At 41.3% G+C, this 267,226-nt stretch overlaps 4 protein-coding genes across 6 annotated transcripts; 3 read left to right on the top strand and 1 right to left on the bottom strand.

The window, feature by feature from the left end:
- Positions 1-1,608: 1,608 nt before the first annotated feature.
- On the top strand, positions 1,609-3,856 carry LOC128732384 (protein scarlet). Its single transcript, XM_053825633.1, has 4 exons — positions 1,609-2,038; positions 2,106-2,980; positions 3,047-3,617; positions 3,684-3,856. The coding sequence occupies exons 1-4, from the start codon at positions 1,609-1,611 to the stop codon at positions 3,854-3,856; spliced, it is 2,049 nt and encodes a 682-aa protein (XP_053681608.1).
- A 77-nt stretch (positions 3,857-3,933) lies between these two features.
- LOC128732383 (transcription factor IIIA) lies at positions 3,934-5,337 on the bottom strand. The gene is made up of 2 exons (XM_053825632.1): positions 5,080-5,337; positions 3,934-5,020 (listed from the first exon to the last, which is right to left on the bottom strand). Exons 1-2 carry the CDS (start codon positions 5,335-5,337, stop codon positions 3,998-4,000), a joined length of 1,281 nt encoding a protein of 426 aa, XP_053681607.1. The 3' UTR covers positions 3,934-3,997.
- Positions 5,338-37,733: 32,396 nt separating this feature from the next.
- On the top strand, positions 37,734-43,375 carry LOC128732382 (uncharacterized). The gene is made up of 2 exons (XM_053825630.1): positions 37,734-43,299; positions 43,356-43,375. The coding sequence occupies exons 1-2, from the start codon at positions 37,734-37,736 to the stop codon at positions 43,373-43,375; spliced, it is 5,586 nt and encodes a 1,861-aa protein (XP_053681605.1).
- A 43,063-nt stretch (positions 43,376-86,438) lies between these two features.
- Positions 86,439-248,598, top strand: LOC128733073 (uncharacterized). 3 transcript variants are annotated; one of them, XM_053826664.1, is made up of 7 exons: positions 86,439-87,245; positions 118,793-119,479; positions 132,433-132,602; positions 132,733-133,113; positions 225,322-225,627; positions 225,697-227,531; positions 247,090-248,598. In XM_053826664.1, exons 2-7 carry the CDS (start codon positions 118,849-118,851, stop codon positions 248,246-248,248), a joined length of 4,482 nt encoding a protein of 1,493 aa, XP_053682639.1. In that variant the 5' UTR covers positions 86,439-87,245; positions 118,793-118,848; the 3' UTR covers positions 248,249-248,598. The 3 variants fall into 3 exon arrangements, with proteins under 3 accessions (XP_053682639.1, XP_053682641.1, XP_053682640.1); XM_053826666.1 differs by having other exon boundaries at positions 118,739-119,479; XM_053826665.1 differs by having other exon boundaries at positions 118,731-119,479.
- Positions 248,599-267,226: the final 18,628 nt, after the last annotated feature.

Genomic DNA, 267,226 nt, shown 5'->3' with positions numbered 1-267,226 from the left:
TCTGATGTAGAGCAGATTTGACGATGGAACGAGAAATATTTAAAGAGCCAAGAAAGGAAGGACCTAGGACCGACTTTTGCGGTCACAAACTTCGTGGACACACACCGGGTCGATCTGATTCCTAAAACGGAGAGAACAATACGATAATGCTGACGCAGTTCTATTGCCAGGTAATGGAATACAAAACTTGCGTTAAGGTAGACTTCTAACATTTTTCTGGACAGGAGTTTTCATACAAGCGTAGGGGGGAAAAACGACAGGCATTGTCAAGCATATGAAATTGTCGAAGTTCGCTAAGAAATATAAATCTGGTTTAGTAGGTTATCTCTATCTGTGGCTTGTGAAGTGACATTTTCATTGCAACTAGGACCGTCGTCAATTAGAAAGTTTAGGAGAATCTCTAGAAACATTTTTGTTGCTTTTTCTGAAGCGGCATGACTGTTCCGTGTTGTTTTGGCCGGATTTGGTATTCTGCCATTAGGGAACAAAGATGATGAAATGGTTCTTACCCAAGGGGCCTCCAATCAAAGCAAGATCAAAGCTCCGCTCAATCGAGAATCATTAGACCATCTGCAAGTGGAACCTAAAGAAGACCCCACAGAAATTGCTAAAAACTAGAAGCAGATTTTTTTAAAATTAAACTTTGAGAATTTGATTTTTAATAGACACACGTATTTTTGTTTGGTCAAGTTTTAATCGTAACAGCTTTCATTTAACAATTGAACAAACTGCCAGTAAAGTAAAATGTTCCGTAAATATGAATGTTTTCAATCCGCGCCATGATTTGAAGTCCAACCGATATCTTTTCCACTGCCAAAATAAAAACGAAAATCCGTTCAGCATAAAAATGACTCTCATTAACCGGATCGGACCAGCTACATAGTTACTACTAGCGATACCTACTCTCCGACCACTGGTGCCGTGCATTCAAATTTCCGAACGCTTTCCTATGGATTCCCTGCTGCGGCGAAGGCGTTGCTGCCGATTCCTTACGCTGCTGTTGGCAACGTTGGCAAGCATAGTGCGGCAAGAAGTTCGTAAAATTATGTTTTCTATAGATATCAGATTACCGCTCGGCTGTCGCTTCATCGCTTCTTCAAAGGCCGGAGTCGGTGCCGGTGGCCGGTACCGGTACCGGTGCGAGAAGGCGGAAGCAAATTTACTTACTCGGCCTATCGGTCAATTTTAGTCGCCCGGGCTGATTGGCCACTTTGAGTCCCATCACTTGAGCTAAGAAGCACCACAGACTAACGGATGTTGAAGTTTGTTGAGTTATTATTTTCGATCAAAATTGAACAACTGAATACGTTTGCCAGCGGAGGTACCCTCCGCTTCGGCAACGCTTCATTGAACATTCGTCGTCTGGCGGGCGGCGGCTGCTGCCGGCAAGGCTGCGGCAAACCGCAATGTAGTCCAAACATTCCACGTTTTTTCTTTTGGTTTTCTCTCCGCGCCGCACAAGGGGCGAACGGGCCAGGGTTCGATTACGTCGTCGTCGTCGTCGGCGTTGGGTTAACGCGCACAGCACGCTCGGAACCATTGGGTTTCAGTCTAGCTTCGAACGTCCACCGGTGAACATCTTTTTCGGAAGAGGATTATTATGCAATCATGACCAAACAGTCAGCGTCCTGTTCGATCACTTTGAGCAACATGGTGAAGAACAGCAAAAGCCGCCGGAAGTCGTCGTCCCGTTCGCTGAACAGTACGCCGGAAAGTTTCGAGTGTGAGCAACTGCTACCACCCGGGGTGGTGTCCGCGGCGCCGTTGTTTCCCGGCGGCACCCGCTGCTATCAATCGTCGCTGCGAAGCTACAACAAATGGTCACCGACGGAGCAGGGAGCCACGCTGGTTTGGCGCGATCTGTGCGTCTATGCGACCGGTGACAAAAATGGCACGAATGGAGGCGGTCAAAGTCGGATAAAGCGAATCATTAATAACGTAAGCGGAGCGGTCACTCCTGGGACGTTGATTGCGCTGATGGGCTCGAGTGGAGCGGGAAAAAGCACGCTCATGTCGGCGCTGGCTTATCGGACGCAGCGTAAGAAACCTTACAAATGTGGTTGTGTTTTTTGAATTTAATGTGAGTGTGGGCTTTGTGTTTTTAGCGGGGACTGTCGTGCAGGGGGATGTTCTGGTGAATGGACACCCGATCGGTCCGTACATGTACCGGTTGAGTGGATTCGTACATCAGGATGACCTTTTCGTGGGTTCGCTGACGGTGGGTGAGCATTTGTACTTTATGGCGAAACTGAAGCTCGAACGAAGCGTCAATCGGAAGCATGCGGCTCGGCTGATTCAGGACCTGCTGGAGAGAACCGGACTGACGAAGTGCGTCGACACGAGAATCGGAGAGGTCGGCGAGGGTAAGATGCTGTCCGGTGGGGAGAAAAAACGGCTGGCGTTCGCTACGGAACTGCTCACCAAGCCGACGATTTTGTTTTGCGACGAACCAACGACCGGACTGGATTCGTTCAGTGCACAAAACCTCGTGTCGACGTTGCAGCTGTTGGCCAAACGAGGCACTGCCATTATCTGCACGATCCACCAGCCTTCGAGTCAGTTGTTTTCGATGTTCGATCAGGTAATGCTGCTGGCCGATGGCCGCGTTGCCTACGCCGGGAAGCCGAATGATGCGTTGGCGTTTTTCGAACAGCATGGCTATGGCTGTCCGTCGAACTATAACCCGGCTGAGTTTCTGATTGGGGTGCTGGCAACGGCTCCCGGCTATGAGAAGGCATCACAGAGGTCCGCCCAGCGGCTGTGCGATCTGTTTGCCGTCAGCGAAGCGGCCGGTCAGAGGGATGTGCTGATTAACCTGGAAATGCATATTGCCGAAAGTGCCGATTTTAAGGTGAAAGACACGAAAAATCTGTTGCGCAAGCCGCTGTGGATTTCTACGGTTTTTTGGTTGACCTATCGGGCGTTTTTGACGGTGGTGCGAGATCCTACGGTGCAGTATCTTAGACTCCTGCAGAAAATTGTGAGTGTTCCTAACCTCAAACTGAACATGTGACGGAATCAAACGTTTATTTTTTGTTCATTTAAGGCGATTGCACTGATGGCGGGGTTATGTTTCACCGGTGCCATCAAGCTGGACCAGCTTGGCGTTCAAGCCATTCAAGGAATTTTGTTTATTTTCGTCTCGGAGAATACCTTCTCGCCAATGTACTCGGTTCTGTCGGTTTTTCCGGAAACCTTCCCTCTGTTTATGCGTGAAACTAAATCCGGTCTGTACCGAACCTCCCAGTACTATGTAGCCAACATGTTGGCGATGCTGCCGGGACTGGTACTGGAGCCGTTGGTTTTCGTTGTCATCGCCTACTGGCTGGCGGCGCTGCGCCCATCGGTCATGGCCTTCTTCGTTACCGTCATCGCATCGATGCTGGTTATGAACGTTTCCACGGCTTGCGGGTGCTTCTTTTCGGCTGCCTTCAACTCGCTGCCGCTGGCGATGGCCTATCTGGTGCCGTTCGATTACATACTCATGATTACTTCGGGGGTTTTCATCCAGCTCGGTTCGATGCCCGTGGCAATCTCCTGGATGCCGTACATTTCCTGGATGATGTACGCCAACGAAGCCATGTCCATCGCACAGTGGCAGGGTGTCACCAATATTAGTGAGTGTGCTTGTTGGAGGTTATGTTTGAAACTGCTTACGATTGAAAAGCATGCTTTGTTTTTAGCCTGTTCCGCGGAGGACCCAAATTTACCGTGCCTGCGAACCGGCGAGCAGGTTCTGATGCACTACAGCTTCGAAGAGGCACATCTCGGACGTAATCTCTGGGCAATGGTGGTCCTCTACTTTGGCTTCCACGTGCTTGGGTGCTTGTTTTTGTGGCGAAAAACGAAACACTAGAATTAAATACATTTGTTTTGTGGATAAAAAACAAAAATCTCTTATTTATTCAGTTATAAATTTAATTGTCACTGGCAAATTTTAAGGAACTAAATAATACTTATTTTCTTCGAAGCTTCTAAACTTCTAAACAACCCCGCGCTACTGCTTATCGTTTTGCTCCTGCAACAGCCGTATCTGTTCCTGTATCTTAGCTAGCTGTCCCTGCAGAATACCTTCCACCTTAGCGCTCGTTTCCGCCTCCGATTCGGAGGCCGACTCAAGCGAAGCAGAGCACTCAAATTCGACCGGCGGTCGCCGGTCAGGGCTTTGCTGTATCAAAATACGCTCCGCGTGTGGCTCTAGCTGAACGTTAGCCAACCGAGCAGCGCTCGAGCGCTTCGGTTGACCACTATCTTTCCGCTTCGCACTGGTACTGCCATTAGGAACCTTCATACGGGGAACACTCCGTGCAGCCGATTCGTGCATCCGCCGATGTTGGTCCAACTTTTGCTTCGTGGACAGCGCTCGACCACACTCCGGAACGGAGCAAACGAACTTTCGGCTTCCCTCGTGTTTGGACCGAACGTGGGCAATCAAATTGCGTTCATACTCATAAAACTTAGGACACCCCTCGTGGGGACACTGAAACACTTCCTCACTTTCGCAGTGCACTCTAATGTGCGTCTTCAAATTTCTCTTGGTAGGGAACCTACCCTGACAGATGTCACACCGATAGACGGTCACATGTTGCAGCTTCCTGTGTGCCACCAAATCGGTCCAGCGGGTGAATTCGGCCGAACAAGATTCGCACTTATGCAGAGCATGAGTCGCTCGGTGGTTCCGAAGTGCTTTCAGACTCATAAAACCACTCTCGCAGAGCTCGCACCGGTGCGGATATTGACCGGTGTGCTTGAACGAATGTTGCTTCAGCTGTAGTTTGCGCCAAAACCGGTCGCCACACTCTGGACACGACCAGGACTTTCCCAGTATGTGTTTCAGCTCGTAATGCCGTCGCATTCCCAGCTCGGTGGAGAACATTTTCGCACAACCGGTCTGCTTGCAGCGAATGGCATTGCCAGGCTCCGCCTGTTTCTTCGTGTGATTCGTTCGGATGTGACGATTGAGGTGCGTTCGGTTTGTGTATTCCTTTGAGCAGTCCGGCTCCGGACAACGATACTCTCGCTAGAATAAAATTAAACTAGAACACATTGTAAGAAAAGCAGGATTTCGGGTCTACTTACCACTCCGGTGTGCGTAAATCGGTGCCGGTCGAAGTGATCTCGCTTTCGGAAAACAGTTGCACAATCCTCACAGCGAAAGGTTAGTCTCTGTTTGCACTCCGTGGTGGTTTGTGGATTTTCAGCGCCTTCCGCCGGTTCATCGGGGCATCCGTGCGATTCGCCGGATGCAACTGTTTCTTCCGATTCTGATCCGCCTTTGGCTGCCGAACAATCGAGCTGTCGATGGTCCGTGTCACTCGAATCGGCCTCACTTACCATAATGCTTCTATTTAAACGGTTCAAACAGTAGTTTTATTTTGTTATATTGTTTAAAACCTTTAAAACACGTTTCGTTTTGTACAATAATTAAACCAAACGAATATTGATTTTTGTACTGTTTACAATTTTGAGATTGTGGCACAAGATGTTCTCACTTGCGGTTCTTCGGGTTCTTCTCACACTCTCGTCACATACTTTTTGCGTATACAGCAGTGCCTCTAGATTTGAAAACTGTCACTAGTGTTCACCGTGTTCACAATATAGAGGCTGCTTCAATATAGACTTGCGGATTATAAAGAGCACACCGAGCACACAGGTAAAGTTCAAAATTTCATCGTGAATAGATTATTGCTTGATCGCTCATGGAAATGCAATTTTAGATTGAATAGTTTGAGTATCTTTAGCGTACTTATTGCTTATTACTAATCCGTAATCTAACGAAAACGTGCAGCAAAGATACAGTTCCCCCACAATTATGGACCATTTAAGCAGAAGTATGATTTTAAAACAATCAATTGTAGCGCATACTATTGTTTAAAAGCAGCTTATAAATGTTTTTAGTTACAGAAATATGTAATCTTTCAGTTGATTCAGGAGACCCATTGAGTGTAAGTTTTCCACGGAAATTAAGCTTATATTATGACTAATCAAATACACAATTATGGATCACTTTTGGAAGCGGTCACTATTATGAAACAATTTTCATCATACCCCGGACCCCCGTTCGTTTGACCGCTTTTAATCTGAACACTTTAATTTGCACCCCGTTGGTTTACACAACGTGCAAATTAAAAATGGTTCAAATGTCATTCTCAACATGACATCATTTGCTTATGCAGACAATGCGCATAAAGGCGATTTGTTTGTCCTGATCTAGTGTGTTTAATCTGTTTTACATTGCGTTTGCCCAACGATCATGATCGAAATCCGATCGGAGAATGAAATATTCGCTGCTTCCAATTTCCAACTGAATCAAACCACCAAAACAATAACAAAGAGTAGGGCGACCAGATCACACAAGTTCCAGCATATGTATAGAGTTGCCAGTTGTTCAAATTAAAAACTAACCCCGTTAGTTTGCATGAGGATTCGTTAAAACGAACGGGGGTCCACTGTATTATGGTTCAAAATAAAAATACCCTTTTTGCAACGAATTCACTCAATGAACTTTATTCAAATCATGTAATAACATAAAAATAACATGTTTCAAATCGTATGAAAGATTTTGTGTGGCTTTTGGTCTGTCTTTAGATGCCTGCCGTCCTTCTTCGAAGACACCTACCGATCAGCCTTTGTAGAGTGACCAGATTTTTTTTGGATGAATGTGGGACATATTGAAGGGCTTATTCGCTAAATCGGTTCGGTAGTAAAGATGGTAAAAGTAAAGATTATCCTAAAAGAGTTGTGGTGTGAGTAATTGAGGGGTGCTCGGAAACTCGCAGTGTTTTAGGGCTGTCCGCAAGGCGCAGGCCAGATGTTGGAGTTGAACTCTGGATCGTCAACTGCGGTTGAGGGTCATTCGGAAAGTCAAGGCTAATCTAAGTATCACGGATTGTACTTTGGCGAGAAAACTGAAAACTGAGCGCTGTGTTGTGCGGCGAATCCGTCTCGGAATGGCTATACGTGTTACCGAGCAAGTGGGGAGCTCAACAGAAGCCTCAAACAATAGACAAAGGCTAGAATTGGGTATTTTAGCGGTATTTAAATTCTCGCATATTATGATAATATATGATGTCACTGTAAAGTCACATGAAGACTTTTTCAAATTTGACGAGTGAAAGTAATAAAAAAAGCATTTTTTTCATTTAAAATTTTTTTTTGGGATAAGACGATAGCTTATAAGTAAACCATTTTTCTTCTCAGCTCGCCTTAGACAACACAGTGGATAGATAAACTATGGTCATCAGCCGATACAGGTTTCATATGGGAGCTGTCAAAAGCTCGGTCAAAATGAAAAGCTCTATCAGAAAGATAGAAGAGAGGAAGAGAACTTCTGACATCATTTCAATCAATCGGCTTGGTTGATATCTGTCAAAAAGCAAATCATTCTATTTTTGATTTTTATTAATTTTTTCATCAAATATTCACTTAATTGAAATAAAAAAAGAACTGTTAGATTCAGAAAACGACGGGCTATCAAATGAGGTAAAAAAAGCAACTTTTTTGGGAAAATTAAAATACCCAATTCGGCCTCTTGGGCTGTGCGGCCGGGTGGTGACGAAACGCGATGAATGTGTCTAACTCGATGATGAATAAGCTTCAGAGAAGGCCGATTTCAGCCAAACCCAGGGGTTAAATACTTCATGCTCTGGTCCACGACAAGATTTGTAGCAGATTCGATGGTTTTGGGAATGGGTTCGTAATAAAAGGTCAAGGCATCTGTTTCATTAGCATCCGTGTGAAAACGAGGGTTTTGTGACGGGTAAGAATTCGGAGGTACACAGGGATAGGTGCCTCACCAGGTGGATTTTACCCTTCATTAAGTCCCATGAAAGCCTGCCGCAGTTTCAGCATGCATACTACAATGGACAATGGACTTCAGTTCACCGCAAAAGAGCTGAGTCCTGAGTGCACCAAATTGTCTCCGGGTTCGTCCAGTATTGAAATACTAGGGGATAATGAAGCGAAAACTGAAGATGAAGAGAACAGTCACCAGCAACATTGGTCAGATGAGGAGTTCGAGGTGCCGGCTGGCCGGGTCCATGACTGGGAAGGGTGTGCACCGGCTGACGAGCGGTGTCAGCAGTAGGTTTTTTCATGCAGCAGCAACTAGCAACTGTTTCGATTAAAAGAATAATCAATGCGGGACACTTTCCGGGACGCTTAGTAATCCGAGACAAGCCATCCAAATCCGGGACGTCTGGTCAGCCTAGCCTTTGGGAATGCTTTTCGCGATTTCACGACTGATTTTTTGTCCTGGAAAAGAATCTTAGGCTCACCAGCTGCGTTGGCACCGAAAAGACTGCTTTCTTTTCTCCGAATTGTTATTAACGATGTAGGTATAGTGGATCTCGGAAAAGTTAATCGATGCAAGAGTTTAATTCAATCGCTGCTAATGATGCGACTCTGTATGAAACAGTGGAAAGGCGACAATAAACCGAAAAAATGAACATAGAAGAAAATCGCGCATATCTGACCGAAAGCTCAAAGAACCAGTAAATTCAAACTCTCTAAAAAGTTAAGGAAAAAATTAACGTTTTAGATTGTTGCATGAGAGCTAACATTCGCTTAACTTTTGCGATGAACCGTTGCATATGTACCATCATAGCGTTTTACTGCCTTACGTAGCTTTCCTGTCCTGCGTAATTCAGAAACAGCATTTTCCAAAAACTCAGCTCTGTGCAGCTTTCGATTCTGCTTAAAAAATGTTTGTAATAGGTGCTAAACTGTTTGAATTTGTAAAAATTACATTGGAATCAAAGTGATCCATAATTGTTAAAAATTACCTTGTTTTAGTCCCTATTATGGATCACTTTGAAAATTACTTATTTTTACAGGAAAACCATTGGCAACCACCCATATTTCGCTGAATCGTAAAGAACTTAGCTTAATCTTTATGTACGAGACATTTTTTGCTCGAAAATTGATGATTATGTCACATTGCAACCTTATGAATGAGGAACGTACTGCTTATGCTGATTGAAAAAACGACAGACATTTTGATAGATTCTCGATAACAACTTTGTACGCTCATTGAAAAAGTATCAATGTCGGGATTTAAAGGATGTTTTACGTGTTAAAAGCTAGTTAATAGGGTATATTTCGTTGCAAAAATGCTTCATACCTTCAAACAGTTAGTTTAACTGAGTTATTTAACTTGAAGCACAAAAGTGATCCATAATTGTGGGTGATCCATAATTGTGGAGGGAGTGTACCAAAACTATTCAATCAAAATAACACTTTCAAATATGAGTGATTGCGTACTTTTGATACAGACAACAGACATCCAGGCAAAATGTCCCCACTTGAATAAAAAAATATTAAAGCCATAGATACATCACTCTTCGCAGATTCAATCGTCAGTAAAGTGGCTTCTGACGGCAAGAGGGTTTACTAACTAGAGATGGTCGGGTAGCGGAAAATTTACCCGAAACCCGCACCCGTACCCGTACCCGCCGGGTACGGGTCGGGTTCGGGTATTGAAAAAAAATAATTTGCGGGTTCGGGTCGGGTACGGGTTTGGTTTTGAAACCGGGTACGGGTCGGGTCGGGTCTATTGACCTCGTTTAACACTAAAGATTGTCGGGTATCCGGACCCGTACCCGTGCCCGACGGGTTGCGGTCGGGTTCGGGTATCAAAAAAAATAAACTTGCGGGTTCGGGTCGGGCACGGGTTTTTATTTTTTTTCCTAATCGGGTACGGGTCGGGTTCGGGTATTCAAATTTTCATACCCGACCATCTCTATTACTAACCTGCCATACCCAAGTAACAATTTCAGACTGATCAATCGCTTTTATAGCCGATTTTATTCAACCTGTGACTGAATTATGGTGTAGCTTTAGAAATAAAAACCTTTTTTCAAGGTAAGGACTTGTTAATAACTGCTTTCGAAACTGCAATGAAGCTTATTAGTGCCTTTTGAGTACTTTTAAATAGCCAAGTTGCGTAATACTGTCAATTCTATTTTTAGTACGAGAAATAGTTATGCAATGCTTTTTTAGTCGCTTAATCAACGTCTTATCAACCTTTATGCAGCCAAGAAAATCTATTTTTAAATTAAAAAAAATGGAAATCGCATCATTTTTATTATTTTGCCGTGAAACCTGTCTCGAACGCGATATTTTTAATTACGAATAACTTTAACTTGTGTAAGCTATTTGAAAATGTATGTCTTTTTCGGGAATTGAACCCGCCATCTTCTGATCCATAAGCACTCACCGTATGATCCGCCCCATTTGCAACTGCAGAACAGACAGTGGGAATATATTTACACCTGAAGCCTAGCCAGATGGACCACATTTTGATTGATGGAAGGCACTTCTCGGAAATCATCGACGTTAGAACCGCAACCGTGGCGCAAACATCGATTCTGACCACAACCTTTTGATGTTCAAAGTGCGTCAAAGACTCTATTGTTACCAACACACAGTACCGTCGCCCGTTACAGTACAGTCTGGAACAACTAAAGTTACCTGAAGTCGCTACTGAGTACGCACAATGCCTTGGAGGCTGCGCTGCCGGGTGAGAGAGAGAGCTAAATGAAGCTCCTCTCGAGAACTGCTGGGATAGCATTAAAGCAGCCATTAATAACGCAGCGGAAGGTTTCCTTTGGTTTCGCAGAAAAGAATCGGCGTAACGACTAGTTCGACGAGGAATGACAGAAGCTGTCAGACAAGAAGAATGCAGCACGGGCGTCGATGCTGCAGCAGGAGATCCGTTAAAACGTATAGATAAACGTTCCCCACCGCTCCGCCTGCAACTCCAGCCGTTAGATCACCCGGTAACCCTGCTGTCGACACCTTATCCGTAACTCCGATGGCGCTGGACTTTATCCCCTTTAGATCCGTCGACTTCAAACGCCTGGTTGCTGAAATTCAGGCGATACCGGAATGCATCGAGTACAGCATCATGGAAGCCCCTGACCACCCCGCCGCAGTCGAGACATTCCTGCCAGCGTACATCAGTCGTTCCGGTCCTGTGTGTGGGTGCGGGAGCCAGGTCTTCCAGACACCTACCCTCGGCAAGTATATCACGCAGTTTACGTTTCCAGTTCTTCAACAACCGACTCACCCATCCTCGAAGTTCAGCCAACTGATTTCCGCCGGCTCGACCGAAACCTGGCTTGACAATCGTACGTGCTCTCGGCAGATATTTGGGCCTAATTATGAGGTGTTTCGATGCGACCGCAGCATATACAATAGACGCAAAAGTACAGGAGGTGGCGTCTCGATAGCAGTCCATCATCAGTTCAAAGCGTCTATCTATCGACAATTGGCTACCCGTCGAGCAAGTGTGGGTGACGGTAAAGCTTGCAGACCGCAGGCTGTTCTTGTGTGCACTGTATCTGCCTCCCGATCGCATCCAGTTACTGCAATAGCTTCAATGGCGTCTCCAGTAGACGAGATAATCGTTATGGGCGATTTCAACCAGTGGCGCGGACGAGGCAATGGTTTCATGTACGTTGACTCCTAGCTCGTCGTCTCTATCTCCACTCACTAACGAGTTACTCGACTGCTACAGCACTGCCACCATGCAACAAGTCAACAACATTGCTTTCTCGATTTATGCTTTGCTAGTGTGCAAGTTCAGGCTCCCGAAATAGCGATGGCTCCTTCCCCGCTTGTTAAGGACGTTCCACATTATCCTCCCTTGTTGGTTACTATCCGTCAATAAATACGTCTTGACGTGACCACCGATCGTTCACTATGATTTCGCCCGTGCGGACTTCAGGGAAATCCAAAGAACCCTAACCAGCATCAATTGGGATGCAGTTTTGGACAAGGATGATGTTAATTCTGCCGCAATGACATTCTCCAATATCCTACGACAGATAACGTAGATAACTACGATAACGATCGACATGTTCCAAAAAGAACCATGCCCGCTCTGAAGCAGATACCCTGAGTAAACGCTATGTTACGACGTCTGAAATCCGAGAGAAAGACCGCTCTCAAGAAATTTTCAAAATATCGAACGTTCCCACTCCGTAACCACTACTTGTCGATCAACACGCGTTACAAACGATTGAGTCGCTTATGTTTTCGGAACTACCTGAGCAACATCGAACGTAGACTGAAAAGGAATCCCAAATCCTTTTGGAAGCACGTCAACGAACAGCGGAAGGACAACGGGCTTCTTCTTTCGGTAATGTTCCTGGGTAGTGAAACTGCCAATAACACAGAACAGATTTCCCAACTGTTCGCGCGGAAATTCTCCAGTGTATTTACTGACGATTGACAAGAGAAGAAATTTCCACCATCCAGTGCGTCCCTGTACTTAGCAATTGTTTAACTTACCTGTCCATCGACGACGCGATGGTCATATCAGCCGCCGCGAAGCTAAAATCCTCTCGTTCTTCTGGACCGGATGGTATTCCGTCTGTTCTGCTGAAACAGTGTATCAACGCCTTGGCTGCTCCGATGAGCCACCTGTTCAGTTTATCAATCAGTACAGGTGTCTTCCCAACAATATGGAAATCGGCATACATGTTTCCTGTTCATAAAAAGGGGCATAGAAGAAATGTGAATAACTATCGCGGCATCTCTGCACTAAACTCAATATCGTTCGAGTTTGTTGTGTATGCACCTGTATTTGCATTCTTTAAGCAATATATCGTAGACGACGGGGCTTTATGCCCCAGCGGTCCACGACAACCAATCTTCTAACTCTTACGTCCGACGTGATAAAAAGTGTTGACGACCGGTCGCAGATGGACGTTATTTACACGGACCTTTCCGCTGCTTTCGACAAAATGAACCATCGAATCGCCTCGGAATCGGAGGCTCGTTGCTACGATGGTTTAATTCCTACCTCTCCGACCGTCACCTAGAAGTTAGCATCGACGGGTTCACCTCCAGACCTTTCACTGCTAACTCTGGAATTCCACAAGGTAGCCATCTCGGACCTTTGGTTTTCCTCGTCTACTTCAACGATGTCAACTTCCTGCTTAAATACCCGCGACTCTCTTTTGCCGACGATCTGAAACTGTATGCTAAAGTCGACAGTCCGTCCGACGCCGCGTTCCTGCAACAGCAGCTATTGATTTTTGCAAAATGGTGCACAGATAACCGCATGCTGCTAAATTCCGACAAATGTGAAATAATTACATTCTCAAGGAAATTGAACCCTCTCGTTTTCGACTACATGCTATCAGACGTGCCTCTACGCCGCGAAAACTATGTCAAGGACTTGGGAATACTGCTTGACTCCAAGCTTGACTTCAAACAGCACATCGCATATATTGTCGATAAGGCCTGCAGGAATCTGGGATTTATCATGCGGATCGCCAAGAACTTCAACGACATCTACTGCCTCAAAGCTCTCTACTGTGCACTTGTCCGGTCCAACCTTGAGTACTGCGCTCCTGTGTGGAGTCCTTACTACCAAAATGGAGTTGACCGAATCGAGTCAGTGCAGCGCCGATTCATACGTTTTGCACTTCGAAGATTGCCCTGGAACCACCCCTTCCAGCTGCCCTGCTATGAACAACTCTGCAGACTCATCGATCTTGACCCGTTGAACACTCGTCGCGACGTGATCAGAGCAATGACTGTCGCCGACATGCTGACCTCGAGAGTGGATGTCTACTCGCGACTGAAACGAAGCCAGCAAACCCAGTTTTTTCCGGGGTTAAGATGGGTTAAGAAGAAATGGAGTACGCGAGCATAGAACAGTTGTTGAATGAACGTGAGGAAATCACCTGAATGGCGTCATAATAGGTGAAGTGATCGAAGTCATCAAGTAGCTCAATAACCACAAGGCAGCTGGCAACGATGGCATCGCAGCGGAGCTTATCAAGATGGGTCCGGTTAGGTTGGCTACCTGTCTGCACCGGCTGATAGTCAGGATCTTGGAAATAGAACAGCTACCGAAGGAAGAAGGGAATTTTATGCACAAAATACAACATAGGCGACAAGTTGGAATGTGAGAACTGTCGGACGACCACTATAAAGTTCTTTCTCAGATCATCTTTTGCCGTTTCGCTAGCAGGTAGACTCGTGGGAAGCTATAGTAGTTATCATCGGTTTTGTGGACGGACGATAGACAATGGACAAATCTTTGTGCTGCGACAGGTCCTCCAAATACCAAGTCCCTACGCACCACCTTTTCATAGATTTAAACGCCGTCTACGATACTATCGACCGTGAAGAGCTGTGGAAAATTATGCACGAAAACGGCTTTCCTGGGAGGCTGACAAGACTGATTAATAAGACAGTATACCAAACTGAAACGTGAAGCAGTAAATGTTGGATTAGTGGTGAATACGTTCAAAACCAAGTATCTGTTAGCAGGAGGAATCGAGCGCGATCGAGCTCGCATAGGCAATAGTGTGGTAGTCGACGGGGAAGAGTTCAAGGCGTGGCACGAATTTGTATTCCTTGGATCGTTGCTGACGTCAGATCGTAACAACTGCCGCAGAGAAATACGCAGACGCATTCTTGCCGGAAGCCTCGCTTACTACGGAATCGACAAGACCCTAAGGTCTGGAAAGTTTCACACTTGTACCAAAGCAACCAAAAGTTCCGATAAAAGTGGATTTTTAAGCTTAATCAGCTACCCAAATTATCATGAATACAATTCTATTCAGCTTAGTTTTTAAGCAGCTAACCGTACAGAACTAGAAAATTCGCAAAAAGTTTGCTTAGGTCGCTGTATAGAACGCTGTTCAGCTCGAAAAAAAACTGATGATCTCAAAATTAAAAAGTAATTTTCCACTTTTGCCTGTTTTTTCCTTAACTAAACCATTTGTTTTGGTTATTAATGATAAGCTTAGATCGAAAACCTAGATCAGAAGAATAATGATTGTTTATTAATATTAATTTATTTTCATAACTTGCCTCGAGTTTCGAACTCGAGTACTCCTCTTGGTAACCTAGACACATACCACTGCTCCATTGCTGAAACATGAGATCTGCGTAAATTTCACTCGGTGTACTGATTTCTTATTTACTGTAAAATCAAGGACAGCCCCTGGTTTCTTTTTGAACTTGAAAGTCGTGATCTGAACTTGAAGTTCAGAAATAGTACGCGCAAAACTTCATCCGAACGTGAAAGTTCAGAAAAAGTACGGTAGCGGTAATCTTTTCTGCAGCAACATTTTTCGCAAAACCCAGGTTGGTAATATTATACAATACAACCAATATTGACTGACGCAAAATTAATTACAGCTTCATTGATTACAGATATGCCGTTTGCCGTAGTCGAGACTATGAACGCAAGGGGCTTTCGGCGGTGCCAGAAAAATGGATCCGAAGCTCCAAATCCGGAAACATTATGCTGTGGCCCAATTCACAGCGAGTTCAAGATGTGAAAAAAATGCTTCGGGATGCCAACATCACCCCCAAAAAAGCATGGCTAAAATAAAAGTGTACGATCAAGCGGAACGGCATCCGGTCCTACGATGAGGCGATGGGCTTATGTGAGGAACTCTCCGGTGAGTTTTCATCAGCTGCGCGGCCAGCCAACAGCCGACTGGAACTACCAGTCGCTTCACTACGATCAACCGCCGCACCGTCGCAGCGACAACCCATACCAATGCAACCACCGCAGGCATAGGACAAACCATTTCTTTTTATTGTTTTAGAAAAATCCATTTTTTGTACCGGAGTATAAATTGCACTATTCAATCAAAACGCCGTTTCAGTGTCTGCGTCGAAGTTTCGCTTCAATTTCAAACTTTCAAATCACATGTTAAACTTTCAAGTCGCGTATTGAACTTTTAAGTCGCTTGATGAACTTTTAAGTTGCTACAAATATTAACAGTATTTTATTAGGAATCAAGTTCAGTTTGGAAATGTAGTATCATGTTGTTCAGCAAGAAAGTCCTGCGGAACTAAATTTGAACCAAATATGAACTTGCTTGGCCGTTGTTGAACGTCGTGTGCTTAGAACCATCTTTGGCGGTGTATGTGAAAACGGTATATGGAGGAGAAGGATGAACCACGTGCTGGCGCAGCTTTTCGGCGAACCCAGTATCCAGGAAATTTTCCAGAAATGATCACCCGTAGGCGACGAGCTCAGAACCTTGCAGTTAATGATTTGGTGACGAAGGCACATCAAGACGAATCAATCAAGCATCTAGAGCAAGGACGAAAGTGTACGCTAAGCGATTGTGCGGACTTGAGCGGGAACTCTGCCAACAACTTGCGGGGAATCAGAAGGTCACCAAAGTCTACTGGTAGAACCTTCTGCTGTGGCGATCCTATCTGAACGCAACGCTTTATGAGTCATTGTTGTGTACTTCCGCTTACAGAGGATCACTCTCAGATCGAGCACATTCTGATCGAAACAGGTACTTTTCGAACGCTACCGCTGGGCGGTCTTTTTGGGAACCAAACGACTCCAAACTCGAATCACTATCTCGTGGCATGCAAGCTCCGCGCCCGGCTTTTGGTGACACATAAAAAGCAAACCCCTCGGTTTACTACGGTAGAGCATCGAGCGATTATCAGCAGACGACTCGCAAATAGTTGATAGTAGGGTGCACGTTCAGATGAACATTGGAGACATATTCACAATGACCTAGTTCCGCTCATATCGATTTTCTTGGACATTGCTTATTTTAAAAGCCTGGACCTTGGAATTGTAGAACAAAAATTGAAGGTTAAAGGTGGATTATGTAGGGATAGTTTAATGATTTTTGTGGTTCCAAACCACAATATGTTCTTCAAATTGTAATTATTTCACTATGGATTCTCAAAGTAAACGAATCTTGCGAACCTCCCATGTAATTTACTTTGATTCGAATAACACTGATCTTCAAAGAGGAGAACTCACGGCTGAACAACCACTATAACAGCAATGTCACAGCTCACGAATAATCAATTACAAAACTGTGCAGAGGCTGTGCGCCGCCGCATCGTGATGTTATCATCATTCGGCTGGCAGGCAGGGCAGATTCATGGGTTCTGCCATCGTGTTCTTGCCAGCCGAGTGTTTATTACGAATAAAGCAAGAAGAAAAATCCAGTCACGGGCAGCTTGCTGCTCCTACACGCATCGAAAAGTTAATAATCCAACCCGACGACGACGACGCACGGTTGACGGTCGTTCGCGCCGTAAGTTGCTCTCGGCGATGATGCCTAATATGGAATCCCTCCGCGATCTGCGATCCGAGCAGCCCAACTTAAGCCACACTACAAGCTGCCTTGCCTGCGTAGTGGTAGTGGTTCTGTTCCCCCGACGACGAAGACAGAACGGATCCATCGGAAACGGATCAGAGCCAGAGGTCGGTCAAGAAATTTGCGTTTTCCACCACACAGCAGAGTACATATGACCTCAGAATTTTGATTTTTCCACCGAGGATGATGGTGATGATGCTGATCAAATTGACAATATTGGTTTCTATGCAAAGTAGGCTGTTTTTTGGTGATCAAATAAGTCAAGAAAATGATGTCATAGATCACAACTTTTGAAACGAAACGACTTAACTTGTGTGAAATATTTCACACTACATCAAACAGCGAGATTCTCTTGTAATTTTTTTCCTCTTTTTTTCACAAGCAGCATCCACTTCAGTACTCAGTACTCACTACCTGTATAATAGGAAGAAGGTGACACGGTCCAACTATCGGCTGACGATCGTTGACGATGTGATCGTGACTACGATGACTCTGCTGCTGCTGCTGCAAAGCAAGCAAAAGCAATCGCTTTTTGAACCTAGAAAAGGCGGAACAAATACCTGCACCCACTGATATGGGCAGACAGCAAGCAAATGACGCCGAACAAGAGGAGCACCCGAGCGTTTGCTGTTATTGGTCACCATCATCGGAACGGCAAAATGTGTGTTACCCGAGCACACCGCGCGAGCGCGGGCAGATTTTTATCCCGCGCTAGTGCCCGCGTCCGTGTCCGCGCCCGCGCGCACTTCACGTGCGGTGCGCGGATAGGTAAGAACCACTTCAGTCCGCCCCGTTCCTCCAATTCCATCCCTGCACGGTCGGCGTTCGGCGAAGTGGCTGATTATGACGGATTCCCTGTGGTCCGCGGTGAACGAGGGACGTACGAGCGCGTGTGCTGTTCCAGCACAACCGCGCACTCCGTTTGGCCCCGCGCAGTGCGTCCGATCGGTCCGCCGCCGCCTGGATGTATGATGGCAATATCATCAAGCCAGTTTCGACGCGACTTTTGAGCGATTAACATGTGTGATTAAATTAGCCCGAGTAAAGGTGCAGGTGCAGCAAGAGCAGTGCAGAGATTTCAAGCGGTAGGTTGTTTACTATCACGTCATTGGCTGTTGAAGAAATGTTGAAATATATTGCGCGATCGCAGCAATCAGTGCCGGAAATTGCCCAAGTTATGTTTATGCTCCACGTTGTGGAGCTTGTTAAACGTCAAACACTATCGCGACAGTAAAGCGCTTTTGTTTGTCAATTAGCTAGAAATCAATCGGAAAAAAGGTGTCACCAAAAGTAGATAACATACTTTAACCATAGTCGAACGACCTCGAATCCACCGAACGGCCGTTTTAAGTGTTTGCGGTTTGGTTACTGGAAAAATTAACATGTCAGAAGGCGATCGGACCGTCGAAATGCTCTGTGCACTTGACACCATAAACAAAACCCTATCGTGGCAGTGCTGTCTGCTGTGTGTGGTTAGCCGCTAGAAATTGTCGCTCTAACTGACAATCGGACGGCGCACGTTGTTGCTGCTTCATTTGTTATTCCGAGGATCTAAGCAGCATCGCTTAGCGCGTCGGCCCTGTATGCGGACACTCGATGTGAATATGTAAATAAAATGTTTAGACCGCTTTGAGTGGTTTGTGGTGGTCGTTGCAGCGGCCAAGGTGAAGGGACCTCCGGTCCGGTATGCTAACAAATACTTTCGTCACAATCACCATCGTCACCATTGTTGACAATGAAGATTTTGTTTAAATTTATACACGGTGGTGTGGGGTTTTTCTGAGAAGACGCGCTCGAATGCTTCGAAGCAGCGGGTTTTCTCACTGAGTCGGTTGATTCATTTAGTTGGCACGAAAAATCAAGAGAATGATTGCTTTTTAAAGCGAGAACTATAACTAAGGGAGTAGTGGTAGGAGTAATGGGTTCGAATCCAGTTGTAATGCTCCGATTACAGCTTGGTTCGATCCATGAATTTCCCAGCTAAAAACATTGCGGTACACAACTTCTTAGGCATTCCTTCCGAAAATTGTACAAATTACCGTTATAAAAACTTAAGGTGGTTTCCAGTTCGTACGAAGGTTTCGTGATTGTCCAAAATCAACGGTATCTTCGTATGTATGCAGCTGTTACGCACCGCCTAGATGGAACGGCGCGGGCGAAGGTCCGCATTGACCGCTTCCCAGACGTCCGTGCTAGAACACATTCTTTAGACTAGTTGTCCGGAGTAGTGTCCTGTCCGCTCACTGCCTGCATGTTACTTCTCGCGCCCACGAAACGAGGGCATATAAAGAAAACATGTTCTGCAGTTTCTTCTACACTACACGCACGCATTCGGAACACGCGGGGGACTCCGCATGCCCGAACTTGTGCAGATACTGTCTAAAACAACCATGTCACAACCCCGGGAACTTTAGCTTCAACACCTCGTCATACACAACACCGGGCCCAGTATGGAACCTTGCGGAACCCCTGCGGTAATTGGAACGCACTTCTGACCCTCCTCCGTGTTGTAGCATAGCGCACGATTCTGGAAATAATTTTCCAGAATCCTTTACAGCGACACCGGCACTTCGACATTCTGAAGCGAATTGGCTTTGGAGTACCCACTAGCGCTATTGAACGTATTTCTCACGTCGAGCGTGACAATTGCGCAATAGCGGATACCTGTCCTCTTGCGCTGGATTGCCACCTTGGCTGTCTTAGTGACAGACAAGATGGCATCCACCGTAGATTTGCCTTTACGGAAGCCGAATTGGTTACTTGACAGACCGTTTTGGCGATCTCAATGAGTTCCTCGTTTGTAACCGTCGCTTCCTCCCCGACCTCTAAACCGCCGTCGCTCACGTTACTTTGGATGTTCGACTGCGAGGCCGACCATCTTACGCTATGGTCTGAGATACTGGAATGAGCGGCATGAGGCCAGGGCCTTGACTCGTGGTGCGGAAAGAGGCCCGCGATGATTCGCTCCAGCATCTCTAGCGATCGCTCGGCGGGCGGCATCGCGCTCTTGGTCTTTGCCATTACGACCCCGTAGGCATCACCCCACGGGTTCGCATTGGCATTAGCACATAACCTTTCACAGCAGGCTCGTTTACTAGCTTTTATCCCACTCTTAAGCGTTGCGCGTGCAGCAACAAGTGCTACTCGACATTCAGCCCTACCTTCGTCGGAACGAGCTCTTTGCGCAAAGCACGCTTCGCGGAGTTCCGCAATTTCAGCTGTCCGCTAGTAAGCCGGTGACCTATACCTAGGTCGGCTTTTCCTAGGCATGGTAGCGTCACACGCTCGCGACAGTACCTCAATCAAATAATCAGCGTTCGGATCGGGCATACCGCGATCGCCGCATTCTCTTCGGATCGCTTCCACAAATACTTCGGGATCGAAGTATGATGTCTTCCATCCACGGGTGGTTGGAGTGTCGGCTCTACTCGCCGCCTGCCGCCTCGTTATCTGACCGACACCATAGCGGACCGCCCGATGGTTACTGTGAGTGTCTACGTCTACGCTCCAGTCTCCGTTGGCCAGATCTACGTTAAGCTTTGCCAGAGCCTCAAGCAGAATCCGACCCCTGTGGTTCGTGCGACGACTTCCCCACTACCGCCTAAGCGTTAAAGTCGTCCGCTACAACCACCGGTCTTAAACCAGTCAGCACAACTGATACTCGGTCTACCATCCGCGTAAACTGCTCGATAGACCAACTCGGCGGAGCATACCAGCTGCAGTAGAACACTCCACCCCTTTGGAAACCGCAAATCCCTCGTCTGCAGTTGTCACAACCTCCTGAACCGGGAACCTGCTTGTTGTCCATATAGCCGCCGTCCCGGATCTATCCGAACCCAGTTGCCGTTTCCGGCAGGGACGCGATGTGGGTCCGACATTATGACAATGTCCATTGCTGACTCAGAAACTGCTTGCCCAGGTAACCAATAAGCATTTCCAATGCAATTTAAATGCAAGCCAATAAGCATTTAAGTTGCCTTAAATGCTACTTAAATGCTATTTTAGCAAAATATGTGGCTACTTTACTTCTAGCCCTTTTATAGTGCTGACAATGCTTATTTGCAGCTAGTTGCCGACAAGAAGAATTTAGATAGAATTTTGGATGCCAATTTACAACAGTTATGTAGTCAAAAGGCTGATAAATGGCAACCTGCAATATAAAACGCCAGGGATGCTAATAAACGATTGATTTACTGCTTATACTAATGCTTATTGGTTACCTGGGTGGTGTAATAGCTGCTGAGCCGTGCTGCAGTGGTTCAGGTTGACTTATTGTGTCATTTGACTGAATCTGGGTTGGTGCCCGGCACACTGCACCGGCCGGGTACCCTGGACCTCCTGTTACATGCTTTTGCGTCCCGTTTACCGGTACAGATCAAGCACTTGGGAGGCTCCGCGCAGTCCCTTGCTTTATGGCCACCACTGCCACATCTGCTGCACAATTGGCTCCCATCTGGCCCCTTGCAGCTCCAGGCTTTATGTCCGTGCTCGAAGCGCCGGAAGCAAGTTTCCGAGCACGCTCAATGGGCACACCGAACACCCCACTTTTAGCCTAGCAGCTTTCACGGCTTCGTTTCCGTCCGCCAGCGGAAGTCCTGCGGTGGCTACCTGGGTCCCGGCCGGACCCTTGAGTAGGCGAACCGCCTCGGTTGCCACCACCACTTCACTTTGCTCTTTGAGAGCTTGTACGAACTCGCGCACTTCGGTGATCTAATCCAGGTTCTTAAGCTGGAGAGTCACTTCTGGTGTTAGAGCACGTACCGGCACCCCGTCCCCGAGCACTCCTTCCGCTATGGACTTGTGCGGAAATCTTCTTGGTGGCGTCTTTTAACTCGAGGATCATATCGCCAGTGCGTGAGCGGCGGATGCACCGTACGTTCGCGTCCAGATCCCTGAGTAGGGCGTCTCCTCTCATGGCCTTCACAGTCTCCGAGTGGTTCGACCCGTCGGTTTTCAGGATAAGAGCACTGCTGGTAGCGCTTTCCGTGGCCTTCTGGGCCGCGTTGCAACACTCCATCAACGGGCAGGCGTCCATCGGTACTGCCTTCGACGCCTTCACGGTCACCTTCTTCGTCTCTCCTGCACGCGCCACGAGGTCGTTGTGCGTTTTGGTCACTGCATTCAATGTCATAGGACAACATAGGAAAAACATTGGAAGCTAATCACAAATTGCTTACCAACTTAAAAAATTTGAGCGCCACCCACGACGAAACTCTAGAGCACTTTGAAAAAGTACTTCTAGACATCTACAGCAAATTATCGACCGTCGAAAAAACCAACAAATCCAGCGCATCAGAAATCAAAAACCGAATATCATCACTTTTGGACGTCCAGCCTGCAGACCCACTTGCAGTAGAAGCAGTTGCTAAATCTGCAGCGACAACAGCAGTAGCAGCAGTAGCAAAAACATCTTTAATTGGGTATTTTAATTTTCCCAAAAAAGTTGCTTTTTTTACCTCATTTGATAGCCCGTCGTTTTCTGAATCTAACAGTTCTTTTTTTATTTCAATTAAGTGAATATTTGATGAAAAAATTAATAAAAATCAAAAATAGAATGATTTGCTTTTTGACAGATATCAACCAAGCCGATTGATTGAAATGATGTCAGAAGTTCTCTTCCTCTCTTCTATCTTTCTGATAGAGCTTTTCATTTTGACCGAGCTTTTGACAGCTCCCATATGAAACCTGTATCGGCTGATGACCATAGTTTATCTATCCACTGTGTTGTCTAAGGCGAGCTGAGAAGAAAAATGGTTTACTTATAAGCTATCGTCTTATCCCAAAAAAAAATTTTAAATGAAAAAAATGCTTTTTTTATTACTTTCACTCGTCAAATTTGAAAAAGTCTTCATGTGACTTTACAGTGACATCATATATTATCATAATATGCGAGAATTTAAATACCGCTAAAATACCCAATTGCCCCACTTCCAGAATTATTTACTGCTCTTAGAAATGACCTGACAGACTCGCATACCATTCTGGCCTGCGAAGTTAAATCGCAAATTGACGAAATAGCAAAGACAATCGCTACTTCGCCTACCCAAGTCACTCAAAAAACCACCTGCGTCATAATTCCAGACGAAACCAAGGAATCTAATAACAAGGAACCGAACTCCGGCCGGCGCTTTATTGGAAACAAAACTGGAGGCCGGATTGGAGTTCATACGGTTCCAAGCAGCGCTTCCGTCGTCTACAGGAAAAAAAGGAAGACAAAACTAGACGCAGGCGTAAACAACGAAATCAGCAGAAGACCTTGTCGGTCATCAGCACACAACGGCCCAGAAGTAATGCACACACGGAAGACAATTATAACTGTAACTCTAGGCCCGGCAACAGCAACAGCAACAATAATATCGTCAACAGGAGCAGCAGCAGCTCCAATGCAAACATATTCAAAACGAACGTCAAGCCAATTCAGCACTTCTACCTTTGAACAAAGACCCTTTGGCAGCAGCTAGACATCATTTTTCTGGACCGCCAAAAGCTGACATCACATCAAAATTTATAAATTTCCAAAAAGGGGAAACAATTAACCCTTATAACATTGAAAAAAAAAACCCAATCGCAGCCAATAGTCGCAACAATATTGAAATCAACGGAAACAGCACACCTACAATCCCAGTATCAACTGAACCTCACGATGTCACGACTGTCAATTCGTACTTGACCCTATGCGTCCCCCTTTAGTACGCCTAAGTGAGCAATCAGCACAAGGCGACGGCCGCTTTTTAAAAGCCAGACTCCGGGACCCCAGAATCATGAAAATAGTCCGTCTATATTTGGCATATATGAAGGACCAGCAACCTTCAGTATGTGTAGATGGGCTGACGTCGACCAGTATCCGAATGCTGCTAGCATCTGAAGGCCTACCTACATCACCCGACCATCTTCAGCGCATCCATATCGACGTTCATCATGATTTTGGACTATCACCCTCTGAAGCGGAAGCCGACTTAAGGTCCTACAGAAACTTTTTAGCAAGCGAACGGACACACCGCCTACAGCAGGTACGCGAAAGCACAATAAAATTTGCTAAACCGACTTCCACCTCAAATTTTCAAAAGTAAAGACGCCTTTCTCAGAAGAAGAAAATTCAACGACGCGCTAATCGGCTCAGTCTAATGAAGAAGAAATTTATCGACGCGCTCTTTGGAGCTAGTAAACTTAAATGTAAGTAGTAATTATTTTCCAAAAACTTCTGCACTAAAACAGAATGCTGCTGAAATTCTTGTGTATTGCCAGAATTTCAACCGCATGAAAAGTCCAGCCAAAATGAAGGAAATTCATCAAAATTTATTATCATCTTTCAAAGTCATTCTCGGAACCGAAAGTAGCTGGGACGAAAGCGTCAAAAGCGAAGAAATTTTTGGAAATCTAACGTATTCCGGCACGACCGTAATTTGTCTCTAAGTCAGAAAAAATCTGGAGGAGGTGTCCTCATAGCTATAAACTCTGACTTTACTTTGGAAGAAATAATTACTAGAAAGCATATCGAATTTGAAAATATATGGGCCAAAGTACACATTTTTTCAGCCGTGTACTTTCCTCCCGAATATGCCAATAAACAGTCTTATGAACTATTTTTCGAAACAGTAGAAAATATTATATCAAATATGGAACCCGAAGTGAAACTACATATTTACGGCGATTTCAATCAGCGCAATGTGGACTTCATTGTAGACTTTGACAATGAATCCATTTTGCTTCCAGTAGTAGGCGAAAATGAAACATTGCATTACATTTTTGACAAAATTTCACAATTTGGCCTGCATCAAATAAATTCAGTCAAAAAGAGTCAAAATGCTTATTTGGACTTACTTTTTACAAACTGCACAGACGACTTTGCTGTGAATGCTTCACTATCTCCCTTATGGAAAAATGAAGCATTTCACACAGCAATCGAAAACTCAATTTTCACACACAATAGCTCTTACCCTACTGACTTGGAATATGAACAAGTACCGGAATATAACAAAGCAAATTTTATAGTAATTAAGCGTAGACTATGTACCACAGAATGGCAACATGTGTTCTGTACTGGAGGAAATTTCACCCTTTTCTTGAAGTGCCTTTTGCACGAAACTGTACCAATGAAAAGAAGAAGACCAAGTCAACATAGTAAATGGCCTATGTGGTTCAACCCACATCTAAAAAATCTGAAAAATAGAAAACAAAAAGCACACAACAATAGCATTATAACTTGAATAATTATCTCAATATTTGCGAAGAACTCAGCTTGGCCACTAAAATCGCGTATGAAGAATATAATAGTAAAGTCGAAAATGAAGTCAAATCATGCCCAAAAAATTCTTTAATTATGTAACAACTAAATTGAAAAGTAGTAATTTCCCATCCCAAATGAAACTTGACGGGTTTATTGGATCTTCCCACCTTTGAATCTTTTTGCAAATTTCTTTCAAGAAGTATATACTACATTTACCGAAGAAGACCACGACCAGGAATATTTCTTATTTATCCCTGAATTCCTGAACGACATATTTGTCTCTCAACTATCAGAAATTGACGTATTTGAAGCACTCAAAGGCCTTGATGCGTCAGAAGGACCGGGGCAGGACGGAATAGAACCCACATTTCTCAAAAACCTGGCCGAAGAACTTACTACACCATTACAACGTCTATTTAACATGTCTCTGAAAAATGGAAAATTCTCGGAAATATGGAAATCTTCGTATTTAGTCCCTATCTTTAAATCAGAAACAAAATCAGACATCCGAAACTACCGTGGAATTGCCATTATCTCTTGCATTCCTAAACTATTTGAATCAATTGTAAATAAAAATTTTTTTCAACAAGTAAAACACGAAATTACAAGTCAGCAACACGGCCTCAAATCTTCTGGAATTTGTAACTTGTACTCTGAATGCAATGCACAATGGCAACCACGTAGAAGCTATTTACACGGATTTTAGTAAGGCATTTGACAGAATAGACATACCATTATTAATCTTCAAATTAGGAAAAATTGAAATAGAACCGAAGCTCTTGAAATGGCTTCAGTCATATTGAACGGAACGCAAACAAATTGTTCGCTTTCAAAATGCCCTCTCGGACCCTATTCAAGTCACCTCTGGGGTTCCCCAAGGTTCCCACCTAGGGCCACTTCTTTTCATTTTGCACGTAAATGACATTTCCTTTATACTTAACCACTCAAAAGTACTTGTATATGCAGACGACATGAAAATATATATGGAAATAAAAAATGCCCATGACGTCGCAGTATTTCAGAATGAAGTCAAAATTGCGAAAGAATTGACATCACGATGTCCAGAATCCAAATTAAACTACGACTTAGCCATAGGAAGAATGTATAGTATATAAGTAAACATTGTACAGTGGACCCCCGTTCGTTTGAACGATTCCTCATGCAAACTAACGGGGTTAGTTTTTAATTTGAACAACTGGTAACCCTAAATATGCTGGAACTTGTGTGAACTGGCTGCCCTGCTCTTTGTTATTGTTTTGGTGGTTTGATTCAGTTGGCAGTTGCAAGCAGCGAATATTCATTCTCCGATCAGATTTCTACCATAATCGTTGGGAAAACGCAATGTGAAACAGATTAAACACGCTAGATCAGCACAAATAAATCGTGTTTATGTGCATTGTCTGCATAAGCAAATGATGTCATATTGAGTATGACGTTTGAATCATTTTTAATTTGCACGTCGTGCAAACCAACGGGGTTCAAATTAAAAAGTGTTCAGATTAAAAACGGTCAAACGAACGGGGGTCCACGGTAATAATATTATTGTATGCAGTCTACAAATGCTTGACAAACAAATAAACAAATTGAAGGTTCACCGTAGTATGAGCAAGCTCTACTTCAGATCCTTGGAGAAATTGCCGCGACCTGACGTGAACTCGATTATTTTATCGAGCTGCTGTGACGCTGCTACCACTTTAGGTACTGCGTCTTTATTCTTCTCCGTCGCCCTGATTAACGCTGGGCCGAAGGGCCGAGAACGGTAGATGGACGTATTGGCTCATACCGGTTCTGTCGACTTAGTTGAACAGTAATCATGGGCAAATCAGCTTTCTCATGACGCAGTTTCAGTCGTGGCACGAATACCTGGACCGGATTAGTACATGCAACAACACCTGCCTGGTCCAGAACGCGGAGAGGTAGAAGAAAGAGTGGAGCATGTTGTGTTCGAATGCCCAAAATTTGCCGCGGTGCGGAGCGAGATGCCACCTTTGACCGTGAATAACGTAGTACACGAAATGAGTCGGGAGGAGGGCATTTGGAATGTCGTCAACAGTGAAATAGCACAGTGCACAGATTATGGTGCAGCTGCAACAAAAATAGAGAGACGACCAACGGACAAACAATGCTGATTAGGACACCCGGATAGACGTAGTGGAAGCGAAGAGGCAAGCCATGAAGCAGCGACACTGTGGATGGACAGAAATCCTACGAGGGTAGTCGTAAAAGGATGGAAGTCCTGTAGGTCGCAAATTCTAGATCGGTGCACGTCGGTGAAGTGGAAGTTAAGTGGTGAACTCGATGGAGCAGTGCTGAGCGCAGTACTCAAAGTAATGCCCAAAGCACGTAGCTGGTTTACTCCAGTAACCGTCTTATCAAACATAATATAATTGAACGTAATCGGGTTAGATTTTCTATGACCATTACTGGAACACCACTAGAGAAAATAATGACTATTCGCTGGAGCGCTAAACAGTCTACAGTATCGTTGACCTTCTTGAACACTTTCACGTCGTCACGTCGTAAAAAGCAAGCGGCAATCATCCGGGAGTAAAAATGAAACATTTTTTGTAAACAGCGTGAAGAGTGATGGTCCAATATTACTGCCCTGTGGAACACTGAAGAGATTCGAGAAAAGTGCAGACTGCTGATTTCCTATCTTTACATTGGGCATTTGATTCAAAGGATAGGATCGAAACCATTGTATTAGCGCAGAACAAACTGCGAGTTTTTCTAATTTTGCTAGTAGAATACTGTGATCAAGTGGTAGGTCAAATATAGGGAATGTGATGATGTATTTTTTTCTTCAGAAGGCCTTCGATTCGGCGACTCTCCCGTGAAAAACCGCAAAATTGTAAAGCGGTAAGATTGCGATTCACTTCCGAGTTCAATTTTTAAATTTTAACAATAACAACCATAACTACAATTGCACTATTCACTTAATTTTTGATTTATTCCAAAATTTAGATTCACAGTCTGGTGAATTTCCGATCTTGAATGATTTATCGTTTAGCTCTAGCCTTCATCTTTATTTATTTATCGACTTTATTTATAGCGATTCTATCCATTTCCACCTCTAAACGAAAAATCATACAAGCGGAAAGAAGTTTCGGCTCGGTCAGATCTCGCTACTTTCTGTTTTAGGTAGGAAGGTACGTGTGCGAATCCCCTCATTCGATTGCGCAGCGGCGGTCAAGCTAACCCAAACCATGTGGGCAGACTACATATAACTATTGAATCTGCGCACCAAGCTCTTTTCTCCGTCGTGCGTCGTCGTCGTCGTCGTCGTCGATCGACGTAAAAATGTCCTTATTTGTCCACTTGCTCACTCAAGCGCACACAGACAGACACACGTTCCGTAGATGTCATCCGTCCGCCTGAGGGTGACTCCCGCTGCCAGCCAGCGGCAGCTGACCGACCAATCAAACGGCTTCTGAATTCACGCACCGGTTGGCTGGCTGGCTGGCTGGCTGGCTGGCGGCTAGCTGGCGAAGGAAGTTGCGGAAGCGGAGCCGAAAGGTGCCATATTCTGCGCTGCTGGGTTTTGGCTTGTTTATATGACTCTGTTGTCTTGTTTTGCTTGATTCGATCATCATCATCATCGTCGTCGCATATTGTTTGATGCGGTGCTGTGAAGCAAATCGAATAACAGGTCCACCACCTTCCACGGCTATTGACGGTTCGTTGTTCCCGTAGGATGGTCTGCAAACCTTCTCGGTTCTCGCCATCGAGTTACAAGTAACAAACGACTCAATTTTTCTTTTTGTCATTTTTTTCCCGCAGATTTAATATTCGATTTCAATCAACGCAAAACCGGGGGAGGACAGCTCCACCAGCTAACACCTGGAACAGGAAAACCACTGCAATCGATCTCCGGCCCCAAAGGATCGGAGCACCAAAATTTATGGATTAACGAACTCGTCAGAGATGGCCTAGTGAGTGGGTTTTCAAGTTGACGACGCCTCGGTCGGGTCCAGAACCTGTCAGCGGAAGAGCACCAAAAAGAAAAAAAAATCAATAACAAACAGGTAAACCGCAAGCAACGAACGATTCGAAAGTGTGCGCGCGATCCAATCTGGTTCTTCGATCGAGTCGAATTGGTTTTTTTTTGTTGTTGCTTGTGTGTGCACTGTGTGAGGGGGTGTTACGATCGAGAACGTGTGTGAATTAAACGCACCAGCAGCAGCAACGCAAGCCGTTAAAGCGTCACAAGGCTGGTCGTCGAATTGTTGAAGAGCCTGCCCCCGCCGGACAAGTCAAGCCTGGCTGGTGTGGTTAACTGACTAGTCCGTAATCTAGTTCTGGTCGAGAATCGAACCAATTCGTACGTGCGTGTAACATACGGTGACGACGTGTGACGACGTTCCGTGGATTAATGTGTGCAGATTAGTCGACTGATAAGAAAGAGACGTGCGACGCGTAGTGACCTTCCTAAAGCTAAAGAATTAGTGCCTCTGTTTAGCAGTGTAAAGTGATACCTAAATAAAGTGGTTTTCTTCTTTAGAGTGTGTGTGTAATAATAATTTGCTAGAATTGAATTGAGTGAAAATTTTAATCGGAAGATTTGAACGAAAGTGAAGTGACGAAAACAAACAACAGCACACTCCCCCTACGATTGATCGAAGAGTCGAGTGAAGTCGCAAATTGTAACCGTGCCGTGGACCACCAAACCCCGAGGGCAACCGACGAAACGAAAGGGAGTAGCAGATTTAGAACGAACGGTGAGTAACTGTCACACTGCTGGAGATCAAGTTAATTACGTCCTGTTATGGTGTGACGAAAATAACTAATCACTAGACCTGTCCTAGTACATAATTAGCATGCCGGTCGAAGGCTTTGAGGACGCAACTTTTAGTCGTCCGACGTTGTTTGATAGCGGTCGGTTGTGCCGCAGTGGTCAATATGAGCGGGCTTGATTATGCCCGCCGTTGGGTAATTCCATACGTAACACATTTTGCACTGGTGGTTTCAGCATAGGGGCACAGTAGGCTTTGAAAAGTAAAGTTCAGCTTGGACTGACGAACTGTCAAAACGTGAAAATTAGTTTTCCTACTTGTGTGAAGTGATATTTTTCAACATTAATTAACTGATTGTGTGCTCTGTTCGTTTAATTGCTGGCAAAACAAAGGTAGAAACATTCAAGGTAAAGAATGCTTGTTATTTATTCTAGTTCAAACAGATTTTATTGACGAAGAGGCCAACGATTTCCCCTTCATACCATGTTATTTGCAGTTAGTTTGTACACGCTTTTCGATGTATGACATGGTTGAATGATTGTGTTTTAAAGAATAATCTTGGATATTCTTATAAATTGGGGTATCTGAAAATCTGGCGAAATTATCTGTAAAGTGAAAATTATTCTCTGCAAGACTTAGCAAAAGAAATTTAAGTCTCGACTGTAAAAGTTAAAATTTAATCCTCTTCCTCAAGACCTACATTTTAAGATGGCATTTAATTTTTTTTTATATTCTGGTCCATCAAACCACCTGTGAAAAACAAGTTTGCCAATCCGTGATGATGACGTGCCAACACATAATCCTACGTACGTTTTCCCTCACATTTCTGGACAGGTTTGTTGTCATCGCCGTGTCGCTTGCGTCACACGGCAGCATCCGTCTGGACCTGAAATATTAAAATTTAAACCACGCACTGATAACCTATAGCAAGTTCGTAAAGTCATTAGTAAATTGGTGCCGACTAGTTTTGTGTTTATTTTTTACGTTTTAATGTTGGCTTCTCTTCAGGTGAGCAGGTGAATTATATTCCTACGGGTTAAAATTCTGAAACATTTCCATGCAAATCTTGGAACTATTTTCATTGATCTTCTTTCTGTTAGTTATTAATTTCACTTAATTTTTTTCATTTACTGTAACTGCAATCTTAAAGCATTTATAACACTATTTTTGTAAGAAAGTTTTAAAATAAAAAAAAAATTAAAATATCGGCAGCCGGAACAGAGTGTTTCAGTTCTATTTCCAGTCAAGCTTTTAGCTGACCTACGGCGTGTTCTATTTCTGGAAATTTCTGAAATACAAGTGAAACAGAGCTTCAAACGAATATGAAAATGTGTATGTGACCAATGATAACCCGAGCAGCGGCGAAGGACATGCAATAATATAAATATTATTATGGTTATGGAAACTAAATTTGGTCTTGTATTGGCTGACATCTATCTATACCTATAAAGAAGGATTTCTGTCTGTCTGTCTGTCTGTCTGTCTGTCCGTATGTTCCTTATAGAATCGACAACTACTGAACCAATCGGCATGAAAATATTCATGTAGAGGTTTTTTGGGGCCAGGAAAGGTTTTAGTGATGGTTAGAAACCCCTCCCCCCACTAAGAGGGGGGGCTCCCATACAAATGAAACACAAATTTCTGCATAACTCGACAACTAATCAAGCAAATAGAACAAAATTTGGCATGTGGGTGTTTTTGGTGACAAGAATTTATTCTATGGTAAATTGAGACCCCTCCCCTCTTTATTAGGGGAATTATAACTCCTCTCCTCTTTAAAAGGGGGGGCTTCCATACAAATTTCCTCATAACTCGAGAACTAATCAAGCAAATGGAACCAAATTTGGCATGTGAAGGTTTTCGAGGGCAAGAATATTTTCTATCGTAAATTAGGACCCCTCCCCACTTTAAGAGGGGGGGCTCCTGTACCAAAGAAACACAATTTTCCTCAACTCGAGAAGTAATTAAGCAAATGGAACCAAATTTGGCATGTGGGTGTTTTTGGAGACAAATTTTTTTTCCATGATAAATTGGGACCCCTCCCCGTTTTAGGAGGGGGGGATCCTATACACATGAAATACAAATTTCCTCATAACTGAAGAACTAATCAAGCAAATGGAACAAAATTTGGCATGTGAAAGTTTTCGAGGGCAAGAATATTTTCTATGGTAAATAAGGACCCCTCCTCACTTTAAGAGGGGGGGGCCCTATACAAACGAAATACAAATTTCCTCATAACTCGAGAACTAATCAAGCAAATAGAACAAAATTTGGCACGTGAGTGTTTTTGGAGACAAAATTTTTTTCTATGATGAATTGGGACCCCTCCCCACTTTAGGAAGGGGGGCTCCTATACAAATGAAATGCAAATTTCCTCATAACTCGAGTATTAATCAAGCAAATGGAACCAAATTTGGCATGTAAAAGTTTTCTAGGGCATGAATATTTTCCATTGTTGTATTAGAACCCCTCCCCACTTTAAGAGAGGGGGCTCCTATACAAACGAAATACAAATTTCCTCATAACTAGAGAACTAATCAAGCAAATGGAGCCAAATTTGACACGTGGGTGTTTTTGGAGACAAAATTTTTTTCTATGATGAACTGGGACCCCTCACTTTAGGAGGGGGGGGGCTCCTATACAAATGAAATACAAATTTCCTCATAACTCGAAAGCTAATCAAGCAAATGAAACCAAATTTGGCATGTGAAAGTTTTCGAGGGCAAGAATATTTTCTATGGTGAATTAGGACCCCTCCCAACTTTAAGAGGGGGGGCTCCTATACAAATGAAATACAAATTTCCTCATAACTCGAGAACTAATCAAGCAAATAGAACCAAAACTGGCATGTGGAGGTTTCTGGAGGCAAAAATATTTTCTATGGTGAATTAGGACCCCTCTCAACTCTAAGAGGGGGTGCTTCTACACAAATGAAATACAAATTTCCTCATAATTCGAGAACTAATCAAGCAAATGGAACCATATTTGGCATGTGGGTGTTTTTGGAGGCAACCATTTTTTCTATGATGAATTAGGACCCCTTACCTTTTTAAGAGGGGGGGCTCTCATACAAACGAAATACAAATTTCCTCATAACTCTAGAACTAATCAAGCAAATGGAACCAAATTTATCATGTGGGTGTTTTTGTAGGCAAGAATATTTTCTATGGTATATTTTCTATGGATTTCCCCACTTTAAGAGGGGGGGGGGGAGGGCTCCTATACAAATGAAAAACAAATTTCCTCATAACTCGAGAACTAATCAAGCAAATGGAACCAAATTTGACATGTAAGTGGTTTTGGACGCAAGATTTTTTTCTATGGTGAATTGAGACCCCTCTCTTCTTTAGAAAGCGAGTTATGGCCCATCTCCCCTTTAAGAGGGTGGGCTTCCATACAAATGAAATGCAAATTTCCTCTTATCTCGAGAACTAATCAATCAAATGGAACCAAATTTGGCATGTGGGAGATTTTGGAGTCTTGAATTTATTTTACGATAGTTAGAGACCTCTCACCCCTGTGGTAGGGGGATATGGACTCTCATACAAATAAAACAGAAATTTTTGCGAAACTCAAAAACTAATCGTACTCGAGAAATTCGAGACTCTTCCATAAAACATTAGTCAATACAAGACCACAAAAACTATCTATAGTAACACTAGGTCGCGAGTGTTGCCGGTGATCCGCCGTCGGAAGCGCCGCCCACTGTGGGGCTTGCAAAACTCGAGATTGTGACAAAGATCATCCGAGATTCATGATTTATGTACAACACAGGTTAATTTGTGGCAATACGAAGTTTGTCGGGTCAGCTAGTAGTTGATAAAATATCAGAAAATTATATTAAACTTTTGCTCCTTTAAGATCAAAAGAATAACTAGTGTTATTTGAATAACAAAGCAATAACATGACTGTTTCCAAAGAAATGAATAACAAAAATTCTCATATTGCAAGAAACAAAAACCTTTTATTTCATTTGAATGTGTCTACACTTTGTCAGCTCCCCCTACTGTTGTTCCCCAGCCACTTGTAAATCTGTCTCCTTTCCGGTAATCCCTACAAAACGTGACGGAGCTATGGCACTGAACATATATTCATGCTCTCCTCGTTTACGTGTTGACTCCCTCCCAATCAGCTCCCTCTTCTGTCATGTCACGTAGCCAGTTATGCATCTGTTTGCTCTTTGGAAATCTCTCTAGCGCAAGAGAAACTAATTATATCCTCTCATAACCCCCCGCTTTATTGTCTTCCAGCCACTTGTGCAACTGCAATAGGTCTGAATGTAGAAGAAACGTAACCCTCTTTTACTTATTTGGACATCCCTCCTTTTGTCAACCCTCCAGTACTGATTCCAAGTTAGGTGGAAAACGGTCTAGGCGTTCTGGAGTTATGGCGGAACATACAAACTGACGCAGATATCGAACATCATTTTAAAGTCATAATAAGATATGATAACACAATAGGCCGTATAAATTTAACAGTTTGCTTTGCTTTTCCCGTGTAAATCTTATGGGAGCGTTTGCTCTAACGCTTTTAATCATACGGCCTAGTCACTCAATCAGTTAAGCATTAATTTAATTTAAACAAATTTAGAGTGAGTTTTGGTCGATGATTGTGTCGATTTCTCCATCTTTTTTATATTTCGAACAAATGTACCGTTAAGAAAAAGGAAACGTAAAATTCGCAAAAATCTGCCGTGGTTGAATGCTAACCTTCGCAATCTGCGAAATCGTCTTCGGAAAGCCAGAAAACGTTACTTCAAGTGTCGGAGTGAGTCGCGAAAAATTGCAATGCGTAAAATTGAGGCTCAATTCAACTCTTTGAACGCTTCAAGCTTTCGTGATTACATTCATCGCATAGAAGGAAATGTAAAAGCGGACCCAAAATCGTTCTGGAGCTACGTTAAAGACCGTCAATCTACAAAAGGGATACCGGTAAACATGCGTTGCCACGGAATCGATGCGGCCACGCTACAGGAGTCCGTGAATATGTTCTCGTCTTTCTTTCAAAATGTTTCCAGTAATAACTCACCACCTTTGTCTGAAGCGTAGTTCTTCGACAGTATTCCGCAGTATGATGTAAATATGCTTCGAATGATTTTTTCGGCCCTCGATGCCCGGCTTAAGCTGCAATCCATCGATGGATCAAAAGGACCCGGTACTGATGAGCTGCCACCGTTCTTCGTGAACAATTGTGCTGGTGCTCTTGCGTACCCTGTCAGTAACCTGTTCAACTGTTCGATCGCAGAGGGGTATTTTCCGACCATTTGGAAATCTGCCTCAATCACACCGATTCACAAATCTGGTTCTCTCAACGAGGTGGAGAACTATCGTGAGATTTACATTCTTAGCTGTCTAACTAAAGTGTTTGAACCAATCTGTTAAATCCATAATTGCTACAGATCAACATGGTTTTATGAAAAAACGTTCGACCACAACAAACTTGCTAAGCTACGTTTCGACTCTTGCGGACGAAATGGAAAAACGACAACAGATCGACGCTGTGTATGTCGATTTCGCTGAAGCTTTTGACAAGGTTCCACATATTCTGGCGGTTGAGAAGTTCAAAAGAATCGGATCGGAGATCAACAGTGAAGATTTGCAGTGTCGTCTGCTCTACCCCATTCCAAATTCACCCCCGGTGTACCTCAGGGCAGCGTCCTGGGGTCATTGCTATTCGTTTTATTTATTAACCATTTATGTTGGAAATTAAAGTCGGCAAAATTATTATACGCTGACGACCTCAAATTCTACCGAGTAATCACGACGCTGACAGATTGTTGTTACGCACTTCAATCGGATATCAACACGCTCATGGATTGGTGCAGTCTGAATGGAATGGAAGCAAACGTGAACAAATGCTGCATAATATCATTCACCAGGTTACGTGCACCAATTGTGTTTGACTACCTCATGGCAGCAACTAGCTTGGAACGTAAGACGACTGTGAAGGATTTGGGAATTCTGATTGACAGCAAACTTAGGTTCGTAGAACACATTTCTGCAGTTAGGGCTAAGGCATACGCAATGTTGGGGTTCCTGAAAAGAAATACAATTTTTTTTTGTGGATATCTACAGTTTGAAGACCTTGTATTGCTCGCTCGTGCGCAGTATTTTAGAGTACGGAGAGCACGTGTGGGCACCATACCATGTAGTCCACATCAACCGAATTGAACGTGTGCAAAGGCAATTTATTCTATACGCTCTACGGAGTCTTGGCTGGAGGGATAGGATAAACCTACCACCAAGCCTGTTGACGAAGACTCCAGAACTCAAGACTGGGCATAGAAGGAGGTTCGCATATACACAGCAAAGGATGATACTACTAACGCCATCTCTTATCCCAAGGAGTTACTACTGCTTATAAGTTTTAGTGATTGCAACCATCCGAAAGAATGTATGCGTATGATGTTGATGTACGATGTCATACAATGATGTCAGCGTGGTTGTTATGCTGGAGTGATGGCACATATACAACTTAAAAGTTACCACCGTTATCCGTAGAGGGCGTACTGACCCTGTTTGTCGAGATTTGACAGAGTGACAGAGGGGTGCTGTTGAACAAGGTTTCTCCATATAATTGGGTTGTGGGCTACCGCTCCCCAATTGTTTGGACACCGAGTACTCTCCGACAGATCTCGCTCCACCTGGTCTAACCATCTTGGTCACTGCGCTCCTGGTCGTCTTGTTCCTACCGAATTTGAGGCGAATACCATCTTTGCAGGGTAGTTGTCCGGCATTTTTGCTACACGCCCTGCCCATCGTATCCATTAAGCTTTAGCCACCTTTTGGATACTGGGTTCTCCATAGAGATGTGCGAGTTCACGGTTCATCCTTCGTCTCCATACTCCGTTCTCCTGTATGCCGCCAGAGATCGTTCTTAGCACTCGTCGTTCGAAGACTCCGAGCACTCGCAGGTCCTCCTCGAGCATTGTCCATGTTTCATGCCCGTAGAGAAGTACCGGTTTAATAAGCGTCTTGTACAGGGTACATTTTGTACGGGGACCCAGTCTGCTCGACCGCAATTGCTTGTGAAGCCCATATGTTGGCCACACTGGCCTTTCCGCACCTTCCATCAACCCATTGGTCGCGGATGCTGGAGAAATGTTGACAGTATCTTTCAACGGTGAGTCAGCATCATTCCAGCTTTGTTGACAAAGATTCTAAAAGTGCTTAAAGCTAGTTTATTCCTATTTACTATAAACTATTGGTGAAACTTATAAATTAAACCTAATATTGTGCTTATACTTGGATTCTAGTGCTAACTCTAATCTGTAATCCTAACTAACTGGTAACCTACGCTTACCATAAATTCTATGCTCAAAGCATTCATACAGAAGCCGCTACGACTGGACCTAAACGCTATCTAGATAGTCTATATAGAAACGATAAAGGATTATAAGGCAAACTAAACGTGAGTAAGACATTTAACCTATAAACTGTACAAGATTACTCAGATTATTATACATCTATTGGAAATTATTATTATTACTATAAGTTAAATATGTATATCATTCATAGGCAAATTATATTCTCCCTCTACATTGGATCGTGCGTTTTATTCGCTTCCGGCGGAGAATTATAATTGTGGATATCGCCGTTGAATTAAATTCAACAAAATATAATTTGCGTTTATCGGTGACTATTGGTTCGGTTAATAATGTCCGGTCGCGGTCCGAAGTCAAACGGCAAAGCTAGTAAGAGTGGTCGGTCGGAAGCCAATGATAAGTTGGTTGATAACGGTGTCAATTCTGGTGATAAAAGTGGTGCTGTGGCTATGCGGGATGAACCGGAAGAAATTATCGAAGGGCAATCATGCAAGAGCTGCAGAAGTCCAGATACGGAGAATATGGTGCAATGCGATACGTGTGACGGATGGCATCACTACGACTGCGTTGGAGTTACCGATGAAGTTGCGAACGAGAGCTGGAGTTGTACCAACTGCAAAACAGCAAAATGGATCCAGCAAACAAAGTCAACATCAAACGATAACTCAACGGCGCATGTTGTCGGCAGGAATCAGCACGTTCGCAATCGTGCTTCCTCGGTAAAGGAGGGCACCGCAACTCAACACCTATCAACAAAAGAGAGAATCGAATCTGCTCATTCAGACCCGGTAGCAGTATCCGATTCAAAGCGGCAGACGCGGCGGAATTTTCAGAAAGAGCAGCTTCTCGTACCGCAAGTAGAGGGCGTACCAGCCATCGAGCTGGAGAAGGCGCAATCAGAGATCTCGTGTACCTCATCTAAAAGGTCAGCGCGAGCCCGTGCTAAGTTGCAGTTGCAAAAACTACAGGAAGAGCAGGACTTTGAAAAGCAGCAAGCGGAGCGTCGACGTGTGGCAGAGCAACAAGAGGCGGAGAAGCATAAACAATTTTTAAATAAAAAGTATACGATCCTGGAAGAACTGGCTAGTACCAAAGGATCGAGTCGCTGTTCCAATGGCAGTTTCTCTAAAAGTCGCGTAGAGGATTGGGTGTCCGCGGGGCATGCCCAAATAAATCCTGCCCAGGAGATGCAACCTGAACAATCTCAAATACAACGAGAGCCAGTGCAACAGCAGAATCGCATACGCTTCCAACCCGGGAAACCTCGTCAACGTGAAGAAATGTGTACCCCACTCCCTCCGTTAAATTCGGAAATAGGTTGTCGGTCGACCGAGGAGTGTTCACGATGCTTTAATCCCACCATACAACCACAGTCCACACAAATTCAGCCGAACCGGGCACAAATGCCCCCCATGAATTCAACGGCCCTGGGTAATCGACCCAGTAACACAGTAGGCCACGTCAATAGTACGATGGACGAAGATGCTCTGTTACACCATCTAAGCATTACCGATGAACAGCGGGAGGGGCAAGATCCGTTCCAGCTTTCTCGCTCCCAAATTGCCGCAAGGCAAGCAGTCTCAAGAGACTTACCCACGTTCTCCGGAAACCCGGAAGACTGGCCCATCTTCTTATCCATGCTAAATAGCACGACTGCTATGTGTGGATTTACAGAAGAGGAAAACATTGTGCGACTACAAAAGAGCCTGAAAGGGAAAGCATATGAAGCCGTCAAGTGCAGGTTAATGCATCCCGGGAATTTCAACGGAATAGTCGACACACTAAAAATGTTGTATGGTCAGCCGGAAATCATCGTACATTCGTTGATTGAAAAAATCAGTTGTCTGCCTGCTGTTCGTGAGGAGAAACTCGAGACTCTAGTCGATTTTGCAGTAAATGTACAGAACTTTTGTGCTACGGTCGAGTCGTGCGGCCTTGAGGAATATATGTTCAACGTGAGCCTACTGCATCAGCTCGTCGGCAAATTATCATCGAATATAAGACTTAGCTGGGCCCAATACCGGAGAACACAATCGAAGGTCAATTTAGCAACATTCAGTGCATGGTTATACTCCCTTGCGGAAGCCGCGAGTTCCGTTACGTTTCCTTACCAAACGACACCAACACGAACTGAGGTTCGTAAAACCACCAAAAAAGAAACATACCTCAACGCGCATTCCGAAGCGAATTCAGAATATGAAACTGATCGAAGCGACAGTCTCAAACTACCAGAAGCTACCTTCTCAGCAAATGAAAGATGTCCCGTTTGCAAAGGAATCTGCAAATCAGTTGCCACATGTGAGCGGTTTCAGGAGCTCTCCAGAGATTCCAAGTGGGCCGTAGTTCGAGAGTTTGTACTATGTCGAACTTGTCTCCGCAAACACAAGGGTAGTTGCAAGGCGAAGCCCTGCGGCAAAGACGGTTGCTCATTCCGGCACCACGAGCTGTTACACAATGATGCGACGGAACAGCTGAAAGGCACTGCAGATAAAACCGAACACGAGCAATCTCCGCAGCCCAGTACTAGCAAGTCCGGCTGCAATACTCATCAAACAACCGCCAGTTCAGTACTGTTCCGTTACCTTCCAGTGGTGCTGTACGGAGACAAACGAGCAGTGCACACATACGCCTTCCTGGACGATGGATCGGCACTTACACTGCTAGACCAGGAGCCTGCCAATGAGCTGCAGCTAGACGGGACCGTTAGCCCTCTGTGTCTTCGGTGGACTGCAGGAACCGAGCGGCATGAAGCCGAATCTCGCATCTGTAATCTCCAAATTGCTGGTGTCACTGATAAAGACAGGAAGTTCCTCATGAATGGCGTCAGAACGGTGAAAGAGCTGTTGCTGCCACAGCAAACATTGAACATGGTTGAATTGTCGCAGTTGTATCCTCACCTTCGGGGTCTGCCGATCGATTCATATAGTAACGCTCGGCCGCGGATTCTCATAGGAATGAAGCACGCCAAGCTCAGTCTTGGCTTGAAGAACCGTGAAGGCGAGAGCGGTCACCCAATTGCCATAAAAACTCGACTCGGTTGGACGGTATGCGGAGGATGGGGCTCTGAAACCAATACGAGTCTACACCACTACACATTCCACATTTGTCCTTGTGATACGAAGACCGATGACGAGCTACACCAATCCATGAAGGAATACTTCGCACTAGATAGCCTCGGAGTGGCCAAATCTGAGAAGCCGCTTTTGTCCGTGGAAGATGAGCGGGCACTATCAATGCTTCAAGCGTTGACCCGCTATAAACGTGGCCGATATGAGACCGGTTTACTGTGGCGGTACGATGACACCCGACTACCCGACAGTCGTGCAATGGCGTTGCGGCGATTTCAGTGCCTGAAGAAGCGAATGGAGAAGGATCCGGAAATGGCAAGAACACTGCAAGCGAAGATCAGTGACTACGTGGAGAAAGGCTACATTCGAAAGCTCACCACTGAAGAGGTCAACCAGAAAACGCAAAGACGCTGGTACTTGCCGATCTTTCCAGTTACCAACCCAAACAAGCCTGGGAAAGTGCGGATTGTGTGGGATGCTGCGGCAATCGCCTACGGAACATCCCTGAACTCAGCGTTGCTGAAAGGACCAGACCTATTACGCTCACTCCTTGCGATTTTACTTCAGTTCCGAGAGCGGCGCATCGGACTGTCCGGTGATATACGTGAAATGTTTCACCAGGTGCTAATCCGACCCGAAGATCAACCGTGCCAGTGTTTCTTCTGGATGAACGAGAACGGAGAGATGGCGGTGTACGTGATGCGAGTGATGACATTCGGGGCATGCTGCTCTCCAAGCACTGCTCAGTTCGTGAAAAACACGAATGCTGAAAGTTTTGCGGACAAGTACCCCGCTGCTTGCGAAGCTATCATCAAATCCCACTATGTCGATGATATGCTAGTTAGCGTGGATACCGAAGAACAAGCCATCGTGTTGGCAAAGGACGTTAGGTACGTCCATGAGCAGGGCGGCTTCGAAATCAGAAACTGGGTAAGCAACTCGAAGAAGGTGCTCACCGCGCTGCAGGAAATCGACACCGAAGAGAAGTGTCTCGACCTGTCTCCAGAGCTGGCCACAGAGAAGGTATTAGGTATGTGGTGGAACACTACCGACGATGTCTTTACATATAAGGTGGGTTGGAACCGCTACGATGCGCCTCTGCTGGAAGGTCAACGACGCCCCACAAAGCGAGAGGTGCTGCGTGTCCTAATGACCATCTTCGACCCGCTTGGTTTGGTCTCCCACTTTCTTTCGTTCCTGAAGATTCTCCTCCAAGAAATCTGGCGATCCGGCGTGCAGTGGGACGAAGAAATCGACGACAACGCGTACACAAAGTGGCAACTATGGTTGCAAGTTCTACCCCGGCTTGAACATGTTCGCGTTCCTCGGTGCTACAACTCCGGATATCCCCCAGAGAAGGCCGACGATGTACAGCTACACACGATGGTCGACGCCAGCGAGAACGGTATGGCCGCCGCCTGCTATCTACGATTCAGCAATTGCGGAACCATAATTTGCTCCATCGTCGCTGCTAAATCGAGAGTCGCACCACTAAAATTTACGTCGATCCCTAGAATGGAACTAGCTGCTGCAGTCCTTGGGGCCCGCTTAGCGCGCACCGTGGAAGAAACACTGTCTTTCCGAATCTACAGAAAAGTATACTGGTCCGATTCCAGAGATGTTCTTTGCTGGATCAATTCTGACCATCGTCGCTACAGTCCATACGTGGGCCATCGGATTAGTGAGATCATCGAAATATCAGAACCGCGCGAATGGAGGTGGGTGCCGAGCAAGTTAAACTGCGCCGACGATGCCACTAAGTGGAGTAGTTTACCAGACATGTCTTCCGATCATCGCTGGTTTAAAGGAGCCGACTTTCTCTGGCGCGCGGAAGAAAATTGGCCACCAATACCAACCATGAGTGGATCAACTGATATCGAACTGCGCCCTTCGTTTCTGGCTGTTCATACACTGTCAGAGCCTGTCATCGATGTCAGCAATTATTCAAACTGGCAGAGACTCGTTAAAATTACTGCCCTTCTTCATCGCTTCGTTTACAACTGCCGCCTTAAACATGCCAAGATATTGATTCGCACGGGACCACTTACAGCAAGTGAACTGCTCATCGCCGAGCGCTCGCTTATACGGCTCGGTCAACGGGAAATGTACCCTGACGAGATCGCTGCCCTCCAGAAAATTCAAAATTCGGACTCAAGCACAAACACCGTTTTGAAAACAAGCCCACTCTACCAACTAACACCATGGTTAGACGAATACGGAGTTATGCGCATGCGGACGCGTATTGCTGCCTGTCAGTACGCCACTAATGACGCAAAGCAGCCGGTTATTCTACACCAAAAACATCACACCACCACTCTACTAATAGCACACTACCACCTCAAATACCATCACCAAAACCATGAAACCGTCATAAACGAAATACGGCAGAAGTACCACATCGCTCATCTCCGCGCCCGTTACCAGCAAGTCAGGAAGGCCTGCCAACGGTGCAAGAACCAGCACGTTTCGCCTAGTCCACCGTTCATGGCCGATCTTCCACCAGCTCGCCTTGCTGCCTTCTCACGACCGTTCACTCATACGGGGATGGACTACTTCGGGCCGATCGAGGTCGTCGTGGGGCGAAGAATCGAAAAGCGTTGGGGAATGTTAGCCACCTGCCTGACGGTGCGAGCAATCCACATCGAGGTTGTGTATTCGCTAAGCACAAGCTCATGCATAATGGCGATTCGCAATTTCATTAACCGCCGCGGCACCCCGCAAAGAATATACAGTGACCGTGGCACAAACTTCGTGGGTGCAAATCGAGAGCTGAGGCAGCTCAACGACGCACTCAATCAACAGGAGCTGATGAAAGAGTTTGCTAGGAATGGTATAGAATGGACGTTCAACCCACCACTATCGCCGCACATGGGCGGCAACTGGGAGCGACTCATCCGCACCGTTAAAAATAACCTGGTGACAGTCTGCTCCGTGAAAAGACCATCCGACGAAGTCCTTCGCAACCTGCTATCGGAAGTAGAAAACACCGTTAACTCACGTCCACTGACACACGTGCCGATAGACGAGGATTCGGGCCCGGCGCTTACGCCGAATGATTTCTTGCTCGGCTCGTCCAATGGCTCGAAACCGCTTAGTATTCTCGACGACAGCGGTGCCATCCTTCGGCAGAATTGGTGCACGTCGCAGGTTCTAGCGAACCAGTTCTGGAAACGCTGGGTATCGGATTACCTGCCTGAGATTACTCGCCGCACTAAGTGGTTTCGTCACTCGAAACCGATCGCTGTGGGCGACATAGTTGTCATCACCGATAATAGCATGCCCCGTAACTGCTGGCCGAAAGGAAAGATCATCAATACTAAGGTTAGCAAGGATGGTCAGGTTCGTTGTGCAACAGTGAGAACAGCCAATGGAGTTTACGAGCGTCCGACATCGAAGCTCGCCGTGCTAGACGTCCGGTGCGACGGAGAGTAAGCCAACCTGGGGTTGGCGTACCCTGGGGGGAGTGTTGGCCACACTGGCCTTTCCGCACCTTCCATCAACCCATTGGTCGCGGATGCTGGAGAAATGTTGACAGTATCTTTCAACGGTGAGTCAGCATCATTCCAGCTTTGTTGACAAAGATTCTAAAAGTGCTTAAAGCTAGTTTATTCCTATTTACTATAAACTATTGGTGAAACTTATAAATTAAACCTAATATTGTGCTTATACTTGGATTCTAGTGCTAACTCTAATCTGTAATCCTAACTAACTGGTAACCTACGCTTACCATAAATTCTATGCTCAAAGCATTCATACAGAAGCCGCTACGACTGGACCTAAACGCTATCTAGATAGTCTATATAGAAACGATAAAGGATTATAAGGCAAACTAAACGTGAGTAAGACATTTAACCTATAAACTGTACAAGATTACTCAGATTATTATACATCTATTGGAAATTATTATTATTACTATAAGTTAAATATGTATATCATTCATAGGCAAATTATATTCTCCCTCTACATTGGATCGTGCGTTTTATTCGCTTCCGGCGGAGAATTATAATTGTGGATATCGCCGTTGAATTAAATTCAACACCATAGTAAGCACGACTTCCGCTGATAATACGCCTCCGAATCTCACGGCTGGTATCATTGTCCACCGTTACCAGCCGAGTCAAGGTAGACAAATTCATCGACTACTTCAAACTCATCGCCCTCGATCATTATACTACTGCCCAAGCGGTATCGGTCGGCCTCGGTTCCGCTGGCCAGCATGTACTATGTTTTAGATGTATGTACCTCTAATCCAATCTTTTCGGCTTCGCGCTTTAGGCTGGTGTACTGTTCAGTCACCGCCACAGATGTTCTACCGATAATATCCATATCGTCTGCAAAGCAGACGAATTGACTAGATTTGTTGAAGATCGTGGCCGGCGTGTTGATATCCGCTCGGTTCATGACACCTTGTAGCGCTACGTTGAACAGCAGGCATGAGAGATCATCACCTTAGATCATCACGAAGCCCTCTGTGTGATTCGAATGGACTTGACAATCGACCCGAAATTCGAATACAGCACTGTGTACCTTCCATCCTAGATTTATTCAGTTTGATGAGCTTTTTGGGCAAGCTGTTCTTGTTCACGATTTTCCATAGCTCTTTCAGATCGATGGTATCATGTGCGGCTTTGAAGTCAACGAACAAATGTTGTGTGGGAACTCTGCATTCACGGCCCTTTTGGATGATTTGCCGCAGTGAAAATGATTTGGGACAGCACTTTATGGGCGGCATTGAGAACGGTGATCGCTCGATAGTTCTCACAGTCCAACTTGTCGCCCTTTTTATAGCCCGCAGATGGAAGACGAACGGCAAACTCGCGCGAGGGGTCAGTCCCGGTGCGCTGGTTAGCATTCACGTCGAGAACTCGGGTTCAAATCCCAAACCCGGCAGAAGTCACGGATTGTCCAAGCTTTTAAAGTGACTATAAGCAAAACAAAAGAAAACAAAACAAACTCACGCGGTCACCCTTGATTGAGGCGGTACACGTGCATCACCGGTCGGAATTCCATCGCCAAAAGCTTCACCCTTCCGAGATTCCTTCGATTCCAGCACCGTGTGGGCCGTCTAGTGCGCATCATGCAATCAATCCTGCCGCATCGATGCTGCAGTACAGTAGAATAAAATCTCAGCTGATTAGTCAGTTCAGTACCCAGCTAGGTAGTAGTGTGGAGCAGCAAATGGCAATGGTTAATTTGCAATCCATTAGATTCGGTTGACAGACAGGCAGGCAAGCGATTGCGGGGGCATAAGCTTGGTTAATTCATCAGGCAACCCACTAACAACGTCGTTACACCTCGGGTCGATTATTATTCAACGGAATTCGCTCGCTAATTTTTTCGTGTGGAATCACTTATCCTACCTGGCTACCTGCCTGCATATGATAGGTACGCGCGTTTTTCCTGCTTCCGCGCTTGGGCTTCTACCGCTTTTGGGCTACGTTTTTGATATCGCCGCAAACGGCAAAGCCGCAAACGGGTGACCTTTACCTCTAATGCATTCCGCCAGGAGGTAAGCCTTTTCGCGCCATTAATTCACGCGTTCGGTTCGCCTCCTACGCTTCACTTGTTGTTGTGTTGTTCTGTTCGGTGGTTGCTTCGATGGCGCTTGCGATCGGTTGGTTGCGTTCGCCGCCGCATGCGTTTTTATTATTTGTCGATCAAGTGTTCATTTTTACTCCGCCTGTTTAGAGGCAAAATGGACAAAAAAAAACGCACAGAGGAATCTAATTTAAAGATGAACGTTTATTATTTGTCGCGCGGTTAAGTTTTAGAGACCCGCTTTTTATTGTCATTGTAATTATTTTATTGTTGGGGATGTTGGCGGTTTTTCCAGACTGCCAACTGGTGGAAACATTTAATTTGCATATTCATTACAAAGTGTCAGCACCGTTGACGGAGCTGCTGCAAACTCAAGGGCTAGGCCATGAAGCTGCATGGCAATTATTCCGAACTGCATAATAGGTACTGATCGGCTGCATAATACCGATGCAATGCTATCAATGCTGGGATGCTGAATGGAATTGTCGGGCATTAATTGCCCGGGTTGCAGGTGTAGTGCAGTCACTGTTGTACCTTAATTGAACAAGCAAGATTAAGTTTTCCATAGCTCATGCTAATCCCCTCTTCGCTTGGACGTTTTACTCAAGCTTACAAAACAAGTAATTGAAGCAATTGAAACGATGTGGTTCTGTGTAAAAGATTTGTTCAATATGCTCACTAAATGTTGTACCCCGCGGCTAAGAGTCTGAATGCCTGTAAGTTAAGCACGTTTGTCCGAGAACTCGTCTTTTTACCAGATTTTGAAACAAGTAGGGGAAGGGGGTGGTTATGCATCCGTACAAGCTGCGCCTCAAGCGCACACCCAAATCCCAACTCAAGTCCACTAGACATGGACATTATCATTCCTCCTCCTTCTCTAGCAGTTTGAAGTCGAACTCAACTCTATTGTACTCGGTCCTGGGCAAATTGTCGCCAATTCATTGAGCGTCTCGACACTCGCAGATCGGCTTCAACTTTGTTCCTGGTGCAAAGGCGATCGTCGAAGAAAACAGATTTTGCTGTACGGTCGTTTGGCATTCTTGCGACGTGGCTGGCTTAGCGTAGCCTCCTGACTTTCGCCAGCTGTACGATGGGAATCTCTCTCGATATGTAGTGCCTGCAGCTCGTGGTTTATACGCCTACGTCACACTCCGCTTTCCATTTATACTCCGCCCAAAATAGTCCGCAGCACATTTCGTTCAAATACGGCAAGGACGCGTATGTTTTCCGTAAGCAAGGGTACAATCTCCAGTCCGCAGAGTACTACCAGTCTGATTAGCATTTTGAACATCGTCAGCTTTATTCGGCGGTCTATGCTCCTTGATCAAAACATCTTGCGGAGGGTCAAATAGACTCGACTTGAATGCGTCCCCAACACTCGCTGCTCTAGCATCTTCGTCAGCAGTCGAAGCCTTGAAGTCGTTGACCTCTGCCGCATCTTTTGCTGAATACTGTTTTTGCTGTTCGTTGTCGTTCATCCGGCATCTTTACTACGTACTCAGCCCACTGTAGCCTGCCGTCAACGATCCATGCCCGTAGAGTACCACCGGGACATTAGCATCTTATAGGTCTCGAGTTTCGAACGAAGTTGCAAGCTACGGGATCGCAGCTGGTTACGTAATCCGTAGAAGGCCCTGTTGGCAGTCGCTGTCCATATTTTTACTTCACGGTTCACATGGCTGTGTCATGTCGCTGGCGTAGCAAGGCAGACAAATCCGTCGACCCATTCAAAGGTATCTCCATCTATCACCACCGTAGTTCCAACACTCGAAGGACCACCACGCTCTCTACCAGCCACCATGTACTTCGTTTTGGCAGAGTTTATGATAAGACCTATCCTTGCCACTTTCTCCTTAAGTTGCGTATACAGTTGTTCCATACCTCTACGGTCAACACCGATGGTATCGATGTCGAACCCTAGAAACATGTGATGTGACACACATGTTCTTCGGATAGTACCTTCCAATGAAATGTTGAAAAGCAAATTTGATTGCCCATCACCATGCTTCAAACCTTCTAACGTCACAAACAAGTCCGATATTTTACCCGCTGCTCTGACGCTTGATTTTAAACCATCAAAGCTATCAGCTACGCGTCAGGCTAATCAGTTTCAATTGGAAAAGCATGTTCAAGCATAACTGAATCCCCCACAGCTCAGTTCCTTTAACTGAATCGTACGCCGCCTTAAAATCTATAAACAGATGGCGAGTTTGCTAGCAGAGTTCTCGGAATTTGCCGAAGATCTGTCACAAGGTGAACATCTGATCCGTCGTGGAGCGTCCTTTTCGAAAATCGCATCGGTATTTGCCAAAAGTGGTTTCCGGCAATGGCCTCAATCTGAGAAACAGGAAGCGGAAGAGAATTTTGTATGCAGAATTGAGGAAAGTAATACCTCGGTAATTGCTGCATTCGAGTTGATGGTTTTTCAGCTTTTTCGCTCGGTCAAACAGGGTGGATCCACAGCTTGTCCATCATCCTCAATCGTCATCCTATTTCCGTTGACCGCATCATCTTGTTCACCATTCAACAATTCATCGAAATGAATGTGCGTCCACTGCTGGTTCAGGTTCTCTTCAACTCATTCACCGAGCCGCTCACCCGTGAGTACTCTGCAGCGACTCCTTCCTTAGGGTGAGGATCAGCTTTGTTCTTGATATCACATTTTGCTTATTCTCTAGGTTTTCTTTCCACTTTGCTAGAACTAGATTAAAAGCGCATTCCCAGGAATGCCGTACGAACGTGGTCAATCTGGTTCATTGAACGTTGGATAGAAGATCTCCAAGTGGCTTTGTGGATATCTGCGTGAGAAAAAAGTGCTTCGGATTACCAGGCCTCAGGAAGGTGCAAAGCTGCCTGTTGTCGTTCGTGTCGGTGTGCAGGCTTTGTGGTCCTATCACCGGTGTTCTGGCCACACTGGTGAGGCCCTCGCGCAACGAACTTAAGTTGACAGGAGAAAATAAACAAAGTTGTGTCAGTGAGACTTGGAAGAAAATAAATAGCGGATAGAAGATTGTCTGAAAAGTGAAAGTCATCTTAGATAGTCGGAGTGTATAAAATTTATAGTTGAAGATAGTTGAAGTTTATAGAGTATAAAAGGCCGATAGTTGGAAAGAGTTCTCGAAAGTGAGTTGAAAGATAGCACGAAGAAATAGCTGTTGTAGTGTCAAGAAAGTGTTTTGCGGGAAGAAAAATAGTTTGAGTAAGTCGAATGAAGAGAATTCTATGCTTTGAAGTGATTATAATAATTGATCTACAACTATAGGTGCGAGTAGAGATACGAGTGTTCATACGGAAAAGCTAAAACGGAAAGGCAAAAACACAAACTACAAATATCGGAGCTGTGAGTAATTTATCACGATTTACAATAACATTGAAAACTAAAGCCGGGAAAATATTTATTAGGGTGGTTCAATTTACGGCACGATAGATAGCAAAAGAAGTTCGCATAAATCAAGGCAGATAGAAAACAATAATGTAAGTAGGAAGTAAAAATAACGTTAAGACCAAAATAACACTAACGGTCAAAATATATCTTTTAGTTTTGATCGACGCTAAAAAGGCTCGAATTGCAAAGATCGTTTTTTATTCTGCGGCGTCACAACAACCGGTCTATACATTTCTTCCCTACCGACCTAAACGTTCATATCCCCGTCAACGATCTTGATGTCCCGTGGCGAGCAGTTGTCGTACGTTCCTTCTTGTCGTCGGGTCTGCCTTCGTGCGGACAGTGCACGTTGATGATGATGCTGTTAACTGGCGAAACGGCCCTTTATCCTCAACAGAGACATTTTTTTGTTGAGCACCTTCCTATCTATCACACGATCCTGCATTCTGCCTAGCACTACAAAGCCCGTTCTTACCAGTTCTTTGCTAATGCCACCGCTATGGAAAAACTTTGCCATAGTTTTCTCGCAGAGCTACGATGCCGAGTCTACGGGGTTCAAGCTGTTCGAGCATTTACCAATCTGCAGTTCCAAGTACCGAGTATCCATTCGTCAGCCCTGTTTCGTCGCCGAGGTCTTACCGAATATTCCGACGCGTATTTGCTTGAATGTTTGTAGTAAGGTGAGTTTGTGTGTAGGTTGCCCTACTAGGGTCCCGCTGCCGAGTCTCGTGATGGGGCTGCCATCTTATAGTGCCGAGACAGTACTGTTCCTCCTTCCCTGTTGGTCGACCTTAGTTTCCACCGGGGTTGGTTACCCGACCTCCGCTAAGGTTGCTCGTGTTCCGGCTGCTACCACAAGGAGGTAGGGATAGGAGTTGCTAGATAAAAGGCTAAGGACTACTATTGGGTCTGTATTCGCATTATGTAGTCATTTACCGGCTGGTAAACGGCTGGGTAATGCGTACCATCGGTGCCTTGTGCACTGGGCTTAAAATAGACCCCACAGTGGTCCACAGCCTCTCATCCAGCAACTCTACCCCTACCCCTACCTCCTCGTGGTGCTAGCCGGGATACGAGCAACCTCGGTGGAGATCGGGTAACCAACCCTGGTGGAAACCAAGATCGTATGCTGACAGGGGAGGAGGGCTCCTTCGAGTTTCGTAGGCCCTCCGGCGATACTGTGGGGTTGGTGGCGGGCTTTGCAAGCCTGAACCACTAAAGAAATCAAATCAATGGACTTCGTAAGTAATAATAATAACTCTAATCGGTACAATCGGCAAAGACCCAGGCGACAAAAACGGAATAACGATTGGAAATTAGGAACATGGAACTGTCGTCTCCAAATTTCCTCGGAAGTACCCACGTGCTTTCTAAAGAAGTGAAGAGCCGAAAGTTCGACATCGGAGCGCTGCAGGAAGTATGCTGGAAAGGAACGATGGTACATACGTATAAAGATGGTCATACCATCTGCCAGAGCTGCGGCAATACACACGAGCTGGGCAAAGCTTTTATATAGTGATGGGCGAGATGCAGAAGCGGGTGATCGGGTGGTGGTCGATCAACCCCCGAATGTGCAGATTTTGAATCAAGCCGATTCTTTAATATTAGCATAATTAACGTGCACAGCCCTCACATCGGAAGTACCGATGATGACAACGACGAATTCTACGCGCAGTTGGAGAGTGAATACGACCGCTGCCCAAGACATGATGTCAGAATTATCATCGGGGACTGTAATGCTCAGGTTAGTCAGGAGGAGGAATTCAAACCGGTGATTGGACGGTTCAGCGCCCACCCGCAAACGAACGAAAACGGCCAAAGACTTGTCGACTTCGCTGCCTCCAAGAATATGGCCATACTTCCAGCATAACCTCTACCACCGGTACACCTGGAGTTTACCCAACCAGACAGAATCACAAATCGACCACGTTCCGATAGATGGTCGGCAATTTTCAGACATTATCGACGTCAGAACCTATCCGGGCGCTAACATTGATTCGGATCACTACCTAGTGATGGTAAGGATACGTCAAAAACTATCTGTTGTGAACATACGATACCAGCGCCCGCCACGGTATAATTTAGCGTGACTGAAGCAACCGGAGATCACCGAAAACTACGCATTATCTCTCGAAACCGCGCTGCCGGAAGAGGGTGAGCTGGATGAAGCCCCTCTTGAGGACTGTTGGAATGCCGTGAAAACAGCCATTAACAGTGTAGCGGAGAACGTCCTAGGCCGTGTGGTACCGAACCGACGTAACGAATGGTTTAACGAGGAATGCCAGCAGATATTGGCTGAGAAGAACACAGCGCGGGTACAAATGCTGCGTAGAGCCACCCGTCAGAATGTGGAGCGATACCAACAGAAGCGGAGACAGCAAACCCGACTCTTCAAGGAGAAGAAGCGCCACCAAGAGAAGAAGGAGTGCGAAGAACTCGAACAGCTGTACCGCTTTCACGACACACGGAAATTCTATCAGAGACTCAACGGATCTCGCAAAGGCTTTGTGCCGAAATGTGCAGAGATAAAGATGGAGGTATCTTGGCTGACGACCGTGCGGTGATCGAAAGGTGGAAGCAGTACTACGATGAACACCTGAATGGCGTGCAGGCGGAAGACCATGATAGTGGAGGAATTGACCACATTGGTGTAGCAAGCAACGAGGATGTGCTACCCCTCATCGATAAGGGAAGTTAAAGAAGCCATCCAGCGGCTGAAGAACAACAAAGCAGTCGGAAATGATGGTATTGGAGCGGAACTTATTAAAATGGCCGGCTGTCTGCACCAACCGATTGTCAAGATTTGGGATACGGAATGACTACCGGAAGAGTGGAATGACGGGGTTATTTGCCCTATCTATAAGAAAGCTGGATAGTGAGAACTACCGAGCGATCACTATCCTGAATGCCGCCTACAAAGTGCTGTCCCAAGTCATTTTCCGTCGACCATCGCCAACAGCCGATAGATTTGTCGGAAGTTATCAGGCCGGTTCCATCGAGGGTCGGTCTACAACGGACGAAATCTTCACCCTGCGGCAGATCCTCCTGAAGTACCGCGAAATCCGAGTCCCCACGCATCACTTGTTCATCGATTTCAAAGCCGCATATGGTAATGTAAACCGACAAAAGCTATAGAAAATTTTGGACGAAAATGGCTTTCCGGGTAAGCTTACTAGACTTGTCATGGCTACGATGGATGCGATCCAGTGCTGTGTGAGAATCTCGTATGGATTGTCGGACCCATTCGAATCTCGCAGGCGACTTCGACAAGGAGATGGTCCTTCCTGCTTGCTATTCAATATTGCGCTTGAAGGTGTTATAAGAGAAGATCAGGTTGAAGATCAATACGTCTAAAACGAAGTTCATGTTGGCGGACGGGACCGAGCACGACAGGACCCGCTTGGGCAATACCGTGGTAATCGACGGGGATGAGTTCGAGGTAGTCGACGAGTTCGTATACCTTGGCTTACTGGCAACAGAGGACAACAATACCAGCCGGGAGATTAAAAGGCGTAATATCAGCGGAAGTCGGACCTACTACGGACTCCACAAACACTTGCGGTCGAACAATCTTAGCCCCCCATACAAAGTGCACACTGTACAAAACGCTAATTAGGCCGGTTGTCCACTACGGGTACGAAACGTGGACACTGCTGGAAGAGAACCTACGAGCACTCGGAGTTTTCGAACTGCGGGTGCTAAGAACCATCTTTGGCGGTGTGCAAGAGAACGGTGTATGGTGCTTCGCGATATGTTGATTTCCAAATAAACTTTAATTGCGAACGGTAATTGAAATACTGTTGAAACGTCACGCAATAAAATCTAATTTTATTACCAATTAATGTGCCTACCACATGTGAAACTGCAAACATGTGAAGATCATTAAAAAAGAAAGGAAAAACCTTGTTAGATAATTTATGGCATAATGTTTAATTCAGAAGCAAAATTCCAATCATCAGCGAGCGACAAACCGAACCGAACGTGAAATTGGTTTCCTTCTCTAATCGACCCTTTCCTAGAACCTGTTCTGGACAGACAGACAGACAGACAAACTGAGAGGTCTCGATACAGAAAATTCAATTGATTTCGTTTCAATTTCTCACGGGCAAATGGTCGTGCCAATCTAAACTGGAATGCAACTATTCGTTTCGAAAAAAAATAAGTGCTTCTCGACTTATAAAAACCCTTCATGCGAGCGTCCCAATTAAACATCGATAAAATAGTTCCGTTCGATGATGGCTGGCTGACTGGCTGGCTGGCAGGCTGAGTAATTATTGGCGATGAAAAATGGCTTTCAGGACGATTAATTTCAACCGCGTCCTCTCGTGCCCCCCTCTGGTCGGATCGGCACTTAGGCGCTCTAGAACGTGCGTTTTCGCTGACTCCGCTGCTTTATGTCTAATCCATTATGGATTAGAGCACATTGGGATTTATTTCCTGCGAAAATTGGCCCCGTAACCGGGCCGTAGTCGTCGCTAATCACACACGGTACTTACCATTAACCGATTGTCGGCAACATGTCAGCGCGCAAATCATCGTGCGTCACCGTGACGAAGACGATCGGATCCCGTACCCGTACCGACGCGGCACTGGGTCGGTCGGCCGATCGGCAGTCACTTGAAACGGGAAGCAGAAGGATTAATTGGTTTCCGCCGATAGATAGGTTCTCGACTCAACGGGCGGCAATAATTCTCGGAGCACCTTGCGACCGCCAACGACAAGTGATCACGACATTTATTGACATTAGCAATTACACACATTAGCCGAGTTCTGCACCGAGAGGGAATATCTGTCCCATGAATCATGAAGATAAATGTACGCCGTACGGCGAGTGAAGCGAGCGTAAAATTTTCCCATCGTCCCCGCCGCGCACCGGTCGGTCCACCAAAGGGGTTGACAGTTTCCTTCGTTGTTTACACTTAAATGGAAATCCAAATGACGGGGCCCGGAAAGGATGACCGAAGGTTGAGCTTAATTCATCTCGGCGCCTGCTGCAGCCCGGCAGGCCCATTAATGGATAGACAAATATTGAGGACACAAAGTGATTTCATCGCGTTCGACTTCAAACGCGAGAAGTCTCAACGACAAAGAAAGCTACCCAGCCTTGGTATGACTGCAGCAGCACCAGCACCAGTTTAATCTACGGTTGCAAATAACTGTCCGATTAATTTTACTTTTCACGTCTGTGAATGAAAAACAGCAAAAAAAAAAAAAAGAAACAGGTTTCAAACGTGATCTACTCTCAACCGGTGCGCCGCGCCGGCCCGGAATGGATCAAAGTCAGATCCAACAGCAAACAAACCCGCAAAAAAGTGTTAGCTCAATCGAGTCAGTTTATTGCTCCTTCAGATTTAGGTACTCGCTGTGCACAGCGAAGATCACGATCAACCAACAAAAGTGTTCGTTTACTTTTTCAACTTTTGGACACGACCTCAGTTTGAACGGAATGAGCAACGTAGGTACTTGCTTGTTTTTGCTTATGATCGACACTCGAAGCGTATATCCAACAGGTCTACAAATTGTCGATCAACCGGCCCTGCGATTGGACAGTATTAGTGTGATTATTCCGCTCGAGATTCCCGTACAAGGAAACGGGACAATGTCCCACGACAAAAAAATCGAACAATGTTGATGTGTATTAAAGCATAATTGAATCAAATTTGGACTCTGTTAATGTTACATTAAATGACAATAAAGTAGGCTAACCAGACGTCTCGAATTCGCGGATTTGGATGACCTATTCTGGGTGACCAAGTGTCCAAGAAAGTGTCCCGCATAGGTTAACTCTTTTATCGTACCTATTGAGGGCAGAAACACTCAGAGAAACGCTATAGATGAGACAAATTCTGTCCCAAGTAACATTGGAAGTTTTATTACACTCTTATTACGGTTTTCATGACCAATTTTGGTCATAAAAGCTTTAATAAATCTATAATAAAACACAAATTGATGCTTGGGGTATTAAGTTGCCTCGAACTAAATTTGTTATGTATTATAGAGTTAATTCAGCAAATGGGCCATTCAATATGTCCCCAATCTGGTCACTCTGCATTAAGGCCTTTGCTAAAGCGTAGATTGAACTATGCTTAAAATTGGATCAATATAAAACTGGAAAAATGACCAGTATTGCTCCCTTTCGCAGACTTTGTAGGGTGGAGAAGCCTACAAGTACCGGATACTAGCGTAACTTTAATTTTTATTCACTGTAAGAGTAATTTAGAACACTATTTTTCACTAATAAATACGTGCACAATGAGTGTTTCTCCGTAAGCGCTCAACAATCCAATTTCCCTGCACCTGTCGAGATGTGTACCAATGCAGAGATGGCGACCAACATGAATTGCAGCTTTGCAGGGTTTCTTGACACGCCGGCTGCTTCGCTTTCAGTATACCCCTCGAGACATCTACGTCAATCCAGACATGGCGACCGTCTTGACCTGGTTAAAAATAGTGCTTTTCTTACCTAATCTTTAGTCGATTACGAAGAGACAATACGTAATTATTTTACCTCCAAACTCGCATTCGCATCAAGGTTTGTTATAATGCTGGTTTTTCGTGCCTATGTCAGAAAAGTAGACGAAGATTCGCCGTAGACGAAGCCATCCAGCACCGTACCGACACTTTCCTGGTAGGAGTACAGGCAAAAAGTGAAATATTCTCGTTTCTATTTCTTCTCACATTTCACATATTGGGAATAGGTTTTCTGTAGTGCGATAGAACTTCACTATGGATTGATCTTTATAGCCTAGTGGCTGGAATCCTTGTCTAATTTGCATTGATTGACTTCGGTTCTTTTAAGCGATAATTAAAAATTGTTGATACGTAAGCTTTCAGAAAACGCAACAAAAAGGCGATGAACAGATGACCAAAATAAGAAGAAAATACAACGAAGGGTCGGTGTAAAGACAACGAAAGTGCGATGAAAAGATGACTAACAATGATAATACGTCTTACATTGAATAATTAACGTGAAAATTCGATGAAAAGACATTACAACAGCGACAAAAAACACGCTAAAATTATGGCAAAAACGAAAGATCTTTAAAAAGCGTCACAAAGGCAACGAAAAAACACTACAACAAGACGACGTATGAATGTCAAAAAGGCAGTAAAAATATAACATTGTTGTTGTATTGACAACAAAAAGAACGACGAAACAATAAGAAACAGGTGGAGAAAAAAGAAAAAAAGTTACGAAACAACGACAAAAGACGATAAAAGGATAAAAAACGAAGGAAAAATTACGAAAAAAAGCTACAAAAAATACCAAAAGCAGACGAGACGTCAAAAAATGATGAACAGTCGACGAAAATACGATGAAGATGGTAGGAAGACCACGAAAAGAATAAAAGATAACAAAACGACGAAAAAAAGAAGACTGAAAAATGACTCAAAAAAGTGTCGATAAGATAAGAATAAATTGCTGTGTGGGACTCTAATCCACACTCTCTCACTTTGCGCCCAAGTGTTTTGACAATTAAACTATCAGCACCTACAATATGATGCCTAAAGAACAACAAAAGGAAAGCAAATAGACGACGAAAAAACGGCTAGAGACGACAGAATCACGACGAAAATACGATGAAATGATAACGAAAAAGTTACGAATAGGAGACGAACATAGAACGTAATGTTGACAAACAAACATTGACAAAACGTCGTTTGAAAAGCGAAAAAGAGTGACAAAATCAGAGGGGTTGTGCACAAGACACGATCGCATAGGTGACGTAGGACCACGTAAGTCTCTTTGTAGCGATAGTAGGATGTATCCATGTATATCGTATTATCGTATTATTCTTCGTGTATACAAGCTACATCCGTAACGGTCATCAAAGTAGAAACATTGTATACATTCAATCCTCAACCGATTTTGGAGTTATATCCATGAATTGATTGAATCTATTTTATTAAAATGAAACCAAGTTAGTAACTAAACCAAACAGTAAATAAATTTGTATGATATGTTTCTACGTTGAATAGTGCTTTTCCTCTAGTAATCGGTAGACGGTACGCGCGAGTTTTCAAAGTTGAAAATTTTGCGCAACTTTTCTGCGGCTTACAAAAGAACACTCATAATAAAATATTTACAACCTGCAGACGTTTTGGAAGTCGCAGATAGTGATGTCCGTTAATCGTTCAATTAATTCAACTAATGGAATAACACGAGGAATATTCGAATAATTTTTAATCGAAAACTGCCAGCATAAATAGTTGAATTAATCGATTAGTGCAGACAACGCTCACCGATTAATCGGTAATCGAATAATTGAAAATTTCAGACATCACTAGTCGCAGAAAATGTCGCCTGTGACCAGAAAACTTATTACCGTCATTGGTTGGTCGTCCGCAATGGCGAAAAATTCAACTTTTCCCTCGTAGACTGTGTTAATTATGGTATTAACTGGGCAAGAAAATATAATAAACTCTTCAATCGTTGTGTGGCCCTTAAAAGAACCGATTGTTTGATTATCATAACTCCTGCTTGCAATAAACTTGCACTAACGCATTAAACGTAATTCTCTGTTCGGTAAATTGGAGTACCGATAACCGCTAACCAGGCATGGCTTGTTGCAACGGACCAACCGGAAAGCCTCAGCAGCTATGCGATCAACGAAACCGTTCGTGTATGGTCCTGAATCACGATGAAATACCACTCCAAGTGGCCAACTGCAAGTGACGTGGGATGCTACTGGTCGTTTTGTTGTCACGAGCAGCATATATACCATATATATAACATATATACCACCAGCAACAAGCGAACAAAACCACGAGGTGATCGGTCAAAATTATTTGATAAGAAGCGAACAATCAGATCAATCTAAATTAAATAGAATTTAAATCTGTGAGTGAAAATTCCTCAAATCTTCATGAACACATGTTTCGTTCTTAAAAGAACGGTTTTTCAACGTGATATGCTGGAAATTTAAGCCTTCTTTTCCGTCTTCTTGGGCAGCAACAAAACAGTTTGAATGTTCGAAAAGACACTTCTCATAGCAGCGGTGACACGGGACAGCAATTTGTTCAACTCTTCGTTGTTGCGGATGGCCAGCTGCAAGTGACGATAATTCTGATCGTTTCGTTGTTGCGAGCAGCATATGTCCTCCCAATTCCAGAACTCCTGTCGCCAGATATTCCATCACGGCAGCGATCATTGAGTGCTCCAGCTCCAACACCTCGCTTGGTGAATTTGCATGTCTTCGTTGCCTTATCCGTGGGAAGCAGCAACAGCCGAAGCTCAACAATTTTCGATCGGATTCTATAGGGCGTAAATTAAATACAATCATAAGGAAGCTTAACCCATAGCTTATATCGTATATATTTCTGTCATCCGTGCTAGGGTAGCACTGACGAGGGAAGGCAAAAATATGAAAATAATTCAAATTTTCAAAATCAATTCAAAAACAACCATTTTTCAAATTCAATTTCAAAATCAAAATCAATAGTTTTCTATATTTTCAATATTTTCAATCGATTTCCCGATCAATTGGTGTAAATATCTTGGAAATCTATTGAAAATTGACTGAATTATAAGCCGAAGCATGAAAACGCGTTTCTACTTTGATGACGTCATTTCCAACAACCATTCACGAAGCGAGAATTCTGGTAAAACATAGGTTCATTATTTTTAATTTTTCAATAATTTAACATCGAGAATCCACACTTTTCTTTATTTGGGTCAATTCTTAGAAGATTTTCCAATCGATTGGTGTAAGAATATTGAAAATCGATAGGAAAACCGCTGAGCTATTAGCGCTCAAAACCTTTCATTTTTCGTGACGCTCGCATTTTTCGATTTTTTGGAATGACACCCTATCTCAAAACTTGCCGTAAGACGTAGTCCTACGTCAAAACATGTTAAAAAGGCGACGAGAAGATGTCGAATAAACGACAGAAGAACAACCTAGAAGCAGTAAAAAGACAACTAACAACAAATAAGACGACGAAAAATGACAAAAAACCAAGGAAATGACAATAAATAATGACGAAACGAAGACGGTGACAAAGAACGAAGAAAAGACGACTAAACGACGACGAAAAGACGCGAAAACAGCTGCAATAAATACAACAAAAGCTATCAAAAGGCGACAAAAAACAAAAACAGACACAAAAAAGATAAACAGATGACGAAAACGACAAAATACGACGAAGAAACGAAGTAGTAAAGGCCACAAAAAGCAAATCTACGGGTATAAACGTCCTTCAGAACTTTACCCTTCTTTATCGACAGACTTCGCAGCCTGTTATTAGACTATTACGTCTAGAGGTAATAACAAGCCAACGAAACAACGACAAAAAACATCAAACAGGTGATCAAAAAATAATGACGAAGAAACTACAATAAGCAGCAGAAAGACGACGGAAACATGATTATAGATAACGACAAAAATACGATGAAAAATCGCCGGAAAACGTTGAAAAAGCGATCAACCAAAAACGTCATAAAAGACGATAACATGTGACAACAAATCGCTGAATAGAGACAAAGAAACAATGTAAAGGTAGCAAAAATACGATATAAAGACGTCAAAACAACAACAAAAAGAACATGAAACACGACAAAAATGACAAATAAGATTGAGAGACGACAAAAAGACGACGAATACAAGAACACAACTGGAAAAAGATGATAAAAAGAAGGTAAAAAGGTGTCGTAAAGACACCAACAATATGACGAAAGGACGCCAAAATAGCGACAAAGAACGATAAATAAAAATAAAAGAAAACACGTCAAAAAGACGTTTAAACGTGTGGAGAACGATGAACAGTTGACGGAAATAACATGAAAATACGGTGAAGATGATAAAAAACCTGAAATTAAATAAAAAGAAAACTATTCCAATTAAATTCTACTACAGATCGGACCCGATTAGAGTAGGGAGGGGCATAAGTGCGAGGTTTGAAGTTGTCATCAATTTTCGTGAGACATAAAGAAGGACAACAACATAATATATTTTATAGTGATGCAGTTACTCAATTTCTTTACATTCAACTATAAATCATCGGTGGTAAGAGTGTTTCGCAAAATAAATTCTTCTTTCTTCTGATCAAGTGCCGATTCGCACTTTTACCCCACTAGCGGGGCAAAAGTACGAATACCGCGGGGCAAAAGTACGAAGCTCGAATCCATGAAATTAGCGCAACAGTGGCTAACAAAACCATATTATCTTCAATCTGCGTTATGTTTCGGTAAGGAATATTCTCAATTTGCACCTTTCCTATTTGGCGCTGGTGTATTGCAGCCTCCGTTAGATCGAAACTTTTCCAAACGTTTATTTTTTGTTTCATCAGCGGAAAAACATTGTTTTTCTTCGGTCAACATCTGGAGAGCAAACGGTTTTTTGCAGATCTTGCATTTCTAGTATCTGTAATATAGTGCCTAAAGCTGTATATAATTAGCTATACACTTTTGCCTCGTCCATGAATCACACTTTTGCCCCGTCCGTGAATCGCACTTTTACCCAACAGCGCGCTTGACGGGATTAGATATATTTTGTTCTTTTCACCGTATTTTCAAAACAGATATGAGAGTGATGTAAAACGCTGCTACAAATTTTCAACAAGTAATATCCTCCTGTTGATATCGTATTTGCCGTATAACGAAAAATTACATCAAAACCGCCCTAAAATAACATTGGCACATAACTTAGCAACTATGCTTCGTAAGCAACCAAAGTTTACGTTAGATTCAAGCTGTCAAAGTAGTCACCCATCCATGCCAATGTAGTTAATTCACTCGGAATCTGCACCGATGAATCATTGAATCGCACTTTTACGCCTCCTTACTCTATATATGATTCGATTATATACAATTTTAGACTCGATTATATATAGTTAAAAAAATTTGCACCGATTTTGTTAAATCTCGCTCTATTTTATCTTTTTTGAAGATAATTAAGCCCGTAAGTTTTTATTTGGCCCCCCGGCTGGCTCTTTCTAAATTAGGGTGGCTCCAAAAATACGATTATTACCTTCCTTCCTTTATAACTTTTGAACCACTGGACCGATTTAAAGCGTTGGCGCAGCAAATGAAAGGTATTTTAATAGGCTTTCTAGAAAAAAATATTGAGATAGGAAGGTGGGTTAAAAATCGCGTTTTTTGGGACCACCCTAACTCAGAAAGGGCCACCTTAGGCGCCAACAAAAAAAAAAAAGTTTGAAGAAAATCGGGTTAATTTTTTTTCGATAGTTTTCTGCGAAATTGTTGTGTATTCACATTCATTTTTAAGGTAAGAAATGCATTTTCTACCTGTAAGGTGAGAGCCAAAAATAAAATTTTTCTTTTACATTTAAAAAAACACAAAATTATGCATATAAAACGATGAAATTTTTTTTCTTGATTCGATTATATGCAGTGAAAAAATTTTGGCGACTCTATATAATCGAGTCCGACCTGTATCTATATTTTCGCGACAGATACATATTTCGCCTACGACTTGCAGGCTTCATGAGTGTCTGTTTTTGAAAACAGATACTGATAAAGCCTGCAAGTCGTAAACGAAATACGTATCTGACGCGAAAATATAGATAGTAGAATTTAATATTCTATAAAGATGCTCCAAAAGCTTCTGACAAAAAACCGCCAAACCTGACAATAAAAAACAACAAAAGCTTCAAAAAAGCGACAACTTAAAACAACGACAAATAAAGGGTGTCCAACATCAAATTGTACCTCGGAAGAAACGCTGTAGAAAATTACCCATTGGGCATTTTCTCTTGAAAACTTGCGTAAAAGTAGTCTAGAGTGTATTGTTTACAGTGTATGTTTACCACGGTCAGTTTTTCGAAAATTGGAAAAAATGACGTCACCCGAAAAGCAACGTCGCGAATTTATTTTGCGCAAACACCTGGAAAATCCTCAACTCTCTCATCATGGATAATGAGACTTACGTCAAGGCGGACTTCCGGCAGCTACGCCCTGTACTGTACTTGAACGCCCAGCACTAGTTTGATATTTCGGAGAAAGTAAAGATGCAGAAACTTTCAAAATTTACCAAGAAATACATGATTTCTGCCTGTGTCCCGATCATTTTGTCTCACCCCTGTACCTCTGACCCACCTAACCAAACAACGTTTCTCAACAGTGGCTGGACCGATTTTGGTTTCAACTGGAAGAGCTCACAGCCTAATTGATCATTATTTACTGTCTGAAAGTTCTTCGATGTTGATTGGATATTTAGTTCAAAAGTTGTGCATAAAGTTGACACGCCAAGCGTATATTTTTAGTCCATACAGGACTATTGTTTGAACAATATTTTCTCTGTTTTCTTAGCGCCCAATTTAGCAAAATTTCTAGGTTTCATTTAGCAAAAGACCATTACTTGAAACTGCCCAATTTTGCATTCAGATAATTCCGGATTTCCAGATCGAAATCGTATTGTAACCGGAACGAAGACGAATCAAACTGAACCAAGATCAAACCGTCATTTGTTTGTTGAAACTCGACTCAACTCGGAGATAGAAACCTGAAGTAGCAAGTGGATCGAATAAAAGCAGAACGTCAGGTTTTAAATAGTAGAACGAAGTAGCTTTGCTTAATTTTCACTTTGCACGTAGAAATTTCGCATAAAAAAATGAATTTGAACTAAAAACGAAAAATGTATTCATCAAGAAATCAAAATTGAAGAATACACAACAAATTTAGATAAATAAACACTTTGAAAATAGAAATTAACGAGATGTTTTGCTTCTGGATTTTTTCGAAATATTCCTGGAAAAACCTGGAAAAGTCAGGGAATTTTATTTTCGCTATATGATCGACACCCTGATAGAATTTGTGCATTTAAGCTCAAAACCTAAAGCCCAAAACACAATGCATACGGATTTCACGACGCTGCGGCTAATTGACAGTTTTTCCATGGGTTTTCTGTCAAATTTCCGCAACGTAGTAAAATCCGTATGCGTTGTGTCTGGGCCTTAAGTATTATAGTTGAACCCCTTGGAATGAGCCTCAAAGCATTTTGACAATGAGATTCGCCCAGCCATGGTTCGCCTTGTTTTGATTTTTTTATTTAGTTCCGCCTGTTTACAATGCGCCTGTGTTTTGAAAACAACGCAGTTTCGCTCTTTACTATCGCCTGTTTACAAAACGATTTGCAAATAAGCCTGTCACTTCATAACAATGCAAGGGGCTAAACTGCAAATTGTCTTTTGTTTTGATTAAACACTTCTATCGCCCATCACTAAAAACTTGTTTTAAATAATTCTAACGATTAAAACAGAAGAAAGGATTCTTGCCAATGATATTATCAGTCTTTTTAAGGCTGATGGTGTAATAAAACGATTTGTTTACAATTTGCCAGTTGAGCCCCAATCGCGAATCACTCCGGAACTGCATTCGCAGTTTCCTTGAGTTTTATGTTGGCTCACGCCAACTACCAAGGTAATAGCCTAGATGTATACTATCTTGTACAACAGACAGCGCATCGTTTTTCCGACGCTGCCTACTGATGGAATATTTTGAATTTTGAATCCAATCATTAGTTGAAAAATGAAATATTCTTAGCTTCCTTCAAAATGTACTCTCAAACGGTGTCAATCTGTTTGTTTTATCAACAAAATTATCTCATACATAAACTTTGCAATGCAAAGAAACGGCACCGCCTTGCGTTGCAACTTCAACGTCATTTTTTGTTTGTTTTCCGGTGCGGCTCTCCAAGTGCACATGGCGTTTTGTATGAACGGGTTAGAAAATAACGTCTCAACAACAACTTTTATGGGCCCATTTCCTTTGTCCATTTTAGTACCTCCGCTTAAATTCACGCAGTAAGCCGTGGCATAATGAATGGGTGACAATGATGGCGCCACAGTTCTGCGGCCACTGCATTTTGCCCAAGGTAGCTAGCTTACAATATAATAAAATTGAAAATTGATTTTGATCGTAGATTATAACAGTCGTTAATCTATTGATTGTGATTCTACTGAAAGCTTCGGTCATACGATTGGCGATTTGACTTTTAAATTTGCTACCATCTTTGAACGGCTGTGCTGCCTGCGTCTGTTTCCTTTTGAATCGTTTCTGGCAAAACTCCAAATTCGATGTTGGGGTTTTACCGGTACTGACCATTCTCATTTGTTTCAATTTGTTTTTTCTTCTTCATTCGTTTCAGATTACGACACATGGTTCCATTCTGAGAGTGCACCGTGGGGAACACCGACAACAGACGTCAAACAACGTTCAGAGCAGAGCCTGCTTTGGCCTGGATTCGAATCTTCTGAAACGCAGTTAGTAGACCGCGCGTTCGCCGCTGTGTAATACATTTAATAATGAGCGGTAGGCTAATTCCGAGCGGCACGACACCGGGTGCGTCCCGAAGGGCAAAGCGTGCCGTCGATGATATCGCCAACGCCGCCGCTGCCGTCGCCACCGCGGACGGCAAAACGATTGTCGCCGAGCGCAAGTTTGAAGGTCTCACGCTCGAAGGCGTCAAGCAGAATTTGGTAAGTCACGAAAAAAAAACCTCGATCCAATCGGACCCCCCCTGCCTCGATCCACGACGACGCGTCAGGAGGGGGCCGATTTGGGTAGTTTGTTTGTTCTACTTTAATCCAGAAATGTACGTTCCAGAGCGAGACTCCCCGACTGCTGTGTTGTTGTTGTTGTTGTTGTTTCATTGTTGGGAAAGGTTTGTTGAGCGCGTTTTCACTTTCGATATTTTTTTTAGGTTAATTGAGTTGTAGAGCGTTGTCTACTGCGATGAACAAAACAAACGAGAAGATGTTTTTTTTCGTGTGTTGTTATTTAGGATCCGAATTAGTCACCCCGCGTTGGAGGAACCGTTTTTCACAGGTGTACTACACGTACACCCGGCTAGAGCGGCATTATTTACGATGACAAGCCATCTTTGTTTCTTCTCCGAGCCCACGGCCCGCGAACGGGGGTGGGAGGTTCACTGATGTTCAGTTACAACGATTCTCGGTGCGGTGCGGTGCGGCGTGTTCTTTGCGGAACCCCATTAGAGGAACATAGATTTCCAGCGGTACAGTTAAACCGGTGCAAAAACGATCTGACATCACGACCCGAGCTCGTTGCGGATGCTCGTTGACGGACGGAGGAGAAGCGGCGGACGGAAGGGACGGAGCAGTTGGGGGGTTTCCCCCCAATGCATGCATGTGTTGTATTCTAGTATGCCGATTACGTAACAATTCGTGGCTAGTTTTGTCGAACGGAGCGAACGCGAAGCTCCATTCTGGAACCTTGGCGGCGAGCGGGACCGGGCGGCGAGGACCGAGGAGCGTTCGGATTTGGACGGCTCATTAAAAATGTACGTGCTTCTGCACTCTCTTCCCGATGGCGATGCGATGGTTGTGGGGTAGTGACGGTTGGGGTTGGTGGAGAGACTCTTGTCTCTGGCGGCAGCAGCAGCAGCAGCTGTAACAAAAGCCGGCCAAACCGAATGCATGCAGGCATGCAGCCAGCCGGTGTAATATTAACTATTGCAATGCGGACATCAAGTAGCCCTTGTACTGTTGAGATGTTGATGCTACTATACGATGAATATGGTCGTTGCTATGACTGAAGCCACCCGCAGGCTGCTTTGGTAAGCCCCGATCGGTTGGCACCTGGCAGTTGGCTGCGATTGGGTAACGTTGGCAACAGCAAAGGTATGCTAAATTGCGTGCGAAGGGCCCTCTTTAGAGGGTCGAGTCTCCTCGTTCGATTGCGAACGGAGATTGGCCAACATAGCCCTGCGAGAGTGTTTTAATAAATTGACATCCTCAGCTAGCGCGCTGTCGGGTAATAAAATTCGCTTTGCAGTGACAAACAAAGCCGTGGCTGTGCCTGATCCACTGTCATCGAGGTTTCGGCATTCTGTCTGTCAAACGTGTGCATCAAATTGACGTAAGCATCTAGTTTGCCGAGCGCGCAACCAACCAACCGTTCTGTCAATCAATCAGTGTGCCTTACGTGTATGCAGCCAGCAGCAGGATTTATGGGTGGCAAATGGCTCACGATTTCGAGGTTTACAATTCACACGTCGACTTTTATTGGCTCGTTGTTTCGGAACGATTTGCCCGCAAAAATGACGACTGCACGTCGTCCCGTCCGTCCGTCGGTCGATTCAAGGCAAGCCGAGCCCGAGCGTTGCTCGAGAAATGTCTCCTCCTCGGTGTTGTTGTTTATTGTGTCTAACGTAAAAAAACACAGAAAATCTCACGCCTACTGCCACGGTTAACCGACAGTCAGCCAGCCAGCCAGCCAACCAGCCGCGGTGTATGATTGATGAGTAGCAGTTTAACAACAAGCCCGCCGCCGCTGGCTATCGTGTGAACACCGCACCGCGTCGGCTGTGACCTTATAACTTCGTGAGCGCCCAGGTCGGTCCGTCGTGGTCGATCCGAGCTGATTGGAACGTTTCGATGAGTCAGTCAGTCAGTCAGTCAGTCAGTTAGTGGGCCAGCCAGACCAGGCAGGGTAGGGTTGAGAAAGCAATTGCCGTCCGAAATGGTCACGTTTGCGCCCCCTGACCATATTCCAGTAATTACTACCAGAATAATTTTTCCACTTTAGGACCTACGACATTCCAAAACAGCCACCGACGGACGGTCCGTGTGACGGTGCATGTGACTTTTACACTCGAGGGAAGCAATCAATACGACAACACCTTGCAACATTTACTTACTGCCGTTCACGATCCACACTGTGCTGTGAAACGACCATCCAACCGAGCGCAGCTAACTATACAGTTAGGTACGGTGCAGAGTAGTAAACTTTGTACTTACTACGTGTGGTCTTTAGACTTTATCAGTGATTGATTTTCATTGCTATTTACTTTGCACGACCTCCTCGGAGGTTTCCGCTCTCCTCCGAGGGGTTCGAACATGCATCGTCATCTCGTATGTACACTAGCTAGCTAGGCTAAGGCAATAGATAGAGCAACCGTGCCCCGGAGAGTAGCGACCGACGACTGACGACGCTGCCGGTGGTGGTTCTCACTCTACCGCACCACCACCGTACGTGGATCGTAACGACCCGCCGTACCCGACCGGAGAATACGATGGGTGCACCGAAGTAAGACGCCTTATCCGATCCGACCGATGCGATGGAGTTTCCACGGTGCGGTTTGCGTCGTGCTGCTGCCGTGCCCGTCGGTGGGACACTAATGGAAAAAAATATCTGATATTAATATATCACCCTTTATCCTACATGTTGATCAGATTCGTTCCGATTGAAGCTGTTGCTTTGCATTCCGCTTGAGCAGGTACGTTCCGAACCATACTGTGTTCAAGAAATTTAGACTTCTCGAATTTCTTGACTACAAATTTAAAATATAAATTTGGCCAGAAATATTAAACACGGTCTTAGATTTAGAAGAATGTTAACAAAATGAAAGCAACTTTGCTTAAGCGTACAAATGCGGGCTTGGCGTAAGACTGCGAATGTTAAATGGCAGCCCTGAAAATGACTGTTTTGATTTTTACCCCGTTTGGAGATGGCAAAACAGTTTGCATGAATTGATCTTACCCTTCACTGCCACTGTCACTGGACCGTTCTGCTTGGTTTTTTTTTTGGATGATAAAACCGACTTATCAGGTAGGTAGCTGCCTGAATGAGGATCTACCGCGAAAAGTGGGAGGAAACGTGATCCCTCATGCCCAAAAATTGACGATTTCAGAAATGTGGTGAGATACTGCCAATCTAATGGGCTTCCGCTCATTGTAGGCAGTGATGCCAATGCCCATCACATCATTTGGGGCAGCTCGGATATCAATCTGAGAGGCTCTGATTTGATGGAATATTTGAGTAGTACCAACCTTGGAATACTCAACATTGGCAATTGTCCAACTTTCATACGAGCTGGTAGAGAGGAAGTGTTAGATATAACACTCTGCTCTAACAGGATCAGTCATGAGTTGGCACAATGGCATGTTTCAAATGAGACACCAATATCTGATCATTGCTTTATATATTTTGATCATTTGGGTGTCTCCTTGAACGCTGCAACATTTCGCAATCCGAGATTTTCTGACTGGGAACTCTTTGAGGAGGAACTGGCGACGAAATTTCAAGGATTCGAACCGACGATTGAGTCATCGATCGACTTGGATGTGGCTGTAGATGTCACAACATCTTTTATTGCGGAAGCTTTTGAAGTAGCTTGCCCGCTAAAAACTATTAAAACGACTAGAGGAACACCGTGGTGGAACTCTCATCTCGCGGAACTAAAGAAACGATGCAGGAGAGCCTGAAATAGACGTCGGAGGGATGGCGTGGAGCCTTTCAAGCAGACCCGGAAAGCCTATGCAAAGGCTCTGCGATCTTCAGCACGCACGAGCTGGCACAGGTTCTGTAGCAACGTTTCCAGTTTCGGCGAGGCAAGTCGACTTAACAAAATACTGTCAAAATCGAAAGATTATCAGGTTAATAACATTCGAAGTTCGAACGGTGAATACTGTTCGAATGACAATGAAATCCTGGAATGTCTCTTTTATAGTCACTTTCCGGGCTGTGTGGAACCTGAAGTTCGAAACGATCCAGAAATCGTTTTAGGTGGCTTAGACTCATGGGCTTTTGCTCGGAGACTTGTCACAACTGAAGCGATTGAGTGGGCCGTGAACAGCTTCTCTCCATACAAATCTCCTGGAACAGATGGAATATACTCTATTCTACTGCAGAAAGGATTCATGTACTTCAAACACATTCTGAGAAGGATGTTTGTGTGTAGTATTGCTATTGGGTACATCCCAACTCAATGGCGTGAAATAACCATTTAATTTTTATCCTAAAGCTGGACGCGCGACATATGAGCAAGCAAAAAGTTTTAGACCAATAAGTCTAACGTCTTTCTTGCTTAAATCACTTGAGCGGATTGTTGATCACCACATCCGCGAAACAAGCTTAGTAGAAGTTCCTCTTCATTCAGCACTACATGCTTATCAAAGTGGCAAGTCTACAACCACTTTATTACATGATGTGGTGGATAAAATTGAGGTTGCTTTTTCACAAAAGGAATCTTGCTTAGGAACTTTTTTGGATATTGAAGGCGCGTTTGATAACGTATCTTTCGCTTCCATTTTGCTCGTTATGATAATGTGCCTTCAATAATTATGAAGTGGATAGAACAAATGCTTAGTAACCGATTGATTTTTTCGTCCTTACGGCAAGCAAGCATTTGGAAGCAAAGTGTTTGTGGATGTCCACAAGGTGGCGTTCTCTCGCCTCTTTTATGGAACCTTGTGGCGGATGGCCTACTGAGGAAACTCAATGGTCTAGGCTATCCGTCATATGGTTTTGCGGATGATTATCTCATCGTAGTAGTTGGAAAGTGCATAAGCACATTATTTGACTTAATGCAGCAGGCACTAAGCGTCGTGGAAACGTGGTAGTAGTAGTAGTAGTAGTAGGGGAAAGCCACCATCATTTCAAGGACTTGCCAATGTATGTGGGTAAAATTACAGTAGAACCAAATTTGATTATCAAATGAATTTCACACTAATGCTGTTACAGAAGGGCCAAAAGGGATTGGGCGGACCCACAAGCAGAGGCACTTGTGCGCATTCCGGGGTTATAAGAGTCGCCTTCCAGCAGTAGGATCCTTCCATGTAATACTCAATTTCGCTGTACCAACTTTAACCCACGTGATGATTTGTTTGTTTTGAATTGAGAAGTGCCATATTTGCTTCAGACCTTAAGGATTCAGGTTGGCAATCCACTCCATCATCCAGCCTTCCACATTTATGATTTCAATAATAATACTGTTAATAATATGATATTAAGATGAAATGTGGTATATATAGGTAAAAATAGAACAATCTCACCAGCAGTCCTTCGTATGAAATAAAGTAGCGTCCTTTGAGGTTCCATAAGTGCTTCTAATAGTTAATTTAATTTTTCATTCTGGTATCCATGTGCAGTATTAAAACTCGTTTTGGCCAAAGTTTTTACTGTATAGCAGTAGGTGCTTCATAAGCTAAAACGAAAAAAATAATTAAAATAACTCATTAGGCTTACCAATTAGCTAGGCCGTGTGGCTCCGCCGTCTGCCCAAAACCTCGGTTTTGAAGTCAGGCAGCCGGAAACCACCCTGCATCGCACCTCCTAGCTTGGCTACTCAAAGGAGCATTACCAGGTATGGCCACGTGGAGGCGCTAGGTAGGGGCTTGGGATGGCTAGAGCTATATTGGACGCTCCTCATTTGCCTTCCCCATTTCATACCCCTAAGCGTCGTGGAAACGTGGTGCCGAGAAACTGCACTTTCGGTAAATCCGAGCAAAACATCTATCGTCTTATTTTCAAGACGTAGAAATACCAATGGAGCTCGCGCTCTGCGCTTTTACGATTCGGATGTTGATGTTGTGAACGAAGTGAAGTACGTGGGGTTGATTCTAAACTCCAAGCTTGACTGGTCCACAAATATTGATTTCCGAATTAAAAAAGCGTGCATGGCCTTTGGGCAATGTAGACGAGCAATTGGCAACTCTTGGGGGCTTAAACCCAAATACATACACTGGTTATACACGGTCGTTGTCAGACCAATACTGGCGTATGGTTGTCTTGTATAGTGGCAGAGAGGGGAAGTTGTGACTGTCCAGACAAAGCTAAACCATCTTCAAAGGATGTGCTTAATGGCAATGTCTGGTGCATTTACTACAACTCCTACTGCCGCCCTAGAAGCTATTTTCAATATTAAACCTCTACACTTCCACCTGAAGCAAGAGGCACTAATATGTGCTTATCGACTACACGCGATTGGCCTTTGGCAGTCTGTGGACGGTTCCACTGGTCATACTCGACTGTGGTCGCAAATTGTTGCTGAGGACAAGTTTGCCCTTGCTCCTAGCGATGTAACGCTCATGCGTACTTTCCCGTATAGGACTTTCTCAAGTGACTTTCCTCCTAGAGAGGATTGGATGTCAGGCTACATGGAAAGGAAAATTTCCGACTATGTGGTCTGTTATACCGATGGTTCCTTGTACGAAGGTCGCGCGGGTGCTGGTGTTTACTGCCGTGAGCTGGAATTGGAGGAATCCTATTCGTTGGGTAGTTACTGCACCGTTTTTCAAGCTGAAATCTTTGCAATTATGTGCGGAGCTCAGTTTGCACTTCAGAAAGAACTGATAGGCAAGATTATCTACTTCTGTTCTGACAGTCAAGCCGCTATAAAAGCCCTTTGTGCGGCTAATTCTAAATCTAAAACAGTCATCGCCTGCCACACCCAATTAGAAGAACTAAGCATTCTAAATGCCGTTCATCTGGTTTGGGTTCCTGGCCATTCTGGTATAACCGGAAATGAATGGGCTGATGAACTAGCAAGATCTGGAGCAGAAAAGTCGGTTGCTTTACCAATTGCGGCATGTTGGATAAAACAAAAGATTCGATCTTGGTTTTCATCTGAACATGTACGTTATTGGGAAAATCTTGAAACTTGTCGTCAAACGAAAAGTTTCATTGTTAAGCCTTGTGAGAAGGTTGCGAAATTTCTTTTGCAACACTCAAAGGTAAATTGCAGTATTCTTGTCAGATCACTGACTGGTCACTGCAGACTAAATTATCATATGGCTACGATTCAGCGAGCTGAATCGTTTCATTGTAATTTATGTGAATCCGACTACGGTACACCATATCACGTAATTTGCAACTGTCCTGCAGTAGCACAATTGCGTCATAGGATCTTTGGATCCTACGTCTTAAATGAATCGGATTTTAGGAAACTAAAATTACGAGACATTTTGATGTTCCTTACCAAAAGCGGTATTGAGCTATAAGCTCTTATTTATCATGAGTATACCCCCCAGGGGGTGTACTATTGATAAATTAACTACCAAGGATTGCAGTATCCCCTCGGGGGTACAAAAATCTCTCGGTATATATGTTTGTGTTTGTCCAAATTCCTCATCCACCCCTTCCTATTCCTCCTGTTTTCCTTCCCGTCCTCATCAGGTAAATGATGACACGGGCAAGATGGGCAAGGCACAAATCTTCCACATGATTGTGAGGAACGTGTTGCTCGAGCCAAAGATGCTGATACCTGATACCTGATATCATTTACTGTAACTGGACCGTTCTGCTTGGCTTTTTTGGATGATAAAACCGACTCATCAGGTGGTAAGCTGCCGGAATGAGGATCTACCGCGAAAAGTGGGAGGAAACGTGATCCCTCATGCCCAAAAATTGACGGGAAGATCAAGGAAACGTCTAAGCACAAAGGTACAGCTTCGTTCCGTGGTTGTAGCAAAACAGGAAGCTGGCTGTAAGCTATTCATTGCTTTTGGATCAAATATCTGCAGTTTATTTCTGCATATTTAATTGCGCAAACTGATGTCATTTACATTGACCTAATAAATAATAACGGGTGGCTCAAGCTGTCAAAAAAAAAAGACAAAGGTACATGAAGAAGATCTGATTTACCGAAATTAAAGATACATTATCCATTGTTGAAAAAAAAAAAATCAGTGTACATTTAAAAACGGTCCGTAATCGGCTGTTCGGCGAAGCTTTCGTTTGACGTCGAAACAGGAGCGTTGTACGGCCGTCATGTCAACTTTGCGAATGCATCTCTTGATTCTACCAATCAACTGTTTGCAATTCGTGGCTCTACAGTTGTTTTTGTACACCAAGAAACTCATAATTCCGAAGAAATCTTTGATTGGGCGCACTCAGACAGATTTTTCGGGTAAAAATGGGATCAAATGGGTATTCAGGAACGATTGTGTTTTTTTTTTGGCGTAACGCGATGATGCTCTATCCGGCCAAAACTACGTATTGTCCATCTGCATGATTTTTTTTATAGAAACGGAATCAAAATTTTCTTCAAACATTCGTCTGGTGCATCTTAAGTGATAGCCAAACCAGAGGGCTTGTTGTTGAAGAAACGAGAAAGAGAACGATGTCCTTCTGCGTCCATAATTTTGGCTGGTCATCCACTACCTTGCTTGCGAATAGTTGTTGGGCATCTTAGGATACGGTAAACAGATGAAGCCGCAACATATTCGCTTTTTAAAGGTTGTACCGTAAACTTTTTCCCGAGATTTCTGTGGAAGTTCGTAGAAGTGTACAACGCGCTCCCGAAATGCTTCTTGTTTCGACGCCATTTTCAGCAAAACTAGGCAAGCAGAAACAAAACAAAAAATATTAACAAAAGAGGAGAGAGAGAGAGAGCTAACATATACATACTCTCATTTCTCTCTGAGCTCGTTTGTTGTTGAGCATAAGGGCCGCGAAAAAAATCCAAAATTTTAGTTGCCACCCGTTAGTGTTCGATCCTATCACCAGGCCACGGAATATTTTCGGAACTTTGAGTTCCTTCATACGCGTTAAGCGGCACATGAGTTCCACAAGGAAGTTACATGCGACCATTGTCGTTGATTTATACTTTTTTTTAATCTTGTGTTATCCATTACGTGACAATACAGTAGGACTAGAAAAAGCGGACGGAAGTGGAAAACCAAAAGATTTGACAGAGATCTTTTTGTTCAAGCTCTAGACGTAAGGACAGTGACACCCTGGACCGGACTGCAGACGGGCTGATTCTATCAAAGGCATGTGATACGCTCATACCGAGAAAACTGGGGCCTATAAAGAGACGCCCCCTGCTTCCAGGAGGAATGATTTGTCAGGTGGATAAGTTTATTAGAACCAGGGGGAGGTTTCAACGGACCAAAAATATCCCTAAGAGAGAGTGAGTAAGTGCACTAAAACAGGCTATAGTGCAGAGTAAATCTGACTGCTTTTTTGAAATATGCTGAGACACAGCCTCTAGAGGGGTGCATATCAAGTTGCAATGGCAAAGATAAGACGTCCAACGATGACCACTCACCGACGCCGACGCCCCAAGGTCGTCATTGATAGGCTCTTACTCGAATTGATCTTTTGGCCACCTTGTGCAAACGACCAGGTTGAATGAGTTAATGCTGAAGACAGACGAGTTTCTAACGTGGAACTCATACCAGCAACAAAAATCAGTCTTATCTGATCGGCCAGGCCAACTGTGCAGCATGTACCGCGGAGAATTCCAAGCAATAAAATGGAACCAGAAATAATATCTAATTTCATTCAACTCTTTGAAATTAAGATAAAAGAAGAAAGCGTGGACCTCCCGTACCAAACACTTCCCATATAAGATTTGTACAATGCAATCGTTGGGAGTATCTTTGCTAATATAAAGGTTAAGTGATACTCCGGACCCTTTGGGAGGAACTAATGGCATTTAGGCCAGAAGCCAGTCTGCATTTGGCCAAGGATATAGCGCCTTATTTCTGTCTCTGAAAATAGACTAAAGAAACCAACTACTAAAAAATATTGGTTTAAATAATATAACACTTGGTTGGTCGTGTGGTTGAACGGTTGCCTAAAACTACAGTTGTAACGTCAGGAACCGAAAACTAAACGACCCCGCACCTCCTAGCTTGGTTACTTAATTATACAAATTGGAGTATTACCAGCTATAGCCGCGTGGAGGCGCTAGGTAGGGACTTGGAATGGCTAGAGCTATGTTGGGCGCTTCTTTTTAGTTGCCTGCCCCATTTTATACCCGCACCTGGTTCAGACGGTCTTAAGGAAGGTTGCTTTCCACACCGAGGGATAATCAGAAGCTGGCTGTTTGGTTTGTGAAATGGACATCGGACTGACAGAAGTCTATTAGAATTAGTATGGAGGTTCCACAAGGCTCACCCCTTGGCCCATCGCTGTCTCTAATTTAAATCGGTGGCACGGCAGGTAATATCGTAACGGTGGGACGGTAACATGCAAGACTCTGGAAGAAGCGGAAATTTTATCATCTGAAACAATAATTTAAATTAGCAACCACAAAGAGGTGCAGCGAATGAAAATTACCTTCGGAAGGCCGACGACTGGCTTTCATTGGGATCTCTAGAATCATACCGAATAATTCTGATCCAACTAGCGGCCAAAGGCATCTTTTGACCGGTGTATTCTTCTCGATAATGAAATACGCGGATCGAGCATGGATTACAGCAGGAGGGTTCATTGCCGCACGCAAGTCGGCTTCAACCTGATCGAGCCATCTAGCACGTTGGGCCCCTCTATTCCTGTATTCCTTGTACATCGTCAGCTTTGTGCGGCGGCGTATGCTCCTTGATCGAAGCGTCTTGCGGAAGGAAAAGTAGGCTCGATTGCTTGGCTTGAATGCGTCGTTAGATCTCCTTACTCGTATTATTGTCGGCGGTGACCAGAGATCCCAAATATACGAATTCATCAACCGCTTCCAGTTCATCGCCGTCAATAGTCACTGTCCGTGGGAGACAAACGTTGCTTTATCTGGAGCCTCTTCCTACCATTAATTTGGTTTTCGACGCATTGATTTGTAATCCTATCCTAGGGTCCGTTTTTAATCTGGCGTAGATTGCCTTCGCCATCCCAAGGTTTCTAGTAATGATTTCGAAGTCGTCTGCGAATGCTAGGAACTTGACTACTGTTACTGAAGATCGTCCCTCTCGTTTCGACGCCTGCTCGCCGGATCACACCTTTAATATTAATTAATATCTTTCGCTCTAGAGTAGCTTTGATCAGCCGCATCAGTTTGTCCGGAAGACCGTACTCGTGCATTATCTGCCATAGCTGTTCGCGTTCAACTGGTATCGTATGCTGCTTTGAAATCCACGAAAATATGAGAGTAAAAATTTGATCCGTAGTAGCACGATCCCCCATAAAAGGTGCTGGTCCAGACAATCTGCCACCATCGTTCATTAAACAATTTGCCACATCTCTCGCTACACCCGTGTCAATTATCTTTAATCGTTCACTAGATTGTGGTATTTTTCCAACGATGTGGAAAGTCGCGTCCATCTCTCCAATACACAAGACTAGAAATGTCCACGACATTGAGAACTATCGCGGAATTTCAATTCTGAGCTGTCTCCCCAAGGTTCTTGAAAAGATAGTCTATGATATTGTGTATCATGCAGTACCTACACCCAATAATTTCGGAACCCCAACACGGTTTTATGACAAAACGGTCTACAGTCACGAATTTGATGGTATTCGTCAACTCACTGATCAAGAGCATTGAAAAAAGAAGACAGGTCGATGCTATATACATCTATATATACAAATGCTATATATACAAATGAGGTGCATGGGGTTACCAACCTGGGTAACACAGTAGATCCAATCATACCTTACTGAAAGCTCTGCTTTTGTCAGCATCAATGGTACTAATTCGGCTTGTTTCGTGATGCCATCCGGTGTGCCACAAGGCAGTCATCTAGGACCCTTGATATTTGTACTTTTTGTTAACGAGCTGTGCAGCCGTTTGTGCTGTTCCAAACTTATGTTCGCAGACGACTTAAAGATATTCCGTGAAATTAAAACCACACTCTTCAAGGCGATATTAATTCGTCAACGTGGCCCCCTGCAAAACGATTACACTATCGGACAAAACCATTTACATCGAGTACCGGATATTAAGGATTTGGGCGTTCGTAAAGCCAGGTTCAATGATCACATCTCTACGATAACAGCTAAGGCTTTCGCAATTCTAGGTTTCGTGAAAAGAAATACTAAAGCATTCCAGGATATATACGCACTTAAATCGTTGTACTGTGCACTTGTCCGCAGCATTCTGGAATACGCTGTTATCGTATGGGCCCCATACCATGCTGTGCATAACAATAGATTAGAGGCTACCCAAAAAGATTTTCTGCCCTGGAACGATCCTATAAATCTACCAGCCTATGGGGAACGCTGCAAACTAATCGACCTGCATTCGTTAGCTGCGAGTCGGAAATTATTGCAAAGACTTATCGTTTTCGGACTACTAAACGGAGATGTTGATTGCAGCTCTCTTTTAGGCCAAGTTAACCAAGTCCGTTTCCCCCGAAGGCAACTCCGGAATCATTCCCTTCTGTGTCAGCCTTCTCATCGTACAAACTACGGGTATAACGAACCTTGGGCAATGTACTGCCATGTCTTCAATGATGCTGGAGACGTGTACGATTTCGATATTAGTAAATTTAGTTATAAGCGTAGGATACAACTATTAGTCTGTACAACTCTAAGTTGAAGATAATACAAAATAATCTATACCTATAAAAACGGATTTCTGTCCGTATGTTCCTTATAGAATCGAAAACTACTGAACCGATCTGCGATGGAACCAAATTTGGCACATGAAGGTTTTGTAAGGCAAGAATTCTTTTCATGATGGTTTGAGACCCCTCACCCCTGTGGCAGGGGGATAAGGACTCTCATACAAATAAAACAGAAATTTTTGCGTAACTCAAAAACTAATCGAACTCAAGAAATTTTAGGCTCTTTCATAAAACATTAGTCAATAGCAACACCACCAAAAGCTATCAATAGTAACATTAGATAATTCAGCGCGAGACGGCCACAGGCCGCGAGTGTTGCCGGCGACCTGCCGTCGGAAGCGCCGGGCACTGCGGGGGCAGCCCCCGATGAGATCGCCTCTATCTAGGTTTATTTATTTTCTTAGATCTACTGACCTCTATTACCTTCCTTCAGTCACCTCTGCGAAATGATACTTTCTACGAAAAGATTCCCGCGTAAGGTTTTTCGCGAAATGGTATTCTGTGACACTCTATATTCCGCGTTATGGTCAACCGAGAATTGTTGTTCCGCAAAATGGTATTCGGCGAAATGGTTTGTAATGATGGCGAATATTTAAATACTATCCGCTTTATTTTATCAGGCTAAGCAATGGGGGGAGTTGTTTTCTACATTACTCTGAGGAAAATTTGTATATTTAAACACCCATGAACTCCCCAGAAACTTGCAAAACTCGAGATTGTGACAAAGGTCATCCGAGATTCACGATTTATGTACAACACAGTTTAATTTGTGGCAATACGAGGTTTGTCGGGTCAGCTAGTATAATATGAAAATAAAACCAAGTTGATGTCCTGAAAGTAAACAATGTTAAGAAAGCTCAAAACTATTCTTTCTCTTCAGTCAATTTTATAATTAGCTAGACCAAATTGATGTTCTGAACGTAAAATGAGCTCGTAGTAAAGAGCAACCATCCCTTGCCTTCAATCGTTTATATCTATAATTATAAGAATATATTCGAAACTGAAGTCTTGCTTGAACATGAGGAATATTCATGCATGTAATATGAGGCAGTGTTGCGAAGTCTACACTCGTGTGGTCTAATTTTCTCACACACGCGTACTCATGCTAACGAACACGCCGGAATAAGCATCCCTTTAAAACTCTCGCTCTTATTTCTTCATGCACTGCATCGAGTTTTTGCGAGTGTGTGTTTAGCTAACAGCTACAGTCGTCGTTCGTCGTTGCAGCCCGCTCTGCTCATATCGATTACTCACGACGACTCGTACTCCCTCCCGTGAGTAGAATCGAATGCGAAGATGAAGACGAAAAAGAAAAAGTAATGCAAAATTTGTATCCTAGTGCGCCACCAGCCTCATGGGCAGCTGATTCCTCGGGATAATCTATGTAGGAAGACGAGGTGAAGATGTGCCTGCGCGACTGTGTGGGCAGCAGAATGTCTACACACAGCACCGGCGTCTGTTTCTTTTAACGGGTGACAACTAACATTTTGGAATTTTTTTGAGGCCCCTATACTCAACAACAAACGAGCTCAGAGAGAAATGGGAGTATGTATGTGTTAGCTCTCTCTCTGTCCTCTTTTTGTCAATGTTTATTGTTTTGTTTATGCTTGCCTTGTTAAAATGACGTCGAAACAAGAAGCATTTCGGGAGCGCGTTGTACACTTCTACGGCAAAACGTATACGGTACAACATTTAAAAAGCGAATATGTTGCGGCTTCGACTGTTTACCTTATCCTAAGATGCTCAACAACAATTCGCACGCAAGATAGTGAAAACCAGCCAAAATTATGGACGCAGAAGGACATCATTCTCTTTCTCGTTTCTTCAACAACAAGCCCTCTAGTTTGGCTATCAGTTAAGATGTACCAGACGAATGTTTGAAGAAAATTTTGATCCCGTTCCTACAAAAACATCATACAGATGGACAATACGTGTTTTGGCCGGATAGAGCATCATTGCATTATGCAAAAAAAACACAATCGTTCCTGAATACTCATTCGACCCATTTTTACTCAAAAACCACGACTCGACAAATCTGTCTCAGTGAGCCCAATCGAAAATTTCTTCGAGATTTTGAGTTCCTTGGTGTACAAAAATGACTAGAGCCACGAATTGCAAACAGTTGATTGGTAGAATCAAGAGATGCATTCACAAAGTTGACATGACGGCCGTACAACGCTCCTGTTCGGACATCAAACGGAAGCTTCGCCGAACAGCCAATTACGGACCGTTTTCAAATGTGCACTAATTTTTTTTTCAACAATGGATAACGTATCTTTAATTTCGGTAAATCAGAACTTCTTCATGTATCTTTGTCTGTTTTTGACAGCTTGAGAAAAAAATTCCAAAATTTTAGTTGTCACCCGTTACGCCTGTGTGTGCGGCGTAAGCGTTGAATGCTATGTTTCTCATACTCTTTCGCGTGTGAGTAGGCATGGTTAACTTCTCGCTCGATTCGCAACATTGTGTCCAATTTTAAGTCCAAATTCAAATCTTCTTTTATTCTAATTTTAGGCTCGATTGTAAGTCATATTTAAACTCTGATTTCAAGTACACTTTGACTTCCAATTTCATGTCTAATTTCAAATGCAATCCAAAGTCTAATCTCAAGTCCAATTTATGTCCAATTTCAACTCCAATTCAAGGTTCAATGTCGAGCTTAATTGGTCGGTGTTAAATCAGACCGGACCAAGTCGCAAAATTTAAAAAAATGAGATAGCAGCAAACGATCAAGAATTTTCTAAGCTACATTTTAATCTAATCAGTCTACATAAATGTTGTAAACAGCTAGAGTTATGAGATGATTTCGAACGATTGATAGCTATAAACCATACAGAGCAGCAAACTTTAAACGCGTTTTTCTCGAAATTAGGATTTTGTCACTTGTTTCGATCTGAATTAACACCGACCAATTTCAGATCGAATATCAATTCAAATTTCAACTTTATTTTAAAATACAATTCCTGGTCTAACTTCAAATAAACTTTCAAGTGCAATTTCAAATAAAAACTTTACATTCTGTGTCAAGTAGGGAAAGACGGGGTAAGACGCCCCCCCCCCCTACGCAATTAAATTGCTAGCATAAAATTCGCATAAAAAGCGAAAGTTCGCTTATTCTTGTATCTCACATGAATAAGCATTTATTTACCTACCATTAAAATATATACAATTAGCTGACCCGACAAACTTCGTATTGCCACAAATTAACCTGTGTTGTACATAAATCATGAATCTCGGATGATCTTTGTCACTATCTCGAGTTTTGCAAGCCCCCCCGTGGGCGGCGCTTCCGACGGCGGGTCACCGGCAACACTCGCGACCGGCTCGTCCTGAATGATCTAGTGTTACTATAGATAGTTTTTGTGGTCTTGTTATTGATTAATGTTTTATGGAAGAGTCTCGAATTTCTCGAGTTGGATTAGTTTTTGAGTTTCGCAAAAATTTCTGTTTTATTTGTATGAGAGTCCATATCCCCCTACCACAGGGGTGAGAGGTCTCTAACTATCATAAAATAAATTCAAGACTCAAAAATCTCCTGCATGCTAAATTTGGTTCCATTTGCTTGATTAGTACTCAAATTATAAGGAAATTTGTATTTCATTTGTATGGGAGCCCACCCTCTTAAAAGGGAAAGGGGTAGTAATACACCACAGAAAAAAAATTCTGCCATCTAAAACTCTCACATACCAAATTTGGTTCCATTTGCTTGATTAGTTCTAAAGTTATGAGCAAATTTGTATTTCGTTTGAATGGGAGCCCCCCCCCTCCTAAAAAGGTAAGAAGTCCTAATTCATAATGGGAAAAATGGTTGCCTCCAAAAACACCCACATGCCGAATATGGTTCCATTTGCTTGATTAGTTCTCGAATTATGAGGAAATTTGTATTTCATTTGTGTAGAAGCCCCCCCTCTTGAAGTGTGGAAGGATCCTAATTCACCGTAGAAAATATTTTTGCCTCCAAAAACCTCCACATGCCGAATTTGGTTCTATTTGCTTGATTAGTTCTCGAGTTATGGGGAAATTTGTATTTCATTTGTATTGGAGCCCCCCCCCTCCTAATGTGGGAAGAGGTCCTAATTCATCACATAAAAAATTCTTGCCTCCAAAAACACCTACACGCCAAATTTGGTTCCATTTGCTGGATTAGTTCTCGAGTTATGAGGAAATTTGTATTTCGTTTGTATAGGACCCCCCCTCCTAAAGTGGGGAGGGGTCCCAATTCATCATTGAAAAAAAAATTGTCTCCAAAAACACACATATGCCAAATTTGGTTCAATTCGCTTGATTAGTTCTAGAGTTATGAGGAAATTTGTATTTCATTTGTACAGGAGCCCCTCCTCTTAAAGTGGGGAGGGGTCCTAATTCACCATAGAAAATTTTCTTGCTCTCGAAAACCTTCACATGCCAAATTTGGTTGCATTTGCTTGATTAGTTCTCGAGTTATGAGGAAATTTGTATGGAAGCCCCCCCTCTTAAAGGGAAGAGGAGTTATAATTCCTCTTATAAAGAGGGGAGGGGTCTCAATTCACCATAGAATAAATTCTTGTCACCAAAAAAACACCTACATGCCAAATGTTGTTCTATTTGCTTGATTAGTTCTCGAGTTAGAAGGAAATTTGTATTTCATTTGTACAGGAGCCCCCCCTATTAGAGTGGGGAGGGGTCCTAATTCACCGTAGAAAATTTTCCTGCCCTCGAAAACCTTCATATGCCAAATTTGGTTCCATTTGCTTGATTAGTTCTCGAGTTATGAGGAAATTTGTATGGAAGCCCCCCCTCTTAAAGGGGAGAGGAGTTACAATTCCCCTTATAAAGAGGGAGGGGTCTCAATTTACCATAGAATAAATTCTTGTCATCGAAAACACCCACATGCCAAATTTGGTTCTATTTGCTTGATTAGTTCTCGAGTTATGCAGAAATTTGTGTTTCATTTGTATGGGAGCCCCCCCTCTTAGTGGGGGGAGGGGTCTCTAACCATCACTAAAACCTTTCCTGGCCCCAAAAACCTCTACATGCAAATTTTCACGCCGATTGGTTCAGTAGTTTTTGATTCTATAAGGAACACAGGACAGACAGACAGACAGAAATCCTTCTTTATAGGTATAGATTATTTGTTTTGTGTATTTTTCATCGATTTTTTGTCAATTTTTGAACCGTCTAAATATCACGCGTCAATTTTCAGGCGGGGTAAGAAGGACCACCAAAGGGGTAAGACGGACCATGACGGAGTTAGACGAATCGTGACAGTTTTTGTGCGTTTTTAGAGCTGCAAAACCAACTTCAATGGTCTTTACTCAACATAAACAAATTTTTTTAAAGATTTTTCATAAAATAGCATAAAATTAGCTCGTAACTAACATAAAATTAAGTTTTACCGCTCATCCAACTCAAATGCCAGTTCTTTGATCATACTGAGTTCGTAGAACCGCTCCTCCAGTTCTAGCAAATGCTGAACAAGTTCAAGATCCAAGCCTCATTGTTGGCGTATCGTTACGTACTTTAATCTGCCGACGAAGAGTTGTCTTGGGAATTCCGAGTGTGGTAAACGTCGAAATACTCCGTTGTTTTGCAAAAATCCCTTAAATTTTTTACTGCTTAAAATAGATCACACAAAGTCACGACGATCGAATAGTTTGATTTGATTCTAATTTTCACGTTTCGTGAGACCGATCACCACAGAGTGTTTCGAAAGTATTCAAATACGTTAGCAAAGAAGGTACGGTAGCGTAATTGCAACAAATTTAAGGATTTCTATTCGAAATCGATCTGGTCCGTCTTACCCTACGATTTCATGTCTAATGTCTAAAAAACTGTTTCTTCCCAATCTATACCTATAAAGAAGGATTTCTGTCTGTCTGTCTGTCTGTCTGTCTGTCTGTCTGTCTGTCTGTCTGTCTGTCTGTCTGTCTGTCTGTCTGTCTGTCTGTCTGTCTGTCTGTCTGTCTGTCTGTCTGTCTGTCTGTCTGTCTGTCTGTCTGTCTGTCTGTCTGTCTGTCTGTCTGTCTGTCTGTCTGTCTGTCTGTCTGTCTGTCTGTCTGTCTGTCTGTCTGTCTGTCTGTCTGTCTGTCTGTCTGTCTGTCTGTCTGTCTGTCTGTCTGTCTGTCTGTCTGTCTGTCTGTCTGTCTGTCTGTCTGTCTGTCTGTCTGTCTGTCTGTCTGTCTGTCTGTCTGTCTGTCTGTCTGTCTGTCTGTCTGTCTGTCTGTCTGTCTGTCTGTCTGTCTGTCTGTCTGTCTGTCTGTCTGTCTGTCTGTCTGTCTGTCTGTCTGTCTGTCTGTCTGTCTGTCTGTCTGTCTGTCTGTCTGTCTGTCTGTCTGTCTGTCTGTCTGTCTGTCTGTCTGTCTGTCTGTCTGTCTGTCTGTCTGTCTGTCTGTCTGTCTGTCTGTCTGTCTGTCTGTCTGTCTGTCTGTCTGTCTGTCTGTCTGTCTGTCTGTCTGTCTGTCTGTCTGTCTGTCTGTCTGTCTGTCTGTCTGTCTGTCTGTCTGTCTGTCTGTCTGTCTGTCTGTCTGTCTGTCTGTCTGTCTGTCTGTCTGTCTGTCTGTCTGTCTGTCTGTCTGTCTGTCTGTCTGTCTGTCTGTCTGTCTGTCTGTCTGTCTGTCTGTCTGTCTGTCTGTCTGTCTGTCTGTCTGTCTGTCTGTCTGTCTGTCTGTCTGTCTGTCTGTCTGTCTGTCTGTCTGTCTGTCTGTCTGTCTGTCTGTCTGTCTGTCTGTCTGTCTGTCTGTCTGTCTGTCTGTCTGTCTGTCCTGTGTTCCTTATAGAATCAAAAACTACTGAACCAATCGGCGTGAAAATTTGCATGTAGAGGTTTTTGGGGCCAGGAAAGGTTTTAGTGATGGTTAGAGACCCCTCCCCCCACTAAGAGGGGGGGCTCCCATACAAATGAAACACAAATTTCTGCATAACTCGAGAACTAATCAAGCAAATAGAACCAAATTTGGCATGTGAAGGTTTTCGAGGGCAGGAAAATTTTCTACGGTGAATTAGGACCCCTCCCCACTCTAAGAGGGGGGGCTCCTGTACAAATGAAATACAAATTTCCTCCTAACTCGAGAACTAATCAAGCAAATAGAACAACATTTGGCATGTGGGTGTTTTTTTTGGTGACAAGAATTTATTCTATCGTGAATTGAGACCCCTCCCCTCTTTATAAGAGGAATTATAACTCTTCTCCCCTTTAAGAGGGGGGGCTTCCATACAAATTTCCTCATAACTCGAGAACTAATCAAGCAAATGCAACCAAATTTGGCATGTGAAGGTTTTCGAGAGCAAGAAAATTTTCTATGGTGAATTAGGACCCCTCCCCACTTTAAGAGGAGGGGCTCCTGTACAAATGAAATACAAATTTCCTCATAACTCGAGAACTAATCAAGCGAATTGAACCAAATTTGGCATATGTGTGTTTTTGGAGACAATTTTTTTTTCAATGATGAATTGGGACCCCTCCCCACTTTAGGAGGGGGGGTCCTATACAAACGAAATACAAATTTCCTCATAACTCGAGAACTAATCCAGCAAATGGAACCAAATTTGGCGTGTAGGTGTTTTTGGAGGCAAGAATTTTTTATGTGATGAATTAGGACCTCTTCCCACATTAGGAGGGGGGGGGCTCCAATACAAATGAAATACAAATTTCCCCATAACTCGAGAACTAATCAAGCAAATAGAACCAAATTCGGCATGTGGAGGTTTTTGGAGGCAAAAATATTTTCTACGGTGAATTAGGATCCTTCCACACTTCAAGAGGGGGGGCTTCTACACAAATGAAATACAAATTTCCTCATAATTCGAGAACTAATCAAGCAAATGGAACCATATTCGGCATGTGGGTGTTTTTGGAGGCAACCATTTTTCCCATTATGAATTAGGACTTCTTACCTTTTTAGGAGGGGGGGGGGGCTCCCATTCAAACGAAATACAAATTTGCTCATAACTTTAGAACTAATCAAGCAAATGGAACCAAATTTGGCATGTGAGAGTTTTAGATGGCAGAATTTTTTTTCTGTGGTGTATTACGACCCCTTTCCCTTTTAAGAGGGTGGGCTCCCATACAAATGAAATACAAATTTCCTTATAATTTGAGTACTAATCAAGCAAATGGAACCAAATTTAGCATGTAGGAGATTTTTGAGTCTTGAATTTATTTTATGATAGTTAGAGACCTCTCACCCCTGTGGTAGGGGGATATGGACTCTCATACAAATAAAACAGAAATTTTTGCGAAACTCAAAAACTAATCCAACTCGAGAAATTCGAGACTCTTCCATAAAACATTAATCAATAACAAGACCACAAAAACTATCTATAGTAACACTAGATCATTCAGGACGAGACGGTCGCGAGTGTTGCCGGTGACCCGCCGTCGGAAGCGCCGCCCACTGGGGGGCTTGCAAAACTCGAGATAGTGACAAAGATCATCCGAGATTCATGATTTATGTACAACACAGGTTAATTTGTGGCAATACGAAGTTTGTTGGGTCAGCTAGTTGTTTTATAATTTAAGCCAACATTTTTTGCTCACGAAGTTAATTTCTTTTTCCTCGATTTCAAATCAATTTTTGTGTTATCTATTTTTATGTTCTTTTTTGTTGAAACACGTCAAAGTGGATGATGTGCCATTGTTTATTGAATTCTCTCTAGAATTTTACGTCTTTACGTTTTTATACTTTCCTCTAATCATATCTTTCCTTTGTGTATTTGTGTTTCTCATCCAAACTAGTTTTATAAATTTATTATAATTTTTAAAGTTTTAATTGGTTGAAAATCCCATACGGTAAATCAACCTAATAATTTTCACTGTGCTTTGGCGCGGCACTACAAACCCGTGAGAACAACCCCTCGCAATCCGGCATTGGTTCCGAAAGCCACCACCCACCAACCACCCCCCGTGCACGGGCACCCCGACACTAGGCGGCTCCGCACTGGGCATATTTTATGTACTTAACCAGGAGAGTAAGAGAACTTCACTAGAGCAGAGCAAAGCGCCTGAGAGCACGAATTTTCCACCGTCGTCGCTGCTGCTGCTGCCGTTGCACAGTGCTTAGATCGCTTCGTAAATAGTCATAGAGGCAGTACCGGAGTTTAGTCGGTTCGACTCGAGATTTGTCTCTTCCCTTGCGGGCGGGGGCCCATAGGTCACCCTACTAACACGCTGCTCGCTTAGTGAACCCAAGTGGATCTAAGTGGAATAAGAGAGTTTGTCCGACCGTTCGACCTGCAACGGGCCAGAACGACGACGACGACGACGACGACTGACGACTGCAAGAAAAGTGCCTCTCGAGCGTCACTCGTTTTTTGTTCCCCCCCGTTCGTCGGGTGGGTCGGCTGGCAAGAAGTCACCCTCAGCGAGCACTTACTCGGGGTCCACCCAGAACAGTCAGTCCACCACCGCCCAAAAGGTGCTAATTGAAGACCAACTGGAAGAAGCAGAAGAAAAAAAAACTCAGTCAACAACAATCAAGTGATCGAGACTGAAGTTTAGCGCTTCTGATCTCTAGTCCGGGGTGTTTGTGTGTTTTTTTTTTTTGCGGATCGTTTCATTAGGCAGTGTGAAGTGACCATTTTTTGCTTGGCTGGAATTTCGGCGACATCGCGCGTTGAGTTCCGTGTGTCCGGCGACCGTTTGTTGGTGTAGTATTTTGATTCGTGCCTACCGCGGCGGCGGACAGTACGCAATACCCGACCAACAGATCGTAAGATCGCCTTTCCCGGAACGAGAAGAAATTGGATGCAAAATTTGTGCGAGCGAAAAAAAAAGTTCCATTAATTAATCGGCATCGGTCTAAGGTTATCTGCTAGTTCGTGTGTGTTATTAGTAGCTTAGCCCTCTGTGACGGTGTGAGTGAGTGAATGAGTGATTCCATCGGTGGGAAGTAAGTACTGCTGCAACACACCTGTGTAGATAACACGAGCCGCAAACAGCAGCAGCAGCAATAGTGGCCTGGCAGCTCGCATTGATATGCGGAATATGCGCGGATCGTGAAGCGATCTGCTGCGCAAGGCTATCCGCCAGATGCTGCTGTGCGAGCGAAACTGCGCTAAACCTCGGAATTGGAAACAAATTGCCTGCGAACCGCGAACCGCGGAGTGTTATTGATGATCCGATGCGATAAGTGCTTATAAGTGCTGATGATGAAAAACAAAAGAGCACAGAAACGTAGGAGAAAAACGATCGTTCGATAATAGTGAAAGATGAATGTCTCTGTTTTTTTTCTGTTTGTGACTAATTTTGTCACAGCGTAAATCAAAGCTTAAACTTTTCGTTTTTCATGGATGATGGCCACCAAAAAAAAAAAAAGATCGCAGTCTGAACTGGCTGTGTTCGGTGGATTGTGACAAACGGCGGACTGTCATAAATTTCAGACACACCGCGCTTATTGGACGGTTCATCCCGTAACGAGCGAACATTAAGCGAACGAACGACGATTGCTAATTGAAACATTTCAGGTTATTGTAAAGTCCTGATTCGGATCAACTTTGTTAAAGTGTTTGCTTGACTCACCGCAACTGTTATGGTGAATGGTTAAAGATTTGCTTTACCGTAAGTTTTAATTGGCTGTTGTCGGGTTGAATTTATTCTAAATTAAAATCATTATGCTAATTTTGATTGCCCGTAAAACAGGTAATTTGACGGATTTGATTTAGTTGTAATTAAATTGTGCGCACGTAACCCGCACTTGAGCTAATTGATTCAAAGTTTTATTGTTAAAAGTAAAACCTTATTTATTCGTCCGTCTCTCGAGAGATTTGTCCTTCTCCTTTTGCGGCAAATTCTGCAACCAACTGCTGCTGCTCATGTACGTACGGCAATTGTGGTGGCACACTGCAATCCACTATCCACCAGCAGCAACTCGAACAGTAGTGCTAGTTCGAGTCCACCAGCTGAGACTCTAACGTACGACGGCCGATCAACGTCGTTCCTAAATTTTATTCATTTGAAATTAAGATTTTTACTGCTAATAAAATGCTAATTTCTTTTCGGAAATATGTTTACCTATTGCCTATTGCGTCAGCAGTGTTAGTCAGTTTGTTTACTAATATACAAATGGAAAGTCGGTGGTGACCTCTTGACAGAGCTAAAGTGAGCCAAAGTATTTTTCTATGGAAATTAATTTGTTTCGATTATACACTTCGTCATCATAAGTTACTTATTGATTTTATGTTGGATATTTTATGAAGGCTTATCAATATCAGTTTGTGAATCTGACTTTCAATGGTAGATCTGTTTTTTTTTTGTTATAGAAGATGATTTTTAGACTTTAGCCTTATATAAGAATGTAAAACTATGACCTTTATGATCTTTCATGTTTCATTTGTTGTTAATAAACAATAACTTTTGTATGCGATTTTTTATTTTTCGTTTGCATTACTATTTTGTCATTGTCTTTCAGCAGCTTTTTTTATTTTTTGTGCAAGTGTTGAGTTATTCTTAATTTTTTTGTATTATATTTTGCAGCTATTTTAAACTATTTTATTTATTTTTTTCATCTTTAATTCAAACTTTATCACTCTTTTTCTTGTTTTTATTCTCTGTTTTGTCTAATATTTCTTTAGTAAGATCTTAACTAAATCTGGGGATTTTTCAAAACTGTAGCACAGACTCGAAGATCGAACTGCTCCAGAAGTTTTATGAAATTTTGTACCCGGGAATAATATATGGACTTGTGAACGAAAAAAATATTTGATTACAGTGGCATTCCGATTATATCTACACTTTATTTAATCTACTCCCGATTTTAGGTACCCACGATTTTGTCTACCATTTGCTCCCGTTTTTATCTATCTTTTTTTAAACTGTCATTTTAACCATGCGGAATGAAAATTTGCAAGGTTTCAAGAATTTATTCATAAAAGAGAAAATTTCTTTGTCTTTTATAGTTAACTATATGGCATCTGCGGTATGTAAATTTACACAGAATGGGAATCTCTGCTCTCTCTGCTAGGAACTGTGATTTATCAACTTTTCTTTTCTTAAAAATTCATAACTTTTGAACCATTGAACCGATTTTGATCATTTTATTACCAATTAAATGGTATTTTAATCAGTTTTTGTAAAAAAAAAACATTAAGGGAAACCCTACTCGGGAAAGTCGGAAAAATCGAATTTTATTTTTTTGCATTTTCTAGACGCTTATATCTTCAGAAATGCCATGCCTAAAGGATATTTTGATATCTGATCTCATTGCGAACTTACGGCAAATATTGTGGAGTCACCTCAAGGGAAGTCCATTGCTGTTTGCTGTACGAAACTTTGAACGCGTTTTCCCCAAAACCATGCTTCTTTAGTTGGCGGTACGTGTATCTCAGAGTCTAGTGGACGTTACGTAGCCGTTTTTTGATATTTCAATTTTTCAATTTTTTATCAGCTCTTAATTGGCGATTTTTGATGAAAAAACACCTTTCTTTTGGAGAAATTGCTGCCATTTTGGTAATTTTTCGAACGTTCAAAAACTCCTACATAACAACATGGTTCCCGGCACGTACCGCCAGTAAGGAATTATTTTCTAGAGGGCATTCACGCGCCCACCTGCCACCAGCATAATAATCACTATTTTGGTATCGAAAAAATACAAAATATATCTTCAAATATTAAGATAACCAATAACCAAAATACTTCAACACTTAGCTATAATTCTAGCATGAGAAAAAAATTTACGGAAATCTATTATTTTTTAGTCTTCCAGAGTAGGGTCCCCCTTTAAACTAAAGTTAAAAATTTTTTATGATTTTAAAAGCATTTTTAATAGCCTTGAACCACTTAAAACCATTCAAAACATTTAAAATATTCGTTTTATTATGTTTTAATTGAAAGCCTGTTGTTTACAAAAGATACCAAAAAACAGATATGCAAAATGCAACACTTTTAGTTTTTGTGATACTTTTGACGTAGGACTACGTCTTACAGCAAGTTTTGAGATAGGGTGTCATTCCAAAAAATCAAAAAATGCGAGCGTCACGAAAAATGAAAGGTTTTGAACGCTAATAGCTCAGCGGGTTTCCGATCGATTTTCAATATTCTTACACCAATCGATCGGAAAATCTTCTAAGAATTGACCCAAAATGAATAAAAGTATGGATTCTCGATGTTGAACTATTGAAAAATTGAAAATAATGAACCTATGTTTTACCAGAATTCTCGCTTCGTGATTGGTTGGAAGATTCTTTACGATGATCTAAACCTATACCAATTTGATATCTGTGCTTGGGAAGTAAGCCAAAACAAGTGACAAAGCTTCCCCATTTCAACAAGATTTCTTAACACCGTGGTTCAACCTAGACCATTTTGATGTCCTTGCTTGGGAAGTACGCCAGAGAGAGTGACCAAGCCCCCTCGTGCCAACAGATTTCTTACAAACGCGATTAAACCTAGTCCAATCTGATGTCTGTGTTAGGGAAGTGGGTCAGAAAAAACGACACAAGTCCGTTGTCACAACAGATCGCAAATTCTTTACTGCGAGACGATTAAACCTCGGCGAACTTGATATCTGTGTTGGAAAAATGTGCTACAGCTGTAGTGTTCGGTTATAATACGACTCTGTATGAATACACATGCTTGCCGTTTCATTAGAAGTGTAGTGGAAAGATGTGCTGTTGATAAAATAGGATTGAATTGGTAAAATCCCTTCAACGTGGGAAACCAAGGATAATAAAAACAATCTTTAATTTCAGTAAGGTAGCAGGAAAGCAATAGTTTGTGTTCTTTATTTTGTTAAATTGTTTTCAAATGCACAGTCTTTTGAGAATTGAATGTATGCAATGTTACTACTTTGATAAATGTTACATACAACGCAAAAAAAAGCAAAGCCATGGGTTTATACCGTCTTTAGACATTACCCTTCTTTATCGACAGACTTCGCAGCCGGCTGTTAGAGTACAGGAAAATTACGGGGCCAGTGCAACAATCCTACTGACACTAACTAGCAAGCACCGCCTAGCCGAGATTCGAACATACGACGACTGGCTTGTTAGACCAGCATCGTACCTCGAAGCTAGGCTGGGCAGAACGTACATACAACGCATGTAGCATGTATATATGCTGCATATAGCATGTATACATGAAGAATCGAATAATTACAAGCATGAACACATGCTACTATCACTACAAAGAGACTTACGTAGTCCTGCGTCACCTATATATGCGGTCGTGTCTTGTGCACAACCCCTCTGATTTTTTTTAAAGAAGCTGCGAAAAGCAATGGATTCGCATGGTATTTTATTTCTGCCTGCGATGACGAACCAGAGACGCATTTCTTTGACAAAAATACCCCTTTTATTACAACTAAACCATGTGTCTCCATTGTATTTCCGCCATTTTGTAAAAACTGGGTGACCCTTTGGTCAACACAAAACACAAAAGCGACTGTTTTCAATGTTTTTGAGATCACAAAAAATTTTGAGCTTCAATATTTTTTTCTGAAAAGCTCATTAAAATATGTACTTGCCATTTGGTATTAAAATCATTTGAATCGGTTCAGTGGTTCAAACGTTATGAATTTGTACAGAAAGAAAGCAGGATAAAAATGATCATTTTTGGGACCACCCTGACTCAGAAAGGAGAACCCTAAGTGTCAAAGAAAAATACGGGTCTAAAATTTACTGCAAAGAAACAATTACACAAATTTTAAATCAAATCGGAACAATTTTGAATTTCGATATGCCTTTTTCCATAAAATGCATTGTGGCTAAAGGCTGATATGAATAAAATACTATAAGTCCTATGCGTAAAATTACACTAAAATAATACATAATTGAAGAAAATGATCAATATCAACAATATTTTGACGTAGGACTACGTATTTGTTTACTATACTGGGACTGGGTAGCACTTTGTGAAAAACTACAAGGTATACAGCCCTAAGGGATGGACGAAAGGGTGACGTAGAACTCTATCAGATCATCAGATCAAAGAATAAAGTAAACTGCATTTCTGGCATATGTATGTTTATAAGAATCTGTGAGTGCTGTTGTTTAAGTGAATATTTAAAAGAGAAGAGCGAAATATTCAGATTCAATTCTTCATGCTATGGTAGGCTATGAAAATACGTATACGGGGTTTCATAAATACAACGCCTGCACCCTTTCAGACATAGAGATTTCTTTTAAAAATCACTTGTGTGCATCATAAAGGGTGAAATGGTAATGAATGACCAGCCCACAGATTTTTGTATTGAATATGATTATGCGTAGCTTGATTTGTTTCAATAACCTTACTTTAACTCGCATGTGGCCTTTAAAAGGGCCATTGGTTACAGATAACATTAAAGCCAAAGCACGTTCATCGCAAATATGACGTGCCATTCGAATGTTCATCTCTTTTGACATGAATGGCAACAAGCACGTAAGTTAGCGGCGTCGATTCACTGTCTGTTGCTTCGAGAAGGTTTTACTAGTTTATTTTCACAGCTTACCGCTTGTTGCAAAGCAGAAAATATAGCACATACGCAAAAATTTCTGTTTTATTTGTATGAGAGTCCTTATCCTCCTACCACAGGGGTGAGGGGTCTCAAACCATCATAAAATAAATAAATTCAAAATAAATTCATGCCTCCAAAAACCCCCACATGCCAAATTTTGGTTCCATTTGCTTAATTAGTCCTCGAGTTATGAGGAAATTTATGTTTCATTTGTATTGGAGCCCCCCCCCCCTCTTAGAAGAAGGAGTCTCAGTACGCCATAGAAAAACATCTTTCCTCGAAAAACCTCCACATGCCAATTTGGTTCCATTTGCTTGATTAGTTCTAGAGTTATGAGGAAATGTGTATTTAATTTGTATGGGAGCCCTCCCCTCCTTTTAGAAGGGGAAGAGGTTTCAGTACACTTTAGAAAGAAATCCTGAAACCCCCACATGCCAAATTTGGTTCCATTTGCCTGATTAATTCTCGAGTTTTGAGGAAATTTGTGTTTCATCTGTATAGGAGCCCTCCCTCTTACGCCCTCCTTAAAATTGTTCTCTTACCGCCCTATAAAATTGCTGGTCACTTTATGTATCCAACGACATATAAATTATTCAGTTTCGTTCAGTAGTATAGTAGCTATTAGCGTTTGAAATATTTCATTCAAACGTTACACTTCTATTTTTCGTTTTTACGAAGTGCTACCCAGTATAGTAAACAAAGACGTAGTCCTACGTCAAAAAATATTTTAAAAACTAAAAATGGATTTCCCGAAAAACACCATATCAGAAATTGATGAATTTTTTTCTCGAGACAGATAATTATATGGCCTACAAGTTTTCCATACATTGCAAAATGGTCAAATTGAAGAGAAAAAAGTTTTCCTAATAAAATCTTTTTCATATACACACTGAAAAAAAGATATAAATAGCTAAAAGTTTTGGTTAGAAAAACTTTTTTCTCTTAAATATGACCACTGTGCAATGTATGGAAGAATTGTAGGCCGTATAATTATCTATCTTTAGAAAAACTTCATGAATTTCTAAGTTGGCGTTTTTCGGGAAATCGATTTTTAAGTTTTGAAATGCTTTTTTCAGTGTAGGGAATAATTTTTATTTTTTTCAATATTTTTTCTTGAGAATTCAACATATTTTCTAAAAGTCACTCATGTCATTTTTTTATTGGTGCTATAACTTTGGAAATACTGAAATCTAAAATTAAATAAAAAATTAAATTAAGTAAAAATAAAAATTCGTATTCTACTAAGACGCTCCAAAAAGTTTAGTCAATACTGAAATATTTTGCAATTTTGGAAAAACTAAGTGTACAAAGTTGCTTATTTACATGAACTCTTTACACACACAAGTTTCATTGAATTCTGAGAGGGTGCTGCCAACTCCATAGAGGAGTTGGCGTGAAATCCGTAACAAGTGTTGAGTTTTATCTTAATAATTGAGTCAACCAGTTGAGACGAGCAGCCAAGTCTAGCCCATTATCTTTCTTTATTTTTTTATCTTTCCATCTGCAGAGTTTTATTTACGATTTTTCATTTTCTGGTTTTTATTTTCTGTTTTTTGTTTTCTAGTTTTTATTTTGTATTTTCTGTTTTTTGTTTTCTAAGTTCTCTTATGTATTTTCTGTTTTCTATTTATTTTTTATACCCAGTTTCTATTTTTTATTTAGGCCATTTTCTCTTCCATTTTCGGTTTTCTATTTTCTTTTTTGTTCTCGTTCTCTGATTTTTATTTTCTAATTCATATTTTCTATTTTTTACAGTCTATTTTCAATCTTATATTCCGTTTACCACATTCTATCTTCTATATACTGCTTTCTAAATAAAATTTCCTATTTGCTTTTTTCTATATTCGAATGTACCTACTGCTTGCTATTTTCTATTTTCCATTTTCTATTTTGTAATTTTTATTTTATATTTTCTGTTTCCAACTTCTTCTTTTTATTTTCTATTTCCTATTTTCTAAATTAAAATTATGTATATTCTATTTTCTATTTTCTAAACTCAGTTTTTATTCCCTGTTATCTACTTTTAATTTTTTACTTTTTGTTTTCCATTTTATACCCTCTGTTTTGTGTTTCTTGTTTCCTATTTTCTCAATATTTTTTTGAAACGGTGGTCCTACAATTGATAAAGGGACGGTAGGGGAAAGAAATTAAATTTTTTTGGTGAAGGAGGAGAAATAGCGGAAAGATGAGGATGATGGGGGAGGTATTGGTAGCTACGCTTAACAAGTAGTCGTTTTGACTCCTACCTTTTGTCCAATACTGCAAGGTGCATGAGTCGAACCAAGCTATAATCTGAGATTATAACCGGATTCGAACCTGTACCTTTGAACCATAGAGGTGTTGGACAAAAGGAGACTGCCAACCCCACTTATTACGATTGCGACACGTTTGGTTGGGTTTTAGACACAAATTGTGCCTCTTCCTCCGTCTACTGTTGTAGATAACCACCGACCGAGAAGTTTTTAAATCTAGCTTGTTTTTACTGGCATGATGACGACACTATGCAGGCCCTTACGACTCGCAAGGTACTACACGTGACGTCGGTCGTCTGTCAGCATGTTAGTCGCGATTCCCAGCGCGAGTTTTCGGGGAAAGGTCCCGTTCCTATGAAATAGACTAATCTCATATTTTTACGGAAGGGACGGAAGGGGAAAGAAATGAAAAATTTTTGATGAAGGAGGAGAAAGAGCGGAACGGTGAGGAGGAGGGGGGAAGTATTGGAAGCTAAAACATGAGATTAGTCCTATTTTCTGTTTAATGAAACTGTGGAAATTCGACAATGAACCGGAAAAAAACATAGATGGAAAATATATGTGCATGAGCGAACGCTTGGGCAACCAGTAAATTCAAAAGCTTAAAAAAGTTAAGGAAAAATGCTGTTAAGATCGACTGAGGTACATATATTGTATTGCGAATTTTCGGCTTTCCAGTCAGTTTTTTATTGAAAACGGCTTTTTTATACTGCCTGACGTTTCGGCCTTTGGTTTTGGCCTTTTTCAAAGGTAATATGGTTACGTTTTCTTGTCTAATCATTGATTGCCAACGGAAGGAAGTTCAACTTTTAACAGCTCCAATTGCATTGGTTTGGTGACACAATAATGTACACACCTAAACCTTTCGACCATAGTGCACAACTTTGAAAACCTTTGAAAAAAGCCAAAACCAAAGGCCAAAACGTCAGGCAGTATAAAAAAGCCGTTTTCAAAAAAAACTGACTGGAAAGCCGTTAAGGAAAAAATTAACTTTTTAGAGCGTTGCATGAGAGCCAGTATTCACATAACTTTTTCGAACAGATACCATTTGTGAGAGTTAACTTTTCCAAGAGTCCACTATTTTTTAATTTTTGTTTTCTATTTTTCACTTTTTTTGTTTTCTTTTTTCTATTTTCTACTTTTTGATTTCTATTTTCTGTTTCTACTTTTGATTTTCTATACGTGTTTCCTATTTTTTGTTTTCTATTCAGTATTTTTTATTTTTTTTCTACTCCCTAATTTATATTAATTTATTTCTGTTTTTATTTTCTATTTCCAGTTTCCTATTTTCTTGTTTTGTTTGCTAGTTCCTAATTTGAATTTTTTATTTTTCAAGTATTTTCTGTTTTATAAATTCTATTTTCTTGTTTTCTGTCTTCTATTTCTTAATTTTTAATTTGATTCTTTTGATTTTCTATTTTTTAGTTTCAATTTTCTATTTCCAAGTTTCTATTTTCCATTTTCTGTTTACTATTTTTTTCTCTATTTCCTTTTCTGTTTCCGATTCTTTGCTTTCCATTTCTTTTATTCTATTTTCCAAATTATCGTATTATCCTGTTATGCAGCTATTCGTGTCGTGCTATTCTAACATTTATCATATCACGCCCTTCTCGTGAGTACCTCTGTCGTTCCCGTTCACTCAGGCGTTGATCCGGTCGCTCGAATTCGCGAGGTAGGAGAACCCTAGAACAGGACATGACATGTGACTTCTTCTTCTTCTTGTTTTTGTTTTGGCGATTCCCTTTCAAAATTTACTACGGCAAGCGAAAAGTGTTTCCAAGAATGCAGCTGCAATTTATGATAGAAGCCACTTGTCCTAGTTGATCACTAATTACAAAAAAAAATAGATCCAATCTGATCGAATAATACTTACATTTCGATTTAGTTTGTTTTATGTTAACACGCCACGATAAATAAACTCTTAAAAACCTAGTAACGTGAAAAACTTGATTGTTTAAGGGTTTGCTGTGGTTTCCAGCCACACTTTTGCCCTTCCCTTGTGAATTTTTGTTTCTGCAGTTGCACGCATGAAATCAGCCAATCAGGAAGCTGGCTCTTTTTTGACAGCAAATTGACTCTTTTGCGATACAACGTGTCAAGTCCTGTCCTAGGGAGAACCCTGTTTAACAATTTTGAGTAAGCGTTAGCATCATGAAAAATTTGACTCGAACTGAAAATTTGTGATATTAGGTTTAAAACAATGTCTAGGCGAAGGTAGTACTCGAATCGAACCCACAACTGTCAGTCGCCGTTCGAACGTGGTATTTGATTACGCCGCCGTCAAGCTGTCTTCTATTCTATAGAGTGATATTGAGATTTGCTTCATTTTTATAATTTACTGTTTCCTATTTTTTCTTAATTTGTATTTTTTGTTTTTATTTCGACATACTGTTTTGCATTTTCCATCTTCCCTCTTCTCCCTTTATCTTTTGCTTTATATTTTCAGTAAAACTGATTCATATTTTCTGCTTGCTAAGTGTTTTATATCATCTTATTAATATTGATGTTCAGTTATGTATTTGTTTCCTCTACTTTTGTTCTTTGTCCACTTTCTGTTCCTCTGTTACCATGTATTTCTCTTAACTTTTACCAATTTGCGTTTTCATTTCCTATGCAGTGAAACCGCTGTTTGTGTGCTCAATTTTTACACAAATTTTGGAATTTATGCAGAATGTTTCCTTCACGTAAAAAGCAACTTCAGTGTGCATATTTTTGTACCGTTTTAGATTTTCCTGTTTTCCTATTCTCTTATTTCACTATGTTTCCATCTTATGTTACCTATTTTGGTATGTTTCTTTTCCTATTTCATATTATTTTTTTGTCTTTAATTTTTTCTATTCAACCCTCAAACTTTTTCTCCTTTTTTATACAATTTTAGTAAAGTATAATACAAATGTTTCAATGCTCTGACTCAGTTTAACCCTAATTGCTGGAAGGCTTGAATTTTGGAAGTTTTCTAATTGATTTTCACTCAGTTTTAATGTTTGTAATATGTTATAACTTTGAAATTTTACAATTATTTTGTGAACTTTATTCGTTAAAGGCATATGTTTTGCGGAATATTCTAAATAATATTTCTATATTGATTAGGGTTCAAGCAGTTGGAAGCTTACTAATAATTTTTTTTCTGATTTAGTAATTTGTAATTGATCAGTATTTTTCCACAACGCAGTATGTTTGGTGATTCAATTATAATTTTAATTTTTATATTATACTTTTTTGGGCTCAAAATTTGTTATTTGCAAATGTGGAGATTTTATTCCATTTTTAAAAATTGGTTTTATTTTTCAAAGGGGTTTACCAAAGGTAACACTGTTAAAGAACAACCAACCAGCTGACGTAACTTGGGCTGGCATTGAATCTAACAGCCAAAGTTGCATAACTTCCGTATTAGGAATTGTCCACGACTGTTCCAGTTCCAGAATCACAAAAAAAATCAGTGTTGATTACTTTGAAGTAGACCGCGAAAGCACCATTTTCGCTGGTGGTAAATGTCACGAAGTGTGCTATCCAGCATCAACTAAATATACCTACTACGTATTTCTAAATATAAACGACTTAGCACTTCACCACGGTCGCCAAATGACGACGCGTCGCGTCGGCTCGAATGGTATCGATTGTTTCGTATGGTTTTCAGTGAGCTTTTTTCGTCTATTGGCCACCCGCTAGCAGCAAAAAAACAAAATTATAAGAAACGATATTACCACGGGTGTGTGCCCCGTGCGGTAGTAAATAGCCCCCCCGCTCCGATGAATGTGCACAAACATTAACCGGGTTTGGGCTTGCGGTGATTTTGCTCGCCACGAGTAGCCATCTATTTATGGCCATCAATCGAGGCGGACGGACATTTTCGGGCGCTTGATTGCACCCCCCGGACGGATGAATAAACAACTTCTACCCAAAAGCGTTGCTTACCATCATACCTAAAAGGACGCGGGCAGCCGTCAAAATTTTGGACGAAGAAGAGGAGTCTAAGTACCGCCCAAGGTTGGTACAATATGCGTCCGCACGGTATGGCACGGGCGCGGCGGGTGTTGGCTAATGGTAATTTTGTTTAATCTATCGATTAGAGCATGAATATGTTTACCGAATCGGTTCGTATTGTTGGACGTTGGGAGGACAAGACGAATATTAATATAATTTAAGCTAATTGATGAGCTTGTTAAACGGTGTTGTAACCAAGCAAAGCAAGGTTACCAACCTTAGCAACCTCTGGTATCGTGACTGAAATTGACTTTCACGCAACAATGCTGTTTGTTGGTTGGTTGCTAAAGCAACTTTCGGGTTGCTGCCTGCTGCACGCATAGAACATCTACGTTTCGTTTGAGTAAACCGGCAGCACTGCTGGCCTGACCGGTCGGTCGGTCGGTCGGTACGGTACACACGGTGAAGGGCTAACAAACCATCGAATTCCAACCGACAACCGGAGTAGAGTCTTCTTACGCCCAGTTACACCAATAGCCGGGCCGGTTGCAACCCCAGCCCGGCCGAGCCAGCGTATGTGTGCGCCAAGATTTCCTTCACCCCCACCCGCCGCGCGGTACGGTTACGAGTGAGAAGAAAAAGCGACCCACTTTGTCCGGGTTTGCTCGGGTGGCCGGGGCGGAAAAGCGGCAGCCGACTGACTGCTTGCTAGCTAGAAGTAATTCTACCTTCGCTTGCGCGCTCGCTCGAGCTGCGCGGCTGGCTGGTGTGGTGGTTCAGCGGCACGGCGTCTCGCTGGCATGCAATTGCCGTCGTTCTGCTGTTTGTCGGAGGCATTCGTCGCGGTGAGAACCATGCACCAGCCGCAGTCGCAGCGGTGACTTGGCACGCAACAAGTGGCAACGAACCGTACGAGCGCGCGCACGCGGTCTCTGTCGTCGTGTGGCCCGATTCTGATCGACTACCGGACTACCGGAGTGAGGAGTTTTCGAGTTCGAGTTTTTCCGACCCGCGCGCGCTGGATGTGTTTGTAGAAGAAAGTGAAACCCCACAGCGGGAATGAAAGTGGATTATACAATTTCAGTTTGGTGCTTTAAATGGAAATTTACCTTATTTTTTTTTTTTTGAAGGGTGAGACGTGAGACCACTACCGTGTGTGTGTTACAGTTTGCATGAGTCACGTTCTTTTTTATTGCGATCGTGGTCACAACATAGCAGGCCTCGAATGTAATTGCACTCAGCTGTCAGTGAAGTGAGTTTTTCAGCAAACCAAACTACGCGATCGACGGACGGAACTACCTAAACGTGAAAAGAATTGGAAATGGTCGAAGTCGAAACCGACCAACCCCCGATCGCGTGTGTAGGACAAACAATTTGCTTTTAGCGGCGCATCCGAGGATTGACCCTGGAGTTCCGTCCGTTCGCTACTTTGAGACGAAAAGTCATTACACAGATATTTCCACCTCGAATCGCGAAGATGAAACGGAGCTGTGATGCTGTGGCGGCAACAAAACATCAGTCAGTGTGTGGTGAAGGTTTTGTTTTGTTTGAGGATTGTTCTATTTCGATACTGCGCTGTTTAGAGTGTGCGACTCAGAGTAACTTATTCAGAAGGTGAAGACAGTCGGACAGGTCGGTGTCGGACGGTTTGTGATAAATTACCTATTTGTGTTCTTCGTGACAAATGTCGCCGCAGTAGCTTTGAGTTGCGAGGTTAACAGCTTAGTGTCAACCATGGTTCATCGGTGCGCGGGGCGCGATGGAGACAATCTTTTCGCCTTGACTAGAGATAAAGGGGGTCATCGGGATGGGTGTGGTGGGTAGGTGGGCTCGTAGAAGTTTATTTATGAATGCTTTATTTTTGGTAATGCCAAAGAGTTTTGACTCTTCCGCCTCATCACACAGAGATGATACTAGCATCGTGTATACTTCTGTGGTGCGTAGAATACTTCAACTCTCTGAAACTTACAACCATCGATCGGCCACAGATAAATTTTTTGTATTCCCCTCCCGGTTTTCAACCAGCCTAACATGAGTCAACAAGGAGCTATACCCGATCCTCAACCGGGACAAAATCCTTTGCTCTTTCCAATCCTTCCTGCCGTTTCATGCCGCCGTAGATGGTTTAATCTTTCTATTCTATGTTTCACATCCCGGGCTTCACCCCACTTCAATTCCCATGCTTGTTCCAGAACCTTCGTGCACTATCGAATCCTGTCCACCGCTTGAATCTTGGGTTTAATTGTTTCGGTTGCTCTTCCTTTGTTGGCCACCGTATCAGAGCTTCGATGTTTCCTGGGATTCCGGTATGACGTGGTATCCAACACAATACAGCATCGTTTCGTTCTATTTCTAATTGCACCGCTCGGATCCAAGGATGGTTGGTGATATTCTCTTGAACTACTGAGACGCAGTTTGCTGACTATTCTGTCCCGGCTCGTACTTAAATTTAGAGCAAGAACTAGTGTTTTAGCCTCCACAGAAAAGATAGAGCAACGATTAGGAATTCGTCCCACTTAGCACGCTTTTGTCATTTCTGGTTGCTGCAACCTATTTATGACTGAAATTAGTCATTAATCGGTTACCACAACTAGTTTATAACAATTGTGCTAGTAGGGGTCGCTATCGATTGTTGACTCAATCGACTAGCGAACAAAGCCCGCTCTCGACCTTCATCCAGAGGACCGTTCGTGAAAACGTAGGTAAAATCTCTGTTTTTTTCTTGTTCTAAAGCCGTCAAGAGCATCCTAGCTTTACTTGGTGCTTCACCGACTTTGAATTGACCTGTAATCGACCAGTCTGCTGTCGGTACAGCAAAGTTCCAGTTCCTCCTGATTGGCACTGGGAAGGGTGCCACCGGTGGTAACTCCATGTCAGTAAGATTCGCAAAAGCGCTCTCAGCCCGTCTGATTATCGACCAGATTTCTCCATCGAAGTTGGATAATGCTTTCTTCTCCTTCAGCTTGGATGATTTGGCGATAAGTTTCTGGCATGCCAACATCTGAAAAGGCAGCTCTCCGGATTCAGCAAATAGTGCTAACACCAGACTGGTCCGGATGGCTCCGGAAGTTATTCGCAGCATGACAATGTAAACTGGTTCTATCATTTTTCAGACACCTTTCTCGCTTTTGCTGACCCAATCGAAATCTAAACAAAATCCAGTTCAAATGGAATTCAAAACCAATTCAAGACGAATCCAAATTCCATCGAAATTCATCGGAACGATAGTAGCCTTGGAAATGTATATCAATGTCTTCCTCGTTCCTTCAGAAATCCTCTGTCCTAGAGTTTGTTGCAATTGTATTCGGTTCTTGCACCTCTTCTTGACAATCTTGGCGTGGGTTTCGAATCGGAATTTTTTCTGTTAACTACTGATTAACATCTTTTTTTTAAACTTTATTGAACCAATATAAATTCAATTAAAAGATAATGGTAATCCGATAAAAATCTTATCCAATTCCAGTCAAAATCGAACAAAAATTGTATTCAAAACTAATTGAAATCCAATCCAAATTCAACCTAATTCCTATTCAAGTCTAGTGTATCCTAAATCCCGTCCAAATACAATTTAAAATCAACTCAAATACAGCCCAAATTAATCCTAACTCAGTCGAAATCCAAATCCAATTGTAGTCCAATCCAAATCCAATTCAACATCTTTTCAAATCCAGCCCAAATCTAACTTAAATCCAGTTGAAATCCAAATCTAATCAAAATCCAACGCAAATTTAGTCGAAATGCAATTCAAAACTAATCCAAGGCCAATCCAAAATCAACTCAAATTCAATCAAAATCCAATCTAATTCCAATCGCAATACAATCCAATTTAAATTCAATCCAAATCTAATCGAAATCAAATCAAAATCGAGTTCAAATCCAATGCAAAACAAATCCAAATCCAGTCTAAATTTAACAGAAATCCAATCGAAATCCAATCCAAATCTGATCGAAATCCAATTCAAATTTAATCTGACCCAAAATCAATCCAAATCCAGTACGAAGTGAATCAAAAACTAACATAGTGTCGTCGTCCTGCCAGTAAAAACCAGTTAGATTTAAACTTCTCGCTCGGTGGCAATCTGCAATTGATGTAGGAAGAGGCACAATATGTGTCGATAACCCAACCAAACGTGTCGCTATCTTGATGAGTGGATTTTGCAGTCTCCTTTTGTCCAGCGCCTCTATGGGTCAAAGGTACAAGTACCAGCGAACCACATGCCCTGGCGGGTGTTGTGGGTTCGAATCCGGTTATAATCTCAGATTATAGTTTGGTTCGACTCATGCACCTTCCAGCACTGGACAAAAGGTTGGAGTCAAAATGAAGTAGTCGTTTCAAGCGTAGTTACCCCCCCTTTCTTTCCGCTCTTCCCCTCCTTCACCAAAAAAATTTCATTCCCCTACCGTCTCTTCATCAATTGTAGAACCATCGTTTCAAAAAAATATTAATATATATGTATGACCGCATTTCAAGGCCAAGACTAAAAACTTGAGATTAGTCTAACCCAATTCAATTCTGAACCAATCATCAATTAAGTTGAAATCCAGTCCAATTGGAATCCAGTCCAAATGGAATTCAAAACCAATCCAAGGCGAATCCAAATTAAATCGAAATCCAGTCTGAATCCAATCCAATTTGAGTTCAATCCCAATTTAATCGATATCCAATCCAAATCGAGTTCAAATCCAATGCCCGATCCGATCTTGTTCAAACTTTCAGACAATAAAATGTAACCCATTAGTAAGCTTTTGGCATATTTATTTCATTGAACTTCGATACCATAACCGTATGCTCGCACCTTACGCTTAACTCCACTCAGAAAGTTTTGTACAACATCTGGCTGCAGCTTCCTCCGATTTGACCTCCTTGGGATGTTTCCGTCTAGCCTGCTTCATAATAGTCCAGTATTTTTCGATGGGCCTTAGTTCCGATGCGTTTATGTCCTTGGGTACGAACCCCGTTGGCTTCGCACCACTCCAGGACATCCTTTGAATAGTGGCACAAAGCTAGATCCGGCTAGAAGATCGTAGGGCCCTCGTGTTGCTTCAACAGAGGAAGCAGACGCTTCTGTAGAAACTGCTTGAAGTGGATCTGCCCGTTTACAATCCTCCCGGTAGTCACGAACGGTGCACTTTGTTAATGTTTGTTACATGATGTATTTCTTGGCAAATTATGGAAGTTTCTGCATCATTACTTCGTCCGGAACATCAAACTTGTGCTGGATGGTGAAGTACAGTAGCCCCGGTAGCTGCCAGAAGTCCGCCTTGACGTAAGTCTCATCATTCATGATGGGAGAGTTAAGGATTTTCCAGCTGCTCGCGCAAAATAAATTCGCGACGTTCGTTGGTTTTTGGGTGACGTCATTTTTTCCAATTTTCGAAAAATTGACCGCGATAAAAATACAGTGTAAACAATACACTCTAAACTACTTCTACCCAAATTGTCAAGAGAAAATACCCTGTGGGTTATTTTGTACAGATTTTCTTCCGTGATGCAAATTGATGAGGGACACCCTTTAATCCCTAAATCCAGTCCAATTGAAATCCAATGCAAATCTAGTTCAAATGCATTTCAAAACGAATTCAAGAACAATTAAAATTCAATCAAAATTCAATCTAATTTAAATTGTAATCCAATCCAATCAAAATTCAACCCAAATCCAGTCCAAATCCAGCTCAAATTCCATTCGAATTCAATCCAAATTCAATCTAAATTCAATTCAAAACCAAACCAATCCAAATTTTATCCAATCTTATCAAATTCCAATTCAATTCCAATTCAAAACCCAGCCAAATTCAGCCCAAATTAAACCCAAATCCAATGCAAATCTAATCGAAATCTAATTCAAATTCAATCTAATCAAAAACTAATCTAATTCAATTCAAATCCAATTCAAGTTCAATCCAACCCCAATTCCAATTTAGTCGAAATATAATTACAAATTCAATCCAAATCCCGCCCACATTTAGCCCAAATCCAGTCGAAATCTAAATCCAATGCAAAATAAATCCAAATTCTTGCTACATCCCAAATCCTGTCGAAAGCCAAATCCAATCTAATTTCAATCGCAATCCAATCCAATTGAAATTCCAAATTCCAAATCAATTTTAATTTAGTCCAAATCCAATTGAAATCCAATGCAAATCTAATTCAAATTCAATCTAATCCAAAACCAATCTAATTCCAATTCAAATGCAATTTAAATAGAAATCAAATCCAATCGAAATATAGATTCAATCGTATTATAATCCAAATTCAATCCAAATCCAATTCAAATTCAGTGGAAATATAATTCCAAAATCAATCCAAATCCAACCCATATTTAGCACGAATCCACTTGAAATCCAAATCCATTTCATCTAATCGAAGTCCAATTCAAATTTAACCCAATCCAAATCCGATTGAAATTTAATCCAAATACAGTCAAAATCCAGTCCAATAGAAATCCAATCCAAATTCCATCAAAACCTAATCTAGTTCTAATCGCAATCCTATCCAATTTAATTCCAATCCAAATCTAATCCTAATCTAATTAAACCCAAATTCAATCCAATTCCATTTCAAAACTAATCCAAATTCAACCCAAAATCCAGTCAAATCAATTTAAAATCAATCCAAATCCAACCCAAATTTAACCCAAATCCAAATCCTTTTGATATCCAATCCAAATCTGATCGAAATTCAATTCAAATTTAATCCAATCCGATTCAAATCCAATTCCAATTAAAATCCAATCAAATTCCAAATCTTTTCAATCGTAATACAATTCTAATCGAAGTCTCAGCCAAACCCAATTCAAATTCAACTCAAATTCAGTTCAATCGAAATCCAAATCAAATTTAATCCAATCTAAATCCGATTCAAATTCAATCAAACTCTAATTGAAATCCATGTCCATATCCAATATCAATAAAAAAAATCAATCCAAATATATTCGAAATCCAGTCCAATTGAAATAACAGCCCGGACTCGATTATCAGGGTGTTCATTTTTATGTTCAGCCCGGATAATCGAATCGTTATTTTTGGAACAAATTTTTTTTGGTATGTCAAGTTTTTTGACATTTAGGTATCATGAATGTTTTATTTATTATTGATTTATCTTTCCAAAAGTCAGAAAATTCCTTTCTTGCGATATTTTTCCCAGATGATTTTTTTTGGTACAAAATTATTTTTTGTGTGTTATGATTTTCAATACTTAGGTGTTCTAAATGATTTTTTTTATTATTGATCAATCTCCCCTAAAGTCATAAGATACCTTTTTTGCAATTTTTTTTATTAATGATTGCGATAATGATGATGAAGATGATGATTTTTAAGTAAACAATTGTTTTCATTATCACAGGATTTGTTTTTGTTTTGTTCGCCGATAAAATGGATATAAGAAAGGAATTTTGTAGCTTTAGGGAGGTGAATCAATACTTGTCAAGTAAGAATCATCATGTAGCATGAAAACTGTATTATTAAGGTTTAAAATAAATCACCGAAAAAAAATATTTTTTTCCACCCGGATCCGAGTCTAAAAACACGGATAATCGAATTCCCGGGTAATCGAGTCCGGCCTGTACAATGAAAATCCAGTCGAAATGCATTTCTTCAAAATAAATTCAAGACCAACCCAAATTCAATGTAAATTCAATCAAAATCCGATCTAATTTCAATCGCAATCCAATCCAATTTAAATTCAACCCAAATACAGTCCAAATCCAATCCTGCTCAAACTCAATGTAAAACCAATCCAAATTCAAAATAAATTCGATTCAAAATCAATTCAAATCCAATCTAATCGAATTCCAATTCAAATACAATGCAAAATCAACCTAAAACCAATCCAATTTCAATTCAAATCCAATTTAATTCCGAACCAAATCCAATCGAAATATAAATTTAATCGTAATTTAATCCAAATCCAATACAAATATAGTCAAAATCCAGTCCAACAGATTCAATCCAAATCCCATATTATCAGGACAATACTTTCTAACAAAAATTTTCCACGGTGGTGAAAAACTCCGAAGCAAAGCAGGAAAAACTATATGCTTTCTAAATTATGTCTCGTTGGCAGTCAGTAAGTATCGGTTCCAGGTAAAATCGAAGCATTGTTTGTTGAGCATCTGCCTTAGATTTGATCAGCAAATAAATTTGAACATCGTCTAGCTATATCAGCCTGCACCGGTTGGCGATTTATATCAATAACAATTTCGAAAAAAGCAATGATTCTAGACTGCTTCCCTGGGGTACCTTAGACAAATTAGATAAACCCGTATGGTAACGATTTCACAGGCAAAACGCCAGTGAAGAAGATATGACTGGATATAGTAAACAGTCCGCTTCCAAACCAAGTTTGCACATCCAATACAAAAATATCGTAGAGTAGGGCGGGGCATAAGTGCGACGTTTGTTGAAATTGCCATTAATTTTCATGAGATATAAAGAAGCACAGCACCAAAATATATTTTATATTGATGCAATAACAGTCAACTATAAATCATCTGGAGTAATATTATTATGCAAAATAAATTCTTCATTTTTCTGATCAAGGGCCGAATCGCACTTTTGTCCCACTAGCGACTCAAAGTCCGAATACCGCCGGGCGGAAGTTGGAAATTTGAATCTATGAAATTAGCACATCATTAGCTAACAAAGCTCAATATCTTCAATCTGCGAAATGTTTCAGAAAGGAATATTCTCAATTTGCTATTTGTTTTTTTTTTGTTTTACCAGACACTGTGACACTGATAGACACTGTTTTGCTTCGGTCAGTATCCGTAGAACTCACAGTCTTCTGCAGACCTTTCATTTCTACAATCTGTAATACAGTGCCTTAAACTGTATATCTTTACCTATGCATTTTTGCTTCGTCCATGAACCGCACTTTTGCCCCGTCCGTGAATCACATTTCTGCTCCGCTAGGCGCTTGGCAGGGTTTGATCAAATTATGGAAAAGCGGAATACATTTTGTAAATTCTTCTCACCGTATTTTCAAAAGAGACACGTGAAATGTGAGTGATGTAAAACGCTGCTACAATTTTTCAACCAGTAATATTCTCCTATTGACAGCGTATTTGCCGTATAACGAAATATTACATGAACATTGCTCTAAAATAACATTTACAGAAAACTCAGCAACTATGTTTCGTAAACAACAAATGTTTACGATACATTCAGGCTGTCAAAGTAGTTACCCGTCCATGCCAATGTAATCAATTTATTCGAAATCTGCACTGATAAATCATTGAATCGCACTTTTGCCCCTCCTTACTCTAAAGTATAAGGCCAAGTGCGCTACCTTGAGTCACCTCCGTTAAGACAGATGGAAAGATCAGGCTTGTTATCAAAGTGTTGTTTTTTACCACTTGTTCGAAGTGTTACATCTGTCAATCTCCTATTGGAACGATTGATCTAATATAATTTATTCAAACTAAGTTACAATCAGTTGCTTTTAGATTAACCAGAGCAAAAACAAATGCTCGCTCCTAGAATAAAAAATCGCATTTTTCGTCGGAAAAACGAGAACATTACGGTCAATAGCAGGGCACTCCGCGAGACCGTATGAGAGAGACCGAAGGGACCACTTAAGTTGTGTACGGTCCGCCCGATCTAACCTATCAGCTTTTGTACCATGAATGCGGTCTGCAGTTTAGCAGTAATACTGCGACCGCTGTGAAGGGCAATTTTCTTTTCGCTTTAGGTCTGGCAATGGCCACGGACGCAGGGTCTCTGCGTTCGTGGCTCACCCACCGATCGATGCGATGGATGCTGTGTGTAAATGGTCTCGATGGAAGGCCGCCCGCCGCCCTCCGCGCTGCGCCAAAAAATGATGAATGGATTGGAACGGTACCTACCTAATTCTGTGAATGACAGACGGCCACCAACCATCAACGTAGGTTTTTTTTTTGGGGAGGCTTCACTCTTATTTTTTGAAGTGTGCCAATTTAACCTTTGCCGCCGGCCGGAGCTAGATTGTTAGCCACTTTCATTATTGCTCCCAATTGAAAGTATCTTAAATGACAGACTAATGGCTGGGTGGTTGTGTTTGTGTACGTGTTTGAAGCCGTGCAAAACTAATGATTATTGGGTTCAATATTGTTTTCAATCGATTGGAATGGTTGCTATGGATTCGGACCCGCATGTTGCGTTGCAAAGGTGACGGGATTGCTTCGATATGGCAACGCGAGCTGTAGAAACTCGTAACCGCACAGATTACTGTGCTTGACATAAGACGTTTGCAAATTTCTATCATAGCATAGCAGCTTTGTTTACGGTTAATCTGTCACCGGAGATCAATGTCGTAGTGTTCATAAGCAAGGTGAACTCGTTTAGCTTAGTTCCCAACTATCCAGCGAGCAAATGTTGAACGTTTCTCAGGCAGCAGCGCCAGTAAGGAATTTTGATTACACTTTAATGATTAATCTTCTTCGGCTCGTTTGTCAATAGTTCGAGAGCGCGCGCTTCGCGCAGGCAAAAGAAAAAAGTTAGCAAACAGTCATAAAAATTAGATTACGTGTAATTTGTCATATTAATCGAGCTAGTTATGCTGCCGTGTTGCAGCACCGGCAGCAGCACCAGCACCAGCACCAGAACTGCCGTTTAAGGCAAGAACTCGAAAACAGCCTCGAAAGCCTATTATTATCGACCTACAAGCTACTCGACGATGATGACGACGACCGATGCTATGGAAGCCTCGAACGGGGGCAATCGAGCGAGCTCTCGGGTTCCGCCGATTCGAGTCATGCCATTTTGATCGAACGGTGCCGCGGCACCTGTCCCGCCGCGGATTGTCATGATCATGACGAAAAGGAGACAGAAAAACAAAACCACACCACCCGCCGCCACCGCCGCCGCCGCCATCCATCGGCTCGGTTCGGTTTCGTCGTCTAATAGGAGCAGCAGAACAGATCATTGATCCGAGTGACCCAGTGGCATACAACAACCCTCTGCATTCCGAGTCTTCCAGTGTTGGATTACATCCTTTCGATCTGTTATTTGTTACGATCGAGCTGTGCCGGCTTTGTGACGACGCGACGGTGCGGTGTCTCCCGACACGCCCGCGGCGGCATTCACCGTGGCACACTGTGGTGCATTTTTGCCAAATTGGCTTACGGTTTGTCTCCCGGAAAGTCGTCAAATGATTTTTGTTTAGTTTTACTTCTACTTTATCACCTTATTTTAACTTTAATGACCCTCCAGCTAGCAGCGGGACCCCTTAAGGCTGCTTATAACGTGATGTAATTAAGACCGATTGAGAAATTAATGCAAGAACAGTGCAAAAAATGTAGTGTGACTGGTTTTTTTTTTACCAAGAACTGCTGCAAAGGGAATAAATACTAATACAGCTGCTCAGGCAATGCCAGAGCCCTACAAAGGATAAAGTTGGACACCAATTTATTACAACATCCAGCAGATCCGTTTAGTAAGTTGTTTTGTATTATTTCACCGTGGATTTTATTTTGATTTTTTTTTTTATGCGCTGATTTTGTGTCAACATTTCGTCAGCTTTAACGATTATTTCGTAAATCTTTGTAAGGCAAACATCATTTCAGCTCTTAGATTCATTATTCAGCAGAGAATCCGACAGAGACCGTCAACTTCGAGGTAGACCTTGTACCCGTTCGATAAGCGCTGTTGACGAGGATGCTTGAATAGTGAGTGTTAGGGCCGTCTGGAGACCAGGACGAACCAAAACGATTCGAACAGGATTTCTTGGACTCCTCGCATTGGAATCGTATTGTGGATTTCTGCATGAGATTCGTACCGAATGCCTTGCTTATAGATTCTAGTATGAGAATCCAACAGGCGAATCCCCAGGAATCCTATAACTCGGTAAATGATCGATTTCAATAAGAAATCCATTAAAAAATTACAAATGTGCTAGTATGCTTTAACACTACAAAAATGCCCAAGAACCGCCAGCAACGGCACTTCATTGGATAATTTCAAGGATTTGGGAGGAGGAAAAACTACCGAAGGAGTGACTGGAAGGTTACCGCGGCATCGTTGCATCGTCTATCCCCAATAACAAGAGAATTCGTAGGGCAATATCAGGCGGGTTTTATGGGACCCGTGCTACTACGAATCCAATTTTTACTCCCCGACAATTCCTCCGGAAATGTCGAGAGTACAACGTGCCCACGCATCACATTTTCGTAGATTTCAAAGCAGCATACGATACAGTTGAATGCAAACAGCTATGGCAGATAATGCACGAGTACGGTTTTCCAAACAAACTGACGCGGCTGAACTACTTTGGAGCGAGTGATGTGCGGCGTGCACATTTCGGGGACACTTTCGAGCCCTTTCGAATCGCACAGAGGGTTGCGGCAAGGGGATGAACTGTTCTGTCTGTTATTCTATATCGCTATTGAAGATATGATCCAGCGCACGGGCATCGAAACGAGAGGAACGAACTTCAGCAAGATTAGCCAACTCCTAGCCTTTGCAGGCGACCTCGACATCACTACTAGATATTTTTTGGACGGCAGAGGCAATCTACGCCAGACTAAAAACGGAGGCTAGGAGGATAGGGTTACAAATCAATGCGTCGAAAACCAAATATATGGTAGAAAGAGGCTCCAGAGAAACCAGAGTTTGCCTCCAACGGACAGTGACTATTGATGGCGATTAGGGCTGCCTAACCGGTAGTACCGGTAGTACCGAAACCGGTAATACCGGCCAATTTTTGGATACCGAAATACCGGTTTTGGATCCGGTATTTGCTAATCGACTTGTTTTTTACAATTCCTTATTCGAATAAGAACTAAATTTGATGAAAGATTATAAAACTCTTAGAAAAACAACTTGGTGGTAATGCCGACGGGATTCTTCGACTAGTAACAATGAAGAGAGTGAAATTGTGGATTAAATAATTGTAGCTCTAGAACCCGTTTAAAGCACAGTAGAGTAACTTTGTTGTAAAAATGTTTCATTGTATGAGCCAGACGTCGCGTTTCAATTTATTGTTGAACAACTTGATATTCAAAAGCCACCAAATTATTCGAAGATCGAAGATCAGGGCCAAAAAACGTCACTTACAATAGTAAGTTGTTATTCAAGAATGAAGTAATGAAGCTTCAGATTCAACAGAAGCAGCGCAACTTCGTTTCAAAACTGGCTTCAATCAGCGTTTCAATGACGCTTTTCACTTCATCATGACGGCCGGTTTTAAAATTTCATTTGTATTTCTCTATCAAATATTCAGAAAAAAGTCAGCCTAGACTTTGAATGCAATTGAATTGATTTCCTACAATTTAACGCATATTATGATTAATCTACTCAACATCGACAAATCGTGCCTGATTGTCAATCGTCGTCATTCGACACAGTCAGTAGCTTCAGCTGAAGCTGGCTTGAAACGTTCTGTTCAACAAATGAAACAAGTCGCTTCATGTATGACGCGAAGGTAAGGGAAAGTTAGCTTCATTTATTTGTTTCGACGATGCCGGGCTCTGATCACAATACGGGGATCTTTGCGCTTTTTGAGCATTCTTGCCGTCAGAGGATCTGCCAGGAAAGAATTTGGAATATTTTTCAAGTCTTTCGTGTGATACATTGATTAAACAAGGAGATGAAACCTGCATCCCACAATCTTCGAATAGTGGGATTGATAACAGAGAAGAAAGGTATTTGAGAAAGATGATGAAGAGGATGACGAGATGCAGGAGTTCTGATTTGGGGATGGAGAAAAAATTGTTGAGAGGCTGTAGGAGACCGGGGCATTAATTATGCTGGAAGCTACAATGCAAGATATTTTGTAAATAATTAAAGGCGGGTTTCCCTACTATAAATTTTAAGAAATGAATGGAAAGTTCGTGATGTGCTTAGAGCCGTTCGCCAGACATCGATGAAAGCGGAAGTTTTTTTCAATTGTTGGAAGTGTTAGCAATAAAACTCGTTCTAGTAAGGGAATTTAATCGCTAAGAGTATTATAGATGCTCAAATTCTACTTTGCTAAGCAACAATACTGAAGTTAAAGTTCTTATTTGTTAATTTATGTTAAATTTTTACTTTTTACTGATTACTTCTTACATCTTACTTTTTATTTCTTCTTTCTTCCTTTTTGTTCTTATTTTTTAATACTTACTTCTTATTTTTCAGTTTTTCCTATGTGTTATTTTTCGTTTCTTATACCGTATTTGCTATTTCTTTTGATTTCTTATTTGTGTTATTTTATTAATTATTTTTATATTTTTAAGTCATGTTTCTTGACTCTTGTTTTTTTATTTCGTTTTTTAATTTTTTGTATCTTTATTTTTTCATTTTTCCTATTTCTTATTTTTTACTTCTTGCTTCCTTTACGTCTCATTTTTTGTTTCTTATTTCCCTTTTCTTATTTCTAATTCCATATTTTTATTTCTTACTAGCTGGTTACTCGATCTTACTCGGGCCCCCTTTGTCTCTCAGCCACTTGTACATCTGTTATTGTACCGTGACCGCTCCTTACTCAGCGCAGCTCCTAATTCTGCGCATTTTTCTTTATATAAGTATTTTTTAACATTGTGCATAACTATGATCATTGCGTTATTTTTTTATAAATGTCTGTTGAATATTACGCCATTATTCACAAACGGGCCATAATATTTGAGAGCGAAATAATTTAACGTGAAACTGAAAGTATTTTATATGGCAGAAAACATCGTCGTTAGCACCAACGTTATGATTGCCCTTCTAGAAAATTAAGAAATTTATGATCGAAATTCTTTGCAATGATCAAATTACCCAGCATAGTTTAGAAAAAATAATTAGTTTTAGTCATGTTTTAGACAAAAAGAGTGACTGCATGCATTGCTTTCCTTACAAAAATGCGATGCAATAATGCGCAGATTTAGGCACAGATTTTTTATTCATGTTCCAAATTCTGCGCAGTAATGTATCCTACGAAAAAATCGCGAAAGAATACGCAACCTCACCTAAATGGCTGAGGTATAGAGGCATGAAAATTCAAGTGGAATCTTTAACTTACATTGATTGGTACCCTGTGCTGTGTCTCGGGGTCCGAACCTACGAACGCCAATTCATGAAACCATGTCGTCTATTTTTTTCAATGTCCAACCTCCTGGGACTGTCAGAGAGTGGGGAAGTGGTTTCTATATGAAAACACAATTTTTAGTATTAGTCTAAAGTGTAATGTTCAGTATGCAGTAAAAAAACCGAACCAAATCGCGCTTCACGGTATCGAGAATCAAATATTTAAATGAGGCAATCAAAATGATAACAATATTCCTTTGCCACCCGGACAGCACAATAAGGCTGGATCAATGATTTAATTATGGTAATGGCTAATGTCGGATTTTTTGGTGTGCTTTCAGCGTATAAAGACCTAAACAGTATGGCAGGAGTATTTATTTTCACTTTTTGGGTGCGCAGAATTAGGAGCAAACATGCGCAGAATTAGGAACAGGGGCAAGAAAGTGCGCAGAATTAGGCACCGTGGATAAGTTTACAAAACGAAAAATATTGTCAATTTTTGGTCGACTTATAATTCCCATATTTTTTACCAGATATTATAGACCGAAGCACTACACATTGCTGCTATCCACGTTGTTAATTTAAATTTAGAATACTTAGAATAGCGGAAGAATCATAAAAATGTCTTAACTGCGCAGAATATGGTACGTTTACGGTACCTTTTGCATTGTTTAATTAGTTTTATTTTACATAGGAATCAAAGATATACCAATTCTAGATGAACCAAGTATATTTCGCTAATTTCTTTACTGTCCGGTTATACAGGACAGGTTGGTGTCCGGCCATAGGGGACACCACACAGTTTCAAAAAATTAGGTTTTTTCTTCAGAATCTTGTATTTTCATGTCAAATTTAAACTGTTTCGGAAAACAACTTTATCAAGCCAACGTTCAGAAATACCACATCCTTTATTTTTTAAAAACGTTTGCAACTGAATTTTTGTGAAATTCACTCGATTCTCTCTGTTTGAATGGTTGAACCGTTCGACAGTTCTCATTTGCTTACCATTTGAAACTAAGTCGTCATAATTGGAATACCATGAAATCTTACAATTTACTAGTGTTCTATGCTTTCCAAATATTTTTATCAATCTTTGTTTTTGAGAAATTCTAGTGTCCGGCCTTAGAGGTTGTCCGGCCATAGAGGACTTCCCCCTACGTCTGTTGTTGTGACGAAAATTCTCAGAATACAAGAAACAAAGCCCTTTTTGAACCCTTCATTTGAACATGTCTATCATTTGTTAGCTTCTCCATCCTGTTGTCTCCCAGCCAGGGCTTCGACCGATCTTTTTTTTCTACCGCAGTCACGCGCATTCAAGGTCACACATTCAAGGTTTGGTGGTGGAATACGAACGCTATGCATAACACAACTGGCAGTTTGCTCAGTCAAACGCCGATTGCACGCAGTAGAACGAACGCGTTCTAAAGCTTTTTAACATTTTCGTTTTGATCAAGCTGCCTGGTACTCAACATTGAATGAAAATGGCATAAACCGCATATTTTATTTAATTTTTAAAGAATTCAACCAAATCAGCAAGAGCTTTATATTAAAAACCACAATCGGCCATCGGCCCATGTTAAGCTGAAATGGTCTTGAACCGTAATATGTAACTGGAAATTTAATAGGATTATCTCATTCAGCTACAAACCATAATTTTGTACCAGAGTTTCCATCAGTATAAACCGATTCACTGTTTTCCACCTCCAATACATCCTATCCTCGTTTGGCAACTGCCTTTTTGGTATTCACAAATTTGTTACGTAACTATTCTCATGACTCCCCCTCCCCCCTGTGTAACAAAAAGTAACGCAAGCTCGACCCCCTTCCCTACCCCCTAAGCGTTACGTAATTTGTGTACGAAGCCTTAGACGGCAGCAGCGCAAGCGGCAGACTGACTGGATTCAAACAACAGTCAAATGATCGTTCAAAAAGCGGATTTTTAATGCGGACAGTTCGCATTCACGGCAGTCACATTCAACTTGCGATCCCTTTTCAAGCCCTGCCCCCAGCCACTTGTAAATCAGTCGTTTTTTCGGTAATCCCTCCCCATGACCCCTGCGCCCTATTGCCTACTAGCCACATGCGCAACTGCAATTGCGCTCTAAATGCATTTTTAAGCGATTTTCGGAATTTACGCGGTTTTTTTACACGGTTTTGATTTACGCGGGACGTATCCTTCGCGTAAAAAGCGACTTGAGTTTACTCACATTCACTTTTATGTATACAGATTTTCCATTTTTATTTCTAAATTCTCGTTTCTTATTTTTATTTCTTATTTATCATGTTTTATATCTAATTTCCTATTTTCTTCTCATTTCTTTTTCGAACGACGTATAGAAGTCGTCTTATTTTTTCTGTTGGAGAAGAATAAATGCTTAATGCGAAAAATGTAGATTCAGGTAAACAGTCTATAGACAGCTTAGTGGTGTAATTGGTTAAACAACACACTCGACTAGAGATTGAGAACCGTGAGTTCGACTGTGACCTTCGCTAAGTCTATATTTTTGGCCTAATATCAAGAATTTTTCAGTTTGCCTGAATCTACATTTTTCGCAATAAGTATTTATTCTTCCCAGACTTGTCATTTCTTATTTATTGTTGCTTGGTTCGTGTTTCTTGTGTTTTGAATTTTGTTTCTTGTTTATAATTTTTTCTATCTATTTATAATGTTTTTGGAATTTTCGGAATTTCGACCTTCATATAGATTGAATGAGAGAGTGATGAAGATGTATGAGAGAGGCAGTCTTCAAGGTAGCATGAGAGGAAGAATGACAGAGAATAACGATAAAAATGAGGATGATGATGAGAGAGATAGTTAAGGTAAGAGAATGAGAATAAAAACACAGTAAGAGAGAGAGGGAGAAAAATAAAAAAAAGTGGGATTAAAAGTGAAAATGAATGAAAATGATGGAAAAATAACGAGAGAAAAAACTGGAGAGAGAGAGAAAGGCGATCAATAGAGCGAAAAACGAAAATGAGAGAGCGGAAAAAGAATTAAAGGATAAAAAAGTGACAGAAAAAAGAAAATTATTGAGCAAAATGGAGTGGAAGTGGGAACAAATAGAGAGTGACAGAGTAGAAAAAATAATGAGAGAAAGTACAGAGGAGTGCAAAAAAGATAAAAGATAGAGAATAAGAAAGATGAACAAAGAGAAGAGAGGAGATAACAAGGAAAAATAGAATAGAAGAAAAAAAAAGAATGAGAAAATGAAGGAAAAAGAAAGAAAATAAGAGATGAAAAAGAATAAGAGATAGTAAGAAAAGAATGTTGGGATCGCTGGATTTCGAGTTTTTGAATTTCGGACCTGCTGACTTTTACAATTATGGATTATGGTTAAATCCGTAAGCATTACTGTTCATGGTCGATCAAATGGCTTTCTTCTGAACTTAGAGAGTCATCCTTTTCAACAATCTAGATAATATTAGTTAGGCTGTGCTGCTATGAGCTGTTGATCATTTATGCTGCAACAAATTCGAATCACAAAATCGCGCATTAGCTATTCCAATTTAATTTCTAATTGATGGAAAAAACTTTTACACCCAACTTCAGAACTTTAGTCATATTAACAACAATCACTAATCCTTCGAATGTAATCCAGCAAACACCAATTTTTGTCACGGATTTGAAAAAAAAAGATAAATTGAAGCTCTTAACACGTTACCTTTTTTTCTACGGCAATCAATTTCCATCTAAACGGAGCTAATTTTCGTCGTATGGAATTGTTTCCAGGGAATTTGATCTGCTCGAGGGGAGTGTTGGCCCCGATCAGTGATGCTGTGAGTGTTCGCTCGCTCGATCAACCTGTGCCAACCGAGTGTGTTCGTGATCCAAACCAAACCACCATGGCACAGTGATTTGTTCTTTGTCATACCGATCGACCGACTGAACGAACGAACCGATCAGCCGATCGGTCGACCCTTGGCAGAAAGACATAGAACCGTGTGCCGCTGTTGCCGTCGCCGTCGCCGTCGCCGGTGCGGTCTATAATTTTCTTCCGAAGTCTTTCCATTACTTGCCATGGTGCCTTGTTGGTGCACCGATCGGTTCGGTAGGACACAGTGTGCCATGGGAAAAGATCACTCTCGGCAAAGCAGGCGACGACGATCGCGCGGCCGAGGGAGTGGCCCCGGCAAGTGCATCAGTAGTGCTGTGCTACGAATTGCCGTAAGCGCTAGGATAGTTTCAGTCAGACAGTCAGTCAGTCAGGAGGGGTTTAAACTGTATTATTATGATTGTTTTTTTTGTTCGATCGTAGCGGGTGGCTCGGGTGGAACCATTTCGTTGACAAGTGCGACTTCAAGCGGAAATTTACGACAACTACTGACTGCATGAGGCTGAGTTTGGTTTGGACGGTTAATCCGCAAACTATGTAAACACACAGCAGCCGGCCGGGGCAGAATTTGTGTGTGACCTTATTCTTTCAAAAGGCTGCTATGATTAATTGCATCTAAAATGGTACCCTATCTGGGTAGCAGAGTAGCGTTTGGCTGGGAAAATCCATTCGCTCGTGCTATTTACCACTTGTTTGCAACCGTGCAAAATTCGTCTCGAATGGCAATTGTCGTACGCTAACTAAGTCGAATCTCGAGTGCAGCGATCACATTTCTGGGCGTTTAACCTAGCAATTCAAAACTGATGGCCACATTTAATGGCGGTACCACATGGTGCGCGCAAAATCCGTCGATCTAGTGGAAGACAATAAAATTTAATCGCGAATCATCAATAACCACGGCATTGTGAACGATAATCATCGGTTATAAGCCATTGGCAAGGCGATTTGTTTTTCCAATTTACGTCGGAGTGCAGTTTTCTAGGGTAATTTGCGAGAAATATTGATTGGTTGAACAATAACTTCTTCTACAAATCAGGCGCTCGAAAGTAGTTTGACTGTTGTGAATCGAAATCGAAAGAACTCTGGCATCGAATGGTGGTTATATTGATTGTTCTTCCGTCGCCAACATGCCAAACACTGCATCATCACCATCATCGCCAGCATCTTCATCATGAACAAAAACATCAGCAGCAGCAGAAACAGCATCATCAGCATAATGTCCATTTTGCCCATCAGTACCGCAACCAAAGCAGCAACCGCAAGCAGCCATCCTCCACTGCCGAGCGGGGGGCTAATCACTCGCAGCGAATCCTTTGGAGTCCGACTGCGACGGCATCGCCGACGGCCGGTGGTTCCCGTGTTCGGTTAACGTTCCATCACTGTTCCATTCCTAGTTCGCAGTCAAGAAGACATGAGCAGCATCAGCGACGAACGGTAGCGCCTGCCGTTAGGCAGCGAATAGATCATAATAATAACAGCAAACGATATCAGCAACGCTTCAAACAACAACAACAACAACAACACCACTCAGCAAATATCAAACCTTTCTCCAGTAATAATGATAACAACAACAACAACAACAACAGCAGCAGTCGGTTGCGTCAGACCGGCACTGAACCTCGCAGCAACCTGCGCTACACTTCACGAGTAATTATTTCCGATGACTTTTCGCAGGTGGACATCAAATCGGACGACAACGAGGTCGAGGCAGTCAATCGGGAAGGTGAGTCAGTTGATATTTTTTAACTTTTTAAATGTACACTAGAATTAGCAAACGAGACTGCACGACTATTGGAGCACAATTTTCATGGACGGAACTATTATTTTGCGGCATAAAAACTGCTTTTGAACTCCAAAAATTCAATAGCAACTAGTTGAAGCTTGAATCATGTTTAGTTGAGATTTGGCATTCCGCATGAAAACCCTTGCAAGGCTTTATAGACATTTTAAGAACATAACGATTACTAGATTAATAAATATCACGAATTATAATACATTTTGTTCGGTATCAAAGTCGGCAATCATTCGTTCAAAGATTGATTTTTTTTAAAGAATACGAAAGGTTGACAAAACAACGATTTTTGGAACCACCCCAAATTAGACCACAGCCAAATCAAAACGCCAAATCAAAAAAAAAATGTAAGCGCCCTATTCCCTCTGTAACGAAAACCAGACCCCTGACAGGACGTCATGTTTTCGTAAGCAAGAATTGCAGCTCACTCCCTGATCACTTTACATAAAGCTGAAAGTAACACATGTGCACCTATACTACAGCTAGTTCAAGCACCTCACAAACGCTCTTTTATTCGGGGCCCCGGATTAAAATTAAAATTGATGGTTACAAACTTAAAAATATTCGTGATCCAACAAGGTACAGGTGTCAATGCCATGGGTAAAGCCCCACAGCCGTAGTTGAGGGTATTATTATACTCTTATGGTAGTTTATATGGCCATAGTTAGTAATAATTACCACTGCAAGAGTGCAATAAAACTCAAATTGTTACTTGGGTAGTACATAACTGTTAGCGAAGACTCTAACAAATTATGCAAGATTGCAGTCAAGACAAGCAATCTGTAATGTAGTTGCATCTCATAGATTTCTGTTGGAGAAGAATAAATGCCAAATGCGAAAAATGTACATTCAGACAAACTGAAAATTCTTGATATTAGGCCAAAAACATAGACTTAGCAAAGGTGAGAGTCGAACTCACAGCTTTCAATCTCCAGTCGAGTGGGTTGTTCAATTGCACTACTAAGCTGTCTATAGTCTGTGGTCTACTATCAAGATTTTGTTAACGCTTGCTTGATTGCCTATCAATCTGTTGCAACAAATACAGTCAACAAAAATATACTCGCGCTGGATAAATGTGCGAATGAATGGTAGAATCAGAAAAGCGTTCAAACAAAATCTTGATATTAGACTAGACCACAGAGTATCGACAGCTTAGGGGTGTAATTCGTTAAACAACACACTCGACTGGAGATTGAGAGCGGTGACATCGACTCTCATCTTCGCTAAATCTATATTTTTGGCCTAATATCAAGCATTTTCAGTTTGCCTAAATCTACATTTTTTGCATTAAGCATTTATTCCTCTCCATTCAGAAGTATGTTTTAGCCTGGAAAAATCGTAGGATGCTAATTTATTTTTGCTTATCACAAAAATACCGACGGATTAGGTTGAAAACTCCCTAACTTTCGGATGCAACTGAATTTATTTAAAATTAAAGTTAAAGGTGGATTAGAAATCAAACTTTGAACTAAACTACCAATTAGAGTTGAAATTAAAATCGGACTTGACGTAGAACATTAAATTAGACTTGAAATAGGCCTAATTTGGGTTTGAAGCTTCACCGCAAATTGAACTGGAGGTTGAACCTAAAATTGGTTTTGAAATTGGACTTAAATTTGGAGTAATTTGATAGGAAGTTTTATTTAGAAATAGACATCAAATCTCGTTTCAAACAAAATTTGATGTTCTTATTTTAAATTGAACTAGAAATTGTAGATGAATTAGACTCGGAATTGGGATTGAATTAGATTTGAACTTCAGCTCGAAATTAAACTTAAAATTCGAATTGAAATTGGACTTGACTTTATTGCTTTATTGGGCTTGAAGTTTTACTTCAACCCAGAGTTGGACACGAAATTAGACACAGTAATTTTTCGTCTTATTTACCACATTTTACCATTTGTCTGTTCAATTTTTTTTCTATTCCAGTTTTCTCATTTTTCGTTCCGTTTTTTCTCCTTTTCAATATCATTTTCTTGGATTTCTTTCTTACTTTTCTTCTTTCTGTTTCTGTTTTTTCTCTCCATGGGTCATTCCACGTCAAATGTCCGAGTGGAGCCGAGTGTAGATGATGTAGCCGACCTTCTCGGATTTGAACCAAATTTTGTCAGATTGTTCGTTTCAAGTCAGCAAGAAAAAATCCTAAGTTTGGTGCCGATTGGACGTCCCCTCGATTAATGGGAGTATCTCCATTTTTAAAGAAAAGACACGCTTTCGTCAAATCCTCTTATTTTCCTTTGCTAGTAACTAAGTTTTCCTTTGCTAGAAAATACTAAGTTTAAAAAGACAATTTTACCATTATTCCAAAGGAAATTTCCCATGGAATCCGCATAAACATAAACTAAATGAACCTGAACGAACAATCTGACAAAATTCGGTTCAAATCGGAGAAGGTCGATTACACTAGTTAACAGCATGTATGAACTCAGTAAGCAGAAGGTGATTTTTCATGTGAAATTGACCGCTGAATCCGAAAATGTGGTCAGAAAAATTTAAAGTAGGATAGTTTTTGAGATATGCATTAAAGTTGAAATTTTGCTTGAAGAAAGAAAGTACATGCACATAAATACAAATTTCTCCGGCTGCGGTGCACCAATTTCAAATCTCTTTTTTCCATATTAAAGAGAAGAAAATTTGCTATCGATTAGTTGAACTTCATCTTTCTGTAAGAATAATAGTACTGTAGATATTTGAGAATTTGTTCACAACAAAACAAAAATGGACGCATTTTTTTGGAATAATTTCAACTTTATCAAAGGTTTTAGACAAGATTAACGCATTTCAAAAGTTTCATATCATCTGGGTCTTAAAAGCCGATAAAAAACAAAGAAATCATGGTGTTAATGATAACAATCGGTTAAAATAGTAGAAGTTATGACCGTTTTACTAAAACAGTAGGGTAATGTCGTTATCGTCGGGCCACTGTTATGGTCGGGCCACCACGATTTTTCAGTTTTAGTAACTCGTGACACCTATGCTACAACCATTGTAAAACTTCTTACTGTGACAGCTAAGTTTTCACAATATTGTGAGTTTCGATCGTGTATTCAAAACACGCGTACTGAATTCACTGATTGAATCAATACAAAAAAAGTTTTGCAGGTGCAGTTAACTTTTCTTCAAGAAATGATTCATGAAATGCAATTATCGGGATAAATATTGAAAATTTATTAAGTGTGTTGTGCTCTATTCGAAGGCTATTGAAAAATCTCGTCCAGTTAGGTGTTTGGTTAGGGTAAGGGGGTAAATGCCACAAAAGCGCTTATTGTAAACGTCGGGCCACTTGTGTAGTCATGGTTGGGCCACCATAATTTTAAGCATAGAAGCACAATTTACGCTAGAGAACGTCAGTCGCGGGAAATGTGATGAAATAAAGCAAAATTAGTACAATAAAAACCTAGACTGTTGTTGATTTTTCGTTGCAGTAGTACACTTCGGGAAACGCGATTGTAGTAATATTGATTTTACAAGATCACCAAAAATTTCGCAAAGATGTTATTAAAAATAGGATATTTATACTTATAAGAGCCGTTGCTCACGAAATTCATTCTTTTGATGTCTCTACATAGAATTTCAATACGTATTTCTTAGATTAAGAGCGGTGGCCCAACCTGTACAACGTGGCCCGAGTATGACAACATTTTTTGCCTTCACGTAAATGTCTATAACTTTATTATTTTTTAAGCAATCAGTTCAAGATTTTCCAGAAATATAGCTTATTCTTAGACCTTTCCAACGATCTATTTAGATCTTAAAAATTCTTTTTGAAACGGAAGTTATGGGCGAATGTCAAAAAGGCGGCCCAACCACGACGACATTCCCCTAATGTTTGCGCATTTAAATATCATGCTCTTGCAAACACCTTCTTACTTTAAGCTTTTACTCTCTTACTTGTCCACATGCCACAAATATACCTCCCTCTCTCTCTCTCTCTCTCTCTCTCTCTCTCTCTCTCTCTCTCTCTACCTCTCTCTCTACCTCTCTCTACCTCTCTCTACCTCTCTCTCGTTCTCTCTCTACCTCTCTCTCGTTCTCTCTCTCTATCTTTCCTCTCTTTATTTTTCAAACACACACGCATCAACATTAAGGTCGGAGAAAATTTTCCAATAATGCTTAACTGTATTTTATTATATGTAGAGCCATTTGACTCATGCTTAGTATTTTTAGTATTTATTTATTCACATACTTGTTACATGGGCTACGGGAATCGTGGATTATTTGTATCCTTGATGTAGTAATAGGATACCAGATGAACCGTTGCTTGTCAAGAGATGACGCTTTTCTCAAAATTTGACTGTTATCTATGTCTACCTGCCCAAACAATACCTAATCTAATATTATTTAATTTTCATAACTTCTGCCTAACTTTAATAAAAACAAACTTTTCCTATACCTCTCCATTGCATCTTACTATCATTCTTCCGTGAGCCCGGGAAGGTTTACCAACTATTTGTTGGTTCAAATGTCAAAGGTTATACCGCCTTTAACGATAAACACAAAAGAAACAGAGTTGAAAGAGAGAATGCTGTTGCATAGCTGAGTAAATTTTTAGTTGCGCAAAATTGGGTTGTTTTTAATATGTACATTATGCGTTACCAAGCAACGACATCTGTTGTATTCAACAGGGAAATATTGACAGTTTCAAGCATATTTTCACACATGACGCATGATGAAACACTAGCGCCAACTTCTGTTTTTTATTTTCAGAAACTAGAGGCGGTATCCTATACAGTCTTCATACTCTGCTTAATGCTGTCTATGAACAAACGCCATTCGGCTGGGTCATAGGGCTCACCAATAGCCCCTTTACATTCAAACAGTAACTTCGAATAGCCCCTTTATATCCAAACACTGTCTTAATTGGTATAACATTTATCGAATTGCTTGTCATGATCTATAATGGACACGCAACCCGAGCAGGAGCAAAGAGCAAAATATTATAAAAACAATATCAAACTCTGTTATAATGGTATATTTTGTTATTGAATAGATATGGAGATACATTGATAACACATTTGGTTATTGAGTAGATATTTAAAACAGTGGTTGTAAGATGAGTTTAATGACTGAATTTGTTATAATATCTTATTTTGGCCTTAAAATGACATTCGATATATTTCATACAATTTTTTTATTGATTACGAGATTTTAGATTATAACTATTTTATAAAATGATTTTTTAATATCACATATACTACTGCATTTGTTATTCAATACTTTAATAATACTAAACTATGTTATTCCAAACTCTGAAAATAGTCATTTTCAAATTTTGATATTAATTTTTGTTTAATTTACCAACTATGTCAGACAAAACAAGACCAAATTTTGATATGAGTTATTCGATTTCCAATAACACATTTTGATATTATTTTGCTCTTTGCTCCTGCTCGGGAAATGGAAACGCAGTTTGCAATGAAGCAGTGAAATTAACCGGGGTTGTAAAAATATAGTTTCCACAGGCGTAATAGAGTTTCTGTGGATTATTTTCACGTTTAAACTCATGATTTCGCGCTCATTTTTCTTACTGTTCTTACTATTTCCACACTTCTTACTATTAAGAATTCAATCACTCTTCAAGCATGATCATGAGAATGATATTCAAATGCGCAAATATTACCGTTTTAGTAAAACGGTCATAACTTCTACAATTTTCAACCGATTGTTATCGTTAACCTCATGATTTCTTTGTTTTTTATCGGCCTTTAAGACCCACATGAAATGAAATTTTTGAAATGCGTTAATCTTGTCAAAAACCTTTGATAAATTTTAAATTATTCCATAAAAATGCATTCTTTTTTGTTTTGTTGTGAACAAATTCTCAAATATCTACAGTACTATTATTCTTACAGGAAAATGAAGTTCAACTAATCAATAGCAAATTTTCTCCTATATAGGGTAATTGATCTTGAATGGACCTATTTAGCGCTTTTTAACACCACCACTCGCACTCCTGCTCAATTTACACGTCATTTATAAATAATATGTGGTGATGTTACTATTTGTTGGAAAGTACCACCTTTTTTCTACATTATCAGTACTTTAAAAATGTATAATTGATGAAACTTTTATTAAATATATCGTTTTTTGCCAAAGCCTTTTTTTGATCTTGAATGGACCCAACATGATCTTGAATTGGACCTATTTTTGATTTTGAAATGGACCTAAATTTGGATTGTCATAGTTTCTTCCATGTAAATGAACAAAATAATAACAAAGAATTTTTTTTTAATAGTACAACTATACTACTGTTATTTATTAATAGGACACAAGGTTGAACAGCTTTTACCTTTCTTATACTCTGTTAGAAAGGTATGAAAGTCGGTTAAAAAATTTGAAATCAGTCACAGTCACCGAGGGTCTTGTTTTTATGTCAGCCCAACGATTGAACAATGTTTCAGTGACTTGATATGCGTTATGTATGTATCTGTGTGTGACATTTGTATATTGGGAATTTATTATTACCTGTTGTTCAGATATGGTTGAAACGATTTCTACGTCATAAAAAAATTATGTCGCCTATTAGTTTCAAAAATTTAAACCATTCATTAAAAATATGTAATATAACTTGTATTAAACGTAGTTTATCAAGTACAGTGGGGTTCGAGTTTTTATTTAGTGACTACATATTTCGAAAGGTCAGACTTTTACTGACGTAGAACTACGTCTTACTGCAAAGTATCTAAAGGTTTGCGTTTGTCGAACATTTTGAATATAAAACCGTTGCAATCGTGAAAAATTCGTTAATTAGTGGTAATTATTCAATTTTTGACACATTTATATGCAATTTTTTCAGTTAAAATATGGTCTAGATTTTGCCACGGTTCCGATTTTGGCAACATAGGCGACACGCATTTGTTGTCAAATTCGAAATCATACTGTAAATGGTGCTTGAAAAAATTAGACTTGGTGATTCTACTAGGTTTAAAGGTAAGGTTAGATACTAGGTTTTAATTTTAAATGATAGTCGATGAAGAACTGTACCAGATAGAAAATAGGTGAACCTTCCTATTTTCTATCTGGTACAGTTGAATATTTTAGATCTCAGGGTCACTCAATTCCGGTGGACAAGGAGGTATTAATTTTGTCACAAGTCAGAGGGGAGAGGTGCTTAAAGAAAACTTTACATCCCCCAAGAAAAAAATCAGAGGGGTTGTGTATAAGATGCGACCACGGATGACGTAGTACAACGTTAGTCGGGTTGCATGATTTTGAATATTTTACTAAACTGATTTTTAATCTATCTGTCAATCGATCAAAAGGTGATGTGAAGTCAACCTGCTTACTTAGCGGCGGAATATAAGGTCTTTGCAAAATGTTTTAAGTTTTTGTCACCCCCCCCCCCCCCCCCTTTGAAAATTGGCTTGAAAAATCGGGAGGCTAAAAAAAATTGTAGGTATTTTTTAGGCATATCCAGTTCGAAAATGGTCCAGATATTGATCCAAATTTTATATTTTTTGCACCATATCATTATCCAGGCCTTCACCTAATTTCTAAATCCTCCATTGACGCACAGATGATTTTATTGCCAAACCGGGTAGTTTTGTAGGGCGGTTGGGCATCACAAAGTTTCACGAGGGTGAGGAAGTTGACGTTCTTAACCATCAGAAGTGGCTGCTTCTTTTTACTCAGACGAGTCTGATTTTGTGACTACAGGATCCGGTTGAATTTTATTGGCCTTAGGGTTTTCGGTCAGCGCGCTAAAGGTGTTTTGAAGCTTTGGTATATGCTTGATTAACGTGTTTAAACTATTTCTCATCTGAGTTTTGTCAAAACTTAAACTTACAGCAAAACTTTTTGCTGTATTTATATGGAAAATACAGGACGTTATTTGTCCATGAAACAAAAAATTGATTCCAACCATTTTTACGATGTTGCCCGTAGAAGCAGGGATAACCACTTTAAATAGAGTTTGGAATATTAGCTTCGTAACTCAATTCGAAGTTCCAATATTAGAGTTTCTTATACAATAAAGCTATATATAAATCTTCAGAATTGTATTCTCAAATAACTTGTTTCATTCTTCTGTGCATTACTTTTAATGATACAAGAATTGTCCCGTTTAGCATAATTTGGGTTTTTCTTACATAGGGCGAACAAATTGGGAAAATTTTACTCTACTTGTATAGATTATATAGATTACACTTTTGCTTCATGCTAAAACAAATACGTAAAATCCAATTGAAAAATTTAAGTGTAACAGGTTTTGTGCTAAATGCCAATGACGCAAAAATAGCTCTTTTTTTCAGGGACTTAGTACCTTTTACACCATATTTTTTGCCTAATTTCAAATATTTTTTCGATAACGCGAAAGGAAAATTGAATCGGGTTTTTTGCATTCGAAACATTGCATTTTATACTAATATTTGCAATTTTGTTTTCATAAGGGAACCTCTTCCCCTTGTCCCTACGGCTCCTTGAAGAATTGCGGTACCATGGATTGGCGCTGGGGGCTTATCCGAATTGAAAAATTCCAAAACGACATGAAAGAACATTTAATTATCTCGTGTTTGATCCATCCTTTTTTAGAATCCGAACACATAACAAAATGGCGGACATTGATACATAAAAGTATGGTTTTTAAGCGAAAAAATTGACTTTAAACATTTCTAAAAAATACGAAAATTACAATATCAAGAAAAGGATGGGTCAAACACTAGATAATTTTATTGGCTTTCAAACAAAAAAAGAATCATAAGAATTGCTTGAGCCGTTCTTAAGATATTTATGGTACCGACTTTCAAAACCTGGTTTCGAGAAAAACGACGTTGAAGTTTTTACTCGTTGTTTAATCGCTCCAGACATGCGCGGTACAAATAGCTGTAACTTTGTCAATATTTGGAATTCATGCAAACGACTTCAAACACATATGGTCAAAATGTTAATCTTTCGAAATAATCAATAAAAAAATTTAGGTTTTAAAAAACTGAAAAGGTACTATGCCCCCTTAACAGAAGGCAGTTAGTATCCCTCTTATTTTTTCATCCATTTTCATAAACTGACATATGTTAGCTAACTAATTAGGAAGACTTTTTAGTTTCAAAACTAGAGGTTACAATGTACAAACACTATGAAGCAATTACGAAAAAGGATGAGTGATAGTTAGTTTTATCAATATAATTAAGTTTTTATTAAGGTTATAAATCAAACCTACTTTCAATATCCCGTGCTTATAGATTAATTATAAACGGAGATACTATAGTGACAACAAGCAGTTTTATGGAATATACAACGGCGTGTTCGTTAGTGGTAGGCAATGATAGCTACCGCCAGTGATGTCTCGGAGCGCAAAACTAGGTCCATTCTAAAATCAATACTAGGTCCATTCAAGATCAAAAAAGGGGATTAACATTTTTAAGGAATTTGAAGATTTTACTGGTTTTACTGAACTTTTAAATACCTAAATTGAAATTACACATATTTTAGCATCATTTTAAGAGTATTGTTTTATTTCAAACCAGAAGGGTTCCGGGTAGTAACAGTTTGAAAATACTCTATGGTGACTGCCAAAACGCTGAAAAACAGCTACTTTTAAAAACGCGGCAATAAAGTAGTTTTGGCTATAATTTTAATTTAATTTTAGTATATTTACGTTCAGAAATGATTAAAGATAAACATAAAAGCTAAATACAGTACAAAGACTTGATAATTATATCCTAAAATTCTTATTTAAAAATAGGTCCATTCAAGATCAGAATTCGACTAGGTCCATTTCAAAATCATTTACCCTAATATGAAAAAAAAGAGATTTGAAATTGGTGCACCGCAGCCGGAGAAATTTGTGTTTATGTTCTTTCTTCAAAATTTCAACTTTAATGCATATTTCAAAAACTATCCTTTTTGAAATTTTTCTGACCACATTTTCGGATTGAGCGGCCAATTTTACATGAAAAATCACCTTCAGCTTACTGAGTTCACGCTTTTTTTATTTTGTTATACTAGTTTCATAAGTTTGTACTTTATCTCGGTCACTTGACGTGGAATGATCCTTATCTGTTATCGTCTCATTTTTCCTATTTCATTGTATCGTCTTCCTTATTTTTAGTCCTGTTTTTGTCCTTGTTTTTTGTTATTTTCTTTTCGTTTTTGTTTTTTTTTCGTTTTCTGTCTCCTCTTTTGCCTTTCTCCTTTTTTTCGTTTCCAGTTTTCGTCTTTTTCTAGCTCTTTTTATATTTCGTTTTTTTCTTGTTTTTCATTTTCGTTTGTTCTATTTATCCTCATTTTTAAGCTTCGTTTTTTAAGGCACTTTTAAGGTTTTCTTTTTTTCTTTGTACTTCGGTTTTCCTTTTTGTATCCCGTTTTTCGTCGTTTTCGCTACAGTTTTACTGCTTTCTTTGGTATGTTTTTCTTGTATGTACTTTTTTTTATATTTTGTCCCATTTTCCCGTTTTTTGTTCCCACTTTACTGTTTACATCCCGTTTGACCTCTTATTCGCGAGTTACTCGTTTCTGGGAACGGTTTTCTTTTTTTTCTCTCGCTATTTTTTTTTTTGTTTCTCTTGTTTTCTGCTCTGTATTCTGTCTTTTATTGTGTCGGTTTTTCTTCTTTTCTCTCCCGTTTTGTTTCCTGTTTTCCTTTTTTCTCTTCGTTTGCCTTTGTATCCGTGTTTTTGTTTCGTTTTCCCTGCTTTTATTTTTTGTTTTTTCCGGTTTTCTGCTTCCCTTCTGTTTTTCTGTTTCTTTGTTCCGTTTCTTTTCTTTTTCTGTCTCGCTTTTTGTTTTCGTCTGTTCGGTTCTGCCTTTTATTATGTCGTGCTTTTTCTTTTTCTGTCTCGTTTTTTTCGGGTAACCTTTTTCGATTTTCGTTTTTATTTTTTCCTTTTCCTTCCTTCTTTTTTGCCCCGTTTTCACTCCTTTTCGGTCTGTGTTTGTCCTCGTCTCTTCACCGATCTTTTTCCTAATTTTTTTCTTTTTCCTTCCGTTCTCCTTTTTTATGTCTAGTCTCCTCGTTTGTTGCCTCGTATTCCCATCTTTTCTCTCCTGTTTTATTCTTTTCCTCTCCCATTACATCATATTTTTTCTTTCGGTTTTCTTTTTCCAAGCCAGCTTCTCTCTCTCACTCTCGCTTGTTCCTTGTTTTTCTATCCTGTTTGTCCAGCTCTGGGCCACGTTTTCTTCAGGTTATTTTCCATGTTTACTCCTTAAAATCCATGTTTGGACTTACAATCAAAGTTGAAATTGGTCATCATGTTTTTGCAGAAGGTTGCAAATATGCAGGTAAGGATAGAAAAATCCTATTTCTGAATCGTTTTACCTGTTTTGTAGTTGTTGTATGACTTTTTCATGTTTTAGAAAGGTTGTACAAATAGTAGAAATACACAACATTGCAGAACGTTGTATACCTCAATCTTTGTTTGGTTAGAAACTGTAGAACTTTTAATATAAAAATACCCTAATCTGGACCCCGAATTACTCGGTAAAAAGGCAACATTTTATTCAAAAGCACTCCTTAGGGAATCTGAGTAGCTTCATGGTAGACTGAAAAGTTTAAAAATCAAAATTTATAAGCTGACAAAATCGGGGTAAAAAACTGATAAAAACGACAAAATCTGGAGCTGACAAAATCGGCACATTACTCTACATGAATTTTTTATACAAATAACAATTCTTTATGTCATTCACAACAAATATAGTTGAGAGTATGTTGCTTATAGCTGTACAATTTCAACAAAATTGATTGAGTTATTACAGCGATATCTTTGGAACACAGAGCATTTGGAGCATTTCACAAAGTTTTCCGCGGTGTAGAAAAAACTAACTATACCTAGTGCTATTCTTAGTGCTATAACTCAGAAACGTTATGACCGAATATTCAACGACTGTTTATATGCGCTGTCATTAAATGCTACTTTGCTCACACATCCGTTTGGTGATTAATTGATTAATTTTTCTCGTAGGCTCGTAAAACACAAGAAAAGTGGCAAATAATTAGAAGCCCACCGAAAATATCATTCGGTGCCCTTTGTAAAATACAAACCACTCTGGCGTTTTCTGCATTGTTGAGACCGCTTTTATTGAACTGCCATGCAGTTTCATGTTTGGTGTGAAACATTCATTCCTTTTATTAAATATCGATCAATGTACAAACACGTAGGTAATTTTATGAGCATAAAGGAGCAAATGTCTCTGGTAAATGATATTCATTATATTCTTTCAATATTTTATTTGAACTGAAATCTCATAGACCGTATTGTGCACCAAAAAGAACCTACAGTAAATGACTAATAAGAAAAAATAATCCTACCTTCAGTTTTTGTTCAATTACAATGGAATCTATGCATGTACTTCGAAACGAAGGTCTGTGGTCATTGAGAGGAATGCATAACCCAGTAATGTCAATCAAATGCAATGATTAATTCAAAAGCCTTATCTAAGCAACAGCATGCAAGCATGCTGTGGTGTAGTTATGGCAACGAAATGTCAACCAAGCGAGCACCTATTTCAACAAAGTGCCTACTTGTTTCTATAACTAGAAGCCTACAAAAACTTGGTTAATACATTTATTCATAGTATAGTGAAAAACAAAACATGAACTTCAATATCAAAGTCATGTAACTTTTATTTACTCTATGATCAATTAGAGCCGGTTTCCCGTCTAAAACTGGCTGAAGAGCTTAGCTCAGCAGGCGGGATTGTAGTATACATCTAGGCGTAAACGAATAGAGACGACCAATGTAGGGTTTGTCGCGCAACAAAAACTTGTTGCATGCTCAATCGACGCTAGTCCAGCAAAAAAAAAAAACAAAAGATTGACTGCCCATAATTATAATTTCATCACGCCTCTCATTTCTGATGCTATGCAAAGATAGCAACCATTCTAATTAGGACAGTTAATTTTATCGTCATTCTTCTTTTTCGTCCCCCTGTTTTCCGCCATTCCGCAGAGGAAATCATCAAGAAGCGTAAAACCGAACTTACCACCACACGCCAAATCGAGACGCGCATCCAGCGGCAGCTGGTGTTCGAGGATGGCAAAGTTATCGAAGATTCCGGTCCGATTGTGTCCACCAACACGACCGAGGACACCGACCGGCAGGAAACGGTGCAAACTGAGGTAGGTTTTTTTTCGGTAGTCGCGGCTCGCGGCTACTGGTTGCGAATCATTAATCAGTACGCCAACGAACAAAAAATGGGAATCTGAAGGTGAATATCTTCTTAATGATGTATTGTTTACTTTTCGGCAGCACCGTACCCTGGGTGATCCGGCGGCGAGTGGGACGGAGGAAGACGTTACCAAAAGGGCTGTCGATTCCGGCGGGAATCCGGTTCTCGACGATGTCGACGGCTTGCAAAAACTAGTCAGCGATGGAGGCGGCGGCGGCGGTGCTGGTGCTGGTGCTGGTGCTGGCGGCGGAGGCAGTGACGAACCGGTTGGCGGCGGCGGCGGCGGCGGCGGCGGTGATACCAATAGTAGCAACAAACCAAAGACCATCAGCAGCGTCATCGTGGCCCGGCCCGATGGGCTGCTGAGGAACACCAAGGAGGAAGTGGAAGTCTCCCGGGAGGAAACCAAGGAGTGCACGGTGATGGCCGAGCGGAAGCATTTCGGGGATTTCACCGATGATGTGAGTACAGTTATTGATTTTTTTTGCCTAAACAAGGACTTAGTTTTTTTCTCCTTTTGATCAATTTTGTGACCTCTGATTAACCCCCGAAACGGGGTCAATTACCGCCTACCATTTTCGTTGCTATTTACGACGAACCGACGGCGAAATTAACAGCAGACCAGCCTCCTATAGTTTGGAGGATGGCAAAAGACCTGAATTAGCATTTTTCGTGCCATCCATGCCGGTTGGTTGGCATGCCGAGGCCTCCCCCGCGGAGGCCTCCAATGGACCGCAACGACTGGACTGACTAGCATTCTCTTCTCGACAGGGCCTGGCGACGAGGGAAAAAAGTGCGGCTTGCATAACTGGCAGTCCGTGCGCGTGAATAGCGCCACACAGCCGTTTCGCCGCGGGTTGTCGGTTCTGTGTTTTATTTTTTTTTTGCTTTTCCCTCATTTTGGGCTGACAGGCCGGCTGGGTGCGATGGCGTCCGTCCCATATCGATTGCCTGTCTACACCAACGCCATCGCACCAGCAACAGCCAGCTCTTGGTAACTCGATAGTGACGTAATTGGGCCCTTCTCGGTCGTGCCGTGGCCGGAGAAGTCAACCAATCTATCGTCGGGCGGGAGGTCTCTCTGTGCCTATACGTCGACGGCAGCGGCGGCACTTTCTTCAACTGTCAAACGCGAGCGTGCTCGCGTCCTCAATATCTATGATCGCGGATCGAGCGAAGATCAACTTATTCCGCCGCCCCCCGTAGAAAGGCCAAACTCGAACCGGGAGGTTCGCGAGACGCTTAAATGCCAATTGCCGAGTGTTTTCGTTTCGTTCCTTTCTTCGTCTCGTCCCGCAGCAAACGTCAGCAATTTTCATTCGTTATTTCCCAACCTGTTCTCAGATTGGTTCTACCATTTAGACCTCGGTCGGTCGGTTGGTCGTAAAAAAGGCATCTCAATTAGATCACAATTCTACCGCAGCCGCATCGATGATGGTTGATTCGATGACGATGCTGTTCTTGGTATTTCGTTGGTTCGGTTTGTAGTTTGTACCGCTCGAAGCGGATGCCACGATGTTATGATCACATTCAGACAATAATCAGTGGGTACTCGCCACGAGCGTGGCCAGACCTAACCAGAAGGTGGGTCACCCGACTTTTCAGTAGACCATTATTACTTATCACAAAAATACCGACCGATTAGGTTGGAAACTCCAGACTTTAGGGTGCAATTGGATCAATAGATAGCTTAGTGGTGTAATTGGTTAAACAACACACTCGACTAGCGATTGAGAGCTGTGAGTTCGACTCTTACCTTCGCTAAGTCCAAAAATATAGACCTATCAAGAATATCAAGAACTTTTCAGTTTGCCAGAATCTACATTTTAGCATTTATTCTTCCCCAACAGACATTGGATTTAAAATTAGAGTAGATATTGTACTAGAAATTAGAGTTGAAATTGAAAAGCAAAGCCTTGGGCCATAAACGTCCTTAGGATTTTGCAGTCGGTTATTAGAGTACAGGACAATAACGTGGCTAGTGCAACGATTAAACTGCCTCTAGCAGCACCGTCCAGCCGAGATTGGAACAGACGACGACCGGCTTGATAAACTAGCATGCTACCTCGAAGCTTACTGGGCGGTAAACTTGAATTTGAACTTGAAATTTTACTTCAAACCGGGCATGCACAGGAGATTCACATGAAGTTTTACTTGAAATTAGGATCGCATTTTTCGTCTTATTCTTTCACACGTTCTCCTCGCTTCTTTTCTAGACCATTTTCTTGATTTTAGCTCTTTTATTCTGTTTTTCCTCTATTTCTCTCGTTTTTCTTTTTTTTCTGTCCCATGATTCCCGTTTCTTTGTTCCATCTTTGTTCGTTTCTTGTCCCATTTCTTCTTATTTTCAGTCCTGTTTTTTTCATGTTTAAAACACGTTTTTTTTTTTGTTATTTCCCCGTTTACCGTCTTTTCTCTCTCTCTCATCTTTTCCCTTTTTTCCCTTTTCCAGTTTACGTCTTTTCCTATCTCGTTTAATCTACTTTCTTCGTTGGCATTTTCATTGTTTTTTGTCTTTTCGCCGTTCTATTCTTGGTTTTCCGTCATTTTTTTCCACGGTTCTTCATCCGATTTGTTCTCAAGACAACAAAAAAGTTGCCTTTGGCTGTCTTTTTGTCGTTCCTGGTGTCGTATTTTCATCATTTCTTCGTCGTCTTTTTTTTTCTTGTATTTATTGTCGCGTCTTTTTGACGCGTTTTAAACGTCTTTTTGATCACCTTCTTTGTTTTTTCTTGGTGCTGTTTTGGCATCTGTTTGTCAATTTTTTGTTTGTCTTTTCAACGTTTCTTTCGCCATCTTGTTCTCGTCTCTCTCCTCGAAAAACATCAATTTTGTATTCGTCTTCTTTTTGTTATCTCTCTGTCGTATTTTTGCTATATTTTTGGCAGTTTTTCATCGTATTTTCGCCGTCTGTTCGCCTGTTTTTGGGTATTTGGTACTTTTTTCAACAGTTTTCGCTTTCGTAGCTTTCGGCGTCTTTTAGTTACTGCTTTGGCTTCTTTTCTTCGTTGGAATTTTTTATCATTTGTCATTTTTTGTCATTTCGCCGTTTTTCTGTCGCTGTTTTTCTTCATATTTTTTAGTCAATTTTTCTTCATCCGATTTGTTTTCAAGACAACAGAAGGGTTGTCTTTTTGTCGTTCTTTCGTCATCTTGGTGCCGTATTTTCGTCATTTCTTCGTCGTTTTTTTATTACACTTATTGTCGCTTTTTTGACGTGTTTTAAACGTCTTTTTGTCGTTTTTATCGTCTGTTTTGTTTCTTCTTGTTGCTGGTTTGGCTTCTTTTTTACAATCTTTTTGACAGTTCTTCATCGTATTTTTACAATCTTTTTGACAGTTTTTCATCGTATTTTCGCCGTTTGTTCGCCTGTTTTTGGGTTTGTTGCTGCTCTTTTAGACGGTTTTCTGCAGTTTCGGTGTCTTTTAGTTGCTCTTTTGGCGTTGTTTTATCGTCTTTTCTTTGTTGGCATTTTTCATCGTCTTTTTTGTCATTTCGCCATTTTTTTGTCGCTGTCTTTTCGCCATTGTTTGTCCTTTATTTCTCTATCCTTTTTGTTTTTTAAAGAACAAACAAGTTGTTTTTTGTCGTCCTCTTGTCATCTCTGTGTCGTATTTCCATCATTTCTTCGTCGTCTTTTTTTTACATTTATTGCGTTTTTGACGCGTTTTAAACGTCTTTTTGTCGTTTTAATCGCTTTTTTGTTGTTGCTGTTTTGGTGTCTTTCTGTCAACTTTTCGTCGCCTTTTTGTTTTTTTGTCGCACTTAAAGTGCGACTATTTACGCAGATAGTATACAAGAAAATGTTAGTTATATCATGCCAGGTTTTCGAAAACAGATACTGATTAACATGAATATAATAATATATGAATACGTATCTGTCGCATGAAAAGGAATAATGGAATTTAACCAGAAAAAAGTTTCGGCTTCACTTTCTTTAATTTTTCTATTCTCCAAATCCTGGAACAAAATAAGTGAAAAATTCCCAATGAAAAGTTACCAGCCTCCGGGTTTTGAGTCACTTCAAATTGAAATCAGTCGACCCGTCGACCTGCCAAGTAACGTTGGTGGAAATGTACGATAACAAGCACACCTTTGCTAACGATATACGGATTCATTTTACGTTGTTTTTGAAGAATAACGGAGATGACAGCGGACAAAATTCCGAAACGTCGGCTGAGTAAGATTTCTATTGCTTAATTTCTTTCAAGTAATATCCAAATTTTTCTTCACCTATTGTAGTTGCCTAATTTGATTCGACTCCAGGGAGAAAGTAGCCAAACCAAGTGGTTTTGTTGTGGCGTTTTTAGTCTTCGTCTTGTCGTTCTATTCTTCCTCTTTTTGGAGCCGCTTTTTTCGTCTGTTCAGTTTAGCCCTTTTTTCTGTTCTCCGTTTTTCTTCTACAGTTTTCTTTTTATCTCCCGTTTTACGTCTTTTTCTCTTTCGTTTTACCTTTTTCTTTAGTCCGTTTTTTCCTGTTTATCTTTTCCTTCTTTTTCTGTCCCATTGCCCAGTTTTTTGTCCTATCTTTCCCCCTTTTATATCCCGTTTGGCTATATTTTGCTGTTTTCCTCGTTCCCCCTGTCGGTTTTCTCTTTCGTATTTTCTTTTGGCTTCCGTATTTTTATATTCCCTTTCTAGTCTCTTATTTTTCTTTCTCGTTTTTTCTTTTATGTACACGTTCTTTCTTTTTCCTCTGTTCCTTTTTCTTCTTTTTCTGTGTCCTGATTGTTATTTTCCGTTTTTCCCCGCTTTCAGGCCCGCTCTAACGCGTTTACTGTTCTTTTTTGTCATTTTCTGTCCCGTTTCGATATTTTTCTTTTCGTTTTAGTCCTCTTGTTTTACTGGTTTTCTAATCGCTTTCCGTGTTTCATTCTTTTTAATTTCATTTTTCTTTTTCTTCTCTTTCATTTTTCAACTTAATCGTAGTTTTACTCTATGGCTCGTTGTTCCTTTTTTCTTTCATTTTTACTTTTTCTTGTCCGTTTTTTCCTTTTCAAACTGGTGTTTCCTCTTGTTTTTTTCTCTTTTTTCCGTTCTATCTCGTTTTCTATCATTTTCTGGTATGTTTTTGCTCCTTTTTCTGTTCACGTTTTTTCTCGTTTTGTTTAACGTTTTTCTTTACTCTCTCTCGCTTATCTGCTTTTGCCTTTCGTTTTTCCGTCATTTATGTCCTATTCATTCTCTTTTTGCTTTCTTTTTCCTCTTGTGTACAATTTTTCCGGAGTTTCCCTTTCCCCCCAGTCGAGTTTTGTTGCTTTTGTCTCCTGTTTTTTTTATTCTACCATTTTTCTTCTCGTTTTTTTTCTTTTCGTTTCGTTTTCTCTATTTTTCTGTTCCGTTTTCTACATACTGTTTGTTTTCTTGTTTTCCCTCTTCTGTTTTTTGCTTCTTTTTCTCGTTTTCTTTAATGTTTTTATCTTTTCTCTTCCACTTCTTTGCTCTTCCGTTTTTCCTTTTTTTTCATCTTTCCATGCCCTCTTTTCTCCCATCCTGTCACGGTTTTTTTCTTTTCTGTACAATTATTCGTTCTTTTTAGTCGTTTTTTCCTTCCTGTTTTCTTTGTAGTCGTTTTTTTTGTTCCCAATTTTCTCGTCTTCCCACTTTGTCTTGTTGCGTTTTTTAGTCTTTTTTCCATTAAATGTTCCTTTTTTGTAATTTTTGTCTTTTCTGTTCCGTTTTTCTTTCTTTTTAGTCTCGTTTTTCATCCATTCGACCAATTTCATGGTCCATGTTGTGGTCCTTGTGGATCATTTTGGATGTTTTCTTCTGTTCTCCTTTTTTCTGTTTGGTTTTCTGCCCCGCTTTCAGGCCCCTTCCTTTCGCTTTTACTGTTCTTTTTGTCATTTTCTGTCCCGTTTTTCTTTGTTTTTAGTGTAGTTTTTCATCCATTCGACCAATTTCACGGTCCATGTCGTGGTCGTTGTGGATCATTTTTCGTTTTCTATCATTTTCTGGCATGTTTTTCTTCTTTTTCTGTTCACGTTTTTTCTCGTTTTGTTTAACGTTTTTCTTTACTCTCACCCTTATCTGCTTTTGCCTTCCGTTTTTCCGCCATTTTTTGTCTTATCCTTTCTCTTTTTGATTTCTTTTTCCTCTTCTGTACAATTTTTCCGGAGTTTCCCTTTTCCCAGTCGAGTTTTGTTGCTTTTGTCTCCTGTTTTTTTTCTTCTACCATTCTTCTTCTCATTTTTTTTCTATTCGTTCCGTTTTCTCTTCTACATGCTGTTTGTTTTCTTGTTTTCACTCTTCTGTTTTTCGCTTCTTTTTCTCGTTTGTTTGCCATTTTCTTTAATGTTTTTATTTTTTCTCTTCCACTTCTTTGCCCTTCCGTCTTTCCTTTTTTTCATGTTTCCATGCCTTCTTTTTTCCCATCCTGTCACGGTTTTTTTTGTTTTTTTTTCTTTTCTGTGCAATTCGTTCTTTTTAGTCGTTTTTTCATTCCTGTTTTCTTTTTAGTCGTTTTTTCATTCCCAATTTTCTCGTTTTCCCTCTTTGTCTTGTTGCGTTTTTTAGTCTTTTTTCCATTAATGTTCCTTTTTTGTAATTTTTCGTTCCATTTTTCTTTCTTTTTAGTCTCGTTTTTCATCCCTTCGACCAATTTTACGGTCCATGTTGTGGTCCTTGTGGATCATTTTGGATGTTTTCTTCTGTTCTCCTTTTTTCTGTTTGGGTTTCTTCTCTTTTCCAGTCCACTTTTCTCCGCGTGACCCGTTTTCTCTGCCGTTCTCTTCATCCTTTTCTCGATTGTTTTTCATCCGTTTCCCTTATTTTCTGTCTCAAATATGGCAGAAGAGCGTATGGCGTTTCTTAAGCAATGTTACTGTCTCAAGTCCGTAGAGGATGTTTGGCTATGATTATGTTATGTTTCTTTCTTTTTTCCTCATTTTCAGTTATTTTTTCCGCTTTTCCTCCTTTTCTGTAAGGCTTTTCTTCTGTTAGGCTTCTGTTTTTCTTGTTTTATTGTTATTTTTCTTTAGTTTTTCCAGTTTTCAGTACCATTTTTTTTCTTGCCAATCTAATTGGCAACATAGCAAAATTTTCGGGACACGATTTGCGACTTTTCTTCGTTTTTCCTTTTGTTTCTCCGGCTTCCCCATTCTCCTGTCCCAATTGAGCTCCTGTTCTATCACCTTTTACTTACAGTTTTCCCTGTTTTCATCTTTTTTGCTTTTCTATGCTGATTTTCGTCACGTCTGTTACTCCTTTTCTGTCATGCTCTGCTTTTCTTTTCCGATCCTTTGTGTTTTCTATTTTTACTATCATTTTTACTCCTTTTGCAGTCCTTTTTGTCGATTTTATTTTGATTTTTGCTCCCGTTTTACGTCTTTTTGTCCTTCGTTTAACCCTTTTCTTTAGTCCTTGGTTTTCTTGGTTTTCTTTTTCTCTTTTTCTGTCCTAATTTTGGTCCCATGTTTCTACTTTTTGACCGTTCCCGTTTGACCTCTTTTTCCCGTTTTTCTCGTTTTCTCTATCGGATTTCTCTTTTCTATATCTTCATTTCCCATTTGCGGAATCTTTTTCTGTATACCTTTTTTGACTCGTGTGCCCTCTTTTTCCTTCTCAATTTTCCTTTTTTCTGTCTGTTCTTTCCGCTAGAACAGGGAGTAAAAAATCCCGTTTTCTTCTTTTCCTGTCGCGTATTTCGCTCCTCTCATGAATCCTTTTGCTGATTGTTTGTTAATTGATTGTTCTTTTCAGTTTTTTGTTTAGTCTTTTTTGCGTCCTTATTTTCTGGCCCGCTTTTCCTCCTTTTCTGTTTCGTTTTTTTTTTATTTTCTGTCCCGGTTTGACTTTTTTCTGGGTTTTTCGCTTCTGGTTTTCGTCTTTCTTTACTTTCCTCTTCCTCCGTTCTTCTTCTTCTTGCTTTTCCTCCTTTTCTGTCATATTCTGTTTTTTCTCTTTCCCATTTTGTCTTTTTCTGTTATTTCTCCTTTGTTATTCTCCAGTATTTTCGTTTTTCTCCTTTTTGGTCCTGTTTTTTACCTGTTTTCGCTCTTTTTCTGTCCGCTTTATCTTTTTTTCCTTCTTGCTTCTTTTCTTTTTGTGGGTTTTCCTTGTTTTCTTAGTTTCTTTAATTTTTTTCTCTTCCGTTCTTCCTGTTTGTCTGTCCAGTTTTTCTCGTTTTTCTTTTTTCTCTCCTGTTTACTACATTTTCAATTTTCTATTTTTATCTCTTGTTTTTTCCTTCCACCAGCCCTCCATTTTGTTTACCTTTTCGTCCCGTTTTGTCTTGTACGACTTTTTTCATTTTTCCGGTTCCGGTTTTCACTTTTTTAAACTTTCTGCTCGTCCTTCTTTTCCACCTTTTCGGTCACGTTCTTTTCCGTTCCCTTCTGTTTGTCGTGTTTGATTTTTCTTTTTCTGACCCCCCTCCCCCCTTTTCTAATCTCCGTTCATGATTTCTCCTTTTCTATCCCGGTTTTTTTCTTTTTGTCCCGTTTCTTCTCCTTTTCTGTCCAAGTTATCCTCATTTTATTTTTATTTTTTTTATTTTCTTTGTGTTTTTTTTTCTTCTTTACTCTCTTCTTTTGTCTTTTCTCTTCCGTTCATCATCTTTTTTAGTCCAGTCTCCTTGTTTTTTGCCTCGTTTCCCTTCATTTTTCATCCCCTTCTACATCCCCATCTACATTTCCTCATTTTGCTTTCTTTTTATGTTCCGTTTTTGCTCTCATTTTGTCACGGGTTTTCTTTCGTTTTTTTTCCCTTTTAATTCATTTTCTTTCGCGCAGTTTTTCTCTTTTTCTTTCCCGTTTGTTTCAAAAAAATTCTGTCTGTCTGAAAGAACATAATTCTCCGACTTTTCTTTGGAGTTTTCCTCCTTCACTTAACTTAGAATTGGACCAAACTTCGTGATTTTTTGAATGGAAGGGAAAGAGCGAAAAAGTGAGGGGGGGAGGGGGTTATTGGTAGCTGCGCTTAACAAGTTGTCGTTGTGACTCCTACCTTTTGTCCAATGCTGGAAGGTGCATGAGTCGAACCAAGCTATAATCTGAGATTTTTACCGGATTCGAACACAGAACACCCGCCCTGGCGACTTGACTTGAAATTGAGCTTGAGACTGAAACTATTTTAACGCAACTAATATTTACTAGAGTATGTTGCTGCTTCGTCGTAATTGCCTATTCTCGTCCTATCCAACACAAATTATTAAAAGTGAGATCAAAGTGAGATGAGATCGTTTTAAATGCTTTTTATCATTAAAGAAGTCCTACCAGCCAAATTTCTTACGTTTTTTTTCGTACGACGAAAAAGAAAATGTCGACTAATTGTTTTAATTTCCGTCATTCATGAATGAAAATAACTCACATTGTCGTTATTCTACAGCCAGGAAGACTTGTCTGACCTGCAGAAATTTTGCAGAATAACATTTGTCATGCCGTCCTACACAAATACATGCGCGTTAGCTTCGTAAACATTGTTGTGATTTAGCTCGGACGATGAAAAATTTTGATGGACGGATTTTAAAACGGTACAACGAATTTAAGAAATAAAGTCAGTTGCGTAATTTCAATAATATGCTTTAATAATCGCTTCTCAGTGATTTCAAAGCTCACGGATCGGAAGGTAAGTGTGTTTTAGTCAAATCAGCACAAGAACTTTTGGAGTATTCATTAAATCCGTCCAACAACTAACGAAAATCAGAATGGCTTTACTTACTACGACGGGAATTAGAAATAAACCCTATTACTTATCGCAAAAATGATGACCGATTAAATTGAAAACTGCGGACTTCAGAGTTACTGAAATTATTTTGTTTTACCCCAAAAGTTCACAGAGAAGACTGGGGCACACGTGCCCCAGTGTGTTCCAGCCTGGGCACGCCGATGGTTACTTCGGGTAACTACTCTAACTGTACTCTCAGCATCATCATCATTATCATCACATTGCCGCGGTGTAACGTGCGGTTAGAATGTTTTAATGCTGCCCTCCATCATCATTCCGAAACGTTCCGAGCTCTCACGTTCTGAAGAGCAAGCACCACCACTCTTGACAATTCACACGCCAGCCCTCAGTTCGTAGTTTTTCGTACGGTTGGTGGTGGCACAGCACCATCATCTCGCTAAATGGGTGTCATTTCCGTGTCAGATTTTTTATCTACCATGCACGTTTGCTTCCTAGTTTTGTAGCAGTCGACGGTTCGTAGATTGTGCGAATTGACTACCTAAATGTCGGTAGGATCACCTTTAAACGATTTTTTACCCTCATTATGTTCGTACACAAAACATCAATTAGCATCAGATGTTGATGTGAGCGGTTACCGTGGTGACGGTGCGATTTGACAAGTATCTAGCTCTGATTCAGTGGTCACTCTGATGTGAATCTGTGGAGCTTATAAAACATAGTTTCTTCCGTAGGATTGAAACACTCAATCTAGGTAGTGAAGATACCAACTCGAATTCTTCTGTCCTGCTAAAAAATTCCGTACTCCGGTCAATTATAATTGTTTAATTAAATCATAAAAACGGTATCGCTTTGTCGCTCAATGGTCGATGATGGTAGGCTGGTACCGGTTGTAAATACACAGTACAAGAAACTAGCAACAACAAAAAAGCCCAACTTCACTATCTTCCTCTGCCAGCGAAGCGAAGCAATCACAACAATCCACATAAAGTCATAATTAGTGATAATAACCATTACAGTGCGCACACTGTAAGTACTAAGGCAAATAATGCACAAAGCCATATAATTCCCAAGCATCGATAGCACGTCTCGAACTGAAACGGCGTTTTTTTCTCGTACAATTTCTATCTTTCGCCGGACATCTTCTTTCCAACAACGTCTCGTGCAGCCTCCGGCTGCTGCTCCGGATCGCTGTGAATTCTTGCAGTACGCGATACAGAAAAATCGCAACAGGTTACATAGTAACAGTTTAATCTCTTCACTCACTTCTCTGCTGGCTGGTGTATTGGCACTGTACGGCGATTGGGGTGTCCGTTAATTTATGTCGATGGCAGCGTAAGCTGCCAGCAAGGTTGTTGTTAAAAAACAAGGACCATAGTGCCATGCCATCAGCAGCGAAAAATTCCCCTCGCAAATGCAGCTGCATGCTTGCTGCATGCATAGCTTTGCCCCGGGAGCTAAAATGTTGAGGCAAACACTGGGAAAAAGGGCAAATCGACCGAACTCTAACTGCATCATCATCATCAGCATTGGCCTGGCCTGACTGATACATCGACGCGGAGATTGAGAAGATGATTTAATTCATCGCCGTCCGACCACCCCCACGCCCACGCCTACGGGGAGGTTAGTTGCGATTGTTGAGGTGTTATGCCATGAGGTGAGGCACCTAAACGCCGGCAATTTGGAAAATTACCATACGCGAAATTAGCTTAATTTGGTCGAATTTTCACCCCGGCCGACAATTAAGTTGTTGACGTTGCATGGAATAAGGGAAATATTTTCAGATGTACAATTTTGTTTTTTTTTTTGATTACGTGACTTACGAGGGTTGAACCTTACAACAACTTGTCGGTGGTAGTTCCCCACTTATGTTAAAAATGTGAAATGTTACAGAACCAAAACCATCAATCATTTTCGTATGAGTTTAAAACTGGAATTACATCTTACACGTAACGTCCTAAACCAAAAGCTAAAAAAGGCTAGGCTTGAAATTATTGTTATTACTTAACATTGTTTGAATTAAATTTGCTTTATCATTCATTCACAAATCGGTTCCTTTGAAGCGTTATTGAAAACTTACTATGACATTTGTAAACTGAATGTGGCTGTGTTTAACCATCCTCTCTACACAGCAGCAAAATGGCGAATGCAGAGCATATTCTTTTTGGCTTCTAACCGCTAATTTCAGCGCAATAATCTGGCAGTAGTCTGCATGACCGCAGACCTAACCGCAAATATCGACAATCAGATATGCCGGACGGAATTACTTGACTCGACGGAAGATCGTAACAAAGTATTTCGCTACCCACCACATCCAAAACAGATTGACAAGAGCTTGTGTTCGTTCTATGAACGCTACAGTGGCAATGGGCAATCGTTATACTGATGGTCTAGCGATTTTGACTCATCCGAAGACCCCAGCAAAAATGTTGATAATGTTTTCCACTACAATACGCCGTGTTTTTCAGCACTTCCCTCACATGTACTCTCTGTAGTTTCACTTTGGCTACGAGATTTTCTTCACGGATTGGACGAGCCGCTCCCAACAGCCGCCCATATGAGGTGCCATGCCATTTTCGGTGTGTAGTGGTTTATCCTGGTTTAATATCATTACCGTTTGACTGAAGTGTTTTGGACCGTCTTAGTAGACAAAATTTTATTTTTTCAGCCATTTTTTTTCTTCTTTTTCTTCTTTCTCAAGCTGTGCTTGCTGTTAATATTTTTTTTGAAACGATGGTTTTTACAATTACAATGGAGGGACGGTAGGGGAAAGTAATGAAAATTTTTTGGGAAAGGAGGGGAAAGAGTGGAAAGGAAGGGGGGGGGGGGGTAATAGCTTGCAGTACAAAATTCAAAAGTTTACACTATGTATTGGAACAAACTTTTTTTTGTTTTGTTGGTAGAAGCTTGGCAAAGACTTCTATGTTTCTAAGAAAAAGGTACAGTCAGTCCATAATCATGGGTCACACACAATTGTAGGTCATTTTAGCTGCGTATTTCCGTTCCGTTTATTAGTGCTGCTTATGATCAACGATTTTTATCAATCAACTAGAGGACCCGGCGCGCGTAGCTACGCCATTCTAAAAAGGGGGTACATGCATAATCCTGAAGATTTGATTAATTGTAATCTTGCAACCAAGAGCTTTCTTTTTGACAACCTAAGATATTCCTAACTTATGCCGCAAATTTCTAATCCAACGCATCAGCATTTGTGACTCGAGCAGCAAGTCCAACGTAACGATTTGGGTTTTATTACCAACCCTTAAAATGGTAATGTTGGCAAAATCGTAATAAAATATCACTGCAGTTCGATTGAAATCAGTTGAAAACTGGTCAGATATCATAAACTTAGTGTAATCTCAACATTATTTTCTTCATATTTTCATTTCAATAATGTATTTTCTCTTCAATTTTGTTTTTAAAATAAGTATTATATTATCTTACTTTTATTTAATTTGACCCATTATCTAGACTTCACCGATTTATTCTTAACAATTTTGTTCCAAATTTATCTGATATTTTAGTATGGACGGCAACACTCGCGAGTTCGATTACTTTTTGAATATTGCAAAAAATTCTGTTTAATTTAATTCTTCCAGAGGAATCTCAATACGCCATAGAAAAAAAAATTTGCCTCTAGTAACACCAAAATTCATATGCTTGATTAATAATCGAGTTATGGGGAAATTTGTGTTTTATTTGTATGGGAGCCCCCCTCTTAGAAGAAGGAGGTTTCTCAATCTACCATAGAAAAAAAATTCTACCTCCAAAAACCTTCACATGCCAAATTTGGTTTCATTTGCATGATTAGTTCCCGACTTATAAAGAAATTTGTGTTTCATTTGTATGGGAGCCCCCTCTTCTAAAGGGGAAGGGGTCTCAAACAACCATAGAAAAAAATCCTGTCTTTAGAAACCCCCTCATGCCAAATTTGGTTCCATTTGCTTTATTAATAGTCAAGTTATGAGGAATTTTTTGTTTTATTTGTATAGAAGCCCCCCCTCTTAGAGGAAGGAGGGTTCTCAATCTACCATAGAAAAAATTTCTACCTCTAAAAACCTTCACATGCCAAATTTGGTACCATTTGCTTGATTAGTTCCCGAGTATTAAAGAAATTTGTGTTTCATTTGTATGGGAGCCCCCCCCCCCCTTCTAGAGGGGAAGGGGTCTCAAACAACCATAGAAAAAATCCTGTCTCTAGAAACCCCCACATGCCAAATTTGGTTCCATTTGCTTTATTAATAGTCAAGTTATGAGGAATTTTTGGTTTTATTTGTATAGAAGCCTCCCCTCTTAAATGAAGGAGAGATCTTAATTTACCATAGAAAAAATATCTGCCTCCGAAAACCTTCACACACCAAATTTGGTTCCATTTGCTTGATTAGTTCCCGAGTTATGAAGAAATTTGTGTTCCATTTGTATGGGAGCCCCCCCTTCTAGAGCGGGGAGGGGTCTCAAACCATGCTAACAACATTCCTCACATCAAACGCAATGTGTATGCTAAGTTTCATCAAAATCCGTCAAGCGGTTTGCGAGTCTATACCGGACACACGAACAGCATTTCATTTTTATATATGTAGAGGGGGATTACCTAGTATAATATTTACTCATTAATCGGCAGATAAAGCTGACATGACCCATAATTGTGTGTGACTCGTAGTTGTGGATTCACTGTACATGAAGTTGAAAAATCGTGTTTTTACAGGAATGCCTATGTGTAAGATCGTTTTTCGTCCACTTCCCGTGCTCAGATCTTTACAAAATCAGTATCAAAATAAGCGGAAAAGACTTGAACCGAAATCTGAAATAAAAAAATAACGATTTTTTTTAAATTTTTAGTCGTTCATGACCCGTTAAACCACAAAACCTGCACTAAATTCTGGACCACGCTTTTTATCATATTTTGTTCCACTTTTTGTAACAAATTTTGGAACACATTTGGACTAGATTCTGGACCAGATTTTGTACCATATTTTTGCTCAGATATTGGGCCACAGTTTTGAAACCACCAAGCAGATTTTCGATCGGGTTTTACCAGATCGCGAACCGCATTTTTTATCAACTTTTGTGTCAGATTCTGGAACAGAATTTTGAGAAACCTTTTTGTTTAGATTTTTGACCAAGTTTTGAATCAGTCTTTGGACTAGATTTTAGTTTGGACCATATTCTGGGTCTGCTTCAGATTCTGGACCAAATTTTGGATCACATTTTTATCAGATCTGGATCAGATTTTAAATAAGACTTAGGATCACATTTTTGATCATATTTTGGACCAGATTATGGACTTTGCCCCGATGCTGGGCAAGCAGATTTATAGCAGAGTTCATCAGGTTTTGGGCCAAATTCAGCTTCAAATTTGAGTCCAGATTCTGGAACTGGACAGGAATATAAACCAGAGTTTAAGCCACATTTTTGAACAAATTTTAATCACCATCCAGACTTTAGATCAGGTTCGGATCAGAAACCGGATTCTGGACAGATTTGGACCAGATTTTGAATAAGGTTTTGGATCACATTTTTCACCATTTTTGATCAGATTCTGATCTAGACCAGATTTTTTGTCACATTTTTGATCAAATTTTGGAACACATTGTGGACTTTGTCCCGATGCTGGGCCATGCTGGGCAGGTTTATAGCAGGGTTTATCAGGTTTTGGACCAACTTTTGCATCAAATTTGGATATAGACTCTGGATTTGGACAGGAATATAAACCAGAGTTTAAGCCACATTTTTGAACAGATTTTAATCACCATCCAAATTTTAGATCAGGTTTGGATCAGAAACCGGATTCTGGATAAGTTTTTTTTATCAAATTTTGTTGCAGATTTTGTAACTAATTTTGGAACAGATTTTAACTATACTCTGGCCCAGATCTTGAACTAACTTTTTGATTAGATTTTGGTCATACTTTGGAGTACATTGTGGACCTGAACTCTTATTTAACAAATAAGAACCAGGTTTTGGATTGTATTTTGTATCACATTTATGATCAAATTTTAGATCAGATGTGGGACATTTTTGGGCCAAATTCTCAATCTGGGCCAGATTATAGACCGGAGTTTTGCACCGCATTTTTGATCAGATTTTGAACCAGATTCTGGATCTGGACCATATTTTGGACCTAACTTATATCGAGGACCTCCATTATTTTTATTGTTTTTTTTAGATTTTGGAACACATTAGGATTAGATCGTGGGCTGTGTTTCGATTCCAGACCTAGTTCCAGAGCATCATATAGTGACATTGAGTTGGCCTTGGCGAAGACCCTATATGGCGGCCCCTCATTTCTTATATCAGTGTTCCTTCAAAGTTAATTTTTTTTAGAATAATACTGACATACATGATTCGTACAACTCCCTATATCCAGTACTTCGCTACAGTGCCTTACTGAGGTTCAGGCCGTTTTTGGCGCCCTCTAGAGACAGCGTTCTTAGCGGAGGCCAGTCTGTCCAACTACGCGCTACGGCCGGCGCTAGTCGTAAGCCTAGTACATATTTTTTTCGGAATTTCAACATAAAGCAGGAGACTTTTTTTCCGGTGTGGACTCGTCACTGCGACCAGTATAGTTGATCTATTGTGATATCGCCCGGGTGTTTGCTGTATGACCTGCACTGCATTTTTTTTGCTATAATCGCTATTGAATGAGCGATATCCTTATTAAATTTTATGCGTGCTTGTGTGTATTGTGGGGTTTACCCTTCCTTCAAAGCTTAATCTACTTTACCCACTTATTCCTCACTGCCAGTACTATCTCATATTATAGCCGTCAGAGGACTTATTCGTTCCTCTGACCAGTACACTTAACTATAGGAGGGACTTTTGCACTGTCAAGAGTGGGTAAATTTAGAATTCAGCATGAAGGAAAACTAAATGAGGTGGGGAGGCCTGAGAATAAACCCATGCTAAAGTCACTGGACATCGAATGGTTTGAAGCAGGAGACTTAAAAGAAAAAAATTTCTCTACCAAAGCGCCAATCATGCAGAGGAAGGATGCATGACCTGGTATGTATATATATATAGTGAAACAGTCAGCTCAAGGTATGTTATTTTCATAAGACGTGTTACAATTCCATCCAAACGTTTCTCGTGATAACAACCAATGAGGACAAAGAAAGGACCGAAATAGGTCAACACACACGTACGTGACTTGTAACTTGCCAGAACCGACATTCAGGAACTTAAAATATAGAAAAAAAAGTGAATTTCGATTACGCCCCGTCACTCCCGTCCAGTTGTACGTCCCCAATAACACTTGTAACAGGGTAGTTTCCGGGAGCACCCTTAGTAACACACTTGTTATGATACAGTTAAGTAGACTGTTATATGACTACCGTTACTCATCAATAAGTTAATATAACAAGATAGAACAAGATGTTCCAAATCAAGCGACACCAAGAGGAAATCTATGTCGACGAGCCAGTGATGCTCGCAACGGGTGACCGTTGTCTCCATAAGACGAGGAAGGTCAGTTCATTCATCCATCGCCAGTTATTAAGGCGAATGCGACTTCCCAGATTAATACAGTCGGTATCCTATCGCTACTTTGACGTCAATGTGCTGCTTAGGACGATAAGATACCGATTGTTTTAATCTGGGAAGTCGCATTTGTCTAAATAATTGGGGTTCGCTGATTAACTCTGACCATCCAAGAAACAATATGAGTTTTATTGTACTCTTGTGGCGGTCTTCATGATCAATTTTGGTCTTAAATGCAATCGTAAGAGTGTAATAAAACCCAAAATGTTACTTGGGATCTCCTAAAAAGCAAAGCCATGGATGCAAACGTCCTTCACAACTTGACCCTTCCTTATCGACAGACTTCGCAGCCAGCGAAAATTATGGGGCTAGTGCAAAGATCCTATTAACTCTGTAGCGGCACCGCCCAGTGGATATTAAAAACATTCGACGATTGGCTTGTTAGGCCAGTATCGAATCCCGGAGCTGACTTGGGCATCACCTAGCAGCAGTATATGTGCGCTTAAAACGGTCAACCGTATACCAGACACGTCAGAGTCTCCTCGACTGAACATCAGGCAGCTAGATTACCCGCAACCTGCCGAGAACTACTGAGAAGTTGAGTAGGTACTTCAAACGTCCAAGACGGTTGGGGAAAATACGCTCGGCCATCGGAGAGGCCACTACCGTGGCACTAGATGAAGAGCCCCGGGAAATACAAAATGGTTTGTTTGACGGGGAATGCTAACAAGCGGTGAAGAAAAAGAGAATTGCTTGGAAAAATTAACTGAGCATTGGCAAAAGGGAGAACTCAACCAAATACCGACGAGCAAGAAACCAGTTGACCACGATCGTGACGAGTGAAAATCGCCAAAAGGAGGACAGAGACCGTGAAGAATTAGAACAACTGTTTCGAGGTAATGATACGCGCAAGTTTTACGAGAAGGTGAACCAATCTCGTAAGCACTGCACCGCGAAACCCTGGGGAGAAATGCTGGCAAAGGCTCTACACTGGGTAATTTCTAAGATTTGGGAGGAGAAGAAGCTACCGAAAGAATGGATGGAAGGTATTGTTTGTCTCACCTACAAAACGGGTGATAACGCTGGTAAACGCTGCCCACAAGGTACTCTCCCAGGTTCTGTAACGCCAGCTGTCACCGACAGTACAAGGTTTCGTAGAGAATTATCAGCTGGGTTTCATGGGAGCTCACTCCACTACGGACCAAATTTTTACCATCCGACAGATCTTGCAAAAATGTCGGTAGTTCAACGGTGCTGATGGATCACATCTTTATTAATTTCAAAGCAGCATACGATACAGTCGATTGAGACCAGCTATGGCAGATAATGCACGAACACGTTTCTCCGGATAAACTGACGCGACTGATCAGAGCTGCATTGGATCGAGCGCATGTTTCATGATGTTTCGTGCGCATCTCGGAGACTTCAAGGGTTTTCTTCATTTTCTTCAAGGGTAGCCTGCATTTCTAGGTTTTGCAGATGACTTTGATAGCAAAGCCAGAATTTTTGCGAAGGCGGAGGCAATTTTCGTCATACTGAAAGCTGGGTCTAGCAGCAATAAATGCGTTGAAGACCAAATGAACTAGAAGTTCTAGATGAATTTTTGTATTTGGGATTGCTGGTGACCGCGGACAATAGTCACTAGTAAAAAGATCCAGCGGCGAATTCAAGGGGAAATCGGGTTTACTTTGCACTTCACAAAACGATACGATCAACAAGCTTACGAAGCTAACGATGTGCAAAACCCTTATCAGACCGGTAGTTCTCTATGGGCTTGAAGCTGTAACGCAACTCGCCAAGTTCGAGCGGACGGTGCTGTGGGCGATATTTGGCGGAGTACAATCTGAAAGCGGAGAGTAGCGGTGGCGTATGAATCACGAGCTACAGGCCCTGCTTGGAGACATTCCTATCGTACATCTGGCGAAAATCGGTAGGCTACGGTGGACCGAACACGTCACAGGAATGCCGGACGAAAATGCGACGAAAAAAGTTCTCTTCAACAACCCCACCGGCAGCAGAAACAGAGGGGCGCAACCAGGGCGAAAGTGATTTGCGACTTCTGAGACGATTAGGAAATTGGCGTCAAGTGGCCCAATATCAAGTTGATTGGAGACGACTGCTTGAAACAACATGAGCCACCCCGGTTCTATGTTGCCGCTGACGACAACGACGACGTATCCTTCGCGTAAATAGCAACTTAAGTGTACTATTTCGGGACATTGTTTAGCTAACTTTATCTTAAGCTAGCAGTACATTTTCTTTTTCTTCAAATTTTTCATTAAAAATGTCATCGAAACTAGGATTTCTGGAGACCATATAATTATTTTCGTACTCAGCTAATGCTCTCTCCCTCTCTTTATCTGTACCGGCAATACTATTTCCGGACATTGTGCTTGCTAACATTATCTTAAGCTAGCAAAACATGTAGGGTATGTTGCTGCATCGTCGTAATTGCCTATTCCCGTCCTATCCCTATTCCCTAATATTTTAGTTTGTTGCCTCTCATACGAGATCAGTCAAAGTGAGTTGAGATCTATTTAAATGCTTTTTTCATTAAATAATTCCTAGCAACCAAATTTCCAACGTTTTTTCGTGCGACGAAGAAGAAAATGTCGGCTAATCGTTTCAATTTTCGTCATTCATAAAATGAAAATAACTCACGCAACGCATTGTTGTTATTCTGCAGCCGGGAAAACTTGCATAACCTACAGAAATTTTGCAAAATAACATTTGTTATGCTGTCCTACACAAATACTAGGCGCGCTAGCTTCGTAAACATTATTATGTTAGTACGATGAAAAATTTTGATGGACGGATTTTAAAACGGTACGACGAATTTAAGATATAAAGTCAGTTGCGTAATTTCAATCAAATGCTTCATTAATCGCTTTTTAGTGAATGCAAGGGGCACAGATCGGAAGGTAAGTAAGTTTGAGTCAAATCAACAGCAGAGCTTTTGGAGTATTCATGAAATCCACCTAAGAAATGATGAAAATTAGAGTGGTTTTTCTTACTACGACGGGAGTTAGAAATAAACCCTACTTTTTCTTCAAAAGTTCCGTGAAAAGTGACTATCTAAATGTTCGACACTATGTTTTCTGTAGAGCATTAAATTATATGCATAGCCAGGTAGCTTTATCTGCACCGAATGTACCATTTGCAGTTTCAGCCTAAGAGACATCATTTTCCCGGATAATGATGAATATACGAAAATTTAAGTGCTAGTAAATGGGAAGAGTGTGAGAAATAGAAAAATCGGTAAAATATAGCGGATTCATTGCCTCTCAGTTAGCTTCGATGTACGATGCTGGAGTCTACAACAATCCAGAGGTTTGTTTGAATATCTGTCGATAAAGAAGGGTCAAGTCGAATCCCGAAGAAGGTCACACGAAAACGAACAAAGAACACATGGGCTCTCTAGATATTTCGCATCATTTCTCCTCCAACTTTCCCCCCATCCCAGGTTTTCTCCTTCACAGTCGTGGTGATCAAGTTTCGACCGAGGCGAGATCCAGTTCCAGTTGGGACAAGCTTTCAATCATCGGCGCGCCGTGCCGTGCTTTAGCACTCGATCAATCTGAACTGAACTGAACTGGAGAACGGATGGAGAACGAAAAACGAAAAAAGTTCGTCTCGATAAAAAGAGCGCCCAAAGGTAGTGTGTGTATGGTGGTGTTAAAGGAGCGGTTGATTGCAATTTTCTCATTTTCCTCCGCTACTCCTCCTCCTCCTCCTCCGCACGTTTCTGCCTACTTTGAGGGATGCCTGCGCAGCAGGCCGCGCTTCAATCATCCTCCAGTGGTCCAGTGATCGTCAACAGCAGTCGATTGATGTGGGCTACGCTTTTGTTTGTAAATACCGATGATTCAGTCAGTGCGTCAGTCAGTGCGGTGCTGCGGATTTATTGCGTTTGCGGGCAAACGCAGTGGTATTCACACAGTAATAACTTCGAACGTTCCTTCGTTGGTTGGTTGGTTGGTCGTTAACGATCCAATTTTCTTTAACAATGTGGTTAGTACTGACTGGCTGACTGACTGTTTCTAATGTGAAGGCATTTTGATGAGAAATTGCACGCCAGAAATTGCGAACATCCTCTGCACAACTGAATTTAAACGGACAAGTCATAAAAATTCTAGACTGTCGTCGTCTCGGTAAGAGGAGGTAAAGAATTTGCCACTCAAAATTGACAGGGCGAAAACGTAGGAATACCGTATAATTTATTTCGGACAAACGAAGAGCGTGATAAACCTCCGCACCTTCTTTTTTTTTTTTGGCGTCCTTGGATTGGATGTATGTACGTACAGCTTTGTGCGCGGCCTGCTGCGAACGATATTTCATGCCAGTAGGCTGTGTTTTTCTCCTGTCTGATAAACACTTCGCTCCGTTCGCAATGGCGACAGCCGCTGCAGCATAGCTGCGCCTCTTATTAATATTGCTATTATATTTGGTGCCTGGTGCCTGGTGTTTATTCTTATGCAACTCCCGGACAGGACAACTGCCGGGTGGACCGGATCGTAGGTAGGTAGGTACGTACATGAACAGCATACGCAGTCCGCACAGCACAGCCCGTTGACAGCAGCACTTTGTATATCTATCGCAAGGAACGGTACTGCGCTCTGTGCTCCCTCCGGTATAGGTAGTTCGGCTTCGGATGCAGTGTTGCAGCTTCAATGCAAAACGAAACTTGATTTTGCAACTCCAACTCAGCCGCCTTTACAAGCGGGGGGAAGGGGGGCGCTCAGGGTGAGGTGGAAACAACAACGCCACAACAACGGTGGTGTCCAACCGATCGAGGGAGGCGACAACGTTGCGACCGTACGCCGGTTTTTCCTTCTGGTTCGAATGCAGTTCAATTCCGAGTCGAGTTGAGGTTCCAATCGGGTTGAAAACTCGTTTCTTGCTTTCGCCCACCCGGCACGCGGCACTCGCCCGGTGCCCGGTGCGGTGCGATGCGGTGGGCTGAAAAATGTTCCCGGTTCTGGTTCGGTTGAATTGAAAGTGGGAGATAATCGCCAGCCTCTGGCTGGATGCTGTCAGCTCGAAAAAAAAAACAAAGAAAAATTACCAACTTGGAAAAAGTATTCTAGCATTGAACACCCCTAGCGCGATCTTGCGCGCTATCACTGGGTCTTGATTAATGTCACACAGCAGGCGCGCGAGGCGTCCGCGCATGTAAACACAGGCTAAGAGAAGGTTCGCCGCAACCTGTTCTTTTCTCTTCGATCGGAGATCGGAGCCTCCGCGGTTCGGTTGCGACTCTCACAAGTCACAAGTCGTTGCTCTCACTCACCAACTCAGACTCTCGCCGAGAAGCGGGCTGCGGGCCGCAGCGATCGCGCTAGGCTCCAAACTGCTCTGGCAGCCGCACCGCGCACTGTAGATGGTCATATTTTTTGTTCACTCTTTTTGAGCTGAGCTCTGGCTGAGCCTGCCGCTGCGAGTACACAGCCATCGAGGCTCCAATTGCGGGCTGTGCTGTGGGACCCTCTCGGGCTCGACCGAATCGACAAGCGCCTCAATAGTGGTTCGCGTTTCACCGGATTCGGGTGGCCAAACGTCGGACGGAGCGTTCGATTAAGGAAAAAGTTGATTGGAAAAGAAAGAACGTGTAAGTGTGTGTGTGCGTGTAGAACAAGACGCGCGGTTGATAAGAAAGAAAACAAGTTGGAGAAGCGGTGGATGCGAAACAAAGTCAACAAACCGATCTTCGGTGATGATTAGATCATCACCAGAACCGAACGGGACGAGCGACAGTGTGCATTGAAGGATCTTGACCTTTCGCCGGTTGACGGTTGACGTAATTGAACGTCGTCAAAGCACGGGCAGAGCCCGTTCGCAGTTTAGAGCAGGAAGAAAAAAGTAATCGGTTCTAGTAGGCGCTGCGTTTGAATTTGAACGTGACAGTGATAACTGCCAACTTAATCAGCAGTGCTACCAACCAGCCAAGCGATTGGCTGCCGTTCAAGGTGGAGAGCTCGAACGAAAAAAACGAAAGGAATCAATCAGCTTCGGTAGTGGAATCTTCAGCAGTCAGTGCTACAAGCAAACGAAACGAAGTAAGTAGAAGTACGTGTGCGAAGAAAAGCAGACGGCAAAAATTAAGGTGCCGAGAGTCACGTTGCCCAAAACGAGAATCAGGCGAAAATAATGCCAAGGGAAAGGAATTCTGCCGGGCAGCAGAATTGATCGAGTGCAATCGTGTGTGTCTGTGTCTGCGTCAGTGTATGTGCGTGCGATTCGGTACCGGTCCGGTCCCGTCCGGTCGGTCGGTCGGTGTAATCTACAGTGAGCAATCGGAGGACATGAACAAAATTTAAATTAGCCCCTTGCGGCGGTGTACGGTGACCCAACCCAACCCATCGAAACGGACGGTTGGGCTAGACGGCCCGAAAGAAAGAAGAAGGTTGCAACAAAACTGAAGGATAACCTGTGTGTGAGAAGATCGCCCGCCTGAACCCTTTGAGGAACGAAAGGTGAAGAGATTCCGGCTCTCGGCCGGCACGGGGAACGTTTTTCGAAGAAAAACAGTAGCTTATGAGGCTGTGTTGAGGAGCCTGAGCGGTGACTACAACCTGGTTTCTTCGGTTTCTTCTTTCGATTACGCTACGATCCGGTGCAGATTGAGGGGCTCGTTAACTGGACAAAACCCACTACTTCAAGGTATGCAGGGTGATTATTCTCCGTTTATTTTTTTAACTTTTTATTAGTTGCTAGCCCTGGACTGTGTGCATGAAGAATTTTGCTTGCAAATTTATTATTTCCGTTGAAAGGCGGCGGTTGCTGCTGCGGCAAGAGAGTGTCAAGGTTTAGAGGTTAAATTAAACTCGGCTAAAACCAGGGGGGATCTATCGGTAAGGAATTGTGAAACTCACATGTGAAGGGGCAGGCAGGTGACCATAATTTTCAATGCCGCTCTTGCTACTTTTTTTCTTACCGATTTGATGCTCTTGCCTGTATATGTAGCTTTCGAAAAGTTTCTTAGTTTGTTTTATTTACGCTAAAAAGCAGATAAATGCATTATGGGGATTAAAACAATACAAACGACAATTGCGCTGCGTGTTTGGGTTTGAGTTTCTGTCAACTGCACCAGACAAAAATAGAGTTGCGAGTCCCTTGGCTCGAAATCAATCACACGCCGTTTGGTCCATGACAGTACAAACGTCATGGACCAAACACCATCTGCGGTAACGCACACATGTATGGAATTTGACAGCAATAGATCCCCCTGGCTAAAACGGCGAATAAAGTGCCGAACTTCGGGGTGGGACATACGACCGGGATTTAATGTTTGTTTCAAACTGGATTTATGATCAGTTTCGTAAGCATAATAAAAAAAGAAGGGTAAATTATTCTATAGCTTTCGCTGTAATATGATTTTGTGAATGGACTTAGAACTGAAAATGTCTAAGTGAGATAAATCGTACGTTGGTTGTAGTTTATGTATGATAGTAGCACGTAGAGATGCCAATGTTCCTGACTTTTCAGAATTATCCAGACTGTTTGGTGTGTCCTGGAGAGTCCTGACAGTAAAAACAAGTTAGATTAAAACTTCTCGGTCGGTGGTTTCTACAGTAGACGGAAGAAGAGGCACAATTCGTGTCTGAAAATAACCCAACCAGATACGTCACTACATTAATAAGGGTGGTTGCGCAGTCTCCTTAACTACTTTCTTAACTACTACTTAAAAATAACTTTCATTTCTACTACGGGAGACTACCGACGCTTCAGCGTCTTCTGGAGCTAGAGGTGTTCTATTCCTATTTTTCTATAACTCTTTACTTTGCGACTTTCAAACTTGTTTCGTTTAATTGCCGAAACTGAATCTTGGGAACATGGAATCAGAAACGTCAAAGACATCTTAAGTATGTATCTCTTTTTTTTTTTGAAATTCTGTGTGATTGCGACTGTGGCAGACAGTCAAAGGATAAGGAGCAATATGAGGGAATTTTATGTACAAATTTCTTTCTTTCACAAAAAATTTCATAAAAAACAACTGTCCTGTTAGTTAATCCTTATGCATCCTGAGCTGAAAAATAAAATTGACAGTTCTGGTGCGACTGAACTACCCAAGCAACAATTTCAGGCTGATAAAAGGCTTTTATAGCTGATTTTTTTCAACCTGTGACTGAACTATGGTTTAGGTTTAGAAGTAAAAACCTTTCTTAAGCTCTTAAACATCTAAATCCGGTGATTTTATCAAGCTTCGAGCTTGTTAATGACTGCTTTTAAAGCTGCAATGAAGCTTAATAGAGGATTTTGCGCACTTTTAAACAGACAGTTTGCACAATGCTGTCAATTCTTTTTTGAGAACAAAAAATAGTTATGCAATATGCTTTCCCAGTCAACGTCTCATCAACCTTTGTGCAGCCAAAAAAAAAACTATTTTTAAATTTAAAAAAAAATGGAACGCGATTTTTTTTTATTTTGCCGTAAACATTGTCGAACGCGATATTTTTAATTTCGGATAACTTTAATTCGTATAAGTCAGCTAACTAAAAATGCATGTGTTTTTTCGGGAACTGAACCTGCCACCTTCTGGATCTGGTCCATTAGCACTCACTCGTATGTCCCGCCCGATCTGCATCTGCAGAACAAACAGTTGAAATATCTTTACACCTGAAAGCGGTCGATAATGTCGATAACTGACAAGCTTTTGCTATTGCAGCCGAATTGCGAAGTTCTATGATCTGACTTGATAGTAGTTTTTTAAAGCCACTTAAACACCTTTAAGCAGCCTTAAAGTAGTTTGAAAGTGGTGAGCCTAATGAAAGGCTCTACTCTGCACTTTAATACCTTTAAGCAGCCGTAAAACGGACGGATGTTTATGACAGATGTTTAGAAGCGGATTCCGCTATTAAGCCTGTTTATCAGCCTTTGAAAGAGAGAGCTAGTTTGGAGGACTTAAAATAGTTTAAACATCGCTTGTTCAACCACCATTTAAGTGCTCACTTTATGCAGCTTTGATCGCCTTAAAGCAGCCAGTTGTTACTTGGGATACCACAGTTGTCGAGTGATTTGAAAAGATGTATTTTTCTACAGAATCGCCGAAGAAAAACAATTTCATGAGATAGAACATGAGTAATGAGCTCTCCGAATATTATTTTTGCAATTTTTTTTTACATTTTCATAACAAAATCGTTGCTTTTTGCGTGATGCGGAACAACAAAAAACGCTATCGTATGACCCGTGAATCGTAAAGTTTATGAATTAACGAAAAATATGCTGGAAGTTTTTCCTGAGTGCAGTTTCTGAGCAGTTTTTTAAACATCTGAACAGTCTCAAAGCAGTTTTAGGGCGGTTTCGAAGAAGTCTCAGAGCAGTTTCTGACCAACTCCTTACTTTTAGGCCTGTTTTCAGTGCAGTAGCAATGCATTTTCTGAGTGCTTAGTTTCGGAGAAGTTTTAGACAGTTTCATGACAGTTACTTACAGTTTCAAAGCAGGCTTTGAAAATAATTTCTATGAAAACGTATATCAATTTTAGAGTAGCTTCAAAGGTATTTCAAAGCAGTTTCGGACAAGTTTCAGAACGCTTTTATGACCGTTTTAAGTATTTTTTAGGCAGTTTCTAAACAGTTGCAAGACAGTTTTTTAACGGTTTCTGTGCAGTTTTAAAGTAGTTTCTCGACAGTTTCAGAGCAGTTTAATAGCAACTTTCGAGAAGCTTGTGAATAATTCCAGAGTAGCTTCAGAGCAGTTTAAGAGCTGCTTCAGAGGAATTTCAGAACAGTTTCGGACAAGTCTTAGCAGTTTTTTGGCATTTTAGGGCATTCCAGAGTTGTTTCACAAAATTTTCAGAGCGATTTCTGAACAGCGCCAAAGCAGTTTTTGAACAGTTTCAATTCAGTTCCCGGGCAGTTTTTAAACAGTTTCTGAGCAGCTTCTTAACAGTTTAAAACCAATTTCTGTGAAGTTTCTGGAGAGTTTCATAGCAGTTTAGCAATTTCAGAAAAGTTTCTATATAATTTCGGACAAGTCCCGGAACGCTTTTTTTTATTGACAGTTTCGGGGGTTTTCACGGCAGTTTGTACGCAGTCGCAGGGCAGTTTTTAAACAGTTTCACTGTAGTTTCTAAAAAGTTTTGAAGTACTTTCCGGGCAGTTTCAGAGCAGTTTAAAAGTAATTTTCGAGAAATTTGTGTATAATTTCAGAGTAGCTTCAGAGCAGGTGTAGTGGAGTTTTAGAGCTGTTTCGGAAAAGTCTCATAGCAGTTACTGGATTATTAGAGCAATTTCTGAGAAGCTTTATAATAGTTGTTTACCAGTTTCAAAGCAGGTTTTTAAAACAATTTCTGAACAGTTTTATAGCAGCTTTAGAGGAGTTTCCGAGCAGTTTTGGACAAGTCTCGGAACAGTTTTTTGACAGTTTTGGATATTTTCGCGGCAGTTTCCAAGCAATTCTAAGGCTGTTTCTTAACAGTTTCAATGCAGTTTCCAAGTAGTTTCAAAATAGTTTTTAGGCAGTTTCATTGCGATTTCAGAGCAGTTTAAAACAGTTTCGGGTCGAAGTCTCTGAACAATTTCAGAGCAGTTTTCTGGCAGTTTTAAAGAAAGTTCAGAATAGTCTCTGGGCAGTTTCAGAGTTGCTTCACAAAATTTTCTGAGCGATTTCTGTACAGCGCCAAAGCCGTTTTTGAACGATTTCAATCCAGTTCCCAGGCAGTTTTAAAACAATTTCTGAGCAGCTTCTCAGCAGTTTAAAACCAGTTTCGGTGAAGTTTCTGGACAGTTTCCGAGCAGTTTCAAAGCAGCTTTATAGCAATTTCAGAAAAGCTTCTGTATAATTTCGGACAAATCTCAGAGCGGTTTTTTGACAGTTTCGAGTATTTTTACGACAGTTTTTAAGCAGTTGCAAGGAAGTTTTTAGCTGTTTCAATGGAGTTTTTATGCAGTTTCAGAGCAGTTTAATTGCAGCTATCAAGAAGCTTGTGAATATTTTCAGAGTAGCATCAGAGCTGCTTCAGAGGAGTTTTAGAGCAGTTTCGGATAAGTCTCATAGCAGTTTTAAAATATTAGAGCAATTTCTGAGTAGCTTTATAATAGTTTCAAAGCATGTTTTTAGTATAATTTCTGAACAGTTTTATAGCAGCTTTAGAAAAGTTTCCGAGCAGTTTAAGACAAGTCTCGGAACAATTTTTTGACACTGTCGGGTGTTTTGAAGGCAGCTTCTAAGCAGTTCTAGGGCTGTTTCTCAACAGTTTCAATGCAGTTTCCGAGTAGTTTTAAAATCGGTTTTGGACCGTTTCAGAGCAATCTCAGAGCAGTTTAAAAACAGTTTCGGATAGAAGTTTCTGAAGAAGTTAGGAACAATTTGATAGCAGTTTTAAAGAAGGTTTCCGAGTTGTTTCACAAAATATTCAGAGTAGTTTCTAAGCATCTCCAAAGCAGTTTTTGAACAGTTTCAATTCAGTTCCCGGGTAGTTCTTAACAGTTTAAAACCAATTTCTGTGAAGTTTCTGGAGAGTTTCATAGCAGTTTAGCAATTTCAGAAAAGTTTCTGTATAATTTCGGACAAGTCCCGGAACGCTTTTTTATTTACAGTTTCGGGTGTTTTCACAGCATTTTGTACGCAGTCGCAGGGCGGTTTCTCAACAGTTTCAATGCAGTTTCCAAGTAGTTTTAAAATAGTTTTGGGTCAGTTCCATTGCAATTTCAGAGCAGTTTGAAACAGTTTCGGATAGAAGTTTCTGAACAAGTTTAGAACAGTTTTCTGGAAGTTTTAAAGAAAGTTCAGAATAGTCTCTGGGTAGTTTCAGAGTTGTTTCACTAAATTTTCAGAGCGATTTCTGAACAGCGCCAAAGCCATTTTTGAACGGTTTCAATTCAGTTCCCAGGCAGTTTTAAAACAATTTCTGAGCAGCTCCTCAGCAGTTTGAAATCAGTTTCGGTGAAGTTTCTGGATAGTTTCCGAGCAGTTTCAAAGCAGCTTTATAGCAATTTCATATTTTCGGACAAGTCTTAGAACGGTTTTTGGACAGTTTTGGGTATTTTCACGGCAGTTTCTAAGCAGTTGCAAGGCAGTTTTGAACAGTTTTAATGCAGTTTTAAAGTGGTTTCTGGACAGTATTTGGCAGTTGCTTGGCAGTTTCCGGTTTATTAGAACAATTTCTGAGTAGCTTTATAATAGCTGTTTAACAGTTTCAAAGCAGTTTTTTAAACAATTTCTGAACAGTTTTATAGCAGCTTTAGAAGAGTTTTCGGGCAGTTTCGGACAAGTCTCGGAACAGTCTTTTGACAGTCACGGGTTTCTCAACAGTTTCAATGCAGTTTCCAAGTAGTTTGGAGTTTAAAATAGTTTTTGGGCAGTTTCATTGCAATTTCAGAGTAGTTTAAAAACAATTTCGGATAGAAGTTTCTGAACAAGTTTAGAGTAATTTGATAACAATTTCAAAGCAAGTTCGGAATAGTCTCTGGGCAGTTTCAAAGCTGTTTCACAAAATTTTCAGTGCGGTTTCTGAACAGCTCCAAGGTAGTTTTTGAACAGTTTCAACTCAGTTTCCGGGCAATTTTAAAACAATTTCTGAGCAGCTTCTCAGCAGTTTAAAACCAGTTACGATCAAGTTTCTGGACAGTTTCAAAGTAATCATATAGCAACTTCCGAGAAGTTTCTGAGTAATATTTGACAAGTCGTGGAACGCTTTTTTTTTGACAGTTTCGAGTACTTTCATGGCAGTTTCTAAGCAGTTGCAGGGCCGTTGTTGAACAGTTTCAATGAAGTTTCTCAGCAGTTTTTATGTAGTTCCTGGGCAGTTTCAGAGCAGTTTTAGAGAAATAGGTGAATAAATTCATAGTAACTTCAGAGCAGTTTTAAAGCTGGCTTCAGAGAAATTTCAAAGCAGCTTCGGACCACTCTCAGCAGTTTTTAGGCAGGTTACTGGCAATTTCTGGTCCGTTTTTGAGCAGTTTCACGACAGTTACTCTATCGTTTCATAGCAAATTTTTTAAACAATTTCTAAACAGTTTCAAAGTAGTTTCATAGCAACTGGTTGCAATGCAATTCCTAAGCAACCTTAAAGTATTTTCTGATCAAAATTCAAGCAATTCAAAAGCCGTTTCGAGCCAGCTAGTGAATAGTTTCAGAGCAGTTTGAATTTAATTTCAGGCATATTTCAAAACAGTTTCTGAGGAGAGTTGTTTCACAAATTTTCATAGCAGTTTCGGAATGGTTTCAGAAGAATTTCTGAGCAGCCCTGAAGTGGTTTTTGAACAGTTTCCCGTTAGTGTCGGGGCAGTTTTAAATCAGCTCTTCGAGCACCTTTGCAGCGAGTTGAAAACAAATTCGGTAAAGTTTCGGAACAGTTTCAAAGCAGTTTTTTGGCAGTTTTACAGCAGCTTCAGAGGAGTTTCTGAGCAGTAGCAGACAGGTCTCTGAACGATTTTCTTGGCAGTTTCGGGTACACTGAAGTAGCTTTTTACGCGGTTTTTTACGTGGTTTGTTTTTTACGTGAATACTTTTACGTCAATTTTGGAATTTACGCTTGTTTTTTACGTAGTTTTCGGGATTTACGCGGATGTGCTCTGAGTCCATTTTTACGCGTAGTTTTAAAATTCACGTGAATTTTGGAATACGCGATTTTCGGAAAATATGCGGTTTAGTTTTCCGCAGGATTTACGCGAAACGTATCCTTTGCGTAAAAAGCGACTTGAGTGTATTTTTACGGCAGTTTTTAAGCGTTGGAAGGAAGTTTCTGAACGGTTTTACCTTTGTTATACTATAACAAAGGTTTAAAAATTGGTCGAAAAACACGAAATTGATCCGAGGCCCGGAGGGCCAAGTCACATATACCAATCGATAGGGTTCGACGATTTGAGCAATGTCTGTGTGTGTGTGTGTGTGTGTATGTATGTAATGATTTTTTCTATCGCCTGTTTCTCAGAGATGGCTGAACCGAATGGTTCGCTATTACTTTTGTTTGAAAGGTGTTATTGTCTAGTAGATCACTATTGAGTTGTTTCGTGATACGACGTTTCGTTTAAAAGTTATAAGCAAAAATGTGAAAAATACGTGACACGGGTTTCTTCGGAACTACATGACTGATTTCAACGATCTTAGTATCAAATGAAAGCCCTTATTAAAACTAAATTGTTCAGGAATTTTTAATTGAAAACAAACAAGTAGTTTAAAAGTTATGCTTAAAAAACCTGTTTTGACAAGGTAATAATTATCGCCTGTTTCATAGAGATGGCCAAACCGATTTATGCGCTATTAGTCTCATTTGAAAGATAATATATCGTAATAGATCACTATTGAATGTTTTTTTGATTGGACGTTTAATTTGAAAGTTATGAGCAGCCGTATACACCACACCAAAATTTACAATAATTTATAATGATTTTAACCAAGATAATTTACCTAATTTGAATTATTTTAATATCAAACGAGAGGTTTTGACACTACGAATATATATGCAAAATTGCATAAGAATTGGTTTTACCGGTTAAAAGATATTACCCCTCGAACACTCGCGCCAACTTTTGTAACACAGTTACTCGCGCGCACAATAGCCCCAAACCAAAGAAAACGTGTGCACTAGAGTTTTGACTGGGAAAACTTGGTTTTAGGTTTATCGAAACTTTGGAAGAGTTTCTTGAAATTGAAAGCTATCGTCTGGTGGAATTTAAATTTTGATTAATCCCCCTAAAAGTGAAATAAAAAAATTATTTATCTTCAGTATCAATATAACACATTGATGTGTTCTGCAAAGTTATAGAGCATATTATTACAAGAAATTTTGCTAAAGACCGTAACCTTCTATCTCTGCAGCGAAGATAGAAATATCTTATTTATTGTATATAAATTTGTAAAATCAGTTTTTCTATTTTTGCTCTTTTTGTTTTTATTGTATGACTTTTTCATGTACTACAAAATTGTACAAATAGTAAAAATACACAACTTTGCTGAAAATACTATACCTCTATGTTTGCTTGTTTAGGATCTGTGGAACTTTGATTATAAAAAATACCCTAATTTTGACTCCGCATTACTCGACTGCCAGCAGACGGATACATTTTAAACATTTTACATTTGCTGATAGTTTTGCTGCATAAATTTTCCCAACAATTTAAATTACTAATGCATTGAATAATTATGATATTTTGCTCACAATAAGTTTGTTGAAGAATATACGTTAGTTAAACAACGATTTGTAACTTTATAACAATATGGCGCTGAAAAACCTATACGTGCTGTATAAAATACAACAGCGTGAGTTAATAAACATTGATGAAAATTATTCAAGAAAACTCTATTGATGTGAGTCAAATAGAATGGCATTACAGGAAACTATGCATAGCTCAAAAACCTATAAACTAGACCTTTACTAGACAATGTATACGTTAAAGAATGAGATTTCCTCTTACAACTTACTTTTATTTGCACTTACTCAGATTAATAACAACTTACTTATCCTTACTCGGCAATTTCATGAACAAAGGATCTATCAAAATTTAAAAGTGTTCCTATTTTGTTTCAAATTTGTAAACTTATTCAATTTTCAAAATTTTTATGTAAATCAACGCACTACGCAACGATAACCAATAGATGAATTATGTTCCGAAGACGTGTCGATTTCTATCTCAAATAGCAAGTAAGACCGTATAACAAAGGTTCCTTTCACCACTAGGTGGATTAAATCGGGTTTTTCTAGCAGTTTTGGACAGTTTTTAAACAGTTTCAGAGTAGTTTAATAGCAATTTCAGCGAAGTTTATCAATAGTTTCAACGCAAGTGTAGAGCAATTTGAAAGCAGTTTGAGACAAGTTTCAGCACACTGGTTACTGAAAATCTCAGAGTTGTTTCTCGAAATTTTCAGAGCAATTCTCAGCAATTTAAAAGCAGTTTTTGAAAGGTTTAGTGCAGCTTCAGAAAAGACAAGTCTCATTGCAGCTTTTGGCAGTTTTATGTATATTCAGGACAGTTGCAGGGTCAAGTTTTTAAACAGTTTTAATGAAGTTTTATGGCATTCTCTAAGCAGTTTAAAACCAATTTTGCGAGAGAAACTTCGGTACGGTTTCAGAACTTTTTTGCCGTTCTGCAGTAATTTGATAACAGCGTCAAATAAATTTTAGAACAGTTTCTGGGCTGTTTCACATAATTTTCTGAACAATTTCAGAACACTATCAGTGCAGTTTCTGGACATTTCTTTTTTAATTTCTGAACAATTTCAGAGCAGTTTCTGAGTAGTTTCAGAGCAGCTTCAAAGTAGTTTAGAGCAACTTACGATAGTTTCAGGCATATCCAGAGCCATTTCTGAATAACCTCAGTGCAATTCTTAAGCAGTTTTAGAAAAAAGTTTCTGGACAGTTTTAGAGTATGTATCTTGAAAGTAATTTCAGACTAATTTCAGAACAGTTTCTGAGCGGTTTCAGGGTACTATCATAAAATTTTCAGAACACTCGGAGTGGTTTCAAAACAGTTTTTGAGCATCTCCAAAGCAATTTTAAGGCAGTTGCAAGGCTGTATCAAAGCATTTTCAGAGCAGTTTCTGAGTAGCAGTTTCAGAGCATAGTTTACTTGACGTTTTCTTTGAATTTTACACCAACCGTAGAAATTTTTTTGTGAAAAGCAATTCATCATTAACGAATAGCGTAAACAGCAGTGGTCCTAAATCGCTTCCTTGTGGTACTTCTAGGATATTCGTAAGGTGCGCTGAAATCGTCAATCCTATTTTCACACCAACAAAGTGTGTGATTTCTCATGATAGAATTCCCCTACCAGCACTTTTATAAAACAATTGCAACAGCTGACTCGGTCATTACTGAGTTGATATAATTAAAAGCATCGGATATGTGCTATCATGGGTCGAACCATGTCCCAGATGGGATTCCTAGTTTTCAGACGGAAGGGCATATCTTTTCAGAACGCACAGCAGGATTTCATCAAGGGCTGCGCAGTAAGGAACGGTAGCTTGTTATACTGGCAATTTAAATGTGACGATGCTTTTCTATAGCTATAGTTTAATGACTAAGGAGGAACTATCTACGAACTGATTGGATGGTCTCTCATATGCTCTCCTTAGAAAATAGGTCATCCACTCGAATGCCCCAATAATCGAGGCATTACTCTCCTCAGCACTGCACACAAAACTCTCCCGCATCCTGTTTCATAGACTAAAGCAGTTGCATGACTTTTGTTGGGGCGAATACCAGTGCGGTCTTCGAGAGGGACGCTCCACGACGGACCAAATTCCGCTTACAGACTCCCAACATTGGTTTCAAGATTTCAAAGCGGCGTACGGTTCCGTTAAACGAAACGAAACGAAGCAAAGTTTACTAGGCTACTCTTGATGGTTCAAAGTCCAGCGTCAGAATAGCAGATGAGATATCGAGCTCGTTTGTGACGTTAGGGTAGGGTTAGGTGATTTGAAGCGAGGTGACAGGTTATCGAATTTTTTTGCAGTGGAAACCAAAGGAAGACATAGTGACAACAACAAAAGCTGTTAAAACTGCAACTCAAATCTGCGATTTGAGGCAGCAAGAGCTTGAGTTGTAAATTTTCGCTGACTTTGTTATTCTCACACATGCATGCAGGCGTGAAAATAGAATTCGCGCTTGAAAAGTTGTGCATTATTAGCGGGGAAAACCCAAAAACAAGACCGTTTCCTCACAGTGAGGCGAATGTGCCAATTTAAACTAAAGTATTGTACTTCTCAGTAGAATTTTTTTGCTGTAAAATTCCAAAAACAAGTATTATAGTTCAAGTCACCCGTAATCGATTTCAAACAAGCTAGATCGGAAGGTTTCACAACCACCAGCCTCCGGTCGATAGATCGCCACCTCCATCAACTAACCCAGGAGCATTGTTCCGACGATTTGCGAAACTTTCCTCCGATGTCTTCCGGCATACCTCAATTAGCAAGATAATCTGCACACATTTTTTTTGCACCCTCATCAGCAGCAACGTCATTGTCGTCGTTAGTAGTTCGACCGCCCGGCCGCCCGCCTTCTGAGAGGCCCAACTTAGTTAGACGCAAATCAGTTCCACCGTTGGTGGTGGCGGTTGCTTGCAAGCCGCCAGTCCAACTAACCGAACGGCAAAATGATACAGCCGAAGATACCCGCTCATTGTATCGCCGTCTTGGCGGTTCATTATGGCAGTCAGCATGCACTCACTGCCGTTAGGTTATTTACAATCCACGTACGCCAATTAAGACCATCCCCGGGGGTAGCCGGGTGGTCTCCCCCCACGGCGCGCGGTGGCTTCGGACTCCGTTATTCCACTTAAGGCCGCTTAGAAGCTGCCAGCCAACCTTCGGCTGGCACCTGGCTTTAAATTTGCACCGAACGAATGCAAGTCAACAAGTTAAGACACATCGCTTCAGCTTTAGCTGCTTTTGCTAAGTGGGCATTCTATTAGCACTACCATGAGATGATGCTGATGACGGTCGGTGATGATGAAGAGTGTGTGTGTGCACTATAACGGCAGTTAACCCGGTCGGAGGTCAGTCAGACTCAGAAGGTAGTGTTTATCTTCAATTGCACAAACAGCTGCTTGCATAGTTTTGGTTCAAGTTACAAGGTAAAATTTTCGTCACGAACGCCACTGAAGTTCTAAATCCTTTCAGTCAACCAGTTCCACCAGACTCGAAACAAAACTGCTGCGGGGGTGTACGTTCTTCGATCCGGTTCTGCTGGCACATTTGAGCTCTCGACTTTGGCATTCCAACCGACAACGACGACGACCGAGCGCGAAGCCACCCCCTCGCTAGGAATGCCGCGCTGTGGCATTCGTTTTAATTCATCGAGACATGCATGCGGAGCAGGCAGCCAACCAGCCAGCCAGCAAATCATCCCTGCAAGCGAGTTGCCTGTGCACAGAGTGCACATTCCAAATCGTGAAAAGACACACTCAATCTTTGTGCCCCCGCGATCACTATCTGCCGAGCCGAGAGGCAGCTAGCAAACTTGGAAAGGTTGAACCAAACCTAGCCCTCCTCAAAAAGTCAGCGATGCAAATTGCGGTAAACTTTTTACAGAAGGTAAAGAAGGGAAAACTGCGTGATTCGCCCGGGGGGTTGGCACCCCCCGAAGATACTCACTCAATTCGGTACCACGTTCAAGTGAGCCTGCAATTGGAGCCAAGTTAGGGCATTGTTTAGCGGGAAAAATTATCGACGCGTTTAGAAATCTGCCGGAAAAAAGTGCCGAATTTAAAGTGCCACCCAGCTGGGGCAGAGAAAGTGACGTACGGGTACGGTTCCGTCGCCACTGAAACGTTGAAGTTCTTTGAACGGTTTTCCTCGCCCACAGCAGGCGGCCGAATCGGCGGTTTTTTTATTTCCCATCACGGAAGGGTACCAAAATCCATCTAAAATGCATTCTTGATTGGTGAAGGTCTTCCGGGTTGCGTCAAGGAATTCATTCGAACGTGCAACGAAACAGTTTCAATTTCGGAATTTGCACACCTAATTGTTTGCTTCCTTCCCACTACCCACTACCTACCTGTCTTTTATCAAATGTATTAAAAAGCCAAAAAAAAGAATCGACAGAATGATACAACTGCACAGACCAAATTTTGGGGTGCTGCGATTGCAAATTATGCGGAGAAAAATGGCCAGGCGTTATGCGCAGCATGCGATGCATGCTGCCGTATTTTCTTTTTCCTCCGGTGTTTTTCCTCCTAATTGCAAAGGTGAATTAATTGAATTTCACTCTCAATCGAACGGGTGTGCGGGCCGGATCGGACCGGACCGGACCGGCTGCGCAAATCGTGAAAAGCTGACCAGAAAAGACAAATCGTCCATGTGTGTTGTATGTACTGTGTACGGCCGGGGCAGGCATCAGGTACGTGTGTGGTCACGCGGATGGATCTCCTCAGTCCGTGCTTGCTTAGTGTGTAACACTTTTTTCTTGTTTAATTGCATCGTGTTGCTTTTCACCTTTTTTTTTGGTCTTTCTCTCTCTTTCTCTAGCTCACTGTTGTTTCTCTATTTGATCTTCGAGTCGAGTGTGCTGCTATTGGAAAAGTTTGCCATGGAGTTTTTTTTCTGACACAGATTGCTGCGTGATATGGCAATTGCTGTGAAAAATTTTGCTAGTTGCGCTTTTGAAGAGGTGCAAGGTGAAATGTGTTGAAAGAATGCAAGGAAAAAGTGTTCCGCACTCTGAATTTTGAAGAAGTCAATGTGAATGGATGCTATTTAAAAGGCGTAAAACAGGTTTATTATTCCTTAACTTTGAACATTATAATAATTCTTGAACTAGGCATCGTAGCACAAATATGTTGTTCAAATGTTCGCAAATTTTCTCAGTAATCCAGAAAGAAATATTATTTGGAAGAAGTTTTTCACAAAACTTTCTACGATGATAAAGAATTCCAAGATAAATGCTAAAAATAAAAGCTATGCTCTGAAACTGCTGCTCGAAAATTGCTCGGAAAATGCCTGAGATTGCTTTAAAACTGCTTTGAAGCTTCTCAAAAACTGTTCTGAAAACGCTCAGAAACTGCTTTGAAAATTTTGTGAAAGAATCTTGAAACTGTTCTGAAATTTGTCTAATATTTTTTTTAAATTTCTCTAAAAGCTTCTTCAGGAGCTTCTCAACGATAGTCACCGATTTTGAACTGGTTTGAAACTGTCCTAAAACTGCACTAAAACTGTTTTGAAACTGTTCAGAAACTGTTCTCAGTATTGATTCTGTTCTGAAATCGTTCAGAAACTGCTTTGAATTTATTTTAAACAACCCTGAATCCTGAAACCACCCAGAAACTGTTCTGAACTTTATCTGAAAGTGTTTTCTCATACTGATCTAGAACTATTCAGAACCTTCTCTCTGAAACTGCTTTTAATCTGCTGAGAAACTGCTCGGAAACTGTTTTAAAACTGCTCAGAAAGTGCATTGAAACTTTTCAAAAATTGCTTCGGAGCGACGCACAGTGGGACGGCTTCAAAAAAAGGCGGACATCAGGGTTTGCGTAGAAACTACTAAGTTTTCTGCATTTGTGTCTTCACACAAGTTTCTTGATTTTTGAAGAACTTTTTTGTTATACCAAAACAATTTGCATCAAATGGGTGGGTCAATAAATAATCAATTTACCTTTTTCATTTATAGCCACAAATAAACAAAGCTCAAGAAAAAGTTGCACAAAATGTTATTTAAGGAGCTTTTGTCGAAGAAAGAGAACTTGTATCTCTTAAGGGAAAGAAGTTATAGTGCTACAAAGTAATGTATCCCCTTAATACTAGTTTTTTCTTTTTTTTTCTGGTTATTTAGACCTCTACGCAGTTTTAATGTTCTACGAAGTTTAACATACTATGAAAATATACATTTTTGCTGAAAGAAGTGCAGCTCTACCTTACTTGGTTTTCGAGCTATTCCAGCTTTTGTCTAATTTTCAACCAATTTTTAAAAGGCTTTATTTTAAAAGAAAGCAGGTATGTGCAGCCAATCTCAGCTACTTTATGTACTGCAATATAGTGAGTTTGATTTCATATGTATGTCATGGTGCATCACGGTGGAACATTTGAGAAAACGGTAAATAAAATCACCAATTTCGCACGATTTGTTGCTTTGAAATCGAAAAACGCTAGGCGCAAATGCCAAAAGTATGTCAAAAACTTTTGTTTTTGCTCAGATGTTAGTGTCTCAAATAAGCACCGAAGCTTTGTCACGTGATTGTTGATGATTTTTTTTTTGCATATTTTGATTCAGAACAAAGAAATCATGCAAAATTGGAAATTTCATTTGCAGTTTTCTCAAATGTTCCATTGTGATCCATCGTGACATACTTATGCAATGAAACACACTACATTACGGTACGTTAAGTGGCTGAGATTGGCTGCGCATATCTACGCCCTTTTAAAATAAAGCTCCTTAAAAACTGATTGAAAATTAGACAAAAGCTGGAATAACTCGAAAACCAAGAAAGATAGAGCTGCACTTCTTTCAGCAAAAAGGTGAATTTTCATAGTATATTGAACTTCGGGGAACTTTAAAACTGCGCAGAAGTCGAAATTACCAGAAAAAAGTAGAAAAACTGGTATTAAGGGGATACATTAGTTTCCTGCACTATAATTTCTTCCCTTAAGAGATGTAAGTTCTCTTTTTTCGACAACAGCTTCTTAAATAACATTTTGTACAACTTTTTCTTGAGCTTTGTTTATTTTTGACTCTAAATGAAAAAGTTGAATTGATTATTTATTGACCCACCCCCTTAATGCAAATTTTTTTGTATAACAAAATCGAACTTCAAAAGAAACTTTTGTGAAGACATAAATGCAGAAAACTTAGTAATTTCTACGCAAAAGCTGATGTCCGCTTTTTTTTGAAGCCGTACCACTGTGCGGTGCAGAAACTGTTCTGAAACCGGTCGAAAACTTCTGTGGAACTGTTCAGAAATGATTTAAAACCCGCTCAGAAATATTGATCCGAAAATTTCGTCAAACAACTCTGCGAGTGCCCACAAATTTCTTGGAATTTGACTAGAACTGCTCTGAAACTGTTCGAAAATTTCAACGAAACTGCTTTTGCACTGCTTGTAAACTGCTGTAAAGCATCATTGAAACTTCTATTATTGGCTATTTTGAGCTCCATTCGTAATAGCTTTCTCCTTCAAAAGCGTCTCTTGGCCATTTTAGACTTCATTTTGGTTTATTATAGTTTTTTTTCTAACTATCTAACTATTTTTTGTTCCGTTATTCCTCTTTTCAGTCCCGGTTTTCTATTTTTCCCGCTTCGACTCTCTTTCTTATTTTCGCGTTTTTCTTCACTTCTCTTCCGTTCCTCTTTTTTGTTCTGGTTTTCGATTTTTCGGTCCCACTACTACTACATACTACTTTACCAGCCGAGAGCCGAGTTGGCTCTTATCGTATCAAGAATTCCTCTCCATTGTACTCGGTCCTGGCTATTCGTCGTCAATTCGTTGCGCGTCTCGACACACGCAAGTCGGCTTCAATCTATTCAAGCCTGGTGCCGATGGGATTGTTAAAGAGAACGGATTTCACTACACAGTCGTCCGGCATCCCTGCGACGTGGCCGGCCCATCCAACTTTCGCCATTTGTACGATGGGAATCTCTCCAAGCAGTGCCTGTAGCTCGTGATTCATACGCCTCCGCCACTCTCCGCTTTCCGTTTGTACTCCGCTAAAAATAGTCCGCAACACCTTTCGTTCAAATACGGTAAGTACCACCGAAGTACCACGGAAATGGCCCTGACGTGGCTCATAAGTGGTCCTAAACCGGCTCGGGAATAGGCCAGAAGCGACTCGGAAATAATCCTGAAATGATGGTGGGAAACGACGTGGCTTGGAAATGGTCCTGAAGGGGCAAGAAAATGGTCTAGAAATGGTCCTAAAGTGGCTCAGTCATGGTTTCGAAGTAACGCTCGGAAGTATTCCTGAAGTTGCTCTTGAGTAGCCCTGAAGTAACACTAAAAAGCCCTCAAGTGGTTTTTAAAGGGCCTGAAGTGGCTCTGAAACAGCCCCAAAGTGGCTCTAGAATAGCTCTGAAGTGGCCCTGGAGTGACCCTGAAACGACTCTAAAGTGGCACTGAAACAGCACTAAAGTGGCATTGGAATGACTCGAAAATGTCCTAAAGTGGCTCTGAAACAGCCCTCAAGTAGTTTTGAAATGACACTGATGTGCCTTGGAATAACTCGGAAATGGTCCTTAAGTGCCTATGAAACAGCTTTGGAGTGCCTCTAGAATAGCCCTGAAGTAGTTCTGAACCAGTCTGGAAGTAGCTCTGAAATAGCTTTGAAGCGGCTTTGAAATATTCGTGATGTGGCCCTGAAATTGTCCTGAAGTGGTCCTGAAATGGTACTGAAACAGCCCTGAAGTAGCTATGAAATGGCCCTAAAATGACCCTGGCAAGCTCGGAAATAGTCTTGAAGTAACTCTGAAATTGCCCAAAAGTGCCTCTGAAATAGCTCTGAAGTAGCACTGAAATAGCACTGAAATAGCCCTGAAATACCCTGAAGTGGCTCTGAAAGCCCTGAAGTGACTCAAAAATAACCTTGAAGTGGCACTAAAATAGCCCTGAAGTTGCTTAGAAACAGCCCTTAAGTGTCTCTGAATTAGCCCTGTAGTGGCTCGGAAATGGTACTGAAGAGGCCCATAAATGGTCCAGAAGTGAATCGGAAATGCTTCTGAAGAGAATCGAAAATTGTCCAGAAGTGGCTCGTAAATGGTCCGGAAGTGGTCTGGAAATGATCCTGAAATGGCTTGCAAATTATCCTTAAATGGTCCTACAGTGGCTCGTAAATGGTCCTAAGTGGCTCCTGAAGCAACTTGAAAATGGTCCTGAAGTAGCTCGGAAATAGTCCTGCTGAAATAGCCCAGAAGTGGCTTGGAAATAATGCTGAAGTTCCTCGGAAATGGCCCTCAATTGATGGTCCTGAAGTACCACGGAAATGGCTCTGACGTGGCTCATAAGTGGTCCTAAACCGACTCGGGAATGGGCCAGAAGCGACTCGGAAATAATCCTGAAATGATGGTGGGGAACGACGTGGCTTGGAAATGGTCTTGAATTGGCTCGGACCATTTTCTAGCCCCTTCAGGACCATTTCCGAGTCACTGCAGAACCTAGCAGTGGCTCGGAAATGGTCCTGAAGGGGCCAGAAAATGGTCCTAAAGTAGCTCGGAAATGGTTTCGAACTAACGTAGAAATGGTTCTGAAGTGGCTCTGAAATAGCCCTTTAGTGACCCGGAAATAGTCCGGGAGTTACCTTGGCCCTAAAGTGGTTCGTAAATTATCCCTTAAGCTTAAAATAGTTCTGTAATGGTTCGGAAATGGTCCTGAAGTGGCTTAGAAATGGTCTTGAAGTGGCGCAGAAATGGTCCTGAAGTGGCTTAGAAATGGTCCTGAAGTGGCTCTAAAATAGCCCTAAAGTGGTCCTAGAATGGTCCTGGAGTGACCCTGAAATGGCCTTATAGTGGCACGGAGACTATCCTAGAGTGGTTTGAAATGGTTCTGAAATGGTGCGGAAGTAGTACTAAAGTGGCTCAAGAAAGGTCTTGAAGTGGCTAGAAAACGGTCTCAAAATGATTCGAAAATGGTCCTGAACTGGCCCTAAAAAGGCTCTTAAATGGTCTTGAAGTGGCTCAGAAATAGTACAGAAGAGCTTCGGAAATGGTCCTTCGTAGTCCGTCATTATTTGTAATTCCGTTTCACAGAACAAACTACGGCTATAATAATTGTTTTAGTTTTTGTTTACGGTCTTTTAATGATGTTTGTAATGTGCTTGATTTAACGATGTCTAGAAATGTGTTCATTCTTCAGTGTTAGAATAAGAGATTTAAATTAGCAATAAGTTAGTAATCTGTACGACGTAGTCGGAGATGTTACATAAATAAACAAATAAAGTGGTTCTGTAATAGCCTTGCAGCAATCCTAGAGTGGTCTTTGAGTGACACTGAAATGGCCCTAAAGTGGATCGGAAATGGTCCTGAAGGGGCTCGAAAATCAATCTAAAGTTGCTCGGAAATTGTCCTAAAGTCACTTGAAAATGGTTCTAAAGTGGCCTTAGATTGACTCTGAAGTGGCTTCTATAAAAACATGTTTTTCCAAAGCAACGTATCAATTAAAACCAGCTTCTTTTATTTTTTTTGGTAGATGCTTAGACAAGATTTGTACAGCTTTTTTTAAGTGCATGTATATTTTCCGCAAGCAAAGTTACTGTTTCAAGTCCACAGAGAACTACCGGTCTGATTAGCGTTTTGTACATCGTCAGCTTTGTAAGGCGGCGTATGCTCCTTGATCGAAGTGTCTTGCAGAGGGAAAAGTAGGCTCGACTTCTTGCATGAACGCGTCGTTGAATCTCCTTACTTGTATTATTGCCAGCGGTGACCAAGGATCCCAAATATACGAACTCATTAACCACTTCCAGTTGATCGCCGTCAATAGTCACTGTCCGTGGGAGGCAAATGTTGCTTTCTCTGGAGCCTCTTCCTACCATATATTTGGTTTTCGACGCATTGATTTGTAACCCTATCCTCCTTCAATAGCGATGTTAAATAACATACCGGACAGTCCTTGCCTGTCTCCTTGCCGCAACCCTTTGCGCGATTCGAAAGGGCAAGAGAGTGCTCCCGAAACGCACACATAGCGAATCACTCGCTCCAGGTTTGCTTTGATCAACGGCGTCAATTTGTCCGCAGAACCGTACTAGTGCATTGTCCGCCATAGCTGTTCGCGCTTCGCGCTCGACTATATCGTATGCTGCCCTGTAACCCACGTACATATGATGCGTGGGTACGTTGTGCTCCCGATGTTGTACTCTGGAAGATTTGTCGGAGAGTAGAAATTTGATCCGTAGCCTGCCTGTTACTGCGCAACGAATTATTCAGGGAAGTTCCGCTCCTAGCAGTTCTTGATCATTTATGTATTATTTATTTACGTCCCGGTTTAAAAGGCCTAATTGCCTCTTCCACTGCACAGTGGTCCAAAAGGGCGAAAAGCGGAACCTTTTGCCTAGTGACTTTTGGTTTCATTTTATCATTTATGGTCTTCAGCACTTTTATTCGTATGAATATCCCCCTTAATCTAAAACTGTCGAAAGTTCGTCAGCGCTTACTATAATGAAAATAAGAAAAATTACTTTTTTGTGTTAGGAAATCTAAACATAGTTTCTTTGGCAAAGTTGTAAATATTGTAAAAAGAAGCAACTTTGCTGAAGAAATAAAATTTCTATCTTTATCGAGTGCTGAACTATAGGGCATATTCTGTAAAACTTCTTTAAAAATTGGTTTTTCATACTTAGCTTATGTTGGTTGCATTTTACAAGAGTATATGGTTCTAGGCGACTATTGAAAGACTCAAAACACATGTTTTTGCAGAAGGTTGCAAATCTCTAGGACCTTTCCTTACAAAGTTCTCGCTTATTTAAGCTTGATTTTTCCTTAACTTCAGGAGCCAAAAGGCTCCCCCTCCCCTTTCTTTCCACTCTTTCCCCTCCTTTTTCATTACTTTCCCCTACCGTCCCTCCATCAATTGTAAAACCATCGTTTCGAAAAATATTAATGCCTGACCGCATTTCAAGGTCAAAGACTAAAAACACGAGTATGGTCAATTGTATTCTTGTAAAACTGCAACTAACAAAAGCTAAGTATGAAAAACCAATTTTTAAAGAAGTTTTAAAGAATATGCCCGATAGTTCAGCACTCGATAAAGATAGAAATTTCATTTCTTCAGTAAAGTTGCTTGTTTTTACAATATTTACAACTTTGCCGAAGAAACTATCAACTAAGTCTATATTTCCTAACACAAAAAAGTTATTCTATTTTTATTATAGTAAGCTAAGACAGTTTCAGATTAAGGGAGATATTCATACGAACAAATCTGTTGAAGACCATAAATGATAAAATGAAAGCAAAAGACACTAGGAAAAAGTTCCGCTTTTCGCCCTTTTGGACCACTGTGCACTGCAAACTATATTTTTATATTGGTATACTTAATGCAGCTCATGGTTCCATTTTGCTACCAAGTGATGATCGCAGTATTGGTCGGTTTTACTCTCACAAACCCCAAGCACTTGCCAGTCGGCTTCCTTTAGCGTTCAGGACTCATGTCCGTAATGGGCCACCGGGAGGATTATGGTTCTGAAGAGCGCTAGTTTTGTGCGAATTTGCAAACCACGGAACTTCAGCGTAATCCGTAGAAAGCCCGATTCACGGTTGGAATGGGCCGTTTTACTTCGCGGCTGATTTCGTTTTCACATGTCCCGAGCACACCAAGGTATGTGAATTAATCCACTACTTCGCATCGTTCCCTATCCATCTTCACTTCGGTAGAATGACTTCAAGAATGACTTTGACCCGCTCAACATCGCACGGATCAGCTTAACTGGTTTCGTCGGTAAACCCTATTTTAGTCTTATCTGCCATAGCTCATTACGTGTGACTGAATCGTACGCCGCCTCAAAATTCATAAACAGATTATGGGTTTGCAACTTGAAGTCCCGGAGCTAGTCTAGTTACTGACGCAGGGTCTGATTCATCGTGAAGCTACCGTCACGATTGGACCAGAACAGAACAGACTCAACCAAGCAAAATTTGACAAAGTTTTATATGGGACGTTTGTAGAATTAGTTATTATCTACAATTTTGCTGAATAAAATTTTGCTGTATCTTTTGTAGTTACGGCGCTGCAATGCTAAGTCACTAAAGAGGTACTAGCATCGTAGCACCGTAAATACAAAAGATACAGCAATACTTTATTCAGAAAAGTTGTAGATAATAACTAGTTCTTCAATCGTCCCATATAGAGCAGGGCGGGGCATAAGTGCGATGTTTAAAGTTGTCATCAATTTCCGTGAGATATAAAGAAGGACAACAATAAAATATATTTTATAGTGATGCAGTAACTCAATGTCTTCACATTCAACTATAAATCATCTGGAATAATAGTTTTATGCAAAATAAATTCTTCATTTTTCTGATCAAGTGCCGATTCGCACTTTTACCCCACTAGCGGGGCATAAGTACGAAGCACGAATCCATGAAATTAGCACAGCACTAGCTAACAAAATCATATTACCTTCAATCTGCGATATGTCTCGGTAAGGAATATTCTCAATTTGCATCTTTCCCATTTTGCGCGGGTGTATTGCAGCCTCCGTTAGATCGAAACTTTTCCAAACGTTTGTTTTTTGTTTCATCAGCGGAAAACCATTGTTTTCTTCGGCCAACAGACATTTTTCTGCAGATCTTCCATTTCTAGTATCTGTAATATAGTGCCTAAAGCTGTATATAATTAGCTAAACATTTTTGCCTCGTCCATGAATCGCACTTTTGCCCCGTCCGTGAATCGAACTTTTACCCCGCTAGGCGCTTGACGGGGTTAGATTAAATTACGGAAAAGCGAAATATCTTTTGTAAATTCTTTTCACCCTATTTTCAAAACAGATATGTGAGTGATGTAAAACGCTGCTACAAATTTTCAACAAGTAATATCCTCCTCCTGTCATGATATCGTATTTGCCGTATAACGAAAAATTACAACTATGCAACTATGCTTCGTAAGTAATAAAAGTTTACGTTAGATTCGAGCTGTCAAAGTAGTCACCCATCCATGCCCATGTAGTCAATTTACTCGCACTTTTACCCCTCCTTACTCTATAATTTCAAATTCAGCATGACTGAGACGGTACTGTCAAATGAATGTGAATTGAGTCAAAGTGATTGTGCCATCCCTATTCGCGCTAATGTAACATTGGGAGAAACGGTTTTCGGGCTAATGCTATAGAATCAGAAACAAATAGAATTCTGAAAGGCCTCTGACAGCGCATTTACGGGTCTTTTCAATTTCTAACTTTCTTCTCCGAGTAATTTGTCCTTTCGTCAACATTGTTTTCGTCACGCCATCTACTAGTTGTTTTGCTCAGTTGCTTATGCTCGCCTATTGTAAAGGATGTTATAATCCAAATTTCGTAAAAAAATCAATTAAGTTAGTAAAAAAACGCTAAACCTAGGTGCTAAACTCCGTTATCGAAACTTGACCTTCTGTTTTTATACGACAGATTTCGCAGCCAGCTGTTAGAGCAGAGGTCAATTGAGCGGCCAGTACTATGATCCTATTGACTCGTAACAGCCGAGATTCGAACATACGACGATTGGTTTATTAGCCCAGCATCGTACCTCGAGGCCAACTGGAAGGCAATGCAAAAAAATATTCAGTTCAGTTAAATTTTCGGTTGACCGAATCCAAAAATTGTCGAGCATTTTGTTTACATCCTACCATCAGATTCTTTACAGCCACCTTCACATCCACACTTTGTTCGCCGTAAAGTGCCAGTTTGATGCTGGCCGCTTCTAACAGTTCTTCCAGTAGTTATTTATCGATTAGGCGAAGCTATGGCGTTCTTGTTCTTGGGCACCACCTACATGTTGTTGATCCCAACCAAACTGCCCGGCCAAAACTGCACGGAACCATCGTGTTGCTTCAGAAAAGGTAAATTTCCTGGTCCTAGTTGCAATGAAGTAGGGATAGCCTGCCAAATCAGATGTCTCTTTGCGAACTTGGACAATTTCATATGCTTGAAAATGTCTGCCACCTTTCTAGTTGCTGTTTGAAGTTTGTCTTGATGTAGGTTTCATCGTTCATTACCAGTCGTGTACGGCTTGCGGGATCGTGTTTTTTGACCATCTTGACAGTAACTACTTTCTTTGTAAGTCAATAGTTCGACTCATTTAGGACCTCTCCAAAGGAGAGGTAGGGGTTCTTCGGCTTTTTCCCCTGACCAGCTTTCCTGGCTGTCAACAAACATTCCTCGAACACTTTGATTACATTAGTGATAGTTGAAGAAACGTTCCCAATCTCATTTACTACCGAGAAAACTCCCGGAAATAAGAAATCAACTATCAAAGGGTTTACTTAATCCCTTGGTGCAAATTTCCTCGTTTCAATTTGTTCGATCGTTGAAAGGGGATGAGGGTGGTCGGTGTGGTGGCCGACTGTGCTCTGCCTGAATTCGCATCCGAATCACAATAGCGCCGTAATTTGCCACTCGTCTCGTCGGTGAAAGAAGAGGGCGGACCGTGCTAATAATTATCAGCGAAGCTCTTCTGCGGTTGTTTGATCGGAGTCGGTACGGTAGCCGAAAAATCTGGGCCAGTTAGTAATTATCTAAACGAGCGACGGTCGTCTCAACGGAGCAGAGGTGAGATGCATGGCATGGGGGTGCGATCGGATCGCGTGTTAACGTGATGCATTGGCCGGTAAGGCAAGCAAATAAGTCAAGTAGTCATCCGGTCAATTGGCCATAATCACACGCGGACGGTCGGTCGGGGTCGGGGAGAAAAAGTTACGAAAGGGTAGTCTAATATTATGCACGGACATAAAAGCTCCCCATTTTCGGAGAAGTAGGTAATTATCTACCTCATTTAGATTTCGACGATTTTATGAGGCAACTCAAGGAAGTGGATTGTTTTTGCAAGTTCCACCATAAGATTAGTGAGCATCTGCTGAAGAAAGTCACACATTAAATGCACCGAATCGCTTTCAATTATTCACTTCCTCCCTGCAGACAATAATTATTCCAAAATCGCGTACTTCTTTCTATAGATTTCACAACCAAAAACTAAACTAAGATCAACATTGCTGTGACAGTTGACGCTTGACGCTGTGCGGCAGCATGGCTTGCCTCGACCTCGCTCACCTCGATGACAAATTCACCGACGCCGACGACGCACGTCTGACGGAAAACCTTCCTTTCAGCAGTGAGAAAAAAAGGGTGCCCCAATCCCCAATCAGAAACGAAACGAATCAGCAGCCAATCCCATTAAAAAAAACGATAATTTGTTTGGCATTATGCTGACACTAAGCGGGCGCCCCCCCGGTGCTTTTTGACTCGTTCAGGGACACACATTTCGAAAGCAAGCAATTTATATCGTTTATTATGTCAACGATCTCTTTCGTTTTTTTTTCTCTTAACGGTTCATGCTGAACTCTAAATTTTATAATTAATTTACGTTCAAAATCACATTATGCAGAAACGCGCAAGGCTCGAAACCTGTTTCGGGCGGCGCCTTTGAGAATCTTTGCAACAACGTCGAGTTCTAATTACCGGTAAGTGACTCGGTTTCCAACCATAATTACAAAGCTGCAACCGTTTATCAACAAACGCCGTACAACGGCCCTATCCTCAGCTGTTTCTTGGAACGAAACAACACTAGCAGCGCGGGTTAAACCATTTGTGTACCAGCAATTTAGTACGCGGCTGCACTGCTGCAAAGCTTGTTCTTTCCCGGACCTGGAGAGTGCAAAAATCTGATTTTGTTTTCCCGCAGCAGCAGCAGCAGCAGCTGTGCCCACTACCAGAGAGAAGGGCCTACAACATGCATAAAATACAAGTTTACGACGCAACCAGTATCGGCAGTCGGAACAGGTTTTTTTCGTCGTTGTTGCTGTTGTTGTTGTCGTCGTCTTAATGGAATGGCCGACGCAGGCTGGCCTGCCAGCCAGCCAGCGAGCCAGCGGCCAGGCAAGTCCGACAAATTCTAATGGTTGTTTCGATATGCAAAGCGCACAACAAGAACGAAACTGCGGCCACAGCCAGCGCAAAAATATATCTTAATGCGCTCGCATTAAGTTGCTCCGTCCAGTTCCAGTCAGTCCGAGAAGTTATCCCTGGCCTGGCGTGGCCTGTACCTACGCCTGGCCTGTTGGTACCGGACCGGACTTGAATGGTTTCTTTTTTTTCTGCCCCTGCAGGGGAGTATTTACTTCTTTTCCTTTTTTTTCTTAACTTTCCCAGCGGAGGTCGTTGCCAAAGCCGGTGAAGGACCTTGCCGTTGCCGTTGTCCAGTTAGTTGTCGGCTGTCCGCGACCGACCGACCGACCGACCGACGACCGTCCGGCTACATGCACGCTCTGGCAATAAACGAGCCAGATACGAGTAAGCTTTAGGGGTTTTGTTCGATTTTTTTCCCCGATACGAGTCAATTGCTTGTGCAAGCTTGCAAGCTTCGGTTTGCATGGTTATTGCAGCAATTTATTTGTAATTGAGTGGATATCTTTATACCCCTAGTTCTGGGTTGACCATTTGGCTGGAGGATGTGTTGCTCAATTTTAGGACCGTTGCTGGTTGTGTTGGGCGTTTTGTCGTAAATTGTTTAACGACGGAGTAGTTTTGGTCATTAAATTTTCTTAATTTTCTCTTTAAACAACGGCAATTCACAGACTCCCAGTCAGTGGTAGTTATGTTGAAAAAAATTCGTTTCGTCTCCATAATGTTGATGCTTGTGGCAAGAACCTTGCAGTCGGTCAGTTTGTGTCTCATTTGGCAGTTGCTGTACTCAACTTCTAAGTCTCAAATCCAGTCTTTTCAAACCAATCACGAAGTGAAGATTAGTGGCTAAACAATGCTTCATTATTTTCAGTTTTTTAATAGGGAATACTTAAGAATTAATAGTTTTCTTCATTTGAGGGTCGACGCGTAGAAGATTTTCCGATCGATTAGTGCAAAAATATTGAAAATCTATCAGAAAACCGCTAAGTTATAAGATTTTTTTGGAGTGAGTCAAACTTTATCGTAAGACGTAGTCCTACGTCAAAATACTCCTAAAGGCCGAAATCAATATACATAATTACAAGCGGAACCGTAAAAGAAGCCAATGCCCTCCAAATAGGCTAAATTGAAAATTATCTCACATGGAGCCAATATGGCTGCTGAAGACCAGATTAAAAATAATCCCTAAAAAATTTTTAGTAAAATAAAACTGTTTTGTAATGGAGCTCGACCAGCTCGAACGACCACAAAAAGCTTCAAAAGGTTAGAAAGAACATACAAATAAAACCGATCCCAAATTAAAACCAACACTAGCCGAAAAATGCTTCTAAATACCAGGGAAGAGTTATAAAATCTTAGGATTTTATTAAATGGAGCCCTGAAACAAAGTAGTACAAAAGTTCAAAGAGAAAAAAAACAGATAAAGACGAAAACCGTGACAGAGAAGGAGGAAAAAAGCAAGAGAGAAGACAAAAGAGATAAAAACAGACATTAAAAGAGCAAAAACAGGGCAGGAAAAGTAGAGAAACGGATGAGAGATGAAGAAAAACGAGACTATTAAATTGAAAAAGGGGAGAAAAAAGAGGAAAAACGGGTCAGGAAAGGAGGAAAAATGGGACAAATAGTGAAAGGAACAGAATAGGAGGAAAAATGAAATGGGTAAAAAAGTAAAAGATGAACAGAAAAATAGAAAATACACGGGAAAAAAGGAAGACGAGACAATAAATAGAAGATAAAGAAAGTAAAAGAAGAAAAACAAGAGAGTAAACGAGAGAAAACTTACAAGAAAGTGGAAAAATGAAAGGAAAGATGAAAAACTGGACAAAAAAAGAGAAAAAATGGCAAAGGAATAATTATAACGATTGTAAAAGAGGAGAAATGGAACACAACGAAATGGGAAAAGTGCCTCTAAAGGCCTACAAAAGTGATCACAAATTAGGCTAGAAATGGCTAAAAATATTTTCAATCTTTGAAAGGTCAAAATGAAAAATGATTCCAAGGAAAAACAGGGAAAGCGCAACAAAAACGATAAAAACTGGGGTAAAGAAGGAAAACGGAAGGAAGAAATAAGCAAAAAAAAAGAGAGAAATGATTAAAAACGAAGCATGCAAGGAAAAATGCAACAAGAAAAGAGCAAAAACCTAACAAGAAAAACGAAAAACGGGACTGAAATAAAACGAAAACAGGAACAGAAAGGGAGGCAACACTGGCCAGAACAAATAGACGAATAGAATAATGGGAAACAAATTAAATGTATGAAAGTAAGCAAGAAAAACGGGTGAGGAAAACTGGAAAAAGGGGGGAAAAGAAAACGTAGAAAAACTGTACAAATAGTGAAACGAACAAAATAGGAAGAAAAATAGAACGGATAAAAAAGGGAATGATAAACAAAATTGAGAGAATGCGGGAAAAAACGGAAGGACCAACAGCGAGATGGTGTGATACAGAAACAGATGGAGAACGTGCCACCCGGGCCAAAAAATTCAGAACAGAAATAAAAAACAAAAGGAAAAAAAGAAAAACGAGAGAATAAACGAGAGAAAAATGTTATATAACAGAGGTAAAACCGGACAGGAAAGGAGAAAAAACAAGAAGAGAAGAGTGGAAAACGAATTTAAAAGAGGATTGACGTGACACCAAAAAAAGAGCCGGGGAAAATGCTACAGTAATGTTCCGATTTTGTCAGCCCCATGTTAAATTTTGGGCTGACAAAATCGGATAAAAAATTTTCGTTCAAAATTCAATTTTTAGTTGTTGTATGACTTTTTCTTGTTTTACAAAGTTGTACAAATAGTAAAAATACACAACATTGCTGAATATAGTATACCTCTAGCTTTATTTGCTTAGGAACTATAGAACTTTTACTATAAAAATGCCCTAATTTTGACCCCGAATTACTCGCAAGGAGGCATCATTTTATTCAAAAACTCTCCCCAGAGAATCAAAATAGTTTCAAGCAGGCTGAAAAGTTTTATAAATCATGTTTACAAGCACAAAAGTTAAACAAAATTTATAAGCTGACAAAATCGGGATAAAAAGCTGATAAAATCGGGGGTAGACAAAATCGCAACATTACTGTAATTCCTAATTCAGCTTGAAATGACCAAAAATGCTTTTCGAGCCCAGAAAAGGTCAAAATAAAAAATCATCTCAGAGGAAAAACGGAATACTAAAGAGAAAAATCGGGAGCTGAAACCAGGAGATAAAAAAGAGGCAAAATAGGTCAGACAAGAAGAAAAACAAACGAGAAAGGATAAGTAAAACGGAAAAGAAAAGATGCAAAACGGATCAGATAAAGAGAAAACACGGAACAAACAGTGTAAGGAACAGAAAAGGCGGAAAATGGAATGGGTAAAAAAGTAAAAGATGAACAGAAAATGAGGGAAAACAAAACAGAAAAACGAGAAGAACGAGACAATAAAGGAAAAGCGGGCAAAATACAAAAAACGAGAAGGAAGTGATGCAAAAAAACGGGAAAACGGAGGAAAAAAGAACGAGAAAACTAGACAGAAAAGGAAAAAAATGACAGAGAACAACAAGGAACTGAAACAGAGCAAATAAATACGACAGACAAAGGGAAAATGAAACACGGAAAGACAAAAATTATACCAAATTAACCTTTAAACACAGACAAATAGACGGGACACTCGCGTTAATTCCATCGTTCATTCAAAAACAACTTATTTTTCAAAAAAAGCATGTTTCGCAACATGGCCACACTGCGGCGCTGGAGTGTTGCTTCGAGTTTTCAGTGTAAAACCATACAAATGTAAAAAACCTACAGTATAAAACCCTGCAAATGCAAGCTACTCCGCAACATGCATAACAGAGGGTGCTAATGTGTAAGCAAAATGTGTAGGACGATGGTTTTTGAAGGATTTTCTTCTAGGTATCATGTCAGTTTGTCAGTGCTTTAAATGTACAAAAACGCTCTAAAAACCAACGGCTTTTTTTTAGGCAACGGCTAGATTTGAGAATTACCGCAAAGGAAAATAAGAAAAAGAGGGTAAAAAATGGTTCCGGTGCAAAAGAAAAATAACGGGAGAAAAGTTATGGAAAACGGAGCAGAACAGGACACAGCACGAAACGAGAAAAGAGTAAGGAAAAAACGAGACAGAACAAGTGGAAACAATGGGTCTGATAAAAACAAACGGAAACGCAGACAGAACAAGAGAGAAAACGGAAAAGACAGGCAGAAAAATGAGAGTTTAAAGGAGAAACTGAGAAAGAAAGTATCAAAAAGGGTAGAGAAAACAGGAAAAATGAGGCTGAAAAGATGAAGAACGGACAGAAAAAAGGAAATATGGAACACAGAAAAAAGAGGATAATAAAATCCCAAATTAACCTTGAAAAGCCAAAAATCTAGAAAAGGCAAAAATATCAATATGTTCTCAAGCAAAAGGAGGCAAAACGGAACGAATAGAATTAACAGTAAAAGTGGAAATCGAAGCTAGTAAAGCAAAGCAAAGCCTAGGTGCTGCATTCCGTTATCGAAACTTGACCTTCTGGTTTTATACGACAGATTTCGTAGCCAGCTGTTAGAGTACAGTACAATGGCAGGGTCAGCTGACCCGATTCTACTGACTCTAACAGCCTCTCTCAGCCGAGATTCGAACATACGACGACTGGCTTATTAGGCCTGCATCATATCACTAAGCCAACTGGAAGGCAAAGAGGGGGAAAACACGATAATAATCCCAAATTAACCTTGAAATGTTTAAAAACCTGGAAAAGGCAAAAATATCAACATGATCTCAAGCAAAAGGAGGCAAAACGGGACGAATAGATATAACAGAAAAGGTGGAAATCGAAGCTAGTACGAATAATAACGTACAAGATGAAAAGAGGGACAATGAGACGGTAACGAGAAAATCGAGAGAGTAAAAAAAGAAGAAAAATGATACCAAAAAGAGGGAATAACAGGAACAGAAAAAGAAAAAAGATGAAACACTGGATAGTAAAGAAGAAAAAATGATAGAAAAAGGGGAGAAGCGACTGAAAAAGAGGAAAAACTAAACACGAAAAACGAAACTTAGAAAAAGGAAAAACGAAAAAAAACGCTTCAGGAGGAAAAAAGGAAAGTAAAAGGAGGAAAACCAGGAGAGAAAAGAGTAGAGAAAAAAATAGAAAGCGGAATAGGATAGAAGATAAGAAACGAAAACTGGACAGAAAAAAGAATAATTGGAAGGGAAGAGAAGACTGCCTCACAGTTGACCTCGAGGTATGATGCTGGTCTAATAAGCCAGTCGTCGTATGTTCGAATCTCGGCTGGAAGAGGCTGTTAGAGTCAATGGGATCGTAGCACTGACCCCGCACTGTCTAGTATTCTAACAGCTGGTTGCGAAGTCTGTCGTATAAAAACAGAAGGTCAGATTTCGATAACGGAATTAGCACCCAGGCTTTGGCTTTGGTAAGAGAAGAAAAACGTGACAAGAAAAACGGCAAAAGGAAAGAGAAAGGAGCAAAAAACGGAACTAAAAAAGAAGAAGAATAGCTGTCCCTTACTTAATACTATTTCATTTTTCCTCGTTTTCATTTCCGGAACAGGAGGAAAAATGGAACAGAGAAAGAGGAAAAACGAAACAAATAATGGAAGGAATAGCAAAGGCAAAAAATGGAACAGATGCATAAGACGAACAAAAAGTGAGGAAAAACGAGAGAATAAAAGGGAACCGTAAGCGCAAAAGAATGACAAGATAATAAATGGAAAAAAAGGAAAAACGATATATTAAAGACAAAAATGGCATAGATAAAGAAAACGCGGATGAGAAAAAACCGGGCACACAAGGCGAAACCCGTTACAGAGAAGGAAAAATAAGCTAGAGACAAAGATCACAAAACGGGACAGACAAAAAAACGAAAGAAAAAAAAGAAAAATTGAACAATTAGAAAGAAAAAAGGGACTGTAAAAATGAGAAAATGTAGGAAAAAGTTGGAAAACGAAACAGGAAAAGAGGAATAACAGGAAAAGAGGAGCTGAAATCAAAGAGGAAAAATGAGTCAGGAAAAGATGAAAAATGGAACAGAGAGGAATGGTGGAAAAATTGAACGGATGACACAATAAAAGTTGAACAGAACATAAAGAAAAATGCGACAAAGAACACAAAAGGAGGACGGAAAGGGAAAGGAGAGTTAACGGGACTATAAAAAGAAAACGAAAGGTAAAATTAGGTGATAATTATAATAGACCGTTGTATTTTTATTAAAAGATGTGGCTTTTCGGTCTCGGGTTTCTTACGAATGGTACACATGATAGATAATGATCCTTACAATAAATTTTAGAACTGATACGAACAATTTAAATGTGGTATATTCGGGTATTTTGCATTCATTTGCTTAGTAACCGTCTAATTTTTACTCTCCGTCTCTCAAACTAAATACAGAAGCTTCGTTTACAGCAGCATATCAGAAAGTTCATATTGGATTAATCGATCTGGTTGTGATGTGCGTGGAAGGTTATAGTGTGAGTTGGAATTTTAAGTTATCTAATACAATAATAGTTTGTAAAAAGTCCGTTTCCGTTCATTTTGTTATGCTTTCAGTATAGAGAGTTAAACAAAATTAACATTCTGATGTTTAAACACTTAACTAAGAAAACATTTGTCAACGTTGTAAGTAATTGTATGTATGTATAATGATGAAGAGTGTTTAAATAATTGTAATGTTCTATCACAATAGTTGCTCCGATGATGAAGGCATAGATCTTCGAAACGTCAACCGAAAACGTAAAATAAAGTTTTCGTAAGAAACCCGAGACCGAAAAGCCACATCTTTTAATGGTAGAATTAGGAAAACAACACAGTAAAAGAGAGAAGAACGATATCGGTACAAAAAATTAGGGAAAACAAAAGAAAAAAGTGGAACAACGGGACAGCAAAAAATGAAAACGAAACAAGAAAAGAGTAAAAAAGGCAAAAAAACACTTCTAAGATTAACATGATCCCGGATTGAGTTTGAAATTACCTGAAAGTATGTTTCAATTTCAAAAAAAGAGCCTAGAAAAAACAGAAAAAACGGAGGAAAAGAGGAAAACCAGAAAAAAACAGGAGAGAAAATAGGAGAACGAAATGGAGAGAGAAGCAAAACGGAACATAAAAGATGGAAAACGGAACAGAAAAAGAGAAAAATGAAGCATGAAAGAAGGATTCCGTTTTTCCTTAAATAGTGAAAGTAACAGAAAAGACGGGCAAAAAACCCAATAAAAAACCTAAATATAGAACGATCTTCAGAAAAAAGTAGAAAACCAAAACATGAAAGATGGAAAATGGGACGAACAATGAGCAAAAACGGGACAGAGTTGATACAACCAAGTCACGCGTTCATGTCCAAAGTCTAATATCCAGTATCTAGGTGTAGATAATTCACACGTGCGAACATCAAATCCTGAGTTCTAAAGATAAAATTTAACTTTTCAAAATCCTTGTTTCAAGTCTCAATTTCAACGTCTATAAGTTTAAAGGTAGAATTACAGTAGATCCAAATAGAGTGTTTGCAGAGTGCATATGTATTGGAGATCTGTTGGGCAGGCACAAGTGACAGCTCCATATAAAACACACGGGCTGGGAAGAGCAAAATTTTTTAAATCATTTATTTTCTTTATTTAAAACAGAAATTACAAATTGCTTCATACATATGGCAAGGTAATATATCTGTTTACTAAATAAAAAAGTTATTTTCAACAAATAAGCTAAGACGCGGTAGCAATGATCAAAAATGTAACTATGACCTATGTTAGCGGGATAAAACTAAACAAATATCAATAGCCAGTAGTTGCTTTCGGCTAGGAAAGCAATTTATTATGCCAAAACCAATTTTATATTCCGTTACTTTCAACTTGGCCTATGCCGTATACTGCTTCAAAAAACAGTATATTTGAGACACTGATTTAACGCGAATTGACCGAAACCCTGGTTACCAAAAGTCAACATATATTTCAGGGAACATTTGTCGGTTATTTTGACTATTAGTTGCTTTAAAATGATGAATAATTTTAGAAAAAATGATAATTTTATCCAGCACGTTTTTGCTGCATCGAATAGGAAAATATGCATTGTGTGCCCAACAGATGTCTTGCATGTGTGTGTAGCAAAAGCTCTATTTGATTATCAAATGGATTTCACGCTAATGCTGTTACAGAAGGGCCAAAATTGGGATTGGGCGGACCCACAAGCAGAGGCACTTGTGCGCATTCCTGGGTTATAAGAGTCGCCTTCCATGTAACAATCAATTTCGCTGCACCAACTTTAAGCCACGTGATGATTTGTTTGTGAGAATTGAGAACTGCCATATTTGCTTCAGACCTTAAGGATTCAGGTTGGCAATCCGCTCCATCATCCAGCCTTCCACATATATGATATCAATAATATTACTGTTAATAATATGATATTAAGATGAAATGTGGTATATATGTGCAAAATTAGAACAATCTCACCAGCAGTCCTTCGAATGGAATAGAGCTGCGTCATTCGAGGTTCCATTCCAACTGTTTCTAATAATTAATTAAATTTTAACGCCTGTAAGTTTAAAATCTAAAAACCCATTATCAAAGATGAAAGTTGTAGGTCCAAAAAGTTTAGTTTCTGGCCTCAAGTTTCTAGTTTTATATCGCATATTATCCGAAGTTTCGAGTCGCAGTTTCCATTCTCAGATCCCTCGACCTTAAAGACATTATGAAATTACAATTCTCAAATTCAACATATGTATATCCTCGCAGTTCCACGATTATTGATCAAGACGTCGATGAACCGAGTAATGTATGTACGTAGTTCGAGTATCGAGATTCCACACACGATTTGAACAGCAAAGTTAAAGTCATCAATTAAAATTATCTGATCGAACAGAGAGAACCCATTCGAACGGCGGCGCGTCCTTGGGCCATTTTTTCTTGCGCCAAACATGAATGCTCCTCGCTTAGTTTTGCGGTTCCTACGACCCACGAATCCCCTATGCCTATAGGAAAGTTGCAAAATCTCGCGGTGATGACCTCTTCACGACGACGCTCGCGCTGACGGCAACATCAGCCAGCCTCCTGCCAGCCAGCAGAGAGCCATTCTGTGCTTGGTTTATGGGGCCCTTTCCTTTTTCGAAGTCACACGACTAGCAGACCTAGCACTTCACATGGGGAGTTTTTTTTTTTTTTTTTCATTTTATTCTTAATTTTCTATAAACTTCAATAAAAGTGTTGTTTATGAACTTGAATGTGCACATATTTACGACGTTTTCGACGAAAATTAATGTCCCTAGCGTCAAGTTAACACAAATGGAAGTAAACAAAATACCTTTAAAAGTTGAATGAGCCTGCAGTCTGCTGCAGTTTGCTCAACATTTACGGTCCGAATCGGTCGTGTGTACCACCGAGTCACCACCGAGTCGAGTTTGATCACATCAGCGACTAGCCAGAGCCGGAGGAGCCTGCAGGAGGCTGCAAGGGACGACGACGACGACGGGCGATACGCATAAAACGACTTTGCTTGCACAAAGAATCATTAAAATGCCTATCTTTCTTCTCCCTTTCATCCCCGAGTCGCCTGTTGGGGTCGCTCGGAACAACACAATCCAAAACTCAACACAAACGGTAATGATGTTGTTGATGCTGAAAAAGAAGATGCCGAAGAAGAGATGACAAATGATGATGGCAATGATGATGATGTAACACCATCTTCTCATCTGCTTGCTGCTCTGGACAAATTACCCACCGAGCCGAGCGAGTTGTCCCGAAGGTGTCCCCATTCGTTGGTTGATTATTATTTCTGTACTAGCTAGCCAAGCAAGCAGTAGCAGCCAGCAGCCAGCAGCCAGCATGAGCAGTTTATGACCATGTCGTCGTCACCGCGGTGAATGGGTAATGGTTGATGGTTGGTAGCTCATCTTATGTGCGGCTTTTCCCGGGTAACTTTCTGGGTCACTTTCAATTCAATCAAAAAGGAGAAAACCTTAGCTGCAGTCAGTGTGATTTTAACGGCTTGCAGCGATTTTGATTACGATTATAATTTGGATCACAATTAGGGTTTTATTGTAATACATACCTGCCTTTCTTTGATTGCGTTATTGAAACGGGAACAATAGAGAGAGAGAGATAAAAAAAAGCGAAAAACAGCAGCCTGGTTTGAATCCACTCGGCTTAGTTTAGCGACCCCCGGGGGGCTAAGAACACGTGGGTTTGCACTGTAATCCGAGCTGGTGATCAAACACACTATTCATTGAAGAATTTGTTCTATTTGTCTGACATTCGCAGACTGCGAGTAGGTTTTGTGATTGTTCTTTTTTTTCACTTACGTGAGGCCTACATAGTAGGCCTGCCTTGTTAGCACTTGACATGAGGGACACAACGCACTTGCTTTGTTTATATTTAACTGTCAGTTTCAAAACTGCAAAATTGTTTTGCGAGTGGGTAGCGGTTTCGTTTACAAGGTGGTGACCTTTCGGTGGTTGAATTTCATTCTGAAAAGAGTACTGCTTAGGAAGAAGTTTATTTTGCTGTTCATTGTGCGAGATTGAAAACAAAAACAAAATTGAAAGTGCGCAACCAATTGCCAAAAACTACGTTTGCAAAAAATAGAAATGAAATCGGAACGTTACCAATTAAATCCCATTCAATCTACATAATAGCAGCTCGTTCGTTCGGTGTTAACTTTTACTGTGGGAAGCTAACCACTTCGGAGCGAAGGGGCGAGGAGGACTACTTCAGCTAGCAATATCCGACAGCCGGTGGCACACAGTGGTCGGAAATTCCAAATTGTTGGCCAAAACTTCGAAACGAGCAGATTCAGAGTTCACTTACTCCAATCTAAGTTCCGTCTCAATTAAGGTCACTTCCAAGGCCAGACATAAACAAAAGATGGGACACCCGACCTTTCAGAAGAATGTTTTGGCCTGGAAAACGAAATAATCATAGGATGGCGAATCTATTCTTGCTTATCACAAAAATACCAGGTAGCGGTAATAGGTTGAAAACACTGGACTTTCGGATGCGACTGGATTTACAATCAAAGTTGAAATTGGACTAGAAATTAAAACGGAAATTGGACATGACATAGAGCATTCGATTGAACTTGAATTTGGACTAATTTGAGCTTGAAGCTTGAAATAAAAATCGAAATTAAACTTAAACCTGAAATTGAAGCTGTACTTGAAAACAGACTTAAAGTGAATTTAAATTGGATTTGATTGGATTAGACTGGGAATTCGATTTGAAACCAGAGTTTAAATTTGACTTAAAATAGGAACTAAATTAGACTTGAAATTTGTCTCAGAATTGTACATGCGGTTGAGATTGAAATTAACCTTGACAATGGGCATTAAATTAGACTTGAGTTAGGACTAATTTGAATGATAAACTTTACTTCAAACCAGACATGGACACTAAATTAGACACGAAGTTTTACCTAGAATTAAAATTGATTATTTTTTCACCTTTTCTGTACCATTCGCTTGATGTTCGCTGTCACTTTCCGTCCGTTTTTCCTCTTTGTCTCTCGTTTTCCTGTTTTTCTTGTGATCCATATTTCCTGTTTCATTCTTCCGTTTTTCTTCGTTGTTCCATTCCTCATTCTTCTCACTCGTGTTTTGTGATTTTCTTTCCCGTTTTCAGCCTTTCCTATTCTCTGGTCCCCTTTTTTTCGTTTCCAACTTTTTAAATCCTTTCCTTCTCGTTTTTCATTTTCGTCAGTGCCGTTTTTCTCGTATTGATGCGTATTATGAAGGGTGCGTAATATCGAGATATACCTGTACCCGTTTTTGTCCATTATCAGCTATATTATATGTACTAGCTGTAACACCCGCGCGTCGCCTCCCGTCTGATTGAGAGCAAATTGGTGGTACGCTATGTAACGCTAACGCTATGTAACTCTATGATGTGCAACTACGTTACTTTTGCTCATCTTGAGTGTAATCTGGTATGATTGGTTTGAGTCTTTGCTTAATGTGGGCGATTGTTACCACGAAAATGCATATCGCGCCCCTCGTTTTGGCGACTGACATAAGCCAATTTTGGTCTTAAATGCCATCATAAAAGTTTAATAAAACCCAAATTGTTACTTGGGATGTATTGTGGTCCATTTTAAGATCAATTTGAGGGAACAATTTAAGGCCCACTTTGAGACCCATTGTAATGCTCACTTTGGGGCCCGTTTTGCAATCTGCATTGCAGCCAATTTTGAAACTTTTTGGCTTCACTTGAGGCTCAGTGTAAGGTCCACTTCAAGCCTATTTTGATACCAGTTTGAGTTCCGTTTTCACGTCTATTTTACCGCTCGTGTCTAACGCGATTTTGAAATTAATTGTGAAGCCCATTTAGAGGGTTATTTTAAGATCTGTTTTGAGGTCCATTTAAGGGGTCATTTTAAGATTCATTTTAGGACCCATTTTGATTCCCTTTTAAATCCATTATTGAACCAGCTTCTATTTGAAGTCCATTTTAATATTTATTTTGAGGTTCATTTTACGATCAATGTTAGAGGCCCATTTTAAAGCCACTTTAAGACCAATCGTAAAGCTCATTTTGAGGTCCTCTTTAAAACCGGTATTACGCCCCCAATTTTGAGGTCCATTGTAAGGTTCCCTCTAAAGTACTATTTGAAGCCCATTTTGAAATCTATTTAAGATTCATTTTTAAGCTACTTTTCATGCCCATGTTTTAGGATTTTTTAAGCTCTCTTCTAAGATCCGTTTTTTAAGAATTCCCCTCTGCATGGCAATCGATGTGCTTACCAACGCGGTAAATCTACGCAAACCGTACTTCATTGCTTAGTGACGCTAATTGAAAAGTCGCTTCAATACCAAGAGACGGCACTTTGTGCTTTTCTTGACATTGAAGGCGCTTTCGACAACCCGTCGAAATACGGGAGATACGTCGATCACAATCGCAGCGATGTCCTCAAGGAGGAGTTCTCTCCCCCTTGCTTTGGTCACTGATGGTTGACGCACTCTTACACAAGCTATCACAGCATGGTTATGAGGTCATTGCGTACGCCGACGACGTAGTACTTATTGTCAGAGGTAAATTTAACGCAGTGCTGTCTAGTCGAATGCAAGGAACTCTAAACACCACTATTTCGTGGTGTTTACGAGAGGGGGGCTTAATACCATTTACTAGGCAGAGGAGACATACTCTTCCTCCCACTGCACTGAATGGCGTCAGGCTAAGCTTCAGCAATGAAGCTAAACATCTGGGTATTACCCTGGATCATCAACTGAACTGGACTGCTCAACTAGACTATGCAGTCAAGAATGCAACTCGCCAGATAGCTGTGGGCATGCAGTTCACCGTTTGGAAAAACCTGGGGACTGGAACCTCAACTAGCACTTTGGTCATACACTACTATCGCATGACCTAGGCTAACTTATGCCGCTCTTGTATGGTGGACAAAGGTGAAAGAGGTGACAGTGCAGGCCAAGCTAAACAAAGTTCAACGCCTGGCATGTTTGTCAGTGACCAGCGCTATGCGCACAACACCAACTGTAGCCATGGGGGCAATGTTATGCTTGCTGCCTTCACCGAACTCGGTGCACTAAGGTTGCGGAGGTGTCGTAACATAGTTGAGGGGACCAAATTGGTCACCTTCGCGTACCAAGGAAGTTCAAACTATCACCCCTAGTAACAACAATCTCTAACTGGATGGAGGCACGGCCTAACATGGATGTTTCGTACAGTCTAATTGTTACTGATCGCGCTGTATGGAGCAATGGAGGGCCTGTTCTTCCATCCGGTACCATCTGCTTCTTTACAGATGGATCAAAAATTGGGACCTGCTCAGTTTCCGGAGTCTACGGACCCGGAATAAAGGAAGCTCTTCCAGTGAGCAAATGGCTCACCGCTTTCCAAGCGGAAGTATCCCTACTAGCACAGTTGTTATAAACTAGTTGTGGTAACCGAATTATGACTAATTTCAGTCATAAATAGGTTACAGCAACCAGAAATGACAAAAGTGTGCTTCTCGGGATATGCAATATACATCTGCGCCAAGATATGTCTAAAACAAAAGTATATGCAAGCGAAAATCAGAATCTTTACGGACAGTCAGGCTGCACTACTGGCTCTCAAGTCCACTAAATGTGCATCCAAACTAGTTTGGGAATAATTATGTGACCTACAAGTCTTCCATACATTGCATACATTGCAAAATGGTTAAATTTATGGGAAAAAAGTTTTTGTAACAAAAACTTTCATACACATTGAAAAAATAATATAAATAAGCTATAAGTTTTTGTTAAGAAAACTGTTTTCTCTTAAATATGACCACTTTGCAATGTATGGAAGACTTGTAGGCCACTTGTATCTTTAGAAAAAATTCAACAATTTCTGAGATGGCGTTTTTTTGAAATCGATTTTTAGTTTTTAAAATGTTTTTTTCTCAATATAGAAAATAATTTTTAATTTTTCCATTATTTTTTATGAAAATTCAGATTATTTCCTAAAAGTTACTCATAGATCTTTTTTTTTGTAGGTGCTATAATTTTTGAAAATACTGAAATATCTTTTTTTCTGGTAAGGACTTGAAAAAGTTTTTGTTAGGAAATTTTTTTTCTCGTCAATTTGACCATCTTGCGATGTATGGAAGATTTCAAGGTCACATAGAAAACCAACGTATTTTGGACCCCATCAGCACCTGTACATAATTTGGACACCTCCAGCAAAATCAAATGGAAGTGTCCAAATTATGTACAGCTGCTGATGGGGTCCAAAATAGGTTGGTTAGCCTAATTGTCTATCTTCAAAAACATTTTCATCAATTTCTGAGATGGCGTGTTTTGGGAAATCGATTTTTAATTTTTAAAATGCTTTTTTAGTGTAGAAATGCATTTTTATTTTTTTAGTATTTTTTTATGAAAATTCAGAAAATTTCCTAAAAGTCGCTCATAGGTAATTTTTTTTGTGATCTATTCTTACTTAATTGGTCTGACATCTTATGACAAGGCCTGCATAGTATAATTTCTCCGTCCGAAATATCCATGACAGCTGGTCTCCAGCTTTGAGAGTTGAGATCCATTTACAGATTTATTTTGAAGTGCGTTTTAAAATCAATTTGAGGGTACATTTTAGGGCCCACTTTGAGACCCATTGTAATGCTCACCTTTAGGCCCGTTTTGAAACTTGCTTTGAAGCCAATATTGAAATCCACTTTGTGGCCCATTTTTAGGTTCACTTTGAAGCCAGTTTGTGTTCCGTTTTCAGGTCCAATTAAGGGCCTGTATCTAAGTCTTTTTTGAAATCCCGTTTTGAAGCCCATTTAGAGGTTTATTTTGAGATCTATTTATTTATTTCAAGGTTCATTTTGAAATCCATTTTCGAACTCCTTTTGTGTTCTATTTTGCAGTCCATTTTGAGGCTCATTTTAAAGCGTATTTTTAGGGTCATTTTAAGGATTATTGAAAATCCGGTTTGGAGCCTATTTCGAGGCTACCTTTTTGGTCCATTTTGATGTCCATTTTAGGGACCATTATAAAAGGACCGCTTTGGTAGTCCGAGATCTATCAATTTGAGGCCCTTTTTAAGGGTTATTTGAGGTCTATATTAGGATCCATTTTCAGATTTATGTCAAGGTCCATTTTGGGACCCATTTGAGGCCTATTTTGAGGTCCATTTGAGTACCCTAATTAAGACCCAAATTACCCACAGTTTAATGCTTATTTATAGGCTCGTTTCAAAATCCATATTGAAACCAATTTTATGGCCCACTTAAGGAACTACTTTGCAATTCATTTTGATGCTAATTTTGAGTTTTACTTTAATGCTATTTTAAGTCCATTTTGAGTTCCGTTTGCATGTCCGTGTTTTAACCATTTTTGAAATCCAACAACAATTACAACATTTAGAGTTCCATTCTGAGGCCCATGTCTAAGTCCATTTTGATTTAAATTTTGAAAATCAATTATAAAACAGGTTTCTTTTTGAGTTGGGATCTAATACTTACTTAATTGGCCTAACGTCTTCTGACAAGGCCTGCGTAGTATAATTTCTCCATCTTTTTCGGTTCATGGCAGCTGGTCTCTAGCTTTGAGAGTTTGAGATCTGTATTAAGGCCCATTTACAGATTTAATTTGAAGTCCATTTTAAAATCAATTTGAGAGCACATTTTAGGGCCCACTTTGAGACCCATTGTAATGCTCACTTTAAAGCCCGTTATGAAACTTGCATTGAAGCCAATCTTGAGATCCACCTTATCCGCCATTTTAAGGTTCACTTTGAAGTCCATTTTGATGCCAGTTTGAGTTCCGTTTTCAGGTCCAGTTAAGGGCCCGTATGTAAGCCATTTTTGAAATCCATTTTGAAGCTTAGCTTATTTAGAGGTTCGTTTTGCGATTTATTTTTTGAGGTCCATGTTGAGGCTTCAACATTTCCAAGCCCAGTCGATAACAGTCTATTTTCTCGTGTAGAAGCAAAGGGCAGTCATATTACAAATAATAACTGTCACCGGGGGAGCGTATGTGTGCGAAAGATGGAATGCTTGGACTGGTAGGACAAAACTAGATCTGAGACTAATTAATACATGGGTGTGGTATAGTTTAAATGCGTAAAGCACTCGAGTACTAATCGAGAAATTGTGGGTTGGAGTCCCACTGCCACGATCTAAACCCAATATATTTTTAGCCGTAGATCGAAAACTTGCCCAGTATTCAGTCTAACATTTTTCGCACCAAACGCTCCTCTGCTTTAATCAAAATAGATTTCCAAGCCCATTTTGATATCAATTTTGAAGTTTGAGATCAATTTTTGAGTTGAGTTTTTGGGTATATTTTCAGATTTATTTTGAGGCCCATTTTAAGAACAATTTTAGGGGCCAATTTTAAGGCTCCCTTTGAGACCCATTATAATGCTCGCTTTGAGGCCTGTTTTATAGTCCATTTAGAGGTTCATCTTCAGATCTATTCAAAGGTTCATTTTGTGGGCCATTATATGGTCCATTTTGAGGCTTATTTCGAAGTCCATTTTGATTTCAATTTCAAAAATCAATCATAAAACAAGTTTCATTTTGATCCATATTAAAGCTCACTTTGAGGCCCATTTTGAAACCTGCATTGAAGCCAATTTTGAAAGCCGCTTTGTGGCCCGTTTTAGGGTCCACTTTGAAGTCCATTTTGAAGTCCATTTTAGGGTTTAAGGGTCTAGCCCATTTTGAGGCCCACTCGAAAGTCCATTTTGATTTCAATTTTTAAAATCCATTTCAAAGCAAGTTTTTTCTGAGCTCCGTATCTTTTTTCAGATTGATTTTGAGGTTAATTTCAAGTGAGGGACTATTTTAAGGCCCATTTAAGGTCTACTTGGAATTCCATTTCCATTAACCCATTAAGCCCCAAACGTTTTACTGCTGAGATAAAAAACTGAAACTTTCAGGAAAGTGTTGTTTTAGTTCAACTAAGAAAAACCCGCCTAGATGTAATTTTAATTTTGTCCCTACGTCCCGTAACGATATGCTGAAAAAAATCAATCGCAGGGACTTGCAGGGGAGTGGCGAGGTGGTATGTAGTTTTTACATAGCTTTGTCATTTCGGAGAGGTTAGAACATTAGATTCGAATCCAAATATACTATCATCGACGTTCCCGCTTTCACCGGTTTCGCCGCTGCCATCCGTGGGCAAAGTAACTAGTTTCAGCTGACTGGAAATTAGCAAGACCTGTTAAGTTTACGCGGCTGTAATTTTGTATAAGTGACATCTAAGCTTTGAACAAAAACAGGTCGATTAGATTTTTTCCCAATCTTTCTTGGTTTCTTGGAGGCCAAGTTGATATCTCAAATCTGGATTTCTCTAGAATCGAGAGAAGGGTGCGTTGTGTTTTCGCAACGCTGCCGGGAGAAAATGGGTTAAGCTCATTTTTTCAAGACCAATTTTAATTCCCTTTTAAGGACGATTTCAAGGCTCGTGCTAAACCAGTTTTGAAGTTCGTTTTGATATCTATTGTATGGGCCACTGTATGGTCCCTTTTAAGGCCTATTGAAGTCCATTTTAGCCCATTTTGAGACCCATGGGCTGCAGCCTATTTTGAAGTGCATTGTTTCAAGGGTCATTTTAAAATAGACCTTATTTTAAGGTTCATTTTAAAATCAAATTTAAAATCAAGTTTTAGTTAAATTTAGAACTTTCTGTTGAGGTCGCTTATGATATAAATTCCTTTTTAAGAACCATTTTAGTGTTCACTCTCATATTTATTTTGAAGCCTATTTGAGATCCCTTTTGCTGAAGTCCATTCCAAGGGCTTCATTTTGATTTTGGCATCAATTTTGCTGCGTAGTTTAAGGCCCGTTTTATAGCCCACATTGCAGCCAATTTTAAGCCTCATTTTAGGGTCTGTTTTGGGACTGCTTTTGATTTTGGACCACTTTCAGATCAATTTTAAGGTACACTGTAAGGGGTCCATTTTGACGTTTTACTTTGAAATCTATACAGAAAATTTTCGAATCTATGGTTTAAGAGCATCGAGTATCGTGTGATTAAATCAGAAATTGCAATTTTTCAATACGGTTTCTTTGAACGACGCACTCAACGCTAATCAATTTAGTGGAATTTGTTTCAAAAACTACGCAATGGCTGCTGGACATCATTGCTATCAATGTATGGAATAAGCAGCATAAATCGGATGTGGATTAGCGATTATCAAAGGAATCGAATGCAATATGGCGAGATCGGCAAGAGCAAGTCAGTGTTATTCTCGGTCTGGTCTGGTGTGCCCCAGGGGAATCCTCTTGGACCACTTGGCGTTTCGTCACAGTCATGAACGAGCTGCCGGAACTTCTTGCGGGAGTTTATATCTCTATTTACGAGATATAAACGATGTAAAGATTTTTCTGCCGGTGAAATGCTTTGAGGATTATCAAATTCTTCAGGATAGCGTACAACATTTCATCGGTTGTTGCAAAATGTATGGCCTAAAAGTACATACGATGAAGTGCAATCTGATTTCCAATACCCGAAAACCAAATAAATTTCGCCATTATGTATAAAATGGATTCTGTCGACCGGTGTCTTTTTGAAACTACATCTAAATAACAAGACACATTGTAGCAATCCTTGAAAAAAGCTCAAATACAAAGCCGAAACGTCGGAAAGAATTTAAAAAACTGTTTTGATTTCTACAAAAGACTGAAAAGACGAACAGAAAACTAAAAATTAACGTCAAATAAATTTCTGTTCGATTATTTGATAGCAGGTGAAATAACATCAAAAAACAATGGTTGCGATCTTGGAGTGGAAAAGGATAGCGTATTTAAATTAAGTCTCTGACACACTGACTTTTATCAGTGCACCAAATGATAAATCTACATTATTGATAGCTGATATTACAGGACATGATGAAGAAAATCAATCCACTTATAAATATGTCATAATATGCTTTGAACGATGACTTTCAATTTTGAGGGTTTTGACCAACTTTTTAACACTCTCTACCACTGTGGCACCAGTGAAAACTAGGCTTCCATTTACCAACCAACCAACAACAAACAGTGAATGCACCGAGCCGAAAAACAGCAGATCTCTCGTATGCCTGCCTGCCGGTGGCCGGTGCCGGTGGATTGTTGTCGTACGTAAACAATGTTTATAAATATACAGTCAGTCAGTCAGTCAGTCAACGAGCGACGTTTGTCTAACTGCAAACTAGATTTCTCCAAGCAGGCGGTGATTCAGTGCGGTGAACCATTTTTCATCCTGGCCTAGCCTGGCTGGCATGGCCTACTCGCATTTCGTGCGAAACGATCGGCACCTTTATCCCAAACACAGTAGGGGCCATCGAGGTGGGTTAACAATTGAACCCAATGAATAGAGAGCCAGTTAGGTTCTGCGGCTTCAAACCTCTCAATTTATGGTTGAACGTTTTTCAAGTCAACCATTTAGTTAGTGGAGAGCTGTTGAAAGAAAACTGCGAATAAAAAGGGATCTAGTGGCCCCCGGTTTTTCTTGCACATTTTAATTTCAAGTGTTGAAAGCTACGCAGAAAAAAAATCGACATCGATGGAGCGGTATTATTCGTTGAAAGCACCATCGGTGATAAAGCGCAAGCCCCGTGTTCCGAAAACGCAACCCAAACCAAAGAAAGTAACCGCAAGGTCGGTGCTGACTGCTGGCTGGCTCTCTGCCAGGGCACGGGGTAGGGTTAGGTGCTCCGCACCAGTCAGCCAGCCAGCCAGCTGTCGGATCGGAATTGTAAAAATCAAGGTTACGACGAGCGTTAAACTATAGGCTACCTATACGCCTGTAACAGGCAGCGGGAGATATTAATAAATTGACGTGACCTACTTGGATCGACCGGCCGGAGGAGGTTGAGTGATTCGCGGTTGAAGAAAGGTTCATTTCGGAAGAAAACAGGGCCGGCGTGCCACAGTGCAGCGCTCACACATTAATGGACCGGACCGGACCGATCGGTGGGTGGTTGGCAATAAATAAACAATCATGATCATGTTTACCCATTATCGGTAAGTTGGTGCCGCCGCCCGGCGGGCGCGATAACCCGCACCATCGAAATTGACCGATTTAATGGTGAACTTCAATAGCCTGATTCACCCCATGGTTCTAGTTTATGTTTTTTTAGCGTTTAATTTTGCAGCAATTGGTTTGGCCTCAATAATTTCTTGTAGGCCTGAACCCATATCTTTTGACCGTAAATGGAGTCAAATATTTTTTTCTTAATGGTTTTCTTAATGTGCCAATTACAAAATTATAGATTTAACAGTACTACTGGGTAATGAATTTTCTAGTGAGTTTTACAATCAATGTGGCGTCCCGCAAGGAAGGAATACTGGACCTCTACTGTTTTACTTATTTTTCGATGATTTGTGTGCACTGTGATTCCAATAGGATGTTGATCACTTTGCGCTGTTGACTTAAAAAATTTCCTACTTGTCAAATCGTTTGAAGATTGGCATAAATTGCAGAAAAAATCCATTTAATTCAAATACATATTTTGGAATTCACAAAATATTCACTCAAGATATTCATACTTCAGGTCAATAAAAGGTTCGGCTCTCTATTTCGGGGTTCTGCAATAAGAATCCGTATTGTTTATGCGCTCTGTACCAATCTATTGTATACGTTCTGTCCTGGAATATACTGCTGTAGTTTGAAGCTTCTGAAGATGAACACTCAGTTGGAAGGTGGAACACAGACTGGGATTTTGCAATAAAAATTCTCGTTCGTACCGCCCAACGTTATTCATCTCCTGCAGATCTAAAAATATGCCTTTCCTTTGGACAAGACTTTGTTAAAGTCACCAAATTGTGACTTAAAATCATCGCTTCGAAAGCTAAACTTTTTCGGATTATTAAGATTAAAAGCCGACTTTGACACTTGCTTTTCTATCGCCTTACCGTTCAAGCTCAACCTCAGTTTCTTAATCAGTTATTGATCGCTTCAGAACCTTAGCAAAGCAAAGCAAAGCCTAGGTGCTACATTCCGTTATCGAAACTTGACCTTCTGTTTTTATACGACAGACTTCGCAGCCAGCTGTTAGAGTACAGAACAATGGCAGGGCCAGTTGCTACGATTCTGTTGACTCTAACAGCCTCTCCCAGCCGAGATTCGAACAATCGACGACTATTAGGCTTATTAGGCCAGCGTCATACCTCGAAGTTTACTGGGAGGCCAACCTTAATTTGGCCGAAAAAGTGACTCGTCAATGCATAACCTGCCATGGTTGCAGTACCCTCGCCCGCCCGAATTTGGCGGAATATGGGAGACGGTGATTAAGTCATTTAAACACCACTTCCGCTGTATTGTGGGACAGAACTCTTGCTCGGGGGACCAATTCCAAGCCGTGCGTTCCCCGACTCGTCAGATGATTTCAGCGTGGTCAACAGTGTGGTCGTTTCGTTATCACTATAGGCCAAATCTTTGAGCAAGCCAATGCACAACTAGGGCACATCGTTGATCTTAACAGAGACGAACGTACAGGCGGACTGTGACTGAAGTTTTGCTTCTTCCTGCGAACTTGAATGATAAAATTGGTTCCTCAAAAGCTAAGCGGTCGGCTTGGTACTGGACGCTACAAAATGGGCAATCATGTTTTGGAAGATTATACCGAAAAGATTTAAACTCATGACCAGGAGAACAAGTTTTTCAATTTTTGGAATTTAAGAAGCTATTGGAATGACTTGTTAGGATCAAGATCAATGTTATAAACTGGGTTTTAATTTATAAATTGTTGAACTTCAACGAAAATTTTCCGATTTTGTCGGACATTGCTTATTTTAAAAGTTCATAACTCTTAAACCAAGCATCGTAGAACGATATTCTTTCATCGAGATGCAAGAAAATTTTCGCAGCAATCCAGGAAAAACATTAATTAGAAAAAGTTTTTCAAGCTAAAACATGAGCGAAGTTAGAGAAAATCGGAAAATATCCATGGAGTTTTTTGGGAAATAGAAGTGTTTAAATTTTTAAAATATTGTTTGTATTAATAAACCTGAAGGTTTTATTACACTCTTATGAAGGTTTTTGGCCAGAATTATTCATAAATACCATTATAAGAGTGTAATAAAACTCTAAATGTCATTTAGGCTACGATTGTTTGCAAAATTTCACGAAACTCTGAGACCCTTCGGCCCATTTTGCAGGATTATTTTAAAAAATGTTCAAAGAGATGTTCTCGTGCTTAAAGGTTATGTTCAATCAGTAATGTTCAATCGTATCGGCGTTATTTGGAAATGCTCAAGAAATCATTTTGTAATTTTTTACCACTAAAAAGTTTAAATTTAATACGAGGTAGAAAATGACTTCAGCTCGGGCCCCTAAAAGTAGAAGACGAACCTGACAAGAACCTGTTCGAGAAGGGAAGGATGAAGACTCTGCTCCAATCTGGCCTCTCTGCGCAGTAAACCCGACGGCAAGCGCTCGCTCTCATTCCCGGACTCTCATTAGTAGCGAAGAGAAACCTATCCCTAAGAAGTGAAGACGGAATCCGGGCCACATCCTGACTGTTCCATTTGTTAGAGCCAAGCTGTGGTAGTATAGACCGGAAAACCTAAAAACTATCTCCAGGCATGTCCCAACCGGAGATCGTAAGGCGCATCAAGATATGCCACCACTGAACTGACTAAAGCTCCAATAGATGCCGCCCACGACACCTTCAGCATGACTACCAAACAGCAACACAGAAACAAGCCGTGAAATCAGATTCAGCGAAACTGATTACGCTGGATGCCGGCCAAATTCAGCGTCCAGAAAAAGGATTAAGTGACTCATAGAAGTTCAAAATTCACCAGTGGCTCATATGCAATGACAATGCAATCGCAAGGGAATTCATGTCGAATGGATACTAACCATCGATGAAGCGCAATCTTGCGCAGTAGAAATCAGTTGCGAGTGTGCTATCCGCCACATTCATCATTCTCGTCCGTCATTATAACCCAGCAGTTGATACCACATCACTCGTGAAGGCCCACGTGTGTAAACGAGAGCGTGAGATTATGAAAAATTAAAGCAAAATCTGTATTCATACATTCCTGGTGTTGGTGTGCCGCTCACACTGTTGGCAGCTCACAAGGTGCAGGCTTCATGAGCGGGCTATGCAGAAAGACGCTACGAGGCTATACGCTCGCGTGTGTGCAGGTAGCAGAATGTAAGCACCGAGCATCGGCGGTTATTCGTCGTACGCTTGCGTCGGTGTCGTGAACGTGCTAATGCAAAGCTTCTCCCACTCGCTGGCATGTGAGTGGGCATCGTTTGCTTCTCGCTCGAGCTGCAACATTGGCAGAAATTCAGTCATAAACTTTCGATTCGGCTGAATCGGGCCGAGACAAACAATTCCTGCGCAATGCAGTCGCAACCCTAGCCGTAATGGAGTCGGGATTCTAGCAACCAATGCTGGCGGACTTGACGGAAGTTGACTTTCAAGGGAGCGTTTAGTTGGTTTCGAGGTACGATGTTGGTCTAACAAGCCAGTCGTCGTATGTTCGAATATCGACTAGGCGGTGCTGCTAGCAAGAGTCAGTAGGATTGTTGCACTAGCCCCGTAACCGTCCTGTATTCTAATAACCGGCTGTGAAGTCTGTCGATAAAGAATGGTCAAGTCTGAGAAAGACGTTTAAGCCCAAGGCTGCACAAGGGTGAAACTTCAGCCTCATTAGCAGACGATTTCGTTTCATCCAGCGGCTGCATTCGGCATTGTGCTACCATGAAGAATGGTTGACAGCAAAATTAAGGAAATTTTCCAATGATTCTATTTTGTAAGTGTGTCGTTCTATAAGAATGTTCTGCGCGTTTGAAATATCAATGTAAATAAATTAAATTTTAATTTTTTTAACTAAATTTTAACGAAGACCTCATTATTAAAACAAGACTGCTACCATCACACAGTAGTCCAAATGTACGAATAGTGGATCATTTATGATCTTCAACACTTTTGTTCATATGAATATCCCCTTTGATCTAAAACTGTCAAAAGTTAGTCATCGCTTACTATAATGAAAATAAAAAAATAACTTTTTTGTGTTAGGAAATATAGACATAGTTTCTTCGGCAAAGTTGTAAATAATATAAAAACAAGCAACTTTGTTGAAGAAACCAAATTTCTATCTTTATCGAGTGCTGAACCATAGGGCATATTCTTTAAAACTTCTTTAAAAATTGGTTTTTTCATACTTAGCTTTTGTAAGTTGCATTTTACAAGAATACAATGTTCTAGGCAATTATCGGAGCTCTCAAAATGCACTTTTTTGCAGAAGACAGCGAATCTCTTGGACCTTTACTTGCTGAGTTATCGCATACTCAAGCTTTAAATTTCCTTAGCTTCGCGAGCCCATGGGGTAAAATGGGGCAAGCGGATTTATGAAATTAGCGCTTCATCTTAAAGCTTAAGTCGAGTACTATAAACTTGTTTGGGTTTCTCTTGTCCCCAACCACCCGAATGAGAGTACGGCATGCATAGGTTTAATGTGCTTCGCGTTCGCTAAAGGTTCGATGGACGTCCATTTTTTTGTGTTAGTAGATAGACACAAGCTTTCTTCGGCAAAGTTATGGAAAATATAAAGGCAAACAAGTTTGCTAAAGCAATGACATTTCTATTCCTATCGAGTGCTGAGCTATAGAGCATTTTCCTTGGAAATTCTTTAAAACTAAGTTTTTTATACTTAGCTTATGTTGGCACCATTTTACAGGAATATATGGTCCTGAGCGACTATTGAAGGACTCAAAATACACGTTTTTGTAGAAGATTGCAAATCTCTAGGACCTTTCCTTACAAAGTTATCGCTTTTGGCTCGTGAAGTTAAGGAAAAATAAAGCTTAAATAAGCGATAGCTTTGTAAGGAAAGGTTATGGAGATTTGCAACCTTCTGCAAAAACATGTGTTTTGAGTCTTTCAATAATCGCCTAAAACCATATACTCTTGCAAAATGCAACGAACATACGCTAAATATGAAAAACTTATCTTTAATCCCATACAAGTTTGTAGTACTCGACTTAAGCTTTAAGATGAAGCGCTGATTTTCTAAATCCGCTTGCCCCATCCGCTTACCCATGGGCTCGTGAAGCTATGGAAATTTAAAGCTTGAGTATGCGATAACTCAGCAAGTAGAGGTCCAAGAGATTTGCAGACTTCTGTAAAAACGTGTATTTTGAGAGCTTCGATAATTGCCTAGAACATTGTATTCTTGTAAAATGCGACTTACAAAAGCTAAGTATGAAAAACCAATTTTTAAAGAAGTTTTGAAGAATATGCCCTATAGTTCAGCACTCGATAAAGATAGAATTTTTTTTTCTTCAGCAAAGTTGCTTGCTTTTACAATATTTACAACTTTGCCGAAGAAACTTTGGCTACATTTCCTAACATAAAAAAGTTATTTTTTTATTTTCATTATAGTAAGCGATGACTAACTTTTGACAGTTTTAGATTAAGGGGGATATTCATACGAACACAAATACTGAAGACCATAAATGATAAAATGAAAACAAGAGACACTAGGAAAAAAGTTTTCGCCCTTTTGAACTACTGTGCCAAAGTTAAAAGCTGTTGCTTTGGTCATTTTTAACGATTTGGCTAATTTTATATGCAATCAGTTCGAGTAGAATTCTCTAGTTGGTGAGAATCTGTGAGGTTTTCCAAGACTGTTTCAATGCGTAGGTACTATCGTCATACGCTACTAGGGGTTTAGAGCTTTCAAATGACTCAACTAAAGAAAAGTTTGATGTCAAAGTGGGACACGATTAATCGTCGACGGGAACATGACTTTTGACAACGTTTTCGATCACGACCTTGAGGTTCCTGACGTATTTGATTACTTTTTCACCGCCTATATCATCCACTCCCAAGGGCCGCCCGTATGGGGAGATACCGGTGAATTGATGTGCTCCAAGATGTGTTCGGCTCAATGAATTTGACCATAATTTTGTGGCTGTTGCGAGCTGCTTCGAAGCATTCGCTCTCAACCAGACGCAAGGCGACGCACCCTTGCTCACCACCCTACACCGCCGTGCGACCACAGAAATTGATTCTATGATCGATCTTCGGAGTCGTGGTGCGATTGGATGATCAATTTATGCACTCAACAGCGCGCAGTGGATTACCATTACCTTTCAACCATTCCGTTTAATTTCGCACGATTCTTTATGGTCTGGACTGTTAGTTTGGTGAATGAATCGGTGCTGTTTTCTGGATTTGCTGTTGGCGCCTCGATGAAAAAAAAACGCAATTAAGAATAAATTGATACGTGCGTTCTTTGTCTAGCACACAGCCGCTGGAGAATGCTTTGAAAGGACCTCATTTGCGCTCAATAAAAAAAACCTGCTAAACTGTTTTGATCATATTTTTATTCTCATTCCACTCCAGCAGCGGTAATAACCAGCTGCTTAAACAATTATTGAGAAAAAAACCAGAGAAGCTCCAATCAGTGGGGAATGCAGAACCAAGACATAACTTTTCCTAAACGACCGTTTGCTGAGGAATTTTAATGACAACATCAGCAGCAGCAGCAGCAGCGCAGCGCCGCGAGGAAACTCAAAGAAAACGAACGACGCTCACTCATCATCACAGCAGCAAACTTTCGGAAGCGATAACTGGCCAGAAAGATATACATAAATTGGAGGCAACCGAACAGCAGCGCCGGTGATCAGTCACCGGACTGGAAAATTAAACATGCAGCAGCAGCAAGCGGACAAAGCGCAGACTTAATGACCCCGAGGCGATACGGACGACACTCGCGAAAAACCTCCCGCAATCGGTGAGCCAGGCCGTTCCGTCCGGGACGGGAACTGATTAAACCCTCGGAAAAAGAAGATGAAAAAAACTAACAAAAAAGAAGGTTAAAGAAGAAGGTGAGGAAAAAATCCATCAACGCAGCTTGTTGGTTGGTCGGTTGGCTGGTTGGCTGGCGACCATGACATTATCAAAGGTTTCAGGCAAAAGATTAAATTGTTTCTCGGTTCATAAAATTTCCAAACAAAGCCTCGCAGCAGTTAGTTAGCAGCGGACGGAAATGCGCTGCCGCCTGCGTGCCACGACGTTGCGTCGACGATGTCGTCGACGACGGATTCGCATAATTTCGAAGTTTAACAAATTTTTACGAGAAGTAATGACTGTTAACGACAACACCGACCGACCGCCGTTTTATGCTGTACTATCTCAATTACCCTAACAGCCCAGGCGAATGAATAAAGGCAGAAGGCAGACTGGCTAGGCTGCTGGTTTGTTAGAAGTTTTTTTTGAACAAATAAGCGAGGAATGAATAAAGATGAAAGAATGTGGTAATTTCTGTCATTAAACGAAGTCAGTAGCGATAGAATTCATGTTGGATTATTAAATTTTTACGAGTTTATCCTGAGATTGGATATTTTTGAAGAGGCATCTTCTGTCCGAATAAAATTTAATACCTACTTAATACAAGTAAGTAACAGTGAAATCAACTAAATGACTCGTTCTAGGTTCAGAAACTGTAAGTACCAACAAGAAAAGATTCGTCATTCTGCAGTATGACAGCTAATTGCCTTGAAAGTACTTCCTTCACTTAGCTGTGTAATAACCTTTCACAACACATTACTTCTTTGTCATATTTCCTCGATGTAAACGGCCTTCTTTCAATTAAGTTCACATCCTTTGAATTCACTGTGGTTGGTACTTTTGTGTTTCAGGAAGGAAGCATTTAAGCGTTTTATTAAAGTCATTTATCAGATGCCGACTGGCGCGAGTGCGAAGCAAAAGACTCTCCGTGCGTCGTCGACTTGGGGTTTGCGGGACAATTGCAAATGCCATATTTGACTGATTTAATAATAGCTTTAGTTTTAGCTCGCAAACAAAAATTCATCAAAGCAAAGTGTTGCAAAAAGAAAGATATTATCAAGCGGTTTTCCTGTCACAGGAAGAAACTAAAATGATTTTGCTAGAAATTGCCAAATTTCAGTGGCACGTTGATTTTATCCACCTATCATATCAATATGCACGATAAAATTAAACGCGCACATGCTGCAAACCAACGAAATTGCTTAAAATTTAAAAATTATTTTATTCTGGTTGCTATAAACCAAATCGATCAGAATGATCTGGACAGTAACTCTTTAACTTTTCTGCTCACGGATGTATTTTCAAGTTGACAAATCTGGCTAACTGGATTTAGCTTTTACCAGACTCTTATAACGGTTATGAAAACTTTCTGAGGAGTGAACCACTTGGTCAGCAGAAGGCAGTTTTATAGCGGTCATCAGAAAGTTCTTGAGGAGCTCACAGTTTTTTTTAGCGGTTTTATGAAATTGATCATGAAAACCACTATAGGAACGTAATAAAACTTAGAATTGTTACTTGAGATGTGTATGTCCTTCAGTCACTTGGGTATATTTTTGTTTCATTTTTGTGCTTTTGTCTGTCATCTTTGTCTATTTGTATATATCATATTTTCCATTTTTCTTTCATTGTTTGTCTCTGATCGATATCAAGCATCGATATGGAGCCGTTTCCGTGTAATTTTAGTCAAAAAATAACAGTTTTGGTATCATTTTTGTGTCCTTTTTGTGTTTATTTGTCTGCATTTTATTATGTTATTGCGTTATATTGCATTAATTCTTGTATCATTTGGTGCAATTTTTGCGTCATTTATTTTTTTCTTGATTTATTTTCCAATTTTTTGGTGTGATTTTCTATTTTTATTTCTGTGTCTATTTTGTTGTTATTCCAGACCCATTTGGTTTTTTTAAGTTTCATATTTTAGTTGTATTTTTAGTGTCATTTTTTTCTTATTTTCGTTCGTTTTTGCGGTTCTGTTTCTCGTATAATTTTGCGTAACTTTCTATTTCTTGTGTAATTTTGAACCAGAATTTGTGCACTACAAAATATGATAAAAAGCTGAGAAAAACAGGACAGAAATATGATGGAAGGACAACAAAAATATCCCATCCCAAGCAACACTTTGGGTTTTATTGCACTCTTATAGTGGTTTTCAGGACCAATTTTTATCATAAAATTCATCATAAGCGTGTAATAAAACCTTCGATGTTACTTGGGGTAATAGGGACCAATAACGAAAACGCAGCAGAAAGACGAAGAAAAAAACAAAAGATAGACGACATTTTCGACGACAGAGGGTGACGCAAAATGGCGACGCAAAAACGACGAAACGACGACAAAAAACGTTGAGAAGATGTAAAAAAAAGTGTCAAAAAGCCGCCGAAAAAAATACCACAAAACGGACGTCAACAAACGACGAACAGACGACAAAAAAGCGATAAAAAGATGACATGAAAATCGTGGAAAGACTCCAAAACTACAACAGACAAAAGACGACGGAAAAATGACGACAAGTAGCCGAACGTAGACGATGAAAAACATAAAAAAATGCCGAAAAACGTCGAAAACATTGAGAAAATGCCGAAAAACGTTACGGAAGCAACAAAAAAGCGACAAACTAGAACTAGAGACTGCAGAAAAGAAGTCAGTGAACAGCGAGGAAAACTATACGATACGTACGAGAAAAGTAAATGAATAAAAGAATAGAAGGAAGAACCCTAAAAAGAACGAGAAAGGAAATGGGGTATAAACTGGACTTAAAAACACAAAAAATGGGTTAAAAGGGAGTAAATTCGTGATAATAAAGGAGTAAAAGGAAAGGAAAAAATACGGGAGCAGGAGAATGGATAAACAAAAACAGAAAAAGTGGAAAAAAACGAGACAGAAAAGAAAATTAAATGGAGAGAAAAAAATTAAAATGGCAGACAAAAGGAATAAAACAGAAAATAATAAGAAACGTAGCAGAAAAGCAGAACGAACGAAAAAAAACGAACCATGAATGAACGAAACATAGCATAGCATAGAAAAGGAGTTATAAAGCGAAAAAAGACGAGACCGGAATCAAATAAAAGAAAAAAGTCTAAACGGGACTGAAAATGACCCAGACCGAAACAAGAAAAGCGGAAAAACGTGGCTGAAAACGGGGAAAACGGAAGTAAAAAGACGAAAAATGTAACAGAGGAAATTCAGGGTTGGAAACGGGATAGGAAAAGAAAAAAAAACAAAAAAACAATGAAAGAGGAAACAGCAGGCAGAAGGAAAAAGGGAGGGCAAACGAAACAAGAAGCAGATCAGAACACTAGGAAAACCAAAAGATAAAAGAAGAATATTTAAATAGAAAGAAAACCGAATAGAGGAAAACCGATAGAAGATTCAATGCAATGGAAAACAGGACAAACGAATCATATAACTGGAAAATATGAGACATTAAACTGGACAAATGAGATAGATAAAAGAGGAAACGTATGAGAGAGAAAAAGGCAGAAAAAACGTAACACAATAGTAGGGGAAACGGAACTTAAAAAAAAGTGACAAAGATAAAACCGAAAGTGAAAAAGGAAGCAAACGAGAAAAAAAGAGCGAAGACAGCACAGAAAAAAGGGAACACCGGAAGAGAAAAGAAATTAAAAATGATGAAGGAAACGAGGACAAACTGAACAGAATAGGAGAAAAAACGGGAAAATGGAGAAAAAACTAGATTAAAAGGAGGGATAGAAAGAGAGAAAATACGGATGTAGAAAAATGGAGAAGCGAGAACAGAAAAGAAGAAAAATGAGACAGAAATTGACAAAGTTAAGCGGGGTACAACGTAGAAGAAAAATAGAGAAGGAAGAAATGTAGTACATGATAAAGGAAAGCAAGGCAAGATAGAAAAGGAGTAAAAAATGGGAAAAATGCAAAAAACGAGACAAAAAAAGGAAAAAGTAGAATAAAAGGTGAACGGAAGAAATAAACTTGATAGAAAAGAGAGTTGAAAAAGAAAACCGATAGAGGAAATGAGGAAAAAGAGGTCAAACTAGATATGTAGGGGAATGTCGTCGTGGTTGGGACATCTTTTGGTCCACAAATCTCATTTCAAAAAAAAAACTGGAAATTTAACAAAGGTCTTATTGATAGTTCGTATTTAGACCTTTGTTAAATTTCCAAAACTTCTTTTAAAATGGAATTCACGGACCAAAAGACGGCCCAACCACGACGACGTTTCCCTAAATGGAAAAGTTACGTCAAAAAATGGGAAAAGCAGACCGAAAAAAAGAAAAGGAAAACAGAAAAACGGACAAAAGTGAAAAGATAAAACGGAACAGAAAATGACGTAAAACGGGAAATAAAGGAGGAAACCTACCAACAACAGACTAACGTTACAGAAAAGACGGAAAAACTAGCCATCGAAAAGTAGAGAAGCTGAACAGATGAAGACGAAACACGAGAAGGAAAGGAGATAAAAGGACTGGAAACTGGAAACGACAAAAGTATAAAAGGAAGAAAAAAGTCGGATAACCGGAAAGAAAACAAAAAAAAAATGCGACAGGAGGGAGAACAGCGCTGAAAATAAGAAAATATGGGCAGGAAACAGGACAGGACAGAAAAAAGAAGAAATAGAGGAAAACTGAGAGCAAACCTAAGGAAATGGTACAGAAAAAATGGAACAACAACAGGAAAACCCAGAACAAAATAGAAGAATTTGTGAGAGAATAAAACGAAAAATGTCAATCCTAATTCCAAGTAAAATTTCGTTTCGAATTTCGTGTGCAGGTCCGGTTTAAGCATAAGCATAGGATGCCTGCCCGTGTGCTGCTACTCCGTTATTGACCAAGATTGATGAAAATTGCAAAATGATGGCTGGAAAAAGCACGCAATTCCTCATTGCGTGCGGCCTTATCAGGTACCTCCATGCTGATCGGTACCGTTGCACAGTGGGACGGTTTAAAAAAAAGCGGACATCAGGTTTTGCGTAGAAACTACTAAGTTTTCTGCATTGATGTCTTCACAAAAGTTTCGTGCTTTTCGAAGTACTTTTTTGTAATACCAAAAAAAATTGCATTAAGGGGGTGGGTCAAAAATTAATCAATTTAACTTTTTTATTTAAAGCCAAAAATAAGTAATGCCTAGGAAAAAGTTGTACAAAATGTTATTTAAAGAGTTGTTGTCGAAGGAAGAAAACTTCTATCTCTTAAGGGAAAAAAGTTATAGTGCTACAAACTAATTAAGGGGATACTTAATACCAGTTTTTCTAATTTTTTTAGGTGTTCTCATTTCTACACAGTTTTGATATTCCACAAAGTTTAACATACTATGAAGATACATCTTTTTGCTGTAAGAAGTGTAGCTCTACCTTTTTGGTGTTTCGAGCTATTCCAGCTGTTGTCTAATTTTCAAACAAATATTAAGGGGCTTTATTTATAAGGGCGCAGGTATGCGCAGCCAATCTTCGCTACTTTACGTACTGCAATATATTATGTTTCATTTGATATGTATGTTACAGTGGATCACGGTGGAACATTTGAGAAAACTGCTAATGAAATTCGCACAAAAAATAGAAAACTGGTATTAGGGGATACATTAGTTTGTAGCACTGTAACTTCTTTCCCTTAAGAGATAGAAGTTTTCTTTTTTCGACTAAAACTCCTTAAACATCATTTTGTACAACTTTTTCTTAGGCATGGTTTATTTTTGGCTTTAAATAAAGAAGTCAAATTGATTAATTTTTTACCTACCCCCTTAACGCAATTTTTTTTATATGACAAAAAAGTGCTTCGAAAAGCACGAAGTATGTGAAGATGTGAAGACATCAATGCAGAAAACTTAGTAGTTTCTACGCAAAACCTGATGTCCGCCTTTTTTGATATGTCCCATGTGTGATGTACCGACGCCGACGGTTTTAATTTTGAATTCAAATCTAATTGCGTTCTTTCGAACGGAGTTCAACGTTTTTTGCCTTGATATAATACTTGATTTTTCCAGGCCAAAACATTCTTCTGAAAGGTCGGCTGGATGTCTCACCTTTTGGCAACGTCTGGACACGCGTCAGTCCATATTGATGCATAAGAGGGTTAAAATTCCGGATTTTTCCCCGAAATCAGAAAACACATATAATAGTCTGGTTAATTCAGAAAAATCCAGGAGAGGGGCATCTCTGGCCGTGAGTGCTGATTGCAAAACCCAAAATTTTATTCCAATTTTACGACTGAGTTACCGTTTTTCTTTCGTTTGATGATTTACAGAAAAAAAAAAGAAATTGTTAAGATGGAGCATTCATCATCTCTGAACAACATTTTTATCGAGTAAAAGTAAATACTGTCAGACAATGCTAAAGACGAAACCCATCTGAGATTATATCATAGGTCCTTCTACAAAGGCTGCCACTCTCCGCCACTACTTCATCCCAAACTCCGACACGGCAGAAATTTGAACCATTTCACAAACATACCAAGCCCATGTGCCAAATCGTGCCTGGAAATGCAATTTTGTCGTCCTCTGCGCTAACTGTACAATGCAGCAGGTTTATTTTATGATTCACGAGTTTTACAGTAACACATCTTTTACAACAGCACCAGCAGCATCATCATCTCCCGGCGAAACAGGTTATAAGGTCATCAGCACCAGGCAGGCCAGGCAGCAGCCTCAACGGGAGAGCAACCAGCCAGCCAGCCAACCAGCCAACCAACCAACATCTTGAATCGCGATGTTTTCCCTTTAAGTTTACCTGATACCTGTGCTCCGGGGAGGTTGTTTGATCGTAATTTTATTTTCTCGTTAACTGTATGTTTGCAAAGGCAGCCATTCAGCCCGCCGAGAAGAGATGTCCATCGCACACCTCTTCTACTGTGTTGTTGTGGTAACCAATGTTGACGAGGGTTAGGTGCTGCTGCGCTTTGAGCAAAAAAAAAGGAGGACATCAGCGAACAACGGCTGCCCTGCTGTTGCCTTGCGCTGAGCTTGAGAATGCATGGAGTACATAATTCGTCGTTGAAAGGTGCAAACTGCCCAGAGAGATTTTCAATGGAAACGGATGGAGGGCGCTTCGCGTGATTCGACTGCCCCAGAGCTCGAGAACAAAACATGATGTTTAGAAAAGATTAGAGAAAAAGTGCCCTACATATCGGCTCAGCGGCGGGTCGGGTCGGGATAATGGGCTTGGCAGTTTCCACGAAGAAAGCAGTAAAGGGGTATAATTTGTTTGTTGGTTTGCACGACCGCTTGTTGGAGCAACCACCAACCTGGACCAACCTAAGCAAGGCAAGGGTGTCAGTTTATGGGAGAGTTGCCGTCCAATTAGGTCGCATCTAAAAATAGTCCTCAGGGAAGCTCTCCTGCTGCGATCGTGTCGTGACCGATCGGCTAGTGTGGCAATGAGTCAATGCCCTTTTCTGACAGGCCAGCCTGCCAGGCAGATCGACACTGAGCTGACAATAAGTTACAACAAGTTTGCAATCCGATCACGAACCGGGCGCCTTTCAATCTACCATTCATAACTCTATCAATGCACATCTTGCCCAACAAAAAGCTGTGTACAACAAGTCTCAGTCTGGCACGCGGGGGTCTCTCTAGTCGAGCGTGAAATTCGCTGCGAAAAAGAAAAGAAGTCGGACAGTTCTCCACCGTGTGCTGACTTGACTGACTGATCGGTATGCAGCCAGAACTACCACTCGCCGGCCAGGGATCGTGTGACGAAGGGGGAAATTACCACGGTCTGCGCTGAGGTCGTAACTTGAATCGATCGCCACAGAGGGCTGTAGCTACCATGCACGATCGATTATGCGGTTATGAGAAAAGATGCACACGGGGAATGTTTGGAATTTATATTCTGCTCAGTTTTGTGGCAATCACCGACCGACACGATCAACCTCGCAGCTCGCAAAGCAAACAGAATTGTTTTGGTTGCCATGGGAGTCCCGAAAAAAAAATAAAACAACTGAGCCTCCTCGCACTTGTTTACAAACACTGTTTGTTCGACATTCGAATCGAACGCACAAAAGAAACATGACTTGTGGCCGGGCTGTTACGATTCATGTTGGATGTTGGAATCACCAGAACCGCTGGTCGGTCATACAAGAATACTGCCTGGCTCCTCGTTGGAGTGCAGCCAGCAGCACTTCTCACGACGCCTGTGGCAATGTATGCCTCAAGAAACTGTGCTGCTGCTGCTACATAATGAAACAATGATGCATACTGTTTTTTTTGTTGTTGCTTCCTTCTTCTTATGCTTCTTTTCTTCAGTGACTTCGACTCTGTTGTAACCGATCGATCAGCAGAAGAGAATGTGCATGTGCAAACAACTAACCATCCACCACATTGAAGTCGATCAGTACCCCTCACCTTCCTCGACTCCGTTGCTGCTTGTTCAGGTGGAATGATTATGAACGTTTGATTAGATTTACTGTTGCTAGGGAAGCAAGGGCGCACACCCTAGTAAGTGGCCTCTAGCAACAGCTATTTAATAAGAGCATTCAAGTTAAAAAAATTTATACTAGAAAGATAACTTGGTAGAAATCTTAAATATTTACAATTGCTGTAAATTTGATTTGCAATAATCGCTTTTAGACTGATGCTGTAATAAAAGTGCTTTGTTGTGAAACATTTTTTTTAAAAGAACCATAAAAATAATTCAAGACAAAAACAAGAATACCTACAAGAATAGTATGCAAGTGTGGAAGAAATCCGAACAGATGACCAGTTAAAACACTAGTAGGCTACGCGCTAGCCCATTCTTCTGACATTTCAATTTCATTGTGGAAAACAAGAGCAAAATTTTGAAATCGCCAGTAATGAGTGAAGAAATCGATAAATCCAGTAACCTTTTCTTAATGCATTTCTAGCTTTTGAGTCATCTGTAATAGTTCTTTACGATGGATCCGAACAACATCGAGAGCCGAACAACAAAGGGTATTCGAATAGTTGAATAGCTAGCTCGTTTTGTTTTGCAACTGCTCTTGAATTTGCTCTAATTGACTGACATTTCATGGAATTCCGAAGAATGGTAAAAGTTTTACGAATGCACGAAGGCACTAGCAGTTCCAAAACATCGTCCAGAATTATCCAGAATCACAATTGGTTGAGTGCAAGTGCAATTTTAATCGTAAAACACGAACTAATCTACCACTTCTACGTACGTCGCCGTCAACGGTTACCGTCCGTGGCGGGAGGCACGCGTTTGTTTCCTTTGAGCCGCTTCCTTTCATGTACTTGGTCTTCAACGCATCCTCCTGGACTCCGCTTTCAGCCTGGCGTAGGTTGCCGCTCACCCGCTCACGGATCACCCGCTCAAAAGCGATGTTGAACAGTATGCCGTCACCTTGTCTCAACCCTTGCTGCGTCTCGAAGGGACTCGAGAGTGTCCCCGAGACGCGCCACGAAACACATCACTCGATACAATGTAAGTCGCGTCAGTTTATCTGGAAAACCGTGTTCCTGCATAATGCACACGGGGAAGAGTATGGGAAACGTAGCATTCAACACGCGTAAAAGAAACAGCCGCCGGTGCTGTGTGCAGAAATTCTGCTACTCACACCCTCGCGCAAGCTCATCCTCACATCGTTTTCCTGCATAGCTCTTTCCCGAGTCAAAAAACTCGCAGGGAATCAGTTACCCGTGAGGCCGGTGGCGCACTAGGAAACCAATTTTGCATTACTTTTTCTTTTCTTGTTCATCTTCGCCCTCGATTCTACTCACGGACGGGAGTACGAGCCGTCGTGAGTAATCGGTATCAGCAGATCGGGCTGCAACGACAAACGTCGAGCGGCGACTGTAGCTGTTAGCTAAACATACACTCGCAAAAATTCGTTGCAGCGCATGAAGAAATAAGAGCGGGAGGTTTAAAGGGACGCTTATGCCGGCGTGTTCGTTAGAATGAGCTAAGTATGTGCGTGTTAGAAAATTAGACCACACGAGTGTAGGCTTCGCAACACTGTCTGCTACTTCGCCAATGAGCTGTTTATCGAAACGCGCTCGTTTATAACTGGATTCCTTCCCTCGTCCCTACACATGTTAGGTTTCGATATTTCGGCCAACGGCCGTGTGGCGCTTTTTGCTCCTCAGGATCGTGATCAAATGGTTCCTTGTTCGTCAGTATTTGGCCAAGTCCTCCGGGACTCATCGACGACCGAGCGTATCCTTCCGCAACCGTCTTCGAGGGTTGAAGCGCCTAACTCTTCGGAAGTGGGAGTGCCTTATGGAGCATTCACACGTAGTTCTCGACAGATCGCGAATTGTTTAGCTGCCTAATGTTCAATCGAGTAGGACGGTTTTGACGTGTCTGGGCTGGTCGTGTCTATTTGACTGCTACTAGGTGATGGTCAAAGTCGGTATCCGCACGCCTTAGGGAACGTATGTTCATGTCGTTCAAGAAGAACCAGCCATTTCCCAGTCAGCATATTTATTCGTATAATTAGATTGCAAATAAGAGTTACGTACTGATATGTATCCAACAAAATTGTATTCGACGCGCAACAGCCGCTTATCCGAACCATTTTGGAGGCGATATGCGCACTGAGGAATAAACTTGAGTGATACACTTATATAGGTATTTCTATACGATAATATCCGATTAAGCGCGACAAGCTTCAGACAGTTATACGACTTTGTGCTGAAAATCGTATGTTTGTCAGCTAAGCAAAGCAAAGCCTAAGTGCTACATTCCGTTATCAAAACTTGACCTTCTGTGTTAATATGACAGACTTCGCAGCCAGCTGTTAGAGTGCAGGACAATTGCAAGGTCAATTGCTACGATCCTATTGACTCCAACAGCCTCTCCCAGTCGAGATTCGAACATACGACGACTGTCTTATTAAAATATCAATTTGTGTGCACTTTAATAGGCTTTATTTACAAATCCGAGTTTTTTAAGAGATATTTACGATAATTTTCGTACATTGATATACGAGTTGGTGCTGGCTGGAATATGCGAACGAGGTCAATCAGGTACGCATATATCTTCGCGTGGGAAAAAGGTGCTTCGGATCACCAGGTCTCGCAAGCCTGCGAAGTTTATACATCGTTCGCTGTTATCTTTTACGTCGATGTACAGGCTATGGGGCCCTATCAACTGTCTATGAATTTCTTTCCTACCGAATCTTGTCATGGTGCTGCCATCTTAGCTTTATTTAGTACCGAGGCATCACGTTTCTTAATTCAGCTGCTCGCTCCGGATCAGACGTTGTCGTGTGCCGCTCCTAACCTGGCGCCTGCAGGCGCGCTGATTCATCAGTGCCTGTTTTCGAACTCCGCAAGCCTGCAAGTCGTAGACGGCAGATTAAAATAAAGAGTAGAATTCAACCGGCAAAGATTCGACTTTTCTTCCTCTAATGTTCTTATTCTACTAAAACGCTCAACAAAGGTGGTTAGTTAATCGTTTTAACGGGTGGCAACTAAAATTTTGGAACTTTTTCGCGGCCCTTATGCTCAACAACAAACGAGCTCAGTGAGAAATAAGAGTATGTATGTGTTAGCTCTCTCTCTCTCTCTCTCTCTCTCTCTCTCTCTCTCTCTCTCTCTCTCTCTCTCTCTCTCTCTCTCCTCTTTTTGTGAATATTTTTTGTTTTGTTTATGCTTACCTAGTTTTGTTAAAAATGGCGTCGAAACCAGAAGTCTTTCGGGAGCGCGTTGTACTCTTCTACGAACTGCAACAGAAATCTCGGCAAAAAGTATACGGTACAACATCGAAGACCCGTCAAAATTATGGACGCAGAAGGACATCCCCAGCTAGCATTTTCATATGTATAAAAAATGTAAACATCAGTATTACGTACAAATATACATGCTAAATAAATCGTATTTCATGCGCAAAATTGGCATGCCCGTACTATTTTGGATGCGATATACGTGATTACGATTAATTTTGAGCGCTACGACTATATAAGTATTTATATACGATAATATCCGATTAAGCGTGAGTCGCTTCGTACTACTCTATGATTTTGTGCTGAAAATCGTATGTATGTCAGTCATTATCATTATATGCGACAGAAAATCAACTTGATCCCACTTTATCCAGCTTTAGTTACGATTTCGAGTTTGTTAGGATATATTTACGATAGTTTTCGTACATTGATATACGAGTTGGTGCTAGCTGGGTCGTTCTCTTTCTCGTTTCTTCAACAACAAGCCCTCTGGTTTGGCTATCAATTAAGATGCACCAGACAAATGTTTGAAGAAAATTTTGATCCCGTTTCTACAAAAACATCATGCAGATGGACAATACCTGTTTTGGCCGGAAAGAGCATCATCGCATTACGCCAAAAAACACAATCGTTCCTGAATACGTTTTATCGTTAATAATTATCAAACAAATTAACATTACTTATTTGGTCTGCCTGAAAACTTGGCGAACTTTGGAGTTTACCCTTGCCATGAGGGTCAGTGCAGACTTGTTGGCAATCAATTTAGCTGCGTTTGTCCGAGATTTTCGAAATTTAACTATAGTTGTTGCTTGTTGTTTGTGTTGGGACAGTTCTCTCTTCACCAAAGCCCAACACCGCTCGTTGGGGCGTAACTCTGGACAGTTAGGTGGATTCGCCTCCTTCCATACCATTCCAAAACATCTTTGGCGTAGTGACAGGATGCCAAATCATGGCTGTGTAGGAACGGTAACAATCGTTTCTGCAGGCATTATTCACGGTATATTTCCTTGTTAAACGTTCCCGTAGTGATGTAACTTTTGCTTGCTCGACCACAGCTGCATTTGGCCTGCTATTCTAAATATTTTTTGGGGAACTTGGCTTTCTTCTTTGTCCTAAAATGCTCTGCAACGCCATTCCATTTCATGGCAGTGTAAAAAGACATACCAGGAAGCTGTTTAAAGTCTTCTAGGACATACGTTTCATCGTCCATTATAACGCATGGAAACTTCGTTAAATATTCGCGATAAAGCTTACGAGCGCGTGTTTTGGCCGTCGTATTTTACTCATCATTACGGTTTGGCACAGTCCTCGCCTTGAAAGACTTCATGTCTTGTCGTTGCTTAGAAGTGTGCACGAATGTTGGCGACATTTTTATTTGACGAGCAATGGTACGTACAGAAAGATCTGGTCTCCTTCGTAATATTTGTTTTACCTTCGCATCCTTGTGGTGGTTCCTCAGATCCGTTTTTGTTCCACTTCCCTTCTTCCTAGCTGTTGTCAAGCGAGTATCGAACGATTTTAAAACACTGTGATCGGTGCTTGGAGGAAATCCAAGCTTTTTGGCAAGTTTTCTTAACGAGAGTTCCGGATTTCCATTGCGACCGCACACTATTGCTTTTCGTACCTGCTCTTCTTTCGACGCCATTTTACGCTGAGCGCTTGTAATATAAACAAGTGTTATATTTTCGTTTTGAGTTTTGAGAAATTAAGCAGGTTTTCGCATGTTTCACAACTGCAGTATCGCCCAATCGGATCGGATTGGATCGGATATTGATCACAAACACAATAGATTAAAATGCTGGTCTTAGTGATAATATCCACACAAAAAAAAACGCCCAATCGGATGTCCTCTTATAAATTTTTGTCAGCTGCGTTGTTGCTTGTTTTTACATAGTCTCTCGAACACGAAACTGCCTGGTTATTTACATTACAAGTTAAATTCGACCGGCCAGGTAGCTTCGGGGCCCGATGCTGGCTTAACAAGCCAGTCATCGTAGGTTCGAATCTCCCCTGGGAGGTGCTGCTATAGAGACAGTAGGATCGTTGCACTAGCTCCGTAATTGTCCTGTACTCTAATAACCGGCTGCGAAGTCTGTCGATAAAGAAGGGTCAAGTTCTCTACAGAAACGTTAATAGTTTATATCCACGGCTTTGCTTTTTTAAAGTTAAATTCGATGCATAGTAATCGGTCCACTAAGTATATCTGCCAAGATTTCGTACGTCAAAGTATGGGAACTCATTTTTCGTATGAGGTGTAGTGCACTGGAATGCTATACCTAACAGTCTTGCTAATATTAAATCAAGCACAGCATTTAGGAGAGGTATTTCTTGTCATAGTGATGATTTTGTTCTGTAAGCTTTTAAGCACACAGTTTTGCGCCTGACACGAGTCACGAGTTACAGCTTAGAATAAAGAAATAAATAACTAACCAGTCATCGTCGGTGCTTGAAAAAATTGACAGCCCTGCATGGATATGATCACTGAACTGCTGACAGTGTTCGTCTTTCTCAGTTTTCCACCCTTCAAAACAATTCATTTATAAATTGCAGTGCTAAATGATTGCTCGAATAACCTGTCAGTTTTATTGCCCGATATTTTAGATCTCAACGGTTGGTTTCAGATTGGCAATGCTGAGTTCATTTGATTTGTACTAGAAACAGCAAAGAATGAGCCGTATGTTGCATCAATTCAGGCGTATTCGTAAATTGAATATAAGATTTCTAAGCACTACCGAGGAGTATACCCAAAGGCGATCAGGTCAGTGTACGAAATCAAGAGGTTATACCTTTTCATTGAGGTACTTACCATGGCCGTCGAATCTGTGAGTCGAAGTGCGGAAGGGCTTACGAACATTGGTTGGTAAGAGCATGTGACGCGAGCGTGCCAGAGGAGCTAGGACCTAGGAACCAACGTCGAGCAGTATATTAATGGAATGAGCAACTCAGCAACTTCCGCATTAGTTGCCTCGGAGCTAGAAGACGGGTGCAAAGAGCGGGAGCTGCGTCAGAACAAAAAAAAAGAGATACAGCGTACCGTATTGCGATGGGTGAAGGTCAAAGGACCAATGTTAACAATGGACTTTCCCCCAGAGAAGTTGAAGGTCATCGTAGAGAGACTTTTACCGAGACACAACCCAACGATGTGGCCACCTACCTACACCGTACTTAGGACAAAGAAGAGGCTGTGAGGCTACAAGTTTCCAACGATTACATCGTGAGTCGTGACAAAAGGACTAAATGTAAAGAAAGAACGAAGCCCTGACGGGATTCCTAATGTAGCTCTAAAGGGCGCAATTCATGCATTCTGGAAGGTATTCAGGACGATGCTACAGAAATATCTGAAGGAAGGTCGCTTTTTGGACATTTGGAAGAGGCTAGTTTTACTGCCGATGCCGGGAAAACCCCTGAAGTTCTGTCTACTGAATATACTTGGGAAATTTTTAGAAAGGATTATCCTCAGCGCACACGGTGTCTGTGTCTAAGAAGCAATTTGGTTTTGGTTTGGTTTGGTTTCGATGCCATCCATACAGTAGTGGAGAAGGCTGAAAAATCGGTTTGATAAGCCAGTTATTGTTTGTTCGAATCTTGGCTGAGCAGCAGCTGCTAGAGTCATTGGGATCGTTGCACTAACCCTGTAATTATCGTAATTTTATCCGTAGGAAAAGAAAAGTGACTTGAAAACCCTCAATAATTGAAATGTATTCTCATAGTCGTAAAAAAGTCTTAATTTATTGTTAGCAGGTAACAGGTCTTATGAGAATGGACTTTGAAGTTGTGACCGATTGAAATATGAGTACTAATATACAGCAGCTCAGGATTTATCAATAATTGAGCTTCCTGTAGACCCCGTTTAGGCGAACAGATTAACTGATGTTTCGCCTCAAAATGATTCATATTTACCGTCAAACCTATATCCATTAATTACGAAATAATCAACAAAATCAACACAAATTCTCTGGTACCACACACGACTGCTAAGTTGGACTTTTCCTTGTCATTTTCACAATAAAATATCGAATTTCATTCACACCAATAATCCGGTTAGCTTTGCACTGTCCGCCCGCCTGTGCCTGTACCGAAGATTGAGAAATATCACCCAAGGTTGTCCCGCTGCTGGCCTGGCCTGTCCAGTCCAGTACGTACCAACTAGCAATTTATTTCTAATCCCATTCAACCAGTAATGCTCAATGACTCAATGATGATCGAAACCTGCAGATAAGATGAAACACGAGCTTTGACTGCTTACGGGACCGCTCCGCGTAACAACAACAACGCGCAGAACATACCTCTCTATAGCTACCTAGCTAGCGCTAGCATATGTGATGTGATACAGAAAGAAGAAGGAAAAAAAAACAGTCCGCTGCAAAACGTAGGCGAACAAATACCCATTTTTTCTCTTTTCTTTGAAGTATAAAATCAATAATTTGCATATTCATTAGAGTTACTGGTGTACGGCGCGGCTAAGCGCGCGCCAGCGCGGGCGCGGGTTTTACACACTTCTCTTATTGCTTACCATACCAGCAACGATCATGATTGCTGTAACGGTCGATCGGCAGGCAGTGAGTGGACTTGTAATCACTCCCGTCACTGCCGTCCGTCCTCTTGTCCCTAGCAGCACTAGAATGTGTGGAGCGAAGCTTCACTTACCTTATAAGTACCGGGACGATAATTCAACCCACCAGCCACCATCCGAACCGGTTGACGGCGCGCGGTGGCGGTATTTGTTTTTGATAGCCCCATAATTAATGTCTTCAATCATCACGTTGCACCATAATAATCCTCGAACTAATCGGGTGTTTATTTCCTTTTCCCCCCTTAGGCTTATCTGCGTGCCATCAACAGTGGTGTGGACGATATCCGCGAGCTGCTCCTGTCGGAGGAAGCCCGCCTCGAGCTAGTCCCGTCCGGGCCGCAACTGGTCAGCCACAGTACCAAATCGCGCAAGGTCATCGACAGCGAGGACACGGACGTGCAGCTGTCGGCTCGGCCGGACGGTACGCTGGTAACGGAGAAAACGCAAACCCGCCAGCACGAAGTGCTGTTCGACGACGATCTGCCCGGCGACGAACGGTTAAGTACCGGGCTGGATCAGGTGGACAGTGCCGAGCGGATTATCGATCAAAAGGTAAGTCCGCGACTGCGAGGGTTCTGGTTTTTAATTACTGTTCTATCTATTTTTGTGTTCGATGCGTAGGCCTCTTCGCAGCGTTACTTCAAGCAGCGTGATGAGCAGCACGTCGATCTGATCGGACCGAGCGGGCAAGTGCTGGGCAACGAGATGCGTTACGCGGCGGAAACAACGCAGATGGAAAAGGACGGCAACCGGCCGGAGAATTTGCTTTCCGAGTGGGACAGTCTTTCGGATCGGTTGCGAAAGGCTCGCCGGTTGGGTAGACATTCGACGCCGAAAGATGCGGTGCTGGGCGCGAACGTTACCGGGTTGCCGCCGCTGGCGGATCGAACGGATGCCCTGACGAAGCGGCCGCTCGATTTCGATCGAGAGGACGAAACCCGGAAGCAGGAAACGAACAAGTGGCTCGAGAGTCATTTCGGCAGTGAGTCGCGGTCTTCGCGAGGATCGCGGGACGATTTGGACGATATTGTGGAACCGACGAAAAAGACTTACTTTAATGTGACGATCAAAAGTGGCGGAGAAGGGCCGGAAGAGCACCGTGGAAGTAGCGGCAATCTGTACAGAGGAGGTCATCAGTTGAATGCACCGGCGAAGGTGATTCTGCCGGAACGGGAGGAGCCAATCGGTAGGAAATATTTTCAGGGTGTTAGCGAGTGGAACGAGCGCAATCGGTACGCCAATGGGAGAGGATCGCGGGAGAATTTGGTTGATAGTGAAGATTACAGCTACAGGACGATGGGAAAGCAGAAAGATTTTCGCTTCGAAGATAGTAAACATTCGTCCTATAAGGACGATTCGGCTTACGTTTCTTCGTCAACGTTTTTCACAACCCCCCGATCTCCGAAGCCCCTAAAAGATAGTAACTTCAATGCGCGCTACGGGCGGGAGGCTCGTTCGGTGTCACCGGATCGAGTGGAGTACGTGTCCGAAGAGCGGCCGATGGTACCGCAGCGAAAGAAAGCCTTGGAACGAAAGCTAACCAACGGAAGTGGCATATTAACGAGCAGCAGACCGGTGATTATCGAACAACCGCAGGTCATCGAGTACGCCCCCCGCAGTCGATCGATTTCTCCCATCCAAATCCCTCCGGTAGCTAGCACGCTGCGAAAACCGTACCAGAAGACACGTTTTAGCAGCATCCAAGATCTAAGTCACACCTCCCGCGGCTCGGGACCGATCGCAACTCGTGCCCAGAGCAATCCTCCAAAGAGCAAAGTCGGTTCGGCCATCGGCAACAGCATCCGTAAGCTAGTAGGCAAAATCCGCTCGGCCAGTGCCGAACGAAAACTTCGACTAAAATCAGCCGTAGCCAAACATCGATCGCCTTCGCCTCCGTCTTCCTCGTCGGCGCTGGCCAACAAACGCAACAGTTCGTCCAGCACGACCTACCAGCAGTACAACGTCATCGATAGTCACATCGGAGGACGAGGATATTCACCACCACCGCCAGCGGCGGCAGCAGTAGCTCCACCACCAACAACCACCACAATGACAGCAACATCGACGCCGCTTCAAAACCAGTCTCAGCATCAGCGTCACCATGCGCAGCAGCCATCGAACGGCGCCGTCAGTCACAAACAGAACGGCAACATTTCCAGACGTGATCGCGAGCGCTCGGATCCTGCCGCCAACCATCACAGCAACGGTAACGGGCACGTTTACGACCACCAGCACCGTCGCGGGTCCTCCGACATAGTGTCCGACATGACAACCAACAGCGGTGGCCCGATTCCGAAGCAAAAGTACTACCTCGGTGAGAATCCCTACGGCGGGAGCATCTTCGGCAAGGAAAACAAGTACGACGGTGGCAGGATGCGTAGCATCCCGCCGCAGCATCCGCCACAGCAGCAACACCAGCGAAGCGAAGAACGGATCGTGACGTCGTCCCACACAAGGTAGGTTCAGTTCTGAATTCCTTTAACTTAACTAACAAAAAAAAAATCTTCGCGAAAAAAAGTCTGATCTAACCAGCAGTGCCAGGAATTTAAGCTCGTCCATTCGTTTCGTTCGTTCGTTCGCTCGCCGTTCGAGATTGCGGTTAATATTTTTCAATTTAAATAATAATCACCATCGTCGTCGTCGAAGCAGAATAGTGGAAACGCCCCCGCGCACGCGCGGTCGGTCGTTCGTTCGGCCGCTGTTCGATTCGCGCTGTGCAAATTGAATGCTAATCCATTGATTGTAACCCTTCACTTCAACCCTGCCGCGGGCGCCCAGTCCGGAGGCAGAGGACACACGTATGTCGGTTCGGTTCGGTTCGGTATAAAGCAGGTTTCTATTCCGTCGTACAAAACCCCAAAGTGATTTCGTCATTTGGCGCGCGGTGGCGCGATTTTATGACACTTTTTGGTTGGAACACAATTCACATTCGTTCGATCGAAGTTACCATTGAAATCCTGATGCTTGCCAATCTCCTCCTATATGACAATGATGGCGTGAATTGACAACACGGTAGTGATGGTGATGAGATTGTTTTGTTTTCAAATACCTAGACCTTTAGTTGCTGCAGTGCAATAAAAAATGTATATTTTTTCTTTCAATTGACCCCTTCAGTCAAGAAGGTTTTCTTCATTTGTTCAAATCGTAAAGTTTATTATCGCAAATATTTTATTCATACATGCGGTTTTTGTTTGTGTCCAATGACTCCGAACAGTTTGCTGTTTAAACTAGCAGCTATGGAAGGCAAACAGTACAGTGATGTTGTTTTTCGGATGGATTGTAAATACTGTTTTTTTGTACACTGAAGTTATTACTCAGAGTTATTACTCATGTAAAAATATAAGTGTCGAAGAAAGACCGCCAATGAACTTCATGGATCCATGGATTTAGTTAATAAATTCATTAAGCTACACCCCTACGATAAAACTGAACCTTGTCGTGGTGTAGGGCTTTTTAACTAATCAGTAAATGAACAGCGGTCACGTTTACTTCTGAATGTGGGTATATATCAAAATACTTTTGTGATTTCAAGTGGGACTCGGGGTAAAAATTTACCAAATGTGATTGTTGCGTTGTTCAGAAAGTGCTTTTATTCCGCTTAAGAATAAGGCCAGCATGGGGATCTCTGACAATAGATGAAGTTTTCTGGGATTCATCCTTATTTATCACAACTGTCACAAATATCTCCGAAAAATGTCGGATTGATTGAGTTGGTCGGGTGCTTAGGGTTAGTAAGGGGATGTAAGCGGGATGCCAGATCCGATTGGATGCCGAAGAACCACTCTGTAATGATTGCGGGTAATAGCACTTCTTAGGTAGCAGATGGGAAAATTAGGTCAATTCGTGTCGCGTGTTCGAGTTTCGGCTGGGCGGTGCTGCTAGATAGAGTAGGATTTTTGCACTGGCCCCGTGGCTGTCCTGAGCTCTGATGGTCGTCCGCGGGCTCTGTCGATGGGAAGGGGTCGAGGGGATGAAAGATTAAATTTGCCCTGATAAGTTGATAACCACTAATGCTCCGAAATTTGTTTTACCTGTTGGTTCATTTGTGGTTGTTTGTGTTGGAAAACTGAAAGCGGGCGCGCGGTTGAAGACCGGTGTCAGGCGGGGCTGACGAATTCTCCACTTCTTCACTATACCACATATTGCAACTCGAGTGGTACTAAAAGTCCAAAGCACATTTACAAATTCGATCTATTATTTTTCTTCTCATCATCATCATTATCATCATCATCGTCATCATCATCATTATATTTAAAATATGACATTCCGGCCTTTGGCAGAGAGATCTTAGAGTCAGTTCGTGGAGTCCGCGCAGGGCCGAAACGCCTCCGCCTGCGGGTATAGGCGTGACGGCTATGCTTGGGGCTCTACCTGTGTTTTAGTGGGCGCCAGTGCCTGTCTCGTCAGGTAGAACTGATGTTTGAGGTCTCCCTGACACTTTGTTGACAACACAAAAGGGCCCAGCGCAGAGTTTTATACGCTATTAAGCGACCAGTTGGATAACCCGAAAAAAAAGGAAAAAAAAAAAAGGAAAAGGAAAATTCATTAAGCTACACGTTGCTTGCCAAATATAAACACTGGCAGTTTTGACGTAGGACTGCATCTTACTGAAAGGTGCGGGTAGGGGGTCATTCCAAAAAATCTAAAACTGCGAGCGTCACGAAAAAATTATTGGTTTTGAGTCAGTTAGGTGAAAGATGTTTCTGTCAGTCGATAAGAATTCGGTTCAATTTGAAATACTCACTATTGATAGCAACTATGGTAGCAATGTTAAGCAATGAACGAATCAACCACTCATTTTTGCTTCCCAAGTCTGAGAGGATAGCCATATATAGGGTAGTTGATCCAATAGTTGTGGTAGTACCAATAGTTGCGCTACTATTCATTATTAATGCATATGTTTGTCACCGTAGCATTTTAGATAAAACAATTACATTTATTATATAAAACAGGTTTTTAGAAGTATTGGTAGTTAGACTACAACATTTAAAATTAAAGCATTATTTGCTAAAATGCCAATTTTCCAAAATCTAACGCGCAGTTGGTGCGCACAACTATAGGCGCTCATCTATAGTTTTGCTACGATGTTTTTTCACTTAGCAACCTAGCAATGTATATGGAATAACACAATTAAAGGAACATCAAACTTAATTAAGGAAACATTAGCGCAACTGTTGGTACAATATAATTGAATCGGAAAATTCATTTTTTTCTTTATAAAGCTTCTCGTACAACGAAAGCAATTGTCTTGCCTTGTGACAAATACCTTGTATTTGATAAATTTATATTCTACAAGCATTAATTGAAGCATATACCTCAATAAACAAGCAAAATGAAGTTATATTGTGCTTAGTGGCGCAACTAATGGATCATCTACCCTACGTGTGATTTAATTTGTTTCCATTACTGGAAATCGGTGAGAGAACCTCCTCAGTCAGGATGCCAGGTTTTGCTGAAGAAAAATCCGTAGAAAAAAGGATAATAGTTCAAAGTTTTGATTTGAATAAAATTTTAACCGGGCACTCCGGCATCGTCTTTTTTGTCTCTTTTCAGTAATTTTTTATCATTTCTATCGTTTTTTGTGGCGTTTTTGGTTTGGTGGCGATGTCGTTTGTGTCTTTTTCGGCATTTCTTGTCGTTGTTTTGCTGTCTTTTAATTGTCTCTACATTGCCTTTTCTACATCTGTTTATTCGTCTTTTCGTCGTTTGGTTTTTTTTAACATTTTTACCACTTTTTTGACGTCTTTCGTCTTTTCTTTATCGTTTTTCCCACATCGTCTTTTTATCCCTTCAGTAATTTTTTGTCATTTTTATCGTCTTTTAGGACGTTTTTGGTTTGATGGGGTCATTATTTATATCTTGCCGTTTTGTTGTCTTTTAATGGTCTCTTCATTGCTTTTTCTACACATATTTAAAGTCTAACCTATTTTTTGCCGTGTTTTGGCGTATTTTAACCGTATTTTTGTTGTCTTTCATGTTTTCTTCATCGTCGTTTAGTCCATTTGTCCCCCCTTCCTTTCCACTCTTTCCCCTCCATTCCCAAAAACTCGTTCATTACTTTCCCTTACCACCCCTTCATCAATTGTAAGACCATCGTTTCAAAAAATATTAATATATGCCTGACCGCATTTCAAGATCATGACTAAAAAATCACGAGGTTTGATCACAGGAACAGGAGGTATTTTCACAGGAACGGGGCCTTCCCCCGAAACTCCGCGCTGAGAATCGCGGCTAACACGCTGACAGACGAACAGCGTTCACACGCAGTACTTTATAAGTCGCAAGAGCCTGCATAGTTTCGTCGTCTCGCCAGTCAACACAAAGTTAGATTAAACTTCTCAGTCGGTGGTTTCTACAGTAGGTGGCGGAAGAGGCACAACATGTCGCTACATTAATGAGGGGGGGTTGTGCAGTCTCCTTTTGTCCAGTGCCTCTGTGGTTCATAGGTACACGGGTACCAGCGAGCCACATGCCCTGGCGGGTGTTGTGGGCTCGAATCCGGTTATATTCTCGGATTATAGCTTGGTTCGACCCATGCACCTTCCAGCATTGGACAAAAGGTAGGAGTCACAACTACAACTTATTTAGCATAGCTACCTATTACCCCCCCCCCCCCCCCCCCTTCCTTTCTATTCTTTCTACTCCATTCCCAACAAATCTTTCTTCATTACTTTCCCTTACCGTCCCTTCATCGATTGTAGAACCATCGTTTCAAAAACTATTAATATCCAACCAGTTCGGTGGGAGTTTTATGCTGTGCTCGATGGGCGGTGCCACTGAGTAAGAGCATAGCCAGCATTTATTTGTCATCAGTCAAAGTCTAAAATTTTTTTTTTTCACCATATAACAGTCCTCTTTTTTCGTTTATTTGCTGTCTTTTCATCGTTCTTTCGCCGCCTCCGTCGCCGTCGCTGTCGTCATCTTATCGTTGCTTTTTCGGCGTCTTTCCGTCGTTTTTTTTTATCATCTCTTTGTTGCCATTTCTTCGTATTCGTCTTTCAATTCTTGGTTTTTTTGTTGCTATTCCATCGCCTTTTCCTATCGTCTTCTTGTCATTTTTTCTGAATTTGATACTAAACCATGTTGATTGCCCGTTTTTTCTATAATCTTTTTAGCGTCTGTTTGTAGCTTTTCGTTATTTTTTACATCGGGCTTTTTGGCATCGTCTTTCGTCTCTTTTCAGTGATTTTTTTGTCGTTTTCACTGTCTTTTGTGGCGTTTTTGGTTTGATGGTGTCTTCATTTGTGTTTTTTTTTTGGTATTTCTTGTCGTTGTTTTCAACGTGTCTTCATTGCCTTTTCTACATCAATTTATGGTCGTTTCGTATTCTGGCACTTTTTTTCGAAATCATCTTTTCTAGCATAGTTTTTTTGTCGCTTTTTAGTAATTTTTTGTCATTTTTATCGTTTTTTGTGGCGTTTTTGGTATGATGGCGGCCTTTTTTGTCGTTGTTTTGCTGTTCTAATTATCTCTTCATTGCCTTTCTATTTATAGTCTTTCGCCGTAGTTGTTTTTTGTATTTTTCGTTGCTTTTTTGAGTCTTTTAACCGTATTTTTGTCGTCTATTATCTTTTTTTCGTCGTTTTTTTCGGCATCGTCTTTTCTGGCATCGACTTTTTGTCTCTTTTCACTGATTTCTTGTCATTTTTATCGTCTTTTTTTAAGTTTTTGGTTTGATTGCGTCTTTTTTTTTGCATTTCTTGTCGTTGTTTTGCTGTCTTTTAATTGTCTGTTCATTGCATTTTCTACGTCTGTTTGAAGTTTTTTTGTCGATTTGCTTTTTTTGCATTTTTTGCCGCTTTTTTGGTGTCCTTTAACCTTATTTTTGTCTTTGTCGCTTTTTAGTAATTTTTTGTCATTTTTATCGTTTTTTGTGGCGTTTTTGGTACGATGGCGGCCTTTTTTGGCATTTTTTGTCGTTGTTTTGCTGTTCTAATTATCTCTTCATTGCCTTTCTACTTATAGTCTTTCGTCGTCGTTGTTTTTTGCTTGTTTCGTTGCTTTTTTGGACGTCTTTTAACCGTATTTAGGTTGTCTTTCGTCTTTTCTTCGTTGTTTTTTCGGCATCGCCTTTTCTGGCATCGACTTTTTGTCTCGTTTCAGTGATTTATTGCCATTTTTATCGTCTTTTTTTAAGTTTTTGGCTTGATTGCGTCGTCATTTGTGTCTTTTTTTCACATTTCTTGTCGTTGTTTTGCTGTCTTTTAATTGTCCCTTCATTGCATTTTCTACGTCTATCTATAGTCTTTTAATCATTTTGCATTTTTTTTGGCATTTTTGTCGCTTCTTTTAGCGTTTTTGGCGGCTTTGGCAACCGTATTTTTGTCGTCTTTCGTCTTTTCTTCATCGTCTTTCAGGCATCGTTTTTTCGTCCCTTTTTTCAGTTATTTTTTGTCATTTTTATCGTCTTTTGTGGTATTTTTAGTATGAGTTTAGTATGGCGGCCTTTTTTGGCATTTTTTGTCGTTGTTTTACTGTTTTAATTGTCTCTTCATTGCCTTTTCTATTTGTAGTCTATTCGTCGTTAGATTGTTTTTGCATTTTTCGTTGCTTTTTTCGCATTTTTAACCGTATTTTTGTTGACTTTCGTCTTATCTGCGTCATTTTTTCGGCATCGTATTTTCTGGCATCGTCTTTTTGTCATTTTTGTTGTCTTTTTTGACGTTTTTGCTTCGATGACGTCATTTGTAGCGTTTCTTGTCGTTGTTTTGTTGTTTTAATTATCTCTTCATTGCCTTTTCTATATCTGTCTATAGTCTTTTCATCGTTTTACTTTTTTTTGCAATTTTATCTCTTCTTTTGGGGTTTTTTAACCGCATTGTTGACGTCTTTCGTATTTTCGGCGTCGTTGCTGTTGGCATCGTCTTTTCGTCTATTTGTAGTGATTTTTTTTTTGTTATTTTTATTATTCTTAGTGACGTTTGGTGTTAGATAGTGTTGCCGTTTGTGTCTTTTTTGACATTTATTGTCGTTGTTTTGCTGTCTTTTAATTATCTTTTTATTGCCTTATCTACATCTATTCATAGTGGTTTTGTTTTTTTATTTGGCATTTTTGTCGCTTTTTTGGTGTCTTTTAACCTTATTTTTGTCATCTTTAATCTTTTCTTCGTCGTTTTTTTGGCGTCGTCCTTACTGACATAGTCTTTTTGTCTCTTTTCAATAATTTTTTGTCATTTTTATCGTCTTTTATGACGTTTTTGGTTTGATGGCGTCGTCATTTGTAACTTTTTTTGGCATTTTTTTGTCGTTTTGCTTTCTCTTTAACGGTCTCTTCATTGCCTTTTCTTCACCTATTTATAGTCTTCTCGTCATTTTGCTGTTTTGGTATTGTTTGTCGCTTCTTTTTTGGCGTCTTTTCATCGAATTTTCGTCTTTTTTCATCGTCTTTTCGGCATCGTCTTTTCGTCTCTTTTCACTGGCTTTTTGTAATTTTTAACGTTGTTTGTGGCGCTTCTAAGATAATTGCGCTGTCATTCGTGTCTTTTTTTGGCATTTCTTGTGCTTGTTTTGCTGTTTTAATTGTCTCTTCACTGTCTTTTCCTCATCGATTCATAGTCTTTTCGTCGTTTTGCAATTTTTTGGCATTTTTGTCACTTCATTTGGCGTCTTTTAATCGTATTTCCGTCGACTTTCGTCTTTTCCTCCTTTCCTTTTCGGCATCATCTTTTCTGGCTTCGACTTTTTGTCTCTTTTCAGTGATTTATTGTCATTTTTATCATCTTTTTTTTTGAGGTTTTTGGCTTTATGGCGTTGTCAGTTGTATCATTTTAGGCATTTCTTATCGTCGTTTTGCTGTCTCAATTGTCTCTTCATTGGCTTTTCTACGTCTGTTCATAGTATTTTCGTCGTTTTACATTTTTTTTGTATTTTTTGTTGCTTTTATGGCGTCTTTTCGTCGTATTTTCGTCGTTTTTCGTCTTTTCTTCATCGTCTTTTAGGCATAGTTTTTCTGGCATCGTCTTTTCGTCTTTTTTTAGTAATTTTTTGTCCTTTTTATCGTCTTTTGTGGTGTTTTTGGTATGATGGCGGCCTTTTTTTGTTTGCTGTTTTAATTACCATTTCTATTTATAGAAGTCTTTTCGTCGTTTGAATTTTTTGTTGCTTTTTTGGGTTTTTTCGGCAGCTTTTAACCGTATTTTTGTCGACTTTCGTCTTTTCTTCGTCGTTTTTTCGGCACCGTCTTTTCCGGCTTCAACTTTTTGTCTCTTTTCGCTGATTTATTGTCATTTTTATCGTCTTTTTTCTGAGGGTTTTGGCTTTATGGCGTTGTCAGTTGTCATTTTTGGCATTTCTTATCGTTGTTTTGCTGTCTTAATTGTCTCTTCATTGGCTTTTCTACGTCTGTTCATAGTGTTTTGGTCGTTTTACATTTATTTTTGTATTTTTTGTTGCTTTTTTAGCGTCTTTTTGCCATATTTTTGTCTTTTCTTCCTCGTATTTTCTGGTTTCGACTTTTTGTCTGTTTTCAGTAATTTTTTGTCATTTTTATCGTGTTTTATGACGTTTTGGTTTGATGGTGGCGTCAATTGGGTCTTTATTTGGCATTCCTTGTTTTTTTCTTTTTTTCGTCTTTTTTTGGGAATTTTAGTCGCTTTTGTCTTTCATCCTTTCTTCATCGTCTATTCGCCTGCTAACTTGTTTTCACTTCTTTGTCATATCTTTTCGCTGGCTTTTTACTATCTGTTCGTCGTCTTTTTGTCGCTTATTTGCTGTCTTTTCGTCGTTTTTCATCATCTTATCGTTGTCTATGCATGATATCACTACTTTTTCGACACCATTTCGTCACTTTTTTTGTCCTTTCTTTGTTGTCTTTTCTTCGTATTCGTCGTCTCGTTATCATCTCTCTATAGTATTTTTACTGTCTTCATGGTCTTTTTGCCATCTTCTCATCGTATTTTCGTCGTTTTTTTGACGTCTGTTTTTGGCATCATTTCTCCCCTTTTCTTATCTCTTTTTCCATCTTTTCAGCATCTTCCATCCTGTTCGTTGTCAAGACAACAAAACTGTTGTCTTTCTTTTATCTGTTCTTCGTTCTTTCGTTGTCTTTCTGACGTTAATTCGCCATCTTTTCGTTGCTTTTTTTGCATATTTTATCGTCCGTTTGACGCTTTTTCAATGTTCCGCTGTCGCCGTCTCTTCAAAAAAGACGAAGTAAAAATTACGAAAATGAGTCAGTAAAACGAAGAAAACAACAGTGAAAAGACAACATTTTCTACAATAGAGAGCGACACGCAAAAATGACAAAAAAAGTGAAGGAAAGATAGCGAAAAATCAGCGAAACAACTGTAAAAGACGAAAAAAGGAAGACAAGAAGACGAAGAAAAGATGACATAAAGACGCCAACAACAGCAGCAATTATAAAGACAACATAAATGACAAAAAGTCACCGAAAAAATGCTAAAAACAAACGGCAAAAAACGACGAACTGACGACGAAAATACTTGTTCGTTGTATTTTGACGTCTGTACTGTGCCAATACCACAGAAAAATGAAAAATACAAATAGACACAGAAAGAGACGATAAAATTAGGGTAAACCAACAGCAAAAAATGCTAACGAAGACTACAAACGACGACTAAAAGACGCTATTAAAAGCAACATAGAACGCCTAAAAAGACGCTAAAATATACAGAACTCAGTGATCGTAAAGTTACATAATTACAATTATAAACTCCCAGTGGGATTCGCGATACCACACTTGTCTAATAAAAGCCAGTCGTCGCATATTCTAATCTAGCTGCAAGAGTCAATAATATCGTAGCACTAGCCCCGCAATTGTCTTGTACTCTAACTGCCGGCTGTGAAATCTGTCGTATAAACCGTTTCGAGGCCATTTTTTGTATCCTTTCTGTATCTGTTACGTTAAAATTTTTTAAAATTTTTGGGCCTGTTTGTGTTGCTTTTTTAGGACAATAAAATGGTGATTTTGTCCAGTGCAGTGTTTCTCAACAAATAAACTGTCACACACTGAGTACTGTCCAAGGCCTGCTGGATCGGCGACACAGACCGAAATCATTTCGTTCGTTTTGCATTGAACGCAACGCAAAAGATCGTAATTAAGTTGTTCGCATCTGGCGAGACCGCATTTTCGCTTTCACAGCTTGGGGTTGTTGGTGGTGGACAATAAATTACGCCATCGAAAAGTTGACATCTGTCCAATTATATCAATCCTAAATCGCCCAAACGAAGGCGGTAGACCATGGCACCAGGTAGGAACAGGGCACTTCAAATAGTCGTACCTACCGACCATTTGAGTGCTGGCAGCTTTAGCTGCCTTGCTGCCAATGTGCTTCGATGGTGGTGTGGGATTTTACTCTTGAAGAGTGCTGTTCAACAAAATTCCGCCAACACCCGAGTTGAGAGGCTTGTACGAGTGAACGAACGGTTGCGGTACACGACCGGACGGACCAACCGAACAAGTCGTTCTGTCAAGTCAAATGTGCGAATTTGATCCCGATCCCGCCGCGCCGCGCCATGCGGTGCTGTCTGAATGGAAGCTGTCGGTTTGTGACTGATTTAAATTGATTGTTGACTATAGCAATGGCAGTGCTGAACAGAACACCACTTGAACCCTTTTTCGCTGATCGTTAACTTGATTAGAATTGTCAAATCTAGAGCGTAAAAGTGTTGCTTTGTAGGCGCTCTGGTTGGAGACAGGCCTGTTTAAAGTTTTGATATTTGACACCTTTAAAATAAACTTCGAAATTCCGTGTTCTGATTTCAAATGCTATGCTACACATAGCCCACTTTTATATCCACTTGTATACAGGCATTAGCACTGCTTTACATGAACCAGTTCGACGACTTTATTGTGGTATTCCAAACGAGAATAGCCATCCCTGTTAATTTATATTGTCCAACAAGTGGATTATTTCTCTAAGTAGAATATTAACCTGTCGATCGGATTACCTTTTGACGTTTGGTTTGGTTCGATCAAGCTTTTTTGGACATTCAATAATTGATACATTTACATAAATTTGTGATGGCACTTATGGAATTTTACGACTTCTATATAGAAAAGAAACTATACCATCAATTTATATCTTCCAGATCATTTTAGCTTTGGCTAGTTTTAATCCTGCTACCGGTATTCGGATTCAGTGGTATTTTTTTGCAAATTTGAAGATCGTCCGAATACAATTATGTCACTATGACACACAACTTCTCCATTCTCTTCCCTTCTTCTTCAGCTAGCCAGCTTACTCTAATTGCCTCAGGAAACCAACACAAAAAAATAGTAGACCAATTTTGCAATTCAATGTATGTGTTCCTTACTACTTTTGCATTACCAATCTCGTTCCTTGAACCAGGAAGCGGAACAAGCTATAAGTTGCCCTTGAACAAGAGGCTTCATTCGCACCTCAAGCAAGTACCACTCTTATAACTTGCCCTGGCAAGAGGCTTCCTTGTTGGTAAATGCAGAATTTAGTAGGCAGGATGTGGAGGGGTCTGAGAATAAACCCATGCTAAAGTCACTTAACATCGAATGGCCTTATTCTAGTAAGATTCGAACCCACGACCACTCGCTTGTCAGGGCAGACTCGGCAGATTCACCTTAATATGTTTAGAAGATTTGGACCTCCCCTCTTTGTAGGAGCATAGCCTTGGAAAATTAGGCGCCCCCTCGTTTTTTTAATCTAGTTTCCTTTCTAAGCTTATCATTATTTCGAGTTCATATTCATGCATGATTCCTATAGTTCCCTTAGCCAGTGCTTCGCAATACTGAATGCATGTACCTTGCTGAAATTCAGGTCCTTTTTGACGCTCCCAACGCCCAGCTGCCCAACGTTACGGTATGATGCTGTGAAGCAGGCTACCTTCCTAGCGACTGTCTTGATTTCCGTCTGGTTGTTTGTCGTTGCGGTTCGGTGTCTTCTAAATCTTGAACCGGTATGGAAGGCCGGTATGTATCATCGTTTTTGGGACAAACCAGATGGAAACATCCACCTTCTTCGTCGTCGCATCGTGATACTTGAATCTACTTGATACTTAATTGAGACGATTTAATGTACTTATCTCGAGCGGGCGTGCCATCGTTTTTTGCTTTCCTTACTTAGTTACCTAGTTGGTCTTACGTCTTATGACAAGGCCTGCGTAACGTACTTCCTCCAACTAATTCGGTCCATAGCAGCTATTCACCAGTTCCGCGGGTACCCAGTGCTCATCTAGCAGTGTCCACGTTTCATTTCAATATACACTTTATACGGAGTTGTTGCCTTTGTTGCCAGTGATCCAAGGTATACGAACTCGTCGACTAACTCAAACTCATCCCCGTCGATTACCACGGTACTGCCTAAGCGGGCTCTGTCGCGTTCGGTCCCGCCCGCCTGCATTTGCTATGTTTCAGATGTATTTATCTTTAACTCAATCTACTCTGCTTCGCGTTGTAGTCTGGTGTACTGATCTTCCACCGCCTCGAATGTTCTGTCAACAGCATTCACGTCACGGATTTATTGAAAATCGTGCCCCGCATTTCGATCGCCGCTCGTCTTATAACACCTTCAAGCGCAATGTTGAATAGCAGGCAGGAAAGACCATCTCCTTGTCGAAGACCCCTGCGAGATTCGAATGGGTCCGACAATCCACCCGAGATTCTCACACAGCACTGGATCCCATCCATCGTAGCCATGATAAGTCTAGTAAGCTTACCCGGAAAGCCGTTTTCGTCTAAAACTTTCCATACCTCTTGTTGGTTTACACTATCATATGCGGCTTTGAAATCAATGAACAGGTGATTCGTGAAGACATGGAAGTCGCGGCACTTCTGGAGGATCTATCGCAGAGTGAAGATATGGTCCGTTGTAAACCGACCTGCTATGAAGCCGGCCTGATAACTTCCCACGGATCTATCCAGCTTTCCACGAGCGTGATGGCGGCTGATGGGTACAACTTTCCGAAGGGCACAGTCAGGTTTTGACATTCCATGCAGGAGCGGTTCCTGTGGAAACCACTATAGTTGAAAGGAAGCGAATTTTTGTGCTTTCTTAGCTATCGTTTTGTGAAATAATCTTTGCATTGGGTCAATGTGACAATATTTTAGCAAAGAATAGCCACAAAACTGCGCTTTTGTATATCTGAATTCCTTTGGTCTGCGAAAACTAAACAATGTTTACATTTTTCCACTCAAGCGGCAAACAACCGTAGTGGCTTCCATAGTAACCGTAGTAACCGCGCCTGAATTGAATGTCAAAACCGAACTGTGCCCTTTAGAAAGTTGGACTCATCAGCCGCCATTATCGCTCGTGGAAAGCTGGATTGGCTATTGGTGATAGTCGATGGAAGATGACTTTCGAAAACACTTTGCAGGCGGTATTCCGGATACCTAGTGATCACTTGGTAGTTCTCACAATCCTACTTTTTTTCATTCCTGCAGACGGGACTAAACCGAAGCAACATTTTACATCCGATTCTTATTTTTGACAAGAAAGGAGCAAAATAATTTTTGAGCTCTTGGTTTTAACCTGGCAGCCTACTTCTGATCTTGAGCTCAAGCCAACCTTCCGAAGTCCACCAAGCCATATTTACTTCAATGTTCCCAACTTTATGGCAACATCACGAACTGAAATCCCTTATTGCTCCGATAAGGCTTCTTTAATTGTGTCGTTTAATTTTGGAATCACTTTGTGTTCACTTCAAGGCAAGTCCTCAAAGGATCTTGTGAATTTTTTTATTGCTTTACGTACCTACCCAAGTAACAATTTCAGGCTGATCAAACGCTTTTATAGCCGATTTTATTCAACCTGTGGTTAAACTCTGGTTTAGGTTTAGAAGTAAAAACCTTTTTTCAGCTCTTAAACATCTAAATTTAATGATTTTATCAAGCTTCGAGCTTGTTAATAGCTGCTTTTAAAGCTGCAATGAAGCTTAATAGAAGATTTTGCACACTTTTAAACACCCAGTTTGCACAATGCTGTCAATTCTACTTTTAGAACGATATGCAATATGCTTTTCCAGTCGCTCAATCAACGTCTCATCAACCTTTATGCAGCCAAAAAAACCTTTTTTTTTAAATTTAAAAAAAAATGGAACGCGATATTTTTTATTTTGCCGTAAACATACATTGTCGAACGCGATATTTTTAATTTCGGATAACTTTAATTCGTATAAGTAAGCTAATTAAAACTGCATATGTTTTTTCAGGAACTGAACCTGCCACCTTCTGGTCCATTAGCACTCACCGTATGACCCGCCCGATCTGCATTTGCAGAACACCCAAGCAACCAGAAGTCCGAAATTACTTGACACGCGAAGTCGAAAGTTCACAATTAGTTCAAATTCAGTTCCGTGGAACTTTCTTGCTGATTAGTAGTGTATATCAAGTATACGTGGAACTAAATGCTTTAAGAAGCGCTGTGAGTATTTCATAGATACTTCAAAGCTATTAGGATGCTACATGAAGTTCTGAAATAACTTTAGTTGCTAACAAGTTCTGCGTGCTGCTTTTTGTTTACATTTCTGGTGATAAAACCAGCAAACTATTTGAGATTAATTATTTTTATTTCACTCGAATAAATTTAATCCTCGCACATTTCTAATTACAAATATAAATTAGAATGCAATGCTCTTCATTATTGTGTTGTGTTGTGTAGCATATGCTGTCGGTATCTCACTACTAGTTAATTACCTGGCTCCAAACTTTATGTTCTATAAATAACTCGCGCTGCATAAAGCTGCTGCAAGTTCTTAAAGGAACTTTTACTTAAGAACAACTCATTGGCAAAATTCACATCGCTTGTATGCGACAAAGGTGACGCAGTGGATCGGGATAGGTTTACAACGCGGAACACCCGGGTTCAAACCCAACAGCAGGCAAATGCAACGAATATAGAAGTTAGGTAGAAGTATAAAAATAGAACATAAGAAGTGCTGCTAAATTTTAGTTTTTTCTCAGTTTTTGACAGTTTATTTCAAAGCTGCTTAGCGTTCTAAGCAGCGAACCCAAGACAGCTTGAAAGTTCGGTTAATTACCTTAAAGTGCCGCTGCTGAGCAAGTTATAGATTAATATACATAAAGCTGTTTAACCCTCGTTAGACACCATTATTCGAATTTGTTACTTGGACAAACAGTTGGAATATCTTTACACCTGAAAGCAGTCGATAATGTCGATAACTGACAAACTTTTGCTATCAGCCGAATTGCGAAGTTCTATGATCTGACCGTATGTGTGCTGTGAGCAGAATGAAGACTTGCTAGTAGTTTGTAAAGCCACTTTAACACCTTTAAGCAGCCTTAAAGCAGTTTGAAAGCTGTGAGCCTAATGAAAGCCTCTACTCTACACTTTAATACCTTTAAGTAGCCGTAAAACGGTTTGATGTTTATGGCTGTTCAGAAGCGGATTGTTTAGCAGAAAAATCCGCTGCTAAGCCTGTTTATCAGACTTTGAGAGAGAGCTGGTTTGAAGGTTTTTTTCTGTTGTAAGCCCTCCTCGTTCAGATAACCAACTGGTGAACAATCAATGTCTCAAGGTTTTTTTTTGGCGACCACTCGTCCGTTTGAAAGATCCACATAACTTGAATTAATAGCCGATCTTCTTTTGAAGCAATTCCTTTACTGTTTGTTTGTTTATTAAAGACTAGCTGACCCGACAAACTTCGTATTGCCACAAATTAACCTGTGTTGTACATAAATCATGAATCTCGGATGATCTTTGTCACTTCTCGAGTTTTGCAAGCCCCCCAGTGGGCGGCGCTTCCGACGGCGGGTCACCGGCAACACTCGCGACCGGCTCGTCCTGAATGATCTAGTGTTACTATAGATAGTTTTTGTGGTCTTGTTATTGATTAATGTTTTATGGAAGAGTCTCGAATTTCTCGAGTTGGATTAGTTTTTGAGTTTCGCAAAAATTTCTGTTTTATTTGTATGAGAGTCCATATCCCCCTACCACAGGGGTGAGAGGTCTCTAACTATCATAAAATAAATTCAAGACTCAAAAATCTCCTACATGCTAAATTTGGTTCCATTTGCTTGATTAGTACTCAAATTATAAGGAAATTTGTATTTCATTTGTATGGGAGCCCACCCTCTTAAAAGGGAAAGGGGTCGTAATACACCACAGAAAAAAAATTCTGCCATCTAAAACTCTCACATGCCAAATATGGTTCCATTTGCTTGATTAGTTCTCGAATTATGAGGAAATTTGTATTTCATTTGTGTAGAAGCCCCCCCTCTTGAAGTGTGGAAGGATCCTAATTCACCGTAGAAAATATTTTTGCCTCCAAAAACCTCCACATGCCGAATTTGGTTCTATTTGCTTGATTAGTTCTCGAGTTATGGGGAAATTTGTATTTCATTTGTATTGGAGCCCCCCCTCCTAATGTGGGAAGAGGTCCTAATTCATCACAGAAAAAATTCTTGCCTCCAAAAACACCTACACGCCAAATTTGGTTCAATTCGCTTGATTAGTTCTCGAGTTATGAGGAAATTTGTATTTCATTTGTACAGGAGCCCCTCCTCTTAAAGTGGGGAGGGGTCCTAATTCACCATAGAAAATTTTCTTGCTCTCGAAAACCTTCACATGCCAAATTTGGTTGCATTTGCTTGATTAGTTCTCGAGTTATGAGGAAATTTGTATGGAAGTCCCCCCTCTTAAAGGGGAGAGGAGTTATAATTCCTCTTATAAAGAGGGGAGGGGTCTCAATTCACCATAGAATAAATTCTTGTCACCAAAAAAACACCCACATGCCAAATGTTGTTCTATTTGCTTGATTAGTTCTCGAGTTAGGAGGAAATTTGTATTTCATTTGTACAGGAGCTCCCCCTCTTAGAGTGGGGAGGGGTCCTCATTCACCGTAGAAAATTTTCTTGCCCTCGAAAACCTTCACATGCCAAAGTTGGTTCCATTTGCTTGATTAGTTCTCGAGTTATGAGGAAATTTGTATGGAAGCCTCCCCTCTTAAAGGAGAGAGGAGTTACAATTCCCCTTATAAAGAGGGAGGGGTCTCAATATACCATAGAATGAATTCTTGTCACCGAGAACACCCACATGCCAAATTTGGTTTCTATTTGCTTGATTAGTTCTCGAGTTATGAGGAAATTTGTATTTCATTTCTATAGGAGCCCCCCCCCCTCCTAAAGTGGGGAGAGGTTCTTATTCATCATAGAAAACATTCTTGCCTCCAAAAACACCTACATGCCAAATTTGGTTCCATTTGCTGGATTAGCTCTCGAGTTATAAGGAAATTTGTATTTCGTTTGTATAGGAGCCCCCCCCCCTCTTAAAGTGGGGAGGGGTCCCAATTCATCATAGAAAAAAATTTTGTCTTCAAAAACACACACATGCCAAATTTGGTTCCATATGCTTGATTAGTTCTCGAGTTATGAGGAAATTTGTATGGAAACCCCCCCTCTTAAAGGGGAGAGGAGTTATAATTCCTCTTATAAAGAGAGGAGGGGTCTCAAATTACCCTAGAATAAATTCTTGTCACCGAAAACACCCACATGCCAAGTTTGGTTCTATTTGCTTGATTAGTTCTCGAGTTATGCAGAAATTTGTGTTTCATTTGTATGGGAGCCCCCCTCTTAGTGGGGGGAGGGGTCTCTAACCATCACTAAAACCTTTCCTGGCCCCAAAAACCTCTACCTGCAAATTTTCATGCCGATTGGTTCAGTAGTTTTTGATTCTATAAGGAACACAGGACAGACAGACAGACAGACAGACAGACAGACAGAAATCCTTCTTTATAGGTATAGATTCGTGCATTCTTGTCTGAAATCCTTTAATGAGATTCGTTTTATAACTACTGGACTATTTGTCTAGAGCAGATTCAAAAATGTTATATCCGCAAAATTTGCAGCATACTATTTTGGAGGAATTCCGATGCTCTTCCAGCCACATTACGAGGAAGCTTGTCTGACAGTTGGAGTGGATCCTCTAGAGCAGCACCGGAAAAGACATTATTACCAAGACTGCTCATAAAATCCTTTCGGGTGCATTTGATTGTCCCGGGGTTGTTTTCTCGCTACCCTTTTTCTATACTACCCTTTCCGAGGGTCTCAAGGGAACCAACAGCTTCTACGGGTTAGTTAATTCGCACCGCCGCCGTACCAACTATTGCCTTCATGAACCAATACGACCGATAGCGTGGGAATATAATCGTCGTGGATATAACTTTTAAAGAATGTTTTGTGCAACTGTAAAATGTTTGTAATTATGCTATGTACTATATGTTGTTACCTTTGTATATTATTGTAAAAGAGACTGGATTTTTATGCCGTTTTGAGTAAGAATATGTCGCTTGCTCAACCGTTGAACCACAGCGGACTGGCAAAAAGGAATCTTTATAACCTTTATGCTGAGCGTATGACACTTGTTCATAATTATCGTACTTAACCACCGACCGGGAAGTTTAGTCTAACTGGTTTTTCCAACGGGACAACGAAAGTGTGCGGCTACTTACTACTTACTTACTCCTTGGCACGAACAAATTTTATTGACGAGATCCGTTAAGCTCGGGTTGTTTATCGAAATCCTATAGAAGAATGCTTGACGAATCTCGGTGAATGGAATTTTCTTGTTGAAATATTAGCAAGTTTGAAAGTGGCCGAGTGAACTCGGTGTTTCTGTGTTGTTACTTTTGAAACAGTCTGTACCATAAACGGAGAAAATTTTTCTCAGCGGGTTTTCGAATCGAATTGTATCAGTCTATACACTGTTTTACCGATCCCAACACACACAAAACACTTTTTTCCAAAAAATTTGTCCCGAAAGTCTGAAAAAATTATGTTTTACACAGAAAAACTCATGGTATTGAAAGAAAACAAAAGTATATGCGATGACTTTTCACGTTTGCTCGCGTTTGCACGCGGTTTTTGTAGAAACTTCTTAAAGATCTTCTAACCCTACGCTTACTAAGATTGACGTGCGAGCAAAACTTCTTTTGATTTTGACATTTTGTGCCGTAAACTGCATGTTTTGCTTTTGAATTCGGCGGGAATTTTCATTCTTCTCGCTGCTGGTATATTTGGATTTTCTCATAGAAATTACAGAAAATAATTCTTAACTATGGGTAGCAATTGGTTAAAATGGCTTGACCCTTGACATTAAATGTTACCGTTTAAAGGAGACCGTCCATTTCGTCGTCTACGAAAAGGCAACAACCAGAAGCCGTATAGTCATCACTGGCATTCTTGTTGCGTGTTCCGGTGACAAAACGTCGCATAAAAATCGTTCTTCATTCCGGATGGAATCCGGAAACATTTCCGCTCGACATCCACGCATTTATCGTGCTCTTCTATACATAGCAAAAGGTCAAGTACGGTTCGACCTTTCAAGCTGCGTTCATTTAGTCGATCGAAAGCACAACACAACGGTAAAAAATCCATTATCCAGTGAGATTCAAATGTACTGCGGACGATCACGAGAACATGAGAACACACGCAATAACCGTTTCGCGACTTTCGTTATCATCGTATTTACGTACGTACGTCCCCGTACGTATACGAACGGTGAATTCACAAAGCCGGTTTTCTACTTCGCCATCAAATGCCAATTCTTGCCCCCTTTTGGGCAGGATTATTACCGCCTTCCATATAAGGATTGCACAGCGGACATTCTTCCGTGTGATTGCTGCTGTTGTTGCTTCTGTCTGATTGAAGCAGCGAACAAAGCAACCCATGAAGCGAAGCGGTCGAGAATCTATCTTCTTATTCTATAAGTCAACACAAAACCCCCAGCAGCCGTCAGTGGTTGGCGCCTAATAGATTTATAAGCTGCTTTTATACCTCTCGCATGATATATACGAGCGATCACACGTGATCCTTTTATAGGAAATTGATCGTGTTTCCATATCGGGTTGAGTGGTTCAGCAACAATCGACTCTGTTTGTGGAAAAGTTCTCCCCGGTCGGTATGATGACGTACAATAACTGTGTTCAGCGTTGGACATCTGGCATTCTGATGGTTTATTTGACAGAACTTTTAAAGAAAAACTAACCCTTTAATTACTGTTTTATTATGGAAACGGATTTGTTTCATTCAAATGCCTATCTGGTTTGTCATTTGTTGTTATCAAACAGGAGCTACAGCCAACCGCCACCTCCAACCTCAGCTACTTTGGGTCGTTACAGTAAGAGCACCAACCGGCTGCCAACCTCCGGCAACGGCCAACACCAACAGTTCGAGCACAATGGGCTATCCTCATCGTACAACCATTCGTCGGCCAATCACTATAGCACCAGCTCGCAAACGCTTCCCCGCAAGCTGTACGAACAGAAAACGAAATCCACCAAGCCGCTGCATTCGTCCACGATCAACGTATCGATCGTCAATACGGTTAGCCCATCGCCGCAGCCCACCCCGTTAACCAACACCGGACCGGTGAAGCCGGCTCGCACCTACAAGGCCCTCAACCGGAGCAAATCGTTCAACGTGCACGGTCTGAACGGAACCAACGATCCTAGTCCGATCTATCTGGAGAAGATCAGCCGAAACAACAACTACAACGCTTTCTACCGGTCCAACTCGCACCTGGACGATCTGCAGCAGACACCGTCCCGCCATCAGAACGAATCGATGCAGCTGAAGAGTCCCTCCATCGTTAATCTGATCAGCCGAAGCACCCGCGATCTAACGCAGAGCCCACTGTACGAGGACGAGCGCGTTCAGTCGCGAACCGAATATTACAACGAATATTCCACCAACAAAAAGAACGTCTTCCTCAAGAACCTTCAGAATCGGGCCCCGGAACTGTACCGCACACTGCACGGTTCCGCCGCCGGCAACGGTCAGAATGGCACCGTCGACCCGAACGGGCCCTCTCGCGAGTATCTGAACACGTACATCAGCCGCGAGCAGGAGTCCTCGCTGGGATCCCGTTCGCCGCAGACCATCAACAAGGACACGGCCAGCATCGTTCGTCGGGGCAGCTCCAGCACCGAAGACTACTCGGAATCGTACAAAATTACGCAAAAATCGGACGATCCGGCACGGCCCGGTGTCACGAATACGGTGCGAAATTTCCGCAAGAAAACCGTCCCCTCCAAGGACGGCCGGGGAATGCAAACGATCGAAACGAGCGAGGTGCGCACGACCAGCAGCAGCCGCTACCGGGGCGGCGATCAGCCGCCACCACCGCAGCCGCCACTTAAGTATCAGGAGTTCCGCACCAACGGTGCGTCGCACGGTATTGGCGGCGGCACCGGGGGCGTTGTCATCGAGCTACGCGGTAACTCGTAGACGCGCAGTCTACGAGGGTGTTTTTCTATAATTTTTGTTTAGTGATATATTTGGACTTTTTATAATAAAAGAAAAGCAATTTTTAACGAAAAAAAAAACATTTTCTACTTGTGCCAGAACTATGAGGGGAGACCATTCTCCGTTTCGATCCTCTCACTATTCCGTACTTAAGAGCTCTAAACTAATCGAATAAAACAAACAAACAACAACAGCGCAATGAAACAAGCAATATCGAGCAAGCAATTCGTTAACCCATAGTGAAGTTTAAAACTATTTGAAGTATTTGTTTTTCATAAAAATAAACACAATCGTGAGAACGTGAAATGTGAAATAAAGCTTAACAAGTGTGAATGCGGTGTCCGTTGTGTGTCTTTGAAGTTACTGAGTCATTGAAAAGGTCCATTGCGAGGGGAGAGGGTTAAAACCTTCGAAAATTAACTTTTAACCGGTCTCTGCTAGAAGTCATGTGAAGTAGAGAAATATGTGTTTCACGTATTTATAAACATACCAAAAGAGCACCCCTGGGGAACCTCCTTGCTCCTATTTATATGCAAGCTTTTAATGGCAAATTAAAACGAAAGAAAGAAGGAAAGAATATTGAAACGAATGAAACCAATAGAATAAAAAACACAATATCGATAAGAATATCAACTTAGAGAAGAACGGCAGACTCTCGTCCTTAGGCATTGTTGTGATACGAAAATCCATAAAATTATCCATATGCATCATATAAGACAGCCAAGTAGCTCTAAGAACGCAGAGGAAAATGCGTAAGAAAATGAATCTTTTCCTCAACTCAGGAACTTTAGCTAAAGAAGACACCCGAATTAATCCGTGTTTCGCTCAGCGTAAACCGACTAGATATTCAGCTTCTATCAAAGTGACAAATAGGTTTGATTTCCAAATTCGTCTCCACGGCGCTTGGTTCTAGGCTACTCTTGAGCAATCTTCCACGTTGAGCGTTCCTGGTGCCGGTGGGGTTGTTGAAGAGAACTGTTTTTGTCGCACTGTCGTTCGGCGTCCTTACGACGTGGCCGGTCCACCGTAACCTACCGTCTTTCGCCAGATGTACGATGGAAATCTCTCCAAGCAGTGACAGTAGCTCCTAGTCCGCAGCATCTTTCGCTCGAACACGGCAAGGGCGCGTCCTCCGTAAGCAGCGTCACGGCTTCAAGTCCATAAAGAACTACCGATTTAATAAGGGTTTTTTACATTGTCAGCTTAAAGTTAATAAAATATGAGGTAAACACCGACCCAGTGTCCGGCTTCGAGATGCCGGTCTAACTAGCCAGTCGTCATATGTTCGAATCTCGGCTAGGTGATGCTGCTAGATAGAGTCAGTGGGATAAAATTGTTGTTCTTGCCTCTTGATAAAGAAGGGTCAAGTCTTTGAAAGACGTTTAAGCCCACGGCTTTGCTTTTTTATCAGATAAGAAAAATGAAATATATTTTGTGGTGTAGTATATATTGGTTTTTCGGATGGGATTCCGAATGGAAGCGCGGATTTTCTTTGGCTGGCGTTTGTTTTGCGAGCTTGAGAGGACTGAGTTTTATTTACGTAGGGGGAGGATGTGGCATGCTGGTATTTTTACCATATTAGAGTGTAACGTGTATCTGGGACAGAGAAAAAGTGTCGGAGTTGGTTGCTCCATAAACAACATCTAAAGCCATCCTCGTGTTTTTAGTCTTGACCTTAACATGCGGTCAGGCCTATAAATTAATATTTTTGAAACGGTTCGGGATTTTGTTCCGCGCGTCCACGGTAAAACTAAAGGAATGTGCGGAAAGAAAACGTGCGATGTATTAGGGAAATATCAAAAATACTGTTCAAATATTACGAACACGTCCGTTATAAAAACTGCGCAAAATAGAATTACAAATCCAGCTTTTTACGAGCCATAATGGCGGACGTGTTCGTAATATTTAAACAGCATTTTTGACATTTCCCTAATACATCGCACGTTTTCTTTCCGTACATTCCTTTAGTTTTACCGTGAACGCGTCCGCCATTATGGCTCGTAAAAAGCTGGATAGTTGTCAAAATTTTCGCACGTATATCGCCTCCACTTTGGTACATATATGTTCTTATATGGCGTGAAATATAACTTTTTCGTTCAGATATGATTTCGTATACCTCAGTTGCAAACGAGATATACAAACCAAATGGTTTACTGGGTTGTGCAGTCTCCTTTTATCCAGCGCCTCTATGGTTCAAAGGTGCATGAGTACCAGCGAGCCACATACGCTGGCGGGTGTTGTGGGTTCGAATCCGGTTGTAAGCTCAGATTATAGCTTGGTTCGACCCATGCACCGTCCAGCATTGGACAAAAGGTAGGAGTCACAATGATTACTTGTTAAGCGTAGCTACCAGTAACCCCCCCCCCCCCTCAACTTTACACTCTTTCCCATCCATTTAAAAAAAAATACAAGGGTCCATGCCTAGTGGCACGGGCGCAGGCTTAGAGTAGGACTACGAATGTAGAGCAATTCGTCTCCCAATGCCAAAGCCGGTGATTTTTGTACGAATTTCATATAATAAATTCCCCAGTTGCGCAGTTACGGAAGGTTTACTTGCGCTGTTGTATTTTGTACAACCCCTGTGAACCGTTGACTTTATCTCGGTATATCTCGGGAATCTAGCAATAACTAAAATTACTGTTTTCAGTAAGGTTGATCCGCAGACAAATGGTGGAAAAAGTTCCATAAGTTTTTCACCAAGTGGCATTAGTAATCGCGAGAATTCTGTTACGTTTTAGCATGCCTATAAAACGGAGTTGACGCGAGTAACGAAAGGTAAAGGATTGTGTTCTTACATGTGAGAAATTCATAATTTCAACTCTTCAGCTAATTTGAATGGTGGACCTGAAAAGGTCCGTTTGTTAATCTCGAATTCTCCAATTTCTGACTCGTGGTGTCCATTGCCTACTTTCGTCCATCAGATAGGTTATTGGTGTGTGGATTAATGGTGGGAATACTGTTTATCGGACAAACGCTACTGGTAGGATCTGTAACCTGTAACCTAGACTTTTATGTTTATGTTATGATGTTGAGTCGCAAGCTAGCTGCTTACCGATGTGTCTCTAACGAAAGCCGGTGAGCGACTGATGACGCGCACCGAGGCAAAGGCAAACAATGTTTCAAACACAACCTTTAAAATTATGCCACGGATGTGACTCGAAAACTTGCTGTTCGATGCGTCGCAAGCTAGCTACTTGCCGATGTGTTCATGTGTTTCCAACGAAAGCCGGTGACCGAAGAAGGTAAGGAAGTTTAACCCATAGCTCGTCTGACGTGGGAAAGCAAAAAAATGCAAATAATGAAATATTAAATATTTGACTCATATTTTCTCAATTATTAAACGTCTGTTAGGGAAACATGTTATCTTCTTCTTCTTCAGCAGCATAGAGCCGGGGTGGCTCGTGCTGTTTCAAGCACTCGTCTCCATTCAACTCGGTCTTGGGCCACTCGTCGCCAATTTCCTAGTCGTCTCAGAAGTCGCAAATCGCGTTGGGCCCTCCTGTTCCTGGTGTCGGTGGGGTTGTTGAAGAGGACTATTTTCGTCGCACGGCCCACCGTAGCCTGCTAACTTTCGCTAGATGTACGATGGGAGTCTCCCCAAGCAGTGCCTGTAGCTCGTGATTCATACGCCTCCGCCACTCTTCGCTTTCAGTTTGTACTCCGCCAAATATCGTCCGCAGCACTTTCCGCTCAAACACGGCAAGAGCGCGTATGTCCTCCGTGAGCAGCGTTACGGCTTCAAGTCCATAGAGAACTACCGGTCTAATAAGGGTTTTGTACATTGCTGGCTTCGTGCGGCGGCGTATGCTTCCTGATCGTAGCGTTTTACGAAGGGCAAAGTCACCAGCGATCCCAAATACACGAACTCCTCTACCACTTCTAGTTCGTCGCAGTCAATGGTTACCGTCCGTGGGAGACGCGCGTTTGTTTCCTTTGAGCCTTTTCCTTTCATGTATTTGGTCTTCAACGCATTAATTTTTTGCCCAATCCTCCTAGACTCCGCTTTCAGTCTGGCGTAGATTGCCTCCGCCGTCGCAAAGTTCCTGGCTGTGATATCGAAGTCATCTGCAAAGCCTAGAAGTTGGCTACCCTTGGTAAAAAATCGTGCCTCTCGTTTCGATGCCCGCTCGTCGGATCACCCCCTCAAGAGGGATGTTGAACAGCATGCAGGTTAAACCATCATCTTGTCTCAACCCTCGTCGCGTCTCGAAGGGACTCGAGAGTGTCCCAGAGATGCGTACGAAACACATTACTCGATCCAATGTAGCCTTGATCAGTCGCGTCAGTTTGTCCGGAAAACTGTATTCGTGCATTATCTGCTATACCTTGTCTCGATCGACTGTATCGTATGCTGCTTTGAAATCAATAAATCATGTCCGACATTTCTGCAAGATCTGTCGGATAGTAAAAATTTGGTCCGTAGTTGCGCGAGCCCCCATGAAACCCGCCTGATAATTCCCTACGAAACCTTGTGCTATCGGTGACAGCCGGCGTAACAGGATCTGGGAGAGTACCTTGTAGGCGGCGTTTACCAGCGTAATACCACCATAGTTGCAGCAGTCTAGCCGATCGCCCTTTTTGTAGATGGGACAAACCACTCCTTCCATCCATTCCTCCGGTAGCTTTTCCTCCTCCCAAATCCTCGAAATAACCCAGTGTAGAGCCTTTGCTAGCGTTTCTCCGCCATGTTTATAAAGCTCTGCCGGTAGGCGGTCCTTCCCAGCGGCTTTATTGGTCTTCAGCAGCCTGATTTCTCGTTTGACTTCTTGGAGATCAGGTGCTAGGACATCACTATCTTCCATGGGCGCTCCTAGGTTAATTTCCGTTCCGCCTCCTTCTGCGACTTCGCCATTAAGATGTTCATCGAAGAACTGCTTCCACCTGTCGACCACCTCGCGCTCGTTTGTGATTAGATCCCCTCCCTCGTCCCTATACCTGTCAGGTTTCGGTTTGTAGCCCTTCCGAGTTTGGTTCACCTTCTCATAAAACTTGCGCGTGTCATTAGCTCGGAATAGTTGCTCTAATTCTTCACGATCTCTGTCCTCCTTTTGGCGCTTTTTTCTCCTCAGTATCGTGGTCAACTGGTTTCTAGCTCGTCGGTATTTGGCCAGGTTCTCTCTAGTGGCAATATTTAGATAATTTATCCAAGCATTTTTTTTCTCTTCCACCGCTTGTTGGCATTCCCCATCAAACCAATCATTTTGTGTACTCCGAGGCCTAATACCTAGTGCCGCGGTAGCGGCCTCTCCGATGGCCGAGCGTATTCTGCCCCAACCGTCTTCGAGGTTTGAAGCACCTAACTCCTCGGAAGAAGGCAGTGCCTCATTCAGTACTCGCGCATAGTTCTCGGCAGCTTGTGGGTTGTCTAGCTGCCTGATGTTCAGCCGAGGAGGGCGGCTTTGACGTGTCCGGTATACGGTCAGAATCAATATCCGCACCCCGACGGGAGCGTACGTTCGTGATGTTAGAGAAAACTCGGCCCTCTATGAGAACGTGGTCAATTTGGTTCATTGTACGCTGGTCAGGTGATCTCTAGGTGACCTTGTGGAGATCCTTGCGCGGGAAAAAGGTGCTTCGGATTTCCAGGCTTCGGGAAACTGCGAAGTTTATACATCGTTGGCCGTTATCGTTTGTGTCGGTGTGCAGGCTATGGGATCCTACCACCGGTCTATACATCTCTTCCCTACCGATCTGGGCATTCATATCCCCGATGACGATCTTGATGTCCCGTGACGAGCAGCTGTCGTACGTTACCTCCAGCCTCGCGTAGAACGCTTCTTTCTCATTGTCGGGTCTACCTTCGTGCGGGCAGTGCACGTTAATGATGCTATAATTGAAGAAACGGCCCTTTATCCTCAATACACACATTCTCTCGTTGATCGCCTTCCAATCTATCACGCGATCCTGCATTCCGCCCAGCACTACAAAACCCGTTCCCAGTTCGTTGGTAGCGCCACCGCTCTGGTAAAACTGGGCATTTCCGCCACGGATCTTCCATACCTGCTCTCCTTTGCGACAGATTTCCTGCAGAGCTACGATGCCGAGTTTGCGGGGTTCCAAGTCCGGAGTCTCCATTCGTCGTCCTTGTTCCGTCGCCTAGGTCGATGCCGAATATTCCGCTCCGAATATGCTTGAATGTTGTTAGTTTAAGTTTAATTTAGGTGTGTAGCCGTACTGGGGCAACACTACCGAGTCTCGCGATGGGGCTGCCATCTTATAGTGCCGAGACTCACTATACCTTCTTCCCGGTTAGTATACGACCTTAGTTTCCACCGGGGTTGGTTACCCGATCTCCGCTAAGGTTGCTCGTATTCCGGCTGGTACCACGAGGAGGTCGGGATCGGAGTTACTGGGTAAGAGGCTAACGACCACTGTTCGAGCAGTTACCTACAGCTCGATGTAATTTAAGTTACAGTCGCCCCTCGTCAACGCGATCGCAGATCGACGAAGGCGGTGACTGCTGATCGACGAAGTTCGTAACGCAACGCATGGGCCGATCGATGATTTCTGCTGGTTCGACGTGTACAGTTCCGAAACTTTCCACTGCAGGACTTGTGTGGAAATTTCCTGGCGTCACACGTTCAGAAGTTTTTTAGCCAGCACTGAGTAAAGACGTGTTATGATGTTAGTGTGAGTGTGATGATGAAGTTAAGTTGATTTTTAAAGTGTTCTAAATGTGTAGTTATATAAGGATAGACAATAAAGTTATTAATTAATGTAAACGATTGTGAAGTTTTTCCCTCGACCCTTCCGAAATTCTCCCACGGGTTAGTTATACAGTCCACTACTCGACCATAATTTGGTCCTTCGAGCCGGATGTTGTGAGAGACTGAGATTTCGGAAGTGAAAATGGTAGTGCGCTCGAGAAGCGAGCCAGTGAAATAGTGGAAAAACTGCCGAAAAGAGACGGTCATATTTGGACGCCATCTTGGTGAGCATGTGCTAGTGGAAAAATACCGAGAAAAAACCGCCGCCATTTTGTTAAAATTCGATGGCATAAACCTAAAATAGTGAAGTGATTGAAGTGTTCCGATCGAAGACGTAAGCTTTGGTATACGTGAACACAGACTTGGCTGTGTTTCTCCCGGTTTTGAGCATTAGGCTTGAAACTAAGTTGCGTCTTCGGTGGTATGTCCGGAGGTTCCAAGCAACCGCATGGTAGTGTCGAATCTGATAAAGCACTTGGGCAATCAGTTTCGTCAGCCTCCACTCCAACAGGTAAACGTCAGAAGCGTAAGTTTAAGCTGCAGGAAAAGCTGCTAATCATGGAGCAGCTAGATGCACTCGTCCACCGTCGCGGCGTAGCGAAAGGTAAGGTAACCAAAATTTTTAATACTTGCCATTCCGACGACGGTACCCTTACCCTAACCGAAGCTCAGATAAAAGTTTACACTCGAAAGCTAGAAGCCGCCTATGCTGAGTATCTAAAGATTCAGGATCAGATAATAGGCATGGTGTCCGCTGATGAGCGTGAACCGCACGACGAGCATTTTGACACCTTTGATAGTTTGCACGATGAAGTATCTATCATTCTCGAAGAGCAAGCTAGTAGGTTTAATCCTAGTTCCCATACCTTGGCTGCAAACGCCAGCCAATTTCAAGCCGTTGCTGTTCCGCAAGCACCTGTCGTGGTACATCAACCTCTCCGAATGCCAATTCCCACGTTTGACGGTCGCTACGAAAGTTGGCCGAAATTTAAAGCGATGTTCAAAGACCTAGTAGATAGAGGTCCTGATCCGCCAGCAGTAAAACTATACCACCTAGATAAGTCATTGATTGGTAGTGCAGCTGGTCTAATAGATGCAAAGACCATCAATGAAGGCAATTATGCTCATGCATGGCAACTGCTGGAGGAAAGGTACGAAAACAAACGTCACTCAATCGACAATCATATAAGTGGACTGCTCAACCTAAAGCGAATGTCGAAAGAGAACCACAGTGAGTTACGAAATCTGGTTGATGAATGTACCCGACACGTAGAAAGTTTAAAATACCTGGAACAAGAGTTTACTGGTGTATCGGAACAGATTCTGGTCCATCTGTTAGCAAAGGCTCTAGATAAAGAGACCCGAAGACGTTGGGAGACAACTATCGTTCATGGTGAATTGCCTCAGTATGCTGATACCCTCAAGTTTCTGAAAGATCAGTGCTTTGTTTTAGAGCGTTGTGAATCGACAACGAAGCCCCAACAAACTCAATCGAAAACAGTTACAACATCGAAACCAAATTCTCAAAAATCATTTGCGATTACTTCTAGCGAGTACGAAGTCAAGTGTGACTTCTGTAGTAAGCCACATGCAAACTTTACCTGTTCCGAATTTAGATCCCTTTCCATACCGCAGCGACTAGCCAAAGTACGTGAGAAAAGGGTTTGCTTTAATTGTCTGAGAAAAGGGCATCAAGGTAAGAATTGCCCGTCTGATAAGACTTGCTTCAAGTGCAAGCGACGTCACCATAGTCTGCTCCATTTAGAGGAAAAGCCACAAGCAACCGAAGAAAATTCTCCTGCTCAAGTAGAAGCATCAGCGATGCAAGATGAAAACAAACAGCCAAGTCAGTCACAATTAACAACCGCCACCTGTTCATCTAGTAAGACCAGAACAAAGCAGCATGTGCTGTTGCTCACGGCCGTAGTAGATGTCATCGATGCAAACCGCAATTCCCACCCCGTTAGAGTTTTACTTGACTCAGCCTCGCAAGCTAACTTGGTATCTAGATCTATGGTAGAAGGCTGGTAAATGGCTTGGTAATGCGTACCATCGGTGCCTTGTGCACTGGGCATAAAATAGACCCCACAGTGGTTCATAGCCTCTTACCTAGCAACTCCTACCCCAACCTCCTCGTGGTACCAGCCGGGATACGAGCAACCTCGGGTGGAGATCGGGTAACCAACCCCGGTGGAAACCAAGGTCGTATGCTGACCGGGGGGAGGGCTCCTTCGAGCTACGTTGGCCCTCCGGCGATACTGTGGGGTTGGTTGCGGGCTTTGCAAGCCTGAACCACTAAAAAAACCAAAGCAATGGACTCCGTAAGTAATAATAATAACTCTAATCGGAACAATCGGCAAAGACCCAGGCGACGAAAACGGACTAACGATTGGAAATTAGGAACATGGAACTGTCGGTCTCTAAATTTCCTCGGAAGTACCCACGTGCTTTCTAAAGAAGTGAAGAGCCGCAAGTTCGACATCGTAGCGCTGCAGGTGGTATGCTGGAAAGGAACGATGGCACGTACGTATAGAGATGGTCATACTATCTACCAAAGCTGCGGCAATACACACGAGCTGGGCACAGCTTTCATAGTGATGGGCGAGATGCAGATGCGGGTGATCGATCGACCCGCCAATGTGCAGATTAAGAATCAAGGGCCGATTCTTTAATGGTTGGTTAGGAGGAGGAATTCAATCCGGTGATTGGACGGTTCAGCGCTCACCCGCAAACGAACGAAAACGGTCTAAGACTTGTCGACTTCGCCACCTCCAAGAATATGGCCATACGTAATACCTTCTTCCAGCCTCTACCTAACCTCTACCACCGGTACACCTGTAGATCACCCAACCAGACAGAATCACAAATCGACCACGTTCTGATAGATGGTTCGGATCAATACTTAGTGATGGTAAGGATACGCCAAAAACTATCTGTTGTGAACAACATACGATACCGCCGCCCGCCACGGTATAATCTAGCGCGACTGAAGCAACCAGAGGTCGCCGAAAACTACGCGTTATCTCTCGAAACCGCGCTGCCGGAAGAGGGAGAGCTGGATGAAGCCCCTCTTGAAGACTGTTGGAATGCCGTGAAAACAGCCATTAACAGCGTAGCGGAGAACGTCCTAGGCAGTGTGGCACCGAATCGACGTAACGAATGGTTTGACGAGGAATGCCAGCAGATATTGAATGAGAAGAACGCAGCGCGGGTACAAATGCTGCGTAGAGCCACCCGTCAGAATGTGGAGCGATACAAACAGAAGCGGAGGCAGCAAACCCGACTCTTCAAGGAAAAGAAGCGCCACCAAGAGGAGAAGGAGTGCGAAGAACTCGAACAGCTGTACCGCTTTCACGACACACGGAAGTTCTATCAGAAACTCAACGGATCTCGCAAAGGCTTCGTGCCGCGGGCCGAAATGTGCAGAGATAAAGATGGAGGTACCTTGACTGATGACCGTGCGGTGATCGAAAGGTGGAAGCAGCACTACGATGAACACCTGAATGGCGTGCAGGCGGAAGACCATGATAGCGGAGGAAGTGACCACATTGGTGCAGCAAGCGACGAAGATGTGCCACCCCCATCGATAAGGGAAGTTAAAGAAGCCATCCAGCGGCTGAAGAACAACAAAGCAGCGGGAAAGGATGGCATTGGAGCGGAACTTATTAAAATGGGCCCGGACAAGTTGGCCGGCTGTCTGCATCAATTGATTGTCAAGATTTGGGATACGGAACGACTACCGGAGGAGTGGAAAGACGGGGTTATCTGCCCTATCTACAAGAAAGGTGATAAGCTGGATTGTGAGAACTACCGAGCCATCACTATCCTGAATGCCGCCTACAAAGTGCTGTCCCAAGTCCTCTTTCATCGACTATCGCCAATAGCCAATAGATTTGTGGGAAGTTACCAGGCCGGCTTCATGGAGGGTCGGTCTACAACAGACCAAATCTTCACCCTGCGGCAGATCCTCCAGAAGTGCCGCGAATTCCGAGTCCCCACGCACCACCTGTTCATCGATTTCAAAGCCGCATATGATAGCGTAAACCGACAAGAGCTATGGAAAATTTTGGACGAAAACGGCTTTCCGGGTAAGCTTACCAGACTTATCATGGCTACGATGGATGGGATCCAGTGCTGTGTGAGAATCTCGGGTGGATTGTCGGACCCATTCGAATCTCGCAGGGGACTTCGACAAGGAGATGGTCTTTCCTGCCTGCTATTCAACATTGCGCTTGAAGGTGTTATAAGGCGAGCGGCGATCGAAATGCGGGGCACGATTTTCAACAAATCCAGTCAATTTATCTGCTTTGCTGACGACGTGGATGCTGTCGGCAGAACATTTGAGGCGGTGGAAGATCAGTACACCAGACTGAAACGCGAAGCAGAGAAGATTGGATTGCAGATAAATACGTCTAAAACGAAGTATATGCTGGCGGGCGGGACCGAGCGCGACAGGGCTCGCTTGGGCAGCACCGTGGTAATCGACGGGGATGAGTTCGAGGTAGTCGACGAGTTCGTATACCTTGGCTCGCTGGCAACAGAGGACAACAATACCAGCCGTGAGATTAAAAGACGTATTATCAGCGGAAGTCGGGCCTACTACGGACTCCACAAACACTTGCGGTCGAACAATCTGAGCCCCCGTACAAAGTGCACACTGTACAAAACGCTAATTAGACCGGTTGTCCTCTACGGGCACGAAACGTGGACATTGCTAGAAGAGGACCTACGAGCACTCGGAGTTTTCGAACGGCGGGTGCTAAGAACCATCTTTGGCGGAGTGCAAGAGAACGGTGTATGGAGGCGAAGAATGAACCACGAGCTCGCGCGTCTCTACGGCGAACCAAGTATTCAGAAAGTGGTTAAAGCTGGACGGATACGTTGGGCAGGACATGTTGCTAGAATGCCGGACAACTATCCTGCAAAAATGGTTTTCGCATCAAATCCGGTAGGAACAAGACGAAGAGGGGCACAGCGAGCGAGGTGGCAAGACCAGGTGGAGCGAGATCTGGCGAGCACTGGGTGCCCGCGGAACTGGAGATCAGTTGCCATGGACCGAAACAGATGGAGAAATTATACTGCGCAGGCCTTGTCATAAGACGTTAGGCCAATTAAGTAAGTAAGTAAGTATCTATGGTAGAAATCCTAGGCTTGAAGCAGCGACCATCCAATGTAGTTGTAGCAGGAGTAAACAACATAAAGAGCCATGCTTCGAGTAGCTGCGTCGTAACAATACATTCGCGATACTCCAATTTTGTAGCTGACGTGAGTTGCTTGGTGACAGACAAAGTCACAGCCAACTTGCCATCCACATCCATCGATGTAGGTTCATTGAACCTTCCGACCGGTGTGCGACTAGCAGATCCACAATTTTACCAGAAGGGTAAGATCGACATGCTGCTAGGAAATCAATTGTTCCTCAAATTGATACTGCCAGGCGAAATCACGCTTTCTGATAACACTCCGATCCTACGAGAGACACAGTTTGGTTGGGTTGTCGGTGGTACCTATGATGAAAGTCCAACTGCTGTTCCAGTGGTCCATTCGCATTCCGTCACCCTTGAGGATTTGAATTCTTCTATCGAAAGATTTTGGGAAGTAGAAGATGTGCACGGCAATTCAAAGCGTGGCAGCGAAGAAGAAGAGTGTGAACTGCATTTTCAGACCACCCATCGACGGGACGCAACTGGTAGATATATCGTACAGCTGCCTTTGCGTGACACAATAAGCGAGCTTGGTGATTCCCGTTCCGTAGCATTGCGAAGATTCCGTGCAATGGAAAGAAGATTTGCTCAGCTGCCAGAGCTGAAAAAACAGTACGTTGAGTTCATGACTGAATATGAGGAGCTTGGACACTGCAAGGAAATAAGTGAAGATAATGATTTGCCAGGTATAGTAAAATGGTACTTACCACATCATGCTGTGTTGAAACCGTCGAATACTACCACCAAGTGCCGCGTGGTGTTTGACGCTTCTGCAAAGGTCTCTGGTTGTTCCCTGAATGACGTACTAAAGGTAGGTGCCATTAACCAGAGTGATTTACAGTCTATAGTGCTCCGCTTTCGTGAGCCACAATATGTTTTATCTGCCGACATTACTAAAATGTATCGACAAATCGTTGTCGATGACTGCCATACTCCCCTACAACGTGTATTTTGGAGACAAGATCCATCGTGCCGACTTCGCGTGCTAGAATTGACTACTGTCACCTATGGCACTGCTTCCGCTCCTTTCTTGGCCACAAGGGCACTACAACAGTTGGCAATCGATGAAAAAGAAAGGTTTCCTATTGCTGCTGATGTTATTCAGAGTGATTGCTATATAGACAATGCATTATTTGGGTTCAATGACCTCATCAAAACTTCCACCGCACAAGAACAGTTGATTGAACTTCTTTCCTCCGGTGGCTTCCATCTGCATAAATGGTCGTCAAACAGTGTCGAATTGCTGGAAAAGATTCCTGAGGTTGATCGTGAAGAACTAGTATCCATCGGCACAAACGAAGCAATCAAAACGCTGGGTTTAATGTGGAACCCTACATCAGATGAGTTGATGTTTATTTCGTTTCCTATATCCAACACTGAGGTAGCAACCAAAAGACAACTGTTGTCAGTGATAGCACGAATGTATGATCCATTAGGTTTAGTAGCACCGGTGATCGTTATCGGGAAACTCTTGATGCACAAAACCTGGAAAGAGGAAATTGATTGGGATGACGTAATCACTGGTGAATTGAAGCAAGATGTTGATAATTACCTGAAGGCCATAAGTGGTGTCAACACAATTCGTATTCCACGCCGGGTGGTGCGTTCAAATGCCACTGTCGTTGAGCTGCACGGTTTTGCCGATGCTTCCATGTACGCTTATGGAGCGTGCATTTTTATTAGATCCGTTGTTCCTGGAAATCAAGCTGCCGTTCAGTTATTGACCGCAAAATCAAAAATAGTACCAAAGAGTGTACTCACCGTTCCTCGTAAAGAATTGCTTGGGGCCCTTTTGTTACACCGCTTAGTGAAGAAAATCCTTTCTGCATTGAATACTGTATTCGATGAAATAGTTTTGTGGTCTGACAGCCAAATTGTGCTCGCATGGTTGCAGAAAAATCCCAGCCTACTAGATGTGTTCGTTTCCAACCGTGTGAGTGAGATTATCGCTACCGGTGATAAATTTCGTTGGTGTTATATTAACACAAAAGAAAATCCTGCTGATTTGGTTTCTCGTGGGGTATCTGCTGATAAGTTGATGGAAAATGATCTTTGGTGGTATGGTCCAAGATTTTTGCGTAATGAGATGTATGATACGACAGCGCCGGAGCCGTTGGCTGATGAAGACGTTCCTGAGTTGAAGGGTGTTGTCAGCGTACATGCGGTGGTTAGCCTAGAACCTTTGCCCGTATTCGACAAATTTGAATCGTTTCGAAAGCTGCAGCGTGTGTTAGCATATGTGTTGCGCTTTTATCAAAATTGCAAGAAGACGAAAATGAATCGCGTGTTGGAGCGATACCCTACTGTGACAGAACTACGAGCGGCAATGGGTACTTTAGTGCGTGTGCTGCAATATCAGTACTTAGGAGATGAAATTGAAAGAGTGAAGGCGGGTAAGCCTTGCAAACGTATATGGAATTTGTGTCCAATACTGGATAATGGATTATTGAGAGTGGGTGGTAGATTGCGCCATTCGAATTTAATGGAAGACAACAAACATCAGTGGATCTTACCTAACCGTAACCAGATAGTTGAAAGCCTTATTATGGCAATCCATCGCGAGAATCTGCATGTTGGTCCGTCTACTTTAATGGCAATTGTACGCAGACAATTTTGGATTCTCAAGCCAAGATCTACTTTTCGCAAGGTGACAAGAGCTTGTGTGAAATGTTTTAAGGCCAAACCAATAACCGCAAACCAATTTATGGGAGATCTACCTGCGAGTAGATGCGATAGAGCTCCAGCATTCCAAAAGGTGGGTGTTGATTTTGCAGGACCCATTATGATTAAGCAAACATTGCGTAAAGCGGGCCCGGTTAAAGGGTATATATGTGTATTCGTTTGCTTAGTAACGAAAGCAATTCACCTAGAAGCTGTAGAAAATCTTTCTACTGAGGCATTTATGGCTACTTTAGTTCGTTTCGTATCTCGTCGAGGATTGCCTGAAGATATATTTTCTGACAACGGGACGAATTTTGTAGGAGCGAAGCATGAGCTTCATGAGTTATACCAGCTTTTCAAACAGCAACAGACCGAGCAGAAAATTTTTGAATTTTGTTACCCTCGACAAATTCGCTGGAAGATGATACCACCGAATGCGCCGCACATGGGCGGATTGTGGGAAGCCGGAGTGAAGAGTACCAAGACAATTTTGAGGAAGATTTGCCAATCAGCTTTACTCACCATGATCGAGTTTGCCACTTTACTTTGCCAGATTGAAGCGCTTTTGAATTCAAGGCCATTGTACGCTTCATCTGACGATCCAGCGGATTTGGAACCCCTCACACCAGGTGATTTCGCAATCGGTAGACCGTTGAATGCAATTCCAGAGCCAACATACGACAAAATTCCTTTGAACCGTCTCTCTCGTTGGCAATATGTGCAAAATTTACGACAAGCATTCTGGAAACGATGGTCTCGCGAATATTTGATGGAGTTGCAGACAAGATGCAAATGGACTCGCAAACATTCAAATCTGCAGAAAGATATGATAGTTTTGGTCAAAGATGACAACCTACCACCACAACTTTGGAAGATGGGAAGAATCGAAAGAACATACCCGGGTGCGGACAACATGGTTAGGACTGTGGAGCTACGAACCAAGGCTGGTTTGTTGATGCGACCAATTCACAAACTTGCACCATTACCGATTCTGGACAATCAACCTTTGGGCGATGAAGTCGACGATTCCCCGGGGGAGGATGTTCGAGCAGTTACCTACAGCTCGATGTAATTTAAGTTACAGTCGCCCCTCGTCAACGCGATCGCAGATCGACGAAGGCGGTGACTGCTGATCGACGAAGTTCGTAACGCAACGCATGGGCCGATCGATGATTTCTGCTGGTTCGACGTGTACAGTTCCGAAACTTTCCACTGCAGGACTTGTGTGGAAATTTCCTGGCGTCACACGTTCAGAAGTTTTTTAGCCAGCACTGAGTAAAGACGTGTTATGATGTTAGTGTGAGTGTGATGATGAAGTTAAGTTGATTTTTAAAGTGTTCTAAATGTGTAGTTATATAAGGATAGACAATAAAGTTATTAATTAATGTAAACGATTGTGAAGTTTTTCCCTCGACCCTTCCGAAATTCTCCCACGGGTTAGTTATACAGTCCACTACTCGACCAACCACTATGGGGTCTATATTCCGCATTATCCAGCCGTTTACCAACCAAGCCTAGGAAACATGTTATCTACTTTTTTTGAAAAATTTCTAGTCGATTGATACCAATATCTCTAGAATCTGTTGACGGATGACTGAGTTATAAGCGTGCAAACTATAACCACTTTTCGTTACATGGCCCCTTTTCATTTTTCTAAAATGCACCCCAATATAGAAATCAAAGAAGTAGTCCTACTTCAAAAATTCATTACTTTCCCCTACCGTCCCTTCCTCAATTGTAAGAACCACCGTTTCAAAGCTACACGTTACAAATTTCAGACAAACACTTTAATGTGTTACAAGCGTCAGGATTGACGCTTAAGTGGTCGGCACAGGCACGTGCTTGTTCTGCACGGCAGCATTGCATTTACTGATTCATAAATTTCTTGATGGCTATACGTTCCTGCCATCCTTAAAGTGTTTAAATTATTTAAATCGCTTACCGTGCTAAGACAGCCCGATGAAAAACTTCTGCAAATAATTTGGTAATGGTTGTGGTTTTCTTGAACACCGTATACTCGGACTCGCCGCCAGATCTCGCTTTATTTGTTCTAACCATCCATCTTACTGCAAAGACAGCCCTAGGCTTCGAAATAATTGTCGACTCTGAAACAGGACTAGGCTGAACACAACTCAGGGATGAACCCCCAAACCAAATCTGCTTGATTTCAGCTCGTGGTTGTATTCAACGGCAGAGGAAGCCAGTGCGGTAAAGCCTTCGGCAAGCGATCATTCGAAGCGACCGCTCCACCAAGAAGGAGGTCGCTAGTTCCAAGTCGTACACGGTTCTAAGGACTCAAGGACGTAGCCTGCTAGCTTCATCGAACCCGAGAAAGTGTCCTGAAATGTAAGAGCGTTGCGGAGTTTAGCTATGACGCGTTAGAATATCGGCTGGATGGTGCTGCTGGAGTTAGTAGGACTTTTGCACTACTTAGTCCCGCAACTGTCCTGTACTCTAATAACCGGCTGCGAAGTCTGTCAAAGAAGGCTCAAGTCTTAAAGACGTTTACACGCAAGGCTTTGATGTTTTAGCCATGACGCGAGCTGGGCACTGTAGCAATAATTGATGGAATTCTTGTTTAACCAGGCACCAGTCAGAGAATGCAGACTATGCCGAAAGTGTATCCGGAAGCATAACGGGTCATGCAGACTACAAAGAGCATGTGGTACAAACAAGTTGCACATTACTGCAACCACCATCCCCATCTTGACAGCGACGAATGGCAGTAAATCCGTAGTTCTGCAATGGGAACAAATAGCGTGACCTCCTATCAAAATTTTAATACCCACCAGGGTAACTCGTACAAGAACGCGTAACTCCAGATCGTGATAGGCATCGATAAGCTTAGTATCGGAAACATACAGAAGACTCGGGAAGGATGAACGGTTGCCGTCCAAATGCGTTTTGAATGGACAGTATTCGGAAGATGCAGGTCCGGAAGCGAAATTGTACAATGCAATAAATAAAGACTCCGATGAGGATCTTCACCTAGCTGTAAAAGGATTCTTCTCACTGAACAGTCTCGGAATCAGTAAACCAGAAAAATTGCTCCAGTCAGAAGATCACCGTGCAGAGATGCTACTTGAAACAGGGCTTCGACCGATCCTTTTTTTCTACCGCAGTCCCACCAACGCGCATTCAAGTTCACACCGTCCGTTTAGTGATGGAATACGAACGCTATGCATAACACAACTGGCAGTTTGCTCAGTCAAACGCCGATGGCACGCAGTAGTATGAACGAATTCTAAAGCTGTTTAACATTTTCGTTTCGATCAAGTTGCCTTTACCGTTTGGAGCAGCGAATGACTGCAAAACAGTCAAATGACTGGCAGTCACCACGCTTACGAAAAGCAACCGCACAATCGTATGATTCAATACTACAAAAAAACAACCACTACATGTGCATGGAAGAAGTCGGTCGGACTCCGCCCAATACAAACGAATATTTTGCTTGCGTCGGACCGACGTCCGGGTGACAAACTATTACTGTGAGCAGCCGATTTGGAGACAAAAAGAGAAACGAAAAAATACGTCACCGTATCACAAACTATACAGACAGCACGCGAACGATTTTTCCAGGTACCAGAAGGGACGTGAGAAAGTCACTCATGGTCCCTTCACTAGTACTCATTAATCTCACTATTTAGTTCATCAACAGGTCATTATAGCAACGCGAAACAAACATTTTTGGTAACCATGTGAAACAACAACATTCCCTTGCCAACACAAAGCTATGGGCAATAGCAACGGAAATTAATGTTATTTTTGTTACAGAACTTGGCGATACAATGGATTTGGTGCCAATCTTTGTTGGAGATCTTCAAAAAATTATTGGCGGCGGATCCTAAATTACGGCAACGAGCTTTAGTAAAGACATGTCCAATGGTAGGTCCGGAGCAGTTTACATAAAACGAAAGCCATTGAATCGGTAGGATCGGATGTGGTGGTCATAAAAAAAAAAAAAAAAAAAAAAAAACTAACGGGGTTACTTTTTAATTTGAACAACTGGTAACCCGAAATATGCTGAAACCGCTGTGAACTGGCCGCCCTTCTCTTTGTTATTGTTTTGGTGGTTTGTTTTAGTCGGCAGTTGCAAGTGCGAATATTGCATTTTCTGATCGAATTTCTATCTTAATCGTTAGGAAAACGAAATGTGAAACCGATTAAACACGTTAGGTCAGTACAAACAAATCGTGTTTATGTGCACTGCCTGTATAAACAAATGATGTTATGTTGAGAATGACATTCGAACCATTTTTAATTTGCACGTCGTGCAAACCAGCGGGGTCCTGAAATTTTTACCATTGGAATTTGAAAACCGGAAGAAATTCAGTGTATATGTTCCCAAAAATAATTCCCTCCTAATTTTTCTCGCACAAAACCCAAAC

This window comes from Sabethes cyaneus, chromosome 1 (genome assembly GCF_943734655.1).
Source record: "Sabethes cyaneus chromosome 1, idSabCyanKW18_F2, whole genome shotgun sequence".
Taxonomy (NCBI): Eukaryota; Metazoa; Arthropoda; class Insecta; order Diptera; family Culicidae; genus Sabethes; species Sabethes cyaneus.
Note: the sequence above shows the minus strand (reverse complement) of the source record. Positions and strands in the feature narration are given on the sequence as shown.

Excerpts from the sequence above, each read along its gene's own strand:
- LOC128732384 (XM_053825633.1), top strand. The coding sequence starts at position 1,609 with ATGACCAAACAGTCAGCGTCCTGTTCGATCACTTTGAGCAACATGGTG. Across the intron at positions 2,039-2,105 it reads GCTGGCTTATCGGACGCAGC|CGGGGACTGTCGTGCAGGGG; the intron begins GTAAGAAACCTT and ends TTGTGTTTTTAG. Across the intron at positions 3,618-3,683 it reads GCAGGGTGTCACCAATATTA|CCTGTTCCGCGGAGGACCCA; the intron begins GTGAGTGTGCTT and ends CTTTGTTTTTAG.
- LOC128732383 (XM_053825632.1), bottom strand. The coding sequence starts at position 5,337 with ATGGTAAGTGAGGCCGATTCGAGTGACACGGACCATCGACAGCTCGAT. Across the intron at positions 5,021-5,079 it reads GATTTACGCACACCGGAGTG|CGAGAGTATCGTTGTCCGGA; the intron begins GTAAGTAGACCC and ends ATTTTATTCTAG.
- LOC128732382 (XM_053825630.1), top strand. The coding sequence starts at position 37,734 with ATGTCCGGTCGCGGTCCGAAGTCAAACGGCAAAGCTAGTAAGAGTGGT. Across the intron at positions 43,300-43,355 it reads GAAAGAGTTTGCTAGGAATG|CGACTCATCCGCACCGTTAA; the intron begins GTATAGAATGGA and ends GGCAACTGGGAG.
- LOC128733073 (XM_053826664.1), top strand. The coding sequence starts at position 118,849 with ATGGTGGTTATATTGATTGTTCTTCCGTCGCCAACATGCCAAACACTG. Across the intron at positions 119,480-132,432 it reads CGAGGCAGTCAATCGGGAAG|AGGAAATCATCAAGAAGCGT; the intron begins GTGAGTCAGTTG and ends GCCATTCCGCAG. Across the intron at positions 133,114-225,321 it reads TCGGGGATTTCACCGATGAT|GCTTATCTGCGTGCCATCAA; the intron begins GTGAGTACAGTT and ends TTCCCCCCTTAG.